This window comes from Kogia breviceps, chromosome 1, assembly GCF_026419965.1.
Source record: "Kogia breviceps isolate mKogBre1 chromosome 1, mKogBre1 haplotype 1, whole genome shotgun sequence".
NCBI classification, from domain to species: domain Eukaryota; kingdom Metazoa; phylum Chordata; class Mammalia; order Artiodactyla; family Physeteridae; genus Kogia; species Kogia breviceps.
Window position 1 is genome coordinate 20,048,095 of NC_081310.1, and position 288,358 is coordinate 20,336,452.

General features: G+C 41.2%; 6 protein-coding genes and 1 non-coding gene across 22 annotated transcripts; 4 read left to right on the plus strand and 3 right to left on the minus strand.

Annotated features, from left to right (window-relative positions):
- Nucleotides 1-31,749: 31,749 nt before the first annotated feature.
- TRNAT-UGU (transfer RNA threonine (anticodon UGU)) lies at nucleotides 31,750-31,822 on the plus strand. Its single transcript has one exon. It is a non-coding gene; the product is annotated as a tRNA-Thr (tRNA).
- Nucleotides 31,823-46,593: 14,771 nt separating this feature from the next.
- On the minus strand, nucleotides 46,594-58,763 carry HHIPL2 (HHIP like 2). Its single transcript, XM_059053853.1, is given in 9 exon segments — nucleotides 46,594-46,898; nucleotides 47,609-47,691; nucleotides 50,581-50,662; nucleotides 52,199-52,221; nucleotides 53,650-53,842; nucleotides 56,107-56,170; nucleotides 58,448-58,509; nucleotides 58,512-58,580; nucleotides 58,583-58,763. Coding segments are annotated over 9 exon segments (1,062 nt in total).
- Nucleotides 58,764-65,141: 6,378 nt separating this feature from the next.
- On the minus strand, nucleotides 65,142-99,551 carry TAF1A (TATA-box binding protein associated factor, RNA polymerase I subunit A). 8 transcript variants are annotated; one of them, XM_067027997.1, is made up of 12 exons: nucleotides 99,414-99,551; nucleotides 98,709-98,730; nucleotides 98,330-98,462; nucleotides 94,253-94,422; nucleotides 90,048-90,161; nucleotides 84,501-84,699; nucleotides 78,971-79,101; nucleotides 78,035-78,193; nucleotides 71,451-71,517; nucleotides 69,995-70,118; nucleotides 68,113-68,267; nucleotides 65,142-65,625 (listed from the first exon to the last, which is right to left on the minus strand). In XM_067027997.1, the coding sequence occupies exons 3-12, from the start codon at nucleotides 98,448-98,450 to the stop codon at nucleotides 65,513-65,515; spliced, it is 1,353 nt and encodes a 450-aa protein (XP_066884098.1). In that variant the 5' UTR covers nucleotides 98,451-98,462; nucleotides 98,709-98,730; nucleotides 99,414-99,551; the 3' UTR covers nucleotides 65,142-65,512. The 8 variants fall into 8 exon arrangements, with proteins under 8 accessions (XP_066884098.1, XP_066884087.1, XP_058928367.1 ...); XM_067027986.1 differs by having other exon boundaries at nucleotides 98,330-98,452; nucleotides 99,414-99,529; XM_059072384.2 differs by lacking the exon at nucleotides 98,709-98,730 and having other exon boundaries at nucleotides 99,414-99,545.
- Nucleotides 99,552-121,715: 22,164 nt separating this feature from the next.
- On the plus strand, nucleotides 121,716-179,643 carry MIA3 (MIA SH3 domain ER export factor 3). Of its 3 annotated transcripts, XM_067028053.1 has the most exons (30): nucleotides 121,916-122,091; nucleotides 124,084-124,170; nucleotides 124,951-125,084; nucleotides 129,145-129,231; nucleotides 131,481-134,298; nucleotides 135,879-136,040; nucleotides 138,533-138,684; nucleotides 153,915-154,046; nucleotides 157,205-157,226; nucleotides 157,937-158,025; nucleotides 158,394-158,471; nucleotides 158,557-158,667; nucleotides 160,008-160,079; nucleotides 160,260-160,364; nucleotides 161,063-161,185; nucleotides 161,295-161,406; nucleotides 162,543-162,598; nucleotides 162,689-162,779; nucleotides 162,926-163,064; nucleotides 169,320-169,421; nucleotides 170,451-170,511; nucleotides 170,614-170,649; nucleotides 170,729-170,796; nucleotides 170,920-171,020; nucleotides 171,188-171,325; nucleotides 172,039-172,107; nucleotides 172,231-172,310; nucleotides 173,942-174,092; nucleotides 175,106-175,348; nucleotides 178,932-179,643. In XM_067028053.1, the coding sequence occupies exons 3-30, from the start codon at nucleotides 124,956-124,958 to the stop codon at nucleotides 179,021-179,023; spliced, it is 5,619 nt and encodes a 1,872-aa protein (XP_066884154.1). In that variant the 5' UTR covers nucleotides 121,916-122,091; nucleotides 124,084-124,170; nucleotides 124,951-124,955; the 3' UTR covers nucleotides 179,024-179,643. The 3 variants fall into 3 exon arrangements, with proteins under 3 accessions (XP_066884143.1, XP_066884154.1, XP_058927166.1); XM_067028042.1 differs by lacking the exon at nucleotides 124,084-124,170 and having other exon boundaries at nucleotides 121,716-122,091; XM_059071183.2 differs by lacking the exons at nucleotides 121,916-122,091; nucleotides 124,084-124,170; nucleotides 124,951-125,084; ... (3 more) ...; nucleotides 138,533-138,684; nucleotides 178,932-179,643 and adding an exon at nucleotides 152,694-152,956 and having other exon boundaries at nucleotides 175,106-176,322.
- On the minus strand, nucleotides 177,817-221,346 carry AIDA (axin interactor, dorsalization associated). The gene is made up of 10 exons (XM_059077799.2): nucleotides 221,018-221,346; nucleotides 213,240-213,309; nucleotides 205,040-205,093; nucleotides 204,584-204,638; nucleotides 198,764-198,827; nucleotides 198,413-198,519; nucleotides 184,070-184,192; nucleotides 181,942-182,064; nucleotides 179,796-179,913; nucleotides 177,817-179,683 (listed from the first exon to the last, which is right to left on the minus strand). Exons 1-10 carry the CDS (start codon nucleotides 221,125-221,127, stop codon nucleotides 179,587-179,589), a joined length of 921 nt encoding a protein of 306 aa, XP_058933782.1. The 5' UTR covers nucleotides 221,128-221,346; the 3' UTR covers nucleotides 177,817-179,586.
- Nucleotides 220,395-242,562, plus strand: BROX (BRO1 domain and CAAX motif containing). 7 transcript variants are annotated; one of them, XM_067028074.1, is made up of 14 exons: nucleotides 220,395-221,750; nucleotides 222,362-222,432; nucleotides 224,665-224,781; nucleotides 227,782-227,888; nucleotides 228,219-228,315; nucleotides 231,631-231,726; nucleotides 232,717-232,789; nucleotides 233,793-233,898; nucleotides 234,602-234,691; nucleotides 236,201-236,286; nucleotides 237,401-237,482; nucleotides 237,789-237,939; nucleotides 239,167-239,326; nucleotides 240,326-242,562. In XM_067028074.1, the coding sequence occupies exons 3-14, from the start codon at nucleotides 224,681-224,683 to the stop codon at nucleotides 240,410-240,412; spliced, it is 1,236 nt and encodes a 411-aa protein (XP_066884175.1). In that variant the 5' UTR covers nucleotides 220,395-221,750; nucleotides 222,362-222,432; nucleotides 224,665-224,680; the 3' UTR covers nucleotides 240,413-242,562. The 7 variants fall into 7 exon arrangements, with proteins under 7 accessions (XP_066884175.1, XP_058931786.1, XP_066884193.1 ...); XM_067028079.1 differs by having other exon boundaries at nucleotides 221,651-221,750; nucleotides 222,362-222,550; XM_059075803.2 differs by lacking the exon at nucleotides 222,362-222,432 and having other exon boundaries at nucleotides 220,663-221,750.
- A 9,530-nt stretch (nucleotides 242,563-252,092) lies between these two features.
- FAM177B (family with sequence similarity 177 member B) lies at nucleotides 252,093-255,070 on the plus strand. Its single transcript, XM_059078762.2, has 4 exons — nucleotides 252,093-252,334; nucleotides 252,625-252,691; nucleotides 254,479-254,576; nucleotides 254,933-255,070. Exons 1-4 carry the CDS (start codon nucleotides 252,167-252,169, stop codon nucleotides 255,068-255,070), a joined length of 471 nt encoding a protein of 156 aa, XP_058934745.1. The 5' UTR covers nucleotides 252,093-252,166.
- The last annotated feature ends 33,288 nt before the right edge of the window (nucleotides 255,071-288,358 follow it).

The window sequence follows — 288,358 nt, forward strand, 5'->3', positions numbered from 1 at the left end:
GTGCCTTCCAGTGCTTCCATCCGGGCCTTCCAGTGATCATTGGCTCAGCCCTGTTCCTCCAGTGGTGAGAGGAATGACCTAGAAGGAGAGGGACAGGCATGTTCCTGTGCAGTGCTCAGTGACCGTTCTGAACTTACAGAAGGAGAGCAGTTGGAGAAGTAACCTGAAATAAATATTCATGAGAAGAAAATCAATTATCCACCTTATGTGCCACCTGCCCTACCAACCCAACTTAGCCCACACCTGTGGGAAGCAGAGGGGGGTATACACACAAGTCACAGCTTCCCCTCGAAGGCGCTCACAGAGTCCAAGGGTCCAATGCCAAACCAGGAATTTTGGCACAGCTGACCTGAAAAGATGGAATTTTGTGTGTGTGACCTTTAAAACAGGAACCAAAGCCATAGAAAGACGGCATGGGGTAATGGGAAGAGCAAAGCTTTCCGAGTCAGACTGGCCTGGGCTCAAACCCCAGCATTAACCCTTCTTAACTCCTGCTGCTTAGCACTGATTAGCTGGACAGGTTACCCAGACTCTGGGCCTCTCCATCCTCACCTGCACAGTAGGGAGAGACACCTACCTGTGTCGAGGGCTGGGAGACAGGGCATAGGGACTGAGATAACAAATATGAAGCATCCAAGCGTCATATTTGAAATGAACAACTATTAGTTCCTCCTGTCCCCGAGGATACCATGTCATGGGGGAGAGACTCGATTTGCCAGTGTCAAAACCATTAACACTGATTGTCTAGTGGAGGACGAAGGTATGCAATTCCTAGAAGTTTACTGACTCCTCCCAGGACTTGTTAAGGACTTGACATATTTAAAGGATTTGGTATGAATATAAAATATGTCTTGACTATTTTTCAGTTGTTTTAAATAATGTAGCTCGTTGCATAAATTCTTTATTTCTGCATCCAGAGCTATGATGAGGACGAGGCCACCAGGGCTTACCCAGCATTAAAACATTTAGAACCCTTCAGAATTATAAATTGCGCTTTCAAAAGTGTTTTACAAAATGGCAGAAATGAATGGAACCAGAGATCCGAGGTCAAGAGCAAAGACCCCCATTCGCCCAGGGGCCCCTTCTGAGCTCAAGGACTGTAGTCCCACGCTCACAGCCCACCCTCCTCCGCACCACGCCCAGTGGGAGGCAAAGGATGGTCTCCATTGCCCCCGAGCTGATATTCCTTGGCAGTTCACTATCCCCAACCTCAGGAAGCCATCCGAAAGCAGACTCTGGCTTCCTACAATGAAAATTCCAGCTTTCAACATCATTCCAAGTGGGTGGGGTAGGAGAGATGGCAGTTAAATGGGGGGACCCTATGAAGAAGACGATTTCTATTCTGACTGCTTATGATTTGGGTCCAGGCTGTACCCTTTTTTGCTTTGTTTTTTTGTTGGTTTTCCCAGTTTGTTCATCTGAGTGTGTGTTTGAAAAACCAGGGAATAGAGGAGGAAGAGACAGGATTTGTGTGATTGATTGATTACTCGACCCGATAAACACCCTGGGCTCGTGAGTCAATGATGCCAAGAGAGAATCGAATTATTCTAATTCTGGGCTGTGGAACCACTTTCCTTTGCCAAAGCAGAATAAGGAGCAAGTCGTTGGAGGCACCTGGGCCCCTTCCTGCCTTTCAGACAGCCAGGTGGCCACCTCTGCTGCCTCCAAGCAGAGACAGATGTCAACCACCAGAGCCTCTGTAACCTGGAATTCTGCTTTTCCATCCAAATTTCTCACCCTCCTCACAGGGAGGGGGGCCAAAGTTTGACTCCGTGTTGCAAGCTGGCTTCACCCATGTGACAACACCTGCCCTCTCCCGGCCTGTGCACAACATTCCCACCTCCCACCGATGGCCAGTGACTGCCCCTCAGCTCCCGGACCCACCCAATTCCCCCAAATAGAGATGGACAGTTTGCAAGAGAAAAGGCAGCAAACAAGAGACCTCTCGTGCAGTCGCGCCACCTCTCCTACCCTGAGGGGAGAAACACACACTCGCCAGCCCAACATCAGGAGCCTGAAGTATCTACGTTAGAATCTCAGCCTTTGAACCCATGAAACCTCATGCTTGAGGGTGGGAACAGAAGGCAGATTTTCCCCTCAAACCTGGAGTTGTGCAGAGTGGGGTGGCCCGGAAGAGGAGGGGGAGGGAAGGAGGAGAGAAAGAAAAAGGTTGGTTCATAAGACCCTGCTGTTTTGGGTCAAGACCCAAGCAAGTCGTCTTTTCACAAGTTCAGGACCATCCTCTTCCACCATAGACTTTCTAAGCGTTTAGAGAAAGAGCCCTAGAAGGAAAACTGTAGCTCCTTCCCTGCCCTTGGCTCTCTGGAAGCCCTCTCCATCTCAACCCCTGGGCCCACACAGCCTGGCCTTGGCCTCGCCTGCGACACATGTGTACACTCCTCCCTGACCCTCTCTCCGAGGTCCCTTGGTACCCAGCCTCTCCTCCCTCCTGCCTTTTGCTTGTAGGCCTATATGCTCGTGGGCTCTGCCCACCCAGCTGTACCCCCGTCCTGTCCATTGGAAACACCCCCTGATCCAGCTGGTCCTGGGGAGGCCTCAGTGAACGGCCTCGACTCAGAACACAAGGAGGAACTCATGAGGCCACAGAGCTGGCGTTTGTCATCTCCGTCCCGGCTTCTCTTCCATACACTGGCCTACTGTTTCCGTTCCACAAAATCCGTGATGAAGGTCACTGAGGGTGATGCAGAGAAACAGGAAAAAGTGAACAAAGCCCCCGTGCATCCTGCTCCGGGGATGCATGGGCCTCGTCCACAGGGAGAGCTGCTAGAGTGACCTGTGGCCTCAGGCCAGTGTTTATCAGCAGAGCCTGGCCCAGCTGCAGCGTCAAAGGGAGGCTGAAGGATTAGAGAAGGGCAAGATGGATGCAGTCCCTGCGAGTAGTATGGAGGTCAGCAAGTCACTCTGTCCAGCTATAAATACACGAGGTGTGACATCTTGACGAATGGGGAGATCTCCCTGATTTTCTTTTTGATGGCAGCTCTGGACATATTGCAACCCAGTCGCTGTATATATATATATATATTCAGGCCCTGACAGCCCCACAGAATGCCTTTCCCCGCACAACACGGGTATTCTCTGTTGCAGCCTGCGACCCGAAGCTGGGACAGAGCCGGCCTTCAGGCACCAGCAGGAAGGTGGCTCCACCACAGCTGGGAAAAGGGCTCACCTGTCTGCCCCGAAGGTTCGGGAAGAAGTAAGGATCCTGCAGGGTCCTGCCATCACCTCCACACTGCCTGGGCCACGTGGTGAACAATCATATTAAGTTTCAGCTTTAGCTGTAGCACATGGCTTTGCAAAAGTCTGGACAGAGGCCTGTCGTCCCCTCTCCCACCGTCTTTCCGGGAAAAGAGATGGAGGATAAGATGATAAATTTCACGCCCCTTAGACAAAACCAAGCCCATGATTCTCCGCCAAAGATGATGTCGTTCTCCATGCCGTGACTCGGCGTAACATCTGTTATATTAAAGGCATTTGAACGTCCTCTTCCCTATCCTGTATCCTTGAACTGTGGTCTTCCTTTCTGGTTTTCTACTCCCTGCCCCGAGCCTGCATCCAGGAGCTTGTGTTTTCCATCCAGGGGAAGTTCCTCCCCAACCCTCACTGGCTACAGAAACCTCCTTATTCTCTTTCACACATTGTTACCTCTGCCTGGAATGTCCTTCTCTCCCTCCTTGCCCTTTGGTCCAACAAGAAATTCCCACTTCCAGGCTCAGCTGGGACCCCCCCGCTCCCAGGCTGTGCTGACCCCTCGCTGCCTTCCCGCCTTGTAAGTAAGTACCTCTCCTAAAGCCTTGACTGCACTGTTTTGCAATTACATGTTTACATGCGTCCTCCCAGGAGCATCTGATTTTGTTCATCGTTATTTTCTTCGTTGCTCCGGCCCCAGCCAGCGTGAGAAGCATTTTAGATGAACTGAATACACTGACCAAGACCCTGGTCTCTCTACTTAATTCTCCAACTCTCTCCCAAGACCAGCATTGTTCAGCTGGAGCCGATTTTTAGAGCAGGGAGGGAAATCGTGAAGGGTGCTCATCACCCCTGGCAGTTTTCTCTCACACCTCTCACTCTAGATAACCTCCTAGAACAGGCCACTTAAAAGAAATCTCTTTAAACTGTGCTTTGGAAACCAGGTTTGGTAGCAAAACCCCTTTGTCACACCAGGAGGGTCAACGACACACGAGGAGAGAGTCCGAAGAGGGAAAAGCAGGAGAAGGGCCTCGGGTCCTGCCTTAGCAGCCAGCGATGTCCCGAGGGTACCAGCCCTGGGCCAGCTCCCCAAGCCCCAGAGCAGACCCTTCCCCCGAGGGCCTTTGGGCAGAAGCACCTCCCACGCAGGGCATCTGAGGATGAGGCGCAGCCCACAGGGTACAGGATGCTTCATCAGACACGTCTACCCTGCTGGCTGCTGGTGGCCAGCTATTCTTTACCAGAACTAGACGGTACATTTCATAACCCACCAGAACTTCAGCAGATGGAGAAGTTGATGGGAATGACTTGATGAAAGGATCTCTTGAAGGGGGAGGGATAAACTGGGAGATAAGGATTGATTTATACACACTACTGTCTATAAAATAGATAACTAATAAGGACCTACTGTATAGCATAGGGCACTCTACTCAGTATTCTGTAATGGCCTGTATGGGTGGGAAAAGAATCTAAAAAAAAAAAAAAAAAAAAAGAGTGGATATATGTATATGTATAACCGATTCACTTTGCTGTATACCTGAAACTAACACAATATTGTAAATCAACTATACTCCAATAAAAATTAAAAAAAAAAAAAGAATCACTCGGAATAGGAGGATCATAATATAGGCTGTGGGCCTCTGTTAACCCATCTAAATATCTCTGTACTCCAAACTCAAGGGCAGCCACCTCTTCATCACAATAACTCCTAAACTTATGGGACCTGGCCACCTCTCAACCATTTCTCTTAGCAGAGAGATGTTCCTGCAAGGTGGAAGGTCTTGACTGCCTCCATCAGGAAGAAAAAAATATCAAACTTGCACCTGACTGACCCTCAAACTAAGTCCTTCAGTGTTTCCCATCTATTCCCTTTCTGCCTCCTTGGTTAAAAACGGGAATGGTATTATGAATTGGCGAAGTAAAAAGAGAACGTGATCCGGAGTAACAGAGACCAAGGTTCCAATCTCGGCTCCACTGTTTACAACCTGTGTAACCTGGAGCAAGCTCCTTGATCTCGCCAGACCTCATTTTCTTCATCTGTAAAATGCGAATGAAAATGTACACTTCAGAAGGCTAGTTTAAGAAACAACCTAAGTCCATAAAGCATCTGGCAGGTTTCCTGCAATGGAAGAAGTTCATTAAATGCTACTCCCTTCACTTTGACCCAGGTTCCCAGAAGGTAGGTGTTAATACGTGTAAAAAGGGCTTCATAGTCAAATAAATTTGGAACATGCTTGGTTAGACAACTTGAAACCCATTTCTTCTCTGCAGAACTTTTCAGAGCCTTTAACCTGCCAATATGAGCTGTGAATCTCCAGGAGGTACTATAGTACCGAGGCTTCCCAGGCCACTGTGACCACAAAACCCTCTTCATAGACTCCACTCAGGGGCAGTGCTCTGTGGCTTATCGTTTAGGAAATGGTGCTTTAGATTAAAGAGAATATAGCAACTAAATGTCACACTGTTCAGACGACCTCTTCTGGAATATGTAAATAGCCACTGGTTCCCTTTAGGGAAACCATCATCAACGCAGAGAAGTCAAACTCAGTTTTCTTCCCCAAAATTACTGCATAAAAGGAGTGCTTATCCCAGCCCTAACTTTTTGCTAGACATGGACCATCTAGCAGTACCCGCTGCCTCAGCTTCACTGCTAATTATCGCTGCTGATGTTTCCCGGCACTTGCTTTTCTGGAAGAATCAGGAACCAAAAATAAAAGTAGAAGGATGAATGATTAAGCATTTTTTTAGGTGTTTGTCTGATTGGATGCCTCATATATGAAAGTACTCTAAATAGGGATTTCTGGGCCAATTTGTAGCAGCAGAGAAATTTTCAGCCATTTTATTAAGTTTTCACACCCTCGTAAAGGAAGCATTCTAAAGACCTGCGTGCCCGGTTGGCAGAGTTAGAAACAGACAGCCAGGCAGTGCAGCTGGAGAGCAAACCGCCATGAGAGGAGGGCATAGCCTCCCTGAGGCTCTGGTTTAGGCTTAAAATTGTCTTCTATTGTCATCGTCACTTCTACTCACCAGTTGCGGATCCTGGTATGTTGTGAAACACACCAATCCTGCGTGTAAGTAAACTTCACCCTGCAGAGGAAGGGAATTAACATGCATGCTCCGTCTTTCCTAAACTATCTGCCAGGTGTGAAGAGCCCCTCTAGACGCTGTGGTCCAATCAAGCTCTGCCTAGTGACCTGCCTACAAGCTTCACACGAGGCTGTGGATTAGATGCAAGGACAGTTTATCCCTTCATGCAGATGAGAATGTCAGATGGCTCGCGGTCACCACCGTCCCCTGAATCCCGGGGCACACTTAATCCCGCCGCTAAATCAAATGCAAAGCATAATGGTATCGACTTGGGCTAGGTGGAGGCAAGAGCTTTAAAAATAAGTGTTAATGTTACCAAGCTGCAACCTCAATATCCCCCTGTCCCCGCATACCCCTCCCAGCTCCCTCCAGCTGCTTTCTTCTCAGCATCATCCCACGCCTAGAGCGCCTGCTCCAACAAAACACATGGTCATTTCTGCAGAATGAAGAACCATCTGTTGAGCTCTTGTGCTAGAAAGCCCTGTGTGGGGATCTTATCCTCACACCAGCTCTGCTACATAGATAGTCTTCCCATGTGACAGATGATAAAACCATGGCTCAGACACGTTCGAAACATACCCAGGGATGCTCTCGCAGCATCTATATCCCAGGCAAGGCCAGAGAGGACTGAGGAAATGGACAGCCAACCTCCCCATGTCTGAAGTGGTGGACATCTGACTCAGTCACTGTTGAGTTGCCATTCCAGAAACTTCGAATCTCGTTGAAAATGGGAAAGAGTAATGCTCCGTTTATAATCTTGACACAATAATTTCCCTCATCCATCAAGTGCTTCCTATTTGCCAGGCATTATTCTGCATAATTCATATATGTTACATATTTAATCCTCACAACAACGTAATTAACTAGGTATGATTCTTGTCTCTCATTTCAGAGAGGAGAGGACTAAAGTAAATAAAGGTCAAATGAATTTTGAAATGTGCAAGAGCCAGAATTCAAATCCAGACAAGGCAGCCTGGCTCCAGAGCCCACACAAGCCCTCCATTTTCCCATCCTCCTGCTTTACTCTCATGGCAGGGAGGACTCCTTTTCTCATTAGATTAAGCGTAGTGACCAAATTTTATTCATCTTGTATATATGTGTATGTATAAACACACACAAACACACCCTTAGCACAATACATGGCACATAAGTGCCTTGTAAATTTTTAATTCTTACATTAGTTAACTCTACCTGACTGTCTCTTTTATGTTCCTACTTTGTAAGTGAGAAATCTTGTATTATTTTGGTCCCATTTTTATAGGCAAGAGGTTGCCTTATCTCTTTCCAAACAGCTTTCAGAACTCATCAAAAAATAAAAAGGGAGTCCACTTGGAACAAAATAGCAGAAGCCACATCTGAAAGTAAGCTCTTCCTAACAAACACACCAAACTCTCAGGAGGAAGTTTAGGGAAGCAATTTGGGGAATTGATATGACGTACTTTCACCAACGATCATCGACAAACTGCCTGCTGACGGTTGAAGAAAATCTAAGAGCTTCTATCCTGCAAGATTTTGACAAGACCTGCTTCAGCCCTGACTGCCACTAAAACCACCTGGGAAAGTTAAAATAAATGATGCTCAGGACCACTCAGAGGCCAATTTTGTTGGTCCGGGGAGAGGCCGGGGGGGGGGGGGCGTCCCCTCTGGCACATCAGCCTCTTTTAAAAGCTTCCCGGTAAGTGTAGCCAAGGTCGAGCCTCAAAATACTGCGTTCAGAGCGGGACAGATTTGTCGGTGGAAAGACTCAAAGAATGTTCCTTACAAATACAGCCCAAAGCATAGGCCCTCACTTTGGAATGGTGTTGCGTTTTTATTCAGTTTTTCAGGGCATCTTCACAAACAGAAGGTGTATTGGTGGGTGGCTGACCTCTGCCCACCGAGAAGGCAGAGAACTGAGGTAAGTCCATTGCAGAGACAGGCCAGCGGCAGGTGAAGATTTTAAAAATCACCATCTCACCATCTATGGGGTCAACCTGGCACTCCCCAGCCCACCACATGGAAACAGCTTCTGCCCCCAGCCCCACCCCAGGACACCTGGTAACAGTCCAGCCAGAACAGCCCACGGTGGGAACCCCAGGAGATTGCTCACAACCCGGGAACAATGTCTGAACTGTCCACTGCTGCACACCCAGGGCCTGGAACAATGCCTGGCATGTAGTAGGTTCTCAATAAACATATGTTAAATGAGTCATAATATCGGGAACACTTCAAGCAGGGCAGTCAACAAATTCTCAAAAAGTCTGTGGGAGGAAAATAACTCAAATGACCAAGGCCACAAATATTCCAAAAGCACTCGACTCAACCAACAAACATTTCCAAACTATTATATATAGAATGGATAAAAAAGAAGGTCCCACTGTATAGCACAGGAAACTGTATTCAATATCCTGTGATAAACCATGGAAAAGAATATTAAAAAGAATGTGTATATATATATAAAACTGATTCACTCTGCTGTACAGCAGAAATTAACACAACATTGTAAATCAACTATACCATCAATTTTCAAAATAATAATAAATAAATAAACAAGCGTTTCATCAGGGCAACTAAGAGCTTAAAAAAAGACTACATATATTTATGATTTCATATATTTTAGGTAATGTCCAGGCATGTACTCAGCATTGTATAAATAGGTATTTATACACAATCCAACCTAAGCTTCAGAGTAACTAAAAGCTTCAGAGTTACAAAAAGGTAGAAAGTAGTATTAACCTGACTTGAATGTTACAGATGAGGAAAGTGCAGCTTATAGAGTAACTTGGCCAAAGTCAAGCAGTGAGTAAATGGTGGGGCTGCCTGATGTGGAGTCTGTGCCTTCTCACCGCACTCCTCCAAGGCAAGGTATGGAATACTCTGGATTAGAGACTCACAGCTGCAGGGAGAACTAGAAGAAAGAGAGCTTGGATGACCTCAGACTAGATCCTCCACCCCCTACCCCGTGTTCGGGGTGTTGAGGGCAACAATATGACCTTGTCATGGTTTCAGGGAAGCAGCTGTAAATCCTTCCAGTCTTCCCAGATTCAGGAGCCCCGGATAGAATCAGGGAGGTGATTCAGTTGATTCTCAATCTCTCTAGCAAGACTCTAGAGACAAGTGTCCCCACCTTCCTTGGGTCTCTCCCACCTGTGTCAGCCTCCCTCATCACAGAAGAAGGAATCAACACCACGGAGACCACCTGCACTTGGTCCTTGGAGGCTGGGGTGGAGGCAATGGTGACGTCATGGAGGGAACTGTGGCATGATTCAGACCACAGCAACTGCAATCAACCTCGGTATGAATATTCGTGTCTCACCCAATCACGCACCTGCAGAACAACTTAGTAGCCCAAGCAGACCCTTCAAACTAAACAGTATTGTAGATCTACTAACACGTGATCAGTAGGAGGCTCACATTCACCCATCCTGCAACTGTCAGCTCCTCTCTCCTTCCCTTCCTCCCCCCCTCCTCATACCCCCTCACCTGTGTTCCCGAGCACCCTATACCCACACATCTCTGCACGAGTCCATGCACATGGCAGATGAGTGATTCATGTATTTGTGTCTCTTCTGCTAAGCTGGGATACCCTCAGGGCAAGGTCCAGGTCTTCGGCATCAGTAGATCTCCAACATCTTGCCCTGCTCCTGGCACTTGATTGGTCCTCATGTTGGTATTCCGGGTTAAAGTCCAACCATCAAGCCAAAGTGAGCAACGTGACCCAGCTCTTAGATGTCAGAAGGCCCTTGTGCCTTTACAGGGGTTCAGCATAAGCTGTTAAAATAGAAATCAGAATACATGGGATCCCTCTTAGGACAACTTTCCTTCCCCAGACACCAGGCTACAGAGACACTTCAGTGTTGTTCCCACCACTTCAGCCTTCTCATCCCCGGGTCTCTGACCCACAGAGGCACAATGAAGCATTTTCTTTCTTTTTTTTTTTTTTTTTTTAAGATTTTTTCGATGTGGACCATTTTTAAAGTCTTTATTGAATTTGTTACAATATTGCTTCTGTTTTATGTTTTGGTTTTTTGGCCACGAGGCATGTGGGATCTTAGCTCCCCGACCAGGGATTGAACCCGCACCCCCTGCATTGAAAGACGAACCACTGGACCACCAGGGGAGCCCCACAATGAAGCATTTTCATCACTGTGATGACTCATTAATACAAACACACAGATCGGCCTATTCGCCAGTGCACGTGAAAAACTAGATATGGAAAAGGAAAAACTTGATCCCAGGCCAAGGAGTTTGCACAGCTTAAATTTATCCAAATTATTTTGGCTTTATTAGAACACTGCAAAGTCTACAAGACATGGAAGCAACCTAAATATCCATCAACAGATGAATGGCTAAAGAAGATGTGGGGTGTGTGTGTGTGTGTGTGTGTGTGTGTGTGTGTGTAATGGAATATCACTCAGCCATAAAAAAGAATGAAATAATGCCATTTGCAGCAACTTGGATGGACCTAGAGATTATCATAGAAGTAAGTCAGACAAATACAAATATATGATATAACTCATATGTGGAATCTTTAAAAAATGTTACAAATGAACTTATTTATGAAATAGACTCACAGACATAGAATACAAACTTATGGTTAGCACAGAGGGAAGGGGGAAGAACAGATAAATTAGGAGTTTGGGATTAACAGAAACACACTGCTATATTAAAAATAGATAAACAACAAGGACCTACTGTATAATACAGGGAACTATATTCAGTATCTTGTAATAACCTATAATGGAAAAAATCTGAAAAAGAATAAATATATATATATATAATATACATATATGAATCACTTTGCTATATATACCTAAAAGTAATATAACATCATAAATCAACTATACTTCAATTTAAAACTAAATAAATAAAATGAAAAAAAATGCAGAATTCTGGTAATGGGCAAGTTTAAACCAAGACCCACTCCTGCAGTTACTTGCAATTACCATTTACTGCTTGAGTCTGCAGTGAGCTGTGCAGAAATAGCCAGTGTTCCCCTGGGGTTCTGCATGCCACCTGATGAGGTCTCTGGTGCCATCTGCAGCCTCCCAATGCCATCTCCATCCTCAGTAAGGCAGAGAGTGAGGGTAGTAATGTGAGGTGTGAGAGAGGGAGAGGGTGCATATAATAATGAGATGAAAATGGAGGTGAGGCCTTGTGTGAGCAGCCTGGTGACAGCAGATAGAAGTATAAGAAGTATCCTGACTTCTTGGCCTGTAAAATGGTCTGAGCACCTCAATTCCAATGGGACTTGGAACCCAACACCGCCGATCAATTCTCAAGTACCAGCTGGGTGTCCTACAATTCGACTCAGTCTTGACACTATTTACACCGAGATAGCATCAGATCCCACACGTTAAGGGCTCAGTCCTACAAGACTGCCCCCTCACGCCACTTCAGATGACAGTCAAAAGCCCTGGTTGTTACTTGTGCTTCTGACCAACTGGCTATGAATCAGAGATTCCCACAACCCCCTCCTCAGTTTTGATTAATTTGCTAGAGCAGCTCACAGAACTCAGAGAAACATTTGACTTACTAGATCTCCGGGTTATTAAAAAAAAAAAAGGTTGTAATTCAGGAACAGCCAGATGAAAGAGATGCATAAGGCAAGGTATGGGGAAGGGGCATAGAGCTTCCATGCCCTCTCCAGGCTCACCACTCTCCCCAAATCTCCATGTCTTCATCAACCAGGAAGCTCTCCTAACTCTCTCTTTTTGAGTTTTTTATGGAGGTTTCTTTACAAAGTCATGATTGATTAAATCATTGGCCAACCTTGATTGATTCAACCTCCAATCCGTCTCCTCTCCCTGGAGGTCTACAGTGGGACTGAAAGTTCCAGCCCTGTAATCATATGGTTGGCTCCATTGCTAACCAGCCCCCATCCTTAGGTGAGGACCAAAAGTCATCTCATTAATACAACAAAAGACATCTTTATCACTCTCATCACTTAGGAAATTCCAAGGGTTTTAGGAGCTCTGTGCTGGAAATGGAGACAAAGACCAAATATATATTTCTTATTATAAATCACAGTATCACAGCCTAGCATTCTGTCATCCAACAAGACTGTCTGCAGTCATATCCCAGGTCACCACGTACGAGCTGTGAAACTTCGGGCAAGTCCCTGACTGTAAACTGGGTTATCATGACTGCATGTCATGGGGCCGCCATGAGGATTAAGTTACTAACCGTATATAACTGTGTTGGAACAGTGTCTGACACATCATAAGTGTCATAAGTGTGTTATTGTCATTATCTGGATTTCAGTCCACATTTCTGATCACCTAAGTGGCATCAGACTCTCTTAGCCCTAGTTCATTCAACTTTCCTTCATTCATTCAAGAGATACCTCTTTTTATTTTTTCGAATTTTTTAAATTTATTTTTTATACAGCAGGTCCTTGTTAGTTATCCGTTTTATACATATTAGTGTATACATGTCAACCCCAAGCTCCCAGTTCATCCCACCACCACCACCAGCCCCCCACCGCTTTCCCCCCTTGGTGTCCATACGTTTGTTCTCTACATCTGCGTCTCTATGTCTGCCCTGCAAACCAGTTCATCTGTACCATTTTTCTAGGTTCCACATATATGCGTCAATATACGATATTTGTTTTTAAGAGATACCTCTTAAGTGCACAATAAATTGAACTACCTGATCATCTCTGTACTTGCCCTCAGAGCTTTCCCACCTGGACCATATTTCCTTCTCTGCATGGCCAAATCCAAACTCTTTGAATTCCCAACCACCTCCCCTATGAAGCCTTCCAGGTTAATCCCAGTGGGTGTGGCCCCCTCCTCAATTCACAGGGCACCTCCTTTTTCCTCTCATATAGCATTTAATACTGTATAACTCAAACCTTAGCTTGAAGCTCCCTAAGGGCAGAACCAGTATGTAATTCATCTATATGTTTCCCACAGTATAATCTCTCACATATAGTATGAAGTCAATAAATAAGTGTGGAATAAATGAAGGAGAATTTAGGCTAGCAACCAGGAGAAAGAGGCTCTCTGGCCTCTTACAAGAACCTGTTTAAAGAAACAGGAGATCATCAATTCAATTCCCCTCCCCCAGAATTGATACCAAAATCTCAGCTTCTTTGTACACCGGTGCCGAACTGAATCTCGCAGACAGAGTTCTGGGTGAAGTAGAAAAGGATAGCTTTATTACTTTGCCAGGCAAAGGAGGAATACAGCAGGCTCCTGCCTCTTAAAACTATGTGTTCCCCACTTGGAGAGGAGAGTGAGAAGTTTTATAGTAATGGTTCAAAGAGGGCATGATCATCTCATGGACATTATTCTGATGGGTTGGTGGTAAGGTAGGTAGGAGTCAGCATCATCAACCTTCAGGTTCCAACTGGTCTGGGGTCTACATGTTTGTGGGCAGCATACCATTGTTAATCGTTAACTTCTCCCACCTGGAGGGGGTTTCAGTATCTGCAAAACAGATCTAAAATATTGTGGTGTGTATTCATTGATGGTCAACCAGGACCCTGCCCCAAGGCTGCACTATTGTTTCTCTTGACTGTTTCTCCCTGGTCTGGCATCCCCTCCCTTCCCTAATTAACAACTGCTTGAACCTGACCATTGGAACTCAGGGAAGGTCAAGGAGGCTGAATGAAGCCTATTTCCTGTAATGAAAGGAATGGGGGACACAGAAAGGTTTTGTGCCCAAGAGCCCCACAGGGTCCTGCTCGGTATCAAAATTACTGAGTACCTATTATGTGCAAGACATTGCACAAAGCAACACAGAATTGTTTCTTTTTTGAATTAGAAAGATTCAATTCCTTCACTTTAGGATCTAATCCTCAAGAAAAATGCCCAGTGCCCATGTGCAGCTTGGACTGCTCCCCCATCCCTGCTCCAGGACCAGGAGGTGAAGCTGTAGTAGTCACCAAGTCCCCTGAGAATCTAGGCGCCCAATTCCAACCAGGCCCCAAACCCAGAAGCTCTGTGAGTGAAGCCAAATCTGGCCTCTGTACCTCAACACCAAATAAGACCTTGGAGACAGAGTTTTGGGTGAAGTAGTAAAGAATAGCTTTTTTTGCTTTGCCAGGCAAAAGGGGCAACAGTGGGCCAATGGCCTCAAAACTGTGTGTCCCAACTTGGAGGGAGTAGTGAGAGGTTTTATACTGATAGTAATGGTTCAAAGAGGGCATGATCAGCTCATGGACATTCTTCTGATGGGTTGGTGGTGAGGTAAGTGGGAGTCAGCGTCAACAAACTTCTGGGTCCAACCAGTCTGGGGTCTAGTGCTTGAGGGCAGCATACAGTTAACTTCTCCCACCTGGTGGGGGGTTCTGTATCTGCAAAACAGCTCAAAGGTATTGTTGTGTGTATCCATTGATGGGGAACCAGGACCCTGCCCCAAGGCTGCACTATTGTTTCTCTTGACTGTTCCTCCCTTGTCTCTGAAAACCCTCCCTTCCCTAATTAGCAACTGTTTGAACCCCCACTTGGAACTCAGGGAAGGTCATGGAGGCTGAATGAAGTCTATGTCCTGTAATCAAGAAATGGGGGACACAGAAAGGCTTTTGTGCCCAGGAGGCCCACAGGGTCCTGCTTGGTTTCATGAGGCCTTCCCATATGCCCATAGCACATAGTTCAAAGCTTCTTTGCCCTCCCTAAAAACTGCACAGTCTCTCAAGGGCTACCATCTCATGGCACACTTTACCATTATCCTGGGGCCACCAGAGTGAATGTCTCCATTTCTCCCACTTACACGCTTCCTCCCCCTTCCCTACTTGCTAGGAGACCCAGCCTTCTTCTTTCCAAAGGCGGCCCTTTCCTGTGCTCAGGACCCTGTTCCTTATTTTGATTTCTTCCAATCTTGCTCCCTCCCTCCAGCATCTTCCCCTCTAAATTTCCATAAATTATTTCTCCTTTGCTTACCAGGATCAGCTCTGCCCAGGGGCAACCTTGGGCAATTCACTTAACCTCAACTATAAACATTAAAATAGTAAAACCCATCTCTCAGATAACGTGAGGTCTCCTTGAGAACAGAGATCACTAATTTTTACTCTTATTTGGGCATTCCTCAATATCTTGCAATGGGTCTGGCATATAGTAGATATTCAGTAGATGAGACAAACATAAGATTAATGAGTAAGTCCCAGTATGAATTAATCAAACCTCCCATATTAATTGAATCAGTTTTTCTCTGAGGAAGATCATTTGACATTAACACCTCATTCCCAATCAAGTGAGAAAATCCCAGCTGGGCCCCTTATCTCAGAAGTCTTTTTTTTAAATTTGTTATTGGACTATAGTTGATTTACACTGTTGTGTTAGTTTCAGGTGTACAGCAGAGTGATTCAGTTACATGTATACATATATCCACTCTTTTTTACATTCTTTTCCCATATAGCTCATTACAGAGTATTGAGTTGAGTTCCATGTGCTATATAGTAGGTCCTTATTAGTTTTCTATTTTATATACAGTAGTGTGTAATGTCAATCCCTATCTCCCAGCTTATCCCTCACAGCCCCTTTCCCCACTGGTAACCATAAGTTTGTTTTCTAGATCTGTGACTCTATTTCTGTTTTGTAAATAAGTTCATTTGTACCATTTTTTTAGATTCCACATATAAACGATATCATATGATACTTGTTTTTCTCTGTCTGACTTACTTCACTCAGTATGATGATCTCTAGGTCCCTTCATGTTACTGCAAATGGCCTTATTTCATTCTTTTTTATGGCTGAGTAATATTCCATGGTATATATGTACCACATCTTCTCTCCCTATTCCTCTGTCAAAGGACATTTAGGTTGCTTAAGGAAACCATAAACAAAATGAAAAGAGAACCCACAGAATGGGAGAAAATATTTGCAAACAAAGCCACCGACAAGGGATTAATCTCCAAAATATACAAACAGTTCATGCAGCTCAATATCAAAACAAACAAACAAACAATGCAATCAACAAATGGGCGGAAGACCTAAATAGACATTTCTCCAAAAAAGACATACAGATGGCCAAAAAGCACATGAAAAGATGCTCAACATGATTAATTATGACAGAAATGCCAATCAAAACTACAATGAGGTATCACCTCACACCAGTCAGAATGGCCATCATCAAAAAATCTACAAACAATAAATGCTAGAGAGGGTGTAGAGAAAAGGGAACCCTCCTACACTGTGGGTGGGAATGTAAATTGGTACAGCCACTATGGAGAACAGTATGGAGGTTACTTAACTAAAAATAGAGCTACCATATGACCCAGCAATCCCACAACTGGGCATATATCTGGAGAAAACAAGAATTCAAAAAGGTACATACACCCTGATGTTCATTGCAGCACTATTTATAATAGCCAGGTCATGGAAGAGTCTTTTAGATTCAGATCAAAATGTGATGCTATCGTCCAGATAGCAGTGCCATCCCTAAGCCTCTCACATCTCTAGGCAGAGCGGAGCTGCTGGGCAAATTCATGACTCTCATCAATGTGTAATAGATCTTGATCAATTATAAGACTTCAGTCGTTTATGGGAACTGAGTTTTTATGCTGTTGCGTTACATAAATCTGACTTCTTTGTGCTGGTGTATAAATATTATTTGTCAGTATAAATAATTTGTTATATCAATTTGCTGGTTTTACTCATCTGTAAATCCTGAGTCTCTAAAAACCCTGATGTGTGACTCCTGTACCCATGCCTCCCCGATCCTAAGGGACAGCAGCCTTTCCTGTCACACATGCTGCCCTCTTAAACTGCCATCCTGGGTCTCACCTCCCTTTCCTTATCAAACCCTGGTCACAGTAACTAGAATCATGACCTCCCATACCTGAAGCTCCTGAAATGAGGGCCAAGCTCTCCCATTCAGCTGCACCACTAAGCAGCCCGTGTTTCCTGAATCTCTTGCCTTGGTTGCCAGGACAGGACAGCACCTCCTGGCTCCCTTTCCCCTCATCCCTCACCCACCCCTGTCCCCCAAGTTCCAGCCTCAGACCTCTGAGCCCTCATTCCTGAAGAGCTCACTTATGCTTTGGCTCTCACCTCCCCTTCATGAGGACACAACCTCCACCTCGGGCCCCTCTAGGCTTCAGGCTGGAATTCCCAGCAGCGCCCTGGACACCTGCACCTGGGCGTCCCGCCAGCTCCATGTTTCTAACACTGGATTCCTCATCATCTTCCCAGAGCACATACCCAGTCAGAGATGCCACGTCTCTGTCCGTCCACTTGTCCCGCAAGCACCGGGCAGGTCATGCAGGAGCGGGCAGAATCAGGCCCCCGCCCTTAGGGATGAGAGAACTCAGACAGTAATCAAAGAAATAGATATAAACTACAACCCAGATGGTGATGAAAGAAAGTACAGCAGGCTTCAGAGACAGCTGCAGCGAGAGGCTCTATTTTACGCGGATGTTTATCGCTCTAGGTCAAGATGCCCTCCTCCAATAAATGAGTCTGGAGAGAGAAGAGAAGATCTCACCGCGGGACACATTGATGTTTAGAGATGAGGAGGAGGAGGAGGAGGGGCAGCTTGGGAGACCGAGAAGGAGCTGCTAGGGAAGTAAGAGGACAGTCAGGAATGAGGGCCTTGGGCTTCCCTGGTTTGTGCAGTGGTTGGGAGTCCGCCTGCCGGTGCGGGGGACGCGGGTTCGTGCCCCGGTCCGGGAAGATCCCACATGCCGTGCAGGGGCTGGGCCCGTGAGCCATGGCCGCTGAGCCTGCGCGTCCGGAGCCTGTGCTCCGCAATGGGAAAAAAGAATGAGGGCCTAGAGACAAAGGCAAGAAAATGTTTCAGGAAGGTCAACCGAGGCCAGGGCCCCAGTGGGGTGAAGACTGAGAATAGACCCTTGGATCTGGCAACACGGAGGTCACGGAGACGAGACAGGGGTAGATTCAGTGGCGTGTGGAGAAGGACACGCATGAGAGAACGAGAGGTGAGGAACGAACTAGAAACAGCAAGTCTTCCGCGGAGCTTTGATATTCAGCGGAGCAAAGAATTGGAGCAGCAGCTAAAAGGAAACAAAATCTAGGGCGGGGTTTGTGATGTGGGGAGATTACGGCATATTTGTATGCTGGTGTAATCCAGTGGAGGAGGAGAATTTGTGGGGAAAAGAGAAGAGGTCGTTGCAGAAGCAAAGCACTTGATGGGAGAGAGGGTTTAGGAGCCGGGGCACCTGTGGACAGTGTGCTTCCAAGAGGAGCAGGAAAGGGTCTCGTTGACACCTCCCTAAAGCCCTAATCTCGTCTCTAATCTACACTCCAGATTCTTCAGTCTTGAATCAATGGCCAGACATGGTCTTTTATGCACCCCGTACTGTGGATCACTTTCACCACTTGGTTTTTGTTCTCACCGCCCTCACGCACAGCTCTATTATTACAAGTCTTCTTCTCTATAAAATGTGTTTGCTTCATTGTTCAAAGCACAATCACAGGGAGCCCTCGCCTGCCCAGATGAGCGCGGCAAGAAGTTTCTCCCCATCGTTGGACATGGTCTGTGGAGAAGGGGAGCTCCTTGAGGCCTGTTCCCGCAATCATGGCCCTCCAGATGCTGGTCTCCGCTGCCTCCTGCCCATTTGGGCTCCCTGATGCAGCCCAGAGAATGAAAGCAGGGCAAAGAGAAGGCCCCCAGTAGCCACAGTTGCTGTGACCAGTGCTCTGCACACTCACCCACGGATCCCAAGACCACCAGACCTGTCGTCTTCTGACCTGCTCATTCAGCGGAAACAGCCTGGACCAGGGGCAATGGCTCTTAGCAATGACCTCTTTCCAGCCTCAAACTCTTTAGGGAACAAGCACAGCTCTGCGGATGCCTAAAATCAGTCCTGGCTTCTCCCGTGGCTTTGCATGGAGGTGTGCACCTGGCAGGCACAAGCCAAACACTGCTGAACCTGCTCCCCCACTGCTACAGCTGGGGGTCACCCTGCAGGGTCAAGGGTAGCTCATCCCCAATATTGGAGGCGCCCCAGGCCTTCACACAATCAGAGTCTGGGCCTGAGAAAGGAGGAAGGTGCTCCGTCTCCCAGACCAAGTCCTGCCTTACTCTTGCCCAGGGTGATTGACAGTTGAAACATCGATTTCTTGAGCAGTAAAATCCCATCAGTACCTGTGAGGACCTGGCCGTTTTCTAGGAGCTCAACGATAAAGTAATCCAACATGGGTATATTTTCCAAAGTCTAAGCTATTCAGGCTTCTCAATGGCTTGTCAATGAAGGTAATGCTAAATTTTATACAGATAAACCTCCAAATATTAAGAGTTAATCCAAAAGGAGTTAATTATTGCTCTCATAAAATCCACTGGGTACTGGAGAGCTGGATGGAGTTCTGGTCCATATGGTCATTCAGGATCCAGGCTAAGCGAGCGTCAGGCATCTTCAACACCCAGCTTCCAAGGTCACTGCAGTGCAATTCTGACACCAACTATCTAGACTCAGCAAAGACCCCACACGTTTAGGACATGGCCCCCACTTAAGACACCAGCTGCCAGCTCAGGCCACCCGCACTTCCGCCCAGCTAGCTACAAATTTGGAGGTCTCCACCACCCCCTCAGTCTTGATAATTCACTAGAATGACTTGCAGAACTTAGAAAATTACTGTATTTGCAATTACAGTTTTATTATAAAGGATATAAATCAAGACCAGCCAAATGAAGGCAAGGTCTGGGAGGGTCTCAAATGTGGAGCTTCCATGTCTTCTCCCCAGGGAATCAGGATGTGTCACCCTTCTGCCACATCAGTGTGTTCACCAACCAGGAAGCTCATCCAATCTCAGCATCCAGAGTTTCCATGGGGTTTCATTACGTAGACACGATTGATTGAATCACTGGTCACATGATTGAACTCAATCTCCAGCACTGCCCCCCCCACCCCTGTCCCTTTCCCAGAAGTGAGGAGATCAGGCTGATATCACATGACTCAAAACTTCCATCTTCTGATCTCATGGTTGTTCTTTCCCATGGCCTACCACCAACCTGAAACTATCGGCGTGCCCATAATGAGTCACCTCATTAGCAAAAACCCAGCTGTGGTCCCAGGGCCCATGATGAATAACAAAGACAAATGCTCCCTCCAAGGAACCTGGGACAGAGATCAGACAGATTCTTTATTATACAGTGGTCACCTTGGTCCTCAACACCCACCTGGCTGATGACAGAAGAGAGAAAGTAGACAATTTCCCAAAAAGTAGGTATGAGCCAGGGCTGGAGGTGATATACATGGCCACACCTAATTGCAAGAGGATCTGGAAATTTTGGTCTAACTGTATTTCCAGGAAGAAGAGAAAACAGATTTGTTGAACAAAAATGCCACACGGATACCTAATTTACCTGGGATAATAATATTTGTCTTAGAGGGACAGGCTGAGGATAAGAGATTATAAAGTTTCTTAGCATATTACTTGGTACACGATGGGCAAATGACTAGCCTCCTAACTATTCTCCCTTCCTCCTTTCTCCCTGGTCTGCCTTCTCTCTATTCTTTTCTACCCTTTGTTTTCTCTTTAATATTTCTGAAAGTTCTACTTTTCTCAAATCTTTGCCTACTCCCCACCCCATCTGGAGAACTTTGACAGTTCCCCCGTTGCCTTCAGGGCAAAGTCCAAACTCCAGAATCTGGCATTAAGGCTCCCATCCCAAATTTCCTACTCCCCCACCAGTAACCCCCCATCGTGAAACAACTCCTGCTCTCAGAACATACCATGCAGGTCTGCTTCAATTAGATTCTATCTGATCTCTGGCCCCGCCCAAATCATACGCATATTTCAAGAACTAACTCATTTCCCATTTTCTCCATGAACCTCTACTGACCACCCAGGTGTCACTCCCTCAGACTGAACAGGTCATCTCTTCCTACTGGACATTTGTGATGCTTCTTCATATTATTCATTAACTTCCATCTGTGTAAGTCTTCTTCCCACAACTCTATTCTAATTCCCTAAGGGCAAGAACCATGTCCTGTACTCCTTGCATCTCTCTAGGTTACCTAGGGCAGCACTTTTTTGCAGAAAAGAGACCTAAATAAGTACATGTTGATTGAGGCATAAACTTCAATAGTACAATGCGCTAGGAAGAGTTCAGATCTGAGCCTGAAAGCCAATTACAACATTTTCAAGCTGCATAATCCGAGACAAGGTCATCCTTGAAGACATCTCTAAATCAAGGCTAATTATTTCTACCAGACAGGGCAGTTGTGAGTAGTAAGTGAGATAAGTGTATGTAACGCACCTCGTGGGTCCCCAAAACACAATGTGCCCTCAACAAATGTTAGTTCCCTTGCCCAGCCACCCTACCTGAAACTGAGGACACAGAATGACCTGGGAGGAGACAGGCAAAGCTGACAAATGTACTTTACATTCCAAAGCTCAAAGAGCCTGGCCCCCGTGAGGGCGGTGGGGCTCAGCTCTTTTGACAATATGTGGAAGACAAGATGCTCTTTGCCTCTCAGGAGGCCTGAAATGAGGTTTGGGAGACGGCGAGATGCTAGCAAGTTCAAAATCAGAGTTATTTCAAGAATCATTTGCCTCTCAAAGGTCTGACCTCAGCGGGGAGCTGGAGACTGTCCACCACTGTGTCACTTTGGCAGGAAGGTGAATGTTCAGCCCCGAAGAATCGCTGGCCCAGACAGCCCTGGTTTACTAGCCCAGTAGTAAGGGGGCTGGCCTGCCCAAAACCAAATGGGGGAGGATGGGGGCTCACTCGCTCAGGCCTGGACCAGCAAGCTCATGCCCCCTTTCCATGCTGACAGATGTCTTAAACTGGCCATGAGGAGAGCCACCCTGTGGGACACCCAGTGGAGTCCATGGCTCTTTATAACACGATGAATGTGTGCAACTCGGGATAAAAATAAAGCCCTGCACCTCCGTGGAGGAGTAGATGTATATCTGTATGTCCTTCGAATTATCATCAGTGACTGAACGAGAACTCATTGCATATTCTTTCCAGAGCAGCCTCTAGGCACTTGCTAATCCGAGGGAAAAGGCAGAGTCTCTGCTTCTCCTATGGGGCAGTTGAGTCTCCTGCCTACCTGCTTTCTCAGACACCTGAGTTAGCCTCCCAGCTCTACCACCCACCTGCCCCAGGACCTTCCGAAGTGATTCGCCTTCGTTTCCTCAGATGTACTGACCTTGCACGTGCCGTGAGCATTAACTGAGAAAGCTGATGTCCCTCAAGTGCTAGCAGTGGCCCTACTGGGCCATCCGTGAGAGCTATCAGTACGTTATTACACGTCGGGAAACTGAAGAGCAGAGACTAAACTGTAACAGTTTATTAAGCGTGTGTAGGGACCGAGTCTGGGCAGACACAAGCAGAAATAAAAAGGGACTGAACTGGTGGGAACGGCATCGGCCCATCTCAATTCGAGGCCCCTCTACTGGCTTGAACACTTCTTCTGACATCACGTGTGGCTGTCTGGCCACCTGATTTGCAAACCTTCTCAGGTTCTGATCGACGTGCATGCCTTTGGAGAAGTTCAGGCCCTCTCGCAACCATCCTGCCCATTCAATCTATATTTTACAGATGACAGCAGAACACAAAGGCGTCAGTGAAATGACATTTCCAAGGTCAAAGGGCTAGTTGGTGGCAGAGCTGGAACGCAGGACTGTTGGGTCTGCAGCCGCCCTCTCAGTCCTGTACCTCCCTTTCTAAAGCCCTGACCCACGTGGGATTTCGCAGTAGTGGCTACAGATTGTGGAGACCAGTGGTAAGATGATTGTGAATTTGCATCAGAGCCAGCGAGTCCAAATCCATTTACAATTGGGTCGGAGAGACCGCATGGTAACTGCTGGGCAGAGGGGCCCGTGAGAAGTTTGGCCCCATCACCATGACAACATGCAAACAGCACTGCCTCCTTTCCAGTCCCATCCGTGGCCACCTGTGATCTTCACTCTGCTTACTGAGGGTCAAAAGAAGTGGCATGGCTGCCTAAGTAAGTGCAGGGCCAGGCCGCTCATAATTCAGGAAGAGCCAACCAGACAATTAGAAGGGTCTTTGCATGACGACTGCAGATTTATGCAACAGTCGTGACGGAGGCACATCAATGCCAGATCCCAGGCCTATGGCTGAGCTCAGCTGCTTCTCATTCTCTCCCGAGGCCAGGCCTGCTGGGAGGTTTCATCTAATTGTGTATTTTTATCATTTGATATATGTAGCCAGATGCCTGTAAGCAATAAATGCCCTTTTCCATCGGTTCCAGCAAGAAAATGTACCTGCCATGGTAGTATTTGCTTCATTGGGCTGCTGACTTATTTTAAGAACTAAATCTTTCCCGTTACTATACTTTTCACTCTGGGGTGCATGTACTCCAAGACTGACATTAATAACTTAACACGGAAGGCACCGTCCTCTCGCGTGGGAACGTAGCGCCACCTAGTGTCCACTCGCTCAACCGCAGCCAAGATAAATAACGGTGGTTAACCTTGACAAAAGTTTTGCGCCCTCAAGGAGAATTTCTACACGCATTCTTCTCTTCTCGCATAATAGAGCTTGCCTAGCAGTATTACATTTGTCTTATTTTTAATATAAATAAGTTAAGACACAAGGCTCCAAAAAGAAAGCTGAGTAAGTTTTCTACTTGCCAACGCCGGGTCATACTTTCCAACTTGGGTGGCTGTCATTTATAAACGATGAGCTCATGAGAGAGGAGGACGAATGCAACCCCCAGGTGCCCAAAGCACCACCGTGGAGAAAGGCAGCCCTCCCGCGGGACCTGATGCAATCGTCTTGGCTTTATTTAGCCTTTCATACCAGGGACTCTAAGCTCTGGATGCAGGATTATCCTCACAGCACCCCTAAGGAGTATAAATCTCAATGTTATTATTACCTGCCGGAATTCATATGTAAAGAGGTGTTAAGGCTTTCCTCTGTGGCAACTACCCAGAGATGGGGTTGTTTACAGCCCCCGTAAACTCAGTGCCCCTTTGCCCCCCTGCCAGTGCAAGAACCAAAACCTATCATCCCATTATCACTCAATGGTTCTAGCCTTCAAGCTCCCAAATTCTTTTCAGATATCTAGAGCAGAGTTTCTCGACCCTCACACCAGAGTCTGGAACCATTGAGTTGGATGACAGTTTGGGGGGTGGCTGGCCTCTCCTGTGCACCATGAATGTTTAGCAGCATCCCTGGTCTCTACCCACTGGATGCCAGTAGCTTCCCTCTCCCCCGTTATGGCAATCAAAATATCTCTAGACATTGCCAAATGTTCCCTGGGCATGAAAAATCACCCCTAGTTGAGAACCACTCTTCTAGAAGGCAAGTACACAGAAATATAAAACAGTAATACTAACAACTACTACTACTGCCACTGCTACCATTTAAAAGGCATAAATTGCATGCTAAGGGGTTTGACATTATCTTATTTAATCTTCACAACCAAGAAACCAGTTTGTGTTGACTCTACCACTGCTACCATTTAAAAGGCATAAATTGCATGCTAAGGGGTTTGACATTATCTTATTTAATCTTCACAACCAAGAAACCAGTTTGTGTTGACTCTCTGAGGAAATACATTACAGATAAAGAGACTGGAGCTCAGAGATGTCAGGTGATGTGGCCAAGGTCACACAGCCGGCAGTGGCAGACTTACCATTTAAAACCAGGCTTTTGTGACTCCAAACCCTGAGCTCATCACCACCTCCAGATCCTGGGACCACAGATCACAAGTGTTTCTGGAACAGTCTTGATTGTCCACAGTCCTTCTAGAGTGTGCTAGCACCATTAAAATAATATATCCAGATTTAGGTTTAAAGACATAAAGACTGTAGCTCTTCTCTGTAAGAAGATCAATCCAAAGTGTCATGGCAGAGGAGATTTTGCTCCAGGGGAAAGCCCTGGGTCTGGGTTCAGACCCTGTGGCCAATAATTGACTGTATGGCCTTTATTTGGGGTCAGTTATTTAAGCTCTCAATGTCTCTGTTTATTCATCTACAAACAATTTCCTGGGACCCTCTCAGTGTCTCAACTGCCCTCCAGTCCCAGAATTCAACATTTCCAGCCTCTCATCCTACCAACCCAAAGTCTGGAAATCCCACCCCACTGTCTATGGCAGGTGGTGGATGGAAACTCCTTCTACAAAAGGCTGCAAAGAACAGGGAACATGACAGAAGACAGCTGACAGCTGCGTCCACTGAAAGACTATCCCCCGCCTGGCCTCACTGAGCGCTTGCCCTGTCTGACTTTAATAAGGTTAATTCTAATCCGTGGTCTTTGGAGAGGTGAGAGAATCTCCTCTTTCTGAACATGACTCACTGCCTCCTATTTCAGCTCAAAGGAGAGTGATAACGTCTCACTCAGCAGGTCCCGGAGAGGAGCTCTGGATGCAGAAATGGGGCTGCATCCCTTCTTTTGCCTCCTGCCACCTCCGTTTCTGTGAGCAACACTCCCACAGACGATAGGAGGGCTTCACGCAGTACTTCTAGGTACAAATGAGTAATAAAAGTAATTTACATCAGTAAGCACTCCCCAGACACCAGGCTCCAGATAAAGTATTTACACACACTGCTTCATTTCTTCTTCCCAAGTACCCACATGAGAAGGCATGATTGCTATTAACATCATTATCATCATTATCCGCATTTTACAAATGAGGAAAGCAAGTTGTCTGCATTCACCATTCCTGCTCCTCGGCCTTGGTCCCCATGAAGCCACCAACTATCTGAAGATGGCGGTTTCCCACCGGCCCATGAGCTCTACAGGGACAGGAACCACATCCGGTTTGGTTCACCACTGACTCCCAGGCTGGCAGGAAAAGAGCCAGAATTCAGGCACAGGTAGGCTGGCCCCTACGTGCCTGGAAAGTCTGTAAAGAAGGCTGAGAAACCATTTCCTGGGAGCGAGCAGCCTGTCAGGAGTGTAGACCATGACGGACATGAAAGAGAGTATCGAAGGAGGGTAAATGGCCAGTGGTGTCAAGTGCTGCCAAGACACCAAGGTTTTATCCATGATGAAGCCAGGGAGGGTCATTTCAGGGGAGCTCTGGGGTAGAAGGGAGATGGAGAGTTGAATGAGTGGGAGATGAGGAACGGAGACAACTGTTACCAAGTCCAAGCTTGTACTGCTTGCCGCAAATGGGCCAATAAATCAAGAGACAAACTGTTGGAGCAAGAAATAGCGACTTTATGTGGAAAGCCAGCAGACCAAGAAGATGGCGGACTAGTGTCCCAAAGAACCATCCTCCTCAAGTTGGAATTCAGGCTTCTTTTATACTAAAAGAGGACGGGGGAGAGTCCTGGTTGCAGCCAAACTCCAGAGGAGATGGGTTCATTTCTTCCTCCCTGCAGCCATTCACACATGGGCCTGGTCCTGTGAGCTAAACAAAGGTATTTTAGCTTAATGCTCATTACCTGGGAGGCAGGGTTCCCAGAGAGGGGCCATTATGTATAATTTAAGCTTATAGGCAACATCCCTTTAGTGATTAACTTGTAAGAGAATACAAAGTTTCTTCCCTATCACAGAACAAGTGAAATCAACTCCCTGGAGTGGAGGGAGAGTTTGTTTTGTTTTGTTCTGTTTTATTATGCTTTTTGTGAGAGAGACTCCAGCATGTTAAAAGCTGATGGGAAGTGTCCAGTGGAGACTGAGAGGCTGAATGTTCGAGGGATAGAGGGCAGAGTGGATATTGCAGGTTCCCGGCTGTCTCTGCCACGGCCAGAGAGCCGACCAGACCTCGCAGGTCCACGTGGCGGTACCTGAAGGGGAAGTGAGTCTGGCACTGGGCTGGCATCTTTACAGCAGAATTTTGTTCTATCCTCATGACCACCCTGGGGAGGATGGACACTTTAGCCCCTCTGCACAAGTGAAAAAAAACGGATCCTCAAAAGTCAGGTAACTTCGGTGCAGCCAGCAAAGGGCAGAGCTGGGCTGGGCACCCGGCCCCTCTGACAATGAAGACTGAGCTGGTCTATGGTGCAGCCCGGAGCCCTCTGCAGTCAGCAAAAGGTGACCAGGACCAGGTGTCACTGGATTCAAACTCAGTTACCAGACCCCGACGTCCCTGGTCTTCCTGATGCCCTGCCCTCCCCCTGCATTTTGATCTGCACATGATCAACCCTCACCTTCCCGGGGTGAGCCAGGCTTTGTTGGCTCAGCAGCTCATGAACAGATGCCAGGATCGGCGGCGCCAACCAAATGAGACCTTGTGTGAGCTAGTAAATTAGCGCAGCAGGTGGTGGGGCTAGGGGTGCGTCTTCTCCAGACTCTTTGGTCTTCACCCCTTCAGATTCCTCCCTCCCAGAACAACCTAAACACCGGCAACCCCGGTCCCACCACTAGCTGGCCGTGCACCCTGACCCGATGACACCCCTACACGGCTGGGGCGCACCTCGCTGCAGACTCAGAATTGAAGCCCGTGCATCAATCCCATCCAAAAGGCCAGCAATCTGATTAAAACTCTGTCTCAGAGAGGTCTATTTTGCATGAGACCGGACCAACATCCAGGAGCTGAATTTTGTTACCCTGATTTTTATAAGCGGGTGCATTCCATCGGGCTTAGGGCAGGGAGGCATTGGCTCTTGAGCTGCCTCCAGGAAGGTCAGACTCTGTGCACCCACGTGTGGGACGGGACGCGTCTGGCCTGTTAAAATCAAACACAAACAGAGACCAGACTCACAAAGCCCCGGAGCAGACCAGACCAGTTTAGTTATACAAGCAAAGCTTAATTTAGCTTCTTTTGCAAAACAAGCAAGGTTCACTTGACCTGGATCACTTCTTCCTTGTGCCGCTGAAAATCATAAGCAAAACTTAAACTCTTCCCCAAAACTGATACGAGGGAACCAAGAAACCAATTCTTTTTCATTTGAGAAAACTCTAATATTGTAAACAATTCTAATACTGTAACCAATCGCTGTGAAGAATCAACAGTCACAGACTCCACACTATATAAGCTGCTATACAGCAATATTCCTTGGAGCCACATCCCAAGGTTCGGTTTGAACGCTCCCCATTTGCAAACCATCTTTTTGGTGCGTGCACAATACTCTTACTATTTACGGCTTCGGTGATTCATTGGTTTTACTTCTGTTTCTTTTCTGAGCTCTTGAAGCGGTGTGGGTGGGTCCCGGTTGTTGAGAAGAGGCGTGTGCCCTGAGTCATTCTGGAGGATGCTACAGCCCCTCCCCCCAAGGGTCTGGGCAAATAGAGGAGAGGGTCATCTAGGACTCTGGGCCCCTGACCCCAGCATCCCAGATTCTGAGCCCCTGAGCCCCTCCTGTGTCCTGAGTTCCTACCAACCTGGGGGTGGGGTGGGGGGCGCGGGTCAGAGTTCAGACACCTGAGCCAGGCAGCCAGCTTCACTGGACACCAAGAACAGGGCAATGCACTCGGGTATTTCTCCCTCCTCTCTAGCCCTAAATGGAAACCTGGATGGCAGGGATTCCTACCCTGCTCGTTTTGAATCTCCTGCAACTAGACAAGCCTGTGTGCTCTATGCTTCCTGGGACACGGGGCCACAGTCCCTAACTGCTGTCACTTCTGCGTGTGAATCTGTGTTGGGTTTATAAAGCAACAGTGTCCTCGGCTTCCTGCCCCTCCCCTTCTTCAGTGTTGCTTCTCCTCTCTCCATGCCCAGATTCTGAGGTTCTCCCAGCTAAGGGGCCCTATTCCCACCCCACACCCCGTTGTGGGTGGGTATACAGAGGGACCAGATCCCAGGGAGGACCCTCCAATTTCCTCCCTCCCTTCACGTCCTGACCCTCGGGTCCCCACTGAAGAGCCTACCTCTCATCTTGGACATCAGCCCCTTCCCCTCCCGGGGCCGAACTTCCTCATCTTCAAAATGAAGCGCAGGCTACATAAACTTGAAAGTCCCCCCTGACCCTTACACCTCACATCCTCACCTGATTTTGGATGGGATAGAATAAGGCCTGCTCCCAGGACAGCGGGTGCCGGAACAGTGATACCGAGGACAGTGCGGGAGAGCTGCTGCCCCAGGTGGGTAGAGAACCGACCTCTGTCCTACTTCCTTGCCCTCCTCTGGGATGCAGGAGACCCAGCCCTGCACAGCTGGAGAGAAAGGAGAGCTTGTGGGTGATGGGCAAACAAAGCAAACTGCCATGCAAACTGCTGCCTTACAGCAAAAAAAAAAAAAAAAACCCACACCGCATTGTTGAGGGACTTCTGTTTCCATCTCCTCCTCTCCGTTCACCCAAATTGGACCTTGGATGCCTTCCCCGCTCCTAGTGCCTCAGGCTGGAATCTCCCCCTGAGATGTTCTGCTCTGGGTCAACCACAGACTAGGGGGAGATGTTCAGCCTATGAAGAGCAATGCCTGTCGTGTTTGTATCTGGCACTTCACGGTCTCTGACCACTGTCAAGTTCACAACCATGTTGAATCTCCCAGAGTGCTCTGAGATAGAGCCAAAACGATGGCCTCCATTTTAGAGGTGGTGAAAGGGATTGAGCTAGGGCTCGATGGAGGGGGTCAGGAGAAGGAGGAAGGGATATAAAATTAAATATAAAACCCTCCCAGACATGTTCCTCTAATGCCGTGCTACTTATGAGCAAATTAAAGTCTTTATAGGATGCCCACCCTACTGATCTTTCAGCCTGTCCTTCATCCTACAGCTCAGAAGTTTGAGGTGAGAGGAGAGGGTCCATTTTTCCATCACATCCTACCTGCGGCTGTCTGCAGACCCTCTTCACCAGGGCTGTGGGGAAGGCTGGTGCAGGTGAAAATCCCTGGTGAAGCTCCCACTGGCCAGATGCAGCATGAGATCAAGGGAATGGAGGGAGGCCTTGCTGCTGTCTTGATTCAATGCCTGACCTACTTGTTACAGGTTAAACTGTGTCCCCTCAAAATTCTCATGTGGCAGTCTTAACCCCCAGTACCTCACAATGTGGGCTCTTTGGAGACAGAGTCCTTACAGAGGTAATCAAGTTAAAGTGAGATCACTAGGGTGGATCCTAATCCAACATAACTGGTGTCCTTATAAAAAGGGGAAATTTGAACACAGAAATGGACACATATAGAGGAAAGAGACACCGGGAGAGGACAGTCATCTACAAGCCAAGGAGAGAGGCCTGGGTGGGATCCTTCCTCAAAACCCTCGGAAGGAAACAACCCTGCCGACACCTTGAATTTGGACTTGTGGCCTCCAGAACTGTAAGACAATGCGTTTCTACTGTTTCAGCCCCACCGTGTTTGATATGTTGCCAGGGCTAGAAATAAATGCACTCCTCAAAATCACCTCAGATGGAAAATAAGCCAGTTCTTCGTGCTTTTGGCAAGATGACGTGAGGCATTAAAATCAGGATAAGATGTTACTGGCAGAAGAAGCCACGTAAAATGAGAAATGGAGGGGTTTCTTAGGCTTGCTTGAGAGGGAGGAGAAGTTTGTATGCAAAAAATGAAACTAACCGAGGAGTTTGCCCTTTATCCTGAGAACAATGAGAAGCCCCTGGAGGCTCCTGGAGCAGAGGGAGGAGGAAAGCCTCGCAATAGGACAGTCAATCTCAGAGCAAAGGGCGGGGAAACCGGACAATAAGAAAATCTGATAGGCCAAGGAAACTAAAGGGTGTTAAAAATTCCAACTTGTATGGAGAGGCTGTGGAAGTGGAAGTAAAGGAAAATGATGACACGACACCTCCCAAAACGTCTCCCTGATTTCTCCTGGCTCACAAAATGAACATCATCGTAGATGTCATTCATTCAGCATTTATTGAGCACTTACTGTGTGCTAGACACTATTCTAGATGCTGGGAATACAACGGGGAATAAAACAAAAACCCTTGGCCTCAAAGAAGGAACATCCTAACCTGGAGAGAATAATAGACATAATAATAAGCACATTATCTAGAAGGAAAGAAACTGAAGTAGCATGGGGCAAAAGGACAGGGTAAGGAGCACAGTGCAGCTTTAAAGGGGCAGGGGGTGGGTGTCTTGCTGAGAAACGGAATGTGAGCAAACACCTGAAGAAGGTAAGGGAGAGAAGCCTGCAGACCACTGGGAGCGGGTGATCGTCATCCTCTCCTTCGTGCGGTGATGGATCATGCTGTGGGCATAATTTCATTCCTTCAGTAAAGAGTTAATTAGGCAAAAGGAAATAAGGCATCGTTTCATGATCCCAATCATTAAAAAAAGAGCAGGGACAGAGCTTTACTTATTCACTCTGATGTCTAATAGTATGTAATTACTCAATAAATGTGTTGAATCAATTAATTCATCCATAATCAATAACTTATTTAATTTATAAGAACCAAAGACACCCCCCTATTTCCCTATAAGTGCGAAACTTGATACAATTTGTCATGTAAACACTAGACTGGAGAATTTTTTAAGACGTAAAGGTACCACTCATAACATCATCAGAACATTATTTCACTTTTGCATTTTGCCTTCCAGCACTTATCTGTACGCATCACTTATCGTAGGTATGATTTAGTATTTTGTAATCATAAACATACAATTTTGAGACTGGGCTTTCTTCTACTTACTATGTTCTTTATAATTGTCACTGGTAGAGGATGCACAGGGTCAGTTTCAGACTGCCAGAAAGCAATGTTGCTTCCAATGTCCCTGAACTAGAGAACCACGGGTAGCAAGGAGGCTCCATAGCTCAGTGGTTAGAGCACTGGTCTTGTAAACCAGGGGTCGCGAGTTCGATCCTCGCTGGGGCCTCGTGTGAGTTCGTGCTTTTTTTTCAAAAAAAATCGTCCTGTCTAAACACGCATCAAAATGCAAAGTGATTTCTGAAAATGTTACTTATGGCAGGATTAAAAGTTACTGCTGAAATGCAAATCATGAGCATCCTTACTGTGCTTTAGAAGTGACCCGGAAGAGAAAATCCTGGAATGAATGCAACAAAGAGCAGGAAAAAGAAAAGAAAAGCGGTCCTCTGCGACCCAGAGCTACCCGGACCTGCGGCCCAAGCACCGGCAAAAGGGAGGCGCGAGGCTCCACCGGCTAGTTTTCAACGCCCTGCAGACTCCCAGCACTGAGTTACAAAACGCAAAGGGGCGGCCCGCGCTGCGAACTCGACCTCCAGCGGGGCGCGCGGGGCGGGCGGGGCGCGCGGGGCGGGCGGGGCGCGCGGGGCGGGCGGGGCGCGCGGGGCGGGCGGGGCGCGCGGGGCGGGCGGGGCGCGCGGGGCGGGCGGGGCGCGCGGGGCGGTGCTGCGCTTGCAGTTACGCGGCGCGGACGGCGGGCGGCGCTGTGGCCAGGCTCCCACCCTCCTGTTCTCGGCCGGTGAGTGCACGTTCCGACTCTATTCCCGGGGCTCAGAGAATGGCCAGCGTGGCCTGGACTGAGGCCCGCGCTGTGATGACACGTGGCAGCCCTGGCTTCGGAGACCAGCCTGGCTCCAAGGTCCTGCCCCCTTCGAGAGGAGGGGGGAAGCGATTCATAAAAATGCTCTCGGGCTCTTTGGGAAGCCAAGTTTTGCAACCGGTTTCATTTCTCCGTTTTTTCCCTGAATTCCAGAATGTCGCGTGACAGTAGGGTCACGAGAGACTTTTCTCAATAAATGAATTCTCTCCACCCAGGATTTCTTGTTAAAGGATTATCTGTAAAGTAGCTACTAGCCACATGTGGCCACTGAGTGCCTGAAACGTGGATATTCCGGATTGAGATGTGCTATAAGAATAAAATACACATTGGATTTAGAAAATTTAGTACAAAAAAAAAAAAGTGAACTGTCCCATTAGTAATTTTTAATTGATTACGTATTGAAACGATAATACTGTAATATATTGGATTAATTAAAATAAATACATTAAATTTACCTATTTTTTTAATGTGGCTACTAGAAAAATTTTAATGACATGTGTGGCTCCCATTTGCAGCTCTCGTATTTCTGTTGGATGGTGGGGGTTCAAGGAGCCAGGGTCCTGTGACCTTGAGTTCAAGGTTAATTCTTAACCTGTGCTCACAGCAGGTAAACCTTTCATCTCTGGGTCTCCCAGAGCCAGTACTGTGCCTGGCAAGCAGTAAGCATGGCATTGGTTGAAATCACATATCTCCCCAATGTAATCTAAAACTCCACAAAGAACAAGAGAATGTTTTTTAACACCTTTATTGGAGTATAATGGCTTTACAATGGTGTGTTAGTTTCTGCTGTATAACAAGGTGAATCAGCTATACATATGCATATATCCCCATATCCCCTCCCTCTTGCATCTCCCTCCCACCCTCCCTATCCCACCCCTCTAGGTGGTCACAAAGCACTGAGCTGATCTCCCTGTGCTATGAGGCTGCTTCCCACTAGCTATCGATTTTACATTTGGTAGTGTATATAAGTCCATGCCACTCTCTCACTTCGTCCCGGCTTACCCTCCCCACTCCCCATGCCCTCAAGTCCATTAAGAGAATGTATTTCTTAAAGTAGGTTAGTTTTGAGAATGATGTAACTGTAAGAATTTCTATCTTGGCTTGAAAGATTTTAGCTCTGGAAAAACACACATGCTTTTGTTGGTTATTTTGCCCTGCTATGGTCTGGATATCTGCTGCTAGGAGTGCTGGGAGACAAGTGGTCAGAGTGCCTTGAGGAAATAGGCCCCATTTATGCAGGAAAAATATACATAATTATCACATAATGGGCATCACTTCACTCGCGCTGAATGCCTTTTTGCAAAGCCATTTCAGCTCCTCAAATACCTTAATACCAAGACTCCTTACCCTGGCTTTACATGGTCGTCAGGTAACAGAGTTAGTAAGAAAAAGATGCATTCCAGTCCCATCTCCCTCCAGCCATTCCCAGTCCTCATCTTTCATCCCCTTCCCCCTCCTCCTGCCGGTTTCTATAAAGAACAAGCACATGCAGGTGTGCATTTTTCTGAACCTTTCAACTCCTCAGGCTCTAAGGAAGTTGAATACATGTTGGCTGTGACCTAGGGGTTGTTTTCTCACAGTCCTACCCCTTCATGAAAGTTCACGGGCATTGCCAGCTGTAGGGCCTCAACTATACTTACACCCCTACTTCCCTATCGATACTTTTGAGCTTTAAGCTTTTTCGCTGGCAATAAGATAATGGAATGTCCCCGCCCTGGGCAGAAACCGCTCCGAGCAAACAAGTATGGCGGGGGATGAAACCTCAGCAAACCAGTATGGCGGGTGATAAGAATGATTAAGCCAGAGTTTAAAGGTCGCCCTAGCCAACCATAACTCATGTGACTCAACCCCCACTCCGGTAAATGTAAAGTAGGCATCCAACAGCTAACCAATCAAGGAACTAGAGCCAAGACCCCCACTCCGGTAAATGTAAAGCAGGCATCCAACAGCTAACCAATCAAGGAACTAGAGCCAAGTCCCCACTCCGGTCCAGGAACAAACAAACCAATGAGGAAAAAACCCTTGATATATCCACACTTTGCATAATGAAAACTATAAAATGTATGTAATTCCGCTTGGGGGGGTTCCTCTTCGGCCTCCTGCGTGAGGACCAAGGAACCCCGGTGCACCGGCTCCTAATAAACCTCTTGCGTGTTGCAGCGACTCTCGACTCTTGGCGGTTCTTGGGCGAGCTGGGACCCCTCAGAGACCGTTCAGGTCTAACAGATTGGGGGCTCGTCCGGGATCCCCACTCGCCCCGGGTCGCCGGAACCTCGGGAGTTGGAGGTATCAGGTAGGCCTAATTGTCTGTCTGTTCGTCTTCTGTCCTCTGTAAGCCGCCATCAGAAAGAAGCCGCGCGAACCGGTTCTCTGTGAAATCTGTATTGGACTCCTGGCTAGGCAGACGTGCCAATAGCTGGTGTCCACGGACCCTGGGGGACGCCCTGGTGGTCCATCTGGAAGGAGAGACAAATTTTGTCTCCCCTTCATCGGTCCTGGCAGGATATACAAACTGCCATCTGAATCTGAGTTGGTTGCGGTTTTAAAACGAGCTCGCGGCGGCAATATTAATGTGTGTCTTCTGAAATTTTATTGTTCTCCTGTGCTCTATCTTTCTCCTGACGGACGATAATGGGACAAACTATGACGACGCCTCTCTCTCTCACTCTAAGTCACTGGACCGAAGTTAAGTCTAGGGCCCAGCCCGTGGACGGTATGAGGCCGGTAGCGGCCCCCGGCGCGCCGGGCCCGGGTCTTCCCGGAGTCGGGTTGCTTGGGAATGCAGCCCAAAGCGGGTGGTAAACTCCATCTAAGGCTAAATACCGGCACGAGACCGATAGTCAACAAGTACCGTAAGGGAAAGTTGAAAAGAACTTTGAAGAAAGAGTTCAAGAGGTAAACGGGTGGGGTCCGCGCAGTCCGCCCGGAGGATTCAACCCGGCGGCGGGTCCGGCCGTGCCGGCGGCCCGGCGGATCTTTCCCGCTCCCCGTTCCTCCCAACCCCTCCCCCCTCGCCTCTCCCCCCGCGTCTCCGCGGGCGGATGGGGACGGGGGGGTCGCGGGGGTAGGCGGGCGGGGCCGGGGGTGGGGCCGGCGGGGGACCGCCCCCCGGCCGGCGACCGGCAGCCGCCGGGCGCATTTCCACCGCGGCGGTGCGCCGCGACCGGCTCCGGGACGGCTGGGAAGGCCGGTGGGGAAGGTGGCTCGGGGGGGCGTCGTCGCGGTCGTCGCGGTCGTCATCGTCGCGGCGGCGGCGCCGGCGTCGGCGGCGTCGGCGGCATCGGCGTCGGCGGCGGCGGGCCCACCCCTCCCCGAGTGTTACAGCCCCCCGGCAGCAGGGCTCGCCGAATCCCGGGGCCGAGGGAACCAGACCCGTCGCCGCGCTCTAACACGTGCGCTCATGCTCCACCTCCCCGGCGCCGCTCGTGGGGGGGCCCAAGTCCTTCTGATCGAGGCCCCTCCAATACTGGCCCTTTTCCTCTGCAGATCTTTATAACTGGGAGATGCATAACCCTACTTTCTCTGAAAATCCACAGGCTCTCACTGCTTTAATAGAGTCTCTTGTCTTCTCCCACCAACCCACCTGGGACGATTGTCAACAGCTCCTCCAGACTCTCCTCACAACTGAGGAAAGGCAACGGGTTCTCTTGGAGGCTAAAAAGAATGTGTTAGGCGCCAATGGGCAACCTACCCAGTTGCCTAACAAGATTGATGCCGGTTTTCCACTCGTCAGGCCGATTTGGGACTTCAATACCCCAGAAGGTAAGGAGCACCTACAGATGTATCGCCAGGCTCTGGTGGCGGGTCTCCATGGAGCGGCCAGGCGCCCCACGAATTTGGCCAAGGTAAGAGAGGTAACTCAGGGGCCCCAGGAGTCACCAACCGTGTTCCTAGAACGCTTAATGGAGGCTTTTAGACGGTTCACTCCTTATGATCCAACTTCTGAGGAACATAAGGCCACCATAGCAATGGCCTTTATTGACCAGGCGGCCCCTGACATTAGAAAGAAGTTACAAAGGCTGGATGGCCTACAAGGTTTCTCAATTCAGGACTTAGTAAAAGAGGCAGATAAAGTATGTAATAAGAGGGAAACAGAAGAGGAAAGGGAAGAAAGGAAGCAGAGGGAGCAAGAGGCCCGTGAATTAAGGCGGGACAAGCGGCAAGAGAGGAATTTGAGTAAGATACTGGCCACTGTAGTCAGAGGAGGAAATATTAGAGACAGGAATAGACAGGAAGGGCGGACAGGAAGGCGACCATTAGACAAGGATCAATGTGCTTACTGTAAAGAAAAAGGTCACTGGGTAAGAGAATGCCCCTATCCGCTGTTGGGGAGAGACCTACTCTCCAAAGTCGGGGCACAGATTCACTTCCAGCCCGAGGGACCCACCATAACGGATAGCCAGGGAAGGCTCCTCCAGATTTTAACTATGAAATTAGACGATGAACACAGGATCTATGAGAAACCCTCACCTCCACAAACTGATATGCAGGACTGGATGACTAGGTTCCCTCAGGCCTGGGCTGAGACTGCTGGGATGGGGATGGCAAAATACCGCCCCCCGGTGGTAATGGAACTTAAGGCTACTGCCACACCAGTAACAATCCGCCAATACCCTATGAGCAAAGAGGCTCGGGACGGCATCCGTCCGCATATACAGAGACTGCTGGAATTAGGAATCCTGGTGAGATGCCAATCAGCATGGAACACGCCTCTCCTGCCTGTTAAGAAGCCAGGGACTAATGACTACAGGCCAGTACAGGATCTATGAGAGGTAAACAAGCAGGTAACAGACTTGCACCCCACTGTGCCAAATCCTTATAACCTCTTGAGTACTCTCCCACCTCAACATACTTGGTACACTGTCTTGGATCTTAAGGATGCTTTCTTTTGTTTGAGACTTTCCTCCCTCAGCCAGCCCTACTTTGCTTTCGAGTGGAAGGACCCTGCCTCAGGAATAGCAGGCCAGCTGACTTGGACACGCCTGCCTCAAGGATTTAAAAATTCTCCTACCATCTTCGATGAAGCGCTGCATCAGGACCTGGCATCGTACAGAGAATCTAACCCCCAGGTAACTCTGCTTCAATATGTTGATGATATTCTTTTAGCTGCGGAAACCCGAGAGGACTGCATCAAGGGGACTGAAAGACTGCTGACGGAACTTGAAACATTGGGATACCGGGCATCAGCGAAGAAAGCCCAAATCTGTCAGCGACAGGTCAGTTACCTGGGGTATTTGCTAAAAGAAGGACAGAGATGGCTCTCAGAAAGCAGAAAAGACACTGTGGCCCGAATACCTGCCCCTAAGAGTCCCAAACAGGTCAGAGAATTCTTGGGGACGGCTGGATTCTGCAGGCTATGGATTCCGGGGTTTGCTGAACTGGCAGCCCCTCTGTACCCCCTAACCAAGAGCGGCACCCCATTCACATGGGGTGACAAGGAACAACGGGCTTTTGACCAAATTAAGAGAGCCTTGCCATCAGCCCCGGCCCTAGGGCTACCCGATGTAACTAAACCTTTTCATCTATATGTGGCAGAAAACAAAGGTATTGCAAAGGGAGTACTGACTCAAAAGCTGGGCCCTTGGAATCGCCCTGTTGCATACCTATCAAAGAAATTAGACCCTGTGGCAGCTGGCTGGCCTGCCTGCCTGTCTGAAAATAATTGCTGCCGTGGCCACACTGGTAAAAGATGCAGATAAACTGACTTTGGGACAAAATCTGACAATAACTGCACCTCATGCACTAGAAAGTGTAATTCGCCAACCGCCTGATAGATGGCTCACCAACGCCAGAATGACACATTATCAGACTCTGCTCCTGAATTCGGACCGCATTAAATTTACTTCAGCCACCGGGCTGAACCCTGCTACACTGTTACCGGACCCTGACATAGAAGGCACCACCATCATTCATGACTGTCAAGAGGTGCTAGCGGCAGCGCACGGAACCAGACCAGACCTGACAGACCAGCCCCTCCCGGACGCTACCCTTACCTGGTTTACGGATGGGAGCAGCTTCCTAGAAGAAGGTAAGCGACGGGCGGGGGCTACAGTGGTAGACGGGAAAGAAATTATATGGGCTGCCGCAGGGAACCTCCGCTCAGCGGGCTGAACTAATAGCCATGACTAAAGCTTTGGAGTTGGCTGAAAATAAAAAGGTTAACATCTATACGGACAGTAGGTATGCCTTCGCTACCGCTCATGTCCATGGGGCCATCTATCAACAGAGAGGGTTACTAACTTCGGCGGGAAAAGAAATTAAGAATAAAGAAGAAATAGTAGCCCTACTGGCAGCCCTGATGCTCCCAACAAAAGTTAGCATCATCCATTGTCCCGGACACCAAAGAGGGAATTCACCAATAATAACTGGCAATAATATGGCTGATCGAGTGGCACGAGAAGTAGCTCTGGGGGAAATCATCCTAGAATTAACAGGCTCAGAAACACCAAAGGGTAAAGAGGTAACACCCCCAGCCATAACTAAAGAAACTTTGTCCCCCCAGCAAGCCAAATCTATGCTACAGCAAATTCATAGATGGACTCATTTGGGAACTAAGAAAATGGTATCTCTGATGCAGAAAACAGGATATGATGTCCCGGGACTAACTAAATTAGCCGAGCACATTGCTCGGGAATGTATTCCATGCCAGCAGGTGAACACAAACAAAGGAAATGTGGCCAGCGGTAAGAGGCTCCGAGGAGACCGACCTGGAGCTTACTAGGAAGTCGACTTCACTGAAATCCGTCCAGGAAGATACGGTAACAGATATCTCTTAGTCTTTATAGATACTTTCTCAGGATGGATAGAAGCCTTCCCCACCAAAAAGGAGACAGCGAATGTGGTAGCCAAGAAGATATTAGAAGAAATTTTCCCCAGGTTTGGAGCTCCTAAGGTAATAGGATCTGATAATGGACCCGCCTTCGTCGCCCAGGTAAGTCAGGGTGTGGCCAAATACCTGGGGACTGATTGGAAATTACATTGTGCCTATAGACCCCAAAGTTCAGGACAGGTAGAAAGGATGAATAGGACTCTAAAAGAGACCTTGACTAAATTGTCCATAGAGACTGGCGGTACTGATTGGACGGTGCTCCTTCCCCTGGCCCTGTTTCGGGCCAGAAACACTCCTTCTCGCTATCACCTCACTCCTTTCGAAATTCTGTACGGGGCACCTCCCCCTCTGCTCACACTGGGGGAAGGTATCAGCCCCGACTGTCAAAATAACACTGATCTGTATGCCAGGCTGTTGGGGCTCCAGCTGGTTCAGAAGGAAGTGTGGTCTCAGTTGGCAGAGGCATACCGGCCGGGGACCCCTGCAGAAGCCCATCCCTTCCAAGTCGGAGACTCTGTGTATGTCCGCCGGCATCGGACCCAGACGCTGGAACCCCGCTGGAAGGGCCCCTACATCGTACTGCTCACCACTCCAACTGCAGTCAAGGTAGACGGCATAGCTGCCTGGATCCACGCCTCGCACGTTAAGGCGGCCCCAACATCCACCGGAGGCTTGACCCCATTCCCAACTTCAGCAACACCAGAATGGAAAGTCCAGAAAACCAGCAACCCGCTCAAGCTCAAGCTCCTGCGATCATCCGGCTCATAATCCTGACTCTGCTGCCTCAGCTAATCGTGAGTGACTTTAGCCCTCACATGCCCCAGCGGCTGACCTGGCAAGTCATCTCCCAGACTGGAGATGTGATCTGGTCGGTTAGTCACACCGCACCCCCTTGGACTTGGTGGCCTGATCTGTTTCCTGATGTATGTAAGTTGGCAATTGGGATGTCAGCATGGGGCATGTCTGATCATTATGACCTAGCTAACACCCCACATGATAACTCGGATAAAATTTTCCTCAAATTTGGGCCGGAACCTGTGACTCTTACCCTGGCTGTGCTTTTAGGGTTGGGAATGGCGGCTGGAATAGGGACAGGCGCAACAGCCCTTATCCAGCAACCTCACTATTATGATAGCCTGAGACAGGCTGTGGATGTTGAACTCCGGGCATTAGAAAGCTCTATAACTCAGTTAAAGGAGTCACTTACTTCACTCTCTGAGGTAGTGATGCAAAACCGGAGGGGATTAGATCTACTATTTCTTAAAGAAGGAGGACTCTGTGCCGCATTAAAAGAAGAATGTTGTTTTTATATTGATCATTCTGGGGCTATCACCGAAACTATGGACAGGCTTAGGGAGCGCCTGGACAAAAGGCAACAAGAAAGGGAAAATCAAAAAGGATGGTTCCAATCATGGTTTGACAAATCACCCTGGCTTACTACTTTAATTTCCACCTTGTTAGGACCCCTCATTATTTTGTTGCTGCTCTTAACTTTTGGACCATGCATTTTAAATCGCTTGATAGCCTTTATCAGACAACGTGTCAGTGCAGTACAAGTGTTAATGCTAAGACAACAATATCAAAGCTTGCAGAGAGAGACTGAAATTTCATGATTGAAATTAGTTGCAAAAAGAAAAGGGGGGAATGTAGGGCCTCAACTATACTTACACCCCTACTTCCCTATCGATACTTTTGAGCTTTAAGCTTTTTCGCTGGCAATAAGATAATGGAATGTCCCCGCCCTGGGCAGAAACCGCTCCGAGCAAACAAGTATGGCGGGGGATGAAACCTCAGCAAACCAGTATGGCGGGTGATAAGAATGATTAAGCCAGAGTTTAAAGGTCGCCCTAGCCAACCATAACTCATGTGACTCAACCCCCACTCCGGTAAATGTAAAGTAGGCATCCAACAGCTAACCAATCAAGGAACTAGAGCCAAGACCCCCACTCCGGTAAATGTAAAGCAGGCATCCAACAGCTAACCAATCAAGGAACTAGAGCCAAGTCCCCACTCCGGTCCAGGAACAAACAAACCAATGAGGAAAAAACCCTTGATATATCCACACTTTGCATAATGAAAACTATAAAATGTATGTAATTCCGCTTGGGGGGGTTCCTCTTCGGCCTCCTGCGTGAGGACCAAGGAACCCCGGTGCACCGGCTCCTAATAAACCTCTTGCGTGTTGCAGCGACTCTCGACTCTTGGCGGTTCTTGGGCGAGCTGGGACCCCTCAGAGACCGTTCAGGTCTAACACCAGCCATCTTCCAAAAAATAAAGCCACTTTGCCGGAGAGGAATACCCTGCCTCTCCCCCAGGTTCCCAGCATTTCAGGGCACCTGTTCAGTTCCCTTCTCTAGACCCGCTGTCCTCCTGTTGAAAAGCTGTGTTCAGAAAGCCTTGAATTTGAGGATGTGGTCCTCTATTTTAACACATGAATTCTGAGCACCTTTCTCCCAGGGCTCAAAACACTTTCCAGTGTTTAGGACTCTGCTCTTTCACTGCTGAGGGTGCAGGTTCAATACCTGGTCGGGGAACTAAGATCCCACAAGCTGCCCAGCATGGCCAAATAAATAAATTCATTAAATTAAATAAAAACATGACCAAAAAAACCCACTTCCAGGCCAGAGCCTTTTTTTTTTAATTGAAGTATAGTTGACTTACAATACTGTGTTAGTTTCAGGTGTATAGCAAAGTGATTCAGTTATATATATATATATATATATATATATATATATATATATATATATATACATTTTTTCAGATTGTTTTCCATTATAGATTATTACAAGATATGGAATATAGTCCTCTGTGTTATACGTAAATCCTTGTTGCTTATCTATTTTATGTATAGCAGTTGGTATCTTAATCCCATACTCTAATTTATCCCTCCCCACCGTCTTTTCCCTTTGGTGACCATAAGTTTGTTTTCTGTGTCTGCCATCTGTTTCTGTTTTGTATATAGATTCATTTGTATTATTTTTTTAGATTCCATGTATAAGTGATATCATATAATATTTGTCTTTCTCTGCCTGATTTCACTTAGTATAATATTCTCAAGGTCCATTCATGTTGCTGCAAATGGCAATATTTCATTCTTTTTTATGATTAATAGTCCATTGTGTGTGTGTGTATACATACACACACATACACATATATATTATATATATATATATATATATATATATATATATATCACATCTTCTTAAACCAATTGTCTGTTGATGGGCACTTGGGTTGTTTCCATGTCTTGGTTATTGTAAATAATGCTGTTATGAATATTGGGGTGCATGTGTCTTTCCAAATTATAGTTTTCATCTTTTCTGGGTATATGCTCAGGAATGGGATTGCTGGATCATATCGTAACTCTGTTTTTAGTTTTCTAAGAAACCTCCACACTGTTATCCATAGCGGTTGCACCAACTTACATTCCCACCAACAGTGTAGGAAGGTTCCCTTTTCTCCACATCCTCTCCAGCATTTATTATTGTAGACTTTTTGATAACCAGTGTGAGGTGATACCTCATTGTAGTTTTGATTTGCAGTTCTCTAATAATTAGTGATGTTGAGCATCTTTTCATATGCCTGTTGGCCATCTGTATGTCTTCTTTGGAGAAATGTCTGTTTAGGTCTTCTTCCCATTTTTTGATTGGACTGTTTGTTTTTTTGATATGGAGTTGTGTGAACTGTTTGTATATTCTGGATATTAACCCCTTGTCAGTCGCATCATTTGCAAATATTTTCTCCACTTCATAGGTTGTCTTTTAGTTTTGTTGATGGTTTCCTTTGCTGTGCAAAAGCTTTTAAGTTTGGTTAGGTCCCATTTTTAAATTTTTGCTTTTAATGCTTTTGCCTTGGGAAACTGAGCTAAGAAAATATTGCCATGACTTATGTCAGAGAATGTTTTGCCTATGTTCTCTTCTAGCAGTTTTATGGTGTCATGTCTTATAGTTAGGTCTTTGAACTATTTCAAGTTTATTTCTGTATATGATGTGAGGGTGTGTTCTAATTTCATTGATTTACATAGAGCTCTCCAGCTTTCCCAACACTTGCTGAAGAGACTGTCTTTTCTCCATTGTGTATTCTTGCCTCCTTTGCCTATTCTTGCCTCCTTTGTCATAGATTAATTGACCATAGGTAAGTAAATTTATTTCTGGGCTTTCTATTCCATTCCATCAATCGATATGTCTGATTTGTGCCAATACCACACTGTTTTGATTACTGTAGCTTTGTAGTATTGTCTGATGTTTGGGACGGTTATACCTCCAGCTTTGTTCTTTTTCCTCAGGATTGCTTTGGTAATTCTGGGCCTTTTGTGGTTCCATATAAATTTTAGGATTATTTTTTCTAGTTCTGAGAAAAATGTCATGGTTATTTCGATAGCGATCACATTAAATCTGTAAATTGCTTTGGGTAGTATGGCCATTTTAACAATATTAATTCTTCCAATTCAAGAGCATGGGATATCTTTCCATTTCTTGAATCATCTTCAATTTTCTTTATAAATATTTTAAAGTTTTCAACATATAGGTCTTTCACCTCCTTGGTTGAGTTTATTCCTAGGTTGTTTTTTTTTTTTTAACACAATTTTAAACAGTTTGGGTTTTTTTACTTTCTCTTTCTGATATTTCATTGTTAGTATAAAATACAACAGATTTCTGTGAATTAATCTTGTATCCTGCTACCTTGCTGAATTCATTTATTAGTTCTAAGTTTTTGTGTGGAGTATTTAGGGTTCTCTATATAGAGGACCATGTCATCTGCAAATAATGACAATTTTACCTCTTCCCTTCCAATTTGGATACCTTTTATTTGTTTTTATTGTCTGATTGCTGTGGCTAGAACTTCCAATACTATGTTCAATAGAAATGGTGAGAGTGGGCATCCTTGTCATGTTCCTGAATTTAGCAGGAAGGCTTTCAGCTTTTCACCATTGAGTATCATGTTGGCTGTGGGTTTGTCATACATGACTTTTGTTGAGATATGTTCCCTCTATACCCACTTTGGTGAGAGTCTATATCATGAATGGATGTTGAATTTTATCAAATGCTTTTCCTGTACCTATTGAGAAAATCATATGGTTTTTGTCTTTTGTTAATGTGGTATATCACATTGATTGATTTCCATATGTTGAACCATCCTTACAACTCTGGAATGAATCCAACTTGATCATGTTGTACTATCCTTCTTATGTATTGCTGGATTCAGTTTGCTAATATTTTGTTGAGGATTTTTGCATTTATATTCATCAAATAGGGCCAGACCCTATTTTTGCCACACGTCTTTGAAGAAAGATGGTACAGGAAAAAAATGAGACAGAGTGAGCTCATATATTCTTTCCAGAGGTTAGATCCAGTCTCCCTGAACTGCACCAGGATTTTCAGCCATCTTTCAACAAAATGATGCAGGGTGTAAGCCCTCCCATCTTTATGTTGATATCTTCATCTGAGAAGCTAAAAATGTAAAATATCAGGGTTGGTCAGACCCTGAAGTTCATTTCTGTCCTGGAGAGTGTGTACAAAGAATGTCACCTGCCATTTCAGTAAACAAAGGATGTTGTGGCTATCAAGCCATCAGCCACTGCAGCCTCCCCTGACAGTGCACCCTGAGGAGAATTCAGGATGGAGAAAAACAGGAGACTGGCTCTAGAGAGTTAAGATGCATACCTAAGGAGTAATTTCAGTGAGCCCAGACTCTTGCATCTTCCCATACATAGAAAGGCATTAAGATCTTTAACTTGAAATGTCTCTTTCTTGTGATTAGCATTAATATTTTGATGTTCAACCACATGTTGTTTGTTTGTTTGTTTGTCTGTTTGTTTTCAGCAAAAATTCCCATATATCCTGGCTCCTCCCTTACCTCTTTGGAACAGTCCCTCAGAGCTACCTGAGAGGCTGCTATCCTGTGCTATAGTCCTCAGTAAGTCTGCCAAATGAAGTATAATTCTCAACTTTTAGATAGTGTGATTTTTTTCAGTCAACTCGAATGTTCATAAGAGCTACAAAGGTAGGCAAAAGTAAAGAAAAGCAAAACCATGAGACATGGCAAAGGAAAGTAGCTGAGAGACGATCTAAAAATGATCTTCAGAAAGTGATGACCAGTGTTTTGCATCTTTAATAAAGACAAAACAAGAGGAAGAGAATCAGAGAGGCTTGGTGTATTTAAATTAGGTTAGGTTACCCTACAAATGGAGTTTGCTAAAGAAAAAAAAATGGAATCTACTTCTTTGGAAGTCTAAAATAACCTGTCCAAGATATGTCCAACCTCATCTAAAGCAAGGATCACGTGACCTCTAAAAGTCCTTAACAAGCCGGGCATTTTTGTTTTTGTTCTGCTTAGGTCCAATTGCCTATACCGTTCTGGATGCTTTGCACAATTTGGAGAACTTCTTGAAGACAGGGGTCATTTCCTCTCTAAGCCCCTTCATTCCTCAAATACCTGGTTAAAAGCCACCAACCCTCACTGAGGCCCCTCCAGGGAGGCAAGTTCACCGGAGGTTGACAGGGACATTGGCTCAAGTCCAGCTGAACAATTCCCTGCTCCCTGGCTGCTGTGGTCTAGGGCACATGGCTTAACCTCACCAAGCCTCACTTTCCTCACCTTCAACATAAGTTATATGGCAACACATAAGAAGCAAGGTTTTGAGGTTTCAGATGATATAATATATAAACTTAGCACACAATAGGTATGCGACACGTAGTCACGTTTATTATGCTATTTGCCAGGGCAAAATAATAGGCACTGGAGGTACAGAACAGGACCTGACCTTATTCCGACCCTGATCTTTAAAGGGGGCAAAGGAGATGACCATTTTAGTACGGCTCTCCTTCAAAAGCTGTTTCTACAGTCCTCCTCTTTGAGCTGGGATGAGGCATGGGAGTGACATCGTTCTTAGCAAACCGGCGAGGCACGTCACATTTCTTAACGCCAGACAAACATAAGGGAGCTCAAAGGAGCTTGTCCATTTGAGCAAGTGTTGATTTACTACCTTAGGTCACAGGCATTTACAAAGCAAAACAATAAACACATAGTGGAATTCCAAGCAGGTTTACAGACTAGTGCACATGAGTAGCCAGGTGCCCTGGCAACATGGGGTTTGGTCTCCCCGCAGAAGCGGACAAGGAGCATCCGTTTAGATGGAAAATTTTCCGTGGACAGGACAACCGTGCCGCCTAAATCAAGCCGTCTCCGCCGGTTCCCACCTCCACCCCGGGCTTCCCATGCGTCTAAGGTCACCTTCAGCAGTAGCAGCTTCCACGTGGCAAGGTGGTTCTCTGGGCACTCGTCCCCTGACCAGCTACCGTGACCGAAGAGGCAAAGGGACACTTCTGCCAGCTCGCCTCCACTGTGCCGACTGGCTGCCTCTGCTTCGGGGGCGTCTCGGGCTCTTCTTCCTCTTCCCCTGGGGGACTGGGGAACACACTCTGGCTCTCTGCTTTGCACCAGACCTTGGAAAAGTCTTCCCACTGCTTGTGGGAGAAGCCAGCTTCTTGGAGGAGCCTTTCTGAGATGAGGCCTGGTCTGGACTGGAAGCTGAAGTTGCATTGGACAGTTTTCTAGCAGCTTCCTTGGACTGCTCCTTTAGCAAGTCCAAGACCGTTTCTGGGAAACAAGCGTTTCTTTAGGAGAAATATTAGTTCTGGAAAGTAGCTCGAAGGGAAGTGCCGCCCAGGAATCCTATGTCCACTTGAGGGTTCTTGAATATAAATTCTTTTGAAATTAATATGTTTAATTCCCTGGCCTTGATCTAAATAGATTACTTTTGTAATGGGATCACTCCAGAGATGCATGGCTCTAGAATAGTTCCCTTAAGATAGTGTCCCTCCCCTGTAAGTCTTTCCTGGCTACCCTACCGGGAGGAAGAGGTTCTCACTCTGAGGGCCCTCTCAGTTCCCTGGACATCCTTCTAGCCAGAACCTCAATGCTATATTTATTTCTTCATCTGCCTGCACTACATGCCCTCCTATCCTTCGATTCTAAACTCCTACAGGTCAGGTTCACTGCTGTATCCTCAGGAACTGGCACAGGGGCTGCCACAAAGTATGAATGAATGAATGAATGAATACTTGAACGAAGGAATGAATGAGTGAATGAATGGCAGCAGGTCACAGCAGAAGCAGGTGCTGCCCCCTCTCACCCTGGTACACAGAGGAGACATACAGACTGAGCCACAGGTCATAGTCCTTCAGCCCGAGGATAAGCCTTAGGTGAGAAAATAAGACCTGCCACCCCGGGATTGCAGCTGTTTGCAGAGGGCACTGTGCCAGCACCTCGACGCCAAGGCCTGAGCCTAAAGACAGAGAGGGACTCGCTAGCAAGTGGCCTGAACTGGACCCGCTTACTCTTGGTTTTCACCGGCACTGGCTTGTACTTGCACTTGCCTGGAGGTGCTCGCCTAAAAGCAGAGAGAAAAAGTGAGGATACAAGACTCCGAAGATGGAACCATGAAATCCCAGTCACCAGAAGGCATACATGTGCAAGAACTGGGTTCAGCCCTCCCTCATCCATGGGGATGGGACAGATGTAACAGGAAACCTGCGAGGAGCTCAGGCAGAGAGCAGAAAGGACATGGACATCACAGGAACACTGTAGTGAGGCCCTTCGGGGACAGTGTAGTGAGGGGGTTGGAGCATGGGCTTGGCAACAGAGAGAACAGGGTACAAATCCTGGGAACCATGGGCAAGTAAACCTTGCTAAGTTTTGATGTTCGCATGTATAAAATAGAAAAAGTAACATCACCCATCCTCACAGGGAGACGGGGAGGATAAAATAAGAACTGTGTGCTGGGCACACCGTAAGTGATTGATATATAATTTTTCAAATTATTTTTTTAAAAACGCTTGGAGCCGTGCTCAGCACATACAAAAGTGATTCCCTTTAAAGAAAATCTCTTCAGATACTCCCGGCGATGCCCCTTAAGTAATGGCAGCCTCTCTGCCTCTCTCTGTATTCTGATTCTCAAACTCCTCTCCCCTGGGTGCATCTTCTGAAATAAAAGGGACTTTGCAGACTAGGAACACTCCCAGCTAGTTGCTGGTAAAGCCGAGATTCGAACCCAGCATCCAGGGTCTATGATTCTAAGGAAAGGGCAGAGGAAAAGATGGAAGGGGAAAGTCACACATAAATAAAGCAACTGCTCCTTAGAATGCTGCGGAGGGTGCATTTCGTGCAAAGCCGGGCTGAAGAAGTAAGCAGGGCAGAATCGGGACCCACTGCTACAGAATTTTGTACAATGCAAGTCGTCATTATAACTGACGTGAAGAGGTAGTGCTGAAATGACTGAGCCAGAAATAGGAATGCGTTCCTATCCTCTGTCACCTCTTTCTAGCTCTACCTCGGGCAAGGGATTGAAGGTAGCTAGGCTCAGTCACCTAATCTGTAGATTGAGGGTGTTAGCCTGTCTCCCTGGGATTCTGTCAGCATCAAATGTCAGCCTGCACGCACAGCACCCAGCACAGTGCCTGGGACACAGAAGTGACTCCATAAATGTCAGCTGAGAGAAAGGTGCATGAGAAAGGATGCCTTCAGTGTGTAGCAGCCTTTACAGCTGTTTTATGATTGACCTCTCATGCCACTCGAGGTAAGCTAAATTATCCCCCAACCAAATCAGGAAACTGTCAGAGGAAAGAAAAAGGGATTCACATAGGAAACCTGTTGATAGAAAGAGCAGAAAACTCCCCACCCGGACCCCGTCAGCCACCGGAAGCACTTTAAAGACCCTGGGTTTGCTGCATCCCTCAAGCACAGGAGATCTGCATGGAGTAGACCCAGCAGTGGAGACAGCCAGTCCCTAATTCACCCCTGACACCCCTGCACTCCACCAGGAGAGCCCCTGGGCACAGCCTCAGGGACTGAGTCTCTTCTGGGAACTTCTGAGAACACCAAACCCGAGCCCAGTTGCCAAGGGGAGGTGTGCTGGGCTGAGCTTCTGAGCCCTCACCAGCAGCAAATGTCCTCTGCACACCACCCCGGATATGGTAACAGAAGCCTCACAGGGAAGTCTTCCTCTGCAGGGTCTGCCTTCAAGCTGATTCATAGGGAGACTTTCTGGCTTTGGGTAAGAATCCTGAGATAAATCCCACACACTGCCCAGCGCTCTCAGGATGGATACACTGCATCACTCTCCCAGGGACAGATTCGGACGCACCTTCACCGACCTCACAAATGGGAGGCTGTAGTATGGCTTTTGCCTGATGAGTTGAAGGTGGGTTAGTCTCTGAGAGAGGTGTGCAGAGAAGCAGAGGTAAACATCATAGAGTCTACCAAGTGAATAAATACTGTCACTGAGTTCCAGAAAGGATGAGGTGGAGACACTGAGAAACCTGACAGTCACAGCTCCCCGGGATTGGTCCCAGGACCTCGCAGATACCCAAACCCACTGCTGCTCAAGTCCCTTATGTAATATGGTACGGTGCTTAGCATATAACCTACTCATTCTCCATATACTTTAAATCATCTCTAGATTACTTATGATACCTAACACAATGTAAATGCTATGTAAATAATTGTAAATAAATATAACTGTTACGTAATTAGTTGCAAATATTACATAAATAGTTGTCAGGGCATGGCCAGTTCAAGTTCTGCTTTTTGTAATTTTCCAGAATTTTAAAAAATATTTTTGATCCACAGTTGGGTTGAATCCACAGACGGTGGTATCCACGGATACGAAGGCCCAACTGTATGTGCCACAGACCAACCCATAGGATAGGGCGGCAATATCTACTCAGGTGGGCAGAGGTGTACACCCACTGCCAGATGATCCCAGACAGAAGTTTCCAGAAGCATATTTAAAAAAAAAAAACAAGACAGGAGCCACAGGTCTAGACTAGTCATCCTAGAAAGGCTCAAGATCCTCATTTCCAACCACAAAGAGACCATTTCCCAAATATTCCATAATTCCTACAGATGCATTGTCCTGCACATTTGTCTTGCCCAATCTGCTTTTTTTTTGTTTTAATTTATTTATTTGGTTACGCCGGGTCTTAGTTATGGCACGTGGGCTCCTTAGTTGCAGCTCACTGGCTCCTTACTTGCAGCGTGCATGTGGCATCTAGTTCCCTGACCAGGGATCGAACTCGGCCCCCCTGCATTGGGAGCTCGGAGACTTAACCACTGCGGCACCAGGGAAGTCCCAGACCAATCTGCTTTGCATCTAAAAGAAAGATACGCTTCGTTGCTCGTATCTGGTAATTCTTAGGGAGTGAGGACTGTTCTTCTGACCTGCCATGGAGATAAAGACCAATTCCAATCACCTGAGAAGAAAAGGTAACCCAAGTCTCACCTCGATGGGTCAACAAATTTGTAAATGGATCCATGCGGTGTGTAGGCGCTCAGGTAAGAGGTGGTCAGAAAGTAGAGCTCCCCTGATAGAACAGGAACAGGCCATCAAGGACAGGACACAAGGCCGGGCCAAGACAGCTGGACACGCAGAAAATCATCACCAGAGGTTGTGGCCCTGAAATGCGTGAGCCCCAGGAAGGGGTCCCTGAAATCCCTACTGAGAGTGAGGCCTCAAGGTCTGTGAGCTCCCCAAGGAGAAAGTCCATCTCAGCCCCCCAGACAGGCTTGGGGTGTCCCCCAGCAGAGGCACGTTTCTGTTCATGTTCCCTGAGCCAAAGGGCTTCTCATCTCATTTATCACCTCTTTGCTTTCAGACACTTCAGCTCAGTGAGCCTCCATCTCCCTCCCCAGTTCTTCACTACTGATAAGGAGTCTCTGAGAAGCCCAGAGATAGGCAAGCCACAGGCTGAGGACCACTTATCAGATCCTTTATATTCTATTACCCCTTCTTTACTGCGTTAGTCCCCCTTCCCCCATCTCACCGTGTCCTCCAGCTCCACCTTCTTCCGTCTTGGGTTCCTTATTTCCTGTGACACCCTCCACTCCTCAGCACCCCCTTGGTCTTCTCCACACCCCACAGAAATCACCTCCACCCACTGTCTTCTGCATCTCTTTTACCAGGGGCCCCTGTTACCTCCCATTTCTTCGTGTCTGAACTCCAGAAAACACTGCTCCCTTCTCATAGTAAGTACCTCATTCCACCTCGTTTCACGGTTCCCTGTGAGGGACAGGGTAGGGTTTATGAGCCCCACTTTGGTTAGATAAATGTGAGTTTGAAATCTGATAACACCCATTACCATCTGTGTTGTCTCGGGCAACCTCTCCACCTGGGTAACCCTCGTGTTATTTACTCATTTGTAAAAGGGAGATAAGAATACCTCCCCTGATTATTAGGTATTAAATGAGAAAGTGTTCAGCCATCGGCAGTTCCTCTTACTTCCTTATATCTCTGTTCCCTAAAGGCTGGCACCGTGATAGTTTTGTGAGCCTGACACAACTTTTGTGCTGCTGCACTGGGTTTAATGCACTTGCTGTTGTGTGATTTACACAAGCTCTCTCTCAACCTTATGGAAGGAAACGTCTTCATAAGGTGCAAATTGGAAAAGCCTAGAGCTTTAGACAGCTCTGAGCTAGTTAAACAATCTTCTTCCTTGAATTCGTGGAGAGCAGTGACTGTCTCAGGCCGAGTGTGAGACACTTTGCAGAGGTAACACACACAAGGTAAAAAAGGAGAAATGGTAACCCTGCATTGCTGCATATTTCCTACACATGACTACAGTTGGTGTAAATTATATGTTCCAAACATGCCATAGATTTCCCACTGCATTTTTTGTTGGGTTTTTTTTTTTTTTTTTTTTTTTGCGATACGCGGGCCTCTCACTGTTGTGGCCTCTCCCGTTGCGGAGCACAGGCTCCGGACGCGCAGGCTCAGCGGCCACGGCTCATGGGCCCAGCCGCTCCGCGGCACGTGGGATCTTCCCGGACCGGGGCACGAAGCCGCGTCCCCTGCATCGGCAGGCGGATTCTCAACCACTGCGCCACCAGGGAAGCCCACACACTTAAAATTTTTAAGAGGGTGGATCTCATGTTACATATTCTAAATAAAATAAAATGTCACAGAACTAGAGGAGACCGCTCAAGAGAGCCTACTGAAAGTTGATCTCAAGTGACAACCAAGAATTACATGGGGAGGTGATATACACACGCATACTCGCTCTATATATGCAATATGTAGTGTTAGGACTTCCCGATTTTTGGCTCAAAGAGAACTACTAGGCAAAAGTTTGATGTAGTCCTGGTCCATGTGACACGGAGCAAGTTGCAGCTTCAATTTTTCTATTTTTATAATGGGATGGCTTCTCTCAGGTTTGATCTAATACTATGAATTTTTATTTTTATTTTTATTTTTTATTTTTTTTGAATTTTTAAAAGGAGCTGGTTCTATTCTTCCTCATATAACAATGTCGTCAGTGGAAAGAACAGAGGCTTTTAAGAAGCTCTACCAATGACTGTGGTTCTGAGCCTCTGTTTCCTCCTTCGTAAGGCAGGGGAGAGTAATTACCTTGCAGGGTGGTTGTGATGTAAGGGTTAAATGAGTTGTTGTGTATATAGCATGTCATGCAATTGCTGACATACAGTTGGCATTCGACATATGTTAGCTCTTTATTATTGTAGTACCAACCCTAATATTTTTATTACCAGGGCTAATGAGAGCCACGTGCTTGCTGGGTGCAAAGGGCAGAAGGGGCAGGTGTCCTTTATCTAGCTAGCACAGCCTCGTTGGGCTCCTGTGCCAGATCGTCTGAGTTTGAACTCTGGTTCTGCCACTGACTCCCTGTGTGACCTTGGACGAACTACTTCACTCCTCTCTGCCTCTATTTTCTTGTCTATAAAATGGCTCTCATAATACCTACACTTTATAGAATCCGTTCATTCCAAATGTATTTATGGCATGACCCCGGTGCCAAGCACTATTCTAGGTGCTGGGGATACATCAATTAAGAAAACAGATTAAAATGTTTGCCCTTGTGGTTGTCAGAATTACATGCTCAAATATACATAAGGCTTTTAGAACAGCACTGGACACACAGGGAGCATCCAATATACATTAGCTCTTATTAACTCACTTCTCATGTGTCTCCACATGAGACACAGTGCCTGGAACACAGTGATCAATGATATTGTTGAGTTGAATTGAACTGGACGGTCAGATCTTGGCATAGTAAATAATGTCCCACTAATACATATTTTTTAAAAATTCTGAATTCATCTCTACATGGCCCTCTGAGAGTTACATTGAGCATCCATAATATTAATTCCCAAATTACATTATGCCTGAAATGTATAGGAGAGAAAACCAAATACTCTTCCCATTGCATCAACAGAGGGGGTTACATCTTACAGTAAGTGATCTGGGTTTGACCCTCTGCAGATTCCATCTCAGCAAAAACGTTACACCAGGGCTCATCCTAAATCTTAGGGACAGGGGCCCAGCCTCCATCCAGCTTACTTGTTCTGAGCATTTCCAAACTTGCTGAATGGATCCCCAGCCTGTCCTCCATCCCCAGTGAATATGTACTTATAGCCATACAGGCCAAAAAAAAGTTGTCCACCACTATGATTTGAGGCTGGTTCTTCTATCTCCAAAATGACCCCGGAAAGAAAAAGAAACCATGCTTTGATACAAACTGAAACAGCATCCTCTTGAGACATCCAGAAATGACTGGTCCAAGCCAGCCAAGACCTGCTTCAGAGTTCCCAAGGATCACAAAGGAGGTAGTTTGGGGGCTCTGGGACACCCCTCGTTTCCTAGTATGTCTCCCTCATGGATCATTTTTCTTTCATATCCTGAATTCATGAGCTGTAGACACAGCTGGGTAACAATCACCCTTTTCTGGGGCTCAGCCTTACTCTCTGCTCCACGAGAACTCTCTGTCCTTTCCTTCGGGCAGCCACACAGGGGTCAGTCTATCACTTCTTCATGCTCTTTTCAATCCCCTAAGCTGTCTATATGGGAAGAGAGAGACAAGGCAGAAAGGAGAAGGAGAAAAGGTCGCATGGTAGAGTGAAAGAGCAGAAGCGCGGGGTCAGTTAGAACTGAGCCCTCCATCTGACCAGGCAACAGTAACTTAACGGCCTTGCATCACAGCTTCCTGAAAGGATGAGAATTCCCATGTTCATGGTAAAGGGCCTGGGATCTAATGGTCACGCAATAATCAGAGGCTGCTATTATATTTAATATACTGATATTATCTAAAATCATTTCTCAAACCCTTATGGCTGCCGGCCTTTGCTTACCCTCTGTAAACTCAAGCAAGCTTGGTTCTAGATATAACTGTAAAGTGGTGGCTATAGCCATGAAGAAGCCATGAACTCAAGAAGCTAACTTGGGTTAACCTCAATAACCAACAAGGAGGGCTTCCCTGATGGCGCAGTGGTTGAGAGTCCACCTGCCGATGCAGGGGACACGGGTTCGTGCCCCGGTCCGGGAAGATCCCACATGCCGCAGAGCGGCTGGGCCCGTGAGCCGTGGCCGCTGAGCCTGCGCGTCCGCAGCCTGTGCTCCGCAACGGGAGAGGCCACAACAGTGAGAGGCCCGCGTATCACACACACACACAAAAAGGCCTCATATTCACTACACTATCTCTAGCATTTTAAGTTCATCCTTGACATAGTTTTATTAAACGATCAATTTTTTCTAAAAAAGAGAGATTACCAAATGTCTCCATCTTTCCCTTTATCATAAATGCTGTGTCTGTAAGATTTAATTTCTTTATGCACATCTGAAGCAATGCGGCAAGGATTTTTACATTTGTTGAATCTCAGTGTTGGATCCGTAGTGTTAATTACTTAATTTTCTGTGCTTTCCCATATGTTCAAAATATTGTATAATTTAAAAATAAAATGATCAAAATGAACACACTACATCATTCCCAGAGATTAGGCATCTAGCAATTTCTTCCCTTATTTATTAAAAATATTGAAGTGGTTTTTTTTTTGGTACGCGGGCCTCTCACTGCTGTGGCCTCTCCCACTGCGGAGCGCAGGCTCCGGACGCGCAGGCTCAGCGGCCATGGCTCACGGGCCCAGCCGCTCCGCGGCACGTGGGATCCCCCCGGACCGGGGCACGAACCCGCGCCCCCTGCATCGGCAGGCGGACTCTCAACCACTGCGCCACCAGGGAAGCCCTATTGAAGTGTTTAATATATACAAAACACCATGCTGGGAGCCACACAAATTTAAATTGTGGCTATGGGGCCATATGACTGCTCTTTACAAACGTACAAGGACTGTGAACCAAAGGGATATCTGCTACTTGGGCCTCTCTAAACTATAGCGTTTTCTAGAAGGAAGATAGAATATTGTGGGAAGACAAGCAACTCTCAATAGTGACGAAAGGCAGAGGCAAGTGAGATGAGGAAAGTAAGAAAGACCAATTTAAATTTTTTTTTTTTTTTTTTTTTTTTTTGGTGGTATGCGGACCTCTCACCGCCGTGGCCTCTCCCTTTGTGGAGCACAGGCTCAGGCTCCGGACGCGCAGGCCCAGCGGCCATGGCCCACGGGCCCAGCCGCTCCGCGGCATGTGGGATCCTCCCGGACCGGGGCACGAACCCGTGTCCCCTGCATCCGCAGGCGGACTCCCAACCACTGTGCCACCAGGGAAGCCCAAGAAAGACCAATTTAAAGGGGGTAGTTCGGGACTGTGGAGGAGGGCAGGGTCCCCTGGCCCAGAACCCGCTTCTGATCACTGATGCCTCGCCCAGGGCCATCTCATTCACGTCTGTTCTCTCATCACTTAACAGAGGGACCAGCAGTGTTTCTCGGATATGTTGAGTTCCCCATTCTTTCTTACGTCAGCCCTGATTGCAGACTGCAGAGCGACTTCTTGGTTATCAGGAAGAGCAAAAGGTAAAGCCCAGAGACTCACAGCATCTCTCCCTGGTCTGTCTGTTTCTATTTAGGATACTTGCCAGAGCTGCTGACAAGAAGCCGTATGAACTGCTCTGAGTCCCTGACTGAGCTGCCCACCCCTGGGGAGTAGAAAGAAGAGAGAGGGAAGACGAAAATAAGGATGAAATACCCAGGAGCAAAGGAGGCTGTGCACATATCATCACTACCACGGCACGCTCTTACGCAGCAATTTAGAGTTTGCACAGTTCGCCTTTACTCAATCAGCTCAGTAACTATCATTTCTCTGTCTTAGAAAATGAAGGCCTAGGGGTAGGACGGGAATAAAGACACAGACCTACTAGAGCATGCTTGCGGATATGGGGAGGGGGAAGGGTAAGCTGGGACGAAGTGAGAGAGTGGCATGGACATATATACACTCCCAAACGTAAAATAGACAGCTAGTGGGAAGCAGCCGCATAGCACAGGGAGATCAGCTCGGTGGTTTGTGACCGCCTTCGGGGGTGGGATAGGGAGGGTGGGAGGGAGGCGGACGCAAGAGGGAGGAGATATGGGGACATAGGTATATGTGTAACTGATTCACTTTGTTGTAAAGCAGAAACTAACACACCATTGTAAAGCAATTATACTTCAATAAAGATGTTAAAAAAGAAAAAAAGCTAAGGGCAATAAATGATGCTCTAAAAAAAAAAAGAAAATGAAGGCCCAGGAAGAGTCTCTACTGGGTGCCAAGCACTGTCCTCTGCACGGGGCTATGACAGGTGCACAAAGCCTCTGTGCTAATGGAGCTCACGCTTGCCCCAGGTCAGAGAACCACTGAGTGGACGCGCCAGGGCTGTTGTCACTCTACTTTGACGTGGTGTGATCAAAAGGGCACGAGACTTGGAGCCTGAGCCTCCGGATTTGTGCCCCGACCCTGTTTGACCCTCAGTAAGTCCTTTAAAACTCCTGATTCCTCATCAGTAAAATGGGGGTCCTAGTAGCTGCCTACAGGATCGTTGCTGGGAACATACCACGTGTGGGGGGGGAAGAAAGAGGGAGAATAAAGTTGTGAATTTTAATAAATAGACACTTGTAGCTTATCCTTTTTTGTTTCATTTTTGGTTTTGTTTTTAATTTTATGGAGGTATAGTTGGTTTACAATGTTGTGTTCATTTCTGCTGTACAGCAAAGGATTCAGGTGTACATATATATATTCTTTTTTCATATTCTTTCCCATTATAGACGTGTGTAGGTTATTCTTATTCCTCAATTCCTTAAAACAGGAGAGCTGTTGAATTTGGCTTTCTGAAACCTCACCCAAAAGGGAAGGGGGAGGCAGGAGAGAGGGAGGGAAGAGACATTTTTATCAGGGGAATATCTCAGAAATTAAGAGTCTCAGTGTTTCTCATAAGAGCCCAGCTTCTGCCCAGATGGTTATCCCAGAGTTAATTCTCCAGGAAACAGCCAAGGGGTGGAACCCGAGGTAAGAGAGGACAGCCCGGAGCAATGCCTCACAGGTGGCTGGCTTCTGTGCCAGGCTCTGCTATGTTCCCTTCACTGGGAGCTGGGGTGGCCAGTTGGCTCTGGAATCACAGCAGGAGAGCCAAGTAATTGTGCTAACATGCCCAGGCGGGTCTCAGATCAAAGGTCTGCCTGGATTTGCTGTGTCTCACCCCCAGCACATCACGAGAGCACTCTTCCTCACGGCAACCTCTTTCACCTGCTCTCCAACACGGACTCTCCCCCGTACCCCCGAACCCCTCTTCCCACAAAGCCAGTGTGTGCAGTCTGCATCCAGCATGGGTTCGGGCTGAGCCCTACTGAGGTGATGTCTGCCAAGGATGTGGGTTTTGGCTACTGGAGAGCCAGGAGAAGCAGAACCTCTGAGTCATTGCCACTCAGCAGCTTGAAGCTCTCCTAGGCCAGGTCTGGGAAGCTGGGGAGAGCTCCCATCATCACACCAGAGACCCCCTGGCACAAATGACCAGGACGAGGGCTGCATCCCAACGGATGCCACCCCCCCCCCCATGTGCTCTGTGAGCGCCACAGGTGTGTGCTGTGCCCAGCTCTCAGAGCCCTGCAGGGAGGACCTAGACCACGGCTGCCCGGAGAGCTCCATGAAGAATACCCATCGCATTCTTCGGGGGCCTGAGAAAGCATCAGGGCCTGCAGAACCCCAGAGGGAGAGCTTTGGGAAACCTGTGGAAACCAGACTCCACCTCAGTGTGTCTGTCCAGAGCCCAAAGCCCCAGGTGGAGGCAGCTGGCAGGTGAGCGAGCTTCTAAAGGGCTGGGCGCCCAAAGAGCCTTCCCTGCCAGGACCCCCGCCGGCCAGCCCAGCACCGCATCGGCTGGGGCTGGAGGGCACCCCTCTAAGCCGGCTCCCTCACTTCCCCAGAGGGTTCGGCTCAGACCTACCTGGCAAAGGATGTCTTTAACGTAACCGCCGCACAGCTCGCGGCCCTTCAGATCAAAGTATGCATGATGTCCCAGTACCGGGCAGCCGTGCGGTGGTCCTTAAGCTGGTCACAACAGCCGAAGGACTCATAGAGCAAAACTCGAGGTGCAGGAGGGGCTGGAAGGGGGGCCCATAATCCAGGCACTGGGGGTGCCCCTGCAGCAAGCCCCCCTGGCGCAACAAGACCGAGAGGCAGAGGCAGAAAATTCGAGAAGAGGTGAGGAGCCAGGGGGCCCGCGCACTCCGACCGCCCCTGGGAATGGACCTCCTGAGCATCCTGGTCCCGGCACTCTCCAGCTGCTGTGTGCTCAGGCTGGCTTCCTGCTCTCTGCTGTTTCCCTCTCCCTCCCTCTCTCCCTCCTGCGCCGAGTTTTTCTTCCTTCCTTCTCTTCCCCCCCCACCCCGCCCCCACCAGGTTCACTGAGGCAGTTTCTGAGCCGTGTCCCTTCTGGAAGCTGGGTAGCTGTCTCTTGTGAAAGCAGTGAGAGGTGTCCCTTCCCTTCCAGTTCCCTAAACAGGAAGCTGGTACAAGGCCTGCCCTGACTGCGGAGCTACTGGGGTGCTGGCAGAAAGGTGCGGTGATGTCCACGGCAGACATGCCGTGATTCATTAAAACTGCAAAGAATTCCTGCAGGAAAACCCCCACTTTGTTTACAGCCCTTCACAAGCTGAGCAGCCCAGGATCTCCAAGGAGAACGCCACACGTTACGCGGTCCCAGACAGCAGACTGGAAAGCGATGCCGTGCCAGCAGCAACACGGGAACACGGGTGTGGGTCTGGGAAGACAGAGGGGGGATGGGGAGGCAGTGGACGGTGCAGTTCCTGCCATCCGGAAGGGTGGGTATTCTGCGGGGACATCTCACGCGTCAAGAGGAGACGGCGAATCCTAACTATCGTGGTGATCGTTCTGAAATGTACGGAAATAGCGAATCCCTACGTTGTGTAAAAGGAACTAACAAACAGAGTTGCGGGTCAATTACACTTCAGAAACAAACAAACTTGTAGAAAAAGAAATCAGATTCGTGGTTACTGGCAGGGGCGGGGGATGAGGAATTGGATGAAGGCTGTCTAAAGGTACAAACTTCCTCCTTATGTTATGCTATGATATAAGCTAAATAAGTACTAGGGATGTAATTAGCAACCTGATAAATATCGTTCACACTGCTGTATGTTTCATATGAAAGTTCAGAGAGTAAATCCTGAGTTCTCATCACAAGGAAAAAACTTTGTTTCTATTTCTTTAATTTTGTATCTATGTGAGAGGACGGATCATCACCACACTTATTGTGGCAATCATTTCATGATGTATGGAAGTCAAATCATTATGCTGTACACCTTAAACTTATACAGTGCTGTAACACAATAAAACTGAAAGAAAAGAAAAAAAAAAAGAGGAGATGGTGAAGGAAAAGGAGGGAGGGTGGCCTGGTGAAAACACGGCATCGGCAAGGACTTTTAGGGACAGTTTCATCAGGAAGCACAGAACATCTGGGTTCTTTATTTTTGCCAAATCTGTACTTGCTTTGGGGCATCCCTCCTCACTTAGCACATGTTTCAACATTAGTATTGAAGAATCCTAATACGTGTTTTGCTTTATACACGTCCCTGGCACATAACGGGCCTTTGATAAATATTTCTTGAATGAGTGATAAAGGACACGGCACCCCAAACTCACGCGGCCCCAAACCCAAACAGAGGCACGAACGGGGGCTCAGGCTCACAGGGAACATTTGGTACCTGAGCTCACTTTCCTTCCGGTATTTTCCACGGTTTCACTCCAGCCTGAAATGTCCCTGCTGGCAAAAACCGCCCTTTGAAATGCAGACAACGTCAAAGATTCTTCTCACTGGCTCCCATCACCACCACCACCAATAGCCTTTGCCAGAGCGTCACAAAGAAGGGACCACTGAGCCTCAGTCTAGCCAAGGCTGTGCTCATGATGCTCTGGATTATGAAAGCCCAAAGTAGCTCTTAAAATACAAACAACGTTTTTGTAACTAAGAGAAAAGTCAAGGGGAGGGTGTCCTTAGAATGATCTCCAAACAGCCCTGCTCTCCTGGTGGTGCCGTTCAACATCATACCTCGTTGAATGTTGCTTTTTAAAACATATTACAGCATCAGTAATTCATTGGTGGCTGTGCTGATTCCACGGGGTTGTTTGCTCGAAGGTCAGATAATGTCATTGCTCTGGAAGCCTTGGGCGGGAGGAGCTACACTTGGATCAACTTCCGCCAGTGAATCTACAGCCCTGAGGCCTTCTCAGAAACGGGAGTTGACCATTTACCCTGTGACGTGTAAGAATGAGTGTATTCTTTTGTTCCGTGTAGGACCTGAGAGTACTTTTTGATTGTACTAACGTTTGTCTCAGTTTTCCTTTGCCATGAAAAAACAAATTGAGCCCAAAGGAATGCCTCCTTTTTGGAAAATAATTCTAAATGATTCTGTTTACAGAATTAGAACTCGGCATTAAAAAAATAAACTTAGACATATGAAAACACCAATCTTCCTACCTACCCAGGACATGTAAATCAGATCTTATTGCTTTGGGCAGAGTGATTACAAAATTAGCAGGGAGAGATTGGCTTGCAGGTCCCATCAGATGTAATGACAGCATGAATTTCTCATTATTAAAATATGTAATATTTCAGATGGGACTGCATAGTATTTTAGATATAATGCCATAATACATGTGGTTATATAATAATTATGCAGTAATTAATTTTATGATAGATGTCTCAATGTCAGTTCAGTAGGTTTGTATGAGCATGTGCAAAGCATTATGCTGAAAGAGGAATGTTGAACAGAAAACTGATGCACGAAACAAACTTTTTCAAGAAATTTATGCTCTGAGAAGAAAAGCTAAAATAAGTTTCCAAATAATACAAGGTAGATTATATTAAGATAATAAGGAAGGAACAAACTGCCAGTGGATTCCAAGGAGGGAGAGATGACATCAGGCTGGAGGGGACAAAGAAAAAAATCTTAATGAAGGTTGAGCAGGGTACTGAGATAAGGTACAGATGGGAAAGAACAGACGACAAATTTTGACTGTGAGGTGAGCTTAGGAGATAAACCTGGAACCACCAGCTGCGCCAAGACTGAGTATCTGAAATCACTTTAGCTCTCACTTTTGAAGCAGGCATGATATTTTCTTTAAAAATTATTGTATTAGGGCTTCCCTGGTGGCGCAGTGGTTGAGAATCCGCCTGCCGATGCAGGGGACGCGGGTTCGTGCCCCGGTCCGGGAAGATCCCACATGCCGCGGAGCGGCTGGGCCCGTGAGCCATGGCCGCTGAGCCTGCGCATCCGGAGCCTGTGCTCCGCAACGGGAGAGGCCACAACAGTGAGAGGCCCGCGTACCGCAAAAAAAACCCACAAACAAACAAACAAAAATTATTGTATTCGTTTGCTAGGGATGCTGTAACAAAGTACCACAAACTGCGAGGCTTCAATAACAGACACTTATTGTTTCACAGTTCTGGAGGCTGGAAGTCTGAGATCAAGGTGTTGGCAGGGTGGGTTCCTTCTGAGGGCCAGGAGGGAGAATCTGGCCCACGTCCCTCCCCTAGCTTTTCAGGGTTTACCAGCAATGTTTTGCATTCCTTAGCTTGTAGATACATCACCTCAATAACTGTCGTTGTGTTCACACAACTTTCTCCCTGTGTGCATGTCTGTGTCCAAATTTCCCCTTTTATAAAGACATCAGTTAGATTAGCACTCACTTTAATGGTCTTATTTTTACTTGATTACCTCTGTAAAGATCCAATCTCCAAATAAAGTCACATTCTGAGGTACTGGGGATTAGGATTTCAATGCATCTTTTTGGGACACACAATTCATCCCATAGCAGCTACACACACACACACACACATTGTTTCCTATTGCAAGTGCCTTTTTAAAAAAAATAAATCTATTTATTTTGGGCTGTATTGGGTCTTCATTGCTGTGCGCAGGCTTTCTCTAGTTGCTGCGAGCAGGGGCTACTCTTCGTTGCGGTGCACGGGCTTCTCATTGCAGTGGCTTCTCTTGTTGCAGAGCACGGGCTCTAGGTGCGTGGGATTCAGTAGTTGTGGCTTGTAGGCTCAGTAGTTGTGGTGCATGGGCCAGGGTTCGAACCTGTGTCTCCTGCATTGGCAGGCGGTTTCTTAACCACTGTGCCACCAGGGAAGCCCAGCAAATGCCTTTTAAAATCGATATTGAGAGGTTAAGAGGCTGGTGTTTATCCTAGAATCAGGTCATGGAATAAAATAGAAACAATATAAAAAGAAATGCTCCAGCGCAGTAGCCTCGCGTATAGTTTACTGATTTCTCTGGCATCTATCTGCCTTCTCTCACAGTCTGAAAATGAGCAGGCATGTTTGAGCTTAGGGAAAGTATTAACAATTCTTCTCATTTGTATTATGTACTATAGTTTATGAAGTATTTTCTCACTTCATCTCATGTGATCTTCACAATAATTCTATTAACTAAGCAGGGTAGATATGCCATTACCAATGTATAGACAAGTGGCTTAAGTCTGAGAGGTTTCATGAAACATTTAGGGTCACGCTATAGGTGACTGCAAAAGATGGCAAGAAAATTTAGGTGTTCTGAATTGCATCTCATTCCATCATGATGTATAAAAATATTTTTTGAAAAAGAAAGTACACGAACTTCCCTGGTGGTCCAGTGGGTAAGACTCTGCACTCCCAATGCAGACATTCACCAAGATTATTACTGCCTATGGGACAGGTGCACTCAGTCCATAGCTTTCATAAATTTTCATTCAGTTCTACTCAATATTTAATAAGCCAGAAATTCTGTTAGGTGTTGGTGATATGGAGATTATTAAGGCTAGGTAATATACTACTGAGAAAGACGATGTACAAAGACCATTAAACAATGTGGTGATTTCACAAGAGGCTGTATGGGGAGGGATCGGTGAGGACACAGAGAGGGAACCTTCCACGCCCAGGAGAAAGGCTGGGTGATGGATCCCCTCTATTCTTTTTCCTGCTCCCTAGCTCAGGGCGCTACAGGTTATAAACATGACTACACTGGAAGGCAGTTCCCATAGCACAGACAGTGTGACCTTTGGAACCACACTGATTGGGTTATAGTCCTGGAGCCAGCACCAGCCAGCCATGACCCAGGGCAAGTTACTTCACCTCTGAAGACACCACTTTCTTTCTTGTTAAGATAGGGATAATTCATAGGGCTGCAGTGATGAGATGGTGAAATGTAAAGCCCAAAGTGCTTGATAAATTTTAGCCATTATGACTCAGGAAACTAGCTTTAATTTTAGTGGGCTTAAAAACATTTCACAGTTGAAAAAAATTTCACATTGCTCTTATTGCACAATTAGATACAAACATTTGATAACCGTATCTACTCATTTCTCCTTCATTCTCACCTCCATCCTGCTAGGGATCATGAGAATTCATAAACCCTATTTTAGAGTTTTTGACTATAGGTTTCAGGAAGTAGATGTCCTGATGATCTTGGCTTAGGCTTTGAGATTTTGTCCACATCCTCTGGGAATTTCACCCTTATAGTGTTGATCTTATACGGAACTCCTTTACCACCCAAGCATGGACTCCCAGTGGTGAAGCTGGCCGTATTCACTGGTAGTTTTCACTTGCTTTACTTTGGTTCTGTGGGGCACCTACTTGTTTCACACAAATATTATAAAGTTGGGTAGTTATTTGTTGATAGTCATTTATTTACAAAATATAAAATATCGAATTAAATTATTGACAGGGCTTCCCTGGTGGCGCAGTGGTTGAGAATCCGCCTGCCGATGCAGGGGACACGGGTTCGTGCCCCGGTCCGGGAAGATCCCACATGCCTCGGAGCGGCTGGGCCCGTGAGCCATGGCCGCTGAGCCTGCGCGTCCGGAGCCTGTGCTCCGCAACGGGAGAGGCCACAGCAGTGAGAGGCCCACGTACCACCAAAAAAAAAAAAAAAAAAAAAAAAAATTATTGACAAAGCATAATTTGTCCCCTAATTTTCTGACAGATGGTTTGAAATTGGTAGGAATATAAGCCAATGGGGAAAACATGTGGTTTGCCATCTTAATATCAGACTTGCTCTGAAGTTTGGGAGCCTTCATGGAACTCAAATACTAGTTATCTGAACAGTAAATGTATATGAGCCAGGACAGTTTTCAAGAAGCACTTACTCCACCAGTTACCACAACATATTATAAACCTCAGCTGATATTCCAGGAAAGTTGTTGCTGGCTTCTGAGAGAAGCTTTCCCAATGGGCTTCCTGTATGACCCTGGTACACTATTTCTCCACTGTCCAGCTACCCACTACTGCATTCTGGTTTCCAAGAGAAATGAGAGGGACACAGTAGTTCTAGAACATGTCTTAGATTGCTGTGCAAGGCAAACAAGCAAACCAACAAAGCTAGAATCCTTTAAAGTCAGGCCAGTGCCAGCTAAAAGTAACCAGGCCCCTCCTACCCTCTCTGACCCAAATGAGTCCTCCAGAGTCAAAGGTAGCTCTCTACCAGAGGTCACTTAACCCCACACTGCCATGTCTTACTACCAAAAGAGAAAGAGGAGGAGTTCTTTTCTAAATCCTTCTCTGTTTCCTCATCACCAATATATTCTTCATGGTGGTAAACCTAACATGGATCATTTAGCATCTAAAAGAATACACACATTCATTTAACAGTCCCACAAGTTATATTTTATTACACAATTATCAGAGGCAAATTATCTGCAAACAGCAATAACTGCTGTAGAGCTATATACTCTGATTAAACAAATATATTTTTATTTGAAGATTATTCCTTAATAAATGTTACATTTAACAGTACGAAAAAAAGAAAAAAATATATTTACAAAGAGCAAAGGCAATGAGACTGTTTCTAAAGCTATAACTGATAGTAAAAGAAAATATTAAAAAATATAAATATAACTTTTTCATAGCCAAATAAGCTGCCTTCTTAAAATACCAAATAAATAAATACATTTAAAGCTATCAACTGAGTTACTACTCTGTAGCTACTAATCTGAAGTAACTAAAATTCAGTTATCAGAGTCCTGGATTTACAATGCTGTATTTTTTCACTGACTTCTTCACCTGCTTAATTTTCTTCTTTAAGACCTGATGATCTTGTTTTGAAATATTCCGAAAATATCTACAACCTAAGAAACAAAACAAGGCAAAATAAAAAGTTTTAAAACTTATCATCAAATTCTTCAAGTATATTTCTACATTTAAAAAATTTTGCTTCAACTCTGGCATACTGATAATTATAAGAGTAGACAGATTTGTATTATCTATACCAATATGTCTAAGCCCATTCTCAGAGCTGTCACCAATGAAATGTACTGCTTCCTACATACAAAAATATTTCTGATGCATCACAATTAAAGCATATACTTTAGCTTGTTTTCTACCTTCCCTCCTAAACCTTAGTTAAGGTGATATGCATATTATATATATTCATATATTAAATGAGCCTTCTCCAGAAGCAAACTACTAGAGCTTCCTTCTCAATGATAAGTTGGTAAGAGAGCCAAAGACGCATCTATGACAATAAGGAAGTTCTCTGTAGAAAACCATGATGTGAAGAATTAGAATAAACGAATCACAGGTTAGAAGAAATCAAACATTTAATCGAGTCACTCCCGCCGTCTAGCAGGCAGCTGGATGGTGACCATGCAGATATGCCCAAGGTGCCAAAGGCGCACATCAGAAGTTCTACCTGCTTCTCATAGTCTTACAATGCTAAGAGGATCACTAGTTAAGTATTTCAGAGACAGGAATCAAATTCCTGTAAGAAAAATGTAAACTGGATATTATAAGAGATTTTCTCTATTTAATAAATGAGACCATAAAAAGCATAGGAAAAATTAATTTTATTAGTCTCAGCTTGCATTTATTCATATTCTCTGGGAAATTGCTAGAATATATATTGTACCTAGAGTAACAATTTTATTATCCCTGAAAATAGTAGGTGAGAACTGCTAATATTTTATTAGCTGGGAAGCAGTGGTGTGTGTGGTGTTAATATAATAATTTGTGTTTCTAAACACATCTACCACTTTAGCAAAAACAAAATACTTTGTACACAGATTTCTGCTTCTGTCTCGAATACAGAAAACTGGAAGAAACTCTGCTACCAATCTAACACAGAGAAAAAGCCAAATAAACTACAATTTCTAACTTCAAGCCCACCAAGCTAAAGTCACAGGGCAGCCAAGCAGCCTGAACTGTTGGGAGGAAAGGCCGCTCCAAGGAGAAATGGGCCTGGTTCACCTTGAGCAGAGCATAGGAGGAAGGGCAGCCACCGTACCCTACTCCAAGCACAAAGCAAAGGGAGGCCATGACTAAAGTTCGAATCCCAGGATGTAATGAGGGTAACCAGATCAAGAACAAAACCCAGCACAACTCCCAAGAGACTGACTCAACGCCCATACTAACACCCTGCAAGAAGAAAAGATGAGAGCCCATTCTCAGACACTTCACGCCTGATATTCGCAGGATACCTCAGAATGTATAAAGCACTTTGATGTGATGTTTGTGTGTTGCTTACGACAATCCTGTAAGCAAACAGGCAGGTGTTACACTAACCATCTCAAACAGAGGCCTCCCAAAGGTTAACTGCTTGACCTAAGTGACACGGCAAGTAAGGGAGAGAACTGGAAAGTTAACCCAGGTCTTCAGACCCCACTCAAACACAGGTACCTTTTGATATCTGTACCAGAAACCTCTACACTCATAAAGCAGAAAGCCACAGTCCAAATCACATTTGCTTCTTGTCATCAGTACATCAGAGAGAAATTTTTAAAACTACTTTCATGTTTACTAATCCCTGTCCTCCCATAAAATCAGTATTTTACTAATCTAAGTAACCATCTGAAACATTAACTGAGAATACTAATTCCAAATCAATATAAATTGTATCTAAACCAACCTGAAGAATCTCTTTAGGATACTTTAAACTCCCTGGCCACACAGTGCTTACTCATGGCCACTGTGAGGTCACTTTCTTCACCTCTGGACACGTTCTGTGGCAGTCTCATTTCAGTACTGGCTACCTTTCTATATTTCAGTGGTACAAAGCAGGTAAGAGTTTTAACAGCCAAGATATTCCCCAAAGAAAAGACCAATTTCCCTTTCTTTTAAGAGGACTTTTAAGTAAGTTAATAGGAGGGTTTTTTTCTTTTCTGAAGGGAAGAAAATGTCTCACCCTTACAGCAACAGGTAACTAAATATAAATAACATAAAGTTGTCATTAAAAAATGAGTTCAATAAAGAATATTTTTCTATGTCTAATATAGTAGATAATCTCAGCAAACTTTCTCTACAGCACAGCCAAATGGTCACTTCCTGTGAAAACGGTGCATCCTTTATCTTAATGGCCCCTAAAGATACTCAAGTTAGAGCATAAAAACCAATGACGATCAACAATATGAAATCACTGTTTCTAATCCATGGAAATTCCCTACAAGCAGATCACCTGGCCTGAATTCAGTATTCATTTTTCCACCCAGCAGTTATTTTTCCAGCATCTAATACCCTGAGATACTGTTTAGGTAAACTCTAATATGAATGAATGGTCACACTTTGTAATTTCAAAATCACCTGAAAGTTATGGCTAGATAAAAAGAAAACAAAACATGTACCTTTTCCTAACAATAACCCAGCTACCAAAGCTTTCTCACAAGCCAAAGCTTTATCTTCCTTCCAATCACTTTTTGCCAGAAAGTAGCTGAAGTGAAAGCTTGGCCACCAGTTTTTCCTGGAGTTCCACTCTTCTTGAACCCAGGCAAGATGACTACTGGAAAAGAAAAATGTCAAAAGGGAAGGTCAGTGATGGAGACAGACCGATAGTGTCAGAATCTGAACTCAAGTAGGGTCTGTGGAAAGACGACAAGAAAGATGTTTCCAAACTAGCTTCCGAGTGTGGCCACGGCAGAGCACACGCATGAAAGCAAATCCTTTTTCGTCCTCTTTGATCTCTACGTCCCATTTTCCATTTAATGAAAGAGCCAGTTCAGTACAGCACAGCAGTTAACAGCATAGACTCTAAGGTCAAAATCTCAGATTCAAATCCCAGATCATCCATCCACTATCTATGTGATCTTCGGCAAGTTGCTTAATCTCTCTGAGACTCAATTTCCTTGAGGATATTAATGGTGCCCATCTCGTAGCATTGTTATTAGGATTAAACTGGTCCATAGTATAGCAAGTGTCATATAAAGCTCTTTGCATGCTGTCTGGTACAAAGTAAATTTTCAACAAATGTTAGCTACTGCTATTTATTTCTTAAAAGTTACTTCAAAACCTTACTTTAAAATTATATGCTACCAAGAATTACTATCCAAATTGAGATGGCATTATTATACAAACACAGGAACACACAGGTTTGACAGTTGAACCCAGGCAATGCTAAGTATTCCTCAATAATTTAATAAAGCAAAGACTTATTTAGTACCTATTTGCCTCTGTGGCAAAACTTCTAGAGGTTTAAAAAGTGAGCAGCACATTTCTCTGCCTTCAAGAAGGTGGGGGGGCTTCCCTGGTGGCGCAGTGGTTGAGAGTCCGCCTGCCGATACAGGGGACACAGGTTCATGCCCTGGTCCGGGAACATCCCACATGCCCTGGAGCGGCTGGGCCCGTGAGCCGTGGCCGCTAAGCCTGCGTGTCCGGAGCCTGTGCTCCGCAACGGGAGAGGCCACAACGGTGAGAGGGCCGCGTATCGCCAAAAAGGAAGCTTCGGGTTAGTAAGGGTTTGTACAGTGCTTTAGATTTGGAAAGTGGTTTACAGTAAGTACATCAACATATCACACCAAAAATACTTCCTAATCAAGACTGTTGTAAGGCCAAGTCAGGTCCGAAGCCTGAAGCAAGTTCCCACTGATAAAGAATTTCCTAAGCAACTAAAATGGATATAAGAAATCGATGAAATTTAATTTTTGTGATATCCTTTATTCTCTCACACACAAGGTAAAAATGACAAGGGCCACTCCTTTTCTTTTACTCAAAATGTGGCACTGATGATTATTTTGATCAGAGGGATAGCTTTAGATACCCAGCTCACAAGGGACTTAATAAATATTTGCTGAATGAATAACCGGGACGATTTTATGAGGTCCTAAAAAAACCCACTGAAAATGACTGAGAACTGTTGGGAGTAAAGCTGCTTCCCATGTGATCTTACAAGCTGATGACACAAATCACAAACAGCTTTATAAAGAATACAGTGAAGAGTGGAGGTGACCCCTCCTGGTCCCGATTTCCAGTTAGAAAGCACAAACTTAGCTCTTAGCAGAGTAGTGGTAAGGGCTATTACCCATTTTGATAGCACAAAAAATCTGGATAGAATTTTTGTATGTTTTACTTGTGACTTCCTATTTCCTGTTCTTCTGACATATTCAGAAGAAAACAGTTGAAGACACAGTTCAAGAAATCCAAAAATATAAATAAAGAACTTTATTAGCTAAAATATTACAAAACATTTATTTATGCTGATCCAGTAATATACACTGTATGTTTCTTACTTACCCCATTAAAGTCTGTCTGAGATATTTTGCCAAATATTTCCAAGCAGTAATATTTTTAGTGCATCCAGCAAAATCTAAGACTCCAAATAATACCTCCAACCCCATTTTATGGTGTTCTTCGTTTTCTGCAATGGTCACAACAGTTAGAGTTTACAGAAAGCACTGAAGAGCGCAAAGCTAAAAGATTATATTCCACTGATAAAGTATCACTGAATCATAAGCCTTCTAGTTTGATTAACAGTTTAAAACAATTCATTATGGGCTTCCCTGGTGGCGCAGTGGTTGAGAATCCGCCTGCCGATGCAGGGGACACGGGTTCGTGCCCCGGCCTGGGAAGATCCCACATGCTGCGGAGCGGCTGGGCCCGTGAGCCGTGGCCGCTGAGCCTGCGCGTCCGGAGCCTGTGCTCTGCAACGGGAGAGGCCACAACAGTGAGGCCCGCATACCGCAAAAAAAAAAACAAAAACAAACAATTCATTATGATCATACTCTCCTGTGATGAATCTGAAGAATTCGATAATTTAGTCCACATTAATGAATGCAGGGTGGTGAGTCTGACCTCTATATGGGATTATACTACTGAGAACATTACTTAAGGTACCGGCCCTATTTGGGCATTTTATATATGTTCTCTTCTATCAGGAGAAGAACCGAGGTAGTCCCAGTACCTACTGGACTTAGCAAGTGGATTTCCTATGAAGAATTATGTTCTTTTCTATACTGAGCTGAATCCCAGTAAAGATTAAAATGAGCTGAATCATATAAATGGAAGCCATTTTTCTTTTGCAACCATTGCCTAAATTCTATAGCAGAGGTCAGCACACTTTTTCTGTAAAGGGCCAGACACTATTTAAGTTTCGCAAGCCTTACAGGCTGTCGTAACTACTCAACACTACTGTCGTAGGGCAAAAGCAGCCACAGACTGCTTTTATATTTATGTATATAAATAAATGGACATGGCTGTGCTCCAACAGAACTTGATTTATGGAAACAGGCGAGAGGGGACTTCCCTGGTGGTGCAGTGATTAAGAATCCGCCTGCCAATGCAGGGGACATGGGTTCTACCACTGTTCCAGGAAGATCACACATGCCACGGAGCAACTAAACCCGTGCACCACAACTACTGAGCCTGCACTCTAGAGCCTGCGGGCCACAACTACTGAAACCTGCGCGCCTAGAGCCCATGCTCCACAACAAAGAGAAGCCACTGCAATGAGAAGTCCGTGCACTGCAACCGAGAGTAGTCCCCACTTGCCATAACTAGAGAAGGCCCGGGTGCAGCAATGAAGACTCAATGCAGAAAGAAAGAAAGAAAAGAAGGAAAGGAAGGAAGGAAGAAAGAAATATTTTTAAAAAAAACAAAAACAGGCAAGAGGTGGACCTGGCCCATAGCCACAGTCTGCTGAGCCCCAGTCTATAGCTTGTCTGCACAACGAGATTTAAAACAAACTACTTACCTGATTTTCTCAGTAATCTATGGAATTCTAACATCAGTTTATGAGATGGTACAATCTGATACAAAATCTGGAAGAAAGGATAATCTTGTAATTTTTACACATTCGAAAGGCTTTTCTCTCATTTCAGCTTACTTTCAAATAAAGTTCTTACTATCTAATATGCCCTCAGTAAAGGAATCAAGGATTTAAAAGATACTTTGCTTTCATCCAGTTCAATTTTGGTATAGAAAGGTGTTCTATGTAAAGCTATTTAAAAAAAAAAAATCCCTCCTAATTACAAGATAGTTGGTTGGGAGGGTGGGGGGATGTGGATAGACGGAGATTTTTTACTTTCTCTATACTTATACTGTTTACCACACTTAAAAACTTAATTTCTTTTCAGTAGCCAGGACTGAGGAAAAAAATAAAGAAAAAGAGAATCAATATCACATAGGAAAGATATTTAATATTTATTGATCACAAAAGGTCACAGAATATACAAAACAAAACCCAACAAAGGCAAGGCTAGTTACTTTGGAAGATTGTGTTCAGGAACACAGTACATTAAGAGTATTCAAGTCGATATTTTTACAATCTTTTTACACAATAGGGAGAAGTTAAAGGTTTTTCCTTCTAAAACTAGGATGGACAATTTTTATGAATATGCAAAAAACAGGATTGAAAGTATATTTCTCACTTAAACACACTTAATATTAGAGATGAATTCATTCTGTCTGCTGCTGAGGTAATTTAACCTTACACTGAAATAATTTCCCATAAAATGAAAAGTAAATTTGTTAATTTCTCTTAAAAGTTTTTAAATTAGAGATCAATCAACATGATCAATATACCAATACCAGAGAGTATTATGAAAACTCAGTTTTTACAAAATCATATTTTTTTTGATTTGGGGAATTCTGTATATGGTTCAATTCACTTAGATTTTTAAAAAATATTTTATTGAAATATAACATATGTACTAGAAAGGTACACAAATCATGAGTGTGCCATTCAATAAACTTTCACAAGTTATACACACTCACATAATCAGCACCCAGATCAAAAGACAGAACACTATGAGAACTCTGGAAGTCTTTCATCACTTTTGTAAAATTCTTAGCCATTGACTCATTAAATATTGTCTTTGCCTGTTTGTTTGCTTTTGAACCTCATTCTCTCTCTCCTTTCCCTGGGCTCCAATTACAAGTAGTTCAGACCTTTCACCAAGTCCTTTGTACACTCTTTTCTGCACTTTTTATCCTTTTTGCTCTTCCTTCTTTAAGCCTGATTTTCTACACAGTTCATTAATTCTCTCTTCTGCTCTGTTCAACCTATTTAAACCCATTTACTGAGTTAATTTCAAATACTGTATTTTTCAAAAGGAAAATCAGAATTTCTCTAAATCTATCTTGTCTTGAAGATAAGTGTTGAATACAGTTATTTTCTATTTCATTTTTTAAAGTCTTTTCAGAACACCATTAATGAGTGACAACCTGAGTGAAATTCAGCATCTTGCTTTTGTTTTAACTGTCCTGAGTATTTTCTTGCACAAATGGGTAAAGAGAAATCTTGAAGAGTAAAATTAAAATAGAACTCTATAAGTATATTATGCAGTTTGCAAGTAAGACTGTGGTACTGATATTAAGATAGACATATAAATCAATGGAACAGAATTTAGTGTCCTGAAATAAACCATACATATCCATGATCAATTGTTTTTTGACAATGGTGCCAAGACAATTCAATGGGAGTAAGAAAATTCCTTTCAACAAACACTGCTGGGACAACTGGATATCCACATGGCAAGAGAAAGAAACTAGACCACTACATCACACCACATACAAAAATTAACTCAAAATGGATCAAAGACCTAAAGGTAAAAACTAGAATTATAAAACTCTGAAGAAAACCTAGGTGTAAATATGTGTTACCTTAGATTAGGCAATAGTTTTGTAGACATGAGACAACTAAAGCACAAGCAACCAAAGGAAGAACAGTAAATTGGACTTTGTCAAAATGAATCATTTTTGTGCTTCAAAGGACACTATCAAGGGAACTCCCTGGTGGTCCAGTGGTTAGGACTCGGCACTTTCACTGCCGAGGGCCTGGGTTCAATCTCTCGTGGGGGAACTAAAATCCCGCAAGCCGCACCACTCAGCGGAAAAAAAAAAAAAACACCAAAACACCATTATCAAGAAAGATAAAGATAACCCACGAAAAGGGAGAAAAGAGAAAATAGTTGCAGATCGTATATCTGACAAGGGTCTAGTATCCAGAATATATATAAAGGATTCTTACATGTCAACAACAAAAAGATAAGCAACCCAGTTAAAAAATGGGCAAAGGAATATTTCTCCAAAGAACATAAACAAATAGCCCATAAGCACATGAAAAGTTGGTCAACATCATTAGTCATTAGGGAAATGCAAATCAAAACCACAATGAGATACTACTTTCCATCTACTACGATGGCCATAATAATAATACAGTAACAAATAAGAGCGAGGATGTGGAGTAATTAGAACCCTCATACATTGCTGGTGAGAACATAAAATTGTGCAGCTCCTTGGCAAAACAGCTTGGCAATTCCTCAAAAAGTGAAACATGAAGTTAGCATATTCTGGTGATTCAACTTGAAGGTATGTATACCCAAGAGAATTGAAAACCTATGTCCCACAAAAAGTTTTACACAAAAGTTCACAGAAGTATTATTCATAATAGCTGAAAAGTAAAAACAACCCAAATGTCTATCAATTGGTTAATGGATAAGCAAATGTTGTATATTCATACAGTGGAATAATATTGAGACATAAAAAGGAATGAAGTATTGACACATGCTACAACATGGATGAACTTAAAAATATGCTAAGTGAAAGAAACCAGTCATAAAAGGCCACATATTGTATGAGTCCATTTATATGAAATGTCCAGAATAGACAAATCTATAGAGACAGAAAGTAGATTAGTGGTTATCTAGGGTTTGGGTGGAGAGGGTGGATGTGGGCTAATGGGCATGGTGTTTCTTTGGGGGGGGGGTCATTAAATGTTCTATAACAGATTATGATAATGGTTGCACAACACTGTACATATACTAAAAAAATTGGATTGTGCATTTAAAACAGTGAATTTTATGTTATGTAAATTCTCTCTCAAAAAAGCTGTTAAGAAAATGTAAAGTGCCTTGAATCAAGAATAAACCAGAATTTCCTTAAAAACATTTTTTAAGTATTATGCAGTAAAACAAAGCCTGTTGAAAACTTTAAAAAATGTACAGTTTCCACATCTGAAGGTTTGATCATGTCAATTTTGATGACTATACAAGTACAGATTAGAGCTAATTGGCTTTTTGAAAGGAAGATTGGTAGACAAGGATTTTTCTCAGTCATTTGTATAGGCTGAAAAGGACCTTTCTTTTTCTTATTCCTCTAAAATATGATTAGAAACTGACGATGAAATATATAAAGAACTCCTAAATTCAATGACAAAAAACTGAAACACCTAATTCAAAAAAAGAATGTAAACAGACATTTCTCCAAAGAAGGTACACAAATAACCACTAAGCACATGAAAAGATGCTCAACATCACTACCATCAGGAAAATGCAAATCAAAATAAAAATGAGATACCGCTTCGTACACCAAAAATGAGATACCGCTTCCTACACCTCAGGAGCCCCATTATCAATTTCTTAAAAAAGGAAAGTAACAAAGTGTTGGTGAGGATGTGGAGAAATTTAAACCCTCATGCACTGCTGGTGGGACTGTAAAACGGTACAGCTGCTATGGAGACAGCTTGATGGTTCCTCAAAAGGTTAAACAGAGAAGTATCATATGATCCAGCAATTCCACTCCTAGGTATATACTTAAAATAAATGAAAGCAGGGACTCAGACACATACTGTACACCAATGCTCATAGTGGAGTTATCCACGAGAGCCAAAAACTGAAAACAACCCAAATGTCTACCAAGAGATGAATGGATAAATAAAATGTGGAATATATTTGTATAATGTATATATAATATTCCATTATATATATATATATATAATGGAATATTATTCAGGCTTAAAAAGGAAGGAAATTCTGATACATGTTATAACATGGATGAATCTTGAAAACATTATGAAATAAGCAAGACATAAAAGGACAAATACTGTATGATTCCACTTAGATGAGGTTCCTAGAACGAGCAAATTTATAAAGATACAGAAAGTAGAATAGAGGTTGCTATATGCCTGAAACTAACACAATATTGTAAATCAATTATACTTCAATATATTTTTTTTAAAAGTAGAATAGAGGTTACTAGGGGTTGGGGGAGCCGTATTGTTTAATGGATACAGAGTTTCTGTTTGTGATGATGAAAAAGTTCAGGAAGTAGACAGTGGTGATGGCTGCACAAAATTGTGAATGTACTTCATGGCAATGCCATTAAAATGTGCACTTGAGGGACTTCCCTGGCGGTTCAGTGGTTCAGACTTTGAGCTTCCAATGCAGGGGGCACAGGTTGAATCCCTGATCAGGGATCTAAGATCCCAGATGCCACATAGCGTGGCTAAAAAAAAAGAAAAAATGTGCACTTGAAAACGGTTAAAATGGTAAATTTCATATTACATATATTTTATCACAATAAAAAAAATTTAAGGAATACCACATACAGGAACAATCCCAAACTTGAAACACTTAGGGGTAAATTTAACAAAATATATACACTAAAAACTACAAAACATTTCAGAGAGAAATAAAATACCTAAATTAATGGAGAGACATACCATGTTCACAGTTTGGAAATCTCAGTATTACTAAGATGTCTATTCTCTCAAAATTGATCTACAGATTCAAAATCCCAACAAGATATTTTTGTAGCAATTGACAAACTCATTTTAAAATGTACATGAAAAGTCAAAAGATCTAGAGAAGCTAAAAGCAATTTTGTTTGTTTTTGTTTTTGTTTTTTTTTTGCGGTACGCGGGCCTCTCACTGCTGTGGCCTCTCCCGTTGCGGAGCACAGGCTCCGGACGCGCAGGCTCAGCGGCCATGGCTCACGGGCCCAGCCACTCCATGGCACATGGGATCTTCCCGGACCGGGGCACGAACCCGTGTCCCCGGCGTGGGCAGGCAGACTCTCAACCACTGCGCCACCAGGGAAGCCCAGCAATTTTGAAAAATGACAAACTTGTATGACTTCCATGACATGATTCCAAGACTCGCTGTAAAGCTACCGTAGTCAGGATGTGAGGTATTGGTATACGAATGGAAATACACATCACTAGAACACAACAGAGTCTATATGCATGGTCAACTGATTTTCAACCAAGTTACCAATGTAATTCAACAGGGAAAGGATAGTCTTTTCAATGACCCTTACCTCACACTACACAAAAAAATTAGCTCAAAACCTGTCACAAACCTAAACATAAAACTGTAACACTTCTCGGAAAAAAAAAAAAAAAAACACAGAGGAGAATCTTCATTATCTTGGAGTAGGCAAAGACTTCTTAGACAAAAAATACTAACTGTAAAAGAAAAATGAGTATATTGTACTTAACCAAAATTAGAAATTTCTGCTCTTTGAAAGATGCTGTAAAGAAAACAAAAAGGCAAGCCACAGACTGGGAGAACATATTTACCATCCATATACCTGACAAAGGACTTGTACCCAGATTATATTAAAAAACTTCCAAATCAATAAGACAAATAAGAGAAACTGAACTTTCATACTTTGATGGTGGGAATGTCAATGGTATAGTCTCCTCAGAAAACAGTTGGGCAGTTTCTTAAGTTAAACATATACCTTCCAGCAATTCCACTCTTAGGTAAATACCAAAGAAAAGTGAAAATGTATGTGCACACAAAAACTTGTCCATGAATGTTCACAGTGGTATTCATAATAGCCAAAGAGTGAAAATAACCCAAATGTCCATCAAGAGGTGAGTGAATATATAAAAATGGAATAATACTCAGCAGTAATAAGGAACAAATTACCCATACAATAATATGGATAAATCTCAAAAACATTCTACTGAGCAAGAAAATCCAGACCTAAAGAAAAAAAAAAAGAGTACATACTGTCAGATTTCATTTATATGAAATTCTAGAAGAGATAAAACTAATCTATAGTGACAGAAAGCAGACCAGTGACTGCCTGGGCATGGGCGGCTTGGCTGCAAAGGGAAATGAGGGACTTTCTAGGGTGATGGAAATGTTCAATATCTTGATTATTATGGTGTTACATGGATGCATATATTTGTAAAAATGCATCCCAGTGTACATTTAAAATATACGTTCTATTGTACGCAAGTTAAATTTCAATAAAGATGATTTCCTAAAAAAAAAAAAAGCAATGCAGAACTTTCCAACCAGGGTGACAAACAGTTTCTGAAATATTGATCCTCTCCCCTCCGTCTCACTTGGGTAGAAGATGGGAGAACGGTGGTGATGGGGGGTCTGCCGGGACGCCGCAGCCTCCTGTCTTTACCTCAGTGTACCATACATACACTGTCATTTTCTCTGGATGTTATAACACGAAAGTTGGAAAGCAGTGACCTAAGAATGTCTTAAACTAGATCCCCAACCCTGTTCAAACACTGACATAAAAATTCTCTACCTTAAGCACACTTATCAGTTTCTCTCTTGGTGCCTTCTCTCTCTTTAAAAAGCTGTATAAGTAGATATGAGCATTTGGATTTGATGGGAACTTTTCATCATAGGCGTAATTGGTAAGCACCTCTCGGGCTCCATCTTGATCCCCATAGAATTCCAGCATCTATATAAAGTAAGTCATGATATCTTAGCTAAATTCTGTAAGATAGCTATATGAAATATCATGTACAACTTAACTTTATCGATGAGCACAAAAGAAGTCATACAACTGAAAAACAGCATTTACTATATAGGGAACAACAGTGATGCCAGTTTTTGCTTCCACCAGCATATGTTACAACATCCATTGAACACAGAAGATCATAAAAAAGGCCTACATGGTTTCCCATTTTTCCCTTCATATTTCGTTAATGAAAAATGCAGCAACTTCAACATAAGAAGTGTTCCTATGAGAAATAAAGTCTTCAAAGCAGGGCACACTAGGACCAAAAAAAGACCATACGATGCAACTAACCTCAGTGCCCTACATAACTTTAGCCACAAAAGGAGTGCATAAGGAATTATGATTCGTTTCCTTTCATTCCTTCCCATCCTGACACAGGAATTTCCAGATTCACTAGCATACGGTTTCAGAGATTATCTTTGGACAACATAATTATCACTTTAGCACTAATGAAACTTTCAAAAAGCAAGGGACTTCAGCATCCATGGATACTGAGGAACTACTGTATTTGGCCATGATACATTATCCATTGGTGAAAACAAACACAGCAACGTTTACAGTATATTGGTAAAGTAAACAAAAATTATTCAGACCAAAATAAAAGCATCATATTCTTTTTATTTTTAAACGATTTTCTCCATTAGTACCTTTCTGATCAATAAAGATTAAGCTTATAACAAAATGAAACTAATAAAACCTTATGAAAAGTTTACTCACCTCTACATAACTCTTCACAAAGGGGTCCCAAACTCCAGGAATTTGAATCAATGCACAAAGGTTTATAGATGTCTTCCAGCTGTGGTTGAGCATATTCTGGGACGCTGTGTTGTAAGCATAATCATCCTCATCTGTCCAAAGACAAAAGATTTTTTAAAGTATTCAGTACTGAGGACTTCTGCAGAATCAGTACGCAATAAACTACCCATAAGAAAAGCTCAGACCCTGATGGCTTCACTAGTGATTCTAACAAGCACTTCAAGTATAGTACTAATTCATCACAAACTCTGCCCCTAAAAAAGGACAGAGAGAAAACACTTCCCAACTGATCTATGAGATCAGAATCACTCTGATACCAAAACCAGACAAAGACAACACAAGAAAATTACAGACCAATATCTCATAAGTATAGATGCAAAAATTCTCAACAAAATACTAGCAAACTGAATCCAGCAACACATAAAGTGGGATTTATTCCAGGAATGCAAGGTTGTTTAACATCTGAAATCAATTAATACAATATTCCAAATCAACAGAATAATGACAAAAACCTCATAACCATCTCAATTGTTGCAGAAAAAGCAATTGACAAAGTTCAATAACCTTTCATGATAAAAACACTGAACATCTAGGAAAAAAAGGAAGTTCTTCAATCTGATAAAGGGCATCTTATGAAAAACACACAACTAATATCAGAATTGATGGTGAATGACTGCATGCAAGAGAGAATGTCCTCTCTTGCAACTTCTATTCAACATTATAATGGAGGTTCTAGGCAGGGCAATTCAACAAGAAAACAATACAAACAATGTCCAGATTGGAAAGGAAGAAGTAAAACTATCTCTACTTGCAGATGACATGATCTTGTACATAGAAAATCCTAAGACTACATTAAAAACTTATTATAACTAATAAATGAGTTGAAAGTCGCATAATACAAAATCAACACACAATAATCAATTGTATATCTATATACTTGCAATGAACAATCCAAAAATGAAATTAGGAAAATAATGCCATTTACAATAGCATCAAAAATGATAAACTACTTAGGTATGAATTTTACAAAAGAGACATAAAATTATAGTCTGAAAAGTAGTATTGTTCAAGGAAATTAAAGAAGACCTAAATAAATGAAAGACATCCTGTGTTTATGGGTTGGAAGATTTATTAAATTAATCTATAGCTTTAATGCAATTCTTATCAAAGTCCCAGCTGGCTTGTTTGCATAAATTGACAAGCTGATCCTATAATCCATATGGAAATGTGAGGGACTAGGAATAGCCAAAACAATCTTTAAAAAGAAGAACAAATTTGGAGGATTCACACTGTGACCTCAAAAGTTACCATAAAGCTACAGTAATTAAGACTGTGATATGGGCATAAGTATGGATATATAAAGATCAATGGAAGAAAATTTAGAGTCCATAAATAAAATTTCATATATGGGCAACTGATTTTTGGTAAGGGTACCAAGACAAGTCAGTGGGAAAATAATAGCCTTTTAATAAATATGCTGGAACAACTGAATACCCACATGCAAGATAAAGTTGAACCCCTACCTACCTCACGTGATATAAAAAAAATTAACTCAAAATGCATTTTTTAAAAAAATGTAAAACTATATAACTCTCAGAAGAAAACAAGTCTAAATCTTTGTGACCTTGGAGTAGGCAAAGGTTTCTTGGATGCGACAACAAAAGCACAAGCAACAAAAGAAAAACCAAACAACTTCATCAAAATTAAAACCTTTTGTGACTCAAAAAACACCATTAAGAAAGTAAAAAAGATAACCCACAGAGGGCTTCCCTGGTGGCGCAGTGGTTGAGAGTCTGCCTGCCGGTGTGCAGGGGACACGGGTTCGTGCCCCAGACCGGGAAGATCCCACATGCCGCGGAGAGGCTGGGCCCGTGAGCCGTGGCCACAAAAGATAACCCACAGAATAGAAAAAAAAACCATTCCCAAATCCAACACCTATCTGAAAAGGGACTTGTACCTAGAATATATAAAGAACTCTTATAACTCAATAATAAAATAATAAGTAATTCAATTAAAATAGGAGAAAAGGATCTGAATGCAAATTTCTCCAAAGATATACAAATGGCCCACAAGCACATGAAAAGATGCTCAACATTATAAGCCTCTAGGGAAATGCAAATCAAAACCACAAGATACTACTTCACACCCAGCAGGATAGCTATATCAAAGACAGATAATGGCAAGTGTTGGGAAGGACATGGAGAAATTAATACCCTCCTCATACACTGCTGGTAGCAATGGAAAATGGCACAGCTGCTTTGGAAAACAGTCCAGAGGTCCCTCAAAAGTTCACAGCAACATTATTCAAAATGGCCAAAAAGTGGAAAACAACCCAAATGTCCATCACCTGATAATGGATACATAAATGTGGTATATCCATACAATGGAATATTAATAAAAAAATAAATAAAAAGGAATGAAGTGCCATTACATGCTACAATGTGGGTGAACCTTTAAAAACATTAGGCTAAGTGAAAGAAGTCAGTAACTAAGAAGTCAGTCCTACATATTTTAGGACTCCATTTGTATGAACTGTCCAGAATAGATAAATCTCTAGAGACAGAAAGTAGTTTAGTGGTTGCCTAGGACAGGAGGAACTGGGGAGAGTCGAGAGTTACTGCTAATGGCTACAGCGCTTCTTTTGGGGTGATAAAAGTGTTCTAAAATTGATTGTGGTAATGGATACACAACTATGAATATTCTACAAACCACTGAATTTATACTTTAAGTGGGTGAATCATATTCAGAATCAGATCTCAACTCTCAATAAAGCTGTTCTTAAAAAAAACATGAGATTACCACACCCAATAAATTGGGTGACATGAAAACTCTGACAATAACAAACAATGAGGAGAAGACAGACAAAAGGAAGCCCAAATCAGACTACTAGCGGAATATAAATTGGTAACCACTTTGGAAAGAGTTCAGCCTATTATACAGTAAAGCTGAAGACATACATACTCTGTGACAACAATTCTACTCCTAGAAATACACACATATGTGTATCACTACACATGCCCAAGAATTTCAAAGCAGCATTAATTATAATAGCCCCAAACTATTAACAACCTAAATGGCCATCAATATATAGAAGGAGGGCTTCCCTGGTGGCGCAGTGGTTGAGAGTCCGCCTGCCGATGCAGGGGACACGGCTTCGTGCCCTGGTCCGGGAGGATCCCACATGCCGCGGAGCAACTAGGCCCGTGAGCCATGGCCGCTGAGCCTGTGCGTCCGGAGCCTGTGCTCCGCAACGGGAGAGGCCACAACAGTGAGAGGCCCGCATACCGCAAAAAAAAAAAATAAAATAAAAAAATATATATATAGAAGGAATAAATAAATTGCATGAATATCATACAATGTATGGTTTTACAACAATAAAAATGAACAAACTAGAGCTAATTCAACTATAATGAACACATGTTAAATGCTGAACAAAATACGCAAGGCCCCAAAAGAATATATACGGTGTGAATCCAAATATGACAGTGAGATATAGGCAAACCTAAATTACAGATACATGCGTGAGTGGTAAAAGCACTTAAAGAAGACAAGGGAGTAATGACCCTTAACGTCAGGGCAGCCCTCTTGAGGCGCTGGGAGGGAGTGTGACTAGACGCACACGGGGACTTTTAGGGGGTCAGCCACGTTGTGCTCCTTAATCTGGGTGCAGTTACATGGATGTGTGCTTCATAATTATCCATTCTACCAGACGCTTGTTTTACACACTGTTTCACAATCTTAAAGGTTTAAAAGGAGAATCAGTCTTTCGAAAGAAACAGCTGATAGAAGCACAAAACACTTTTTGGTACCAGTGCTACTTTTTGGCCAAAAAAGTGGCCCCCACCCCCAAACAGGGATTGGTATTCTCTTCCCAGTGGATCAACTGAATACATATCAATATGAACCTGGAAATGAAGTGGTAACAGGAAAGTAGGTATGAAATGATATCCAAGAAAATGGTTAAGAAAGAAAGGCAGATCCCTGAGTAAGTACAGGTTAGGTATGGATTTACCATGGAAGGGGATTCCCAGCCACCAAGTGCCTCAAAGCCAACGAGCACAGGCCACAGCAGCAAGGAAAAATCCCAAACCAGCTCTGAGCACACATTCACATGTTCCATTCTTATGAGTTGGTTATACAGAACTAGTCCTAACTTTTTTCTCATTAAACAGACACATGAGGTTAAAGACCATCTAAAGAGCGCCACGTATTATCCCATCTTTATCTCTTGTTGCTACAGAAGAGTGTCAGCTGCAGAAGGTACTGAATTATCTATCCATGGGAGTGATGGTGTAAATGCCACATTCCAACTGCTTTAATCATCATACACTTGCTTGAGTTCTACATAAAAGTGTAGGAAGAAAAGTAAATACTGCCTTTAAAACTTACCTGAATCAGTATCAGCAAGCCTTTATGGCAAGCATTATGGCAAGGTTAGCAAAAGAAATAGAGGACGGATATATGACCTCAAAAGATTGATGAGTCTAGACAGGGAGATACAACACAAAACACACATGAAAAAACTTAGAATGATTAAAAAGCAAGAGGTGAAGAGCCAAATGACATAGGCTGAACATGCAGCTGATACGTTAGACTTAAGGTAAAAGAAGGCGAGGTCTAATGAGTCTTGAAGGGCAGATGGCATTCTAGAGGATGAGAATGCACAAAGGCCTCACAATATTATCATGATGAAGACAGCATTTCAGAAGTGTCTTGGGGGAGATCAAAGATGGGAAACAGGAAGGGAATTTTGAGATTAGTGAACCCACATGCCCAGAGACCAAGGAAATACTGTCACCTAAGGACAGCAATCATTTGCTTAACACAAATGATGTGATAAATGTCAGAACTGAGACTTGGGTGGAGGATGTGAAAATAGAAAGGAAGGGGTCAATCCCAGAGGAGTTATGGAGAAAAACTATACAAGGGAAAAAAAGTACAGAGAATCACACAGCTCCAAAGAACAGAAATTTAGGGAGAGGAGAGGATGACATCACCACGGAAAGTCAGTTTGAGAAGAACACGTAGTCAATTTTTGGGGTGGTCAGTAAATCAAGGAAACTGTTCTGACCTTTATACAGAAGTGAAACAACATTATCTTGCCCTACTCTTTAAAAGTATTTTCCTAAGAAACAACATTATGAAACAAACTAAACTCCACTGTAAACATAGAGGAAATAATGCTTCTTATACGCAATAATGCCTGCTGAAGAAAATTTGTAACCTAACTTGGAAATCACATTTAAGAAAGCAGTGAATCTAAAATGGTCGTGAACTAAATCTATAAATCACCTAACTGATGTCTGAAAAGTTTTTTTTAAATATCAGAAATTTTATAAAGGATGATCAAGAATTTTACATCCACAGAAATGTCTGTTCTCTGTACTATCTGGATAAAGCCAGATTTGGAAGTAGGGCAATTAGATTACTCCTCCAGACCCCTTCTGTCCCTCTGAGTCAGTCTTACTACTTATCACTCATATTCACTCACCAAGCTGAGACAATTCCATCTTCTTTTTAGACCAAATATAATACTGCAAAAGCCCTTTATAGGCCTGAATAAGGTTGATTAACACTTCCTGAGAAGACGACTTTTCACCATATCTCCATGTCTCTGCCTGGCTGAGATTTCTGTTTGCATCCTCAAGCATACCATGATGCAGAAGGTATAATGCATGTTGTAAGGAGATCTGCAACAATAGGAAAAAGCCCACTGTCATATAGGTCATTAGATAACCCTTAGTCAAAAAGTTCAGTAAATATATGATACATTCGGGCTAAGACCTTGGTAGGACACAAATGATGGAGCAATATTGTCCTCATTATCAAAAATTTCAATCTAGGGCTTCCCTGGTGGCGCAATGGTTGGGAGTACACCTGCCGATGCAAGGGACGTGGGTTCGTGCCCCGGTCCGGGAGGATCCCGCGTGCCGCGGAGCGGCTGGGCCCATGAGCCACGGCCACGGAGCCTGCGCGTCCGGAGCCTGTGCTCCGCAACGGGAGAGGCCACAACAGTGAGAGGCCCGCGTATTACCAAAAAAAAAAAAAAAAAATTCCATCTAGCAGAAAGACAAATGAAAAAATTATCATTATGTAAATGAGAACTAAATTATATAAACTTACAAAAAGAAGGCAGTGTGAAAAGAACAGGGACGTTGAAGACAGAGTTCAGGCTCAAATGCTACTTTAAACCTACATAAACCTGAGTAAGTTACTCTCACCCTTTGTGAGTCTCCTCTTTTATATGGAACAATTATTAACCCTTTTGAAGGGCATTAAGGGGATTAAGTGAGACGATATTTGTATACCACCTAATACCTAGTTTAGCCCATAGCAGGCAATAAATTATTTTATACATGTTATATAAACTCAGAGAAAACATCTTAATAAGGGGTGTTGAAGAATGGCACTGGTTCAAATGGCAAGTGTATGCCTGATACAGGAGAAGCAATAAGAATAATTCTACACAGAGGGGAGGGGCAATATAGGTGTGGGAGATTAATAAGAGGTACAAACTATTATGTGTAAAATAAGCCACAAAGATACATTGTACAACACAGGGAATATAGCCAATATTTTACAATAACTATCAATGGAGTATAAGCTTTAAAAACTGTAAATCACTATACTGTACACCTGTAACTTACACAGTATTATACAGCAACTATACTTCAATTTTTAAAAAAAGAATAATTACGCAAAGAATGAGCAATACAAGTAGGGAGGACATTAAGGAGGAGAATAATGGGAAGTACAGTTAATCATCTGAACAGAGTCAGAGTTCAAACCTTCATCTTAAACTATTGTAATAATTTCTCAACTGGTGTCTCTAATCCTCCCCCGCTACAATCCATCTTCCATGTGACCGCCAAGGAAATCTCATTAGTCATTTGTGTAAAATCCTTCAATAGTTCCCATTGCCTATAGAATAAAAATCTAAGCTCCTGAGAAATGGCACACAGAGTTCAGCTTACTTCCCCTGGCTTCTACCCACATGACTTTTAGAGTAACTAAAGCATGAGACACAGGGCTATTAAACTCTTTATTATCCCCTGTCATGCTAGACTACTCTTTCCCCCAGTATGCACTGTGAATACCCACTAGCTTTACCACTCATCTCAAGCCTCATTTCCTTTCTTTTCCGACTCCCCTACTCATTCAATCCCAGCCCTTTCCAAAATTCCAGAGAGCCGACCATTTTCCACTTTATCTTCTCACTGTACAGTACACTTCTACTATGGCACCCATAACCATTTATTCCATTTACATGCCTGTCTCCCCCTACTGCAAGAACCCTGGCTAGCACATTGTCTGGAAAACAGCAGCAAGTGTTTCTAAAATTATGAACAGCAAAACATGTTTTACTGCCTATCCTAACTACCACCCTCAGACTCCAGAGTATGAAATAACGTTCCTCTCAGGTTTCTTTACTTCAACTGAGTAGATTCTATGAGCTTAAAAGGATCTAACCAATAATTTACTTAAAACTCTACCTTCCCTCCCCAATCAAATGGCTATCCAGTTTCTCCCTGAAAGAAGAAAATGGGAGCACACAACACCAAGGCAGGCCATTCCCTTTTTCCAATTGTTCACTTACAAAATTCTTCCTAAAGTAAAACCATATGCTGCCTCCATTTAGTTTCTACTTATAATGTATGTGGTCTACCAGAAAATAAGATCATTAGGGAGAATGCTGGCACATAAGAGAAGCAAAAAGTTTTCCTAAATTAATAAAATCTGAAAAGAATTCTAAACTAGGTAAAATCATTTTTCAAAATTAGAGAACAGTGGGAATATAAAATGCTGCAGCCACTATGGAAAACATTCTGGTGATTCCGAAAAAAGTTAAACATAGAATTATATGTTCATACATACTATATATATATATATATATATATAATATATGTATTTGTATATATGACAAAAAATATGACCCAGCAATTCTAGTCCTAGGTATATATCCAAAGGAATTGAAGGCAGGAACTCAAACAGATACTTGCACGCCAATGTTCACTGCAGTGTTATTCACAATAGCCAAAAGGTGAAAACAACCAAACAAGAGATGAAAGGATAAACAAAATTTCACAGATACATACAACAGAATATTGTATTGTATTGAGCCATAAAAAGGGATAAAGTCTGATACATGCCAACACATGCATAAATCTTGAAAACATTATGCTAAGTGAAACAGCAAAACATAAAAGGATATATATTATACAGTTCCACTTACATGAAATACCTAGAATAGGCAAATGCATAGACACAGAAAACAGATCGGAGGTTACCAGGGCCTGGGAGGAGTAGGGAATGAGGAGTTACTGCTTAATGGGTACAGAGTTTCTATGTGGGGTGATGCAAAAGTTGTGGAAATACTGGTGAGGGTTACACAACAATGTGAATGCAATTAATGCCACTGAATTACACACTTAAAAATGGTTAGAATACCACATTTTATGTTATACATATTTTACAGCAATTTTAAAATATTTGGAAAATAGGAAAAGTAAAAACAAAAAACCAGAGGGTAAATATTTTAGGCTTTGCAGGCCATATGGTCTCTATCACAACTCTGCCACTGTCCTACTAAAAGCAGCTACTGACAATATGGAGATGAATGGGTGTGGCAATGTCCCAATAAAACTTTGTTTGGAGGCACTGAAAAAAATATAAAAAGCAAAGCATTTAAAAACTTTATTGAGAAAGTGCTTTTAGTCTCATATATACGAGAGAGAGGGAGATGTCATAACATTTTGAAGTATGTCAATTCTTTTGGATAAGGCTTTTATAAAAGGAGAAAGTTCCACCTAAACATTAAAAACAGAGAAACATTTTCACACATGGACCAGAAGAGTCAATATTGTGAAAATGTCCTCACTACCTAAAGCAATCTGTAGATTCAATGCGATCCCTATCAAAATACCAATGGCATTTTTTACAAAAATAGAAAAAAAAATAATCCTACAATTTGTATGGAACCACAAAAGACCCTGAATAGCCAAAACAACCTTGAGAAAGAACAAAGCTACAGGTATCACATTTCCTGATTTCAATCTATATTTCCAAGCTACAGTAATCAAAACAGGATGGTACTGGCATAAAAACAGACACATCAGACAAGTGGAACAGAACTGGGAGTCCAGAAATAAACCCATCCATATATCGTCAACTAATATTTGACAAGAGAGCCAAGAATACTCAAAGGGCAAAGGATAGTCTCTTCAATGAATGTTGTTGGGAAAACTAGATATTTACAGCAAAAGAATGAAACTGAACCCCTAACTTACACCACTCACAAAAATTAACTCAAAATGGATTAAGGACTTAAAGGTAAGATCTGAAACTATAAAACTCTTAGAAGAAAATAGAGAAAAAAATTCCTTGATACTGGTCTTGGCAATGATTTTTTAGGGTGTGACATCAAAAGCACAAGCAATAAAAGCAAGAATAGACAAGTGGGACTACATCAAACTAAAAAGCTTCTGCACAGAAAAGGAAACCATCAATAAAATGAAAATGCAGCCTACTGAATGGGAGAGAATATTTGCAAATCAAGTATCTGATAAGGAGTTAATACCCAAAATATATAAAGAATTCATACAACTCAACAGCAAACACAACAAAAAACACATTACAATTAAAAATGGGCAGAGGACTTGAATAGACATTTTTCCAAAGAAGATACACAAATGGCCAACAGGTACATGAAAAGGTGCTCAACATCACCGTCAGGGAAACACAAATCAAAACTACAATGAGACATCACCTCACACCTGTCAGAATGGCTAGCATCAAAAAGACAAGAGATAACAAGTGTTGGTGAGGATGTGGTTAAACGGGGACCTTTGTATACTGCTGGTGTACATTCTCTTCAGGATGTAAAGTGGTCCAGCCACTATGGAGAATGGTATGGAGGTTCCTCAAACAAATTAAAAATAGATCTACCATATGATTCAGCAATACACTTTTGCATATATATCCAAAGGTGAAATCACTATCTCGACAAGATATCGGCACTCCCATGTTCACTGCAGCACTATTCACAAAAGCCCAGACATGGAAGCAATCTAAGTGAGCACTGATGGATGAATGGATAAGGAAAATATTACACACACACACACACACACACACACACACACACACACACGATGGAATATTATTCAGCCACACAAAAGAATGAAATCTTGCCATCTGTGACTACATGGATGGACTCTGAGGGCATATTATGCTTAATGAAATAAGTCAGACAGAAAATCATAATATTGTATGATCTCACTTTTATGTGGAATCTAAAAACATCCGACCCACAGAAACAGAGTAAAGTGCTGGCTGCCACAGGCTGAGGGGTGGAGAAAATGGGGAAATGTTTGTCAAAGGACACAAACTTTCAATCATAAGATGAGTAAGTTTGAGGATCTAATGTACAGCATGGTGACTATAGCATTGTTAACTTGAAAACTGCTGAGCATAGAGCTTTAACTTTCTCATCATAACAACAACAAAATGGTAATTATGTGAGGGGATGGAGGTGTTAACTAACCTCATTATGGTAAACATCTGGCAATATATCCATGCATCAAATCATCACATTTTACACCTTAAACTTACATGATATATGTCAATTATATCTCAACAAAGCTGGAAACATTTTTTTTCTCAAGTATTCAAATTCCTAATTTGTTTAGCCGTTTCCCTTTTCCAAAAGCATCAATTCTCAGAGACCTCAACTGACTTAAGTAAACATATTAGAATTTGGCATATCATCACAATGCAGCACAGCTGCCATCTCTGAAGGACTGATTCTGGCAGCCAGAGATAAACAAAGAGAAGACACTTTCACTCAGACAACGTGGTAGGCAACAGGAAATGGAGAAGTAAATGGTTCTGACGATGCTGCTTTCTTTCAGCTTCTCTTATTGACCCAGGTGTCTTACCCCTCTTCTCATGCTTTTTACATTATTACCTACCTCATCACTGAGACAAGCAATTTTTAGAAATGAATGCTGCAGATGTAAATTCACAAAACCTATATACTCACCTTCAAGTAATTCATGACACCAATATTTTTCATCCGGTCAGCAAAGGTATTGAAAGTCTCCACATTGCTTTTGGGATGATAATAAAGAATTTCACTTCCAAGCCTCCAAATAATCTGTCAAAACAGAAATTACTAACAAAACTAAAATCTTTGCCTTAACCAATATCTAAGAAAGCTATTTTTTTCTGATTACAACGTTAAAAAACCACCTATAGTTCCTTTTTCTAGACACCACTACCATCAACATTTTACTGTACTTTACCCAGTGAAACTAATATTATATCTTATGGGATAAAAATCTTTTCTGTTGATTAAATGAAAATACCAGGTAACTATAATAGTAGTTAGTAGTCTAAAGAAGGTAAGCAGTTAAGATACATATTGAAAATAACATTTTTAACTAGTAGAGCAGGAAGAATATTAATGCCAGAAAACTTGGGTTCTATTAATATTGGCTTCTTCACTGCTCTCAGTCTCATCTTTATTATCTACCAAATGAGAGTTATGGACTAGATGTTTCTTGAGATCCCATCAAGTATCTACAACTATTGACTATATTTAGTCTATATTTAGAGCTCCAATTTAAGAATTTTCATCAGCTATGGACAAATTTTAATAAAAATATTTTTACCCCAGAGCACCAAAACTTCGGTGACAGAACTTGGAGCTCTTTTTTTGCATGGTCTATTCTCTTACCCCAATTTAAAGTACTTCAATAATAGTGACTTCAAAGTAAATTTAAGTGGATTTTAAATCAATTCTTTCTCTGAACATACATACTGATTGTTTTGTGTAATCACAATACTCATCTTCCCAACTCAGAAAGACCAAGATTTCATTTACAGAACACCAAATTGCAGTATGTTGATGCTTAAAGAAAATGTGGAGATTATCCTATCACAGTAGTTCTTAAACCTTGTTGTATGTAAGAATTACCTGGGACACCACTTAAAAATAAATATTCTAGGGATTCAGACTTCAGTTCAGTAGAACTGGAGTGAAGCACAGGAATCTATATTTTAAACAAAAGCCCTATGTGATTTAAACAGAGCCCAAACAAGTGTCTGGAAACCACTGATTTAATTCCTTCATTTTGTAAAACAAACTCTGGACCAAAAGAGACTGTAACTTGCCCAATGTTTTACAGATCTGTATAACTTTAGTCCATTAACTAAACTTTCAATCAATGGTTAAATTTTTTTCTTTAATATTTTTTGGCTCTATTAAATATCTAACTGATGCAATGGTTACTGTAATAGTAAAAACTACTTGAGATATTCATGTGAAGTTATTTGTGGATAAACTGTCTTTTACAGAATAAATTTAACAATATATGCCAGGCACTGTTCTAGATCTTTGCCCTCGTGGAATTTACATGCTATTGTAGAGAGACTGATAATAACCAAGAAATATAATAATTAAATTGGCAAGTATTATGGGAAAAGAACGAAGCAGGATAAAGGGATCAGGAGTGCCAGTTGGAAAGTGAAGGGGGTTGGTGTGCAGTTGCAATTTTATTTTATTTATTTATTTATTTATTTTTGGCTGTGTTGGGTCTTCGTTGCTGCGCACAGGCTTTCTCTAGTTGCGGTGAGCGGCGGCTACTCTTCGTTGAGGTGCACAGGCTTCTCACTGCGATGGCTTCTCTTGTTGAGGAGCACGGGCTCTAGGTGCACGAGCTTCAGTAGTTGTGGCTCGCGGGCTCTGGAGCGCAGGCTCAGTAGTTGTGGACATGGGCTTGCTCCACAGCATGTGGGATCTTCCCGGACCAGGGCTCGAATCCGTGTCCCCAGCACTGGCAGGCTGATTCTTAACCACTGTGCCACCAGGGAAGCCCCAGTTGCAATTTTAAATAGTCAAGGTAGGCCCCACTGAAGGTGTGACTTGAAGGAGGGTGACCATAGTGATATTGGAAGAAAGACCTTGCTAAGTAAAAGAAATAGCAAAGGCAAAGGCAATCAGGAAGGAGTATGGTTGTTCAAGAAAGAGCAAGGAGACCAGTGAGGTTGGAGAAGGAAAAGCAAGTTGGACAGTAATAGGAGATGAGGTCAAAGGGGGAAAGGGAGTGGGCACAGCACGGAGAAGTTGCAGGCAATCAGAAGGACTCCGGCTCTTACCCTGAGTGAAATGGGAAGACACTGTAGTGTTTTCAGCCGAGGAGTGACATGAGTTGACTTATGTTGTAAAAGGACTATGCTGCATCATTAATCATTAGGGAAATGCCAACCAAAGCTACAATGAGATACCACTTCACAACCACTAGGATGGCTAAAATCAAGAAGACAGACAGTAATACGGCTGGCGAGGACGTAGGGATGTTGGAACGCTCGTATATTGCTGGTGGGAACGTAAAATGGAGCAGTCACTCTGGAAAACAGTCTAGTGGTTCCTTAAGAGGTTACATATTATTTTATGCCCCAGCAATGTGACTCCTAGGTATACACCCAAGAGAAATTACAACATCCATACAAAAACTTGTACATAAAAAAAAAAACCTTGTACATAAATGTTCAAAGCCGCATTATTCATAGAACCCAAAGTGGAAACTACCCAAATGTCTAAAAACTGATGAATTGATACATAAAATAAGATAGAGCCATACACTGGAATATTATTTTGCAATAAAAAGAAATGATGTACTAATATGCTACAATATGGAAAGGCTTGAAAACATTATGTTAAGTGAAAGAATTCATTCACAAAAAGCCATATGTTATATGATTCCATTTATATGAAATGTCCAGAATAGAAAGTAGATTAGTGGTTGCCAGGGGCTGGGGGTTGGAAAGGAGAGACTACAAGTGGGTACAGGGTATCTTCTGGGCAAGACGAAAAATGTTCTAAATTTAGACTGCTGTAATGGTTGCACATCTCTGTGCAACTGAACTGTTCAATTTAAATGGGTGAGTTGTATGGTGTGTTAATATATCTCAATAAAACCATTTTTTTTTTTAAAAAGGATCAGTCTGGTTATTATGCTTAAAATAGACTGCGGGGGTAGGGGAGGGCAAGAAGTCATCTAAGTGAGGTGAGAGGGACTTGAGTCCAGGTGCAGCAATGGAGGAGGTGAGAAGTACTCAGACTGCAGGGAGCTTGTTTTCACAGTAGAGCTAACGGGATTTTCTGACAGATATGGGGTATAAAAGAAAGAACACCCCAGAGTTTGGCCCTCACAATTACAAACATACAGGAAATGTCATGTGAGATGAGGAAAATTAGGCTGGACAGGGAATATCAGAAGAACTAGTTTAGATATGTTACTATGATATGACATACCATACTAGCTGATATTAGACATCAAGAGGTGACGTTGAGGAGACAGTTGGATACAGGAATCTGCATGTGAAGAGAGATGCCAGGACCCCAGATACACAGCTGGGGATCACCAGCATGCAGACTGAATATAAGGCTATGAAACTGAAGGAGATCATCAAGAGTGAGTTCAGATCACGGTAACAACTAAGGGTTAGAGTTCTTGGGTAGTCCCACGTCAGAAAGCAAAGGAGAAGAGGAGCAATCAGAAAAGGAGACCGAGGAACGGCCAGTGAGGTAGGAGGAAAAAACTGAGAGTACCACGTCCTGCAAGCCAGACAAAGAAGCTATGTCACACAGGAGGGAATGATCTGCTATGTTTAATACTGCTGACAGATCAAGTTAGATGAGCACTGAGAATCTGCCACTGGATTCAGCAACATGGAGATCACTGTTGACCTTGACAAAGCAATTTGGTAGAAACAGTGATGGCTGGTGGGTAGTCTAACTGGAAAGGGTTTGGAATGGACAGGTACACACAACTCTCTCAAGGAGTTTTGCTGAAAGGCAGAATGGAGAAATGGGGTACAGGCTGTGGAAGAAGTAGGGGTCAAGAGATGATGCTAAATGGGAGAAATAACAACACGTTTGTTTGAAGATGGGGAACGTCCTATAGAAAGGGGAAAATAAGGACACAGGGAAAGAATTATTTAAATGAATGAGTATTGGGGAACCTGAGAGTTCAGATTTAAAACTATTTTTGTCTCCTTTAAAATGAGAATAGGAAAAAGAAGTGTGCAAAAAAATGTCCTCATACAAACTCTCTACCCAAAACCACTTTTAGAAGCTTTTACTAAATTCAATCAATAGCAAAAGCTCTTCTGGGTGGAGTTCAAGAGGTAGAAACTCCCAGGATTCTGTCCTATCTTCCAGCAGACTCAGACCTTACTTACCTCCGGTGCAATCTGTCTTTTGTTGCTATCTGAATCTTCCAAGATCTGAAAGTAACTGTGCATGTATTCTGCAGCTCGCTGCCACTGGTGCTTCAGCAGAGCTTCTTGGATAAGACTTAAACAAGCACTTGTTGTCTGAGCAAAATCCTTCTCCTGTTTTCCTCCAGTCACTATAAAGGTTAAAGAGGAGAGTCTTGACCCACAGTGACCCCAAATCAACAATTGAAGAAACATTTCTGAGAAGCATAGTTTTAACAAGTACAGCAGTAGGTATTACTTAACCCAACCCATCCCCAATTCCCAAGCTGGTTCCATTTGAAACAAACTCTTCTACCCATTTTAACTAGTTTTAGCAAATGAAAAAAATGTCTAATTAGAAGATGTCTAATTTGACATTCTTGGGCTCCCAGGATCACCAGATCCTTCAAATCTGATTCAACTGTCCCTTCATCCTTGCACTAAACAATCTGGGAAGAATCTCTTAAAGAGGGCCCCAAAAGCAGAGTCCCAAGTATTTAGAATGGGTAAAAATCATCAGGGTCGTCCTAGGAAAGTATGGTCTTTTTCACCTACCTATGTCCTGAAAGCACCAAGAGTTGCACTTTTATTTTTTAAGAACTGAGTTCCCAGTAACTCAATGATGTAAATGCAAATGAGATTATAACAACTGTAGACATTAGCATTTATATCTCTAAAGTACTGACAATCCTCTTGTTAAGAATATTTGTGCTTAGTTACAACCCCGGTTATGAGTAACAGGTGGCATATTGCCACCTCTTCTCTTCCCACGCTACTAAAGACACGTACAGGCCAGCAGTCTTCCATTTGGGGTACCCTCACCCCTGGGAGTACACAGAGACTAATAAGTGCCATGCAAAGATCGTTTTACAGCAATCAACTTGCAGATCTTCAACTTTCTCACATACTCTTTCCTAAAACTGATCTCCTAGGAAACTATGCCTATACACAAGGCTTCATGATCAAAATCATTATCTTTTACCTTAAGGTGAAAATACAGGTGTTTAGTGTTGAGAAAGTGAACGACTCTAACACATCCATTTGCAAGTCAGGTGATTTTTAATTCTTTGCTTATCAAAATTGTAGGAGAACATACTAATTTTTTCTTTTAGGTCACTATGTAATTTTTTCATAAATAATTCAGAAGGAATCCAAAGACCTGATACATTGCTATAATTAAACTCCATTCATTGCCAACTAGTTACTTATGTGACTAAACTTTCTCAGAATTTCCACCAATTAAAACAAAATACGGTAGAACTGAAGCTAAATCTTTTCTCATTCTAGGAATACGTAATATTCATCCACATATATAAGAACTGGAAAAAAGTGATAACCTTTCCCATTTTATTGAGATAAATAAGCTATAAAAATTTACCTTTAGTACTTAAAATTTAACAAAAATTGTAACACTACTTATGTTACTTTGATTAGGTGGGTACAAAAATCAATTACAATGATTTCTCAATCCAGAAGAGATTTTAATACTTAAAACCTTACAGGATATTAGCAAAAATTAATTAAATGCAGATATATACTTTATGGCAAAAATAAAAGTATAAAAGAAAAAGGAACAATATAAAATTTCCACCTATTAAAAGCTTTTTCATAAATACTAAATGGATGATAAAGGTATCACATCCCTATATTATTTAGATTCCACCAAATTATTTTTTTAAGTCACATGATAATTTCATTTAAAAGTGCCCATATATGCTGAAAATTATGCCTTTTACAACTCTCAAACTTATGATACAAGTTTTAGATCACATCTTAAAACTGTGCAAGATAGTAGTACCTAATTCTTCAGGAAAAAAAAAAAGTAGACGACTATTTCTCTCTCTTTTTGTTTCCCCTTAAATATTTATTTATTTATTTGGCTGTGCCGGGTCTTAGTAGCGGCATCGTCATTGCAGCACACGGGATCTTCAGTTGTGGTGTGCCGGATCTTGTAGTTGCCGCATGCAGGATCTAATTCCCTGACCAGGGATCAGACCAGGGCCCCCTGCATTGGGAGTACAGAGTCTTAACCGCTGGACCACCAGGGAAGTCCCAAAGACTATTTCTCTTGACCAGTGCTTCTCAAACTTTTTAAATGTACATACAAATCACCTGGGGATCCTGATGCAGTCTTAGTATCCCCAGGGAGCTTATTAGAAATTGCAGAATACTATGTCCCACCCACCTCTCTGAATTAGAAGCTGCGTTTAACAGGATCTACACCCAAACTCCCAGTATCAGCAGCAACACCAGGCAGCTAGGCCAAGAAAGTGACAAAATATCTCTTCCCTAAAACCTCAGTTATTCACCTAAAGGAATACTGATCTCAGGCCAGACTCCCTCTACCTCTCAAGTTTTCACAGCTCAAACCGGAAATCAACTTTAGACTAGGAAACATAAATCCTTGGAAAATTCCTCTCCTGTCTTCCAACTGAGCCTAATTACCTCAGGAGTAGCTCTCATTTCATCCTTTGTGTGCAAAAGATAATCGTATTTGTTGCTGATAAACTTGAAGAATGACTGTCAAGGAAAATAAATTTGATGGAATGAGGTACAATAAAGAACCAGTGCCATCAACCTAATTTCTAATTTCCTTGAAACAACCTGGAAACTTGTCAGCCTGTCAACAAATGTTTTTTGAGCACCACCATAGCCAAGCACTATTCTAGCTGCTCAACATACAGCTTTACTCCAGACTGGTGCCCACCTTCAAAGTTTTTATTCTAGGGGACACACCCTTCAAAACGCCAAAAGGAATTTAAGAGAATAAAAAATAAATAATTGTTAGGCAATTGTGTTTTCCTATTTTGGTTAATTACCACTACAATGTCCTTATTACCTGCAACCATATTCTCATTGCAGACAGAAAGTATCTGGGGTTTAACAGGCCATCTGTAATATATGAAACATGTCTAAGCATGTCAATTCTGGTCTTAAACCTACTTGTTTGTGGACTGACTCAAGCTCTCTATAGAACACTGGTGACAGACACATGCCCAGGTATGCCTTAAAACTAGCAGAACCTTTAGATTACTAGTTCCCTACAAGGGGTGAGGTAGCATCCCCTCTGAAGTACCATTCATTCAAACCTGGCTCAAACCATGTACATTAATTCAGCAAAAATAAAATGAGGAAAGAGGAAGTAAACTATTATTTTTTTCAACACTCACTATGCATGAGGCTCTATGCTAGGCACTTTACATATATTATCCCTTTTTTCAATACATGTATCTCAATGTAGGCTTTGAGATCAGATAGGCCTGGATCTGACTCCTGATACTGGCATTAAGAATTTTAACTTCTTGTGAAGTTCAGTTCCCTCATCTCTAAAATGCCTAGCACATAGATTTACCGAGGATTAATTTACTGAGATAATTAAATGAGATGATATTTAGATTAAAAAATAAAGAAATAAGAGCTAAACTCTAGGAACCAGGGAATCTCAGTCAAGGGGAAAGAAAGCCAGGCTAAGAAAGATATATTTGTGGGCAATTAGAAAAGTGCTGGTTCAAATGTATTCCCAGGACTACATGACCCAACATGCCAACATAAAGACAACTGCTTCTTTTATATATTCTGATAAGGAATTTATTCCATAGAAAAACTTGTTTATTTCTACATTAAATGAAAATAGAAGAATATATTCCTTTCTTGAAATCTATTATAGATCAATTCTATTAGGGCTTATTTCAATGCAATTCAACAGAAACTTCTGGTATGTACTCCTCAGTGGTAGAGATCATATCTTCTTCAACTATGTATCCCCAATATTTAACCAATGCCAGGGACATAATAAATGCTCAGTAAGTATTACTGGGGGAAAAAAAAGTGTATCTACCATAATACAGACTGTTATTAATTCAAAGGAAAAGAATTCTAAAAAAAAAAAAAAAAAAGAATCTATTTTTATTATTTCTTTTTTATTAACAGCCTAAAAAAAATCCTCATACATTCTTATTTTGAAAGTTGAACCAGCTTGGTTATCCATTTTTGTATCCATATTGAATCTTATCATCTCCTTGCATTAGAGCTGAAATGGTTATATGTTATTTTACTTACCTATGGTTTCTATATGCTTTTGGAGCCAAGGAAGACACATTCCTGTACCAAAGGGCACATGCGGTTCCCCCTGTTCATCCTCTGTTGTGGGCCTTATCAATTCTTCACTGAAATCACTCATACCTATTCCAGACTAAGAATATCAATTACTTTTTGTACATCTTAATCCACAGGCTTCTGAGTTATACAGAAAGACAGCCATCTTTTATCTAATAAATATCAATGATCAACAAAATTAATTGTACCTGGTAGTTCCTTTAAAGTAAGAAATGAATTTAATTATGTCAGCAGCCGCCAAAATGAATGACCCATTTTTTAAAAAGACAACTGCAACTACTACTATATTTCAAGAATATACAAAGATAGATAAGATACTAACCTTTTAAGTTAAAAAAAGTCATCTAGAGGAAGAAACATCAAAATAATGAATAATAAAACAATATGACAAGTAATAACAGTAGTAGTTAACATTTATGGGGCCTTTTCTATACACCAGGGCTACAAAGTATCTACAAAAACAGCCTTGTGTCAAGCTGAGTTTGGACTTCACCGTCCAGATGCTCAGGACCCCTCTCCCTCCTTCCACATATCCAATTGATTATTAGGTCCTGCTGGTACTACCTGCTAGCACTTCTCCTATCTTCTCTCTGTTCCGCAACTCTAGACCACTCCCCTGCCTCGGGACACCTTCAAACTGTCTGAACTGCTGCATTAGCTTTCTAACTATTTACCCTGCCTCAAATTTGGCTTCTCCACATCACAACCCGAACAAACCTTTCAAAATCAAATTCTGTGGTTACGACCACAGGTTTGAAATAACACTTGAGTTTGAACCCGACTCACACGTATTTTAAGGAGTCATTCCAGAAGAAGCTCTCCCTTCCCAAATTCTCAAAGCTTAAACTGGTGTCTTGCAGTTTTCACGGTAACCAAAGCTGCCCCACCCCTCAAGGCTCGCCCTCAGAACTCAAGGTTTCAGAGGATCAGGAGAAAATATGAGGAGAACACAGGTGAATCCTACTACAGCCATTCCCGTTCCACTGTGAACGCAAGCAATGAGATGAAAGACAACCGCAGGACTTACCTGCCTAAAGCCAGAGTTCTGCGACACCAAACTCAGTCTCCAGACTCCGGACCAGCGTGAACAAACTCGCACGGGAAGCGGAGATAGCGACTTGAGAGCGAAAGCGTACAAAACCTGACCCCGGCGCTCCGGCGGCGCGCAGACGCAGCCCCGCCCCTAACTCCCGATTGGGCGCTGGAGGCGCCTCGACCCGGAAGTGATCCTAAATTGGCCGAGGACAGCTGCATCCCATTGGATTGGACCCAGGTGTACATCTTAGACTGTCTCAGCGGAAAAAAGTGGGAGACTTTAATTGCAAATGAAGATTAATGCAACGTGAGGCCGGCTGGATGAGGGTAACAGTCTAAATAGCAGAATGTCACTTAACCCGAGTAGTTCCCCGTACGACGACCTTTCAGTTACTGCTTGGCTTGCTGGCGCGTGCCGCGAGCCTCGGAGGCGCGGCTTGTGGCCCTAACAAGACAAATCTCGGCATAGCCTGTTAATTGCTTCATTGAAATCGTTTTTCTTTTTCATTAAAGATTTAGTTTTGAATTTAAGTGACTCTGACTGCTTCCCCCAAATTTGGACAAGAATATCTTTTCCTTCTCAGCGGCAGTGGTTTTGTGCACCGGTGTGGAGTCACTTTTCATGAGGAACGTTGACGAACTTAATGATATAAGGGTTGAAAGTAAGATGGTTAAATGTGAAATGAGGAGAAATTGAAGGGTTCTAGGGAAGATGATCCTGGAAAAGCAGAGATTCGTTGGAACACAGTGTTTCCAAATTTTGGGGGGTTCATCTGTGAAGGAAGAGTCAGACTTTTTTCGTAGCATCAGAGAACGGAACTAGTACTAAGTAGTGAAAGTTAAAGAGAAGCAGCTTTAAAGTCATTACAAGAGTTTTGTTCATAACTAAGGCTGCACAAATAATGGCATGGGCTCCCACAGGAATCTTTTGAGTGTTCCCTGCCCTGAAAGTGAACAATTTCAGCAGAATCACAATATTGTACAGGTGATTAAAGGGTCTAGTGAGAGTTTGTACAGGGATTCCTTCAAATTCCGAAATACTTGATTATATGTTGTCTTCATAAATACTATGCAGTAGCTATGGGCTTGTGAGAAAAATTCTGCTGCTTTTTGTGTCATAAATCCTTGGTCTCACTCAAGCCCCTGCTCTAACTCCACAGGCAAGGCTGACTAAATGACAGTCGTGGTCCAAGAGGACACACAGAAAATAATATAGTCATACTTTTCTAGTATAAAGGTTTGGTCTGGCTGCATTTCTTCCCTTGCTATGAAGTATAATTTCACCAAAGCCAAACTAGAATGGATTTTATCTGGCTAGAAATTCATGCTCCCACAAAAATGGGGAAGATTTTTCTGATTTACCTTAACATTATCAGACAACTGTAGACAACAGTAGACAAAAGACAGAAAGTTAAGAACTAACATTGATATCTTTCTGTGCTCTACCTACCTCTTTCATTTTTCATGGTACAATTCTGGTAGAAAATGTGTTGGAGAGAAGAGAGTAAAAAGAAAGTGACTATACTACTGATAACATAAACAAGATTAAAAAACATACCAAAGACTTATAGATTCCAATCTAGGCGAAAACATGTTCTAAGGAACAAAAAGATGTTCTTACAATTGCATTGTGCCAAAGGGCAACTTAACATGATGAATTACATTTTTTAAAACTGCAAACTCTTATTTAGACAATATTATTCCCACAAACCTTTCAGTTATTCCCGTGAACCTTTATTAGATTCCCTGCAATCTAATAATGTTTCAGACACCAATTAGAAAGATTAGATTCACCTGAAAATTCTCTAGAAAAGATACTTCTTAAATCTCATTAAAATGAACTTCACCAGGTTTTCTCACCACTGACATGAGACAGTGAGTGTCAAGATTTCCAGTCCTAAATGCTCCTCTATAAGGAAGAGACCTTGGCCCAAGACAACTAACAGTTCCTTGATCTCATTCCATAAAATTCATTCTAGCCATAAGAAAAGAAAAATCATTTGTGTAGGTTTTTTGCTGACCTTTAGCTTACAATCTGCAGCAGGGGTCAACAAACTCTTTCTCTAAAGAGAGTAAATATTTTAGAGTCTGTAGTTGATACAGTCTCTCTGTCACCACTACTATTTAACTCTGCTGTTGCCGCACAGAAGCAGTCATAGATAAATGTAAGTGAATGAGAATGTCTATGTTCTGATAGAACTTTATTTACAAAAACAGGTGGCAGGCTGGATTTGGCCTATTGGCCATAGCTTGCCAACAATTGTTCTAGAGTACCAATTAATGCTTATGTTCACGACAGAGATTCGATTAGTATACATACTACATACATAAAATTTTAAAGATACATGATCATATTAGTGATGATTGTTGTATCCAAAAGATATCTATACTAAAAATAATTACGGATATCATCATACATCGCAATCATTATGATAGTCACTGACTATATTGATTTTCCTGGGTGCTTTAACATACAACCGGTAGCTGTTAATGCTGAGTAGTAACTGCGTTCTATTGTGGAGAAACCTGGTTATAAGGGGTAAATGAGATCAGCTATCATGAAGATGATGTATATTTACTTAATTACAATTTTTTTTTTTACTGCACCACCTCGCAGCTTGTGGGATCTTAGTTCCCCCATCAGGGATCAATCCCAGGCCACGGCAAGGAAATAGCCAAGTCCTAACCACTAGACCACCAGGGAATTCCCACTTAATGACAATTATTATCCAAATAACTCTACATACTGCATCTCAACCTATATTCTCCTACGTTTTAATTGAGAAGCATTTTCTTTTGTTAAGAATAAAGGGGAAAAAATCCTCTACAGTCATTCCAAATAATTCAAAATATATCCATGATTTGACTGTTAATACAAAGAAAAAAATACAATTAATTCAGGTGTAAATTTAAGATAAGATAGTGCAGAAGAGGGAACGAATGTAGGAATGTGGAAGTAGAAAAATATAAGACCCCTCTCAGAGGAGAGGACATCTAGTAAGGTAGTATTAGCTTTAATTTTATATATATATATATATATATATATATATATATATATATATATATATATATATATATATAAATCTCCCTTGTAGATCCAAGTAACTTTGATATATAGGGATTTTTTTCCTTAGGTTGATATTATAATTCGTTTCTTTTACAGAATATTCACAATCGCAGGTGCTTTGTTAACTGATCAGATTTTAACAAAAGTCTTAAGCAGTGCTTCTCAACTGGGAGGTTGGTGTCCTTTCTACCGGGGGGGTGTGGATGCATGGGGGCAATTATTTTGTTACCATGACTAAGGATGGAACTAAAATTTCATAGCCAGGGCTAGGGTTTTTGTATATCCTGCAGCTGGTAGGAATGTTCCACCCAAAATGCCAATAGAGCTCTAGTGAGAAACAATTGCCTAAACAAGTAACATGTTCTGCAACTGTGTTTTCCTACAGTTCAACCTAAGGGGATAAGGGCTCTTGTGCAAATTGTTTTATTACACATTTAAATGTCATTCTTGGTTTGTTTATGTTTGCCAAGAATAGTAAATGTGTTTAAGGTAATTATGAAAAATAAATGATAACAAAATAACAAAAGTCTGATTGCAAACAAAAAATTGGAGGTTTTGAGATAATCACCATCATTCTTTCTCTTTCCACAGAAGCTCCAGGAGAGGTTGGCCAAAAATATTTTAAATCCTAAAACACAATTTTAAGCTTTGCTTTTCTTTAAAATGTATACAAAATAATGTGCAAATATGTATAATATATGGTTTGGATCTGGTGTTAATATTTAATCCCTGCTTTCTAGAGCTGTGCTGCCTTTAAATGTGCCTAAATTGAGATGTACTGTAAATGTAAAATACACACCTGATTTCAAAGATATCATATGAAATAAAGAATGTAACATCTCATTAATAATTATTTATTACAAGTTGAGATGATAATATTTTGGATATATTGGATTAAATAAAATTTATTATTAAAATTAATTTCATCTGTTTTGATTTTAATGTGACTTCTAGAAAATTTAAATGGCATATGTAGCTGGCATTATATTGCTATTGGACAGCATTGTTCTAGAGAATCAGAACTAAGGGAAATACCAAGTTATATTTAGATTCTGTTTAATCATTCTAGTTTGATGTCATTGATTCATCCTCTTATGTATTCCATACCATTTCAAATCCCATGTAGAATTAAATTGGAATGAGCTTTTGTACTTGCAGAGAATTCTTACTCTTTCGGTGTGCAATTGCTTAGGATCCACTCTTGAGTTCAGTCTTCATAATGGTATTTATGTTCCGGTTCCTAATTTATACTGCTTGTATCAATCAAAATGCTGAACCTTCAGGAGGTTTGCTGTGTATGATCTGTAACATCTGCTGTGACTGTATGTTACATAAAGGGCATATTTTCTCCCTCTCAGATCTCAATGTCTCCTTCCAGAAGGCACGTTTGACCTCACAAGCACACTTTGGGGGTTCTGTTACCCTCCATGCTACCTTTTAGTAAGAAGGGAACAGTTTCCTTGGTAGAGGTACTATCAAAAAATGTCTGCTCTGTGACAAAGTCATTGATTTGCTGAGAGTCTTGTACCATCAACCATTCCTATTGGCTGTGAAAGCCTGAAGTTCTGTTGTTTAATTATTTAAACAACATAAATGGGCAACATTTAAATATATTATCCCATTGCTTCTATGTATTTGTTTGTTTATTTATGGCTGCGTTGGGTCTGTTGCTAAGCGTGGGCTTTCTCTAGTTACGGCGAGCAGGGGCCCCTCTTCGTTGCGGTGCGCGGGCTTCTCATTGTGGTGGCTTCTCTTGTTGTGGAGCACGGGCTCTAGGCACGCGGCCTCAGTAGCTGTGGCTCATGGGCTCTAGAGTGCAGGCTCAGTAGTTGTGGCGTTCCACGGCATGTGGGATCTTCCCAGGCCAGGGATCAAACCCACATCCCGTGCATTGGCAGGTGGATTCTTAACCACTGCACCAGGAGGGAAGTCCCTCCCATTGCTTCTTATAGAAACGTTATGAAGTTTTACCATGAGCCCCAATGTTATAGACAAGGAATCTGAGACTCAGAAAAGTTAGCAACTTGCCTAAGGTCACACAATTAGACTTCTGATACCTACTTTAATGCTTTTGACTACATTCTCTGCCTATGCTATTGTCCTAGTAAGGAAGTAATTCCTATCTGAAAACCATAAATAGGTAAAGCCAAACAGTCTAAACTGTGGAAATTGTGTTGTCCAGGCCCTACCCTGGAATTTGTTCTGTATTTGTTCAAAGCACCAAATATTTGACTTCCATGAAAATAGTGCCAAGGTAAATTAGGCAGAACTGGAAACAAGAACTTCTATATAAGCCTATGTGTTACTGGCAATTTCAGATGTTTGAGTTTCTTTCTTTGTTCAGTAGAAATGGGAATAATATTTGTCAGGACTAGACAAATAGTACATGGTGATAGAAGACCTTACCTTGTATATGACGCACTCCCAGGAGAACATGCCCTTTGACATGACTTTGACGTGGCTTTTTAATTGTAGGAAAAGGATTTAACTCTACTGGCCATGCCCAACACAAATGTTCATTCTCCTTGGCTTTTAGAACAGGATACTTGCTTAAATTCCACTTCGGTTATATGATCCCTTTACTAAAAGTCTGATAGCTTTCTGTTTTTTATTTTAAGTCTAAATTATTGTGCTTGATTAATAATCTTTCAAAATCGGAGCTTAAAAGCAAAAGCTTTTAAGTTTCATTAGGTCCCACTTGTTTATTTTTGTTCTTATTTCTATTTCTCTAGGAGGTGGGTCAAAAAGGATCTTGCTGTGGTGTATGTCATAGAGTGTTTTGCCTATGCTTTCCTCTAAGAGTTTGATAGTGTCTGGCCTTACATTTAGGTCTTTAATCCATTTTGAGTTTATTTTTGTGTGTGGTGTTAGAGAGTGTTCTAATTTCATTCTTTTACATGTACCTGTCCAGTTTTCCCAGCACCACTTACTGAAGAGGCTGATCCTCTTTAACAGGACGATTTCACTCTAGTAAGATTAGGTCTCATTACTGTCGTCTTTTCTCTTATGTTTCTTTGTGTCCATCCCTAGTCTCCCTGCTCTATCACTAAGCAACCACGGTCATAGGTTAGTTAGAATTTTCTAGAATTTTATATAGATGCAGTTTTACAGTGTATATTATTTTTGGGGTCTGTGTTATTTCACTCAGAATTTCTTTGTTGTTGCTAGTATCAATAGTTCCTTGTTATTGCTGAGCAATACACCAAAATTTAACATCTATTTAGCTGTTGATGGACAGCTGCTTTTTGTTTGTTTGTCTTTGTTTTCTGGTTTTTGTGGGGTTTTTTTACTATTACCAATGAAGCCACTATGAACATTTGGGGACAAGTCTTGGTGTGGACATATACTTTTCTTTCTCTTGAGTGAATACCCAGGAGTGGAAAGACTGCATTCATATGATAAGGTGTAATTTTTAAGGAAATTGTCAAACTGTTTTCCAAAGTGGTTGAATCATTTTAAATTATAACCAGCAGCATTATGAGAGATCCAATTATCCTCATCCTTGGCAACATCTGTTATCAGTCTTTCAAATCAGACATCAGTCTTTTAAATTTTAGCCATTCTAGTGGATGTGCAATAATATCTCATTATGGTTTGGATTTGCACTTCCCTAATGACTAATGGTATTCAATATCTTTTCTTACATTAATACACACCTGCCATATTTGTATCTTCTTTAGTGAAGTGTCTGTTCAAATTTTTGACCCACTTTTTTCAAATTTTTTTTTTTTTTTTTGCGGTATGCGGGCCTCTCACTGTTGTGGCCTCTCCCATTGCGGAGCACAGGCTGAGGACGCGCAGGCTCAGCGGCCATGGCGCACGGGCCCAGCCGCTCCGCGGCATGTGGGATCTTCCCGGACCGGGGCACGAACCCTGTCACCTGCATCGGCAGGCGGATTCTCAACCACTGCGCCACCATGGAAGCCCTCAAATTGGGTTTTTTGTCTTCTTATTAATAAGTTGTAATAGTTATTTATATATTCTAGATACAATTCCTCTGTTGAATGTATGTTTTGCAAATATTTTCTCCCAGTCTGTGGTTTATCTTTACATTTTCATAACAGTGAATGTAGAAGTGAGAGCAAACTTTTTAAAAAATTAATTTATTTTATTTTTGGTTGCATTGGGGCTTCATTGCTGTATGCAGGATTTCTCTAGTTGCGGAGAGCGGGGGCTACTCTTCATTGCGGTGCGCAGGCTTCTCATTGCGGTGGCTTCTCTTGTTGCGGAGCACGGGCTCCAGAGCGCAGGCTCAGTAGTTGTGGCACACGGGCTTAGCTGATCCGCGTTTTGTGGGATCTTCCCGGACCAGGGCTCGAACCCCTGTCCCCTGCATTGGCAGGCGGATTCTTAACCACTGCACCACCAGGGAAGCCACAGACAAACGTTTTTATTTTTATAAAGCCCATATTACTGATTTATTTATTTTAGAGTTTGTGGGTTTTGTGTGTATTTTTGAAATCTTGGCAAACCTGAGGTTACATTTTCTCCTATGTTCTCTTCAATAAGTTGTTCTTACATTTAGGTCAATGACCTATTTCCAGTCAGTTTTTGTATATGGTGTGTAGTATGGGTTGAGGTTGATTTTTTTTTTTAACCTATGGCTATTCAATTGTTTCAGCACCGTTTATTATAATGATTAACATTTTTCCATTGAACTGCCTTGGCATGTTTGTTGAAAATCAGTTGCCTATATATGTGTTGGTTTATTTCTAGACTGTCTTTTCTGTTCCATGGACCTATTGTGTGTCTGCTTACACCAGTATCACACTATTATAATTAATGTAACTATAATAAGTCTTTTTTTGCTTCAATATAGTAATATATTTTAATACCACCTCATTAAAGAGCTAGCCCACTTCTTCCCAAAATCATTAGAACATTTTTTCAACTTTCGAGTACATTAAGGCCAGAGACTTATTTTCTTTTTCTTTTTCTTTTTCTTAAACATCTTTATTGGAGTACAATTGCTTTACAATGGTGTGTTAGTTTCTGCAAAGTGGATCAGTTATACATATACATATGTTCCCATATCTCTTCCCTCTTGTGTCTCCCTCCCTCCCACCCTCCCTATCCCACCCTTCTAGGTGGTCACAAACCACCGAGCTGATCTCCCTGTGCTATGCGGCTGCTTCCCACTAGCTATCTATTTTAAGTTTGGTGGTGTATATATGTCCTTGCAACTCTCTCACTTTCCCCCCTCCCCATATCCTCAAGTCCATTCTCTGTGTCTCTAGGTCTGTGTCTTTATTCCCATCTTACCCCTAGGTTCTTCATGACCTTTATTTTCCTTAGATTCCATATATATGTATTAGCATACAGTATTTGTATTTCTCTGACTTACTTCACAATGTATGACAGACTCTAGGTCCATCCACCTAACTACAAATATCTCAATTTCGTTTCTTTTTATGGCTGAGTAATATTCCATTGTATATATGTGCCACATCTTCTTTATCCATTCATCTGATGATGAACACTTAGGTTGCTTCCATATCCTGGCTATCGTAAATAGAGCTTCAATGAACATTATTGAATTATAGTTTTCTCAGGGTATATGCCCAGTAGTGGGATTGCTGGGTCGTATGGTAGTTCTATTTTTAGTTCTTTAAGGAACCTGCATACTGTTCTCCATAGTGGCTGTATCAATTTACATTACCACCAACAGTGCAAGAGGGTTCCCTTTTCTCCATACCCTCTCCAGCATTTATTGTTTGTAGGTGTTTTGATGATGGCCACTCTGACCAGTGTGAGGTGATATCTCATTGTAGTTTTGATTTGCATTTCTCTGATGATTAATGATGTTGAGCATTCTTTTTTTTTAACATCTTTATTGGAGTATAACTGTTTTACAATAATGTGTTAGTTTCTCCTTTACAACAAAGTGAATCAGTTATACATATACATATGTTCCCATATCTCTTCCCTCTTGCGTGTCCCTCCCTCTCACCCTCCCTCCCTCTCACCCTCCCTATCCCACCCCTCTAGGTGGTCACAAAGCGCCGAGCTGATCTCCCTGGGCTATTCGGCTGCTTCCCACTAGCTATCTATTCTACGTTTGGTAGTGTATATATGTCCATGCCACTCTCTCACTTTGTCGCAGCTTACCCTTCCCCCTCCCCATATCCTCAAGTCCATGCTCTAGTAGGTCTGTGTTTTATTCCTGTCCTACCCCTAGGCTCTTCATGACATTTTTTTCTTAGATTCCATATATATGTGTTAGCATATGGTAGTTGTTTTTCTCCTTCTGACTTACTTCACTCTGTATGACAGACTCCAGATCCATCCACCTCACTACAAATAACTCAGTTTTGTTTCTTTTTATGGCTGAGTAATATTCCATTGTATATATGTGCCACATCTTCTTTATCCATTCATCTGTTGATGGACACTTAGGTTGCTTCCATGTCCTGGCTATCGTAAATAGAGCTGCAATGAACATTTTGGTACATGACTCTTTTTGAATTATGGTTTTCTGAGGGTATATGCCCAGTAGTGGGATTGCAGGGTCATATGGTAGTTCTATTTGTAGTTTTTTAAGGAACCTGCATACTGTTCTCCATAGTGGCTGTATCAATTTACATTCCCATCAGCAGTGCAAGAGTGTTCCCTTTTCTCCACACCCTCTCCAGCATTTATTGTATCTAGAGTTTTTGATGACGGCCAATCTGACTGGTGTGAGATGATATCTCATTGTAGGTTTTTTTTTTTTTTTTTTTTTTTTTTTTTGCGGTATGCGGGCCTCTCACTGTTGTGGCCTCTCCCGTTGCAGAGCACAGGGTCCGGACGCGCAGGCCAGGCGGCCATGGCTCACGGGCTTAGTTGCTCCGCGGCATGTGGGATCTTCCCGGACCCGGGCACGAACCCGTGTCTCTTGCATCGGCAGGCGGATTCTCAACCACTGCGCCACCAGGGAAGCCCTCATTGTAGTTTTGATTTGCATTTCTCGAATGATTAATGATGTTGAGCATTCTTTCATGTGTTTGTTGGCAATCTGTATATCTTCTTTGGAGAAATGTCTATTCAGGTCTTCTGCCCATTTTTGGATTGGGTCATTTGTTTTTTTGTTATTAAGCTACATGAGCTGCTTGTAAATCTTGGAGATTAATCATTTGTCAGTTGCTTCATTTGCAAATATTTTCTCCCATTCTGAGGGTTGCCTTTTGGTCTTGTTTATGGATTCCTTTGCTGTGCAAAAGCTTTTATGTTTCATTAGGTCCCATTTGTTTATTTTTGTTTTTATTTCCATTTCTCTAGGAGTTGGGTCAAAAAGGATCTTGCTGTGATTTATGCCATAGAGTGTTCTGCCTATGTTTTCCTCTAAGAGTTTGATAGTGTCTGGCCTTACATTTAGGTCTTTAATCCATTTTGAGTTTATTTTTGTGTATGGTGTTAGGGAGTGTTCTAATTTCATACTTTTACATGTACCTGTCCAGTTTTCCCAGCACCACTTATTGAAGAGGCTGTCTTTTCTCCATTGTATATCCTTGCCTCCTTTATCAAAGATAAGGTGACCATATGTGTGTGGGTTTATCTCTGGGCTTTCTATCCTGTTCCATTGATCTATATTTCTGTTTTTTGTGCCAGTACCATACTGTCTTGATTACTGTAGCTTTGTAGTATAGTCTGAAGTCAGGGAGCCTGATTCCTCCAGCTCCATTTTTCGTTCTCAAGATTGCTTTGGTTATTCGGGGTCTTTTGTGTTTCCATACAAATTGTGAAATTTTTTGTTCTAATTCTGTGAAACATGCCAGTGGTAGTTTGATAGGGATTGCATTGAATCTGTAGATTGCTTTGGGTAGTAGAGTCATTTTCACAATGTTAATTCTTCCAATCCAAGAACATGGTATATCTCCCCATCTATTTGTATCACCTTTAATTTCTTTCATCAATGTCTTATAATTTTCTGCATACAGGTCTTTTGTCTCCTTAGGTAGGTTTATTCCTAGATATTTTATTCTTTTTGTTGCAATGGTAAGTGGGAGTGTTTTCTTAATTTCACTTTCAGATTTTTCATCATTAGTGTATAGGAATGCCAGAGATTTCTGTGCATTAATTTTGTATCCTGCTACTTTACAAAATTCATTGATTAGCTCTAGTAGTTTTCTGGTAGCATCTTTAGGATTCTCTATATAGAGTATCATGTCATCTGCAAACAGTGACAGCTTTACTTCTTCTTTTCCAGTTTGAATTCCTTTTATTTCTTTTTCTTCTCTGATTGCTCTGGCTAAAACTTCCAAAACTATGTTGAATAATAGTGGTGAGAGTGGTCAACCTTGTCTTGTTCCTGATCTCAGTGGAAATGGTTTCAGTTTTTCACCATTGAGGACTATGTTCCCTGTGGGTTTGTCATATATGGCCTTTATTATGTTGAGGAAAGTTCCCTCTATGCCTACTTTCTGCAGGGTTTTTGTCATAAATGGTTGTTGAATTTTGTGGAAAGCTTTTTCTGCATCTATTGAGATAATCTTATGGTTTTTGTCCTTCAATTTGTCAATGTGATTTATCACATTGATTGATTTGTATATATTGAAGAAACCGTGCATTCCTAGGATAAACCCCACTTGACCATGGTGTATGATCCTTTTAATATGCTGTTGGATTGTGTTTGCTAGTATTTTGTTGAGGATTTTTACATCTATATTTATCAGTGATATTGGCCTGTAGTTTTCTTTCTTTGTGACATCTTTGTCTGGTTTTGGTATCAGGGTGATGGTGCCTTCGTAGAATGAGGTTGGGAGTGTTCCTTCCTCTGCTATAGTTTGGAAGAGTTAGAGAAGGATAGGTGTTAGCTCTTCTCTAAATATTTGATAGAATTCACCTGTGAAGCCATCTGGTCCTGGAACTTTTGTATGTTGGGAGATTTTTAATCACAGTCTCAATTTCAGTGCTTGTGTTTGGTCTATTTATATTTTCTATTTCTTCCTGGTTCAGTCTCAGAAGGTTGTGCTTTTCTAAGAACGTGTCCATTTCTTCCAGGTTGTCCATTTTATTGACATATACTTGCTTGTAGTAATCTCTCATGATCATTTGTATTTCTGCAGTGTCAGTTGTTACTTCTCTTTTTTCATTTCTAATTCTATTGATTTGAGTCTTCTCCCTTTTTTCTTGATGAGTCTGGCTAATGGTTTATCAATTTTGTTTATCCTCTCAAAAAAACAGCTTTTAGTTTTATGGATCTTTGCTATTACTTCCTTCACTTCTTTTTCATTTATTTCTGATCTGATCTTTATTATTTCTTTCCTTCTGCTAACTTTGGGGTGCATTTTCATTCTTCTTTCTCTAATTGCTTTAGGTGTAAGGCTAGGTTGTTTATTTGAGATATTTCTTGTTTCTTGAGGTAGGATTGTATTGCTATAAACCTCCCTCTTAGAACTGCTTTTGCTACATCCCACAGGTTTTGAGTCATCGTGTTTTCATTGTCATTTGTTTCTAGGTATTTTTTGATTTCCACTTTGATTTCTTCAGTGATCTCTTGGTTATTATGAAGTGTATTGTTTAGCCTACATGTGTTTGTATTTTTTACAGAGTTTTTCCTGTAATTGATATCTAGTCGCATAGCATTGTGGTCAGAAAAGATACTTGATATGATTTCAATTTTCTTAAATTTACCAAGGCTTGATCTGTGACTCATGATATGATCCATCCTGGAGAATGCTCCATGAGAACCCGAGAAGAAAGTGTATCCTGTTGGTCCTGGATAGAACATCCCATAAATATCAATTAAGTCCATCTTGTTTAATGTATCATTTAAAGCTTATGTTCCTTATTTATTCTCATTGTGGATGATCCGTCCATTGGTGAAAGGGGGTGTCAAAGTCCCCCACTGTGATTGTGTTACTGTCAATTTCCCCTTTTATGGCTGTTAGCATTTGCCTTATGTATTGAGGTGCTACTATGTTGGCTGCATAAATATCTACAATTGTTATATCTTCCTCTTGGATTGATCCCTTGATTGTTATGTAGTGTCCTTCTTTGTCTCTTATAATAGTCTTTATTTTAAAGTCTAGTTTGTCTGATATGAGAATTGCTACTCCAGCTTTCTTCTGATTTCCATTTGCATGGAATATCTTTTTCCATCCCCTCACTTTCAGTCTGTATGTGTCCCTAGGTCTTAAGTGGGTCTCTTGTAGACAGCATATATATGGGTCTTATTTTTGTATCCATTTAGCCAGTCTATGTCTTTTGGTTGGACCATTTAATCCATTTACATTTAAGGTAATTATCGATATGTATTTTCCTATTACCATTTTCTTAACTGTTTTGGGTTTGTTATTGTAGGTCTTTTCCTTCTCTTGTGTCTCCTGCCTAGAGAAGTTCCTTTAGCATTTGTTGTAAAGCTGGTTAGGTGGTGCCGAATTCTCTTAGCTTTTGCTTTTCTGTAAAGGTTTTAATTTCTCTGTCGAATCTGAATGAGATCCTTGCTGGGTAGTTTAATCTTGGTTGTAGGTTTTTCCCTTTCATCACTTTAAATATGTCCTGCCACTCCCTTCTGGCTTGCAGAGTTTCTGCTGAAAGATCAGCTGTTGACCTTATGGGGATTCCCTTGTATGTTATTTGTTGCTTTTTCCTTGCTGCTTTGAATATATTTTCTTTGTATTTAATTTTTGCAAGTTTGATTAATATGTGTCTTGGCGTGTTTCTCCTTGGATTTTCCTGTGTGGGACTCTGCACTTCCTGGACTTGATGAACTATTTCCTTTCCAATATTAGGGAAGTTTTCAACTATAATCTCTTCAAATATTTTTCAGTCCCTTTCTTTTTCTCTTCTTCTCCTGGGACCCCTATAATACGAATACTGGTGCATTAAATGTTGTCCCAGAGGTCTCTGAGACTGTCCTCAGTTCTTTTCATTCTTTTTTCTTTATTCTGCTCTGCAGTAGTTATTTCCACTATTTTATCTTCCAGGTCACTTATCTGTTCTTCTACCTCAGTTATTCTGCTGTTGATTCCTTCTAGAGAATTTTTAATTTCATTTATTGTGTTGTTCATCATTGTTTGCTTTTCAGTTCTTCTAGGTCCTTGTTAAACGTTTCTTGTATTTTATCCATTCCATTTCCACGATTTTGGATCATGTTTACTATCATTACCCCGAATTCTTTTCAGGTAGACTGCCTATTTCCTCTTCATTTGTTTGGTCTGGTGGGTTTATCCTTGCTCCTTCATCTGCTGTGTGTTTGTCTTCTCATTTTGCTTCACTTACTGTGTTTGGGGTCTCCTTTTCGCAGGCTGCAGGTTCGTAGTTCCCGTTGTTTTTGGTGTCTGTCCCCAGTGCCTAAGGTTGGTTCATTCGGTTATGTAGGCTTTTTGGTGGAGGGGACTAGTGCCTGTGTTCTGGTGGATGAGGCTGGATCTTATCTTTCTGGTGGGCAGGACTGTGTCTGGTGGTGTGGTTTGGGGTGTTTGCCACCTTATTATGATTTTAGGCAGTCTCTCTGCTAATGGGTGGGGTTGTATTCCCGTCTTGCTAGTTGTTTGGCATAGGGTGTCCAGCACTGTAGCTTGCTGGTCGTTGAGTGGAGCTGGGTCTTAGCATTGAGATGGAGATCTCTGGGAGAGCTTTCGCTGTTTGATATTATGTGGAGACAGGAGGTCTCTGGTGGACCAATGTCCTGAACTCGGCTCTCCCACCTGAGAGGCACAGGCCTGACACCCGGCCAGAGCACCAAAGCCCTTTCAGCCACACGGCTCAGAAGAAAAGGGAGAAAGAAAGGAAGAAAGAGAGAGAGAGAGGGAGGGAGGGAGGAAGAAAGAGAAAGAAAGAAAGAAAGATAGAAAATAAAGTTATTAAAATAAAAAATAATCATTAAAAATAAAAGAAATTTAAAAGTAATAAAAAGAAATAAAGAAAGAAGGAAGAGAGCAGCCATACCAAAAAACAAATCCACCAATGATAAGAAGTGCTAAAAACTATACTAAAAAAAAAGAAAACAACGGTCAGACAGAACCCTAGGACAAATGGTAAAAGCAAAGCTATACAGACAAAAATCACACAAAGAAGCATACACATACACACTCATAAAAAGAGAAAAAGGAAAAAAATATGTCTATATACTTTTTAAAAAGGAGGAAGAGAGCAACAAAATCAATAAATCTACCAATGATAATAAACTCTAAATACTAAACTAAGATAAACATAAAGCCAGGAACAAATTAGATGCAGAAAGCAAACCCCAAGTCTACAGTTGCTCCCAAAGTTCACTACCTCAATTTTGGGATGATTTGTTGTCTATTCAGCTATTCCACAGATGCAGGGTACATCAAGTTGACTATGGAGATTTAATCCACTGTTTCTGAGGCTGCTGGGAGAGGTTTCCCTTTCTCTTCTTTGTTCGCACAGCTCCTGGGGTTCAGCTTTGGATTTGGACCCGCCTCTGCGTGTAGGTCACCTGAGGGCGTCTGCTCTTCTCTCAGACAGGACGGGGTTAAAGAAGCAGCTGATTTGGGGGGCTCTGGCTCCTTCAGGCCAGGGTGAGGATGGAGTACGGAATGCGGGGTGAGCCTGCTGCCACAGAGGCCAGTGCCACGTTGCAACAGCTTGAGGAGCGCTGTGTGTTCTCCCAGGGAAGTTGTCCCTGGATCCCGGGACCCAGGCAGTGGCGGGCCGCACAGGCTCCCGGGAGGGGAGGTGTGGATAGTGACCTGTGCTTGCACACAGGCTTCTTGGTGGCAGCAGCAGCAGCCTTAGCATCTCATACCCGTCTCTGGGGTCTGTGCTGATAGCTATGGCTCGCTTCTGTCTCTGGAGCTCGTTTGGGCGGTGATCTGAATCCCCTCTCCTCGTGCACCGCAAAACAATGGTCTCTTGACTCTTAGGCAGGTCCAGACTTTTCCCTGGAGTCCCTCTCGGCTAGCTGTGGCGCACTAGCCCTCTTCAGGCTGTGTTCACGCAGCCAACCCCAGTCCTCTCCCTGGGGTCTGACCTCCGAATCCCGAGCCTCAGCTCCCAGTCCCCGCCCGCCCCGGTGGGTGAGCAGACAAGCCTCTCGGGCTGGTGAGTGCTGGTCAGCACCGATCCTCTGTGCAGGAATCTCTCCACTTTGCCCTCTGCACCCCTGTTGCTGCGCTCTCTGCGGCTCCGAAGCTTCCCCTTCGTCCACTCCCCCACCCCGTCTCCACCAGTGAAGGGGCTTCCTAGCGTGTGGAAACCTTTTCTCCTTCACAGCTCCCTCCCACTGGTGCAGGTCCCGTCCCTATTCTTTTGTCTCTGTTTATTCTTTTCTCTTTTGCCCTACCCAAGTACGTGGGGAGTTTCTTGCCTTTTGGGAGGTCTGAGGTCTTCTGCCAGCGTTCTGTAGGTGTTCTGCAGGAGTTGTTCCACATGTAGATGTATCTCTGATGTATTTGTGGGGAGGAAGGTGATTTCCACGTCTCACTCCTCCGCCATTTTGAAGGTCTTCCTATTATACTCTTCTTAGTGGATATGAAATGATAGCTCATTATAGTTTTGATAGTTCATTGTGGTTTTGATTTCCTAATGGCTAATCATGTTAATCATCTTTTCATCTACTTATTGACCATTATATTTTTTCTTTGGAGAAATGTCTATTCAAATTATTTGCCTATTTTTAACTAGGTTATTTGTCTTTTTATTATTTAACTTAAAGAGTTCTTTGTATATTCTAGATCTAAGTCCCTTATCAGATATATGAATGGCAAATATGGTTGTCTTTTCACTGTCTTGATTAGATCCTTTGAAGAGCAGAGGTTTTTAATTTGATGAAGTCCAATTTATCTATTTTTTATTTGGTTGCTTATGCTTTTAGGGTCATACCTAAGTCATCATTGACTACTCCAAGATTTCTCCCTATGTTTTCTTCAAGGATTTTCAATCTTCCCAATTTTATATTTAAGACTGTAATCCATTTTGAGTTAATTTCTGTATGTGGCTAAGGTAGGGTTCAATTTTATTATTTTGCATGTAGATATGCAATTGTCCCAGCACCACATGTTGAAAAGACTTCACCTTATCTTTGAAAAATATTTTCATGTGATATACAACTACAGAATTTCATATTTTACCCCCAGCACTTTAAATATATTGATCTTCTGTCTTCTGGCTTGCATGTTTCCAAAGAGAAATTTATCTTTACTCCTATGTACATAGTTTGTCTGTTTTCTCTAGAGGAGTTTCAATTTTTTTTCATTACCACTGGTTTTAAGCAATTTGACATGCATTGGTTTGATTTTATTCATGTTTCTTGTGTTTGGGGTTTGTTGAGCTTCTTAGATCTGTGAGTTTTCATCTTATTTGGAATGCTCTCATTCATTATTTCTTCAAACACCTTTTCTGTCGCCTACCTCCTTTAGGGACCCCAATTACATAAATATTGAGCTAACCGAAGGTGTCCACACTGATGCTCTGTTCATTTCTTTCAGTCTCTTTGTTTCATTTTGGGGAGTTTATATAACTATGTCTTCAAGTTCACTAATATTTTCTTCTTCTGTGTCTAATCTGCTGTCTATCCCATCCAGTGTATTTTTTCATGTCAGCCATTGGTTTATTCACCTAAGTTTGATTTGGATCATTTTTCTATCCTCTGTGCTTTCCTTTACATGTTTATGCTTTCCTACAGAATCTTGAATATATGAAATATAATTGTGTTAGTGTCCTGTGTAATAATTCTATCATCTGTGTCATTTTTTTTTTTTTTTTTTTTTTTTTTTTTTTGCGGTACGCAGGCCTCTCACTGCTGTGGCCTCTCCCATTGCGGAGCACAGGCTCCGGACGCGCAGGCCCAGCGGCCATGGCTTACGGGCCCAGCCGCTCCGCAGCACGTGGGATCCTCCCGGACCGGGGCACGAACCCGTATCCCCTGCATCGGCAGGCGGACTCTCAACCACTGCGCCACCAGGGAAGCCCATCTGTGTCATTTTGGAACATTCCTATTGATTTTTCTTTTCATTATGGTTTGTATTTTCCTGCTTCTTTTCATGCTTCATAATTTTTTTTGTATTCCAGACATTGTGAATTTACCTTGTTGAGGGTTGGATATTTTGTACTCTTTTAAATAATCTTGACCTCTGTTCTGGAATGCAGTTAATTTACTTGAAAACATTTTTATCTTTTCAAGGCTTGTTTTCAAGCCTTGTTAGGCAGGATAAGAGTAGCTTTAGATCTTAGGCTGATTTTGCCCTTTACTGAGTACTCTACCTGATGCACTGAATATGACAGGTTTTTCGCTCTGGCTAGTGAAAATACAAACTATTCTCTACTCCAGTGATTGTTCTCCTTGTCCTCTCAATGGTTCTTTCCCTGGCCTCAGGTAGTTCCTCACACACAGGCGGTTATCATTACTCAGTTGAAGACTTGAGAGAAACCTTCTGCAGATCTCTGGAGCTCTCTCTGCAAAGTTCTCTTTTTTTTCCATGTAGCTCTCTTCTCTCCTATACTCTTCCCTTATGCATTCCAGCTGTGTTGGCCTCCCCAAACTTTCAAATCTGTCTCTTCAACTCAAGGAGATCACCTGTTTGAGTTTCCCTTTTCTGGTTGTGTCCTGGAAACTTTATCTGGGAAGTAAGTTGGGACAATCATAGCACTCACCTCATTCGTTCCACTTATTTTAGGAGTCACTGTCTATACTGCTTGTTGTGCAATGTCTAAAAATTATCATTTCATATATTTTATCTAGTTTTCTAGATATTGAATTGAAGCACAAAGGGAGGGTAAACCTAGTCCCTGTTACTCCCTCTAGACTGGAAGCCGTAGTCCTTAAGAAATGTTTTATCCTATTCTCTGGACTCTGAGTGGTTTCAGCATTGGGAATAGACTGGCTTATTTTTAATAACTTCAGTGTTAGGCCTTATGGATGTTCCTGGGTAGGCATGATGGGAGGTTTACAATGATATATGTTATTATGCTGTCTTCTATTTGTTTCAGATGTACTTGTGTTGTTTTCTCAATCAGATTGCAAATTCTCTAAGGTCAGGGACCCTCCATACCTTATATTTTATGCTCAGCACCCCCACCAAACTAGACACATTTACTTTTTGACTTTTACTCAACCTTTACTTAGTGAAAATTCCATTTGAGGTGTTAACAAATAATGCACTTGAGATTAGAATTTATGTTGAACATCTGTGTTTAAATGCTATGAGTCAAACTGAATGCTGATTCATCCAGTATAATTATATATATGCAGGCCGGAAGAACTACTACCACCATTCTCACTGTGGTCAGCTGAGATTTTTTTTGATTAGCCACCAAACTTGATAATATCTCTTTAAGGCAATAATAATAGTAAAAAATAATGCACATAAACCCCTAGAAAATCTACAAACTAAGCAGCCAGTTCCTTAGTAACTGAGTACTCTCACCCCTCATATAAAAGCATATGTGAAAATCCATCAAATTAAATATTAGTGAAGTGATATTCAGTTAGGTCATTTTGGAATTTTGTTTTTTCCACCAATGAATTGTCATTAATACTACTCTAAATAAAAATAAGAAAAATTTCAATGACCTCTTTATCTGCTTTAATATTCTGATAAGATACAGGAAATGAGTACAGTGCAATTTCATTCACTCCCTCCACAACAAATATGCCCTCAATCAACAGTGCATATATTCCAAGTTTTGTTTCCAGCATTGAGGATGTCGCTGAAGGGAAAACAGAAAATGCCTTGCTCTCATGACATATTCCCTCTCGGTACTATTTATATATGGAGCCTCCATGTAGGTTAACAGTGTAGTATAAAAAAAAAATAGTGTAGTATATTTACAATACGTGAGGAATTATAGGCTCATCTGTCAAATCATTTGTCAAGCACCTCATACATTCTAGACATTTTAGACATTTTTAGACATTTTTTAGACATTTTCCTTGGGGATTATGTTACACAATGAGCAAGGCAAATTCCTTTCTCCCATGAAGCTTATATTTGGGGGAGGGGGGCAGTCAAATAGATAAACAAATGTAAGGCAGGTGGTAACTGCTCTGAAGAAAAATAAAGCAGAGTGATAGGCTAGGTAATCAGGGGAAGGAGCTCTTGTTTATGTACAGTGATCAGGGAAGGCATCTCTAATAAGATATGGTATTGTTACAGACCCTTGATGAAGTGAGCTAACTAGTTAGCCAAGCAGACTATTTAGGGGAACTGTTCCAGGCTGAGGGAAAATTGCAAGTGCAAATTCTCTGATGCAGGAGTGGGCTTGGTGTATTTGAGTGAAACTAACAGAGCCAGGGGAGAGTGCTAGGAAATGGGGGTAAAAGGGATGAGCAGGGTCAGATCAAATAAGGCAGTGCAGTCCATAATAAAGTCGTTGTATTTAACTTGGAAGTGGAAAGCTCGAGGAAGGTTTTGAGTATAGGAGAGACATGACCACATTTATATCATGAAATGATCGCTCTGGCTGCTATTGAGACAATAGACTTTGGGAGAGCAGGGCAGAGGCAGGGAGAACAGTGAGGAGGTTACTGCAGTCTTTCAGTTGAGAGATGATGGTGGCTTGGCCTGCAAGCCAAGCATAGGAGATGGTGAGGAATGGTCAGATCCTGGACGTATTTCAAATGCTTATGCTGAGTGAAAGAAGTCAGACAAAAAAGAATACATAATGTATGATTCGATTTATATCAAATTCTAGAAACTATTCAATACAAATCAATGTAGCAACAGAAGGTTGTTTGGAGACAGGCAGGGGAGGGGAGGGAGGAATTGCAAAGAAGCATGAGGACTCTTTGGGGTAATGGATATGTTAATTACCTTGATTGTGATGGTGGTCTCACGAGTGTGTATGTGTCAAAACTTATCAAATTGTAAACTATAAATGTGTGCAATTTATTGTATGTCAACTACACCTCAGTAAAGCAATTCAAAGAGAGTGTCCAGGATTGTCTGATGGATTGGACTTGGGGTATGAGACAAAGAGAAGTCAAGAACAGTTTGTAAATTTTTGACTTGAACACCTGGAAAATAGAATTAAATGGCCAGTTATTGACATAGGGAAGATTGAAAGGAGCATGGTTTGAGAGAGAAAATAAGAAGTTTGCTTTTCAACATGTGAAATTGGAGATGCCTATTAGACGCACCTAAGATTCTAAAGCAATGAAACACAGAGTAGAAAAGAAAAGAAGAACTCCTCATGGCACTGCTATTTGGACAGTCACCTAATCTATTGTACATTCCCTCCAGACAGCATGGAAACGACACTGGACCAGTGGGACATCTCATGGCCCCTATAGATAAACAACTGTGAACATCTTTCATCTTTTCCTTTATACAGCATTATGGTTTGCATGGATGGGCCACATTCTTTCCTCTTGCTTTTAAAGAATCCAGTCAGTTTGGGAAACCAACTAATGCGTTTGATTGGCATTCAGGTTGATAAATAGCCTTGGCAGAGACAACAGTGAGAAGACCCTGGTCACAGACAAATGCAATGTGCTCATCTTGAAAATGAAGATAGTAATAGGACCTACTATTGTTGTGAAGATACATTAAACAAATTGATATGTATATATACCTTAGAATAACACTTGGACGTTAAGAAACCCCTCAATAAATGTTAGCCGCTATTGATTAGCTTTTTCCTCCCAACGACATTTATTCTTTAGTCGTTTTGATGTGAGTTGTTTCCACTAAATTGTGGGCTTCTTTAGACAAAGGCCTGATATCTTGCCTGTTGATCTTCGTGTTTCCCCTCACCATCCTAATGCTTTGTCCAGCATCTGGCCTGAAATCATAGCGTAAAAGGGAAGCTCAATATATTTGCATTGAATTAAATTATTCTCCCTTATGGATAAAGACCCCCAAATCTGAAGATCTCAGCATGAGGACCCATTGCCCACCTCCAACCCCCAGGGCCGGTGGTGGGGAAAAAGAGCAAGCAGGCCACCGGCTCTATTGTATGTCACCGACCCACCATTCCACTGAGACCTCCCTTTCCGATTATAAGGGGATCATGGGATGGGGCCCCCCCAAACCCCTGGGAGCCAGAATAAGAGGGAATCTCGAACTGGAGACGATCAGTGGTAAATCGTGGGTGGGATTTGGTAGTTCGGAAAAGGAGGTACCAAACCAAGAAGGGGGGTGACGGTGAGCAAGCTTGGGACGAACCAGAAATCAGAAGCTGCAAGAAGGTGTCAAAGAAGACCTGCTGTTGGGAGGGCGCGGGGTCGGGGATCCAAAGTCGCAGAGAGGGGTGGGCGAGGGAGGGAGTCTCGCGGAGGGTCGACTGCGAATGGACAGGGCCAAAGGCAGGCGATTGGACGAGGGAGAAGATAGAGTCCCGGTTGCCAAGGCAGCAACCGGAGGAGAAAGCCCTGGGAAGGAGGTGCGAGTGCGGGTCCTCCTCCTCCTCCCGGACCCCCTCCATCCCCTCCCGGAGGCCGTGCTGACGTGTCGGTCAGGGACTCACACCCCGGCGGGCACCGCCCCTCCCCGCCGCGCGTCCCCCCGCCCCCCGCGCTCCGCCCCCCGCCCCGCCTGGGCCGCCTCCTCCGCGTCACCGGCTCCGCGAGGTGACCACAACATGGCTGCGGCGCCGGGGCTCCTCTTGTGGCTGCTCCTGCTCAGGCCGCTGTGGCGGGTACCCGGCCAGCCGGACCCCGATACCGTCCGGCGCTTCTCGCAGCACAAACTCTGCGCGGACGACGAATGCAGCAGTGAGTGCCCGGGAGGGCGGCGCGGGGGCGGGGGCTCGGCAGCGCACCAAGCCGGCCGGGGGGCCGCAGGCCGGGCGGGCGGAGCGCCGAGGTGGGCGAGCCCCGGGTCCTTGCGTCTGTCCCCTCCGGCCCTGCCGGCGCCCGGGCCAGCCGGCCCTGGCCGTGGGGGGGGCTGCATCTCCCACTTGTTGCCAGCTGTTCATTTTTCCTTCGCCGACGGAGGCGGGGGGTGGGGGGTGGCCCCCGGTTTCCCCGGGGACCGCTCACAGCGTCCCCTCCCCCGGCCTGCCCCGGCTCCGAGGAAGGATGGGGTGGCGCGCCGCTCTCCCTGGGCTCCCCGCGCTGCCCGCGAGCGCTATCCTGCCCCCTCGGCGGGGACCTCGCTGGGTGCAGTCCGGGGGCAGATGCGCTAAGGGCTCGGTGGACGTCTTCCCTGCGGCAGGTTGCTGGTGGGGCTCGGGAAAGGCTTCCTGGCGCTGCCCTCCTGGCGCTGCCCCTTCGCCCCTCTGCTTCACTGGGATTCGGGGCTCGCACCGCCTTTTGAACAGGGATTGGAGTTTAGGTTTGGGACGAGCCCGGAGTCCAGGCTTGCGGTGTGTTCCAAGGTCTCTTCCCCCGCTCTGCCTCAGTTCTGTCATTTCTGTGCTTGGAAGGCTCCTGCAAACAGCCAGGCAGGGAGGGCACCGGAAAGGCCAGAATCTTTCGTTCTCGAAAGAGGCCACCTGGGACCAGCAGCCTCCTCTTTGCGCAGGAAGCGGAATGGTTCCCTAACCGCGAATTGGGGGTGGGAGGGTGGACTGTGGGCGTTGAGGAGGGCAGAGAACCCCAAACTCAGGTGAAGAGGATTGTTAAAGTAAAAACAGTAAATACTGCAAGAGTTTTATAAACCCAGCTCGCTTCAGCCGCCTTAATCATTTGTGCTCTTGGGAGGTCTTCCTGTGTATTTGCCGGACAAGTATCATCCTTGTGGCCTCCCAGCCGGTCTCAAATAACCTTGTAAACTTACCGATAACCACTTCAGAAACGGTTGTTCATCTGTGATAACCAGTACCTATAAAAAAAAAATGTTCGTTCTGAGGAGGCCAAAGCCTACAGTTTAGCTATTTATATTCAAAATGGGTGTTATTCGAAACCAAATTTCACAATTTGACTGTAGCACTGCCTGCCGATAGACGAAAGAAAGGAGTCAGTCTTTGATTTGTGTTAAGCCATTCCTAGAAGTAACCCTAGGATTGATGTAAATAAACGCCACGAAAGTGGAGCAACTTCCATGAATCGTTCCTGCAGTTTTCTCAAAGTAAATCCGGGTTATTAGCAAACAGGGCTGGATATAGCAGATGTTTGCTATTCGTTGCTTTCAAGCACTATCCTGCCTGGGTTCCTCAAAACCATTTACCTGGAGAATCATATCACTGATGCTTCCTTAGTATGGAGACATGGTGATGGAAGGGCCCACGGTGGTCTTGAGAAATGGCAAGCGTCGAAACAGATGTAACCAAACACGACAGACAGCAGCTAGAGCAGCCTCTGGGTGTGTGTTGTGTTGCATAAAGTGTTTACTGGGTAAGGTGTGTGCCTGTGAGCTGCCCTTGTGTGCTTTTCAGATAGCTGTTGCTCAGTGTGCCTTATGTCGTCATCTGATTTATTATTACAAGTCTGCAGTGATCTCTTTTAAGGGGCAATAAGAGATACATTGCCGTTTCCAATTCTGATAGAATCCCCAGCCTTAAATTGTCCATCACCTTCAACTTGGCCTCTCACCTAATTATGTCTGAATTAGGATGCTGTACATGTATTAAAATAATAAGATTTTAGCTTTAAAATCCGAATAACCCCCTTTAAATCTATATGTTTGTCCGTCAAATACGTATTTAAAGATGTGCTTTCATTTACTTATTGCTAATTGGCTGTTAGAAAAAGTGTTATTTCCATTTCATTCTTCTTTTTCTCTGCTACTTAATTGCCTTTATTGTCCATTTCATCTTACATTAGAAACTGTGTATTTGGCCGACAAAAAAAAGTACTGCTTCTACCAATTTCTAGATCGAGTATGATTTGTCCTGCATTTTAAGACTGAAGGTAACTACTAAACAATTCTCATAGTTTTGCTTGTTCCTGCCACATATGATTTTGTTTATAGAAACAAAACCCACCTGCCTACTTTTGATTTTGTTTATAGAAATAAATAAACCTTAATGTTGGGTATAGTCAACATTATATACTTTGAGAAAAATAATGTCTTGTAATGTTGATTGGATCCATAATAGCGTGTGATGTCCTTTCCCATTAATTTATCCGTATACTGAGGGAGAGAGCAACTTGACTGCAAATGAAATGGACAGTGTTTACTGCTTCATGGTAGCAGTTACAGCCGCTTAAAGATAGGGCCTTTTAGAGGTTAGTTCAAGTTAATTGACCCCTTGGGGGTTCTTGGGTGCTCTCCCCAGTACCTATTACCTCTGCATTTAGTCATGCTTACGGCTAGTAGCATCTGCACTCAAATTTACCCAACTGCAAAATGAAGCTTTTTATGATTATGAAACAGCAAAGACTGAGGACTAGATGGTTAGAGAGGGAACCAAGAGTTTCACTTGAGACCAGCCATGTGTGGCGGTGGATGCATTGGGAAAGTTTCCCTCTCTCCTGTCTCCTTGCAGGGGGATGTCATGATTTATAACGAATAAAGCTCTATAGATGCTTTGAGCATATGAGTTGAAAGTGATTGGTTCCAGAGAGTACTGGAGAAACTTGATTGTTGTTTACAGTGGATTCTTATATTTCCTGATCAGCCAATACGGACTGTGGAAGTTGAATCCTGATATCTGCTTGTTTTTTTTTTTTTTCTCTCTTTATATACAGTGTTAATGTACCGGGGTGAGGCTCTGGAAGATTTTACAGGCCCGGATTGTCGTTTTGTGAATTTTAAAAAAGGTGACCCTGTATATGTCTACTATAAACTGGCAGGTGGATCGCCTGAAGTTTGGGCTGGAAGTGTAAGTAAAAATTTGACATACTTAATTTTCTTCCTTTTTATTGGTTTGTTTAGCACTGTAGATTTTTTAAAATTTTTATTTATTTATTTTTGGCTGCTTCGGTTCTTCGTTCCTGTGCGCGGGCTTTTCTCTAGTTGCGGCGAGCGGGGGCTACTCTTGTTGCTGTGCGTGAGCTTCTCGTTGCAGTGGCTTCTCTTGTTGCAGAGCACAGGTTCTAGGCGCACGGGCTTCAGTAGTTGTGGCTCGCGGGCTCTAGAGCGCAGGCTCAATAGATGTGGCATGTGGGCTTAGTTGCTCTGCGGCATGTGGGATCTTCCTGGGCCAGGGCTCAAACCCGTGTCCCCTGAATTGGCAGGCGGATTCTTAACCACTGTGCCACCAGGGAAGCCAGCACTGTAGATTTAAGAAACTGTTTCTTGGAGTCTTTGATGGAGTTAACCTGTCCTCTCTGCTAGACTGTGGAAAAAGATGATGGTTCTGTGTCCCCAGCTGGGGACGAAGAGGGACTTCAACAGAACTGAACTGCTGGCTGTCACTCCTCAGCATCAAGTTATAGGCCTTACCAGCCACGGATGCTCCATACATAGTAAATAAGGATGTGGTGGATATATATACAATAGAGTATTACTCAGCCATAAAAAGACTGCAGTCTTACCATTTGCAACAACATGGATGGATCTGGAGGGTGTTGTGCTTCGTGAAATAAGGCAGAGAAAGACAAATACTGTATGTTATCACTTATAAGTAGACTGTAAAAAGTAAAACGAATGAATGTAACAAAACAGAAGCAGACTCACAGATGCAGAAAACAAACTAGTAGTTACCGATGGTGAAACCTGAAAAATCTTAACTTCATTGTTTCAAAAAGGAAGTATTTGTGGGCTTAATCCTGTAAAGTATGGGCAAGATAGTGTTTCAGGTATTCACGTATAGAGTTAATTTTAAAAATAATTTTTTTCTAAATTATTCACATACTTAATCATGTGTGCTGTTTCTGTTAAAAAAGCAAAATATCATTTTCACTGTGTGCTTTCTTGTGTGTTTGCTTGTTTTGCTTGCAACTGCTGGGGCATCCTTTTGCTGCTTTTTTGGACAATTGCTCCCCCAGGTTCACTAAAGCAGCTCTATTCCCAGCCAGCTCCGTGGGTGCCAGGACAGCAGACATGGAAATCAATGACTTTGTCATGCTTTGATGTTTTTAATGAGGAGATTCACTAGGAGTGACCTCATTGGGAGGCTTATGAGCTCTTGTCCTTTCCTTTTTATGTGATGTGTGGACTGGTTATTTACTGAAAATAATGAGTCCTCAATGCCCTTAGGATTGTACAAACTTAGAGAAACACCCAGTCCCAAATGTGAAAATTTTCACTCTCAATAAAACACCAAACAAACAACAGGAAAGAGGGCTTGAGAATCCCCCATCGGGAAAAATCGATTTATTTTGCTGGCAGTCCAGATTCCTAGGGAGGAGTCTTGTAAGACCAACTGGTCAGGTACAGCCCTTGTATTCAGGTGGGATCCCAGTTGAATCACCATATTCAAAGAAGAATCTATTCTGTTTCTTTCAAGTCTACTGCATGAGATTTCTTGATAGTCTCCACTCTTGGAACATTTTTTCCAAGTCCCTAGGCTGCATTTTTCATATAGTGGTGAAGCTGGAGCTCTTGGATAAGTGAACTTGACTTTGCATTTTCCCTCTTCCACACCTTTGCTCATGACCATATTCACGTCTAGAAAGCCTGCCAATCTTTCTGGTTCCCAACTCTGACCCTGCCTTCCTAGGGAAGCACTGCCCTCAGCTCCCAGCCAGAAGGGATCTTTGCTGTCTAATAATTGTGTGCGTGGCACTTTGTTTGCACTGCTCATGTAGCGTTCCTTTTACTGCCTTGTGTGTAGTTAATGTGTGTACTGTTTTACCTCCTGTGAAGTCAAAAGCTCTGTAATGGCAAAGCCCATGTCTTACCCATTTTCCTTGTGAATATTTCCTTTCAGGGCAGTGGCACTTATTTACGTTTGTCCTAATAGTAGCTTATGCAGAATTTGTTCTCTTGAAACAATTCCTTTCCCTTGCCTTCCCCTCCCTTCCCCTGCCTTCCCTTCCCCTTCCCTTTCCTTTTCCCTCCCCTCCCCTCCCCTTCCCTTTTCTTTCTTTTCCCAAACCAAATCAGCAGTTCCTTAGCAGAGATGATACATGGAAGCAAAATTAGATATAAAGCTTACTTTCAGTTATGAGGGCCCATGATTCTGCATCTTTTTGTCAGATCATAAGAAATGGGACCCACTCAATGTAAAAATACGGAGTTTTTTATGACCTATGGTCTCAGTTGACAAAGATTATACAAAGATAAATGTATTTCCTCTCCACATAGCTCTGATTTCTTTCCCTTTTCCATATTCTCTTAATAAAATAAAATTTTCCTGAGAAGGAAGTAAATGTGTTTTCCCTCAGTCTCCTGTCTCATTTCATGAACCTTATACTTAAGGAAATTAAAAACTATCTCTCCTGAGCTTTCAGAATGGTTCTTGTTTTTATTTCTTAGTTTTCATCCTGCAGCTTCTTTCTGTTTCTTAGAGTTTCAGACTTTAACTGCCGATGTAGCAATTTAAAATTGCCTTGTCTTATCTAATCTTCAAGGCAGTATTCTACTAAAACTGGCTTTCACATAGTTGCCAGATATAGCAAGAGCCCTGGTAATGATATTTTAGGAGTTAGTGATAAGATAGCCTTTTTTTTTTCTTTTTGTGCATTTGATCTGCATGTCAATCCTTTAATGATTGGAAAGAGATCTGCTTCTCCCTTGCAGACTGTAGCTAGTAAAAGACAGTGTATATTTCTCAAGAGGACAAACTTAATATATCTTAGAGGTTAGTGCTATAGGTAAATGGGCTAATCTTCTATAGAGGTTTATTTTGCAAGAAACTCAGCTTGCTGTGTAATTAGTTATGAATTTTTTTCCTCCCCAAATACTTGAAAATCCATTTGTTGAAAAAGCTAGTATAGCCCATGATATCAATAAATATTTGCCTTTTGTTGTAGTGGCCATGCATTTCAGAAATGTTTTTTCTTTTTTTACTTATTAATTTTCATGGCTTTTTTTTGTTTGTGTGGTTCTTTTTGGCTGCGTTGGGTCTTCATTGCGGTGTGCGGGCTTCTTATTGCCGTGGCTTCTCTTGTTGCGGAGCACGGGCAGCTTTCAGTAGTTGCCACGCGTGGGCTCTAGTTGCCGCGCGTGGGCTCTAGGGTGCACGGGCTTAGGTAGTTGCGGTGCGCGGGCTTAGTTGCTCCGCGGCATGTGGGTTTCTTCCCCGGGCCAGAGATCGAACCCGTGTCCCCTGCATTGGCAGGCGGATTCTTAACCACTGTGCCACCAGGGAAGTCCCCTCATGGCTTTTGTTTATTGGTTTGAGAAAGACTTCTAAGTACTGGTTTATGAGTGATACTGTGAAATGTGCAGATAAATTCTTGTTAGAGGTTATTTGGAATTGTTTCTAACCAGCCTTGATTTACATAGTTTTAATCACATAATATACAATAATTTTCTCTTATGCAGATCTCCTAGCTACTTCAGAAATCTCACTTTATGTGCCCTGTGTTTAAAATTAAGCTGAGGGCTTCCCTGGTGGCGCAGTAGTTGAGAATCTGCCTGCCGATGCAGGGGACACGGGTTCGTGCCCCGGTCCGGGAAGATCCCACGTGCCGCGGAGCGGCTGGGCCCGTGAGCCATGGCCGCTGAGCCTGCGCGTCCGGAGCCTGTGCTCCGCGCAACGGGAGAGGCCACAACAGTGAGAGGCCTGTGTACCACAAAAAAAATTAAAAAATAAAAAAATTAAGCTGAATGTTGAAAGAAAATTTTAGTGGTTTTAGAAAAGTTGCCCTTACAGCATTCTGTACTTAATTTTTATTGGAATAACAATCTCTGTAATCATAATAGCAACTATGCATCTCTTGTGGTTATATCTACCTATCTATGTATTTCCTCTCACTACTAAGAAGTCTCTTATTTATATTTCTTCTACAGAATTTTGATTTATACTCATTTCTTTTGCCCATTTAATATAGGTTGGGCGTACTTTTGGATATTTTCCAAAGGATTTAATCCGCATAGTCCATGAATATACTCAAGCAGAGCTACAAGTTCCAACAGATGTAAGTTGTAGATTTTTTGTTGTTATTGTTCTCAATTATAAATTGGTTTATAACTTCATCAGTTACATTCAATTAAGTATTTCTGCAAGTCTTTGAATGTGTTTTGATCAAAAAAAAGTTAACATCTGTGTATCAGATTTTAGTTTATTAGACACCTTTAAAGATAGGAAGGAAGGAAGGAAGAAAGAAAGAAAAGTTTGAAAAGAATTTACGGGAGACTTTATATCATAATCTGATAGTTATACGTTGAAGCAGGTGTTCTTATACAAGGCTATGTATACTTACTCAGGATTTTTCTTTGCTATTTTATGTGAGAAAAAAGGATGAAGAATTCAGTATCTTTGTATTTAGTTATTAAATTTAGGAGGTAAATACTTTTTCTTACAAGTAAGATGAGAAGGTGTCTCACTCTGAAAACTACTCATTGCATAGCTTTTAGACATTTTAAGTAGATGGAGATCAGGTTAAATTAATCAAACGCCAAATTATACTAGGTTTTCTTATTGACTCTAATGATATAAGGGCTTAGAGTTATGTGATAGATTTTGGAAAAGGGAACCTGAGCGTTTCAGATGAGGCCCAGCCTCAGATCTGCAAGGTCCTATGAAGCATTCAGCCAGGGTGCAACAACTTAAAATAGCTCTGTGATGACATGGATTTTGTGCTCCAGGATCCTCATTCCAGCTGATTATTTTCTGGAGTTTTAAAATTTATAAGAACTGATACCCACCTTCAAACAGAAATCTTTGAATAACTCTGTGGTGTTGCTGCCAGAGCATGTGAGCTGCTGGCCTGGGGCACTTCTCAGCTGAGCTGGGCAGAATGGTTGAAGTCATAGAGCCATTGCTGTTCCTGAAATTTCCTTGTCTTTTCGAGGGACATGAAATCAGCCCTATTGCCTGTTAGGCTTCACTCCTAATGAAGATGCTGCTGGGAGGGAAATTCGCATGAGACGGCAGCTCACTGGTCACAGAGACCTCACTTGTTGGGGATTCTGCCTTCTCATCGTACCTCTCACTACCTGCTTCCCTCAACATTAAGAAATGGCTTAGAAATGCACGTGATGGGAAGAGGACTCGTTCGTCCTTACCACACTGGCCAGGCCCCTCCAGACTATTGTGAGGGCTTAGTCAGGAGAAGCAGATTATCTTTGTTGGTTTTTTAACTTTTCCCTCTGTTTGCGACCCCTTTTATGTCCATTTGTTTACTAGCGGAGGGAAGGAAGGATGTAGACTTACAGGTAGTCTAGAAGCCGATCTTACTGACAGCTAATCAGAACCCTGATTTAGAGTAGAATGTATCCCTCACTGAATCTTGTTTTCAAGCTGTCCCTGTGGTGATGGTTAAGTGGGGAGCCCCTTGACACCATTCTCTGTTCCTTAACATTTTTACTTCCCCTGCACCTGTATTTCAGTAAGATGCTTCTCAAGCTGAGTTATCTTTCCCAATCCAAGGAAAAACTGAGCCAGAAATCTGTTGTAGACTTAGAGGCTGTCAGCTAGGTGATTCTCCCTGTTTCCAGCTGGGTAAGCAGAGGAGCACAGCCTAGAGGGGAGGATGATGGAGACGCTGGGTGGTCGTCCAGCTTCTCCTGGGCAAATTAGTATGAGGTAAATTCCCAGAACATCAGGCATAGGTCTTGGAAGTCGGGGGACCCAGTAGGTAATACCCTACTTCTCCCTACTTGTACTTAGAGCAAATCAAGAAACCCAGGAGTCAGGTAGATGGAGACCAAAATGTCACCACTGCTCACTGGTAAAGCTTTTTGGAGAACATGGCTCAAGTGTGCAGAAATTAATGGGCTTTTGAACATTGCAGTCGAGAATAAGACAGACTTGCCCAGCCACAGGCAGAGCTAGCCAAGTGGGGGTCTCGCCAAGGGGGGCCGTCCCTGTAAAACTGACAGCATGGAAGAGAGAGGGTGTGTGTTCCTCCCATCCAGTCTCAAGCAGAAAACAGGGATGGTGCAGAACAAGCCCACCAGCCACATGAGTCATGCCTCCCCTGGGGAAACGAGAATGAAGGGAAGCCAGGAGGAGCATTACTCAGGTCGACGTCCTTCCTCATGGAAGCAGGAAGCCAGGGAAAAGTGGGTTCCATCCTCCTGTCTCCTGACTCCCCAAGGTTGGCACCAAAGCCCCTCTAGAGCCAAACGTGAATTTGAGATCATCTCTGTCATTAACCTGGGTAAGCGTTTGCTCTCGTGACACTCGGTTAGTGACACACTAATGTTTTTCTTTCCCTTGCAGGAGACAGATTTTGTTTGTTTCGATGGGGGAAGAGATGATTTTGATAATTACAATGTAGAAGAACTTCTAGGATTTTTGGAATTGTACGATTCTGCCACTGGAGATTCTGCGGAAGTTAAAGAAGAAACTTCTCAGTATGTGGAAGAACCTCTTGAGGCGTCTAAAGGAAGTGACCCTGAACCTGAGCCAGTAGAACCCAACTCAGAGGAAAGTGAAAGTATATTATCAGAAAACACTAAGGAACTCAGGGAAAGACATGAGGCTCAGAAGAGCCGCCCCCATGTAAATAGTCAAACGGGTCCTGCTCAGGGAGAGCGATCTTCATTTGAACCTTTTGGAGAAATGCTGCAGGATAAGTTAAAAGTGCCAGAAAGTGACAACAACAAAACCAGCAATAGTTCTCAGGTCTCGACTGAACAGGAGAAGATTGATGCTTATAAACTTTTGAAAACAGAAATGACTCTGGACTTGAAAACCAAATTTGGCTCAACTGCCGATGCACTTGTATCAGATGATGAGACAACCAGACTTGTTACTTCGCTAGAGGATGATTTTGATGAGGAATTGGATGCTGAGTATTACACAGTGGGGAAGGAAGAAGAGGAGAGTAGAGAAAACTTCGATGAGCTGCCATTACTAACCTTTATAGGTGGAGAAGATACGACAGCTCCAGCGAACTCTGGAGTGGAGAAACATTCAACAGAGCAGAATTCAAATGAAGAGCATAAAGTTGAGGAAACTCAGACCCCTGGTGTCAACAATGGTGATAAAAATATCCTGACAAGCTGGGAAGAGACCATCTTCTCTGATGTCCCAGAGGGTAGAGAAAACACAGGTACAGATTTAGAGAGTACGGAGTCAAAGGAAGAAGAGGAGGGGGATGTTGCATTAGTCCTAGACAGCAAACTGGGGAAACCACAACGAGCAGTAGATCACATTGACCCTGAAAAGGCAGCAGACGGCCTTTTGAATGTAGAAGTCCCGAAAACAAATAACGACAAGGACCCGGAAGTGGACACAGAACTTCACATTAAAGGAAGAGGGAGGAAGGTTGAGGAACCCAAGAGGGACCTGGTGCAGGATGAGGTGGGGTTAGAGGATGAGAGGCGAGAAGGCGTGACTGTGCGTGGTTCTCCTCAAAGCGGCCACCTCGGCTCTTCGCCAGCCGCCGGAAAGGGCACAGAAACATTAAAACCAGCCTTTGCTAACCAAGAGAATGACCTAACAGGAGCAGCTGTTCACATCGCAAAAGAAATGCTCCATGAAGAAAAGCCTGGAGGGCAGAGTTTGGAGGGTGCCTCAGAGAGGGAATGGGTACCCAAAGCGGCAGGGACTCAAAGGGACGAAGGAAAGATTAAACAGGAGTCCGTGGCTGTGGCTCCACTCTTGGGCGGTCATCAGCATAATGCTTCCAAAGAGAGCATGCAGGAGGTAGATGCTTTGGTAAACAGACCAAAACCACACGTGCTCTCGGGGGAGCATCCAAGTGAGGAACTTATAAAGGAATGGCTTCTTAAACCTCAAAATCAGACTAGATCCTCCTCCCCAGGTGAAACTGGTTTGCCAGGAAAACCAGAAGAAGAGGGTCCCATCCTGGGCAGAAATCTTTCCTGGCAGCAAGGAGATGTGGCTGCCGCGGTTAATAAGCAAGCGAGGGAGAAGAGAAGGCTCTCTGAGGAAGAGGTCACAGCGGACACCTCAGGCGGAGGGCACAAGCCACTGCCGGCCACGCAGGAGGTAGGAAAAACGGGCCAAACTCATAGCACAGAAGGACCAGGTTTCCACACTGAAAAGCCAGAAGCAGAAGATGACGATTACAGCCCCGAAGAGCTACTGGAGGATGAAAATGCTGCAAGTGCAAAACGGTCTAAAGAAGAAAGCCCTGAGATTCAGGACAAGAGGTTAGATGTTGACCTTCAAGTCCCTGAAAAAGCTGTCTTAGGCGCCATTAAGACTGATCCTGAAACTGAAGAAAACAAAGAAGAAACTAGTAATATATTAGAACATGAAAGAAGAAATGAGACTGCAGGTAAAGGGGTAGACAGTCTAGGCAGGGACCCAGGTAGTCCTATAGTGGGCAAAGAAGAAAGCGCTCACGTGGCTCAGGAAGCTCAGAGACCCTCTGAAGGAAGTGACTTTCCTGGCAAGAAAGAAAATCAGACTCCGGAGTTCAGTGAAGCGCCTCAGAACAAAGATCCTGATTCTCTTAAAGAAGACAATCTTGAGGAACACCTGAAGACCTCGGGGCTCGCAGAGAGGCCTGGGATAGAGCTCTCGAAGGAGGGTGAGGGGGCTGCACAGAAACTCGCGGACGCAGGAAGCCGGGGGTCTGCTTCTGAGGACCACGATGATGACCCATTCCCCTGGGCTCCACATGCACCCACGCAGCCTGGGCATGGTGTCCACGTGGAGGACTTGCCCATAATCAGCAGTTTCTTCAAAGACCAGCAGTCTCTGCAGCGGTTCCAGAAGTACTTTGACGTCCATAAGCTGGAAGCCATGTTCCAGGAAATGTCATCCAAGCTGAAGTCGGCACAGCGGGAGAGCCTGCCCTATAATGTGGAGAAAGTCCTAGATAAGGTCTTTCGTGCTTGGGAGTCACGCATTCTGAGCGAGGCAGAGAAGATGCTCGACGCTCGTGTGATGGAAAATGGAGACCTGGGGGTGAAGGACAGTAGCATCTTTGAAGAGGCTGCAGTGCTAGATGACGTTCAAGACCTGATCTATTTTGTCAGGTACAAACACTCCACGGTGGAGGAGACTGCAGCCCTGGCAGAAGCACAGCCTGCAGAGGAAGGCTGGGGTGGACCAGTGGAAGGTGAGGTGCCCACCTAGGGCCTTGTAGGGTTGGGCTTGAGAGACGGGTGTGGGGACCAGGGGACGGCTGAGGCACCTCGTGCCGTGCTTGTAAAGCTCCGTCCACGGGTCCCAGCGTGCCCGGAGGTGAGGCGCAGCACGGAGACGGCCACACGGCCCTTCCCGCCTCCTTTCGTGGAGGCTGGAGCGTGGATAAGGATTTCTTGCCCTGCGTTTCCCTTAGACAGTGAGACTGGTAGCATTCTCAAAAGGAAACTTCATAAAAAGAGAAAGATACGAACAAGAAAATGACGCACAAAGTAGACCTGTTAACAACATACAAGTTTCATGAAAGGGCTTTTTTTGAACACATAGGATAACTGCTGTCTGTCCAGGGATTGACTGGCGTAACTTTTAACGCGACGCCTTGCCTGAGTTTCTTCATTCCCTCCAGCTCTCATCTTTGAGGGGTGCCGTGTTCTTTCCTGCCTCTTTAGGGCAGTCACGTAGGTAGTTAAATTCTACCAGGCCCTCGGGTTCTCGCATGCAGGTTAATCAAGGATCAAACCAGGGTGCAGAGCCTTCTAACCCAGCACTTGGCGGAGAAGCCGTTGAGGAAATAGTGATTGAACTGAACCTGAGCCAACATCCTAGATAAGCTGATCCCTAGCTCCAGACTCTTTTCCCGGTCCCCGTGCTTTTCAAGTGGAGGCATTTGAACTGAGGGTATATGGCAGACTCACAGGGGGACATAAAAGTCACAGAAAAAAATGTATCTTCCCAGAATGCCAATTTGGAGATGGGAACATTTTTACTTTTAATCAAAGCGGCTATATTTTGGATTAGAATGCAAAACTCAAGTGAATTTTCAAGGTAAACTATGAGGTTTCAAAGAAATTCACCTTTGCTGTGGGTCACATTGGGCTATGCTCTGAGCCTCTCAGGGACAGAAATGAGTTCACTCCTGACTCTTAGAGGTACTTTGAAAATATTTGAAAGGCACTTCAGCGAGCTGCCTTTGTATATAATGCCCTTCTCTGGGCTAGCTCTGTGAAACAAGCATGCTTGTGTATGAAGGGGGTCTGTTATTTCTGGATAGAATGGACGTCTCCTGTTTCTGCTCTTGACTGGAATTCCCTTTTGCACATTTATCTATGTGGGCATATGTTGGTTTGCCAAGAGAAGTTAGGCTTATTGAAGTCCCTACCGTAAATATATTTATTTATGAAATACTTCGGGATGAGGGGTGTTTTTGGTTTTGTTTTGTTTGTGTGTCTTGCCAGGTGGCTTGTGTAATCTTAGTTCCGGGACCAGGGATTGAACCTGGGCCATGGCAGTGAAAGCACAGTGGTCCTAACCACTAGACCACCAGGGAATTCCCGGGATGAGGGTTTCTTTGTCAATTTCATTGTGTAGCTTAGGCATCTGTGAAGTGAAAGGAAAGCAACTGAAACTCTTTTTTCCTTGCCCAGTTGTGTCCCACGGGATGCTAGCACACTGAGGGCAGGGGTGAGGGGCCCTGGAGACGTGTGGTGGTGAGGGGCTGCTGGAGGGGGGCTGTCTTGGAGCTTTGCCAGCCCAGTGCGTTCTTCTCCCCTATAGAAATACAACCACCGCTGGAGGAGAGTATTCCACGGGAGGACACAGAAGTTCTTATAATGCAGATTCCTGAAGAGCCCAGCCACTTGGATCAACCCATGACCAGTGACGTGGGTACATCAGAAGTGTCCCAGGAGCCAAATACTGAGACAGCTGGAGACCCAGGTAAAACTTGCTAATTTTTCTCTACAAAGTAGAAGCCTATCCTAAGGAAGCCCTCCTAGGAGATTTGTTGCTAAAGGTAGGAAATAGAGGGGAGAATAACGCAGGCGTGAATGCATAAAAAGTAGGAAGTCCCAGAACTAACAGAGAAAAGCAGGAGTCAAGACAGGTGGAGATCAATCCTACGAAGCAGGTCAGAGACCATAACTAACCTCCCAACCAGTGCTTGGCTAGCATTAGCTTATGCAAGTAACTTAAATCTAAAATACTGTTCTTAAAAAGCCTTAATGCTCACAAACAGTAGTTTTCTGCCAGACCAACAGCTGCAGAAACTCTGGGGGAGGAGACTGGCAATCTGTTTAACAAGCCCTCCAGGGAAGTCTGATCTGTTACAAGTTAAAGTTTGAGAACCACTGCTCTGAAACTCACAAATTCTGTCTTCCCTCCATCTGCCCCTACCCTCCAATAGAGTACATTGTAGCTTAGTTCTTCTGTTAATTTGCTACCTGGACATAGAAGTTTTTTTTAAAACAGTGAGGGGATATTTATGTCTAGATATCCTTATACTATAAGACTATAAGATAAGAGGAAACAGTACAGAATTGTTGCAGTACATAACGGCCCAGTGTAGACGAACCCCTGTGAATAGTACTTAATCACAGAGCACAGTAAACATCCAGTGGGAGAGCAGCTCATTTCATTTGGATTGAGAAAGTTGTTTTAAAAATAAAGTTTTAAAGAATGCAACCCAAGTAATAGTATCAGCAGCTTTCTAATTTTTGTGTAGCTCACTCATTTTACCAGTAAATCAGAACAGCTGATTGTGTTATTTTGTCTATCCAATATGGCAATATGAATCATTACCATTTTACCTTTTTAGAGGTCATGGTCTCTAACCATAGGTAAAGCATTACCCTGTGATACCACAGGCCTAGCAGCACTGGGCTGCCCCCCGACTTACCCCCTTTAAAATATAGGAGGGCTTCCCTGGTGGTGCAGTGGTTGAGAGTCCGCCTGCCGATGCAGGGGACACGGGTTCGTGCCCCGGTCCGGGAAGATCCCACATGCCGCAGAGCGGCTGGGCCTGTGAGCCAGGGCCGCTGAGCCTGCGCGTCCGGAGCCTGTGCTCCGCGACGGGAGAGACCACAACAGTGAGAAGCCCGCGTAATGCAAATAAATAAATAAAAATAAAATAAAATATAGGAGAGGTCACAGCAGGAAGAGGAATTCAGCTACTTTGAGAAGAAATGGCATATTAGAGGTCTCCTATGTTCCAGAGGATATTGCATTCATGTATAATACTCTCTACTTCTAAACTCTTGTAACTCAAAAAGGTTCTGCTTGTTGAGAATGAGTCATATACCAATAAGACTTATTACTCTCTTGCTTAAAAACATTCACGGTTAGGAAAGGTTTTGCTTGCAGAATTAAAAAACAGAGGTTTTGCCTTGTCCTTTAAGTGCCAGCACAAAATGGCATCAACTACCTTTAGAGGCTGACCTTCCCAAATGTTCCTTCATGCGTCTCAGGTGTTGAGGTGCTGACCTGATTGGGAAGACCTCACCCGTGGTCAGATTCATAGGTCAATAGCAACGGAATCCCAGGGCTGGAAGAGATCTGAGTGGCAACTAGTCCGACTTCTCACTAATTGCTTCTTGGACTCCTAGCTGTTTATAAGAAGCACCCCAGGCCCAAATAACTCATCCTGAAATCTCCTCCCTCCCACCCCCTCATGTGGAGATCCTTTCAGGAAGAGCTGGAATTCGAGCTTTTTCACAGAGCTACAAGCCAGGCCCCCACCTTGTAAGCAGTTCCCTTTCATCTCTCTTGGTGTTTACCGTATTCCCTTTTGTGTAGCTGTCATTCATCCATTCAGTAAGCAGTTACTGAGTGCCTGCCAGATGCCAGATGCTGGTGCTGAGTATGGGTGCAAGTCTGCAAGCTAACACTCTTTTTTTTTTTTTAATTTTCAATTTTGTTTATTTACATATCCTCTCACATAAAAGGAAACAGAAATCCATCAGTTTTTAACCAACTCAGAATTACAGTTTTTCAGATTTAAGAAAGATCATCCATTTTGTATAGATTTACTAACCCTATTTTCTTGCTCATTGTTTGCCTGAAGTTCCTAATACAGTGCTTCACCAGCACTAAATAAATGTTCGTTAAATGTGACAGTGTGTATATGGGAAAAGCATAAAATTCTGGTTTTCTCAATCCCTGTGAGTCTATATTGTTCAGATAGCAGCTGCGTTGTTAGGGATGTGATGGAGGGGCTGCTGGTGGGTAGAGTGGGTTGGAGATGATGTTCACTTTATAATTGAGGAAGTGATGGCTCTAATGGGGTTCTGAAATTTTTTTATATAATTGTCTTCAGGAGAAGCACATATCCAGGCAGAGTGACTGATATTTAGTGGGCACTCAATAAATATTTTAAATGAAGAGAAACAAATCTTATTCTGAAGCATAAATAAAGTATTAGCTTTCTCCCTCAGTTTTAGGGATAATTACAACAGAAGTCACTCCTGTCGATGCTGCTGATGAACGAAAGCAACTAGAAACAAATGCTGAAGAACCGTCACGTGTCACACCTTTGGAAAATGCAGTTCTTTTCATATATTCATTCATGTTCCATTTAACGAAGACGGTAAGTCTGACAGACAATTTCCTCAAATAGAATGTTGATCATTACAGTTTTCAAGTTGATTTTAAGCATGAGATGGAGAACTTAAAATGTCTTTATGAAAATTACTCCTGAGCCTTTGAAGGTAGCCTCTGAAACAAGCCGCAGGTGTGTGATGTTGGTTGGTGGGTTCTTAGCTCAGTTCAGCACTTGAGAAGGATGTGCTAGCAGCCTGCCAGCGTTAGATGTATGCACACCTGTGAAACACGGTCCTTCCCTCGAGGACCTTTCAGTCTAGCAGGGAGATAAGGACACTGACTTGAAACACTGTATGATATGGGAAGGAAGAGAAGTATTTACCTGATGGTGGAGTAATATGTTGAAAAAATTAATTCACTGAGGTGGGAGGACAGTCAGAGAAGGTCAGAAATGAGCCGAGACGTGTTTTAAGCAGGGTTGAAGGACCCGTGTGAGTTTGATGTGTAGTTTGTTGTTGAATAGGACTGGGGGAGATGCAGTCACACGGAAGAAGGCATGTTTGAAGAATTGGGACATGAAGAAAAGGTTGCTTGGGGAAGCCAGGGAAGCGTTAGTTGGTGTTATCGAAGTATAGAGTTAGAGGGTCATGGTCTTTTGGAGGGAGGTGGGCACACATAAAGGAAGTTGTGTGTCATGATAAGTGATGTTAGGGATGGAGATCCTTTGAAGGCTTTAAGGAGGAAAGAAGTATGGTCATATTTGTTCTTAGAGTCACTTATGGCAGAATATTTATTCAGATTTATCTGTCTGAGTCCTGATCCAAATGAGACATTTAATCTGTCCAGAAACTTAAGCTTTTTAGGACTTAGCGCCCCCTTGTGGTATTTGTTGAAATTCGACTTTCTTCTTGGGTAAATACGGGAATGAGCAAGCTTTCCGAATTTGGAGACAAAGTTGTCCTCGGAGCTATAGAGAAAGTATTGTCTCCAACAAAAATATTTTTCCTTTAGGTTCTGTCATTTCAAGACGTTTATAGGAAAAGGGGTTATTTGTTGTCATTTCAAACGCAGGGGCTTTGAGTGAGGATGGTCCGGTTTCAAATCCCAGGTTTATTGTATAGAAGCCTGGGCAAATTACTAAGTTTGAACCTCAGCTTCCTCGTCTTTAAAATGCAGATAATGCCGACTCCAGTTGTGGTAAGATTAAATGAATTGATAATGTCAAGAGTCTTGTGTAGTGCCTGGCATTTTATAGGATCTCATCCCCTGCCTACGTCTCATTTGGATGGTCAGAGTGCAGTGTAAAGACATTGAATACCTGGGAAATTCAGGAGAAAGGCCACCAGGATGGGAAAGATGGAGGAAAACCAAACCATTTTTCAGTTTTCTCCATGGTTGTGGTAGTGGCCGCCACCCCGGTGACGGTGTGCATGACTTGTGCATTTAGAATAATGAAATTTTCAGTGATTATAAGGCAGTCTTAGAATTCAGATTTGGCTATCAGCATGAATCATCATCACCTCTAAAATTTAACAGCCTCCAAATGTGGGAGGAATTCTTCATTCATTTTATTTGTGGATATGCACAGAGCCCTGTTCTAGTCCTGGGCTGGGGGACACAGAGGTGGTAGAGGATACAGTCTCTGCTTGAGGGTTGGTGGGAGAAGACGCAGACATGAATAGCAAGAGAAAAGGGCACATGTTACAAACTAACAATGATTTGAAAGGTAAGTTTGATTTGAAAGTAGTTTGATGGTCCAGTATGTACAGAGGATTGTGCTGGGATTAAAAGAGTCTAAGAGGTATGAAGCATCATTCTGATTTCTGAAAGGCTTAAAGAGGGGTGTATCAAATCTATATGAAAATTGGAAAAATGGAAAACATGAAATCGCTTTCGTGAAGTATCAAATAAGTAGTATAGATAATTATTCGATAGAGCTGGGAAATAATGGGGTGCTGACTTGTTTGGAAAAACTGCACCAGAAGTCAGATGCATAGATCAACAGTTAATGGACTTTCAGGGCTTGGAGAGATCTGAGAGAACAATTAGTCCAACTTCTCACTAACTGCAGTAATTTCCTCTACTACAGCCCTGACAAGTAGTTATGAGGTCTGGGCATCAAAGATTTCTAGTGTGATCAACCTACCTTATAAGGCTACACATTGCTTTGTTGGCTAGTTCATTCTTATATTGACTCCAAATTTTCCTCCATATGATTTTTTATCTCTTAGAGTCTAATTCCTTTTCTATATAGTAATCTTTTAAATATTTGAAGTTATTGCTTTAATTTGTGGGGTGTTTTAGTGTTTTAGCATGGAAAAATTTCAAAATAGTAATAGTAAAGAGAAAAGAGTAAAATGAAATCATTGGCCCATCACTCGGCTTAACGGTAATTCCTTAATATCACCCATTATTTGACACATTTCAAAATCCCCTCCCCTCCTTTTAAAATTGTTCTTACTTAATTTGGGATCTTGTTGAAGTCCAAAAGTTATAAGGGGTTGATATATGCCCTAAATCAACTTTAATCAGATATATATTACATAGAACCAAGTGTACCCATTTTAGGAATATGGCTCAGTGAGTTTTAACAAATGTATACACCCGTGTAAAAACAACCATAAGCAAATACGGAACATTTCCTTCGTTTGGGAAAGTTCCCTTGTGTACCTTCCCAAAATATCCCCCGAACTACCTGCTCCAGGCAACCACTGACAAAACTTTTTCTCATATAGATTAGCTTTTCCGGTTGTAGAATTACAATTATAAATGGATTTATAGTTAGGATTGAAATTGCCCAGTCACATGGTAAGTTTATTTTATCTTAGAAACTGCCAAACGGTTCTCAAGGATGACTGTACTGTTTTATACTTCCACTAACAATTTCTAAAGCTTCCAGTTGGTCACATATTTGCTAACACCTGGTATTGTCAGTCTTAAACTGTAGACATTCTAGTGGGCGTGTCTTTGAGGTTTTAATTGTATTTCCTGATGCATTATGATGTTGAGAGCTTTTTCATGTGGCCATACTTTTTTGTGGGTTTATGTGTGAAATAGCTCTTCAAATCTTTTGCTCCTCTTTATTTATTTACGTTTTTTTTCAATTTAATTTTTATTGGAGTATAGTTGATTTACAATGTTGTTAGTTTCAGGTGTACAGCAAAGTGAATCAGTTATACATATACATACAGCCACTCTTTTTTAGATTCTTTTCCCATATAGGCCATTACAGAGTATTGTGTAGTGTTCCCTGTGCTATACAGTAGGTCCTTATTGGTTATCTATTCTGTATATAGTAGTGTGTATATGTCAATCCCAATCTTCCAATTTATCCCTCCCCGCTTCTTACCCCCTGGTAACCATAAGTTTGTTTTCTACATCTTTAACTCTATTTTTAGATAAGTTCATTTATACCCATGTTTTAGATTCCACATATAAGTGATATCATGTATCTCTGAATGACTTACTTCACTCAGTATGACAATCTCTAGGTCCATTCATATTGCTGCAAATGGCATTATTTTGTTGCCCTCCTTTAAACTGGATTTTTTTCTTTCTAAATATTAAGGTCTAAGAGTTCTTTATATTCATATAGTTTAGATACAACTCCTTTGTCAGTACCTATTGCAAATAATTTCTTCCAGACTCTGGCTTGGCCTTTCAATCTCTTAACATTGCCCTTTTTTTTTTTTTTTTTGTGGTATGCGGGCCTCTCACTGTTGTGGCCTCTCCCGTTGTGGAGCACAGGCTCCGGACGCACAGGCTCCGTGGCCATGGCTCACGGGCCCAGCCGCTCTGCGGCATGTGGGATCTTCCTGGACCGTTGCACGAACCCGTGTCCCCTGCATTTGCAGGCGGACTCTCAACCACTGCGCCACCAGGGAAGCCCAACATTGCCTTTTAAAGAGCAAATTTTTAACTTTGATGAGCACTATCTTATTAATGTTTACTTTTATGTAAAGTGCTTTTTATTTCCTGCCTAAGGAACCTTAGGCACTTCCAACGACGTGAATATTTTCTCATGTTTTCTTCTAGAAGTTTTATAGTTATACCTTTCATGATTAAGTCTGTGTTCCATTTTGAGTTAATTTTTGTGAATGATGTGAGGTAAAGGTCAGGTTTCATATTTCCCCCCGCAAATGGATATCTATTTGCTCCCATACCATTTCTTTCCCCTTCAAATTACTTGGCACCTTGAGGTGAAATCAGTTGACCATATATGCATGTCTCTTGCTGGACTTGATTCTGTTCCACTGATCTCTGTTTCTGTCCTAAGACAATACCACACGCTTTTAATTACTACAGCTTTATATTAGGTCTTGCAGTCAGGTAGTTCTTTTGCAAAATGGTTTTGGCTACCGCATTTCCATTGCATTTCCATGTACATTTTAGAATCAACTTACCAGTTTCTACAAAAAAGCTTGCTGAGAGTTTGATTGTTATTATATTGAATCTACAGATGAGTTTGGGAAGAACTTATATCAACAAATATTAAGGCTTCTAATCAAGTTCATCTCTACATTCATTTAGATCTTCAATTTGTCTAAACAATGATTTGTAGTTTTCACTGTACAAGTCTCATGGGTATTTTGTTTATGTATGCCATGTATTTCATGGTTTTTGAGGTTGTAAATTGTATCTTTTTTACGTTTTGTTTACAATTACTTTTTTTGCTGATGTGTAGAAATACAGTTGACTTTTGTATGTTGACCTTGTACCGTACTAAATTTACTTATTATTTACTTATTATCTTAGTACTTATTTACTAAATTATCTATTATTTCTAGAGGGAGTTGTAGATTTCATAGGATTCTCTGTGTAGATGATCATGTCATCTATGAATAAACACACCTTTTAAAATAGTCAGATTAATTAAAGCATAATTTACATCTAGTAAAATTCACCCTTTCTGTGTACAGTTCTGTGAGCTTTCACATTATTTTTTCGTCCCCTTTCTCTTGCCTCTCCTTCTAGGATTCTAACTATACATATGTTAGCTCACTTTATGTAGTTCCACAGGTCACTGAGGCTCTGTTCTTTTTGGTGGTTGTTTTTTAGCCCTTTTATGTCTTTGCTTCAGTTTAAGTACTTCCTGTTGCTGTCTTCAAGTTCATTGATCTTTTCTTTTGTGGAATCTAATCTGTTGTTAAGCCCATCAAGTGAATTTTTTATTCCTGATATTTTATTTTTTAGCTCTAAAAGTTACACTTAGTCCTATTTTGTATCTTCCATTTCTCTTCTTAGTATGGTCATTTTAAAAAAATTCTTAAATATATTTTATGATTCTTTTAAAGCCCTTTAAAGCTAATAGTCTGTCATCTCTTGCAATTTCTTGGTTTGTTTTTACTTATCTCTTAGCTATGGGATACATTTTCCTGCTTTTTTCCATGTCTAAAGTTTTTCTTTTTGGTTTGTTTGTTTTTTGGATGCTAGGCACTGTGAATGTGAATGTTGTTGGGTGCCTGGGTTTTGCTGGCTTCCTTTAAAAAGTATTTAAGTTTGTTTTGCTAAGCTGTTAAGTTACTTGATGATCAGCTTGATCCTTTCTAGTCTTATTTTTAAGATCTGTTAGGAGGTGTAGTATATGTATAGTCTTTACTCTAGGGCTAGTGTTTCCCTACTATGATGATGTTATTCTTCTGTAATGTACTAAATGCCTTGAGCATTCATTAACGTTAATTCATGCTGACTAGCTGCAATACAAATGTCTCCCAGCCCTGTGTTAACTGGGAATTGTTCAGCTTCCAGCCTCCTTATAGTTGTTCTTTTTGCCTGTAATTGTTCTTTGCTGATCCTCAAGGAATCTTGCTTACACAGGTGCTGCTTTGAGTTCAGCCCAAGACTGAAGGAGTCATCCTTGCAGATTTCTGGAACTCTTTCTTTGTAGTTCTCATCTTTCTGATAACTTTCCTTGCATATTTCAGGCACCTCAGTCTTCCTGAGCTCTGATCTCTGCCTCCTAGTGAGACTGGTATACTCTGCTTTGGTTCTCCCTGCCTGTACTGAGGTCTAGAAAGTGCCTCTAGGTAGAAAGCTGGGTGATCACAGGGCTTACCTCATCTGTTTCCCTTCTCTCAGGAGTCACAATTGTGTGCTGCCTATTGTTCTGTTTCTGAAAAACTGTTTTTTTTTTCATATATTTTGTCCAGTTTTCTAGTTATTTTCAGTGGGAGGGCAAGTATCAGATTAGTTACTCTGTCTATAGGTGTCTCTTTTTTGTTTGTTGCAATGTATTCATTGAAGAAACAGGTTTGGCTGCTAGGGGGTATCATAGTGTGGATTTTGCTAACTGCATTCCCCTAGTACAATTGAACATTTTCCCTTGTTCTTTATATTTCTTGGGAATTGGTTGGTCAGATTGGTAGTCAGATTCCGTTTCAATTTTGTTTGGCAAGAATACTTAATAGAAGTTGTATACTTCTGTCAGGAGGCAGCTAATGTCTAGATGTCCCTCTTTTTTTGATGTTACTAGTCATTGGTGACATTGACTAAATCTGTATCAGAGGCTGCAGAATGGTAATTGACTGTATTATTCCTGCTTCATATAAAGGCTGGGATACTTCTACAAAGAGAAATTTACAATCAACTATGCTTTACACTGAGATTTGGTGTGTATAGTTAAGGCAGTATAAATATTTGATTCTTTCTGTTTAAATAGTTTTCAAAATAATGAGTTGTCTTCCCAGCATTATCCAGAGATTCCCAGAGGCTTTTGTGTGTGTGTCTCTTCTAATTCTTTTTTTTTTTTTTTTTTTGTGGTACGTGGGCCTCTCACTGTCGTGGCCTCTCCCGTTGCGGAGCACAGGCTCCGGACGTGCAGGCTCAGCGGCCATGGCTCACGGGCCCAGCCGCTCTGCGGCATGTGGGATCTTCCCGGACCGGGGCACGAACCCGCGTCCCCTGCATCGGCAGGCGGATTCTCAACCACTGCGCCACCAGGGAAGCCCTCTTCTAATTCTTTTTTAAGAATCATTATGATGTCATGAATTTGAAAATATTTAGTGTGTTACAATCCACTGTAGTTATTATTCTTATCAGTGCTCAATTTCTCCCATTGTTGGTCAGTGGGAGCCTCTTAAGCTTGGCTCCTGGGCCCTTTTGACAGCACCTCATGGTCACTGATACCTTCCTTGCTTTCTAGTGTAACTAGATGTTCCAAGCTCATTTTGTACATTTTCTGCCCAGATCTCGAAGGAGCTATTTCTCTAAAGAGCCCTGGTTCCTTTTAGTGGGAAATGGTATTTAGAGGCAACATTCTGGGTACTGAGATTGCCTATTGCTTTTGAGTTGGCCATCAGGTCTAGGCCTTTTTTAGAGGACAAAGCTAGAAAATATGTGGGGATTTTCTTATGTGAATATTCATCATGATGCCACGTGGGTGCTCCCAATCAGAATTAAGGATGCCAGTGGAATTTAAGCTAACCACATCTATCTGACATTGTATTTTCTTTCTCCAGTGTTGGAAATCTCAGCTTTTACTGACATCAACATAATCATTTACCTTATTTTACAATATTCACATAACAGTATTAAAAATACCAATATCAACACTGCCACCAGCGATACATTATTGAAAATATTGCAAGGATGTTTTGCAATTCTTTCTGTCTTTATCCCACTAGGGTTTGCCTGAAATAATTCCTTAATGTTGTTCTGCCACCAACTTGATACAGTTAGGTTAATTGTTTCATATTTGCTTTCAATTTTTAGGGATTGTTTTTTAAGATTTTTAAATTTTAGAATTATCTAACGTTTACAAGAGCCCAAGTCAATTTGTAAAACAAGGTCTATTCAGAGAAGTCTAACTTTTGTCCTAGTTCCATCCAACCTGATACCCTCCTCTATAGGTATTTTTAAAATTAATTTAATTATCTACCCTACCATTAAAAAATAAGCAAATGATTTCTGCATCTAGCCAAGATAGATTTTTAGGTACCAGCGTTACCCTCCTAAGTGAAACAGCTAAAAAGAAAAAAATCAGACAAAAATACATGAAACAACAGTTTTCAAGTCATCAGGTAAAAAAAGGACAGTAATTCCTGAAAGGTAGGGAACAGATACCATGAGGGCTACAATTGTTACATTTTATTGCCTTGACAAAGTTCCCAACCTGTGGCAGAGAAAGGAGGGAACCCTGAGTTAAGGGGATGGAGCTGAAGGGAAAGCAAAGCAGCTAGAATTCACAGCGCGGAGTACCAAAGGGAGAGCACTACACAGAGAGAGAACCCTAGGGATCTTTGAGAGGTCCACCTTTGAGTATTCATCTGAGTACTGATAGCACATGAGTGTGACAAGACTGTTCAAGGTCAGAGAAACACATCAGTGAGTAGAGGGAACAGTTGCTGACACAGGGCCAGGAACAGCACCTCCTAATTCTAGGGGAATTGGGCAGAGTTTCAGAAGGGTCTTGCCACAGACTAACTGTTGCTCATGTCTTACATAACAAATCTTAAAAGCAAGACCCAAAAGAATCAAATTGTTTCCCAGTAATTTACCTGCATCCCAGGACAAAGCTTAAGAACATCTGTTGTATTAGTTAGGGTTCTCTAGAGAAACAGAACCAAGAGGATCTATATAGGAAGAGATTTATACAGAGATGGAGGCTGAGAAGTCCCACAGTATGCAGTCTACAAGCTGGCGACCCCACAGTCCAAAGTCAGTAATCAGTCCAAAGTCCAACGGCCTGGGGAGCCGACGATGAGATTCCAGTCTAGGTCTGAGGGCCTGAGAAGCCGGAGCACCAAGAATAGAAGACTGATGTTCCAGCTCAAGAAATCGGGGAAGAAGGGACAAATTCCTTCTTCTGCATTTTGTTCTATTCAGGCCCTCAGTGGATGGATGATGCCCCCACTGGAGAGGGCAACTTTACTGATTCCATCAATTCAAATGCTAATCTCCTCTGGAGACACACACAGACATATCCCCAAATGACATTTAATCGGGCTACCCCATGATCAGCCAAACTGACATAAAAAATTCACCATCACATTTATTCATAATGTATGGCATCCAGTCAAAGATTACCAGGCATGCAAAGAGGCGAGAAAAGATGACTCATGATGAGGAGAAAAATCAGCCGATCAAAACCAACCAAGAACTGCCAGAGATGTTAGAATTAGGCAAGGATATTAAACAGTTATTATTACCATTTAAGTAGAGACATGAAAGATTTTTTTTTTTTTAAGGCCCAAATCAGGGCTTCCCTGGTGGTGCAGTGGTTGAGAGTCCACCCGCCGATGCAGGGGACGCGGGTTCGTGCCCCAGTCCGGGAAGATCCCACATGCCGCGGAGCGGCTGGGCCCGTGAACCATGGCCACTGAGCCTGCGTCTGGAGCCTGTGCTCCGCAACAGGAGAGGCCACAACAGTGAGAGGCCCGTGTACCGCAAAAAAAAAAAAAAAAAAAAAGACCCAAATCGAACTTCTAAAGATGAACTGCCTGAAGTGATAAATATACTGAGTGGGATTAATACTAGACTAAACATTGTAGATGAAAAGATTAGTGAACTTGAAGATATAGTAATAGAAGCTATCCAAAATGAAACATACAGGAGAAAAAAGACTCAAGAAAAATGAACAGTCATTAGTGAGCTGTGGGGACACTTTCAAGCACTATAATAAATGTATAACTGGAATTCCTGCAGGAAAGGATAGAGAGGTCCAGAAAATTATTTGAAGAAATAATGAGTGAAAATTTTCCAAAATTTATGAAAATTATAGACCCACAGATCTAAGAAGTTCAATGAAACCCAAGTATAAGAAGCATGAAGAAAACTACACCAAGACATATCATAATCAAGTTGATCAAAATAAGTGATAAAGAGCAATCATAAAAGCAGCTAGAGAAAAGAGATTTTAGGAAGTAAGATAAGGTTGACGTCACGTTTCTTGTTGGAAACAAGGAATGGGAGAATACAGTAGAATAATATCTTTTAATATACTTCAAGGACTTCCCTGGTGGCGCAGTGGTTAAGAATTTGCCTGCCAATTCAGGGGACGTGGGTTCAAGCCCTGGTCCGGGAAGATCCCACATGCCGCAGAGCAACTAAGCCCGTGCGCCACAACTACTGAGCCTGCGCTCTAGAGCCCGCGAGCCACAACTACTGAGCCCACGCGCCTAGAGCCTATGCTTTGCAACAAAGACAAACCACTGCAATGAGAAGCCCGCACACAGCAACAAAGAGTAGCCTCTGCTCGCCACAACTGGAGAAAGCCCACGCACAGTAACAAAGACCCAACACAGCCCCCAAAATTAATTAATTAATTAATTTAAAAATATATATATATATAAACTTCAAGAGCAATACTGTTAATCCCCAGTATCCTACCCAGCAAAATAATTTTCAGAAACAAAGATTAAATGAAGATTTTTTCCAACATACAAGAGCTGCAAGAATTCACCAGCACATATGCACAATAAGAAATGTTAAAGGAAGACCTTTAGGCATAAGGAAAATGACAACAGATGGAAATAATGGAGCTACACAAAGGAGTGAAGAATGCAGAAATGGTAGCCATATGTGTAAATATACAAAACCATGATCTCATTATTTAAATATCTTTAAAAGTTAATTTACTGTTTAAAGAAAAATATTATTAATGAACTGTGGGGTTTAGAAAATATGTAAAACTAAAACATTTGACAGCAATAGTTGAAAGGTCAGGAGAGGGAGAAGTGGTAAAAATAACTTGTAAAATTCTTATTGCATATATGATGAAGTAGTATAGTATCTCTTGAAGGTAGACTGATAAGTTAAAGATGTATAGTATAAACTCTGAAGTAACCACTAGAATAACAAAACAAGGAGTTATAGCTAATAAACCAGCAAAGGAGATAAAACAGAATCATTAAAAGACTTGATTCAAAAGAAGGCAGAATCAGGGAGAAAGGAAACAAAGAACAGATGGGACAAACAGAAAAAAAAAAAGAGATGCTAGGCTTAAACTTAATCATATCAAGCCACAGACTAGGAAGGAATCATTGCAAAGCATATATCTCATAAAGGACTTACATCCCAAATATATAAAGAACTCTCAAAACTCATTAATAAGGAAACTGATAACCCAGTAAAATAACAGCACCAAAGAAGATATGTGATGTGGACAGCAAATAAGCACAGTAAAAAAAAAAAAAAAGCTCAACATCATTAATTATGAGGGAAATGCAAAGTTAAACCACCCTGAGTTATCACTGCACACAGCAGAATGACTAAAATTAAAAAGACCAAGTGTTGGAGAAGATGTGGAGGAACTGGAAATATACACTGCTGGTGGTGATACTGAAATGGTACAACCACCTTGGAAAACGTTTTGTCAGTTTCTTAAAAAGGTGGACCTATGCCTGTCAGATGATGCAGCCATCCCACTGCTAAGCATCTACCCCTAAGAAAAATAAGTTATACATCCATAGAAGGCCCTGTATGTCAATCTTCATTGCAGCTCAATTTGTAAAAGTCAAAAACTGGAAAAAACCCAAATGTCTATCAGCAGGTGAGTAAGTAAATAAATTGTGGTTTATCCCTACAATGAAACGCTACTCAGCAGTAAAAACTAATGACCTATTGATATATGCAGCAACATGGCTGAATCTCAATTTATACTGAGAGAAGCCAGAGAAAATAGAATACATAGTGAATTATTCCATATATATAAACTTTAGGAAATGCAGACTAATCCATAAGGACAGAAATTCTGTGACCCATGGTGGGAGGTAGGGTTACCAAGGAGATGAGACTTTTGGAGGTAAAGGATATATGTTCATTATCTTGAATGTGATGCTGGGTTCACAGATGGACTCATCCAGATGTGCACTTTAAATATGGACAGTTTATTGCATGTCAGTTTTACCTCAAAGCTGGAAAAAAAAAAAATTTCTCCTTTTATTTTTTTAGATAAAAATATACTTTTCTCCACCCCCTTTTTAAAATGTGTGTATATTCTAGACATCATACCCTAGCAGTATATAGAATTATTTGATTTCTTTTTTCCAGTTTCGTAATACAGTTGACTCTTGAACAATACGAGTTTGAAAATTGTTTGGATCCCTAATTATACGTGGATTGTTTTCAATAAATGCATACTACAGTATTACACAGTCTGGAGTTGGTTGAATCCTCAGATGCAGAAGAAGGATACCAAGGAAACTCGCATAAGGAGGGCCCACTGACTATAAATTGTATGGGGATTTTTGACTACTCAGTGGGTTTGTACCCCTAACCTCTGTGTCGTTCAGTGGTCAACTGTATACTTCACTGTATTCAACAGCTCTTCTGTCGATGGACAGTTTGGTTATTTCCAGTCTTCTGTTATTATAAATAATGCTGGAATAACATGGTTTTGTGCACATATCATTCCAACATTTGTTGTTATATTTCTAGTATCTTTGAGATAGAACTTTAGAAGTAGGATTGTTGCATCAGTAGGTAATTACACAGGTGATTTTGGGAGCCACTGCCAGATTACTGTTTATAGGGGTTGTTATTTTGTATAATGATCAGCAATGCATAAGAGTACCCATTTCCTCTGCATTCTGTCACTAAGAGAATATGTTGTCAAATGTTTAGATCTTGCCAATATAAGTGAGAAATGGTATCTCAGTGTGGGTTTAATTTGTATTTCTTTCATTATGAGTGAGAGAGAGCATGGTTCCCTGTTTGTGAGCTATTCCTACTTCTTTTCCTGAGGACTATCTATTCATTTTTTCAGCTCATTTTACTATAGGTTTGCTGGCCATTTTCTGTATTTGTAAAGTTGTTTATATTTTAGGAATATTAACCCTTTGTAATATGTTACAAATATTTTTTCCACAGGTTTTCATTGTCAGGCTTTGCTTATTTTGTATTTTTGTGTCCACGGGCTGGACACTTTTTTTTTTTTCTCCAAGTAATCAAGGTTACAAATCTTTTCCCTTGGATTTTGAGACCTAATTAGGAAGGCTTTGCTCACTCATAATACATCCATATTTTTTTGTAGTAGTTGTCTGTTCTCATTTTTTACATTCAGGTTTCTGACCCATTTGGAATGTATTCTTGTGAATAGTGAGAAAAAGATCGAATTTTTATTATTTTCCATTTGGTTATCCAGTTAGGCCAACACCACCTTATTAAAAAGTCTATTTTCCCCCCAACTGACTTACTGTATGCTGAGTTGCCAACGCAGTTGGGCCTATTTCTGGATTTTCTGTTCTGTTCCATGGTCTGTCTGTATTATTGGGCCAGTACCAGACTGTTTTAATTACAGAGCCTGCTTCAACCGCCTGCCTACCTTCCACCCATGCCATGCCCTTCATTTTCAGGCTTTTCCTGCTTGATTGTTCTAATGAATTGGCTTTATATTCAACTCATAGACATACCTTTAAAGCTCTGCAAACATCGCTTTTTCCCCCAGGTTAAATATCCTTAGTTCCTTCCACTTTCAGGACGCAATTTCCAGACTCTTCCTTGCCCTTTTCCACAAGTCCTATAACCCTAAAATGTGGGACCCAGAACTGACCTCATTGGCACAGGTGTGGTAATGACAAGATTCCCTAGAATTACACTTTTTAAAGGGGCATCGGCACGAATGTGGGACATTGTGGACATCTGGAGTCCAGGAAGGGCAAAAGCAAGCAGGACTGGAGCGGGCCGGGAAGGAACCTGGCCCAGGAGACGGGTGGCCGAGGCATGGGGTGGTCCATCAGAGGGGCGGGAGCGGCTTATCTCCTGTCTGGGCATTTTAGGGCACGTGCCCGGCGTCTCAGCACCTGGTGACAAAAGGATCCAGCTTTGGGCAGGAGTTACGTGGCTGGCCTTTCTCCTTTCCCCCAGCCCCCGCCCACTCTCCTCCTGCTCGAAGCTCCCGGGCCCATGGAACAGCGCTTTCTCTCCCAGTTCCTGCCGCAGGTGAGCCCCTTCATCTTCGCCTAGTTACTTGGTTTCTTCCGCGGAGGTCTCTTCGCTCTGCTCCCCCGCCCCGCTCGACCGTTGGTTTCTTCCGCTACGGCCCCGCCTACGGCGGACCCGGCCTCCGTAGAGTCTTGTACTTCCGCCCGGGGCCGTGTCTGATGACGTGTTTTACAGGAGGAGTAGGGCGAAAGTGCAAGCTGCCGGGGCAGGCGAAGTTCAGTCCAAGGTTCCGCCCCCTGAGCCGGGTTCCGAAGGAGGAAACGGAGACAGGGGGTCCGGTGTCATCCCGCGGGGAAGCATCGCCTCCGCTCCGCTGTCCCGTCACGATGGACTCAGTTCCTGCCACTGTGCCTTCTGTCACCTCTTCCCCGGGGGACCCGGAGCTTCTGGGACCCCTGTCGGTGCTCTACGCAGCCCTCATCGGCAGGCTCCTGGAGGTGACGGGCCCCCTCCCCCAGCTCTGGCAGGCGGGTGGACGAGTTCTTAGCGGACGGGTACAGCGACTGACTGGGCGAAGAGGAAATAGAGTGTGTGAGGCCCGAGGCGGGCAGGACGTTTCGGTGCTGTTTAAGGAGATGGCGGGAGTGTATTTGAGAAGGTTTTGTCGCGTGTTCATTTTTAAATTGAGTACTTATGATGTGCCAGGCACTGTGTTATTTTCTGGTACACAGTCGTGATCAAAACAAGCGAGCATCAGCAACGTCCCTACGGCCCCTTTTCACGTTATCCTCTGCACCTTCGGGGGATGGGGCCAATATGATAGTTAACTTCTACAGGGCCGTGAAAACAGTGTAGAAGCAGACAGGAGTTTAATGCGCTGTCTTTGAGGAAACATTTAAAATGAAAACATTGGGTTTATAGAAGACAGTTAAATTCAGAGCAGTCTGTCTAAACCAGTTATCAGGAAGTGTTTGAAGTTTCTCAGCGTTTGTCTTTCTGTGAGTAGAAAACAACGTTTCAAATCTTAGAGGAAAAGCTGATTATTTGCGTTGTTCAGTATCACTTCGGTTTTATTTGCAGCCATAGAAGATTCTATAGTATGTTTCAACTTGTTGTTTTATGTGGCTTAAGTCATAAAAACCAGCTAAGAGAAAAGTATGATCCAGAGGGATTCGAGCCATGTGTTGGACAACATGATGTGTAGGGCTGATTGCAAAATGGAAATATATGCTCAAAGTAAAGACAGATTTATAATGTTTAAAAATACATCAAGCCAAACAAGAAATAGGAAGCTGCTGGTATCCTCTTTTTATTGAAGCAGTGGAAACTATTCAAGAACTTTGAGGGGATAGCTATCTAATGGAGTTTGAATTAGATTTCTGCAGATGATTCTGTGACTAGCTTTATTGTAAATTTCTTTCAGGTTTCCCACAATTTCTAATATCTCTATTTCAGCTAGTTGCTACATTGCCTGATGATGTTCAGCCTGGGCCTGATTTTTATGGACTGCCCTGGAAGCCTGTACTGACCACTGCCTTCTTAGGAACTGTTTCATTTGCCATTTTCTTCTGGAGAACTATCCTTGCTGTGAGTAAATAAAATTAACGTATACCTTTAGACTCATAAATGCAGGACTGTTTTATAATCACTTGCCCTTTTGTTTCTTTTTTAGTTACTAAGTTGAACACAATATTTATAATCCAAGCTAACAGTGTAATCTTTGTTGGTAGAGACATAGGTGAACAAGACGACATGTGTATAATCTCAATGGGAAAACGTCAGTTTATAAATCAGAAGCCTTAAAAATGTTCATGTCCTTTTATATAGTATAATACCATATCTAGTAGTCTATTCTAAAGAAGTAACCGATCATACATTAGAGATATTGTACAGGGTGTTAAAAATGGAACCGTGTTATCAGAGTGAAAACTTCACACAACCTAAATTATCCATCGTGGGGGGGGGTTATTAAATCATTGTTCATCTATATAATGAGGTATTAGGCAGGTCTTAAAATTTATGTATTCCAAAGACATTGGGGCACAGAAAGTGCTCACAATTTAATGTTAAGTGGAAAAAAGCAGTAACCAAGACTTTAAAGTGTAGATAAACTGTGTATTATATAAAGGCATATATACGTACAGAAAAAATGTTGCAAATGGTAAAAATATATATCAGGAGAAGAGGTAAATTTTCAGTCCTTTTCCTTATATATATCTGTTTCACAGATTTTTCTAATTTGATCATGTGCTGTTGTGTTCAGAAAACATCTTTTTATTTGGAAATACATATTATATAGTGTCCAAAGACACACTATTAAAATTTTTATTCCTTAGGGTCTTTTTCTGTGCATAATTTATCTTTTGTGCTTATATATGTGTGTATATATATATATATATATATATATATACATATATGTGTATGCTCGTACAGATACATGCTTATGATTCTGTTTCGTGGTCATGTAACATAATTGAGGAAGAAGTAATTCTGTGTAAATGAGCTTTGCAGATGAAAAGCTTTCAGTTTCAGTTGAAGCTTAACAATTAAATGGCCACAAGCATTGGATGAGTACCATTCTAAACTTGAGTATTCTGATTTCTTAATTTTATCAGACATATCATTGTTAATAAGCTTTCTCTCCTTGCACAAGTGATTGTAAAATCACTTAAAAAGAAGGGTCTTTTGCCTGGATTCTTGTGAAGACTCCCTAAGCCTCATGAGGCTTTTTCTCAGATACAAGGAAAAAGAATAGAAAGGGTGAACAGAAGGGAAAACGGTGAAAACGTTTTCTGTTTCCCACTCTTGATTCTCCCATCTCCAAAACCGTGACATGGCTTAGATTTTTACAAGGTTATGTAGGCTTTATGTCCTAACTGCTGCCCTGCAGCCTCGACATTTGGGACCTTGGTCCCTACTCTCCTTGCCTGCTTGTTGCATCTTCCTGCTTTCTCTTTTCTGTTGATTTGGGTGAAAGGAGGATGAAGGAAGCTTACTCCCTCATTAGCAAGGCTGTGACATTAGAGAAATAGTTATTTATTTCTGTGTTGGAACTCTGAATGCAGTTTCCTGTTAACAGCATCATTAAAAATGGTATTAGATACTGTAATAATATCGAGATCATGGATGATTTGTGGACTGATCTGCGCATCTCATCACCATTTATGACGTTTGACGAGGGAAATAAGTTCTGGGTTACAAAGACGTTTAGTAACACTTTTTTAAAAATTGAGTACTGCTTGTATTTTATTCTCCTATAATTCGGTGCTGTTTTCAGGAGATGATTTAGAAGATGTTAGCTGTTATTTCTCTCATTGCTTGTGTATTTTCCTGTAGCAGTCTTCTTTTCCCTTTTAGATTTATGACTGCTATTTTTAGGGGGTTGGGAAAATCAGATGCTGTAGTCTATTAGATTTCTAAATTCACCCAGTAGCCAACTTTGATTAGGAATTCTAAGATGTTTTCTGATGAAAGAGGCATATCTTAGTACAACATTCATGCCTTTAACTTTCTTTCCTCAGAGTCTTTTTCAATTATCATTGTTTCTAGATCTCATTCTGGCTATTTGGGGTTGTCAAATAAATGATTTGGATAAGTGAAGCATTAGTATGTTTAATATGAAACCACTATTCCTCTTCACTTTTTTTAAATTGAGAAATAATTGACTAGTAACATTATATTAGTTTCAGGTGTACAAATAGTAATTTGATATTTGTATATATTGCAAAATGATTTCCAATAAGTCTAGTTATTAACATCCGTCACCAACGCATAGTTACAAGATCTTTTTCCCCTTTTCCCCCCTCTAAGATCTCTCTTAGCAACTTCCATATATATAATAATCCCTTTCCATTGTGGAACTTAAGTGCTCTTTTAATAAGATTGGTGCTCATTGAAAAGATACATGAACGTATCTTTTTTTTTAAATTAATTTATTTATTTTGGGTTGCGTTGGGTCTTCATTGCTGCGCGCGTGCTTTCTCTAGTTGTGGTGAGCGGGGGCTACTGTTGATTGCAATGCGCAGGCTTCTCATTGTGGTGGCGTCTCTTGTTGCAGAGCATGGGCTCTAGGCGTGTGGGCTTCAGTAGTTGTGGCACGCGGGTTCAGTAGTTGTGGCTCGCGGCCTCTAGACCGCAGGCTCAGTAGTTGTGGCACATGGGCTTAGTTGCTCCATGGCATGTGGGTCCTTCACGGAGCAGAGATCAAACCTGTGTCCCCTGCATTGGCAGGCGGATTCTTTTTTTTTTTTTTTTTTTTTTTCCTGTGGTACGTGGGCCTCTCACTGCTGTGGCCTCTCCCGCTGCGGAGCACAGGCTCAGCGGCCATGGCTCACGGGCCCAGCCTCTCCGCGGCATGTGGGATCCTCCCGGACCGGGGCACGAACCCGTATCCCCTGCATCGGCAGGCGGACTCTCAACCACTGCGCCACCAGGGAAGCCCGGCAGGCGGATTCTTAACCACTGCACCACCAGGGAAGTCCCTGTGAACATATCTTTAGTTGCAAAAATATAGTATTTACTTTAGTGCTTTTATCTATCAGAAACTATTAATGAAGTATCATTACCAATTAAATTTGAAATTTTTTTTAGCCTTTTCTTAGTTTTTAATCCTGTGGATCCTTATGCTGAACCAAACCATTATTAAATTTTCATTCTGTTATGATTTGACTATTGTGTTAAGAACTATAATATGTCTATTAATAAGATGTCTTGATATCAAATTTAATTTTATTTCTCTCTTTTAGGTAAAGAATAGAGTATATCAAGGTAAATATTCAGGCCTATTTTGTTATTTGTACTATTCCCTCAGTATTGGTATTTGATATGAGTTTTGTGTAAGCTAACAGTAGATATGGTGACTTCTGATCTCTGATTGACTTATTAACTTCTGAACATTTTACTAATCCTATGTTGCTAGCTTAGATGACAGAGTAGATGGTGATGCTAGTAGATGAGATAGGAGTTGAGGTGGCAGCAGGGAGAAGAGGATTCGGCTTGGGCAGATTGACTTTGAATGTTGAAGTAGTGCAATTTATTCCCTGTGAACAGTGTTCCTGTGCTAATGGTTTATTCAGTACAGTAAATACGTATTTAAGTAGATAATTTGAGGAATAGAGGTATGTCAGTATGCTTGCATTTTCTATTTCTATTTACAAATGGCATATATTTGAAATGATCACATTTGCTGAGAAAAAAGGTGCTCATGAAAGGGAAAGACATTGAGCTAAAACATTTTACTGTATTTCCTGTCTTTGGAATAAATTTAAATTGGAATCTCATTGAAGTAAGGGTTATTACGTTTTTCTTAAATTTTAATATTTTTACACCCTTAGTGCTGTTAACTACAGTTTGCTTCTTAAAGTCATAATAGTTATGCTGAGTTCATTTCCCTCAGAGTGCCAGATAGCATGTCTTTGCTGCTAATGCATGGGGTAATTCAATTTTTGATGATTTTATGGATTTCCCCCCCTTTTCAGTCACTGAACAGCAAATTTCTGAGAAGTTGAAGAATATCATGAAAGAAAATGCAGAGCTTGTACAAAAACTATCAAGTTATGAGCAGAAGGTATTAATTATTCTTTTAGTTTTCTCCCCCTGTGGTTCCAGCTCAAATTATTTCCTCCTGTCTTATAGTTCAGTTGTTATGGTGTTTTTAAATCATATTAAAAAAATTTTTTTATCTCCTACAAACTGTCCAAATGTGAAGCAATCATCATATGTGTAAAGTACTGCTTTCTTCTCTGAGGGATCTCCTATTTGGAGATAAGTTTTTTTTTTTCTTTTGGCTGTGTGGCCCAACATGTGGGTTCTTCCCTGACCAGGGATCGAACCTGTGCCCCCTGCAATGGAAGTGCAGAGTCTTAACCACTGAACCACCGGGGAAGTCCTGGAGATAAGTTTTGGTAGCACTATAATTTATGTTTCTAAATTTAGATAAAGGAATCAAAGAAACATGTTCAAGAAACCAAGAAACAAAACATGATTCTCTCTGATGAAGCAATTAGATTTAAGGTAAAAATCCCTTCTCTTTTTGAGATTACATTCTAAAGACAAAAGAAAAATAATGAGTAATTATTATTAATACCTTTTTTTGTAGGATAAAATCAAGAATCTCGAAGAAACTAATGAAATTCTGGGTGACACAGCTAAAAGTTTGCGTGCTATGTTAGAATCTGAGAGAGAACAGAATGCGAAGAATCAGGACTTGGTAAGAGTTTTGCTGTCAGGTGTTACTGTAAATTGGCTTTTGAACTATTTTGTAGGTTGGGTGAGATGAACTCTGCATTTTCCCATGCTTTAACTCGAATAATATTGGGAGTCAGGGAAGTTGAACCTACTTCTATGCGTTTTCGTGGAATTTTAAATGCTAATACCCCAAGTTATTAATTTTACAGGCCTCGGAAGTATTTTTGTCCTCGGCCCTGGGTAATTTTCATATTGCCTGGCTCTGCCCTTTGAAACATGTAGAGCAAATAAGAAATAGTTGCCCCTTTGAGTGGTCTTCGTACTTTGTTTTGATTTGTTTTTGCATGGTTCTTTTCTGAAAATAAACTTTAAATGCTAGAACAGTTTTTTTTTAAATTTTCTTTCTTTCTTTCTTTCTTTCTTTATCTTTGGCTGAGTTGGGTCTTCGTTGCTGCGCGCAGGTTTTCTCTAGCTGCGGCGAGCGGGGGCTGCTCTTTGTTGTGGTGCGCGGGCTTCTCAGTGCTGTGGCTTCTCGCGTTGCGGAGCATGGGCTCTGTGTGCGCAGGCTTCAGTAGTTGTGGCGCACGGGCTTAGTTGCTCTGCAGAATGCAGGATCTTCCTGGACCAGGGCTCGAACCCGTGTCCCCTGCATTGGCAGGTGGATTCTTAACCACTGCACCACCAGGGAAATCCCTAGAATGGTTTTTGAATTACATAAAAGTTGGAAAGATAGTAGAGAGGGTTCCCATATATTGCATACCCGGTTAAGCTTGATCACCTGGCTGAGGTAGTATTTGCCAGGTTTCTCTGCTATAAAGTTACTCTTTTTCCATCCTTGCATATAGTACTCTTTGGAAGGAAGTTACTGTGCACAGCCCACAGTTAAAGAGTGAAGGGGTTATGCTCTATCTCCTTGACAGACTCCTTGATACGTTTTGGGATTTTGTATCTGAGATGTGGCTCTTCCCTCTCAAGTCCAGCCATTTTTAGTTTAGCAAGAGAAGTTTTAAGTGACCTTGGGATTTTCTTCTCTACCACTAGGAAAAATCATTGATTTGAACTGGTTTACTTGAATTTTTTTCATTTTCTTTCCTTTGACTTTTTTGTCTCGTCATGTACCACATTATTTCATAACTAGGAAAGTTGTGGATGGTATGAAATATTTATGCCTTCAGTATTTTCTTTCCTCATGTCTTTACATTGTTGACTTTTCTCCTAAGCCAAGACTGAATCATCCGCTTTTACCTGCTATCCAGGGGATGGTTCTGGGATGTGTTTTGTTAATGTTTCTTCTTTTTATCATATATCCCAGTGTTTCTACTGAAATTCTAATACATTTTTGTGTTTTTTTTCCCATGGCAGATATCAGAAAACAAGAAATCTGTAGAGAAGTTAAAAGATGTTATTTCAGTGAATGCCTCAGAATTTTCAGAGGTAAAAGCTCTCTACAGTTCCTGCAAGACATATTAATATGATGTCTTAGTATTTTGAGGAGCAAACATTTGATGTGTGCTAGAAAATGCAAAAGACAAAAACCGTATGCCTAATTGGGAAAGTAACTTTTTGTGTGTTTTTCTTTGGAATTATTGCACTAATAGGAGTGTTTTGCTTTAGGTTCAAATTGCCCTTAATGAAGCTAAACTTAGTGAAGAGAAAGTGAAGTCTGAATGCCATCGGGTTCAAGAAGAAAATGCTAGACTTAAGAAGAAGAAAGAGCAGGTAAAGGAAAGTTAACATCATAGATTATGTAAACTAGAAAACCAAATATCATTACCTCTTGAATATCTTTTCTTGGCTATGGTTTTTAAGGAAATGAAGTATGTATGCAGGATTCAATTTTTAGATATGCAGAGTTTAAACTGCACTCCCCAAATTGAGTGCATGTGTACATTCTCCATCTGTTGTAGGTTTTCTGTTCTTTTGTACAATTCCTTGCAGCTATCAGAATGTGTAGTCTTTGTCTCATCCAGCACCAGCCAGTTATTAACTTGAATAGCCTCAAGAGGGCGATGGACTTGCTTTGCTTCTTAGACCAAAGAATTAGGTATTTATTACCCTCCTTGGAGCAGTTACTGTTTCTCTGACCAAGGGACGGTTACATGATCGGGAGTCTGGACTTGGTAGGCAGTGAGACGTGCCCTTCTATTCCTACTGGAAGTGAATTATTTGAACTGGCAGCAATTTTCTGAAGGATGCAATACGCTAGATCATTGTCCTTGACAGCTCTTAGGTTCTTATTGCAGTTCTGAGGGATGGAGTCACTCTCCCCTCTCCCTTAACCAAGGCTATAGTATAGTCCCTAATGACAAGCCAAGGAGAAGCATGGCTCCCTGCTTCCCTGGCTCATTTTTTGTGGTCTTGCTGTCTCCAGTGCAAAAGCCATAACGTTTAGAAATTCATGTGTTTTAACTTTCCAGTTGCAGCAAGAAATCAAAGACTGGAGTAAATCACATGCTGAGCTCAGTGAACAAATCAGATCATTTGAGAAGTCTCAGAAAGATTTGGAAGTAGCTCTCACTCACAAAGATGATAATATTAATGTGAGTTCATTCTCCTGAATACATGCTTAATTCTCATGAATTCTCATGAATCTGGGTAATTGAAATTGAGAGGCTCTTTCTAATAAATATCCTTTTGCTTCTTTTCTAGGCTTTGACTAATTGCATTACACAGTTGAATCAGTTAGATTGTGAATCTGAATCTGAGGGTCAAAATAAAGGAGGAAATGAGTCAGATGAATTAGCAAATGGAGAAGTGGGAGGTAAGATTGGTTTCAGGGAGGTTGGCCCTCTTTTTGCCTTCTAGTCTCTAAGTACACTGATGCTTTTTTCAACGGTCTGAATTTCCTGTTTAGGGTTAAAGCTGTAGATGCCTGTTACTGAATTTGTACAGTTGGCCCTCCGAATCTGTGGGTTCACATCCATGGATTCACCCAACTGCAGGTTGAAAATATTCGGAGAAAAAAAATTCCAGATAGTTCAAAAAAGGAAAACTTCATTTTGCTGCATGCCAGCAGCTGTTTATGTAACATTTACATTGTGTAAGGTATTACAAGTAACTTAGAGACGAAGTATGTGGGAAGATGTGTGTAGGTTATGTGCAAATGCTGTGCCATTTTATATAAGGGACTTGGGCATCCACGGATGTTGGTTTCCTGTGGGGGGTGGGGGAGGGGTCCTGGAGCCAATCTCTTGAGGATACCAAGGGACGACGATACAGGTCTGTATGCGTTGGGCAGAGGTGGGTTGCTGGCTTGTGGTACAGCAGTAGGCGTGCACTGGAGCCAGAGCAGCATCGGTCCTGTCTCCCAGCTCTGTGTACTGCACACGCCTCAGTAGGAGAAACTTCTTTCTGAACTTCATGCTTATCATTTCCGTAGCTCTGTGGTTTTAGGGCCACAACCAATTTCAAAAGTACCGAGTGTTTGGAGCCATAAACTTAACTGAGCGGTTAGAGTGGAGGCTAAAGGGAAAGAGTGTTTACTGATGAGAGAAATGTTTGTAGACACTCTATCCCATGTTGGAGATTGTTCACATTGTGGGTGTTTTAAACTACACCTGGTAGCAGATTCAGGGAGAGAGCAGAGGAATGAGTGCTTCTAAATAAGATATGTGACTGGGTGGGGGCAGGTAGATCTGAGCGAGAAGAAGGAGCTTTACTGCACATATCCCTTCTTGCTCAAGTACAGCATGGATAATGCTTTTATTGTACAGACTGGGAATTCGTTTTTTCAACCTAAGTTTGCACATCTCTTAGAAGTCAAATAGCTGAATCAGTTCTTTTCGTTAGTTTGTTTTTTTCATTGAGTGTTTGAACATGATAATTTTTGGTGGGAAATCAAGAAAATATAGTTAAACAGCAAGGAGGAAAGAGCACTGAAATCCTTTCGTTTTTTAGGTGACCGGAGTGAGAAGGTGAAAAAGCAGATTAAGCAGATGATGGACATTTCTCGGGTATAATCCTTTTTATAGAGTACTATAAGTGCCTGTGAATTCTTACTATGCCTCACTTTTAAGACTGTTTCTCTCTTCTGCAAATTTTAGACACAGACTGCAATATCAGTAGTTGAAGAGGATCTAAAACTTTTACAATTTAAACTTAGAGCCTCCATGTCCACTAAATGTAACCTGGAAGGTAGGTTGCTTCTTGAAAAGAAATTGCCACTGGAAAAATAAAGAGTGGCTTCCTGTTTCCATGTTCTCACCCCCCTTAACGCTGGCCTCCTCAGCAAGTTCTCCAGTTCTTGTGCACACAGAGCTCAAATGTTTTATCCCTTACAGACCAAATAAAGAAATTAGAGGAGGATCGCAATTCCCTGCAGTCTGCCAAAGCTGTACTGGAAGATGAATGCAAAACACTGAGGCAGAAAGTGGAGATTCTGAATGAGCTCTATCAGCAGAAGGAGATGGCTCTGCAAAAGTAAGGTTTTCGTGGTTCATTGTGAACAGTATTGTCATCTAACTACATGTCTGTACCTACTATAGATAATCTGGCCTTTTTAAAAGACTGTTTGTAGTTTTTTCTGTCTATAATTAGTATAGAAGTCTTTCTTCCTTTCAACCTTGTTTCCCATAACTTGCAATTCTTTTTCCATTTTAACTAATTGTCAGCAATTATTGCCTGTAATTTCCTTGAAGCATAGTAGTTATGCTACTATAGTAGCGTAGTAGTAGTAGTAGTAGTAGTAGTAGTAGTAGTAGTAGTAGTAGTAGTTATGCTACCCCATAGTAGTTATGCTACTAACTAACAGGTACTAACAGTTGCTATTGTGGAAGTGCTTCTTCTGATGATTCATACCCTTTCTGAGGCTCCACCACTTACTCCACTTTTCTTTCGCTGTTGTTAGTTATGTCATTCTGATTTGTCTTGCATTTGTTCTAATAGTTTTTAATACAGCCTTTAAAAATCCTGAGTGATTGTATGACATGATTTTAAATAGAATAAATACTTTAAAAGGAGTACTTAGTTACTGGCAGTATTGTAAGTTTTGGACTTAGACTATAGTCAATATTCAGACTATACATATATAATATGTAATTGTGGCAAGGTTGTTGGGAGTTTTGAATATAGAAATGCTTGTTTCATCCTCAGAGCAACTTATGAGATAGGTACAATTATTATTTATATATTAAGTATAGGAGGCTGAGGCTCAGAGAGACTACGTAACTTACCCAATATCACATCGTAGTGAAGCACCCAGTATCACATCGTAGTGAAGCAGGGCCTTGTACTAGGTTTTTCTGACTCTATAGCACATGCCCCTAACTTTTTTTTTTTTTTTTTTTTTTTGCCCCTAACTTTTTAACTGCATATGTTCTAAATGACAACCATATGGAAACCATAAAAAAAAAAAAAAGAAAGAAATACCTGTTTCATGTGTACGTTTAGGTCTTAATCTTTTGAAATATACATCTCAAATTTGGAGTTAGATATCTTTTGAAAGATATACTTTCATAGTTCAAGTTTTCTCCACCAAAAATACCTGAATCCTCTGAAATAGTTTATTGGTGGCACTTGCTATTTGTGTTTGCTCCTATACTTCACTCTTTGGCATTTATAGCTGTCTATGAGCAGGCTTATTTTGCTAAGCAAATTTAATCTTTTTCATATGCTTAGGTTGCTATTGCCAGATGCCATTAAACATTGGAACCATACCACTAACTTTTTCTCTAATTCTTTGCTCACCAAGAAATTAGTTTAGATTTTCCAAGTTTTATTCAGGCCAGCTCTAAATACCTGACTTGCTTCAGATAAATATTTCCCATTTCATTATTTATTATTATTATTATTTATTTATTTAAAAAGCACTTCTCTGGGGACTTCCCTGGTGGCTCAGTGGATAAGACTCTGCACTCCCAGTGCAGGGGGCCTGGGTTCGATCCCTGGTCAGGGAACTAGATCCCACATGCATGCCGCAACTAAGAGTTTGCATGCCACAACTGAGGAGCCCGTGATCCACAACTAAGGAGCCCTCCGGCTACAACTAAGACCCCATGCAGCCAAATAAATATTGCGGGGGGGAAAGGCACTTCTCTGCCACCAGTAGTCATCTGAATCACCTAAATGGCAATTGTCTTTCTTTATGATATAGTCAGTGTGGCACTGTTTTATTCAATTCCTCCAGCATCCATTCAGTCACCATGTCAGGGCACGAATTGCATACACTTCATCCCCAAAGCCACTGTATGTGCTCAGGCCCAAGTCATCTTTTCTGCCAGCCCTTAACTAATCACCTATCTCCAGTTTCTCTTTCTTATACCTCTTCTTCCAAGTCTACAGCTGCTAGAAGGAACTTTCTAAAATACAAGTCCTTGTATAGCATCATGTGGTTTAAAATCTGTCGAGGAGGCCCCCCCGTTCCCTCAGGGTCAATTTCCAACTGTTGGGCAGGCACACAGGGCCCCTCAGCTGTCCTGAGCTGCCTCTCCAGGTGCATTTCCTGCAGCTTCTTCTGGTGCAGCCTGACCTGACCACAGTTCCTTCATGCCACTCTGAGCTTCTGTGTAATTATGCATGCTGCTTTTTCTGTAGTAAAAATGTCCTTTTACATTATTTCCACCTGGCAGTCTCCTGCCTACTCAAATGTTTATGTTCCCCAAAATCTTTTCTAGAGTGAGTTGTGGCATAAATAAATAAATAGGTAAGTACTCATTTTTTCCTTATAATGTAATTCCTAAATGTATATTTGGGTTTAAATCTACATATTGGTATTTGCTTTCTATTTGATGGCCTGTTCTATGTTCTTTTTTCTCTTCTTTCTGTCTTTTGGATTATTTGAATATTTTTAATAATTCTGTTTTTCCCCTGTGTAAGCTTGGTAGTTATTGGTTGCTTTACTTGTCTTCATATACTTACCCTAAAGACCACAGCATGTATCCTGGACTTAGTCAGTAGATTTACCTCTTTCTGGGCTTTAACTCCCTCCTGAGTTAAGATGCTCCTGCATTTTAATTCTTTGTATACTTAAACTCTACAAGATGTTTTTATTGTTTATTACAGTGCTTCCCCGCCAGTATTCACTTGATTTACACACATATTTATACAAGCATACCTGGTTTTATTGCACTTTGCTTTATTGTGCTTTGCAGATACTGCATTTCTTACACATTGAAGGTTCATGGCAACCCCGTGTCAAGCAAGTCTTTCGGCACCATTTTTCCAACAGCATTTGCTCACTTTGTGTCTCTGTCACGTTTTGGTAATTCTCGCAGTATTTCAGACTTTTTCATTATTATATTTGTTATGGTGATCTGTGATCAGTGATCTTTAATGTTACTTTAAAGATTAGGGAGCTTCCCTGGTGGCGCAGTGGTTGAGAATCCGTCTGCCAATGCAGGGGACACGGGTTTGAGCCCTGGTCTGGGAAGATCCCACATGCCGCGGAGCAGCTGGGCCCGTGAGCCACAGTTACTGAGCCTGCGCATCTGGAGCCTGTGCTCCGCAACAAGAGAGGCCGCGATAGTGAGAGGCCCGCGCACCGCGATGAAGAGTGGCCCCCGCTTGCCACAACTAGAGAAAGCCCTTGCACAGAAACAAAGACCCAACACAGCCATAAATAAATAAATAAAAAATTTTTTTAAAAAAGGTTATGAAGGCTCAGATGATGGTTAGCATATTTCAGCAGTAAAGTATTTGATAGTTAAGGCTTGTATGTTGTTTTTCAGACATAATGCTATTGCACACTTTATAATAGACTACAGTATAGTGTAAACATAACTTTTACATGCCCTGGGAAACCAGAAAATTCCGAAACTCACTCTCTCTCTCTGCTTTATTGTGGTGGTCTGGAACCGAACCTGCAGTATCTCTGAGGTCTGCCTGTACTTCCTGTAGTTCTTTATCCTCTCCTGCACCTTTGGTCTGCCACTTGGGATCACTTTCATTCTACTTGAAGAATGTCCTTTAGTGACAGATTTCATCAACTTATCTTTGTGTGAAAACATCTTTATTTTGACTTCAGTTTTTAAGGATATTCTGCTGGCTCTGGGAGTTTTGCGGTTATTTAATTCCAGCACTTTAAAGATAACCAGATAGTTTCCGGTTTTGAAGTTTCTTTAAGGAATCCAGTATCACTCTTATTTTCCCTGTTCAGATGTCTCACCCCTGCCCTTGGCTGCCTTTAAAAGTTCTCTTTTGGTTTTTCAGCAGTTCTATCGGGACGTGTCTAGGTGTGGGTGTTTGGGGTTTGTGTTTCTCTTCTCCTTCCCCTCCCCTTCCCTAACTATTTTGCATTTATGCTGTTTGAGGGTCATCAGCACCTCCTGAACTTTTGGGTCTTTCTCCACATGTTGATTCTGCCTCATTCTCTCTTCTGAGATTCCCTTTAAACCTTTTTAAAAATAATTTCCCCTATGTCTGCTACATTCTTACCTATAATTGCTTCATTCTGGATTTTTTTTCTGACCTGTCTTCCAGTGTGCTAACATCTCACTTCAGTTATCAAATCTGCTACTAAAATCAGTCATTGAGTTCTTAATTCCAGTTACTGTGTTTCAATTTTGTAGCTTCTAATCCTTTGCTGAAATTTGTAATCTTGACTTTTGCTTCCATGAATGTATAAGGCAGTTATTTTAAAGTCTGTGTGATAATTCCATTATGTGGATCCTCGATGGGTCATTCCTTTTGTCTTTTAGATTTTAATCACAGTGTCTTGTGGGGTGCCTAGACAGTTTTGATTGAGTGGCAAACATTGTAGAGGGAATTGGAGGCCAAGAATGGTGTTGTTTTCCTAGAGAAAAGATTTGAGTTTATTTCTAGCAGGTGGTCGTTATTTTAATCCAGTCAGCAATAGAGGTCATTCAAAAATGGCTTAGTTCCGGACTTCCCTGGTGGCACAGTGGTTAAGAATCCGCCTGTCAATGCAGGGGACACGGGTTCGAGCCCTGGTCCGGGAAGATCCCACATCCCACATGCCACAGAGCAACTAAGCCCGTGCGCCACAACTATTGAGCCTGCGCTCTAGAGCGTGCGAGCCACAACTACTGAGCCTGCATGCCACAACTGCTGAAGCCAGCATGCCTAGAGCCTGTGCTTTGCGACAAGAGAAGCCACTGCAATGAGAAGCCTGCGCACCTCAACAAAGAGCAGCCCCCGCTTGCCACAACTAGAGAAAGCCTGCACACAGCAACAAAGACCCAATGCAGCCAAAAAAAAAAAAAAAAAAAGGTCTTAGTTCCTTCAAAGGACACTGCATTGCTCATTTGGTACTCCAAGTGCACAGCTCTTTCTAGCCTCAGCCTAAAGCCCAGGGCTTTTACTAGGGTCCCTCTCACTGGTAGCCCTGATCTCCACTTCATTTTCTGTGCAGCCAGGAATATTTTGAAAACTATTCAGTAGCCTCCTTATATCTCTACATTGTCTTTTAAGTGCATGGTGAACCTAGGGGAAAAGTGGCTTCAGATGCCAGGCTTATTTGTAATTCTGAGATTCCTTTTTTTTTTTTTTTTACTAGATCTTGGCCTCATATATTAGCTTAGTAGCTAATATATTAGCTCTCTGATGCCTTCAAGCATGTTCTTTATATTTTTGTCGAATGTTCTATTTGTTTTCGGTGTTCTCAGACTAACTCATTCATTCCTGGAAGCAAAATTCTCTCTGATCTTTTTTCAAGACCCAGTTTTCTCACATCTCTTCCTGAGTTAGGGATTGTTTTGTTGTTAGGTACATCGTTTACACTTTAAACTGCAAACTCAGTGTAGGGATAGTACTTTGCCCATATTTTTATCTTTAACATCTTACTAGGTTAAATATATTATAGCTATTCATAAGACATATGCTGAGTATTGAATGGACAATTACAAAAGAATATACAACCCTTTTGATTACTGTTTTTACTGTAGCTCTTCTCATTATGCTTCTGTTTCATAGAAATTGTTTCAAGTTTCTTTTGAATCAGAAGTATGGTCAAAGAAGTACAAGGGTAACAAGAAAATAGCATTTTAAAACCATGTTGCTACCACTGCAATCTCTGTTACAGTAGATTGATATCTTGAGCTCCAAGGTTAGTAGGTTAAAACCAGTTTCCAGTAGATGATACTCTGATTACGGGACAGCTTAGATTCTTTTTCTATACAGTAGACCTGGCCAATTCTAAGATTTTTCTCTTTCCTTTAATCATAATTCTATTGAAATAGGCAGTAGGAGTTCCACATCTGAAGTGTGGAATTAATCTGTGGTTAATTGCACAATTAGAAGACGATCTAAAAGGCTTTTGGGGGGCTAATTATCATGGTACCAGCCTTGGATTGAGAAATAGTCCTTCCAAGATTGAAGTAAGAGAAGTAATTACAGGTCTTTCCATGGTAGAAATAAGAGCAATAATTATTCCCGGCTCCATCCTAATCCGTTTAATTGTGTTAGGTTGATCAGCCCTGGCTTTCCACATCATTGAAGTCAAATGAGCTTTCATTGTCTCAAACACAGGAAACTTGCCCATGGGGCACAGAGTGTTTTTTCCATTTGTTTGTTTCATTTACTAGTGAGTAGAGAATTATGAGAAGTTTAAAAATGCAGGTGATTTGCCAACAGGCCAGAGTTTGATTTTTATCCCGAAGTGGCAGGTCTGAATTCCTTCCTATGACTTGCTTGTATGTGTGTTTTAGAGAGGATGGGAAGTAACCAGACGGCTGGGAAAGCAAGAGAAACACTTTCATTTGACGACTGATTTTATCTTAGGAAATTGAGTCAAGAAGAGTATGAGCGGCAGGAAAGAGAGCAGCGGCTGTCAGCTGCAGATGAAAAGGCGGTTTTGGCGGCAGAGGAGGTGAAAACTTACAAGTGAGTTCAGCTCCTGAGGAGGGTGTCAGAGGCTGATGAAACTACTGTTGGCTTAAAAAAAAAATACCTGTTTCACACTGTGTAGAGCAAACTGGCACAGAAGCAGAAATAAGTGGTCAAAACATTTAATTAACATGAGAAAAAAATAAATTTAAAGTTAACAAAGGACAAAGTGTTAAATTAGCAAAGATTTCCTTACACCCAATACTGACAAGACTGTAAGGGAAATTGGTTCATGCCAGCAGTTCTGAGTGGTTTTATATATCGGAGAAATCCTTTCTGGAAGGCAGTTTGCTGTATGATGTATTTAAAAACCATTGAAATGATCATGCCGGGGCTTCCCTGGTGGCGCAGTGGTTAAGAATCCGCCTGCCAAGGCAGGGGACACGGGTTCGTGCCCTGGTCCGGGAAGATCCCACATGCTGAGGAGCAACTAAGCCCGTGCGCCACCACTACTGAGCCTGCGCTCTAGACCCCGCGAACCACAACTACTGAGCCCACGCGCCTAGAGCCCGTGCTCCGCAACAAGAGAAGCCACCGCGATGAGAAGCCCTTGCTCCGCAACAAAGACTAGCCCCCCCACTCACTGCAACTAGAGAAAGCCCGTATGCAGCAAAGACCCAATGCAGCCAAAAATTAATTAATTAAATAATTTTTAAAAATGATCATGCCATTTGATAGACCCAGTAATCATAGCTCTGGGAAATCTTCTGTGGGTATAATTAAAGGAAGAAAAAGCTTTATGGAGAAAAATATTTATAGCGGGATTGAGAACATATTGAACAGTTAAGGAAATTATAAGGTATCAGTTTAGAATCTCCAGCTATTAAATAATAAGGAAGGACATCATGCAGCATTAGTTTTGATCACAGTGTACTCTTATTGCAGCCATGTAGAATGTGTTTTTATACATATGGATGAAGTCTGAAAGGGTACAGCTGTAGCTGTTAGAGTAAAGGGAACATGGCGAGATTGTTTAAAATATTATTCAGTTGTGCTCTAAATGATAAAAGCAAGTTTAATTCTTAGGCGGAGAATTGAAGAAATGGAGGAAGAATTACAGAAAACAGAGCGTTCATTTAAAAACCAGGTAATAATTATACTGCCCTACAGCAGCAGACTTCTTTGCTTTCTAATACGTATTATTATAATGAATCTCTGAACATATTTTTTGTTGTGTTATCTTTTTCAGATCGCTACTCATGAGAAAAAAGCTCACGATAACTGGGTAAGATTTTTTTTTTTCTTTTCTTTGTTTTGTGTGTCGTCTACCACAGCTTATTTTGGATATTTTTTTTCTCCAATAGCTCAAAGCTCGTGCTGCAGAAAGAGCTATAGCTGAAGAGAAAAGAGAAGCTGCCAACTTGAGACACAAGTATGTGATTTTAAAACATAGTTTCAGTGTGTTTTAGAGTTTCTAAAGGCTGTGCTGTGTGGTATCCAATAAGGAATTAATTTTCGATTTCATATTTAAATCCATTCTTTCTCTATATTCAAGATTACTGGAACTAACCCAAAAGATGGCAATGCTGCAAGAAGAACCCGTGATTATAAAACCAATGCCAGGAAGACCCAACACACAGAACCTTCCACGGAGAGGTAGGGAGCACTTTTAAAGGGCTGCAATCTATTTTTTGGTGAAAAATGTGTTTAAATTACTTTTTATTTCTGAATATGTGTGTAATTATGATGACCTAGAAATATTCCCAAGAACTTAGGGAAAAAAAGGTTCACTTAAAGTGGTAATTATTGCCTGTTGTCTTCAGGTCCTCTGAGCCAGAACGGCTCTTTTGGCCCCTCTCCTGTGAGTTGTGGAGAAAGCTCCCCGCCACTGACAGCAGACCCACCCGCAAGACCTCTGTCTGCTACGCTTAACCGAAGAGAGATGCCTCCAAGTGAATTTGGTGAGCATTGACGTGTTACCTTGCAGACAACTGTTTCAAGAGTTTCTTCCTTGAGAATTCTGATGCAAGCAGCAGTTGAGAATTGGGGTCTGTCCAATATAAAGAAGGAAATTTCTTAATTTTGTCTTGGTGGATAAATAGTCTACTTTAGATTTGCTTTAGAACAAAAAGCATTTATGTATTATTACCATACTATTTGTCATGTATAAGTACATATGTAAAACAAATATATAAATATCATTCTTATTGTTGTTTCTTTTCAGATTTTTGCTGTGAAGTACAGGCCTTTATCTTTAAACTTCTGTCGAGTTCCTCTCTTGAATAATATAAAAGTAGCCTTAAAACTATATAATTTATGCCGTGTACATCTGTTTCTCATTAATGTGAAATGCTATAAGTCTGTTTCTAATCAGAAATATGTCTATAATACTTGGTAAGATACGGAAGTCAGATTACATACAGACTGAAAAAACAGCGTATACAATTGCCTGTAGCTCGAAGTACCTGACCGGTGCTATTAACGTGCAGGTCTTTCAATCCAAGTTAGTTCTTACTTTAATTCTTTAAGTTTGTGCATAAATTGTTGGTGATTTCTCCTCATACGTATTGGGAGACCCATTTTTAATTTTGCTTTCTGGGTAGAACTGAAACCTGGCCTGTCCACAATTGGTTTATTCTGAAAAGTTCATGCAAGGGCTGTTATTTCTCTCAAGGGTCAGTGGATGGGCCTCTACCTCGTCCTCGATGGTCATCTGAGGCATCTGGGAAACGCTCTGCCTCTGGTAAGGGCCCTAAGTGTGTTCAGAGTCTCAAATTGTGGAGGAGGTGTGTAGAGGACTTCGTATTCTTCTTCAGAGAGTATACAAGTCAGCATAAGTCTAAATCAGTTCTCTGGCCTCCCACAGATCCAGAATCCGGTGCAGCTCCCATGATGAACAGTAGCTCAAGAAGCTCTTCCCCCTCTAAGGTGATGGATGAGGGCAAGGTAAATGCTGGGGTCATTTTGAATTGTAATTAGGTATTTCAGGAAACATGGAACTTTCTACAACGCCCTCTCTTTGCCTTGTCCATCTCCCTTTTGTGTGCTCTGTTACGCCTACCATCTCATTTACTTTTTGAAAAAGCAGACTGTTCCCCAAGAGCCTGAAGGCCCTTCAGTTCCCAGCCTTACGTCTTTGGCTGAGCATCCAGTAGCACTACGTACTTGTAGGTTGAACTGGGCTTTTTACTTGGCGTATTTCTGGAAAGGATCAGAGGAGCACGACACCAATCAGCTTTGCTTCAAATTGCATGGCAGTACTGACCTTACGGTTGACTTGGAGGTGTTGCTGGGTTGCTGAAGTCTGGTTGGTTGGTTGGCTTTTACTCCTTTTTCCTGTTTTGGTTAGGTGATTAATCTCTCGAGAGCATCTGTTGTAATTAACCTTAAAATGTGAAAAGTCATCACTTCAGTCCTGTATTGTGTGCTTCGGTGTTGAGTGCTCTAAGGCAGACCAGCTCATCGTATACTGTGTAAATTCATCGTCATTATGTATTTGTTTGGAAGCGTGCTATTTAAGAACATCTCCAGTGGTACGCCAGGCAAGCCCTATTTTGAATAATGTGAAATTACAGATCACTAACAGAGGATGTTTGCTGTAAGTGGAGTACTGAATAGTGGAAATCTTTAATTACCTGTTGTGCCAGTTCCCAGCAGTAGCCGTAAATTATGTTCACATAAGTGTTTTCTCTTGTAACTTGTGTAGCTGCGACAGCTGGTAAGTCCTCTGATTGTACCTCACAGTGCTTTACTGTGTTGACATCAAGATACATATTTTCATTATTGAGAATTTCCAACCCAGCTTCCATAGGGAAGGACTGGTCAGCACCTCATAATGTGAAGGACGGTGTTACTGGTGAATGGGGGTAGATGCTGGAGCTGTGCCTGCTGAACTTGTCCATATAACATTATCTCTGTTGGGAACTACTTGTGAGTTCCAGTGCGGGACTCTGCCGGGGCAGAGGAGGAAGAGCACTGGCTTGGAGTCAGGCTGATAGTGGATTCCAGCCCAGCCTCTTACGTGCTCGGTGACCTTCGGCAAGTTATCTAATACTCTCTGTGCCTCTGTTCCCTCATGTTTAAAGCAAGGTGAGATCTTAATAACACGTGAAAGGAAATTGAAGGTACTCTGAATATTAGCTCTTCTTACATGTGTAGAAAGTGGATTTTTTCATTCCCTTTTGTTCTTTCCACTCTTAATAGGGAAAAATGAGCTATTGTGGTGACGGGAGGGAGGGGCTGCCCTAGAAGCAGTTTACCGTGTGTATGGTATGATTGTTAGCTCTTAGTTGGCAATCGCCTCGGTTAATATCCTTTGACAGTCCTCTTGCATCCCCTTCCGTTTGCCCCTACGAGCAATAATATGATTATGCTGCAAGTGTTCACTCCTCTGACATTCTTTGAACCCGCCCGAGCTGTCAGTGGGACAGGTAGGAGGGGTAGAGTTTCGTTGCCGTAGTTCGCTCTTTGGACAAGTGCCTGACATCTGCTTCATTGGGTTTTAGCTTTTACTGGCGCTGGTGCTTTTATCTGTCGTAGCCGAGCATTTCAGAACTTTCATTACTTCTCCTTTGCAGGTTAATACGGCTGCAAAAGGGCCCCCTCCTTTTCCAGGGGCGTCCCTCATGAGCTCCCCCGTGGGAGGCCCTCTCCTGCCGCCCATTCGATACAGACCTCCTCCTCAACTCTGCGGCCCTTTTGGGCCCCGGCCACTTCCTCCGCCCTTTGGTATGGTGATTGAATGGTAGTAATGGACTTGTGAAGTGTATTCATCTTTTCACTCTAATCCTTGATACAATTTTAACAGTTGCTCTGCAGGGCTGTGCAGTGAAAGGGTAGAGCTGGCTGAGTACATTTGAACTTTTCTGCCAGCTTCTCAGGACACGGGGTGCTGCATAATCTCCCTATACTGAGCTGGGCAGTAGGTCTCTCTTGTAGACAAGGGAAAATGGGCTGTTCATAGAAAGTCAGAAACATTATTTCTGCCTATGTTTCTTGAACATCTCTGGCTCCATACTAGGCTCCATAATGGATGGAATTAACTCTCCTAACTCCAAGAGCTTAAGGCATCCTATAGGACACATACATACATTATATACAACATAAAACTTGTAATCACCATAATGGAAGTACAAGCAACAGGTCACAGAGTATAAAAGAAGGAAAGATTAATCCATCACTCCCCACCTTGGGAGTAAATAGGAAGGAAGTGTTAAAGAGAAGGTAGAATGAAATAGCAACTAGGTAGAATGTTGCTGAATTTAATTAGGTGGAGCTGGAAGGCCCTTCCCAGCTGGGCAGACACCTTGATTTTGATGGCATATGTAGGTCCATACTGACTGCTGCATGAGTTTTTAATTGATACAGTAACAGTGGAATTTCTCTTATCAAAATTTACTAACAGTGAAGCCCTTATTTCATAATCTGTCGTCTTAGTATGATATATAGTACTTCTAAGTACCAATCAAGCTCTTGTGAGATAAAGACAGCAGAACTGTGTTGTCGAAAAAAACCACAAGCTAGGTAGAGCCACGTTTAAATCCAGCCTGTGTTGCTTCATGGCTGGCTGGCTACAGGCATGTAACTTAAACTTGCTGAGCCTCAGTTTGCCTCATCTATAAAGTGGGGATGCCATCACCTGACTTCCAGGGGTATGAGGAATTAAAGATTAACATACATGGAATCATCTAAATTTAGATATGTTCATATGTAGTTACATGACTGAATTTTAATTTTTCCAGGTCCTGGTTTGCGTCCACCACTAGGCTTAAGAGAATATGCACCAGGCGTTCCACCAGGAAAACGGGACCTGCCTCTTGACCCTCGAGAATTCTTACCAGGACATGCACCTTTTAGACCTTTAGGCTCTCTTGGCCCAAGAGAGTACTTTATCCCTGGTACCCGATTACCACCCCCAACCCACAGCCTCCAGGATTATCCACCTTCCTCTGCTGCAAGAGACTCACCGGCTTCCGGCTCCAGAGGTGAGCCCCCGCCTGCCTCTCAGAGCACTAGCCAGGGCTGTTCGCAGGCTTTCAAACAGAGCCCGTAACTGACCTCGGACGTTTAGTCTGAGAGAAAGTGGACTGTGCGCTGTTCATGACGGTAGAGGATTTTCACTGGCTTCAAAATCCAAAAGTTGATTTTAAAAGGTTTGTTTTTAGAACTAAGCTGCCCTGGCAGTGTGCATTTTTGAGCCAAACAGTTAAAAAATATCATTTCCCCCCGCCCCAAAATAAAAATCACCTTGTAAGCTGGAGCCTCCTTACAACTTTGAAATGTGCAATAAAGAATACCTGTGTTTTAGTTAATGTAGTATATGTAACTGCTAAATGATTCAGAATGTCGTGAAAAATATGAACATTTCCTGTGGAAATGCTATAAGAACATGTATTTCCATTTATTATCCTATTTTTAGTGTACACCAGTTGAATACAGAGCAACAGTATTTATAAGCTTGATTTTTAAAAAATATCTGGTCGTAAAAACTGTTACGCTAAAAATGTTTACTAAAAGATCGCTAAACTTTTATCTCCCCTCTTGCTGAAGTTCTTTGTAGTAATAGTTCATAAAAATTTGGTTATTAATATTTCCCAAGTGTCTGTTGATTGTTTTCTCACGAGACTTGTACCGTTTTGGAAACATGTAAACTCAAGCTCCCAGAACTGAAGATGGTGACCTGGCAGCACACTTCCCTGGCTCACTGCTCATGAGTTCAACCTCAAAGTCACCGGGAAGCACCACAACTGATATGTCTTCCTTCTACTACAAAGAAGTCAGTGGGCCAATTTGGACAGCATCCACATGCTTTCTTGTGGCTCTGCCTGGTTGAGAATGGTTTTCTGAGTATGAGTTTACATGTAGCAAGAGTTGTTTGGCCTGATATTCTCTTGCTTTTACCGTTCTTGCGTTAGGGTGCATAACAGAAAAGTGAAAATGATGTGTCATGACCATAAAAGTAAGAAAATTTCTTTTAAAAAATGTAGAGAGTCTGTTATTTCTCCTATACCTTGCCGCTGACTTTCAAGGAATATGGTGAAAAAGGGCAACGAGTTGGTAATGCTGTGAGAAAGACTGACTTAGGATTGTGAGGCTTGTAACATGCCCTAGGTCAGCAACCATGGGCTGAACTCAGTTCTTTTTGTTGATTGATCCTATTCCAAAATTCATATTTGAATACTGGCACTTATATTTAAAAATCAGTAAATCTGAGAATCTAGGATTGCATCATACTTGCTATACCCATTACTGCACCAGGTCTTTTAAACAATGTTTCTAACGGCTAGATCATACTCTTGCATTTTCTGAAGTTCCGTGATGTAATGATACTACTGCAATCTGCACCGTGACTTGTCACCATTACGATAGTTAATCCTCTAATACCTTATAAAATAAAGCAAATGCTTCACTGTGAAACAAAATTTCTTCTTTATACTGAACTAAAAGATGCCACTTTAGAAAGATACGGACCGTTGAAAGAAGACAACTCTTCCAAAGTTTGTAACGAAGGAGTTTTTCAGGAAAAGAGAATTCTATCTCTTTGTCCTGTTTATTATCAAGAATAGAAGAAATTTAAGAGGAAAGCTCCATAGTTAACAGCATAGGTTATTTTTAACCATGTAAAATAAAAAGATTAAGTCACAAATGCAGCTTTTGAGTAATCAATCTCTTCAGGATGTGAAATAATGGTGAAGTTAAGATAATTTCAAAATTTAAATAGTATTTAAATATCGATTACACCAGTTAGGAAGATAATATAGTAGCAAAGGTAAATTAAATCTATTTCAACATCAAATCCTGGAGTCTTTTTTTTTTTTAACCTCTAAAGCCTTTTTGGTGTTTATTCTGTGTTTCATATTGAGAAGTCAGTCAGCTGTACAGAACTGCCACCTGCGGCTTAGCCGAGCGGCCCCGGACTTGCCGTCCCTGCCGCCTTGCAGAGCCCTCTGTCTGCACCCCTTCGGCAGCCCAGCCCAGGCAAGCCGCCAGTTTGGAGAGGGTGTGGGGGGGCATCACCCTCAGTCACATCAGCCCCGACTAGCTTGAAAATGACATCTGTTTCAGAAGTCATCTCCAGCTACCTGACTGTCTTTCTGGGCTTAGTTGCCAAAATCATCTCAGTTATGGAGCAGCAGCGTTTCAGCCTCCAAGTCTGCTGTAGTTGCGGTCACTATTCAATGGCTGATCTTTTCATCAAAAAGTAAACAATTTGTACGATGTGGAGTATTCTGTGTCTACTGCTTTGAGACAGTCGCTCCTTTTGTTATTTCATTCAGGTCTGAATTACACAGCTAAGCTAATCAATCGGTGTTCGATTTAAGCTGCTTTAACACTGATGAAAGGCATTTGTAGTTCATCTAAACCATACTTTTGTGAATGACAGCAGATGTGACAAACTATCACCTTGATCTACATGTCTTACCGTGTATGAGAAAAGAGAAAGAACAATGTATCAGTTTTGCTACACTTTTAATGGTAGGTTTTTTAAGGGATTATTTTTAGGTCTTGTCAGCAACATCAAACAAAAGGTACTGAGTACTCCACAGGGTACAGAGTGCTGCCAAGCACCTTAGAAAATGTACGTGACATGGGGAACATGTGGTTCTTGCCCCCTGAGGAGCTTACAGTCTGGGGGTGGGGGGGGGCACGGGGCTGACAACTCACAGTTTAAGAGTTGAGTGAGCAACAAAGTAATTTATTAAGGCAAATTCCTCATCCCCTCAAGCTACTGTGGATGGAATCATCTGGAATTAAACTAATCAAGAGGGAGGCAAGAGTAAATTGGGTTGAGAATTCTTCAGGCTCATATAGTTTTCGTTAACACCCATCATCGTGAACAGAACTGACCTAACAGACAACTGAAAGTGGAGACTAGATCTCTTGAAGTGCAAGGGCTAGAACTTAATTGTGGTTACTTATTTTAAAAAGCAAACATACTGAACGGTATTGACTAGGCTTATTATACGAGTTTAAAAATAGGCCAAGTACTGGCACCGCGTTCCCCTCGTGCTAGCATTGGTCATTTAAAACAGTGAATATTAAATATGTGGACTCCACATCTAACCCACAGAATGCCCACCCCAAATCTTAAATGTTCTGTGTATCAAATATCCACCTCATGTGTACTATGAAAGTTTTATTTATGCCCCATTATTAAGTCAAAAGAATGTAAATAGTCAAATTATAAAAAGCTCATGACCTGCATATTTCCATATGGATGAATGTCAGTATATCTACATAGGAAATAAATGGCAGTCCTATCTACCTATATAAAAAAAATAGACTATCTCCAGATTTGCATACTCACCACTATAAGAAGAGGTATGCGGGTTTTAAGGTTTCACAATCAGTTGTCAGAAAAACAGCAGTTATTCCTGCGGTATCTTGTTAGCATCTGACTCAAATTATTTTTAGATTACACGACTTAGAAGACATTATAAACCCACCAAGAATTTGTAATTATTCTGAGATGGTTCCATCACTAACCCCAGAATCACTATCAGAAAGAGTAACGATGTGATGTAGAAAAAAGCTCATCAACATGACTAAAAATATGCTCACTTTCAGAAAAACGATCCGGTCATCTGGAAAAATCACAACGACCACCCGCGAACACGCCCATACAGGATACTGATTGGGCCAAGGCACACTACTGCTAAGCAGGAGAACCGTGAGATCAGGGTGAATCAAGGCCGTCTCCGAGGAGCAGCCTATAAATTTCCAGACTGACCTTGGGCAGCATAATTGGTCCAATTCCCCTCAAAGCAGTTTCATACTATCCTACCCACATCAACCCAACGTTTGAGAGTAACTGGAAAAACCGAAGAGCACGTCGGAGCGGAAGCGGGCGGGTGTGTAAGCTCTAGCACGCGCTTAGTGCTGTATTAAGCGTGAAGGCGAGCACAGCCCACCCGCAGCGGTGTCGCTCCGGGAAGCAGCGCAGGAGGAGCGGCACGTCAGAAAAGAGGCGATTCACTGCACAATTAATAGAAAAGCGAAAACGTTTCAAGATCTACAATAAGCCTGTATCCAAAGGAGTCTTTTACATCGGTGACGTGGACTTTGAATTCTGTGCTACAGCTTTGTAATGGACTCACTCTGGCCTGCTGGCCTGGGCACGGCTTGCTTCCTGCCTGTTGAAGGGCGAATGTGCTACACAGAGCTAGGATGGTTTCTACCGAGTGCTGAGATTCACAGAAGTTCCAGGGTATTCATGTCAGGATCATTCCTTGTGCAAAGTTTGATGCAGATGAAGATAAAGTGGTTTCTTGGTCAATAATTGCAATTTCTTTCTTTTAAAGTCAGTGGGTTTCTTGTATCTGTAACCACAATAGAAAAACCATTGAGAACTGCTCTATTCTAAGGTTACATATTCAGAAGAAAGAGTAGTCGCCATTAAATTAGTGCTAATTCTGTGTGTGCAGCACTTACAGCTCTATTACAATTGGCCCAGGTTTAATTTCATCCATCTCCATGAAAGCAAAGCACTTGGTGCTGGTAAACCTTTTCTTAGGCTTGTAGTGTTTGAATTCAAAGAAAATAGCTGCACCTAAGGAATCAGAGCAAAGCAGATTAGCCACAGACAGCACATTTCTAGTGTCAATAAATTTTCTTTGATCACCAGAAGCCTATGTACAAGCAACAACTGTCATAGTTTTACAAAGTAACCTCTGGCAAACAATCTCTCTGATGATACGACTGACTATGGTTGTCACCCCAAAACTCGTCTGTACCCGAATGGAGGGACATGTCTCCGTATCATCCCATTCTACAGAGCAGAGCAAAACTTCTTGAGCCAGAATGACTCAAGAATGTAAATAAGTTCATCCACAGGTAGAATTATAAAATATTAAGAACAGAAAATACTAAATACTACCAAAAAGACCCAAGACCCACAGGAAATACTTGTTAAGTATTAACATTACTCATAGAAACACATTAAGTAGAAAAGGCATGTAAAAGAGTTCATAAAAAAATCCAAACTTAAATAGTTTCTTGAAACAAAAATTCAGTTTTGGGGAGTTGTTTTTTTTTTTTTTTTTTTTGCGGTACGCGGGCCTCTCCCTGTCGCGGCCTCTCCCGTTGCAGAGCACAGGCTCCGGACGCACAAGCTCAGCAGCCATGGCTCACGGGCCCAGCCTCTCCACGGCATGTGGGATCTTCCCGGACGGGGCACGAACTCGTGTCCCCTACATTGGCAGGCGGAATCTCAACCACTGCGCCACCAGGGAAGCCCAGTTTTTGGGAGTTTGAAGTTTGAAGTCTGAACAACAGTGGTTCCATTTTTAAATGTTAGCTGCTTCCTAACACCTTTCTCAGTGTCCAAAGCCCTGTTTTGTTTTTCCTGGAATGACACGTGCTTGTGTGAAGACAGTGCTACGCAAGACGAGGGCTTAGAGAGCACGCCTATCCCTCCCCTCCCCCAGTGGACAAGTGGTGATGAAACATGTAGACAGTTTTCTCTCCCCAAAGCCCAACAGATAAGCTCTCTCCACCTCCCCACAGAGAAAAGCTAACAACAGAATAATAAATCGCCTCATCTGTGTAGCCAAGAACAATTAATTTCTAAAGAAGGCAAGGAAAGAGACGGAAGGATGTCAGGTTCTCCCTGTTAACTGGCTCATTAACAAAGACTTAACCAGAGCGGTACTGGATCTTGCTTTGGTTTTAAAGACAATTAACATACATCTAATACTTTCACTGACGACAAAACTCCCAAGTGACTAGAAGTTTAACAATGTTCAGAAATGTGTGCGCAGCCCTGGCACCTGGGTCCAAACGGAGCGCTTCACATGTCAAGGAAGGAAAGAAAAGCCAGTCACTTAGGAGACAAAGGGGTGTGCGTGAGGGAGAGATGGGCGTATTTATTTATTTATTTGCAGAGCCACGTGGCTTGCGGGATCTTAATTCCCCGACCAGGGATTGAATCTGGACCCCAGCAATGGAAGTACCAAGTCCTAAGCACTGGACCGCCAGGGAGTTCCAGAGATGGGCATATTTAGCATCTGCCACCAACACACACGAAAGGATTACAATTAGGTTACCGGTGACCTCAGTCCCCAGGTGTATGACCCTGCCATGTCCACAAAAGAGTAGCTTCTCTTCTCCCTTCCACGGCAATAACAGAGGCATTTTATTATTTAAAAACCTCATAGATCTTTAAGATAGCAGATCACATTTCTTAGTCTCTTCAGCTATGGAACCCATCTCCTTGTCATCGTGATTGTGTCTGAGGTCTGAATAAATGTGAAAATAAAGTCACATTTGAAAACAGCATTAAAGTCCAAATATGATACCATCATTTTAAGGAAGTTAAAAAAGTTTTACTATTCATCTGCATCATCTGTAGATAATATATTTCCTGCACTGCTGGTATGCACAGCTCTATACTTCATGGCATTTATAAGAAAGGACAAAATGTAAAATGAGAATAGCCTAGAAAGATTAACTGAAACACTTATAAACGTAAAGTATACTCATTAGCATTAGTCTCCATTAAAATGACAGTCACTGTACATAACAGATTCAAAGGTGGAGAATAGAGAGTCAAATTCTGAATATAGTTCACGTCACAAACCTTTGGTTAATTTTTCAACGTGCTTCTGGAGCTCAATGTCCACGTTAAAATGAACATACGTATCTTCTTTTCTTGAAGCCACAGGAGTATCCTGCACAGGAGTTAAATCGATGCCATTCAGATCTAGAGAGGAAAAAACAGTTTCTGCTTCGAGCCTTCAAATACAGACTTAAAAACTGCAAAGGAAATGCGAAGGGCTGTGTTTCCTGAAGAGGCAAAAGCCGAGAGGAGATTCTGAGGCCAATAAAGACCTATGTCTGGGGTGAGCAGGAACCTGAAGGCGGCTGGTTTCCAAGGTCATGTGGAGGGCATGGAGTAGAGAGGGCGGGAGACCCCCATGGGTAGGAGAAGGAAGCCTCCTTACACATCACAAAATTGGATCCTTACTAGCTAAGAGGTGTCTTCTGAGGACACAGACCAGTATATCTTTGTGAATTTCATTTGGGGACGTAATATACCACAATGGCGCTCCTACCCCTATTTCCCAACCTTGATCGGGTGCATGACATGGCAAGGCCTATAAATCTAACATTATCAGAATTCCCCTGCTGTATTCAAGTCAGAGGACCAAACAATGGACACGACAGCTGCCAAGGAAACCTTGCCATGAATGTACACTTCTTACATATGTTACTTAAATTCTGGTTCTATTTGCCATGCACAAGCTGATTTACAATAACCAGACGGCACACTATGTATGGTGCACACACTGCTGCAATTTCTGGAGCCAGGAATCGTCCAGTTTACTCTAATTCAGCACACACTCATTTAATGACTACTCAGTGTTCATGTATTATTCAACAGACCCATCTTAGGGACCTTAAAGCAAGAGAGTATGTTTGATTACTTCAGTTCCTAAAGATATTTAAATAAAACATGTTTCAGTTCAACCATATGCAAAGGTAACATAATATCTACATTTCATTACATTTTTTTGTATTTTACAGTGTTCGCTCCTGAATGAGAGATGTAGTTTTGTGAATGGCCTATCAAACAATGTAGGGTATAAAGACTTTCCAGTAGACCATGGATTTGAGAACCAGCAACATCAGAAGTTCAAGTATCACAGCATTAGTGCTATGGATCATGGTCTCTCCATGTTAAAATTTTTGTCTGTGGCCAAAATCCTTTTTCTTTTATTTGGTACTAATGAACCCACGGGTCTGAATATTTCTACGATCGGTAAAAAGTTCCCTCTATTTAATTTCAGTCCATACCTGTTTGTCTCAAACTGCAGGTTTATTAACTGTAGACTGGATTAACTGTGCAGTTATTTCTGAATAATAGTATGACAACTTCATCTTCAATCACCCAATAATTATTTTCAAAAGACTGTTGCGTGCTTTACAAATAAAGTGCTGTATAAAATGCTTGGCAACAACAAAACAATTCAATCACTGTGGCTTCCCTCTTAAACCAATGACCAAAAAAGTTGTTTTCAAGGAAAAAAAATGGTTTGCCATTGAATAGAAAAAACCAAATCCTAAGAGTAACCATGCTTAATAATGACGGTAACATAGTTAAGTATGAGAAATACATCACTCGTCTAATGTCCCACGGGGTTATGTTCAGGGCGTGGATGTTTATGGACGTGTCCTATTTCCCTGTCTCCACTCGTGATTAATTGAAGGCCCGATTCTCATCCACCTCTGCACAGCTGTCCTATGTACAAACCTCTCTTGGACAGGAACGAGAGGACCTGAAGTGGAGGCGTGGGAAAACAGGAGAACACGGGGCTTTGCAAAGAAAATCACACACCCTTGGAAGGTGGGGGACATTTTTCTAACCTGTTTTCTGAAGGACGCATCTGCTGTTTAAGACAGTGTGTCTGTCTAGTCAGCACCCTTGATGGAATTTTAAGAGTAAAAAGATATACACAAAGAAAAAAACCAAAAGCAAATATGAGTGTAAGTTATGGATAGGAAAGTATTTTTAGTAAATCTCTCAGAAACGTTTGGTGAAGCAATGATGACCACCTCTTCCCAGGGATTTTGCCTCACTGTAAAATCAACTAAAATAAGTTGTCACAGATATAAAACATCCCCTCCCTCTCCCCACCAAAAAAGTTCCAAATGAGAAGCAACATTATAAAATTCCCCAGAGGGAAGATAGACACACAGTTATTTACCTTTTACACTAACTGTGATATAGGGATCAATGCATTGCCCAGCGTCTTTCAGGCCAATTTTCTCAATTCTGATAGTGAGTAATGTCATTCCTGGTTCTGATGGCAACCTTGGTAATAAAGTACCTGGCAACAGAGAAATAGCAATAAAAACGAGCTCCACCAATAATTTCAACGTAAATATTTGAACAACATAGAGAAGATATAGCTTTGCTCTTAACTGGCTTAGTAACTAGCCAGGCATCATTTCAGTTTCCAAAACTTCCAGATGCTTGATGTTATTCTTCTCAGACAAATGCTTAATTAGACACAAGACACATCTACACTTCCATACTTCATATTCAACACTAAAGCGTAAATTACTAACTCAAGTTTGTTAAAATTCCAATCCAGGAAGCCCAATTATAAATTACCACATAATTGAGAATGTACATAATATATATGCTTCACATTTACTCCTATATAATATACTCCGTATCTCAACATGAAGTGGTAGAACAAGGACACAAAAAGCTTTATAAACATTTGTTACGTATTTCTAAAGTTCGAAAAATTTAATCCCAGAATCAATCAATAAATCTTTCAGCTACTATTAATCTTTCAGGAAATAATGTATAACTTAATATTTATATATTTAATAGAATAACTTTACAGTGTAATTTCCCACTCCTTTCTTCATCCTATTCTGTGTGATATCCTCTCAGAAATCAGTCCTACTGAGAATGCCACATAAAACCACAAGAGTAATTGTATGTTTGAAATCTTTTCCATAGATCAATTAAATTTTTTAAAACTGAAAAACCACCCAGAACCACACAAGAGCATTTCCCACCAAGAAAATGATGTGAAGAAAGAAAGAGACTGTACAGTTTGTTCATTTATTTCAAATAATCGATGAAGAACAGATACAAACAAAGTTGATTTTAATTTAATATGTATATAGTACCACAACTTACAGAATCTAACATTTATAAAGGACTTTGGTTGACACTCTTCAAGTTTCTATCCAACAATGTGTTATTCTACTCTTAATGAGGAAGTATTTGAAGTACATGAATCAATCAACTTACCATGTTCGAAATATATTATCAATATATTTAACTGACTGCAAATGTGCTTTAGGTAATTTTAGGGGGCAATGAAAATGTTCTCAAATTTTATCACACTGATAGATGCACAACACTATAGATTTATCAAAAGTCATTGAATTGTACACTTAGAATGAGTGAATGTTATGACATTAAAATTACTATAGAAATCCAAGAGTCTTAACTGGTGATACCTGTTAAAAATTTTTTTTGACTAATGACAAGGTAGAAGTATAAAAAGCAGAAAAACCAAAATGGGACATTCAAAGCAGTATTTAATACTGTTTCAAAATTAACATTACTTTTTCACATGAAATATTTTGCCATATTTCAACACATTTTCAATTTTCACAAGTTTTCTTACATTAAAGATAAAAGGCCTTTACTGCACCCACTGTCTATTCTTTAAAAAAATTTTAAATTGTGAACCTAACACATATTCAGAAAAGCAAATAAAACGAGTGTATAGCTTAATGAAATGCCGGAAAGCAAGCATCCAGGTAACCACCAATGAGCTCAAAAAATAAAGCATGACCTCAGGAGTTCCCTTCTATCCCCACCCAACGCTCTTCTGAATTCCTCCTCGCTACCCTGGCTTTTAAAATCACTACTAGAAAGCATCCCTGTATAATTATGTTTTGCCTGCTTTTGAACTTTAGATTTATCCAATTGTTGTCAGTTGCTGTAATTTGTTCATTTTTATGACTGTCCAGAATTAGTATAGTATAGAGGTTGTACAAATATACCAGTTTTTGCATCCCTTCTTCTGTTGACAGGCACCCGAGTTGCTTCCAGTTTTTGGAAGTTGTTCACAGTGCCTCTGTAAACATGCTTGGATACACGCTCTGCTCCACCTAAGCACACATGTCCCAAGGGAGGACTCACTGAGCCCCATGGTGTATCACCTTCATGTCTGCTATGTAATTACAAACTATTTTCCCAAGTGGTCGTGTCAATTTCTCCTCCTAGTACAATCTCCATTGCTCCACATCCTCACTAGCGCTTGGGAGATGTCAGATTCTTCTTTTTGGCCAATTTAGGTGTAGAGAAATGCCAATCTAGTCTTAAGCTCATTTTGCCAATGATTAATGAGTTGAGCACCTTTTCATTTAAAAATAAGCATTTGTATTTCCCTTTTCCTGAAGTATCTATTCAATTATTTTGCCCACTTTACTACTGAAATGCTCACCTTTAAAAATATATATTTTATGTATTTATTTTGGCTGCGCTGGGTCTTAGTTGCAGCATGCAGAATTCTTAGTTGCGGTATGCATGCAGGATCTAGTTCCCTGACCAGGGATCAAACCCGGGTCCCCTGAATTGGGAGCGTGGACTTTTACCCACTGGACCACCAGGGAAGTCCCTGAAATGTTCACCTTTTTCTTACTGATTTGTAGGAGTCCTCTAGTATTTTGACATAAGCTTTTTGTTGGATACATGTTTTACAAATAATTTCTCAGTGGCTTTCCTTTTTTTAAAAAAATCTGTATAGTGAAGGGTAACATATTAAAACGTGTACAAATTCTAGGCACAGCTTAATGAATTTTCACAACGTGAACACACCTGTGTGACTAGCACCATATCCAGGAAAGAAAGATACTACCAGCATACTAGGAGCCTGACTTGTGCCCCCAGCACGCACCCAAATCACACTCTCTCTCCCAAGAGATAACAGCCATTCTTGACTTTTAATACCAAGATCAGTCTTTGCGTGTTTAGAATGCCTTTTCTGCTTATGGGTCTTCTGATCATGGTAAATTCTTAATGTTAACAATATTCAAATTTCTCAATCTCTAAATTCCTTTATAATCAGTGCTTTCTGTGTCCTATTCAAGAAATCTTTCCCCACGGTCATGAAGGTGTTCTTGTAAGAGCTTTTTTGTTTTGCTATTCACACTTCATTCTATAATCCACACAGAATTATCTTTTGGCTATGGTGTGTGGTAGGAGCCCAATCCCATTCTAACCCACACGGACACTCAATTGTCTCAGCACTACTTACTTAATAGACTGTCATCTCACCCATGTATCTGCAGTGGCATTTGGATCATAAATCAAGTGGGGGCATGTTTCCGGGCTCCCCATTCTCTCACTGGACTATTTCTTACCCTTGCACCACTACCGTGAGTGTCTTGATTACTATAATTTTACAAAAAGTCTTGACATTCGGTAAAGCAAATTTGCCCGCCTTGACATTATTCTTCCAGAGTCTTAACTACTTTTAGCCCTTTGCATTTCCATGTAAATTATAACACAACAGCTGTCAAGTTCTTAAAAAAAAAAACACAAAAAAACAAAACATCAAATAACAAAAACACTGTTGGGACTGCAGTGAAATTCAGATCAATTTTAGAAACAGTCACATCTTTACAAATTGCTTCTTCCAACCCATGAACTGGAATATATCTCTCCATTTATTTAAGACTTAATTTCTCTCAATAAAGTTTTACTGCTTTCTTCACATGGGTCTTACACTTCTCATTGGATTTATTAAACTATATTGATATTTTCTGATATTATTATAAATGTTATTTTCTAAGCAACTGTTGATTGTTTATAGAGATAAAATCAATTCTTTTTTGGTACATAATTTTTTAAAAATCAAGGTACAGTTCACATACAACATTAGTTTCAAGTATACAACATAATGATTTGATATTTGTATATTGCAAAATGATCACAGTAAGCCTATAGAATCAATTCTTATATACAGATTTTACATCCAGGAACCATGCTAAACTCTCCTACTATCTCTTTTTTTTTTAATTTAATTTAATTTATTTACTTTTGGCTGCGTTGGGTCTTCGTTGCTGTGCGCAGACTTTCTCTAGCTGTGGCGAGCGGGGGCCACTCTTCATTGCGGTGCGCGGGCTTATTGCAGTGGCTTCACTTGTTGCGGAGCACAGGCTCTAGGCGCACGGGCTTCAGTAGTTGAGGCTCGCGGGCTCTAGAGCGTAGGCTCAGTAGTTGTGGCCCACGAGCTTGGTTGCTCTGCGGCATGTGGGATCTTCCCGGACCGGGGCTCGAACCTGTGTCCCCTGAATTGGCAGGTGGATTCTTAACCACTGGACCACCAGGAAGCCCCTCTCTTACTATTTCTAATTATTTACCTATAGGCACTTTTGCATGTTCTACACACATATTCATAACATCAACAAATAATTTTTATCTTTTACTTCTGTTTTTGGTCCTAGTGCACTGATGAAAAGAGGTCATAGTAGGCACTATGTCTTGTTATTAATCTGAAAAGGAAAGCTTCAAGTATGATTTTGGCTCAAAGCATCCCTTAGAGAACACCCAGAGAACTGTTCTGTTCTCAGTCTGCTAGAATTTTTAAAAATCAGGAAGAGATTTAGAATTTAAACCTTTCTGCATCTATTCAGAGGATTATGAGATTTTCCTCCTTAATCTGCTAATGTGAATTGCCTTGATATATTTTACTTATTGAACAATATGTTCTGAAAAATCATCAGTTCATGGAGATTTTCCTGATTATTACCTATAGTATTCTATAGTATTATTCAGCCAACCAACATATGGCAGTTAGGTTGTTTCTAATATTTTATTATTACAGATTATACCATAATAAACAATCTGGCGTATATGCAAATATTTTCTTCTTATTATTAGAGGTATATCTTGAGAATAAATTCCTAGAAGTGAGATTGCTGGGCCTAAGAGTAAATGTGTACTTCTGCTGTTAATGTTAAATATTGCTGAATTCCCCTCCAAAGGGACTGTACTATTTTGTATTGCTACCCATGATGAATGAGCATCTGTCACAGCCTAAGCAACAGTAGTTTTAATTTGCATGTCTCTTATTATAAGTTGAGTATCTTTTCATATGTTTAAGGGCTATTTGTACATCTTTGTGTGTCTGTATGTACGTGTGTAGTGTCTGTTCATGTCTTTTGCCCAGTCTTTTAATGTGCTTGTTGGTCTTTGTTGTCACAACTTAACATTTTTATTTATATATTAAGGATGTTAGCCCTTTGTCTTTTTTACTTTGACTACGGCTTTCTTTGACAGTCAAAAGGTGATTTCTTATCCAATATTCAAAGTCAATGATATGAGACTATGTTTTTCCCAAGTGAACATTAAAACTGCTTTCTACCTTTGGATGAATCAGTTCATAATCTATAACTGTCTAGCTCTTTTAGTTGAAATGAACGAATGGGATGACATTTCTTTCCTCATTAGCAACAAACCTTTTTGCCTCAGACCACACTAAAATCTATTCTAACTACCATATATATTTCTAACAATTCAATACAAAGGCAGTGATTTCAAGCTGCAAGTTAACTTATTCAGCTTCATTATTCTATAATTCAAAGGTAGTATGAAAACATTCCATCATGAAGGCTCAGTTTCACCCTCATTACACCTATTAAAGAGCATCTGCAAGCTGACTATAAAATGAAGACTACAGGGCTTCCCTGGTGGCGCAGTGGTTGAGAGTCCGCCTGCAGATGCAGGGGACGCGGGTTCGTGCCCCGGTCCGGGAAGATCCCACGTGCCGCGGAGCGGCTGGGCCCGTGAGCCATGGCCGCTGAGCCTGCGCGTCCGGAGCCTGTGCTCCGCAACGGGAGAGGCCACAACAGTGAGAGGCCCGCGTACCGCAAAAATAAATAAATAAATAAATAAAAATAACAAATGTTCTTCTATGTGGTAGCACTGCATAAACAACAGATAATTAATGCTTACAGAACACTTAACTACGTGCCAGGCAATGTTCTAATCCTTTATATGTGTCAACTCATTTAATCCTCACAATAATTCTATGATATAGGTGTTAATGTCAGTCCCATTTAGTTAGTAGAAGGTGAAAACTGGGGCACAGAAAAGTTAGGTAACTTGTTCATTATCACACAGCAGTCTGACCCTAGAGTCCATGCTTCTAACTGCCATGGTCCCATTTGCCACTTTTGTAATTTAATGGTCCACAAAGCCTAAAAAGGACCTGCAGGATAATCTGCATCTCAAGGTCCTTAACCTAAGTCCCTTTGCCATGTAACATACATGCTCACAGGCTCTGGGGATTGGAATATGGATGTCTTCGGGGGGCCATACAGCTAACTGCCTAAACCAGGATTTCTCAACCAGGTTTCCGCAGAATCCTAGGGGTGTGCTGGAGCTGTGGCTAGGAGCTCCACAAAAGAGAGTGATTAAGAAGGAATAAACACCACCTGAACTTTGTGCACTGAGCAATGTGTGCTCACTGTGATGGACAGAGACTGGGCAGTCCGTACAGCACCTCTATTACTGGTCACTGAGCCTCATATGGCAATGGGCGGCAGGACCACGTTCATCTGGCTGGATCCATTTTTAGTTTCTCATGTGAGGAAGGGGCAGCCACTGGCAGCCGGCAAGCCCTACCTCCCCAGTGTACCACCAACTGGAGCAAACATGTCCTACTGCTGTCAAAGAAAACTGGGGGGAATTATTTGATTCAATGTGGCTTCTGAAGAAGAGGTATGAGTTAGGAGAGGAGGATTCCAAACCTAAGCCTACAAATGATTCTGATAAGGTAACAACAACGAATCACAAGCTCCAGGGTCATTTTACTGCACTAGGGCGACAGGGGACACACCAAAGTCCACCTTGATGATGAAAACTCTGCACTAGGGCGACAGGGGACACACCAAAGTCCACCTTGATGATGAAAACTCTGCACTAGGGCGACAGGGGACACACCAAAGTCCACCTTGATGATGAAAGCTATTTATCAATATGTTGTATTTGGACCAGTAATCCAAGTTGTCCTATTCCATAGTGCATCAACTGTAGAAGACAATTTATGAATGCAGCTATGGCTCAAGAAACATTAAAAAAAATCACTTAACTACAAATCACAACCATTGACAAGGTGCTAATATTTTGAGGTTCTAATAGCCATTTAAAATAAACAGAGTAAAGGGAACCCTCTTGCACTGTTGGTGGGAATGTAAATTGATAGAGCCACTATGGAAAACAGTATGGAGATTCCTTAAAAAACTGAAAATAGAACTACCATACGACCCAGCAATCCAATACTGGGCATTTACCCTGAGAAAACCATAATGCCAAAAGAGTCATGTATTACAGTGTTCACTGCAGCACTATTTACAATAGCCAGGACATGGAAGCAACCTAGGTGTCCACCAACAGATGAATAAAGATGTGGTATATACAATGGAATATTACTCAGCCATAAAAAGAAACGAAATGGAGTTGTTTGTAGTGAGGTGGATGGACCTAGAGTCTGTCACATAGAGTGAAGTAAGTCAGAAAGAGAAAAACAAATACCGTATGCTAACACATATATATGGAATCTAAAAAAAAAAAAATGGTTCTAAGAACCAGGGGCAGAAGCGGAGGAGCAGCCGCAGCCCCATCCTTCACCTACAACTCCCCTGTTCCAAGGGAAGCTGACAACACTGCAGAACCTAACGTAGGGAGGATCTCCTCGCATGGACTGGTTGGTTCTTTGTATGGGGCCAAGCCACTCTGGAAGAGAGAGCTTTCGGAGAACCAGACTAGGAATGGACTGCCAGCCCAGAGACCAGGAGTCTGTGTGTTAAGTCCACAGAAGAAAACAGAGTTCACATGGAAACTAAAGTCAATGAAATCCTTTAAGACCCTGTCCTCACATGATTTTTCTTCCTGGTCTAAAACGAAAAATGGCATGATGGTCTTTGTTCCAAAACAGTAGTGTATCATCACCTAGACAAGACTCCTAAAGAGGCAATGCCTTTTGGATAATTACTGAGGATTATATCTTTGGAAAACACTGTGATTTGAGTTTGCTTATTAAGTAACTTTATTTCCTTGACGTTTTATGTGATATTGTACAGATGTTCCCATGGGCGTTGGTTCTAAAATAAGAGGTGAGTTGGTCCTTATTTTGCCTTAGTGCTTCGGAAATTAAACATCACTAACAAGGAGTATGTTAATTTTTTATCCACACTTAGAGCAGAGTTCAATCAGGTGTCCAAAATATAGACTAAGCAATATCATATATATGTGATAATACATATAATCTTGTTAGTTTTCATTGCTTTAAATTTATAATACCTATAACTAAATTCACATATCTAATACTATTGACACAGATTCTCTGTCATCCAAGTTTCTTTTTTTAAAATTAATTTATTAATTAATTTATTTATTTAGGCTGTACCGGGTCTTAGTTGTGGCATGTGGGCTTCTTAGTTGCGGCATACGGGTTTCCTAGTTGCGGAATGCAAATTCTCAGTTGCAGCATGCATGCGGGGATCTAGTTCCCCAACCAGGGATCAAACCCAGGCCCCCTGCATTGGGAGCACGGAGTCTTACCCACTGGACCACCAGGGAAATCCCTGTCATCCAAAATTTTTTAAGTGCACATTTCTTTGTGCTGCTAAAGCATGATTTAAAAAAGGACAGGGCTTCCCTCGTGGCGCGGTGGTTGACAGTCCGCCTGCCGATGCAGGGGACATGGGTTTGTGCCCCGGTCCGGGAAGATCCCACATGCCGTGGAGAGGCTGAGCCCGTGAGCCATGGCCGCTGAGCCTGCGCGTCTGGAGCCTGTGCTCCGCAATGGGAGAGGCCACAACAGTGGGAGGCCTGAGTACCACAGAAAAAAAAAAAAAAAAAAAAAAAAAAAAAAGGACATACATGATAATACTTTGCATTTAAGTAGCACTTTTTTTTTCTTTCAAGAAAAATACTTCAGTTATTCTGGGATAATTTATACACGATTTAAGATAATGATATTGATCAAACCAGTCACAATATTTGGTAGATAGGTAACACATTAAATGTGTCTCCAAATTCTGGCAATAGATAATCTTTGCAACTGACATTGCAGGTAGATAAAAACTTATTGAGGGACCATTTATTTGTTTTGAAATACTGAATTCAATTTAGAAGTAGAAACTGTGGCAAAACATTAAAATATACATACAAGTTCTTTTAGCAAGTAATTTATTGTCTAGCAGTTGAGGAAAATGGGTTCTTCTAAGCTTTCACGAAAAAGAGTTTGAAAAACTGTAAGACGTTTGTTCGTGTTTAAAACTGCTTTAAGAGTTTGAAAAAAAATCTTAGGGGCCATTATCATTTAAATAATATTGTATCTAGGTCTATGAAATGTAAATTATAGCTGACTGAAGTTGTTTGCATACATAAAGAGTATATCAGTGTCACTATCACATTTTGGAAAAAAAAATAATAAACACACATCCACAAAGTCTAGAAAGAGTCAGTGGGCATGTGCTTCATGTAGAAATGCTAGTTTAAAAGGGCAATCCATCATTCCCTACAGCAAGCAAGGAAGAGTTCCCCACAGGTGTCTGAGTTGAAAGGCTGAACTGCCAGAGTACTTTCAAGAAAGAGTAGGCCAGATGTTGCTGGGTGCTTTGAAGATGAGGGCTGCAGGATGTAGCATACTTAACAGACATTTCATATGAACCAGTCTCTGCAAAGCTCTGAAGAAAACCCTTTAACTTCAAGTGACAGGATTCTTGGATTTAAAAGAAAAAGAATTAACTTGTAAAAGGAAATCCTAAAATAGTTCCACAACTGCTTGGGCTTGAGAGAGAGAAAAAATGTAAATAAGTCTTACATCTTATTAAAAACCAGTCTGGAGAACAAGAGAACAAAAATCAAAGAGTATTTTCCTTCCCTTTATATACTAATAAATGCCTGGGTAAGGAACACTTTCTCTGACTCTTCTGAACAGCCTGAGAACTTGAGACTTTTGGAGAAGAAAAAGAACTTAGTGAGCTGTGGTCTAACCATACCCTTGAGATGATATTCACCTCTGTGCCCCTCGGCATGCTCTGGATTTCTGTGGAAGAAGGATGCCCTGATAGTCATAGGAAAGCAATGAACATTTTGCTACCATTTTCCACTTCTTATATGTGTGAGCAAGAAAAAACTTCGTTTCAGCTGAAAATGAAATTCATGTTTGCTTATTTCTCAAGTTCAACTCAGAATTGAGTACTTGTGCAGGAAAACCGAAGCGCAGGTTTCACGCTGAAGAAGTAAATTTCATTCTTTATTTTTAGTTTCAAAAATAAACATGTTTTATGCATATTTAAGCCTATATAAGAGCTCAAAAAACCAATACATTTGTATAATTTTGAAACTGCTAAGCCTATGTTTGAGTTTAATCACGTCATTTAGTAAAAAAATGTTTTTTAAAATCTTGAAAACTGTGTCTTGGCTATTTTTTATTTATATTTCTTGGGCTTATGATTTTAAGAGCTTTATATTCAGCAATGTCAATACTTTTTAGGCCATAAAAAACAGGTTATTATATCCTTGATTTAAATGAAATCTACCAAGCCTACCTTTAGAAGAATTAAATCCTACTTTGGCTTAATCCAATTATTTAACAAAAATTTATGATGTTTGCCATATGAGTTTTTTAAATTTTGAAAAGGAAAAAGATTAATATCAAAAAGGTAAGATAATATCTACCCCCCCCATTAAAGGCTGGCTACAAAGTCACTTTCCGTTTTAAATGGGAACAAAGGATTCTGGGTCCTACCACATCTGCACCCCACACCTTATTCCTCATCAGCCTCACAGCGGTGGTGGTTACAGACCTGTAGGCATTTGTCAGCACGCATAAACCTGCACACTAAAAAGGGTGAATGTTGCATATGTAAGTGACACTTCAATAAACCTGACTTTTAAAAAAAGTCACAACCAACTTACAATTCAGTAACTTATATAAAAAAAAGATAGTAAATAAAAAGTCACAACAATTCCCAGAACTATCTTGCCACCAAATGCAAACACAGCCTACGCATAATTAAAATCTTGGATTCTCTCAGAATAACAAGGAAAATAAAACGTTTCCTGCTTTACAGTTAAGTGAAAGGTTAAATGCCATCTTGTTATTTTGATGATGTCAATGAATATAATTTTACGAGACATTTTTTAATGACACCTATAGGTCGTGGACAATAATGACCCCAAACTAAAAACAGCTAATTAAACTACATGTACTCGGTCAAAAAAGAAATTCATAGAAGGGTTCAGTAACCCTTCTGTACCTCTGATATGAAATATCACAATGCCATATCAGTTTACAAAAATCCATTCAGTTTGGGCTTACTCTTACATAGCAAATGGATTTAATTTATGGCAGAAGTTTCTTTTCAACTCAGCAACCTGAACCTCATAAAAACCTTGATCTGTATGTTTCATGGCTTACATCATCTGCTTTAAAGATCTTGTTTGCTACAGAAGTACAGCAAGCGAGCAAACAACCAAGTCAGATAGAAATTTATAGTACTGGAAGCTACGGCAATGATAATATGTGGTTTGCAAAGGAAATAACAACTATTCAGTTAGTAAAACAGCGAGATAATTTCTCTCGCCATCTCAGCAATTTTGAAATTTCCTAAATATATGACAAAAACAAGAAAAATACATCTCTCTTTTCATAAAGCAAGGTACACTAGGAATAATGCCCTATACCAAAGAAACATTATTAACAATAACAGCTACCATCTACAGTAATTTTCCCAATAATCCTACAGTGTAGGTATTGTTACCTCCATTGAAAGATGATGATGATGAGAATCATCACCTCACTAATATTCAGCAGATGACAGGTCCTGTGCCAAAGCTTTATATGCTGTACCTTGTTTAGTCTTCACAGGAACCTTATGAGTTAGGCATGATTATCATCCCATTTTATAGATAAAGAAATTGAGGTTCAAACTGGTTTAAGAATAGGTGCAACTAGTAATGGACAGAGATTAGACTCAAGTCCAGTGTCTGTTGGTTCATGTCTATGTTGCTCCAACTCCATAATGCCTCCTCCCCAAGGGGCATTATAAACACTGGAATATCACTATTATTACTGTAGTACTTTACTGCACTTCACAGATATCGCATTTTTTACAAATTGAACATCCGTGGTAACCCTGTTTCAAGCAAGCCAGCCAGTCTATTGGCGCCATTTTTCCGACAGCATTTGTTCACTTCGTGGCTCTGTGTCACATTTTGATAATTCTTGCAATATTTCAAACTTTTTCATTATTATTACATTTGTTACAGTGATCTGTGATCAGTGATCTTTGACGTTACCATTGTAACTGCAGATGTGGTGGAAATAGCAAGAGAACTAGAATTAGAAGTGGAGCCTGAAGATGTGACTGAATTGCTGCCATCTCATAAAACTTTAACAGATGAGGAACTGCTTCGTACAGATGAGCAAAGAAAGGGGTTTCCTGAGATGGAATCTACTCCTGGTGAAGACGCTGTGAAGATTGTTAAAATGGCAACAAAAAATTTAGACCTTTACATAGACTTAGTTGATAGACAGTGGCAAGGTTTGAGAGACTTGACTCCGATTTTGAAAGAAGTTCTACTATGGGTGAAGTGCCATTAAATAGCACTGCATGCTAGAGAGAAACTGTGAAAGGAAGAGTCAACGTAGGTGGCAAACTTCACTGTGCTCTTATTTTAAGAAGGTGCCACAGCTGCCCCAACCTTCTGCGACCACCACCCTGATCAGTCAGCAGCCATCAACGTTAGACAAAACTCTCCACCAGCAAGAAGGTTACAACTAGCTGAAGGTTCAGATGAGGGCTAGCATTTTTTTAGCAGTGAAGTTTTTTTTCTTTTTTAAATATTTGTTTATTTATTTATTTCTGGCTGCACTGGGTCTTGGCTGCAGCACACGGGCTCCTCTCTAGTTGTGGAGCACGGTTTCCAGAGCGTGCAAGCTTAGTAGTTGCGGTGCGCGGGCTCCAGAGCGCGTGGGCTATGTAGTTGTAGCACGTGAGCTCTCTAGTTGTGGCGCGCGGGCTCACTAGTTGCAGTGCGCGGGCTTAGCTGCCCCACAGCATGTGGGATCTTAGTTCCCTGACCAGGGATCAAACCTGAGTCCCCTGCGCTGGAAGGCAGTTTCTTAACCACTGGACCACCAAGGAAGTCCCAGCAATAAAGTATTCTTTTAATTAAAGTATGTACCTTGTTTTTTAGACATAATGCTATCACACGCTTAACAGTCTATAGTGTACACGTAAGTTTTATATGTACTGGGAAAACAATAAATCTGTGTGACTGGCTTTCTTGCAATACTCACTTTATTGCGGTGGTCTGGAACCAAACCTGCAGCAGCTCCAAGGTCTGCCTGTACTTTTATTACCAAGAAAGTTATCAGGATAATATATAAATTGTATCTAGCTGTATTTTAAAGCTTCTGGCATCTATTTTAAAATACATCACAATATATCAGCATATTACACTAAAGTGAACTATTATAGTTTACCAGAAATGAAAACTATGTACTGTATAAGAACAGAACAGAGTAAAACAGTAATTGGGAGAGGCAAGAAATTTATCCAGGGTGCCTGCCTAGGTTACGGATGGAGAGGGAAGATCTTCTGTAAACAAAAAAGCCTTGCCATAGGTTATTTGCTTTCCTAAAACAACATGGGAAGAAAAGGCCATTTGCTTAGTATTCATTCTCCCTGGGTCCAGTTTTAATGACCACCATTTGATTAATTAAAGAAGTACTTACAACAGTGTACAGAAAAGAGTTAACATAGCAGGTCTGAGACGGATACTCTTAGAAAGGCCTGAGTACAAGGTCGACCCCTGACTAGAGTCTGGGAATCTGGATTTTGGGAAGGTTCCTACTATCCCCTGATAAGAATGGTCACTCTGCCTAAGTTATTTTTACAAACAACATGGTTTATGCTGAATTATCTGCTTTCCTTCTAGGAGTCTGGAATTTTGGTCAGTGCTAGGCAGAGGGTGTCTATGTGATCAGCCGCCAGTAACAGCTCTGGGCATGGAGTCTCTAATGTACATACACTTCCCTAGTGGACACTTCACGTGTGTCATTACAATCTGTCACTAGAGGAATCAAGCACAAGCTATGTGACTCCACTGGAAAAGGACTCTTGGAAGCTTGCACCTGGTTTCCTCCAGACTTCGCTCGTGTACCTTTTCCCTTCGCTGACTTTGTTTTTGTATTCTTTCTCTGGAATAAATCACTCACTCATGTGAGTACAATCACATGCTGAGTCCTGTGAGTCCTCCTAGTGAATCTCTGAACCCGAAGGTGGTCTTTGGGACCCCAAAACAGATAGTAAGATACTTTCAGACTATATTTATAAAACAGCTACTACCCAAAACATGACCATTTGCTTAAGATTGGCACGAACCCTGGAGAGGTTTTACGCTCTACTAGCAAATACCAAAATAAGTTCCAAACACCTTGACCTTGTATTGAATTAAGTAATGTATATCTTTAACAAGTGATACTCACCGGGAACTCTAGCAGGAAAGGCATCAGGAGACCCTGCTCCAGCACCACCCTCTTCTTCATCTTCTTCAAATTCCAAATTCTCTTCTTCACCGGGTGCTAAAATTCTTCTACATGCAAAAGGACAGAAAAAAGAGTGAGCTACAAATCTAAATATACTAGAGAAGCCTCATAGCCACTCATTTCCTAGGTAAGATGTTGATATAAAAAATGCTGACATTAAATGTTAATATGTTACTACTACTAATGATATCAGTATACCAACAGTGACATAAAACATCCAGAAATCTGAAAAATAGGTATAAAATAAGATGATAGAATAAGAAGACAAATATTAGTGCTTATTTATTTTACCTTAAGGGGACAGGCTGAACATCAAATGGGAATTCTTTATTATATGTAAGAATATTCTTTAGGACTAGAATAAAAAGAGAAAGACATATGAATTATCTCATGAATCAAAATAAACAATTTTACTGTCAGTGACTGATTTTTAGTCAATTTTACTATTGCCGATTAATGCTTTTAAAACAAGTCCCAATCTTACCATCATCCAGAGCCACAAACCACTGACTCTGTTAGCAAAATGAAAATATCCACACTCCAAGTACCAGTAATTTCAGAGTATTGTTAGACCTCCAAGGAGAGTTACTTCTAGAGCCTCAGAGTCCTTATGGAAAATGAACCCCTAAAATAGTTCTATGTACAAAGTCCTAGGTGAGACATGGGGCACCAGAGAACAGAGTAACTCCTCCCTGGAGTATTTAAATTAAAAGATTGGTGTCAAAGATAACCAATGAGAGGGACATGAGCATATCTTATTCTACGTCCTGATTAGACTTCCCCTCAACTCCATAAAACTGGTAAAGTTTATAGTAGTGAGGTTATAATTCTCATACACATTTTACCATAGTTTATTACATATGTGTAATATATACATACATATATGTACATATATTCTTACATACACACACACACAAACACAAAGAGGGATTTATCCTCAAGAGAAGTCTTCAAACAACATGGTACCACCTCCTGTATTACGGTTGTGGTCAATGACTATATCCTGGCATGTAAACTTAAAGAGAGGTGCTATATGTAACTTAGTGCTTCATATCTGGTCTTATGGATTCCCAGTAACTACCTGCAACTATATGAAGGTGAAGTAATAGCATTAATTGGGCAACCCAAAATATTTCTATGATTTTACACTCAACTTATTCAGTCTCTCTAATTTTGGAGTCCTGCAGTTGAGAGCTAAAATAGGTATGGATGTTGTCATCCCCAAAAAGGAAATCCCTGTGTACAGGTTGCAATTATATGCCTTACTCCAATTGGAGTTGGATGTGTTTATCAGACTTCTTCTAACATATGCACTCCTACTAAGCCCTTCGGGGAGAGAAGTCTGAGACTTGGGTCTAGATTCTCACTCATTCTTATTCTCTCTCCCTCTCCAACTCTTACCCTCATTCTTCCTCTCTTTTTCTTCTCCTCAACAAACTTGCACTGAGTGCTAAAGATATGGCAGTGATAGAGAGAGAGGGTCCTTGCCCTCATATGTGGATCTTAGATCCTAGTCAGGAAAAGCAGACAATAATAAGCCAACAAATAAACAAGATAATGTTAAGACTGCAATTAGTGTAATGAAGGACACAGAGGATGCTTGTGTACGTGGAATAGAGGGATAACTTCAGCTGAGGTGAACAGGGTAGGTCTCTCAAACCTGAATTACTAGAAGACATTTGAGCCATAACCTGGATGAGAGGAAATGTCCACAAGTAGTTCTGGGGCAAGGGCTCTCCAAGAATTAGAGAACAAGAGAGAGCAACAACAAAGGCTCTGGGGCAGCTTCAAGGAATAGAATGGACTGTAGAGTTAAAGTCTGATAAGCAAGGGGGAAGTAGCAAAAGATCTGAAATCAGATCTTAGCCCTACAAGGATGTTAATGACTTGAGCATTCACATAAGTACTCTGAATCTCCATTTCCCCAGTTCTAAAATCAGAATACCATTTCCTTCCCAGACTGTTGAGAAAATTAAATTAAATAACACAGTATATGACATTGCATGGGAACATTTAAAGTACCATAAAAGTATAAGTCTACATTATTATATGGTAATTTATTTCTCCATAGTTTTCCCTATCTGGCTGACTAGAATCCTATTATTTCAGATCTCACTAAGGACTATTTTTAAAATTATAAGACTATCCTCTCTAAACTTGGTGCATGAATGCTCCTTGTACGCTATTCATTCAACTCAAATATCAATTAATTCATCAGTCCCCAACCTTTTTGGCACCAGGGACCAGTTTCATGGAAGACAAATTTTCCACAGACCGGGGATGAGGGAGGGGGGATGGTTCAGGTGGTAATGCGAGCGACGGGGAGCGACAGGGAGCGACGGGGAGCGACGGAGAGTGATGGGGAGCGACGGGGAGCGACGGGGAGCGACAGAGAGTGACGGGGAGCGACGGAGAGTGATGGGGAGCGACGGGGAGTGATTGGGGAGCGACAGGGAGCGACGGGGGGCGACGGAGAGTGATGGGGAGTGACGGGGAGTGATTGGGGAGCGACGGGGAGCGACGGAGAGTGATGGGGAGCGACAGGGAGTGATTGGGGAGCGACGGGGAGCGACGGGGAGCGGCAGATGAAGCTTCACTCGCTCACCGCCGGCCACTCACATCCTGCTGTGCAGCCCGGTTCCTCACAGGCCACAGACCAATAGTGGTCTGCAGCCCAGGGGTTGGGGACCTCTGAATTAATCACTTACACAGTATTATGCTAGATACTGAGAACAGGGAATAGGTGACAAAAAAAAAAAAAAAAAAAGATCATGTATATCCATATCAGAAATGATCACATTTTAATAATTAAAAAGGAAAAATCATACCTTAAAATATGTACAAAACAACATCAATTAAAAAGTTGAAAATCATATTAGTCATTAAGAATATCTTGAATTTGTATTATAATAGAAGAATTAAACAGTATTTTCTTTCCTTAGGTATCAACGCTTTGAAAAGGAAATGTCTGTTTTGCAGTAATAGCCTCTCCTTTATTTTGTATTTATAAGTATAGAGTATATCAGATATTTAATTTGTGTGAATAATTTTGGAAGAAAAATAACAGCTCCTTTCTCCCTTTCTGTATATGTAGGATAGGTTTCCATTTTCACCAACTATGGAATAACAGGGATTCTAACGTCCTTTTAAAATAGGGTTCTACATAAACTTTACAAAGGAGTTTTCTTCTGACACTAATATTGATATTTTAGGAGGACTTAGAGAAGAGAGAAGCAAGTTTATAATTCTATGGAAGGTATTATCATGAGCATGGAGTCTACCACCACTGGGGACTAACTGGTTCATCCAGTAGGAATCACACACACAGGCCCACCCTCTACCGGTAAGAACTCAGAGCTCTCAGCCTGCTGTCATGGAGCAGGCCCTGCAACCCTCCTGAAGCTGACACTCTAAAAATCTCAAAGACACACACCCCAGATGTATTCTTCTTTTGTGTCTGACATTTTTCATTTTTGTGGTAGGCAAAAATGAGCAAGTGCTTCCCATCTGAAAGGTTATTTTTTTAATTATGTGAGAAGATTCCCTGAAGACATTCAACTTAAAAATCTGCCGAGTTCATACTATAGGCAAAGCGTTGAATGAGGCTCTGTGGGGAAAATACAGAGGTTATTCACAATCTTCTTGAGAAGAGAAATAAATATAAGTGAGAATGATACAGGGAAGACCACAATGGTGGCTATAAAAAGTGCTCCTAGAAAGGACATGAAGTAGAGTTTAATTATGGCTAGGGAAAGCACGGAAAGCTTTCAGAGAAAGGTGGGATTTCTTCAGGGCCTTCAAAGGTGAATTAATGGAAGGGAACTTCACAGTTTATGGGGTCGTCACTGAGGGACAAGTTTGAGTAAGAAGTAGTCTGTTACTAAGGATTAACATAAGAAAATCAAGTAACTGGTACTTTCAAGATCTTAGTTTTAGTATCAATTTCAGACAGGATTATATTTTTAAAACTTTGAAGGAAAAACACATTAGCAAAATAAACCACCTAGGGCTAACATGTTGAAAGACACAATCACTCACTAATTTTCCTTTCCTTAACATTCTTAGAAGAGGTAGAGGTCAGCTTGACTAAGAACACTTAATCTGAAATATCGTCAAACACCAATTTATAGAAAATGTTTAATTCTGATAAAATAATTAACTCATAACAAGTGCCTAGATTTTATAAATTCAAAATTAATTACAGAGCATATCCTACTGAGATACAATATACACATTTATGTTCCTTTTAGAGGCAACAGCAAATTAAAATCATCTAAAAAGATAATAAGTACCAGGAAGGGAGAAGTCCAAATGAGAAGCATTATATAAATTCAAACTATAACAAAATGAATCCCAATAATACTCTTTCCTTTCCATTCCCACACCAAATCTTAAAAAAAAAAACAAACAGGGCTTCCCTGGTGGTGCAGTGGTTACGAATCTGCCTGCCAGTGCAGGGGACACAGGTTCAAGCCCTGGTCTGGGAAGATCTCACATGCCGCGGAGCAACTGGGCCCGTGAGCCACAATTACTGAGCCTGCGCGTCTGGAGCCTGTGCTCCGCAAAAAGAGAGGCCGCGATAGTGAGAGGCCCCCGCTTGCCACAACTAGAGAAAGCCCTCGCATAGAAATGAAGACCCAACATAGACATAAATAAATTAATTAATTTTTTAAAAACAAACAAACAAAAACAAATAAACAAAGTAGAAGACTAATACAGATTTTAGTCCAATCTTCCACTAAGATATGGGTCAATAATCTCTCAGGAGCTTGACCTGAAGAACCATGATATTTAGGATTTATATCAATACTGCACCATTCCAAGTACTAATAACAGAGTGCAGTGGTAGGAATGCAGGCTTTGAGATCACTTAGAACCCTGGTCAAAATCCGGTTCTGGCATTTATAAGCTGTAAGATCATGGGCAAGTGTCAGTAAGCAAAATGCCGTTGAGACGATTTATCTGAGTGCTTGGCATACTGCTGCTACTCGAAAAAATGCAACCATTATTACCAACGAGAAAGTCTATGAGGCAATAGGAGGAATAATAGAGCATGTCTATGGAAAGAGATAATAAACATCTGAGTATAAGCGTTTACAAACTTTACAGTCATCCTACATATTTAACAGATTCTTAAGTTTTATTTGGAAACAAACTGAAAAGAAATGGAAAATAGTGACTAGGTAAGGATCCCAAATCCTAATTATTCTTATCATTTAAAATTGAACGTTATGATTTTCTTTAGAAACATTATATAACTCAGACATCCTAACTGCAGCTGAAATCTTTTTTTTTTAAAGCCATCAACATGCTTTTCTTAAAATAATCTTATATATAGCCAGTTGCAAAAGACCATACATTATATGATTCCATTTATATGAAATGTTCAGAACAGGCAAATTTATAGAGACAAAAAGTAGATTAGTGGTTGCCTAGGGCTGGGAGTTGGGGGAAGCTGGAGGGAAATGACTGAATGGTAACAGATAAAGGGTTTCTTTACGGGGTGATAAAAATGTCCTAAAATTGACTGTGGTGATATTCAATACTTGTGCCCTTGCTTATATTTCAAACATTTCCTCTAAGAGAACATTCATTTGAACCAGCAAAAAAGCTTCATCTAGCAGCATCCTAACCACCAAAATATTTGAAGGAATTGTTTACCTCAAAAAAACTTTCAGGAAGGAAAATGAGGACAACAAGGAAATATTTTACAGAGCAGACCAAACAGCTGGACTGCAGTTTTCAGTGACATGTAGTATAAATAGGCATCAATGATTATAACTTTACATTCTCCAGTAGACTCTACTGTAAATGTTTACCAAAGTAATTTAATTATAGTCTTATTAAAGGGATTAAAACAAAATAAAGGCTAAAACAGATAATGAGGTACAATGTAGAATCAAATAATTTTTCATATTCTATAATGAAAGTGAACCAAAGAATAATTACTATAAATATTATAGGAATTATAAAAGCACAAAAAAATTACATAGGACTAGATATTAACAGAAATGACTCAAATCAGCACCTCTGCTAAATAACCTTAATATCCGTAATAGCTCAAATATTTTTCTAAAGGAGCATCATTAAAAAATATAAAACAAAACTTACTTGGTTCTAGCTTCTTCAGATCCTCCAGTTTAAATTCTTCTTGGGACTGTGTGGACTGAATTTAAAACATGCATATTACAAATTTTTATTACAAAGATTTCACTGCACCCTATGTCTTTTAAGTGGTTGACGACATATTCAAAAAGTAGCCAAAATAAATGAATCTATTTCTTGCTTTCAGGGTAAAAAAATTCCAAACTGGTTTTTGTTTTTGTGTTTTTTGGAACATTCAGGCTAAAAATAACAGAAAAAAAATTGAAGTCATATCTTTTATTTTTACAGTTTATATAATATGAACTAAATCTTTTAATATGAGTTTAACCCATGAATTCTTACTGTTATAAAATCTTGCTGAGACAATACTGCTTTTGGCATGAATGCTAATATTTTATCAGAATAGTTCACAATCATTTCTTTTCCTTATATTAAAAAGTTTGAGGGGGGGAACCTATTTACCTGTAAAGCTGCACTTCGTAATTCCAAGCATGTTGCAATTTTGCCTATGGTTTTCTGTAGGAGAAAGAAAAAGCTATAAATACCAAATACATCATAACTGTTAGTTGTCCAAATCATCAAATTAATTTTCATTGATAAGCGATCTATAATTTTAAAAAATAAGTTAAATTTTACTTCTTTTAGCATCTTGCAGACTTTGGAGATGAGAAACAGGAGGTAAAGGGCTGGGATCAGGCAGAGAAGGTGACTATATATTCGCTCCTGACCTAATGTGCCACAACCAACTTTAAATCAAGTTTGCTTTGATGATAGCTTTAGATATGATTTAAAGGGCAATGAAAAGGACTTCAACCATCTTCCCTCCTAAACTTTACCTTCTCTTCTTCTCCATAAAGTCTGATATTCACTAAAAGACTTAAAAACAAAAATATCTGAAAGTTAGCACGGTGGTATAATTTAATTTTGACTCAAATCCCATCTTGACTTGTTCAATTAAATATATCAACAATACTAAGCAGAATCAATACTTGTGATAAATGGTGGTAAATTTTACAGTCGGATCTGAGCTATAAAATGGATACAAGTGATAAGGCATAGTCCCTGTCTTTAATAAGCTCATGTTTCTATTATATAAGACACATTCAGAATCACTGTAACATAAAGCAGAGGCACTTGATTCTATAGGGCTTCAGCAAACTAAGAGGTAATATATCCTGGAGAAACAGGACAAGAATCGGAATTAGGACTCAAGCCCAAGTGACTGGGAGGATTTCTAAAACTAAAGTACTAGGAAAATTGTCATGGTTCAGTTGTCTGAAGTCCCAAACTGAAGCAGGGGGAGATAGATTTGAAATGTGAAATGCGTGTGTTGGGGGAGGGAGGTCATCATAAAGGGGACCTTCTAGGACCAGCTGCAGAATGTTATTACTTTAGCAATAAATCATACAGATAGTTTCTGGACAGAAGAATGACTATCAGATTTTCCCTTTAAGAAGACTGTTGTGATAACAGTATCCATAGGGTGAAGGAGAAAAGGGAAAAGACTAAAGGTAAGATCAATCAGGTTATTTCAACTGTCTATGTAAACAGTAATTAGAACAAGAACATGAATGACTAGGGCTGAAATGAAAAGGAGACCCATAGAACAAATACCTGCAAGAGCAGGCAGCAGCTGAATTATGCCCATCAAGACTTTTAAATCCTTCCTAATAAAAAGGAATAAATCCTGACAATAAAAGTGAAGTATATATGTACAATATTTGCAATGCCTTCACAAAAATATATTTTGGAAAAAAAAAAGTATGTTTTTCTATACATACTGACGACCTGCAAAAGTTTAGTCAATTAGATTTGGTGGTTTTCTCTTTCATCAATTTTCTTTGGAAGATAAATGAGGAGCAAAGAGGAGTAACAAGTATTGTCCTGGTACCTGGCACCCAGGCTAGATGGCACTACGCAATTATCATGTGGACCATAAACAGCTGGGATAGCAGTTCACAAAATATAACACTAATTCCACAAATAACAAATGCTAGAGAGGATGTGGAGAAAAGGGAACCCTCCTACACTGTTGGTGGGAATGTAAATTGGTGCAGCCACTATGAAGAACAGTACGGAGCTTCCTTAAAAAACTAAAAATAGGGTTGCCATATGATCCAGCAATCCCACCCCTAGGCATATATCTGGAGAAAACTATAATTAGAAAAGATACATGCACCCCAATGTTCACAGCAGCACTATTCACAATAGCCAAGACATAAGAGCAAGGTAAATAAATGTCCATCAACAGATGAATGGATAAAGAAGATGTGGTATATATATACAATGGAATACTACTCAGTCATAAAAAGAATGAAATAATGCCATTTGCAGCAACATGGATGGACCTAGAGATTATCATACTAAGTGAAGTAAGTCAAAAAGAGAAAGACAAACACCATATGATATCACTTATATGTGGAATCTAAAATATGACACAAATGAACTTATTTATGAAACAGAAACAGACTCAAGACATAGAAAACAAACTTATGGTTACCAAAGGTGAAAGGGGGAAGGATAAATTAGGAGCTAGGGATTAGCAGATACAAAGTACTATACGTAAAATAGATAAACAATAAGGTCCTACTGTATAGCACAGGGAACTATATTCAGTATCCTGTTATAAACCATAATGGGAAAGAATATGAAAAAGAATATGTATATATATCAATATGCATAACTGAATCACTTTGCTGTACACCAGAAGCTAACACAACATTGTAAGTCAAGTATACTTCAATGAAAAAAATTTTTTAATTTAAAAATATATAAATAAATAAACCACGACTGAGCAAAAGACATGACTCTTGGTCAAGGAACAAGTAACAATATTTAACTATCTCCACAATCTTTAAAAATTTCTTTTAATCTTAATATAAAAGTTTAGAAAATGTCAAATTTTATTTTGAAATTTTACATTTAAATATTATATTTAATATAATTGCTGCAAAAGGAATCAATATACTCACAGATTTATTGACCCTCTGAAAGAGCTGTTGTGGAGGAACCAGCAACAATCTTTTCTACATAAAATCTAATAACCTCAAATCATTGTTCATATATATCACTCAAATCTGACAAAACTAGTAAATAATTTTAAATATAAATATAATTATATAGTAATAGTAATAGCAAACAACTATTGAGCAGTTACTAAATGACAGACTGCTTAGTGATTTACACACATTAAGTCATTTAATCCTGACTACAACCCTATGAGTTAGATACAACAATTTTATAGATGTGAAAACAGAACACAGGTTAAGCAACTTGCCCTGGACATCAGTGTAGTCTATATAATAGCAATATATACAACAAAGTAATACACTTATTTTAATACCATTTGGACATACTTTTTAATGTTCTTTAAAAAATGGTTTTGAAAAAGGGTTGTCTGTATTAAGGGACACGTACCAATGAGTAAGTCTTTAAAAATACTAGTTAACTCCTTTTCCTTCTTTACTATACAATCCATTTGATTTGATGTTTTTAAGATTTAAGGTAAAATGTAGTTTAACAACTATGAATCCACTAATAATCTATTTTAAATTTAAATATTTCTTCAAGTTAAGCAGAAGCAACAGTTTTTTACACAGAATCTACTGAACTATGGCAAAATACCAATAGGCATTATTCATAACTATTTTAAGGGACCACACCCAACATCAGTATTAAAAAAGGAGTGAAACACTATCATTTTCAGCTGTAGCAAAACATGCAGCAGCTATTGATGTCAAAATCAAGTGCTTGCTACTGTAATTATTTCAACTTTCTTAGAAAGAAATGGTTCAGAAAAATTATTAAGCAGCACAAAGTCATATGTGTCAGAATATAAATATTGACTATTAATTAATATACATTAAGACTAAGCACTCTAAGTGAAGTTTAATTTTAGAAAGATTTAAACAATTAGCACTTCATTCAAATTAACTGCTTATACCTACTGTGGTATAGAAATGGAAAATGATGTTGTCATTATCAGAATACTGGCTATTTTACTTCGTCACTTGCTAGGGAAATGGACAACTCAAAAAGAGTGGTGAAAGGAAAAGATGAAATAGAAATATACAAATAAAGAGCTAAAGTAATTTTGCTAAAACATATCAAGGAAATAAAAGTTGAAAAAATTCACATTGTTAAAGTAGTAGAGTCTCAATCCAAACTTAATTTTTTACATTTAGACAGCCAGTCATCTACTCTTTAGATGGCAGGGGTGGGGAGGAAAGAAAGGAAGAGAGGGAGGAGGCAGTGGAAAGGGGGGACCTATAAAATGTAAAACAAGCATATAGTGCTGGAATTCTCATTACCACTAAGTTTGATTCAAAACAGGGAAAAACTTTCTAAGCATCATGAGACAGGATGTTCTAGTCTGTCCAGAAACTTACATGAGAAAATCTACTACACCAAAGCAGGGAATTTAACGGAATGAAAGCTTTTGGCAGCTATTTTTTGGCTACTAAACCCTGTTGTTATAATGACAAAACTATTAAGAAATGAAATGAAAGCTATGTCAACTGATCATGAGGGAAGATCAAATAAGAATTATAAACTTGCTTTTTTCCCACCAGAAATCTTTGAGAATATTTTGAATAAAAAAGCCATATGAAGATTTTTTACCATCAACTAATAAACTTTAGAGAGATCAGCAGTTCTACTTTAGAGTTCTTCAGATTTAAAATATTGTGAAGATATATATGTTATTCTCTAAAAAAATAGGATTCCTCTCATCTTAAAATAATCATATACAAATAAATATCAATAACTTAAGATCTAACAAAGCATTTATTCATCTAATATTTTTGAAATCTTACTGTGAACTAACAGTAAAAAGCTTCATAAAGAAAGCACTTTAGAAATATAGTGGTTTTAAAAAATCTTCTTTCAAAGTTCCAGAAATTATTAAATGGTTGGCATAATTCTAAAACTTGTCACTGCTACAAAAATATTTAAAATAGTAAAAGCATAAAGAATATAATTCCAAATAGAAAACATATAGAATAATTTTGCTTAGAATAATGTAAGGAACATTCTCCGTTTTCCTCTTTTAAGGAAAACACAATCGAATTTCTTCTCCTTTGGCTTACATGCCAGGTCTGGCATTCAATTAATTTTGCAGACCTAACAGTTGGTTTCAAAATTTCCCATAACATGTTCTTCAGACTCAATGAAATATTATAAAGGGAGGAGGAGGGAGACTTTCAAAAGCCAACAAATTTAAGAAATTTCCATTACCCAAACTCTTTAAAAATCCAACATACAGATTAGCATACAAAAAGCCCTGACAAGTCACGAACTCTGTTCATATAACATCTATTAATTTTTCAGAGTCAATGTTCTCCAGATAATGTCTGGGAAATCTTTGTTTTCTAATCATTTATTAACTTAGAGCCTCTAAGTTTTTCCTTATGTGACATTGAAATAAGGCCTATAATGTCAATATGAGGTTTCTGGCCCGTTGTGAATGTTTCACCTGTATTTTTAAAGAAAAATAAATTTGTAAATGCATACGACTTGCCTTATATTCATAATGTAGTACAGAGTGATTTGGGGATCCTTCTCCAAGCCCAAGGAACAGGGAGGCAGGCACAACCTCTCTCTGTAGTCACTACTGGCAGCCACATTTGCCTCCTAGGCAGGTTTATAAATAATAAATACCTCAGAAATCAGGCCTCCAGGAGGGGAGGAGGAACAGACTACCTCAAAGGTAGAGGTCATTTGAAGATTTAGGGATACCTTTCAAGATCATTTAGGGCTATCTAATCCCTCATTTCATACATAAGGAAATTACGGCCCAGAGACAGAGACTGGATTCAAGACCAAGTCTTCCGACTCCAGATCTCAGGCTCATTCCTTTAGGTCATGGTGCCTCCTGGGCCTTGTAGAGGGTGAGATCTGCGTAAGCTGAAAAAAAACAGCAGCCGGGTGCCTACTAAGAGCAGCTATAAATTAAAGATTAAATACACAGCACTGTCAAACACCCCAGCTTCTTCCTTAGAAAGTTAAAGAAAATTAAGAAAAAGCTAATTTTTTCTGTCAGTCTAATCATCAGCATACGACAAAGCTCATTTCTTGATGACATTTTAAAAAACTTTAGTATGTTTTAGGTCAATCAGTTTATATTTGAGGTCGTGTTGCTCAAAGAGCCTATATCTAAGCAACAGATGTTGGAGACAAGGCATATAAGTAACTCAAGGCAAACAGGTGATTAAAATATGGCTGTCATTAAACTTTTTAATTTCCTAAGCTTTCATTTTGTTTCCATAGTCATAGCACTTTGTTAGCTGTTAATTTACATACTCAGATATCTGAGATTGTTTCAAAACATAGATGTTTAAACTCTCAATTCTGTGATGCCAGCTGATCACTTCCTTAGCAATTCGTAGACAGATTTCACAAATCTTAGAGGTGATAAAGTATAGAGTCCTTCTTCCTTTCCTTCCGCAAACCGGACAATTCCTCTGTGGTAATTATTTTCCAGGGCTAAAATCCTAAGTTTCCTAAATCTACTGTGGATATTAGCAATTATTAAGGAAAAAAGAAAAATATACTTTTAAATTTTAAAACTTCTATTACTTTTTAAAATACAAAATAAAGATACACTAGGGCTTCCCTGGTGGTGCAGTGGTTGAGAGTCCGCCTGCCGATGCAGCGGATACGGGTTCGTGCCCCGGTCAGGGAAGATCCCACATGCCGCGGAGCAGCTGGGCCCGTGAGCCATGGCCGCTGGGCCCGTGAGCCATGGCCTCTGGGCCTGCGCGTCTGGAGCCTGTGCTCCGCAACGGAAGAGGCCACAGCGGTGAGAGGCCCGCATACCGCAAAATAAATAAATAAATAAATAAAGTAAAATTTTTTAAAAAATAAAATAAAATAAAGATACACTAAATGACACAGACCCAAAAATTATTTTTAGTTATTGTTTTTGAATTTTATCTTATTTATTTTTTTGTACAGGAGGGGTTTTTTTTGATTTTTGAATTTTATTTATTTTTTTACACAGCAGGTTCTTACTAGTTATCTATTTTATACATATTAGTGTATACATGTCAATCCCAATATCCCAATTCATCCCACCACTGCCCCCGCCACTTTCCCCCCATGGTGTCCATACATTTGTTCTCTATATCTGTGTCTCTATTTCTGCCCTGCAAACCGGTTCAACAGACCCTAAATATTTTTAAAATGCAAACATACTAACTTGTGTAAGAAATATGACTGACCCTAATTTTTGGTGGTTTTTTTTCTTTTCAAAGACTTATAAAGATGAATCAAATGAATACAGGCCTAAGGACTAAAACCAATTTGTTTAGGCTTACTTAAAGAGTGTGCAAAGAGGGCTTCCCTGGTGGTGCCGTGATTGGGAGTCTGCCTTCCAATGCAGGGGACACGGGTTCGAGCCCTGGCCTGGGAAGATCCCTCATGCCTTGGTGTAACTAAGCCTGTGAGCCACAACTACTGAGCCCGCATGCCACAGCTGCTGAGGCCCACATGCCTAGAGCCCGTGCTCCCAACAGGAGAAGCCACTGCAACCGGAAGCCCTTGAACTGCAACGAAGAGTGGCCCCCGCTCGCCGTAACCAGAGAGATCCCGTGGACAGCAACGAAGACCCAACGCAACCAAAAAAAATAAATAAACAAAAGAGTGTGCAAAGAATCACTCCCACTCCCACTCCTTGTACAAAAAGAGAATAAAAGCAAATTAGGTCGCCATAGTTTTTACAATGTCTTAAGAAATGAAAGGAAAACTGACATGAATTTTTCATTATCTACAAGATTAAAATTTAACTTAACACTAGATACCTTGAGCCAGGAAAAATAAGAATTGTTTCCTCCCATTTCTTCTCACTATTTTACAGTAAGGTTTCTTAAAATATCCCATTTTTCACAATCTCTAGCAGTATAGGGAATCAATTTGATACATTAAAATTTTAATTCAAGGAGAAAGAGCACCTTTGAAACATTTTGCAACTTTATGCATTTTTTTTCTTTTTTTTTTTTTGTGGTACGTGGGCCTCTCACTGTTGTGGCCTCTCCCGTTGCGGAGCACAGGCTTCGGAAACACAGGCCCAGTGGCCATGGCTCACGGGCCCAGCCGCTCTGCAACATGTGGGATCTTCCCGGACCGAGGCACGAACCCATGTCCCCTGCATCGGCAGGCGGATTCTCAACCACTGCACCACCAGGGAAGCCCAACTTTATGCATTTATTTTGTTAATGGATTCTTATGCCAAATTCTTGACTTGAACTAATTTTTTTTTAGTGGTGGCATTTTTGTTTTTTGTTTGTTTTGGTTTTTGTTTGTTTTCAGAGGAGGTGGAGAAGGAGTTAAGGAAGTTCAGAGTTAAGTAAGTACTGAGGTAGGATGCAATTACTCACAATCAAACTCCAGTCTCTGGTACCCCTTCCTCCCCAACCAAAGTGTGGATGGTCTCCACTAAAAGTCTACATGGCTGAGTAAAGAAATTCATTAAGTGAGAAATTCATTACATGGTAAATCATGTGGTATCTCTAAAGTAATTACTTAATGTTCAGCAAAGCATAATCAGTATCATTCTTTGTACTTAAGTATAACAGTTTTTGTTGTTTGGTTTTGCTTAATGGACTCAAAAGACAGAACCCTTTTCATTTGGAATCTGATGTATCTAGAGATTATTTTATGGTACCTTTTGTTCTTCTGTGAATTCAGAATTATTGTGTTGAGCTTGGGCCTCTTTTTGTAGGTGTCTTGCTAATCTGTAAGAAGAAAAAAACATTCTTTAAAATTGAAGGAAAGCAAACTATTTCAAGTGAAACATGGTAAAATAATTTAATTCTTAAAAAAGAGTGAAGTACAATAACACTTTTCTTCTGTTTTCAAAGTATAAATCTACATTATCTTTAGAATCTAACTCTTTATACAACGACAATGGAAATAAGATACTTTTCATACCATTTCACGGGGACAAATTTCAGCTCTAGACAGCAAAAACAGAATCACAGAGCTGGAAAGAATCTCAAATGACATCGAATGCAACTTTCTTTAATACACACGAAGTTCTTCTACAACAAGCCAAGAGCAGTTGTCCAGATTTCGGCTTAAACACTTCCAGTGGGCACCAATTAATAGTACCAGCCAGAGGTACTTTATCAGTCTATCATTAATTTGCTGATAAGATTAGTTCAAATTACAGCCATGACAAAGTGATGATACTCTATCAAATTATACTTTTGAACGTATTTTTCATGGCAAATAAAGAAAATCCTCTACCAATCAGACATGGAAATCACTGGTTTGCCCAGTTATCATCATACTTAAAAACAGCAGCCAGGCCCCGGATGAGTTTTCAAGGATGGACCTGTGTTACAAGTCTAAGCTCAACTCTTACAGCTAAACAATAAAAAGACAAATAACTCAATTTAAAAATGAGTAAAAGGTTTGATTGAACAGACATTTCTCCAAAGAATATATAAAAATGGCCAATAAGTACATGAATATCATCTCATTAGTTATTAGGGACATACAAATTAAAACCACAATGAGATACAACTTCACACCCACCAGGATGGGTATAATTTTTAGAAAGAGGGAGAAAAAGTACAATGGGTATTGGCAAGGATGTGGAAATTGGAACCCTACCACTGGAACTGATGGTAGGAATGTAAAATGGTACAGTCACTGTGGAAAAGTTTGGCAGTTCCTTAAAAAGTTAAGCATAGAGTTACCATATAACCCAGCAGTCTCAAAATCCTAGGTATATTCCCAAGAGAACATTAAACATGTTCATACTCACACACACAAAAACTACACGAATGATCAAAGGAGCAGCATTATGCGTGATGAGCCAAAAACTGGAAATACCTAAAATGTCCGTTAACTGATGAACGGATAAACAAAATGTGGCACACACATTCAAAGGAATGTTATTTGGCCATAAAGAGGAATGAAATACTGATACACGCTACCACATGAATGAACCTCAAAGACATTATGCTAAATGAAAGAAGCCAGATAGAAAAGATCATATACGATTCCATTTACATGAAATATCCAGAATAGGTGAATCCATAGAGACAGAAGGCAGATTAGTGGTTGCCAGGGGCTGGGGAAAAGGAGAGAACTGGAAGTGACTCATATCAGGTAAAGGGTTTCTTTTGAGAGTGATGGAAATGTTCTGGAATTAGATAGCGGTGATGGTGGCATAACATTGTGAATATACTAAAAACTAACAAATTGTACTACTTTATAATGATAAATTTCATGTTACATGATATTTATTTTAATTTTTAAAAATTTGCAGGGGGGAAAAAAGAAAACAAAGAATTGAAAGGATTTTTTTGGTGAGACGTTTTGTAACTAAAAAGAATTTGAAACTATAATTCCCAAGCATACTATACTACCCTAGGTGGGGAATGGAGGCAGGGATACAAGGGGTAGCAAGTGCTAGACTTCCCACCAAGCCGCTGCAAAAGACAGTTCACCAAGTTTCCAAAAAGTCTTAGATGGAAGTTCTAATCTATGCAATCATGTCTTTAAAGATCAAGTGTAAAGTTCACTTGATGACCTCTATCTAATCTATGAAAGGCCTGCATCCTCCTTATCATAACACATGAAACTCCTCCTACATAAAATCAAAACATTTGCCAGGATAGCTCCACCATGTTACTTAATCAAAGTGCTTCCATCCATTTATTTCTTTTCCCCCAAAACTGGAAACCCCAGAATATTTGTCCTAAAATGTCATTCATAGACCCACTCTGTGGATTTTATACAGAAGTAAGTACAATTAGAAATAGCCATAGCCATACCTGTCCCGTACTTGGTTTCCTTTCTAACTCTTGCTGGCCTACCATCTAAGTAGAGTTCTCTTCAGGAATCACAGTCTACACTTAACAATGTCAACTACACATCCCTGAATTCAGGGAACTTATAGTGTTGCACAGTTTCTTTATTTGACAAGTTCTACATACCATATGCCAATAGTGACTGTAAACCTAAGCAGGTCACTGTCAGAAGAAAGGATATAGCTCTAAACTCCTGCTCAAATGCTAACAGTCAGTAGACAATGATGTTAAATTCAAACAGAATCCTGTTTTTAAAAATTAGGCAACAGACTGGAGGAAATATTTGCAAATCATATATCCTATCTGATGAAGGACTGATATCCAGAAAATACAAAGAACCCTTCTAATTCAATAGGGAAAAGACAACTCAATTTAAAAACAGGCAAAAGGTATGAAGAGACACTTTACAAACGAGATTTACAGGGAAAATAAGCGTCATAAGAAAAGATGCTCAGTATCACTAGCTGTAAGAGAAAAGCAAATGAAAACCACAGTGAACTATACTACATACCCACTAGAATGGCTATAATCAAAGAGACACACAATAACAAATGCTATCAATGTAGAGAAACAGGAACTCTCATATATTGTTGGTAGAAATGTAAAATGGTACACCCAGTTTAACCAACAAGTTTCCCTTTAAAAATTACACATAAATTTGCCATATGAGCCAGCAATTCCACTCCTACATCTCTACCCAAGAAGAATGAAAATATACGTGCACCCAGACTTACGCGTGAATGTTCATAGCAGCGTTAATGATAACAGTCAAAAAGTAGAAACAACTCAAATGTCTACCAAGCAGTGAATGGATACACAAAATGTGGTATATCCATACAATGCAATGCTACTCAGCAGTAACAAGGAACAAGGTACTGATACATACAACATGTATAACTTCAAACACATTATGCTAAATGAAAGAAGCCACATACAGATCATATATTATATGATTCAATTTACATGAAATGTCCGGAAAAAATTTCATTTCATCTTTAGAGACAGAATATAGATTAACGGCTGCCTGGGGCTAGAGTGGGAACATGGAATGACTGCAAATGTGCTTGAGGGATCTTTGTGGGGTGATGGAAATGTTCTAAAGTTTGATTGTAGTGACGGGTGCACAACTTGGTAAATTTACTAAAAGTTCACTGAATTGTAAATGTAAAATGCTAAATTTCACTGTATATAAATTATACCTCAATAAAGTTATTTTTAAAAACTTTTTGTAGGGCTTCCCTGGTGGCGCAGTGGTTGAGAATCCGCCTGACGATGCAGGGGACACGGGTTCGTGCCCCGGTCTGGGAAGATCCCACATGCCGCGGAGCGGCTGGGCCCGTGAGCCACGGCCGATGAGCCTGCGCGTCCGGAGCCTGTGCTCCACAACGGGAGAGGCCACAACAGTGAGGCCCGCATACCACAAAAGGAAAAAAAAAAAAAAAACCTTTTTGTAAAACCTAGGCAAAAAAATTAATTTTCTAGGGCTTCCTTGGTGGCGCAGTGGTTAAGAATCCGCCTGCCAGTGCAGGACACACGGGTTCGAGCCCTGGTCCAGGAAGATCCCGCATGCCGCGGAGCAACTAAGCCCGTGCGTCACAACTACGGAGCCTGCACTCTAGAGCCCGCAAGCCACAACTACTGAGCCCGCGTGCCACAACTACTGAAACCTGCGTGCCTAGAGCCCGTGCTCCGCAACAAGAGAAGCCACCGCAATGAGAAGCCTGCGCGCCGCAACGAAGAGTAGCCCCTGCTTGCCGCAACTAGAGAAAGCCCGGGCACAGCAATGAAAACCCAACGCAGCCAAAAATAAATAAATAAATAAAATTAATTTTCTAAGCCCATAAATGACTGCACCATTTTAAGACAAAGTGAGACATAAATCTTTCCATTGAGGGAAAATCCACCTGCTCTGGGTATCAGATGAGCAGGTAAAAAGAGTTGACGTTGTAAAAAACCTATCAAATATTTTTCTCTAGAGAATAACCTCAGTTTCCAAGGGTGCCTACAGGTTATACAGGGCTGTTCTCAAGGGGAAGTTTTAAATATCTTAAAGCACATAAACAAGTGACCCACAGAAACCCCACAGCAATCCATGACAGAAACTAGTGCTCCTCAAACTATTTAGAGTGAAGAACTAGTTTTTTCCCTGCAATCCGTTCCAGGCTAATACTTTTATAAAATAAAATAAAAACTATCATTAAGATGTCACACCACGATGAAATTCCTAAATTTTAAATCCCCATTTCTTTATTTATCTCATTGCAGACCAGCAAGGACGTGGGACCACAACGTTGAGAGGCACTGATACAAGGCATAGTAAGGATGATTAACAGGGCTTATCCAACCTTCAAACTCACCTATTCATTTAACAAATATTTATTGAGCATCTGTGTGCTGGATTAATGCCTCAGGACTGATCCTGTGAAATAGCTGATTCTAGGCAGCAGAGTCCATGCCAGTCTACCCTAAGTTAGGGGGCAGGTACCCCCAGGCTGCTGAAAGAGGTGGCCTGCTAGAGGGAGTTGTTTTTAATTGATCATGTATATTTTGGATAGCAGTTTTAGTTTTGACATAATTTGTTTAAATCTTCCAACGGTACTGTGGCATCAACTCCTTAATGCTCCCACAGCATATTCCTGAATCAAGCCATTCACTAGAATACAACAATTATATAATATCTAAAGAAATAATTACTTGATAACAGTCTAATGCTACTCTGGACACTAAATATACAGCAGAGAACAAAACAGACAACCCCTCCTATACCCTGTTCTCACAGAGCTTACATTCAAGTGGGGAGAGAGACAACCAAACAAATGAATACATAAAATATATTGTACTTTAGATGGTGATAAATACTATAGAAAAAATTAAGCAGGATTGGGGGTTGGATCTGAAAGACTGAGGTAGAGGGAGTGGGAGTGGACAGCATACTTAACCAGACAATTTTAAATAGGGTGGCCAGAGAGGGCCTCGCAGAGAACATAATATTTGGACAAAGACCTGAAGGAGGTGATCAATCGACCCAAGCAAATAATGGGGGAATAGTGTTCCAGAAAAAGTACAAAAGCTCTAAGGCAGAAGCGTGCTTCAGGAAACAGCAAGGAGTGTGGTAGCACTTACTCTTTTCCTACTTCTGTAATAGCAATACCCATTTATTCTAAAATCCTCCAGCATTTCTCACAATGAACAAAATAAACAAATAAATGAATGAATAAATAAATAAATAAAATCCTCCATTAGACTCAATACTTTGAGGATGGATATCAAATCTTATTCATTTCTATACGCCCAGCTCTCACTTGCTGAGTGATGAAACTGTTTAAGCTGTTATATTCTTACCTTACGATAAGTACAAACACGTCCACTCCCTGCCCCCCAAGGTCCCTATCCCATGAATTCACTCCTGTGTGCTGCACGGCTGTAAAGACACGGCTGCCTCTGCAGTCAGAGGCCAGCTGTCCCAGGCTCCTCCTCCTTCTTCTTGCTCAGTATCTAGTCAGTTACTAAATCCCATCCTTTCTTTTCCACATCATTTAGTGGCCCCCAAATGGTCTCCTTTTCTCACAAATAATTCAAATTTTAAAAAAGACAACTGGCCTTCATTTTTGAATGTATTAATTTTAAATTCAACATCACTGTGTATGTAGCCTCTATGTTTACAAAATTTAAGCCAATCATCACATATTTCTATTCAAATTTGACACTGGTGGTTTTTATAGTAATTTTAGAATTACTCCGAATCATGAAGTTCAAGGTTAGTAACTGAGGTTCAACAATAGATTTGTTGGTGCCTATTACTCTCTTGTTGAGATATTTTTAGAAATTCCAGCTAAATAGCTTGCATATTCAATTTTCCTTTGTAATTTCAATTGGACATGGTATTCTTTCCATTGTGAGGTCTGCTGCTGAGTGCCAACAGCTGCGATGTCCCACCATCACCAAGTGAGAGGCAGCTTTAGATTTCAGGCTATGCAAGTTTAGTTAACGCAGAATGAGTATACATGGGTGCCCACTATCTAAGTGGCTACAGTATGGAAGGATACATTCTCTGGGAATGAAGGACGTCGTCTAATTTGTCCAATTCACTTATACAACGCATCTTTAATAAATGCCTTAAACACTACATAGTAGAGGAGACAGGATTTGGAACTGGGGAAAAAAAAAAAAAAAAAAATCCCAGACATCAGCAGTATAGTTTTGTGACCCTAGGTAATCCGGTTAACCTGAGCTTCAGTTTCCTCATTTGCAAAATGAAAATAATAATATTCTCACCAAGCAGTTGCAAGAGTAAAGTGAAATCAAGTGAAAGTGCAAAACAAATGACAGTAGTTGTTACACATGGCAAAATGGCCCAAACCATGGTGGTTTTCAGGGCTTTTGAAAACTACAGGCAATTCAAAGTCAGTAAGATGAGATAGAGAACATCCACGCATTTAAATTATCTTAATGGTCAGATAAACACAAGTAACTATTGTAGAAAAAGAATACAGGATTAAGATCTTCCAAGCACGAATCGTGTATTCTTTCAAAAAGACGCTGGGGTGGGGGGAGGGGGGCGGATTTTACTTACACATGGTTTCGAACAATAACTTGCTTTCAACCAAGAAGTAATTACTGGCAACAGTTTGCAAACAGCACTTCAGCAGGCAGTTCCTATTTTCAGTAAAATGTGCAAGAAACTATAAGCAAGGTTTAATATATACGCAAACCTTGTCTTTTAATTTTAAAAACACCGCTGAAGTTTTGGGAGGAAACCATAAAGGGAAAGAAATTGGACTTGAGTAGATCAAAGAACCTGGTGCTCACATGTACCCTGCGGCTATACATTATACACAGGAAAAGGAGGAGGGACCCAAGGAGGCGGTGGTGACTCCTGTGCGTGGTCTATTAATTCACATTTTGCTCTCTTCTGTTCACATCCTGCAGGGACTCCACCCAGAGCAACCGAGCGAGGGGGTGGGTGGGACTCACCCAGCCTAGCAAATAACAGTCCCAGAAACCGAAACGGAATCGAGGTGAATTGGGAAAACACGGCTCCCCAGAAAGAGGGGTGTAGAAGGGGCGCGAGAGGAGACCTTTCTTTTGGCTGAGGAGATACCTCCGGCCTCGCTGCCTCCTGGGGGCACCCCCTCCCCTCAATCGCCACCAGTTCCCTCCTGCCCTACACAGGGGAGGAGGAAGGCACCGTACACAGAGCGAGGCCCCTCATCCCGTGAACGTGGGCGGAGAACACACAAGTATTCCTCCGAGATTCTAAAAGAGAAACTGAGGGGCGGCAACCTGAGAGAGGCGGAGGAGAGGGGAAAAGGAAACTGACTGCAGAGCGGGGGACCCGTGAGACAGTGGCAAGGAACTCAGTAGGTAGCCTGAATGGGCTGGCGCCCCAGGAAAGAAGGGCTACCTGTTGCACAGAACTGGCCCTGCTGAAGCGGAGAGCGAAAAACCCCAGAGACCGGACCATGGTCTCCAGGGCCAGTGGGATCTCAGCCCCAGCGCCTGCGGGGCCCCACCCTGAGAAGCCTTGGCTGCAGATACAGTGATGAGGGACACCGACAGAAAGAAGCGGGAGGCGGTCGACTGGAGCCGGTCTGGCCCGCTCCCGCGGTTAGTCACTCACATCTGATACTCGTCTATCGCCTCCACCAGCTGGCCCCAAGAGTCGAAGTCGGCGCCTCTCCTAAAACTGGCGCCCCAGCGCTGCAGCAGACTTCGGGTCACCTCCGACATGGCCGGTCCCCACCCCGTCCCCTCCCGCCCCTACCCCAGCAAGGCCGGGCTCTAGGGCGCCATCCTCCCCGGGCCTGGCCCCGACATTAACAGGGCCAAGAGGAACCGCTACGGCCACCGCCACCACCCGCCAAGGAGCCGCCCAAGCCCATTTGCCGCCACAGCCAAACTTTGCGGCTCTGAAGCGGCCGCCCCGCCGAGGCTCCGCCCCCAAGGCCCCGCCTCGTGTTAGGTTGAGGCCGCCCCGCTCCACCGAGAGGCCGCCATTGTTATTGTGGCATTCTTCCTCGGGGTGGGAGGCTCGGCCATCTCTGCTGTTTGTCTCTGGAGGAGACCGCATCGCAAGAGGAAAGACTGTGGAGGAATATCTAAGAAAGGGCTGAGGAACGGAGTGTTTTAAGGGGGCTACGACAACGCGGCAGCCTCAACCCCCGAGCGGCGCGCTCTGCCGCCTCGGTAGCTGTCATGGCCGCCCTGACCACGTGATCGGCTCCTGCAGGCCTGGTTTCCGTCGCTGAAGTTCGGTAATCCGGGCTCTGCGACTCCCTCCCTTTCTCGTTTGCGGACTCGGACACTGCCTTTCTTTCCTCTGGAGGGGTGCTGTACAGACGTCGAGAAATCCAGTAAGTATGTCATGAGGATGGGCGTTTCCCAGTACTATCTCTAGCCCTGTCGTCTCCCCGGAGTCCCAAGCAGTAGGATCAAGGTTTTTACACAGGTTCCATAGACTCCCGGATAGTGGTCCCCCAAAGTCTCCTTCAAGTGTTTCAAGGCACTAGAAGGAGGCTTTTGGGGACCACTATCCGGGAGTCTATGGAACCTGTGTAAAAAGTGCCTTGAAACAAACGAGAGAAAGAAATTAACGTTAGCCCCACGAATCAATGGTATTAACAGCTAGATTCACCGAATCGCCTTGCCTGCGTCTCCACTAGCAGTTGGGGGGAGGGGGGGAGGGTCTTATAGCTACATAGGAGTTTGTTTAAGCACCTTCTGCCCGCCTCTCCCGGGTAGATAGTATCGGCTTTCCACGAAAATGCCTGTTCAGGAGGGGCACGCTAAGGTGTGCGCCTGCGCAAGGTCTTAACGGCGTTAAACCGGACGAGGCCCGGGAGGAAGAGGCTGGGTGGTAAACAGGAAGTGGACGTTGGGAGCTTGGGGGCGGTAGGTTCGACGCGGGACAGAGGGTCTCCGGAGTGGGGGGCCGTTGTCGGTAATTGGACTTTTCCTGTGGCAGCGAGTTAGGTGGCAGCCTCGATCCGACTGTCGTGCTGGTGGCTTCGAAGGCACCCTTCCTTGCACCTGCAGGTGGGTGTGTCGTCCTTCTACCCCGCCCTTCGAATTCTTGAAAACTGGAGTGCGGGTCTCTGACCGGATAGATTGGGCAGGGGTAGAGAACACGGTACTTATCCTCTTCGGTCCTGAGGTAAAGATATATAGAACTTAAGACATTTTCATCCAGGACGTGGGAGGCCGCCTTAAAAGAGTATTTGTGGAAAATTTGTTGTCACAGTCAAGTGTATTGTGTGTCGTTATCTATGGGAGGCTCGGTTTATATACACAGAGATGCAGTATTAGTTTACTTAGGTTATAATGGAGATTTACGTGGATGATATTTAAAAGGTTATATATTTTTGAAGGACTTGTTAAATGTTTTGAGTTACTCAAATGAACTTGCCCAATTTTTCTTTGAAGACACAGTGCGTTTCCTCATCCTTAGATAACTGGTGCTCTCCAAAGCCGGTTTTGCCATGAATAAATACGGTAAGGGAGGTGCATAAAGTAGATATTTTTTACACTGTGCAGCCCACGTTTTTTTCCTCGATAAGAAAAATCCATGGACAACATTGTATATAATGCTTTCAAATAGTTAAATCTTACCGATTTTGTCTCCCACTTACCGAAATCTGATTGCCATATTTAAGTCTTCAACTACACCTTCCTGTATTATCTTCACTATCTTCCCAAGGACTTTTAAGCAAGTGACCCACTCCTTTTCTTTTTCTTTTTTAACCTGAAAGGTGTGGAACTTAATTTTTTTAAGTTGGCATTTCACTTAGGTAGTTTTTTAAATGTTTTGGTTTTTAAGGATAGACATTAATTTTTTTAATTTATTGAAGTATAGTTGATTTACAGTGTGTTAATTTCTCCTGTATAGCAAAGTGATTCAGTTATGCGTATGTACAGTCTTTTTCATATTCTTTTCCATTATGGTTTGTCACAGGATATTGAATATAGTTCTGTGCTATACAGTAGGATCCTGTTGTTTATCCATCCTGTATATACTAGTTTGCATCTGCTAATCCCAAACTCCCACTCCTTCCCTCCCCTACTTGCCCTCCCCCTTGTCAACCACAAGTATGTTCTAAGGATAGATGTTATTATTATTTTTTTTTTCTACCAATAAAACTGAGTTTATTAGGGACTAGCAAATATAAGAGAACAAATAAGCAAATACAGAGAACAAGCAAGGGAACATGCTTTTACAGGGAAAAGAGCAGAGTTGGGGGGGGCTGTAATAACCCAAGAGTCCTTTGGAGGAAACCGGGGTGGGGGGGGGGTCGAGAGTATGGAGGCTTCTCATTGGTTGGCCTGCTACCTGACTGGCTGAGCTGCCATGGATGGAGAGAAGTTTTCTTCTTCCTTCTGATAGTAACCTAGAGGTACCTTCCTGTCAGAGATGTAGGTTTATTTCTCTCCTGTTAACTGAGGTCTCCTAGCGGGACGTGAGAGCTCCCCATACAGGCCTGTCCCAACTCCAACTCTACCTGAGGTTTCTTCAGTTACACATGCTAAATATGTTCATAATTCAGCCATTTTTTACTATTTTAAGGATAGATACTGTTGATCAAGTATCATGTGGGGTTTTTTATCATGAAAATATTGATTCTTATTAGCTATTCTGTGGAAAGTATATTTATTATAGAATACATGCTATAGCCAGTCATTTGGCATCAGCAATATCATGTGGGAGATACAGTTAATTTAAAACCTATTTCTGTCAAGTAATCTTAGCAATCTAAATAAGGGTCACCATTTGAACCTCTTTCGGAATCACGTTCCTCTGCTCCTGTGCCCTTCTCATTTGCAGCTGTCCAACCAAAGTCAGGTACTCAAGAGTGTAGTTTGGGGACCAGCAGCATCAGCATCTCCGGTCCTACCCAGACTGCTGAATTAGAGGCTGCATTTTAACAACAAGCCCTCCCCTCCTGCCCCGACGAGATTTTTATACACATTAACGTTAAAACTGCTGCTCCAATATATTCAACATTGCAGTTACTGTGAGCACATTTACAAATGCTGTTTTTTTATAGGCCTGATCTAAACATAGGCTAATATAAACAGCCAGTTAAAACAAGATTGATGTATGGCAGTGAAGCATTTTGTTTATGTATATGTCTGTTTTATATATATTTTATATTAAAATGTATATATCCGGTAGTAGTTTTCAACTTTTACTTTAAAATATATTTTAATATGATTTACATTGCTTATTAAATGTTTTATCTTTAATTTTTATACATTTGTTTTTGTCAATAGGAAACACCTGGAGAGAATGACACATTGGTTTCATAGGAACCCATTAAAAGCCACAGCTCCTGTCCCTTTTAACTATTATGGCGTAGTCACTGGCCCTGCTGCTTCAAAAATCTGCAGGTAAGTTTGTCCGTCTCCACAAGTATTGACTGAGCCACCCATGGATACACGGTACTTTTTTAGGGTCATGCACATGCAGAAGTATGTAACACACTGTCCCTAACCTTAGACTCCTTATAAACTTATAAATGACATGTGAAAAGTTAAATCATAGATTATTTAAACTGGGTCCTCAACTTGAGGTCAGTGAGTGGGTCCCAGAACGGCTAAATAGTCACAATTAAAGAGTTAAGCTATATGTTACAACAATACAAGAGACTCCACAAAGTCATATATGGATATTGTTCATTGGCCAGATAGTAAATTAATTGAGTTCTGAGCAGGGAGAGGTCCCTATGACCTGAAGTAGCCTTCAGAGTGTTCACTAGGAGAGAGGACTTGAGCTGGGATTTAAATGCATTGTATGGCTTAGATCAGGGGTTGCCCAGACTGTGTCCTGCAGATTGGCCCAATGATTGTTTTCATAAATAAATTTTTATTAGAACATAGCACCCCCCCCACTTATTTACATATTATCTATGGCTGCCTTTCCTCTCTACGGTAAGATTGAGTATTCCCAGCGGAGACTTTATGACCCACTAGGCCTAGAATATTTATCTTCAGGCCCTTTGCCGATCCCTGACTTAGATAGTAAGAAGGGAGAGGAGAGAGTCATTTCTGTTACGTAAACCTTTGTTCTAGGGAGTATGAGTAGAGCAGTTTAACTGGAACAGAAGAGATAGATGCAAGAGATATTTCGAAGGAGGCATCAACTGGCCAGATGTCTATGATTTGCTCTGGAAAGTTGAAAAGGATTCATTTAGTCTATGAGATGCAGAACCTAGATCATCAAGACATTGGTGGTACCAGTAAAGGAAAATCAAGAGAATTGCTACTTTTTGTGAAAAGAAATAGTTGGAGCAAAAGGTTGATCTAGACCAGGGGTCAGCAAACTTTTTCTGTAAAGGGCTAAATAGTAAATATTTTAGGCTTTGTGGGCTACACACAGTCACTATTGGATATTCTTCTTTGTTTATTTTTGCAAAATTAAGCTGTGGGCCATATAAAAACAAGTTACAGGTTGTAGTTTGCCAACCCCTAATCCTAGACATTGGTCCCAGCTTAAGTGTTTTATCTGTAGCACTGGGCAAGTCTCTTAACTCCTTTGGGTCTAATTACTCATTTGTAAAATTAATAACCTAAATTAGATACTTCTAAGGTACACTTTTCTCAAATTCTGTCATTTTAATATGAATATAATTTTGCACAAGTTGGTTTGCAGGTGATGATTGAATGCCTACTTGGAAATAGCTAGCAAAGTATTTGAGTCTAGAAGAGGCCTTAAGGATTCAAATTCTCGGGACTTTCCTGGTGGTCCAGTGGTTAAGACTCTGCACTTCCAATGCAGGGGGAGCAGGTTTGATCCCTGGTTGGGGAACTAAGATCCCACATGTTGTGTGGCATGGCCAAAAGGGAAAAAAAAAAGAATTCAGATTTTTTTCCGAGTCCAGGAATTACTCCCTCCCAGCTTTTAATTAAATAACTCAACATTGACAGATTCATAAGGTAGCCCATCCCATTTTTGGTCAGCTGTATATAGTTATTGCTATATACTTTCTTGGAATCAGCCTCCTTAGAGCTGGTACCAATAAACATTCCATCTAGACCATTCAGGTTTAAGTTTGTGCTTCTTTCTAAACATCAGTGCTACTTACAGTCCTTTTAAATCTTAAAATATTTGAAATGTTAGTATTACTTCACTTGACAAAGAAATTTGAGTATGTGCTTTATCCCAGACACTAAGTTCTGGGTATACAGTTCCTACTGTCTTGGTGCTTACAATTTAAATTTAGTCTTTAGTCATTTACACCCAATTGTCTTCAGTCATGGTCCATGTAATATGATTTCTGGATCCCTCACTAAGCAAGTTGCCTTCTGAAAGAAGATGTGTAACTGGAACAGGACCAAGTTAGAGCTGATAATGTAGATCTAGGATTAGATAGATGTAAAGTTATACTCGTAGATGAGACCTCAGAAGAGAGAAGAGCAGAAAGCCAAAGACTAAACATTGTTGGAGGTGGGAATATGAAGGGGACATGGAAGAAAATAGAGAAGGAACTTTTAGAGATAAGAGGATAATCTGGAAAATTTGGCGTATTGGAATCAGGGAGAAGAGAATTTCGAGAAAGAAACAATAAATGTCTGCAACATTTATTGCTGCAGAGAAACAAAGGAGAATGGAGACAAGGGAGCAGTTTGGTTTTTTTTGTGGTGTGTGGGCCTCTCCCGTTGCGGAGCACAGGCTCCAGATGCGCAGGCTTAGCGGCCACGGCTCACGGGCCCAGCCGCTCCGCGGCACGTGGGATCTTCCTCGACCGGGGCATGAACCCGTGTCCCTTGCATTGGCAGGCGGACTCTCAACCACTGCGCCACCAGGGAAGCCCAGGGAGCAGTTTTAAAATGACTAGTGGCCATGTGTTTTTGCATGTTTGTGTGTGTGTTGTATTATAGAATGCAATTTTAAAATCTGGTTTTGTACTTAAGTACATTTTGACATAATGTCAAATTTTGAAATTTTAAGGGGATACTAAAATTATGTACAAATGTTAAATTTCCATTTTTCAAAAAACTTCTATTGTGAACTGGTCAGATTAATTTACTCATTCTTAATTCTTTCCTCCTGCCTTAAAAGCTTGTGTTAGTTTGATTTTTTTAAATTAAAACTTACTGTGTATTTTTATTAAATAATTGTATTCATGATTTGCTCCTTTAGTTGGACTGAGTTTATTTTAGTACAACTTCTAAAACAGTTGTTACTAGAAATTTCACTTACCTCCAGTGTTAGTCCTAATTAAATTCATTCCTGTATTCTTAGTAATATCTTAGAGGAGGGGGTGTTTGTGTGTGTGTTTAAGCTTTTACAGTTGAAACTTTTAAGCCACTTTTACATAAATTCATTGTAATATAGCAGATTCGTTGTACTATAGCTTACTTAACATTACTATCTTTGTCTCATTTAAGTGACTTGAGATCATCTAGAGCACGACTACTTGAATTGTTCACTGATTTGAACTGTAATCCACAAATGATGAAGAATGCAGCAGATTCATACTTTTCACTTTTACAAGGTTAGTTATTTAAATCAATTTACGTTTTTAAAAGTCAGCTATGTAGAAGTTCATATTTGATTCTTAGACTTTTCAGATTTGAATAGTTTAGTCTTCTAGGTTATATTCTTCAGTATGCTTGAGTATCAGAAATGTGAGAATGTAAAGGTAGTATGTGGTCTTTCTAACATTTTGAAAATTAAATGTGTGCATATTTCATATTATGTACCTTAGGAGAAGGGGATAGAGGGGCTGGGAGTTTCATTCGGGTACCTGAAAAAGTCATTATCTGACTAATAGAAACACGTGATATTTCCAGTAAAACTGAAAATGTTTTCTATCTTTTTATAGGTTTTATTAACTCATTGGATGAATCTACCCAAGAAAGCAAGTTACGATATATTCAAAATTTCAAGTGGACTGATACATTACAGGCACAGGTTCCAAGGTAAGCAGCACCAACAGTACTAAATTCAAGCCATTTTTGTAACTGTTTAGCTAGTGATTAACTCATAGCCTCTGTGTGGAAGAAGTAAAATGTAAGTCTGATCAGCATTTTACCTTATCAGGAAATTAATGTAAAACTTTTGACCTAAACTCCTAATGCAGTCTATTAAGTACAAACAGACTTTGTTTCTTCTGGACCAAATCATTTTTGAGATAATCAGTGTAAATGTTAACTAGATTGAGCAGCCTTGACTTTTTTTTTTTTTTTTTTTTTGCAGTATGCGGGCCTCTCACTATTGTGGCCTCTCCCACTGCGCAGCACAGGCTCCGGACGCGCAGGCTCAGCAGCCATGGCTCACAGGCCCAGCCGCTCCGCGGCATGTGGGATCTTCCTGGACCGGGGCACGAACCCGTGTCCCCTGCATCGGCAGGCGGACTCTCAACCACTGCGCCACCAGGGAAGCCCAGCCTTGACTTTTAATAGCACACAAAGAATGGTTTGGGAATTTGAAACCCAAACCTAGATTTTGGTCTTTGCCTCTGTCCAAGCAGAGCAGAATTTTGCTTTCTCCACTACTTTCCTTTTCTGATGGATAGTTCAGATGTCTCTGGTCAATCTCCTTCTTTCTCTCTTTCTCCCCAGTCCCACCCCAGCTCCATACTCTTTTTACTGACAGTACTGTATTTGTTTTCTTCCTAATTTCACTGTTTCTGCTCTTCTTAAAAACTTCCCCTCAGAACTTCCTCATCATTCACTTGAAACTATTTAGATCTAATTGTAACAGGAAACTGATCATAATGGTGCTAAATTTTAAAATACTTTTTTTAAAACACCATTGGGTTGTTTAAATAGTCATATATCTTTATCTCAATTTGCTTTAGAATTAACTATTTTATAAAATCAGAAGGGAAGGAAATGGGGATTGCCAAACAACCAGGGCAGGCATTACAGTGGAAGGAGTGTGGACTTTGGATTCATACACACATAGATCAGCCTCAGAGCTTCTCTTGTGTGAACATCTGCTTCCTCAACTGTATGTTGGGGTTACAGGTATAGAGCTTTTGTGAGGAACAAAATAGGAAATTTTGTATTAAGGGGCTGATATAATGCCAGGCATTAATAGACATTCAATAAATGTTAGTTTCCTTCCTTCCTTCCTTCCGTGGGAATATTGTATATAATAGAATCCATAAATTGGGTAGGATGTTGTGGACTGTGGGTCCTTTCCAAATTTTAATATTCTGGTATACCAAGGTTTTCCAAGTCCTCATTTTCTGTTTTTCTTTATGTACCCCTTTGTACTTCATCTAAAATTAAGGAATATTTTCCTTAAAAACTTTTTTTAAAGAATCAAATCTCGGGCTTCCCTGGTGGCACAGTGGTTGAGAGTCCGCCTGCGCCTGCCGATGCAGGGGAAATGGGTTCGTGGCCCGGCCCGGGAAGATCCCACGTGCCGTGGAGCAGCTAGGCCCGTAAGCCATGGCTGCTGAGCCTGCGTGTCCAGAGCCTGTGCTCCGCAACAGGAGAGGCCGCAACATGAGAGGCCCGCGTACCGCAAAAAGAAAAAAAAAAAAAAAAATCATATCTCTACCATTGTTACATTACAAAACTTTGGCACATTCTGAAGTGTTTTGTATTACATAAATTTGGCACTTTTCCCCACTATGCTAAATGTTCGTTCCTTGTGACAGCATTTCTCAGCATAGTTTTATGAGACAGTGAAGAATTATGTGATAAAGGCCTTAAGTTATAATGTTGAGTATTCAGTACATCTGAGATTTTTAAGTTATTTAATCCCTGATTGCCCCTTACTCAATGAAAAGTGTGCTATGAGTATATCTTCTGAAAAATGTTTTTTCAACTGTATACACTCTTAACTACTACCTAGATGTGGTACAATAGAAATGGAGTGTTTGGGAGCAAGGCAGGTTGAAATAAATGAAGGGTAAACAGGAGAGAGCTATTCGTGAGACTCCATAAAAATTAGCAAAACTATCTTATTATTTAAAGATAAAGTTATAAATTAGATATGCCTCTTAGATCACCATTACTAGAATTACTAGATGTAATTAGTAGATGTAATTCATTGGAAAGTTCCTGCTGAAAAGAATAAGCCGTTAAACTATGCGTTAAATTTTTTTGGCATGGTAAACTGTTTTAAGAAGTTTGTTCAAAACTGTCATATTTTTGTATGTTATAATGTGTATTAACAGGGTAGTTTATAAGGTATTTTTGAATTACATGTTTTATAACAAATCTTCTTTAATTTTAATCTAAAATGTTTCCATGTCTGTATTCCTTCTAAGGTGGAGGCAGCAATTAAATAAAAAATACAAAGCAGAATCATGATTCTAGTTTCTTCCGTTTGGGTAATTTTTCTGTATCTTTATTAGTATTATATGTGTAATAAGGGTATTACTTCAGGTTTTTTACTTCATCATTTGAGGTAAGTGAGATAATGTGTATAAAGAATTTTCAGGATCTCATCGGAACAACAGTGAATAAAAATATTATCTTATTTGCTTTGTGAGCTTTTTGCCATCTTTGTGTCATGTTTAGTTATAGAATCTGAAGGAAACAAATAAGATATAAAGTATACTTATTTTTGAGACCTTTTTCTTTGTAGTATACTAATTGGCTTGGCATTCAGAACCTTCTGCAGTTTCACATCAGCTTGGCTTTTTGCTCTCCTGCTCCTCGATTTCTCTTTATGAACTGGCAACTTCAATCAAGCTAGTTGGGTTACTGCCCCCAGAAAATTCTTTATCCTTTCTTGTGCATTAACAGCATCATTCCCTCATCTGGGATGTCCTCCTGCTTCCCTTCTAGCCATCTTTCAAGGCACAGTTCAAACTCTGTTTCTACCATTAAGCCTTCTTTAACCATTCTAGCCTGAAATGATCTCTTCTCTGAAATCCACTTTCTTAAAATGTGGTATAAGAATCACCTGCTCCAGAATCAACTGGATACTTGTTAAAAATGCAGATTTTGGGTGCTTCCCAGACTTTTCTTTGTGCGATAAGTTCAGGTAATCTGTATATTTAAAACTATTCAATGTACAGTAACCTTTGGGAACTACTCTTCTCATGTTTACAATTATAAAGTACATCGTGGACCGTTATGTTTAGTCATTTAGTGTTAATTGTGTGTGTGTGTGCTTGTGTTCTAATCTCCCAATCTATATTAAACACAAGGACTCTTCATTTTTTCAGTTAGCATTTAGGTCTTTATGATTTTGTGTTAGATGTATAGCAGGCTTCATATAGAGATGTCTCAGTCATTGACAGTACTTAATGATCATGTTTATAATTCTAGTGCCCAGCAGGATGCAGTTTTTGAATTACTTTCCATGGGATTTAATGTAGCTTTATGGTATACCAAATATGCTTCAAGACTGGCTGGAAAAGAAAAGTAAGTTAAAAGGGGAGGGTTATGTGCATATGTATTATTTTTCAAACATATGGAGCTTCATTATTAAAAAGTCTAGGCTACTGATAAAAAGTATCACTTCTAATAAATGTAAGGTTGCCTCATAATGTTAATATTTTAAGTATCAGAATTATGGAGCCCACTGTTAAAAGGGAAAAAATTTTTAATAATCTTGTCATGGGGGTGGTCTTTCTGAATAAAACCCCAAACCAAGAAAAGGGTTGACTATTTGACCACAAAAAGTACCATAAACAAAGTTAGAAAAAAAATGACAGGTTGGTCAAAAGAATTGCAGTGCATATGACAAATTGTTTTTATAATGCTTTTACAAATCAACAGGGAAAAGATCAACAAATCGAAAATAAACAAAGGACATAAACAGGCAATTCACAGAAAAATACAAAGCCTTATAAGTATATGAAAGATGTTTTGAAGGATTAAGGAACTGTGAAATAAAATGAGATACAGTTTTTATAATAGTACAGCTGGATATTAGCAGTGTGAAACTGGCAGCTACCAACTGTGACGTACCTGAGCATGGGAATAATATGCAGCCATTTAAGAATGGAGTTGAATTGTATGTGCTGATGTAAAATTGTCTCTTGAAGTAATTTAGGTGATTAAAACAAGAGCAGAGTGGTGAATATTGTGTAAGTATGTGTTTTTTAAGTATGTGCATGCATTAAATGTATATTGATTTTTATGCTTGTTTATGCACAGAAGCTTGTCTGGAAGGAAAAACAAGAAGCCTTTGTCCAGACCCCTAAACAGGAGCTCTCTTTTTCACTTGTAGTTTCTTCTCTTTGGATATTTTTCATGTGCATTTGTTAGTTTTCTAAGTGTCAAAAGGAAGAAAACGTAGTGAAAAACACAAATGACTAACTTCTGTGGTTTTATGAGAATGTATTAGTTGTTGGTTTTAATACCAGAAATGGGATTCATCCTATAACTAATGTAACCACTATCTTTTAGCATAACAGAGGATGAAGCAAAAGAAGTCCATCGAAGCTTAAAAATTGCAGCTGGGATTTTTAAACATTTAAAGGTAAAATAATAATAAAATATATTCTTAATGCTTTAATTCTTGAATAATTTTTATTTCATTCTTTGCGGGGTGGGGTGAAGGAATTATTTCATCATGTAGAAAGAACTAGTATGTGTTCTGTTTTCCTTATGTTAAGCACCTCGTTGATGAGTGCAGCCAATTACAGAGTATTAAGTGTTTCCACTTCAGAAAATCATCAGTGAATTTTACAATTAGATGATGCAAGTGGTACTTCACTGCTTATTTTTTGGTCTGTTCTGAAAAGATGAGAGAAAACAAAGCACAAAAATGGATAGTTCTGAGCATTTCTCCTTGCTGTATGCAGCAGTTGCCAGGAGCAATCATGATTCTGCAAAACCAAATTTTCTGAGTATATTCTCTGTATTTCAGTGAAAATGCCAGCGGGGCAGTCAGTACACACTAATTACATTAAATTTCCTGGAGATGTGATGAGAATTAGGGGAAAGTATTTTCCAACCAGAATTACCCCCACTCCATTCTAATTAAACTACTATTTACTGAAGGCTCCTGGAGGCCAGTGTTGCATTTTCTCATGATAAGATAGTTTTACAGTGATGAAAAAGCTGTGTTCCTGAGTGAGCTACAGAACTGTAGTCTTCTTTATATCTACTGTTATTAATGTGAATGAACAGTTCTGGTTGTCATGCAAAAGGGAAATTTGGTTTCCATTTCAGTTAAACATTTTCTAAGTTGGGAATATGACTTGCATATCTAAGCAATTTATTATGACCCAAATTTTGCTCTTGAATTTCTTATTTTTACAAAAATTTATAAAAAGCTTTAAAAGTTTTAGTGTACAGGAACTTATATTCTCTGTAAGCTTAACATTGCTCCGTTTTATACAATCTTAGTTTGTACCCTAAATTTCTGATAAATCCCCAAATTGAATGTCTCATAACTTCGGTTTTCTTTCTAACAGCTGAGTTAAAATAAAATTTGGCTTCTTTGTTTTGTTTTTTGTTTGTTTTTCTTCCTCTCTCAGGAAAGTCATATTCCAAAATTAATTACACCTGCAGAAAAGGGGCGGGATTTAGAGGCACGACTCATAGAAGCTTACATTATCCAATGTCAAGCTGAAGCTCAAGAAGGTATCTTAAATATTGTAAGATTTTTTCTTTAAGAAAGTCTGTATTGGCATTTAGTTCTTTTTTTAAAATCAGAATTAGCTGGAATTGAGTTTCAGGATTTGAGAAATTTATAGTGAGGAACTTTAAAAATTGATTTTTACCTTTAGCATTTACCTTCATTTTTCATTAGCTGGAAATGGCCTTACAGTTTAATCTCTTTAAGAGGATTTTGATTTCATGCCATTTCTGGCAGCATAAAATTAAGTCTATAACTCATCTTTCCCCCCATTCTATCTTGCTCGTTTCTTTTCTGCTTCTACTGTTTGGCTTACCTTGAAATCTTTGCCTTTCAGTGGCAGGAAATAAATGACGACTGATGTGAAAACAATAAAGAAACTTTGTTGGCTTTTGTTTTTCTTTATTTCAGACTCCAGTGCCCTGAAAGTATTTGTTTCCTCTTACATCATACGATTTTGTAGTAGGGGTTTTCTGTGATTAGTAATTGGCTAGTGATTTATTTAAGGAAGTGGTATCAGAACCAACAAGCTCAGTGTTTTCTGCTTATGTTTGCATTTTCTGTAGCTTACTTTTCACATTAAAACTTTTAACAAACTGTATTAAAATCCCAAATAGATATCAGACTGTCTTTTGCTATTAAAGTTGAACTTAAGGTAAATGCAAGTGAACTTAATCATACATTTACTTCATTGTGTTTTGGTTATAGTAACAATTGCTCGAGCAATTGAACTGAAACATGCTCCTGGACTAATTGCTGCCCTGGCATATGAAACAGCCAATTTCTATCAAAAAGCTGGTAAGTTCTATTTTTAGTCTTTAGATTTTCACATTAAGCTCTTGGCTTAGTAGGGAACAAGCAAAGCAAAAGGACTCTCAGATTGTTTCATCTTTTGCAAAGCTGTGGTAATAGCTGCATTATTTTATTAATCTTGTTTTAAAAAAATAAAATAATTAGAGCTCTTCACGGTTAATATGCTCCATAACTTCTAGTGAAAAGGACGGTGCTATCCTTTTTAACCAGTTACATCTAATAATTAAACAGCTGTTTTTCTTTCGAAATGTTTTTGGTCTTTATAGCAACCTTGTAGTTACTATCCTTATTTAGACAAGAAACGGAAATCCAGAGAATTAACATAACTAATCTGTAATTTAACTGCTAGCAGGTGGGAGGCTGGGACTAGCACTCAGGTCTTCTCCTTAACATATTGTTCTTTTTTGGTCACTTATTTAGGAAACATGCATATGTTTCTATTTATGAGATGGTTACTCTTTTAGTTGCTGGGTATACCGATTCACAGTCTAGGGAAGGAGACAAACATGTAACCACATTATTATAGCATGAAATAAGGTGTGGTTACAGGGGTGAAATAAAACCCTAAAGTATCTGGGCATGCTAGAGAAGGCTTTCTAGAAGAAGGTGGTGGTTTAGCCTTCTTTTGAAATATAAGTAGAAATTCTAGGTTTGCTGGGATGCTTTAGCATATGGGAAGAGTAGAACATTCTGTAGTATGTACAGAGATTAGAAAGAACTCAGCACATTCTGGGACTGTGAGACATGTTTTAGCTGAAACAGGATGAGAGGTAGAAGCAAAGGTTACAAAAGTGTGTATATGTGAGGCTATGGATTGGTCTGTAAGCCTGTCTAAGAAGTTTGGCCTTCATTCAGTAGGTATTTGGGACCCCTTAAAAGGTATAATAAAGTCAATCTGACTTGACTGGACTTGAATTTAAGAAAGGTCCCTATCATTGCAAGATGAGAAATGGGCTTACTAGTGAAGGAGTAGTAGGCTGACTCTACTTAGACCATATTAATTTTTCCTAAGTACTGTGGAAGAAATGATGAAGGTTTCGACAAAGATAGCAGAGTAGGAAATGGAGAGGAAGAAATACATTCGAAAGGTGTTTGTCAGGATATATGAGCATGTGTGTTTTACACAAGATGCAGGGATGGGGTGGTGAATGAGGATTAGGAGAGTATCCTTGCTTCTGACTTGGGTGACTAGACTACTCTTGGCATTGCTGTATTATGAAAAAGGTTGGCAAGAGATACTATAATAGTATTCATATTTACTTTGAAGTTCTTATTTCTATTTTTATCATTATCTCAAACTTAAATTGCATTAACCATCAAATCAAAATAAATAAATAAATAATATCACTTTAAATAAAGCCAGGTTTTTAAAGTGTAAACGCTTGAGTTTTAGACTTGAATGGCATGCCGCTTTTAGCATCTGAACACATAAGCTATACGTCTCCTAGTGAATCAGGGTGAAATTATATTTTGCTTTTTAAAATGTAACTTTAGATCATGCTTTATCCAGTTTGGAGCCTGCATACTCTGCTAAATGGAGAAAATATCTTCACTTGAAAATGTGTTTCTACACAGCTTATGTAAGTATTTTTAGCCCAGAAACTATGTAAATTACTGTCTCTCCAGCCCCTTGAGCACCAGTTCTGTCATCTCTCCTGACTCTTCGTTAGCGTTTTACAGATAATGGACAACTCTCAGTAAATGTTCCCTGATGATCAGTGCAGCCATTGTGGAGTAAAGCAAGTGGAAGGAGATGATGTAGAGCTGGGTTACAGCAATGGAATTACTGTTTGATTCAAACCCACTTTTAAGCTGGAACATTCTGCAAACTCCATGAGAATTCTCTCGTTTCACCCTGTTCACTGAGAAAGATATTTACTGATGCTAATCTTAAGACTCACCCATACATTGTATCACCTGGGTGGGTGAAGAATCATAAATAAGATTTCTTATACCTTATAGTCTGCTTTCACACACACTGCGTAAGACCACGTGCAGTTGCTGCATTGATGGTAGACATGTAAAGAATAAGTATGTTCTACTCCAGCCTGGTAACATTTTTCTTAAGACCTGTTCAGTCCTTATTAACCTCAAATCCTTCCCCCTTCTCCCTTTGCATTAACACACTAATTTCCCTCCTTTATCCCCTCTGCCCTAATTTTATTATTATTTTTTTTTATTTTTATTTTTATTTTTTTTCTGTATGCAGGCCTCTCACTGTTGTGGCCTCTCCCGTTGCGGAGCACAGGCTCCGGACGCGCAGGCTCAGCAGCCATGGCTCACAGGCCCAGCCGCTCTGCGGCATGTGGGATCCTCCCGGACCGGGGGCACAAATCCGCGTCCCTTGCATCGGCAGGCGGACTCTCAACCACTGCGCCACCGGGGAAGCCCTTTTTTTTTCTTTTTTTTTTTTTTTTTTTTTTTTCCCCTAATTTTAAAAACAGGTTTCAGCAAATAGTTTTTGCTCTCAGTCCATGCTTACAAGGCTAGTTTGGCTCAAGGCTTGACATAATTCCGCTTTATATACCAACAGAGATGGGGGGAAGCTTATTCAAGTACAGAGATGTAAAGGACTGCATTGATACTTCAAACAATGGACAAAGGCATTTCTTTGTCTGATGCATATAAAAAACGATGATAGTGGAAAGCATCATTTGAGGAGAGAATGAATAAAAATTTGTTTTCTTTTATCAGGCTTATTGTTATCATGGTCAGACTTTGTTGGCTAGTGATAAATGTGGTGAAGCAATCAGGTCTCTTCAAGAGGCAGAAAAATGTAAGTATTCCTGCCAGAATATTAACTCCTCTTTTAAAAACTAATGTTTAATCATAAAGGGAATGGACAGTTAAAAGAGATTTTGGCAGAGTTCATGAAAGGGAATGAGAATCAGTGAAGTAATTGGAGAAAAGAAAAAAGTGCTTCGAAAACGTAGAACTTGTAGAAAATACCTACCTGCCCCTTATACTGTTGTTGGTAATGCTCTTATACTAGTTAAAGAGCATCTCTGATTAATAGCCTTTCTAGTATAAATAATCAATAATTAATTATAGTCAAATGACTGTATATCCTTTTCACATGCAGTTTATGCAAAGGCAGAAGCATTATGCAAAGAATATGGAGAAACCAAAGGCCCTGGACCAACAGTCAAACCTTCAGGACACTTGTTCTTTAGGAAACTTGGAAATGTTGTGAAGAACACCCTTGAAAAATGTCAGAGAGAAAATGGATTTATGTGAGTACAGCTCGGTATGATTTTAGTAATATTAATAACGGTATAGTATATGCAGTTGGCCCTCTGTATTCTGTGGGTTCCACATCCGCAATTCAACCAACCGCAGATGGAAAGTATATGGGGGTGGCAGGGAGGGGGTATTCTAGAAAGTCCTTAAAAGCAAAACTTCAATTTGCTGCAGGCCAGCAACTATTTACATAGCATTTACATTGTTAGGTATTATAAGTAACCTAGAGATGATTTAAAGTTTACGGGAGGATGTGCATAGGTTATATGCAAATACTACTTCGTTTTATGTAAGGGACTTAAGCATCTGTGGATTTTGGTATCTGCCGGGGTCCCAGAACCAATCCCCCAAAGATACCGAGGGGCGGACATATTTATAGTGTTTAAATAAAATATTGTTTTAAAAATATCACAGTTTGTTAGTCTCTATTCCCATAACATTTTATATCAAGTTGCATTGAAGTTGAACATTAATTTTCTATTTAAATTGGTGATAGAATTCACTTGTGTTAGACCTAACTTGTATTCTGCTTTTGATGATAACATATAAAAGCAGGTTTTAAAATTCAAACATGAATTATTAACATACAGCCCACTTCTACTGTCCTAACTTTCTCTTACCTTTGTTTCCCTGCCATTCCTTCTATGTGTATTATATATACATATCTTCTCTTGGCATACTCACCTCATTCTGTTCTCAGCCACATATAAAGCAGGGCAATTAATTTTCTGTCAGTTCTGTCTAGGCCTGTCAAGCAGTTTTCCACTATTAAATCGGTGTTGTTCAAACTATAGATCAGTACCTATGGAGGTTGTAGAATTAATTTTGTCCCTGCTTTTTGTCTCTTGCATTCTTCCCTTTATATTCTGCATCTGGTCATGCTGTGCTCTTTCACATCATTGAACATGCCCAGTTTAACTTTTATCACTTCCTTTGGAAAGCATCCCTGACCCCCCAAATCTGCCCCTCTTTTAATTGCCCCTCTTTTGTGTTCTCACGGCACTCTACATCCCTCATAGCTTCAGTTACATTGCACAGTTGTTGACAGGGTTTCTTGACTTTGTCACCAACTCATCTGTAAACTACGTGAGACAGGAAATTCTTCTCTATGTAATTCATCATTAAATTGTCATTTCCTTGCACAGGGTCTTGGACATAAATAGACACTCAAATAGTTAACAAGTAACTGAGTGAATTGCTGTTTCCATTGCTTTTTGCAGCTACTTTCAAAAAGTTCCAACAGAAGCCCCACAACTGGAACTCAAAGCAAATTATGGTCTCGTAGAACCTGTACCTTTTGAATTTCCTCCTACAAGCGTGCACTGGACACCAGAAACGTTGGCTGCTTTTGATCTCACCCAAAGACCCAAGGATGACAGTGTACGAGATTGGGTTTTTTCCATTCATTCACAAGAATTTAAAAAGAGAGTTCAGACTTCACAATTTGATATGGTCCTCTATTTAAATAGATGCATATATTTGTCTAAATGTTAAATTAGCTAAGTACAATGCTTGGTGTAAGATCTGTACTCTTTCAGAGGTAAACCTCTAGACCCTGATTGTCTTCTGATTTTTTACATAGTTGACTGATACTGTTTTCAACACATTATCTTGCCTTTTTACAATTCGTCAGAGTCTCCTTTAAGAAGAGTGTGGGAGGACAGGTCTAAAAAGGATGGCTCATCCATGTTTATATTGCTATAGCAGTGCTGTTTTTGATTTAGCATAGTGCATGGTATTTGAAGATTTGACCTAATTTCAACATTCCGTGACATCATCCAGGGGTAAAATTAGACTGCTTTTATTCATTTATATCTAAGTACATCTTAGTGTACTAAACCAAATGGTAAGGTTAAGTGGAAACTTCGAGGTTTGGCTACCAAAAGAGAAGGGGTCTGTGAAAAAAGGGATGGGAATTATTTTGTAGCCATAGCTGCTTCCTTGAAATTGTTTTTTTTTTAATATAATTTCCTACCCATACTAAAACCATTATTCCTTAAAATAACAGTTTTTGCATCCTGTTCAGCTTCTTAAATAATGTCCTAAGAGGTAGCCTGTTACTGTCACAAGTAATCTTCAAACTTGAGGGTTCCATGTGCACAGGTGGATGGCTCAGTTTCTCCCTCCTCAGAAAGAGTAAGAGTACCATTAGCTTGATTTTTGCCTGCTCATCCAGGTTTTCATCTTCACTGAAATGTTGCTTTCCTGTTATGTCTTTAATTGAATTGGTTAGTATGTAGCTTTTGGCACAGCTTTGTTAGTCTCCATGTTGTGTATTTTAGTATAGCATCTTTATAGTAGTCTGAAGTGGAAGAAATCTAGTGTTTGTTTTCCAGATCTTAGTTTATGTACTTACACTGTATTTTTCTTTCTCCATAGGCTAAACCCAAACCAGAAGAAGTGGTGAAACCTGTGAAAGAACCAGATATCAAACCTCAAAAGGACACTGGGTGCTACATCTCCTAAAATACATTGATAGAGTGTGCACTTTGAATTTTCTTCCAGATAAGATAAACCATGGAACTTCATCCTTCTTGAAATGATTTCTCTGAAGCCTATAGATAAGTTAGTACATTCAGAGGGAATCTGCCTTCAGTTTATTTGTTCTTGATTTTTAACACAGTGGAAGTGTTTCATGCTTTGTTTCCAAACTCCTTTTTAATCAGGACAGCCTGTGAAAAATTTTTATTGTGCTTCTGAAGGGCATATTTGGGGGTTGGGTTTTTCTTCCTGAACTCTGGGTAGTAGTAAGTTTCAGGTTAATACACTATAGACCAGAATCATGTGGTTTCAGGTGTGTTTTTCTACACACAAAAAAGTTTATTTTCCTTCCTCTTATTTGATACCAGAAGAATGATAGGAGTCAGTTTTTAACAGTTAACAGGAGTCCGTTTTTAATAGTTTTAACGTTATGTCAGTTGTAGCACAGACTTGTTACCTTCTGTGTCAGTTACCTTTCCTGGTTGGGGAAAAAAAAATCACTTTTAGTTATTAAAGATCAAAAAATCTTCATACCAAATCCCTTATACATGTTAGAATCTATAATTTACTCCCAAATCAGTGTTTATAGGTATGTTGAGACCATTTAAGAGCTTACTCTTATGCTGATAGCCCTGTACTTCATTTCAGTCTCAGTAAGTAAACCTACAATATTTTTTAAAGTACTTTTTTCTAATGGATTTTTTACTTAGGGGACAGAACTTGGTAACAGCTCTTAGTGTTTGTGTGAGAAGACAGTGAAAATGTTTTTGCAGAAGTCAAATAATGCATGATGTAAAGAAAGAACTTTAAGCCTAAACAAGATCATTTGTCCTGAATTACACTGGTAAATCTCTACTACTTTGTTACAGAAGGTAGAGTAAAATGCCTTTGTTACCTGATTTCAGTGTACATGGTTTTTATATAGTTTTCTAATACACTTATCCTGTCAGAATTGTATTGCTTTAGGCCAAAGGCCATAGCAGAAACTTAGAGAGCAAACAGGTACAGTATATCTTAAAAATGCCTTGTAGTATTTGAAATAGTTCAGTATATACACAAACCTGGGAAATAGTGGATACATAATACTTTAACAAAAAAAATCACACATGGAGGTTTATCTTCTTTTGATTACTCTCCTGGGGCATCACCTAATTTTCTCTTATAAATGACAGATTGGTTCAAATAATAGAAGTCGTAATAGTAGGATATGTTGAGAGCTTACTCTGTGCCAGGCACTGTGCTGAGCACTTGCATAGACACAGCAATTCTGTGAGAAAGAAGTAAAATCTGCATTGAGTATTGAGATAGGAATAAACATTTCATTATGAAAAATAGATTATACCTATCTGAATATTGTGTTCAAATAAATGGTTACTTAAATCATAGTTTATACTCATGGAATAAAAAGCTATATAGAATCAGGTTTTTTTTTTAATATATGGAAATGCTAATTACTCCTTGCTATATAACGTTTAATACCTGAAGCTGCAGTTTTCAGAATAAGTGGAGTAATAACTGAACAGACATTTATTTTGTTGTTTATAGAAAAAACTTTAATTTCCCTGTATTTTTGTGCTCTATGCCATTTACTGACAAAACTTTAAACCATACTTGATGTAAGCTTATTACTCTTGGCCTGTAAGATCTATTTATTTTAGAAACTAGTGCTTATTAGTTACTAAATTTTCACATTTGAAAATTTAGTAACTAAGCTAAATTTATTGACACAATATGTGTCAATTTCACATATTGACATTTTTATGGGTCATACTTCCATATATGGAATGAAAACATGTAATATGCTCAGTGCTTCTGTAAAGTGCGGTAAATACTGGTATTACATTTAATCAGTAATTGGCAACTTTAAGATAAGCAGATAGTAAATATTCTGTTGACTCAGCAAAGGTGACACTGACTAAACTATCCCATTATATATAATATTCTTTGAAATCATGTTCAAAATTTGGGGAAGTTAATAAATGTAAAGAAGCATGAATGTCATAGATGTAACTATTTGTGTTAACTATTGCATACTTAGTTTAAACCAGATAACGACAGCTAACATACCCTGCTAAAAGTGTTAATATACTGAATTATCTTTTTATTTATGAAAATAAAAGTGATTTTACTTCCAATTTCATTGGAATTTTTGTTTTTCAGTAAATATTTTTATGTTTATTAAGCCAGTAACAAGGTTAATACAATGTAAAATCATAATTCTTCACAGTTGTATTTTAAAATGACAGATGCATTTGCATCAGTTGTTTTATGCTACATGAATTCATTAAATACTCAACGCTCCTTGACCTATTTGGTTTCGGCTTATGCTTATTGGTACTTACCACCTTTTAATCTTGAAGTAGGGTTTCAATCAGCCTGCATATATTTTTATTCACAGTATTATCCAGCATGCTGCAGTCTTGTATATGGTGGTGAGCTAAGTTAGAGACCTTATCATTATTGCGGTACAGTACCCTGCAGAAAAATTTGTACTTTGGAAACTTTGAGGTGGCATTTTCAGTACTATATAAATGTACTTAAATAAAATCATATTCAGAAATATTTCCTTCTAGAGTAATCATGCTTTAGAAAATGAGGCATTTTTTATCTCGATACGTGCATAAAAATAAATGTGTCATTTCATTTACTATACTTTTGTATCTAAAGACTTTAATCTGATATTTGAGTAATTTGCTTCGAATTTACATTCTTGTTTTAAAAAACGTTTCTGTAGTAAACTAAAGGGATTAAAATAGTTAATCTGGAGGGGGGCGCCTACTCTGAATTAATAGAACAGCAAGCGGTGTTGGATTGTACTTACCCAAAAGGCCAGAGCTACCACTTAGGCGATTCAGCGTATCTGATGAGCGTGGTGTGCTTGAGGTGGGTGTAAGCTCATAGCTCCCTCTCAGGGTGCTCCCGGGGGAACTGTTAGATCACCCAGCGGCTTGATATTGTCCAGAGCCTCTCTGGTTGTTTGCCTCAAGCTATTGATCTCAGCCTTGTGGGGCTGGCTGGGCAGGGCCCAAGGTGGCTGGAGCTCCCAGGCTGGTCACCTCCAGAATGTCAAACAGTGAATTTCCTAGATCATCTGCTATGATGTAGGAAAAGTTGTAGGACAGGCATGTCAATAATGTCACTCCTACCCCTGGCGGTTGGGTGCATGTATATGGTCTAATACTGAAAATAAAGGTAGAAAAGTCCTGCCAGGTGATGTTCCGTCGGCATTTCTCAAGGAAGAGCAGGGATTTGTTTGTACGCGTGTTTATTCACGTTTCACATATATCCTCCCCAGAGCGCCTCACTCTGCCTGCCTGGGGTGAGTCACCAATTGGAGTGGGCGCATCTCCTCAGGTGAAATGGCATGGAGAAACTGGCGGTGAATGCTCCTCTGTGAAGTGGGGCTTTGGCTGACCCCTTGCTTTTACCAGAGGCTCAGCCTTCAGATGCCCTCAGGGGAAGAGGGAAAGGGAGGAGGGGGCACCGCAGGCCCAGGCGAGCAAGGCTGATGCACTCTTGGTAGTTACCCAGGGCCGGTTCTTTGCAACGTTAACCTGGTTCATTTGGAAAAAAAAAAAAAAAAAAATTTTTTTTTTTATTAATGAAAACTGGAAGAACGCTAGGAAGTTTGAGGTATTATACCTTCCCAAAGTTAAATGCCAAGATGTAGAACTAGTGTGTTATTTTGTTGACAGAGTTGACAATGCTGTGTTTCAGTGAAGGAGTTAATTTAAATGAAATGATGAGTGTGTAAGTGTATTGAACAAATATAAGGTAGCCATTTAACATCAGGAAGTAAAGACAAGTATAAGACTGTTCTCTTTATTTTTCCAATCTATTATATAGTACCTTTCCCCACCCATTGAAGTGAACTGACCGTATGATTCATTTATTAAACAAATACTGAGTTCCAGCTGTGTCAGGTACTGTAGTGGCAGGAGGTAAAGCAGGGAGCACACAGGTAACACCCCTTCCACCCTGGCTGTGGGCAGCGCAGAGAGGGAAGGGAAGAGGGAAACAAACAGGAGAAGTGAAATGTCGATTGTGTCCAGTGTTGATAAGTACTAAGGAGACAAAACAAAACAGTGACGCAAGCTGTCTGCTGGTGGTGGTGAGCGAAGTCGGCTGGTTCTTCGAACGACTGGAGCCCCGGGAAGACCTCGAGTCAAAGACCTGAAGGAAGTGAGGGAATAGAGTCTAAGGGAAGACAGACTCATCCAGAGAACAGCCTGCAGAAGGTCCCTGCAGGGGAGAGAGGCTGTGTGGTCAGGGAACGGCAGTAAGAGGGCCAGTGGCTGGAATGAGAGAGGGACAGCCCAGAGGGAAGGTATCCATAGAACAAAATGGGGCCAGAAAAGTACTGGGGCCAGATCTACAGCCTTGTAGGCCATTGTAAGGACTTGGGCTTTTACTCAGGGTGAGACGAGAACCCACTGGAGAGTTTTAAGTAGAGAAGTGGCATGGTATGATTTAATATTTAACAACTCTTGACTTTTTTTTTTTTTTTTTTTTTTTTTGCCATACGCGGGCCTCTCACTGTTGTGGCCTCTCCCGTTGGGGAGCGCAGGCTCCGGACGCGCCGGCCCAGCGGCCCTGGCTCACAAGCCCAGCCGCTCCCCGGCACGTGGGATCCTCCCGGACCAGGGCACGAACCCGCGTCCCCTGCACCGGCAGGCGGGCTCCCAACCACTGCGCCACCAGGGAAGCCCTTGACTGCTTTTTGAATGTAGACGGTAGGAGGCCAATTAGGAGACTGCTGCAATAATCCAGGTGACAGATGATGGCTTAGACCAGCGTGGTGGCAGTGGAGTGGTGGTATTAAGACTCTGGCAATAGCCCAGAGAACTTTCCGTTGGATCTAATGTGAGGTGTGATTGAAGTAGAAGAATCAAGAATGTCTCCGATGTTTTTGGCCTGAGGATCTGGAAGAATAGGGTTGCCGTTTATTGAAATGGGAAGACTGCCAGAGGAGTAGATGTGAGTGGGTGAGTGGGAAATGGGTGAGTGGGGGGGTAGTTTCAGGAAGGAGAAGGGTGCACTGAAAGTATGAGCAAAAGATTGAGTTGTCTGTTAGCCGTCCAAGAAGAGATGTCAAGTAGACGGTAGATCTATGCATCTGAGATTCAGGGCGATAAAAATGTTGGCTATAAATGTGTGTGTAGATAGTATTTAAAGCCATAGGGCTGGGACTTCCCTGATGGCACAGTGGTTAAGAATCTGCCCGCCAATGCGGGGGACACGGCTTTGAGCCCTGGTCCGGGAAGATCCCACATGCTGCGGAGCAACAAAGCCCGTGTGCCACAACTACTGAAGCCCGTGCACCTAGAGCCCGTGCTCCACAACAAGAGAAGCCCCCGCTCGCCACAACTAGAGAAAGCCTGCACGCAGCAACGAAGACCGAATGCAGCCAAAAATAAATTTTTTTTTTTTTAAGCCATAGGGCCAAATGAAGAGTAAATGAGTCCAAGAGCTGAGCCCTGGTAGTACTCCAATATTGAAAGGTCAGGGAGATTATACGGTATGTTAATTACATTATATACTTGGGAACAATCCTTGATAAACTAGATTTGGGTTTTTAAAGAAAAAAACTAGAGGTTCTCCTACGAATTAAACTGAGGTACAAAGCATGTTGTGGGGAATACCTGACCCTCTGAAATACCACTTCCAAAACATCCCGGTCTAGGTACTTGGTGTGAAGTTGGCAATGCTCCCAAGATTTTGGTAAATAAAAATAAGTAGATTCCACACAGTTCAGTATTGAGCCCCCTCTATATTGACACACACTGGGATTACAAAGATGAATTTTGCATAGCATATCCTGAAATGTCCATTAGGTGGCAGAAAAGCATTCACTAAATCGACTGTAAGCCAGGTCTCTCTCTCTCTCTCTCTTCCTCCTCCTCCCCAATCTCTCTTGCTCACTCTGCTCCTTTGGTACCCTCTGATTTTTTTTTTTTTTTTCGGTATGCGGGCCTCTCACTATTGTGGCCTCTCCCATTGCGGAGCACAGACTGCGGACGCGCAGGCTCGGCGGCCATGGTTCACAGGCCCAGCCGCTCCGCGGCATGTGGGATCTTCCCGGACCAGGGCACGAACCCGCGTCCCCTGCATCGGCAGGCGGATTCTCAACCACTGCGCCACCAGGGAAGCCCGGTACCCTCTGATTTTAAAGATGAATATGTCAATTTAATGCACAACACTATTTTGAAAAACAGAAACTACTGTTTTCTTCAGAAAGCCAACAGATATCACTAGTCTGTAATATAACAGGGGTGAGCCAGGTGAATGGGGGCTTGGGGTACTTCGTTTGGTTCAGAAATGTATGAGTTGGGAGATGGTCTGGAAAAGAGTAGATTGACTATAATGAGACTGTTAGGCCTTATTCTTAAACTTTTGATGTGTAAGCTTTTCAGCAGGGGGGAAAGCGGGGAGGCCTCAGAAAGCAGAAAGCAAAAAAAATCCTCCTGTAAAAAAAATAAGACTTCTTAGACCAAGCTTGGCTGTTGGAGCTTTCTGCAGTACTCCACGTGACTAAATCACAAGTCTGTTTAATTCAAATTTATTTATTTTTGGCTGCGTTGGGTCTTCGTTGCTGCACGCGGGCTTTCTCTAGTTGTGGCGAGCAGGGGCTACTCTTCACTGCGGTGTGCTGGCTTCTCATTGTGGTGGCTTCTCTTGTGGAGCACGGGCTCTAGCCGCACGGGCTCAGTAGTTGTGGCGCACGGGCTTAGTTGCTCCGCAGCATGTGGGATTTTCCTGGACCAGGGCTCGAACCCATGTCCCCGACATTGGCAGGAGGATTCTTAACCACTGTGCCACCAGGGAAATCCCACAAGTCTGTTGAATTTAGAAGTCACATTTCTTCCTGCTCTCCTTTGGGCACTGGTCCCCAAACTGGACTGCCCATTGCAATCACCAGGGCAGCCTCAAAAATAATTGAGGCCCATGTCCCACCCCAGTAGACTGTGGGTCTCGGGTGTGTCCTGGCCTTGGAATTTTAAAACAGGACTCCCAGATAATCCTAACATGAAGACAAGTTTGAGCGCCACTGGGTTTATTTAATCCTGGACGTGTAAACATAACTCACCTTCACACAACTCAAATTCGTTCTGCCCTGTAAGACACACGCAAGAGAACCTTTCCACGTCAGCACAAAGGCTAGTTGTATTAATTTGTCATCTACCGAACAAATTCTGACACCAAATTTTGCACTACTTTCAAAACCAAACAGAGCCAGTTAAAGCAATGAAAGAAAAAGCAGAGGAATAATGGTGAGTTGTTTTTTGAAAATGTTTTTATTTTCTTCTGATTGTTATAGAGCATGTTTTATTTCTCATGGCATTGAAAATATTTAGTTTTGCAATACTGTTATACTCAGCATATTTTAAACACCAAGTTAAGATGATTTTTTTTTTTTTTTTTTTTTTTTTTTGCTGCTCTTTGGCATCAGAAACTAGTAACAAATCTTCCTACTTCTCACCAAGGTTCTTTTGTGATACACTGCCACTAAGTCAGTCAGGGAAAACCATGAATATATCCTTTAAGACTCCTCAGGGGACCCTGGGCTGAGAAGGTCTCACATCACCTTGCTTTGGATAACAAATTTAACCCTTGACAGGCTTTCTGTAACTCTGACCTTTAACAATGGCATTGTACAAATAAGATTTGGTGACTGATTCATACATACATAAACATATGTATGTATGAATATATATTTATATGTATATTAAATCCTGTGTTTATTGCCCATAAAACTTTTAAAAAGTCAATCTGCTGGTCTTCATTTTGATAGATGGCTGATAATTGATTCACTCATGTATTATGATTACTGACTTATTTGGAATTATTTCTAATATTTTATTGGTGTTTTCATTAATCATGCTTTTCCTTTGCTCTCTTTATCCCCTTTTTCCTGCCTTGTGTTGGATTGTTTATTTCCTTTTTTTTTCTTCTACTGGTTTTGAAGCCATACATTCTAATTCCATTATTTTGCTAGTCACCTTTAAATTGTCAGCATGCGTACTTATCCTCTCCAGCCTATTCCAAAACAATACTTAAAGAGGTCAACCCCCCATATTTTTGTTATTTAATACTTTTGTTTTTATACTGTGCCCTACCAAAGTAGTGTTTTTAAGAGTCACTATTAAGAGTTTCACTTTGTTTACTTGTTCATTTACATTTGTTTCTTGCATCTCACTCTTACTTCTGCGTTCACTTTCCTTCTATTTGACACAGAATCTTATATTATTCATCGTTCAGTGAAGATGCAGGAATGCTTAACTCAGTTTCTATAGGTTGTAAAATGTCATTATTTTACTCTCAAAAATTGTTTAGCTGGATATTGAATTCTTTATGACAATAATCAACTGTCTTCTGGGCTCAGTTGTTGCTGATTTGAAGTCAGCCTTTAGCCTAATCTACCTTATCTATTATAAATTTTAAGATTTTCTATAATTTCTATGATCTAGGTTTGATTTTATTTTTTTTTATCCCTCTAGTATTCTTCATGTTTCTCGTATTTGAAGATTTGTGTCTTTCTTCAAATATGGAAAATTCATAGCCATTACCTCTTCAAACATCACCTCCCCCATTATTTCTATTCACATCTTCTGGAACTCCCATTAAAAGTATATTGAACTTTCTCATCTATTCTTAGCTCATAATTTTTCTTTCATGTTAACAGAATATATATATATGTGTGTGTGTGTGTGTGCATACATATATATATCTTTATGCTGTTTATGAGAGATTTCCTCATATTTCTTCACTATGTTTAATCTACATCCAACCTATCCTATGTTCCCGTATATTTCATTTCTGGAATTTCTGTTTGTTTCCTTTTCAAATCAACCTGTTCCTTTTGGATACTATAATGTTTTGCTTCCGTTATCTCTTTGAATATATTAACCATGTTCATTTTTAGTTTCATGTTGTTCTATTATTCCTAATTCTTGGATGAAGACTCTCCCATTTTTTTTCATTTCATTTGCTGAACCCTCCTCATGATGGTTGGTTTCATCATGTGATTTGTAAGTTTTTGCAATGAGTGCATCCTTGGCCAGGGTTATTTGTAGTGGAGGTCCAGTGTTCCCTGTCCTGTTGAAGCCTCCCTCCAGGGTGACTTTGCGTTTGCATCTCAGAGTTCTGTGGGTTGCACTGCCTTCGGGTTACTCAGCTTCCCTTCAGATCCTTATAGGTCCTTATACCGTATGAGGGCTATTAATTTGGGCCACGTACCAGTATGGGGTCCTTGCCTTGGGCTCCAATTTTTTTTCAGGTGACTATTTCTACCCAAGTTGCCAGGAGATGACAAATTATTTTGCCACTTTTGCAGGCCAACAGGTAGTTTTACTCGTCCGTATTTTGTAGATAAGATAGTACTTTCTTATCTTAGTTTTATGCAGGTAGCTTTACTTCAGCTCCCCACCCTCACGGGATTTGTGATTTAGACTCTCTCCTCTCTGCGCCAGTATTAAAACTCTAGCCCCAAGGCCTATATCTGAAACCCCAGGAACTATCTCAGCTTCAGCTCACCCATACGATTTTGAATTTCCTTTCTTTTTCTGACACCTGGGTTAGCTTTCTTCCTTTCTTCCTTTCCTTCTCTTTTCCCCTCGTCCCCTCCCTCACTCCCTTCCTTCCCCTTCCTCTCTCTCTCTTTCTTACTTCCTTAGTGCAGCCTGATTTAATGTTTCGTTTGTTTCATTTTATCCCACATTTCTGTGTGTTTGGAACAGGAAGAAAAATTCTTGCACATCAGCTCAGCCTGCTAGCTGATACAATCTTAAAATATATTAAATATTAAGACAAGAGTGTACTTAACTACATTAGAACAGTGCCTGATATATATACATCATTAAGTAAGTGATAAGTACTTGACAATAGCTAGCTTTTATTAAATACTTACTGTTTTCTAAGAATTGTTCTGAGTCCTGTATGTGTCTTTACTCATTTACTCCTTAAATTTACAAGGTTGGTACTATATTCACACACATTGTCAAATTATATTATTCTTATTTTATAGATGAAGAAACCAAGACACTGGAATATTAAGTAACAGGATTTTGAACCTAGACAGTCTGGCTCCAAGCTCGTCAGCTTTATTTAGATTTAACTTAAATAAAATTAAGTCTAGATTTGGATTCATTTTGACAAATGTATACACAGTCGGGTAGCCACTACTACAATCATAGTATCTCTTAGAACAATTCCTTCACCCCCAAAAGTTCCCTTTACCCGTTTGTAGTTAATCTCCTCCCACAACCTGTCACCCTTAGCAAACACCGTTCTGTTTTCTACCACTGTAATTTTGCCTTTTCTGAAATTTCACATGAGTAGAATCATACAGTATCTGGCTTCTTTTACTTAGCATAATGCTTTTGAGATTCCTTCAGGGTGTTGCAAATATTAGTTGTCCATTACTTTTAATTGCTGAGCAGTATTCCGTTGAATAGATATACCACATTTTGTTTATCTTTTACCAGTGAATGGATATTTGGATTGTTTTCAGTTTGGAGCTCTTACAAATACAGCTGCTATGAATGTTCACATACAAATCTTTAGATGGATATATATCTTCATTTCTCTTGGGAAAATAGACATGGAATTACAAGATTATATGGTAAGTATATGTTGGACTTCTAAGAAACTGCCAAACTGTTTTCCAAAGTGGCCATACTAGTTGCAGTCCCACTGGCAAGCAATCTATGAGAGTTTTTTTTTTTTTTTTCCACAAGTTCTAACAATTTTATTTTATTTTTTATTTTTTTTAATTTTTTTAATTTTTTTAACATCTTTATTTGAGTATAACTGTTTTACAATAGTGTGTTAGTTTCTCCTTTACAACAAAGTGAATCAGTTATACATATACATATGTTCCCATAACTCTTCCCTCTTTTGTCACCCTCCCTCCCACCCTCCCTATCCCACCCCTCTAGGTGGTCACAAAGCACAGAGGTGAACTCCCTGTGTTATGCTGCAGCTTCCCACTAGCTATCTAATTTACATTTGGTAGTGTGTATATGTCCCTGCCACTCTATGAGAGTTCTCATTGCTTCACTTACCCCTCAACATTTAGTATTTTTAGTCTTTTTAATTTTCTCCTTCTAGTGACTATGTTGTGATATCGCGTATGGTTTCTGTTTGCATTTGTCTAATGACTAATGACATTGAGCACTTCTCCTAAGTTCATTTGGCATCTGTAAATTTTGGGGAAAGTGTCTATTCAAATTCTTTGCCCTTATTTTAATTGAGTTGTTTATATTTTATAAATTGCAGTTATTTTTTATATATTCTGAAAATAAGTCCCTTATCAGACATATACTTGGCATAGATTTTCACCTGTCTGTGCAAAGCCTGTACTCTTTACCATCACTTACATTGCCCCTCAGTATTTGTCGAAATGATTGAGGAATTTCCACAGGGCGATGGCCCCTTCCTACCCCTACCAGCAACTGCAGCTTTTGCAATTAATAAGGGATAAAGGAACCCTGTTGACATTTTTGTTTGAAGACCCAAAGTTCACATTTTCACTACTAATTGAATCTTTTCTGTTTTGGTACAGAACTAAACTGTCCTCTCTTGGATTTCAAGAACTGATGAGATCACAGCTGCAATTACCTCTGAACTCTCTGTCTTTACAATGCATTGAAAATAATTAGACACGTCTCTGCTATAGAAACACTGTCCTGGGCAAATTGTCTTAAGGCGTCCTGTTTTTCATTTACCAGCTTTTTCCTTATGGAAAAAGACAGTTTCCAGCAGTTAGAACTAGAGAAGGGTAGACCTTCCAAAAGGAGGACTCCCAAAAGAGTTATCCATTTTGTTGATGGTGACATCATGGAAGAATATAGCACAGAGGAAGAGGAAGAAAAAGAAGAACAGAGAACAAATTCAACACTTGATCCTGTAAGCTTAGAATATCATTATTAGTGAACATGGGGGCTGAATGAATGGGAGATTAAGGCAGATGAGGTTTGTGGAAAACACAGTTTTAAGCAAATTCCTTGCTCTCCTTGGTTTGCTTTCTACAGCCAAGTACAATCAACTTATAATTTTGATAATCTTAGGTTTCTCATCTATGAGAGAAAATAGAACCTATTACGAAGCATTTTGAAACTTCTACACTGCAGACTCTGCACTCACCACTCCTGTTATTAATTTATGCTGATTTGGTTTCTCTTTTTTTTTTTTTTCAGTCTAAACTTTCATGGGGGTCCTACCTATGGTTTTGGGCAGGGCGAATAGCAAGGACCTCATTTTCTAGTAAGTACTGCTAAGGTTATTTTTTTCTGCCCTAAATATAGACTTATAGACCCTCAGAGTTAGACGGGACTTCCAGTGGTTTAATCCACTCCGTGACATTCTGAAGAACTGGTCACTTCCATATCTACGCTTGAACATTCCCGAAGGCATAGAACCTCACATCTTCAGGCAGACCCCCTGCCATCTTTTCTCAACTCTTTTTAGTAAATTCTATCTGCTATTCTATCTTCTTTTAAAGTTCTTCCCATTGATCCTAGTTGTCTTTTTAAAAGCCAGACAACACCAGTCCAGATTCCTCTTTCATAGAATTTCAAATATTTGAAGACAATAATCAGTCCTCCCTGAGGTGACTCGTCACCTGAATAAACTTCCAAGTTTTTTCTTTTTTTCAACTATTGTTACCTGACACAGCTCCAAGTTCCCTTTTCATAATCACTTTATTATAAACAATTTTATTGATCCCTCCCAAGGGCATAATGAATGGCCTAAGTGGCTGTTTACAAGAGACAAAATACTAAATCTTATTTTGTTTGACTTTCACCAATTTTTTAAAAATCACAATTGGCAGCATCTAATTACTCATTTCCTTCTAACTTGCATATGCTTGCGTATGTGATGGGGGGAAACAACTTTAGGTACCTGAGAAAATATAAAATATAGCTCTTAGGAATTGATCTTCATTCATTCATTCAGTAAACATTTATTGAGTACTCATGTATGCTCAGCACTGTGCAGGACCCTGGGACACAAAGACAAATGACAGTCTTTGCTTTCAAGGGCCTTAATATTCAACGGGTAATATAGGCTGGTAAACATGCCTATGATGATAATTTATTGTTATAACTTCCATGGCAAGAGAAGTGTAGGGACTACAGACTGGGATACTCAGGAATGGTGATGTACAGAGCTGGAACGCAGACGACACTGGTAATTAATCTTTTCCATGTAAGATTCTAGTAGGTCATAAACAGGAAAAACTCCTGAGATTTATTCTAATGTTTTAGAAACTTCTCTTATGCACATGTACTAGGCACTGTGGCAAACAAACAGATTCCAGAGCTAGAGTATTTTTGAAAGGATAAAGCACATTTAAAAAGAATAGAGAGCATCATTTTGATGCACTGTATGAGCAATTTCTTCAGAAGTGGAATGAATCATGGGAATCAGAAAGTCCTATAACGGGGGAAGGCACATCAGAAGCCTATACTTCTGCAGGAGAACATCTCTAGGAGAGACCTTTTTGGAAACCCCTCATTATTCATGCTAAACCTTTATCCCTAACTCTAACAATCCCTGAGACTGCAGGCCACCTTGATACTGTAACTGAAGGCAGACAAGGAAGGCCTTAAATTGCTGCTCGGAAGGATGCATGTTTTGATGCACGGAAGAATTTCTGACATGGGTCTCGGTAACATTGGATTTAATTTGGGGTATACTTTGCAACATACTCACAGCTGATGATCAGGTGATATGCATGGGGACGGGCAACATCTGTTCTGATTGCTCAGGACCTGTACCCGCTATGAAGTATTTTGAAAATCTCCCCTTATATATTCATCTGGAAAGGATAGTTTACATGTAATCCTATGTGAAGACAGAAGATTTAACAAATTCCCTTTGCAGTCCTAGGACTTTTTGAGAGTCTGGAGCAATTGAAATCTTTTGTCAGCCTTGAAGTTAAGTATAGTAGTAGACCATTTGAGGGCAAGTTGAAACTTTCGGCATCGCCACTGAGTCTAAGCTTTAATTATTAATTCAGTTTACCCAAGCGTTTTTCTTTCTTCTAGCATGTGAATTCCTTGGTGGAAGATTTGCTGTCTTCTTTGGTCTTAATCAACCCAAATACCAGTATGTGTTAAATGAGTACTATAGAACACAAAATAAGGTATGTGACATCCTGCTGGGGACACCAAGAGCCCTGAGATGGGAATGTTGGTTGTTCCTGATTTGGGCCCTTACAGAGGAGTATTTTCCCACCTGGTAATTCATGTAACTGCAGTTTCACTGAGCTCCCATGGTCAGACTCATTTCTTTTTCTAATACCCCTCACCCCATGATGCTTACTCGTATTTGCCTCTCATGTGAAGTTAGAAGGTCATGAGATAGTTCGTAGATGGTAGTCGAGTGTGAAGCCTGAGATCGCATAAAGGGGAGGCTTCTTACAAGGGTGTCTCTACAAGAGGGGGAGATCAGAGGTATTGGGTTTACTGTTAAACATTTCCTTATTTCTCTCTGTATCAGGAAAGTGACAAGGAGAGTGAAGGGAATGGATCAAAGGCCCAACCAGCTAACGTTCCCAATGAAAAGTGTCACCTGGAGGCTGGGGGCCAAGAGTATGGAACGAGACGACAGGACATTGCCGAGGGCATTCCTCAGTGAAGTATCTCATCCAGCGAGGGCCTGATGGCAGATTCCGGCTCCCCTGGCTCTCTCTTCCTCAGTCATTGATTACCAAGGCAACAGCGCCACAGGTAGCACTTCTGAGCCAGATCTGATCTTAATCTCTTTGTGATTTATTCTCCAGCAGCCAGGAATTGTAAACAATCATAAGAACAATTGTGGATTCTTTCTCAATGTAAATTTTTATTTATAAGCCCAGCAACCCAACTCCACCCCGGTGATATAAGTCCTGTCAGTCAGCTGTGGGCTACTAGTATTGACGTTTGCACAGTAGTATAAGTGCTTTAAGGAACTCGGGCACGGGAGTTTTAGGCTGAAACACTTTGTCACATGGCAAGGGTATAGAAAAGGACCCTCTGTTCCTCAAAAGAAACTTTGGGCATTATGAAGTCTAAATCCTTTCAGGGTTTGACATAAGCCGTGTCCTTCCCAATAGCTCTGTTGGCTTACTTGGGGCTTGCTTTGCGATAAGCAAACATTGCTAATAACTCTGCTTCAACATAGCAGTCTTTGAGAGTTGGTTGCATTTCCCCCCAAACACGTCAAAAATAAATAAATAAATAAACAGTCTAAGCTCTAGAAGGAGTATTTGGAAAAGGTAAATGATTCTCTCGTTTACTTGTCAACAAATTTTCAAAAACTGTAAAGATCAAACATGGAAGTCATAGCTGGATAACACAGGTTGTGCTGGCCAAAGGTAGCTGTGATATAGAAAAACACAGGTTTTGCAGTAAAAAGACCTGAGTTCAAGTCTCAATTCTGCTTTTTACTAGTCGTGTGACTTTAGGTGTCTAAATTTCTGAGCCCCAGTCTCTTTCTTTGTAAAATAGGGGTGGCATTTGTTTCCCAAGGGTTACTGTTAAACGAAATGAAATAACAAATGTGAAAACTCTTTTAAAACTGTGAATATTAGTTGTTAATGCTTAACTAATGGCTGTTATAGACTGTTATATTGAAGGTCCCCAAAGAACCATGCCTTCTGGAATTCACGTCCTCACACAGCCCCACATACATTGACTCTAGCCTTGGCTACGTTACTTGCTTCGGCCAGTGAGATAGTAGCAAATGAGGTGCAACTGGATGCTTGATAAACACTTGCACCAGGGACTTGTCCTCTTAGAAAGCTTCACGTCGTGAAGAAGTTCGCGTTAGTCTTCTGAATGATGTGAGGCCACGTGCAGAGAGGACCCCAAGGATGAAAGACCATCTTACTCATTCCAGCCCCAGCCATGCTCCCCAGCAAATGCAGCCACGTAAGTGACCTTCTCCTGCCCTACGTGTAGCAGATGAACCATGCAGCTGAGACCAATCAGCCAACAGAGTCACAAGAAACAATAAGTCATTTTACGTTGTGGAGTGGTTTGCTATGCGGCCATATAAAACTGAAATAATAACTCTAAGAGAATGAGAAGTTGGAATCGATTTGATATGAAATCAAGGACAGAAGTAGGCCTAGAGAATAACGTGTGGTTAGTTGAATACATGAGGATAAGATAGGTTATCCGGCATAAACAGACAACTCCAAAATCTCAGGGGCTTAAAACATCCCAAGTTTCTTTCCTTCTCATGGGAGGTCCACCATCAGTTCAGATGGCTTCCCACAGTGTTCTCCAGGTGCTGGCTCAGGAGCACATGCTCCTTTGATCCTATGGTTTCCTCCAAACTGATGCTCTCAGGGCTGCGGAAGCAGAAGTGAAGTGGATAGTTAAGCACTGGCAATCAGTGTCTCCACTAAGAACGAAACATGTCCCCTCTGCCTGTGTTTCTTCCACCAAAGCAAGTCACATGACTGCAAGTCACTTTTAGGGGTGTGGACCTCCTTAGACAGCTGAGAAAGGGAAGCACTTTCTTCCAGTGGTATAAGGGATAAATGATAAGCTGAAAAGTCACTGCGATGCTGGTTTGATCTCAGCTCGGCTGCCTCTTTCTAACCTGGTAGCCCAGGGCTCCCGGGTGACTCTTAACTGGAGGATTCCCTGTCCCGCCCTCCGGCCCCGCCCCGCCCCACCCCCAAGGCATTCGGGTAAGCTTGAGCTCTATTCCCCATTGGGGAGGCTAGGGTTTGCTGTTAGGCGTACGACTTGTCCCCCAAGAGCCCCCTCCTGTGTCCCAGCCTCTCCAGACCCTTTTCCTGTTCCAGATCCCTGACTACCCGGAACCACACAGCAGGTGCCTGGGCAGTACACACCTTTTCAAGAAGCCTTGGGAAGCTGGGGCCCTTCAGGCCTCTGATGGCATAGCCTGGCCTAACCACCCGGATATACACCTCTTTGGAGGCGGCCCACTTGAAATGCATTTGATACTGGGCTGCAAAGGTAGCAACAGTAATTCCCTAATTTGGTTTTGTGGCTGATGGGGCCCCGGGCCTCTCCAGGAACAAGGGCTCCCCCATTGCATGTCATTCCTGGAAGCTCTGCTCCCATCAATCAAGACTTGAGAGTTCCTGGGATGAATGGCTTCGGGTTAACGGGAGGCTTGTGTGGGAGCTGCACACTGACACGGTGTTTTTAGATGATCTTCCTCCAGCCCCAGTATGACTGCAGCTTCAGCCAACGACGACTGCCTGCAACCTCACCAGATGTTCTGAGCCCGAACCTTGCAGCTAAGCCACTCCTGGGTTCCTGCCTCAGAGAAACTGTGACATAATAAATGTTTGTTGTTTTGAGCTGCTAATGCTGGGGGAATTTTTTACATAGCAATGAATAACTAATAGTTTTTTATTCCTAAATATGCATAAGGACTCCAAAGGTACTCATCCAAGAATCACAGCGCTCCCAGAGGGCCAGAATTTGGCCTCACTCCTCAAGGCTAGGCTGATCTTGCTGAGCTGTATCAGTTATTCCTCCTGTCTTATTGTGTTGTGTTGGGGCTTATCCAGGCAACCAGCTCCTGCAAGTTTAGTCTGGCTGTTTCATTTGCCACCACTGTTCATTCCTATATTTTCCACCTGCTTGTTTACCCAGGTGGATCTTCAGTAGACCAGGAAAACACTCCTCTGATATATTAGTCAGGAGCGTCCCCACCACAAAAAAAAAAAACATAAAAAGGAGCCTCCTAGAAAGTACAACTCTTTAGTGATATTACAGACCCATAGCCATTTTCCCCAAAGCACAATCATAATGTCAAATTGACTTAGTAGGAAGGGATTCTACCATTAGCCATACTCTATACCCAGAACGCTCCCCGCCAACAATCTAGACAAAGATATAATGCTTGTCAGCAGTCCGGACCTCCCTCCTTGTATAGTGGGTTTCCTCTTGGGCCTTTATTGTCCTTTCATGCCACCTAAGCTTGGTCAGTACCATCTCCGTTCATTCTACCGCATGTTTTTATCTTTGAACCTTGGAGAAGGAGTTCCAGTCCTACTCCTTTTCCTCCCATGAGGCATCTCTGCCTTTTGTAGATTTATGGATGCTAAACGGTATGTAGAGAAAAAGTGTTGCCCAGTTCTATCTGGAAGCTTCCACGATCCAATGATACGTTGGGGAAAGGCTCACTAACTTCCCCTCCCGATGATATTTAAACCCTAAACTCTTGCCAGCCCAAAATATCCCCAATTAACAAATTATGTAGCAAAAGCCTGTTGATTTCATCAATAAACTAAATTTAAATGTTTCTCCTGATTCTTGATGTTTTAGGCTATTACCACCACACTTCCTTGTGTGTAATGTAGGCAAATTAAAGTTAATTTTATTATTTTTCTTTTCTAATGATGGAGTCACCCTAAACCTTAATTAACCTTTAGTGTGGAAATTCAAGAAGTCTGAAGTGATCAGGGAAGCTCTCTGGCAAATGCACACAGGCATCTACCCCTTATCTCCATATCTCTAAACATCATTTGAGCATCTTCCCCTGGATGAACAGCCTGCCAAGAATTGTTTGGGTCTTTTTCATCTTTGCAGGCTTGTTGGTGATGATACCTTTCAGTTATTCCTGTGAAAGTTTCTGCCCTCTGACAAATTGCACCATCTGCAACCACAAGATATAATTATTTCTTATACCTACAGCAAAATGAAATCAACCACACCTTTAACCATTATGATTCTCAGGCAACTTATGCAGGCTTGCCAAGAGCTAGCAAACACAATAGTCAGCTTTTCAGGCAGAAGAGGGGAAAAAAATGCTGAAATCTCTTTAGGGAAGATCTTCTGTGTACGGTTTCATTTACGCTGGGGACAAAGTGGGAGTGACATCAGTCTGAATTTAATTTGGGTGGACAGTATTTACTCTGTGAAAAAGAAGATTAAGGTCCCCCAACAAATCAGTTGAAAGGAAGTGGATACAATTTACCTAACACATTTTGTTTGTCATCTTCAAGGCTGCCTCGCGCTGACCAGCTGTATAAATCAGGGCAACGTGGTAGAAACGAAATTCTATCCAGAATTGAGTGAATTTCTGTATAAAATGTGTCCTAAGGTAAATATTTCATGATGGTCTCCAGTTGTCTTGGGAAAAAGAATTAGTTTCAGTGACAGAGCAAGATGACCCCCAAGAACAAGATGGCTCCCAATAATGTGTTGATGGTGGGAGAACTCACATCTTCATCTTCAAATCCTAAGAAAGGTAGCTCTTGAAACTTTATATACGAATTTTATTAATGTTAATTTTAGGCAATTGATTGAAATGTCAGTCTTCCTCATTGGCTCATGTGATGGTTAGTTTTTTTGGGTTTGTTTGTTTGTTTGTTTGTTTGTTTTGCGGGCCTCTCACTGCTGTGGCCTCTCCCATCGCGGAGCACAGGCTCCGGACACGCAGGCTCAGCGGCCATGGCTCACGGGCCCAGCCGCTCCGCGGCATTTGGGATCCCCCCAGATCGGGGCACAAACCCGCGTCCCCTGCATCGGCAGGCGGACTCCCAACCACTGCGCCACCAGGGAAACCCTGATGGTTAGTTTTAGGTGTCAACTTGGCTAGGCTCTAATGCCCAGTTATTTAATCAAACATTAATCCAGGTGTTACTACGAAGGTATCCTGCAGATGTGGTTAACATCTAAAAATCAGTTGACTTTACGTAAAGGAAATTGCTCTCAATAATGTGGATGGGCCTCATCCAGTTGGTTGAAAGGCCATAAGAGAACAAAGTGGGGTTCCTCAAAGTGGAAGGAATTCTGCCTCACGACTGCAGCATCAAATGCAGCGTGAGTTTCCAGCCTGCCGGCCTGCCCTACAGACTGTAGACCTGCCAGCCTCCACCGTTGGGTAAGACAATCCCTTGAAATAAATCCCTTCCATTCTCTTCCTCTGGAGAACCTTGACTGATACATCTAGTATCCAACATACATTTAGGAAGTTACTGCTACCGTATTTAGCCAACTATTACACCGCCAGTTGGTCGGTGTTTCCATTATGCAATGTGCAGGAACAGCTCTCTTCTCTGCTTCACGTTGTTTCATGCAGTCGCGATTTAAACACACTTAAACGTTTACATTTTTATGCAGAAAACTGTCATCTTGGCTCCGCGTTGCTTCCAAATGAAGTTCAGCGTCGTAATATTTATGAAGAAGTACCTGGGCTGGATGGAGTTCACTCCTCTCACAGATGAACTGTGATCACATAGAACTGCATAACTGAGAACCAGAAGTCCTCCATTCAGTTGACTGGGGGACAATGAGTGGATGAAATACCCAGCGGATCCCAACAGAGGCTTAAAGCGAATGGGAAGGGAGCATATCTTGGTGTTTAAAGGGAAAGCTTAGTGAGTATTCAAGAGCCAGGAACCCTAGATTTCAATTCCGGTTTCTCTGGTCATTAGCTGTAGCCATAGACAGGCCAAGCATCAGGCTTGTCCTCAAAATGAGGATAATAAAAAACCACCCACCCCCAAGAATGGTGAGAATCCATTGATATCCAAACTTGAGATGCAAAAGTGTTCCAGGAAGGGGGACCCCCTTCCAGGGCGCAAGAGTGGGCTTTTGTCTAACACTCAGAAATGAATTGTCTGAGAGACACACGTACTGACAAAGCAAAAGACTTTATCGGGAAGGGGCGCCTGGGTGGAGAGCAGCAGGGTGAGGGACTCCAGGAGAACCGCTCTGCCACGTGGCTCACAGTCTCAGGTTTTATGGTGATGGGGTTAGTTTCTGGGTTGTCTCTGGCCAATCATCTGACTCAGGGTCCTTCCTGGTGGCGCTCGCATCTCTCAGCCAAGATGGATTCCAGCGAAAAGGATTCTGGGAGGTTGGTAGGACATATTATGGACTGGCATCTCCTCCCTCCTTTCGGCCCCTGCAAAATCTCCTGATTAGTTTTCGGTGGCAGCACCGTGTTCCTTATGGGGACCTCTTGCTGCGAGACAACTCATGTGAGTGGTAATCATTGTGCCTGGCCAAGGCGGGTGGTTTCAGTCAACTATTCCCTAACAAAAGCACCATTCAAAGTTCTATTCATAAGCTTCCATCAGTGTTACCTTATTCCCTTTGGTCCCCTCAACCCCTGTGGGATAATACCCAGAAGCAGAAAACTGTACAGTGAGAATGTATACTAAAGATTATTCCTATGCTCTCCTCTGCTTTAGTTCCTGCTAGAGTTACGACTCTATGGAAAAGGGAATATTGTATATTTAACACCTCCAGACACACACATTTATATGAAGCCATGGATGGTTCAATTTAGCTGCTATCTACTGAGATGTGTCATTGGGTGGAAAACAGAAATATGACCCCAGTTGCTGCCCTCGGGAAAGCGGGATCTTGTTGAGATAGATGGTACAATTCTATACCAAGGGCAGCTAAGTTGAGGGACCTGGCCAGGAATGTGCTCCCAGGAACTGCTGTCAGAGAGCTGTCAATGTTCAGGTCCTTGTCTGCTGGGATCAGACTCCACGTGAAGGAGGGAGACGGTACCAACAATGAAAGAGGATTTGTCCAGAGAGCAATGAGCCCAAGGAGATGGATGAGGGGATATTCTTATCTTTGAAAGGAAGAGTCATGGTTTCACAAGAGGATGGATTAGGAACTCCATTCTGAGTCAGAGTAAAATGGAGAGGTTTCCTCTCAACTGGTTCCCCAGCACTCAGCAACTTTTATCTTTCCCTAGAAAGATAGGAAGGGAAGGAAGAAAGGGAAGTTAAGCTCTTCACCCCCTGTGATATTGCAATTTATAATAAGAAATACATATTTTGTCTTTGTCCCCATTTCTGGCACAGAGATCCTAAAACCCCTTGGAATTTCCTGTGATGAGAGTGATAAAGGCACCTTGTGTTATATTAACAAGGTGGCTTTTGGACCCACCTAAGTATGGGGCCTGGTTACCAGAAGGACCAGTCCTGTGATTAGAGAATTGGAACTTTCAGCCCCACCACATACCCCTTGCTTCCACACCGCACCTGAGACTCCCAGGGAGGGGAGAGTTCAGTCACCAATGCCCAGTGATTTAATCAATCTTGCCTGTGCAATGAAGCCTGCCTAAAAACTCCTAAACTACAGGGTTCAGAGAGCTGTGACACTGTGAACACGTGAAGATATGGGGAGAGTGACAAGCTCAGAGAGCATGCAAGCTGCATGCCCTTCCCCAGAGCTTAACCTATGCATCCCGTCCATCTGGCTGTTCCTGAGTTACAACCTTTTGTAATAAACCAGTAATCTGGTAAGTAAAAATGTTTCTCTGGGGCTTCCCTGGTGGTGCAGTGGTTGAGAGTCCGCCTGCCGATGCAGGGGACGCGGGTTCGTGCCCCGGTCCGGGAAGATCCCACATGCCGCGGAGCGGCTGGGCCCGTGAGCCATGGCCACTGAGCCTGCGCGTCCGGAGCCTGTGCTCCGCAACGGGAGAGGCCGCAACAGTGAGAGGCCCGCGTACCGCAAAAAAAAAAAAAAAAAAGTTTCTCTGGGTTCTGTGAGCCGGTCTAGCAAATTAATGGAACCCAAGAAAGGGGTCATTGGAACCTCCCACCTATATATAGCCAGTTAGAAGCACAGCGGTCAAGCAGCAGGGAGGGGTGGGCCGTCTTGTAGGACTGAGCCCTTAAGCTGTGGGATCTGACGCCATCTCCAGGTGGATAGTGTCAGAAGTGAGTTGAATTGTAGGACAACCAGCTAGTGTCAGAGAATTGCTTGGTGTGGGGGAAAAAACCCATATGCTGGAATTGCATGCAGAATCATACCATTCCTTGGGGGTGTGAAGGAGCCTCCTGCCTGAGGTGGGAGGAGATCTGAGAGAAGAGGGCAGGATTAGACATATGGAGTCTTAAACCGTCTGGCTGATCCTAGTTTAGGAAAGATACACAAATCACCTGCATATTAATTAGAAATCCAGAGAGATAGAAAGAGCACTGTATAAGGAATTGTGAAAATTAGATTCTAGTCCTGATTCTGCTACTAGAAAGTTCTATGACTTTGGAAAAGTCATTTAATATCTCTGTTGCAGGCAGGGGCACTCCGTCCAGGGTCTGAGAGTGGGCTCTTATCTAGCACTTGGGAATGAATTGTCCGACAGACACACGTACTGACAAAACAAAAGACTTTACTGGAAAGGGGCGCCCCGGTGGAGAGCAGCAGGGTGAGGGACCCCGGGAGAACTGCTCTGCCACGTGGCTCACAGTCTCAGGTATTATGGTGATGGGGTTAGTTTCCGGGTTGTCTCTGGCCAATCATCTTGCTTGGCGCATATTTGGTCTGACTCGGGGTTCTTCCTGGTTGCGCACGCATCTCTCAGCCAAGGCGCGTCTCTCAGCCAAGATGGATTCCAGCGAGGATTCTGGGAGGTTGGTAGGACATATAATGGGCTGGCGTCTCCTCCCTCCTTTTGGCCCCTCCCTAATTTCTCCCGTTAGTTTTCAGTGGCAGCACTGTGTTCCTTATGGGGACCTCTTGTGGTGAGACACCTCATGTGAGTGATTATCATCGGGCCTGGCCAAGGTGGGCGGTTTCAGTCAATGCTTCTCTAACATCTCTGGGCCTGGTTTTCTAATCTATGAAGTGAGGAGTTTGGACTAAGTTAGCTTTGGGGGAAAAAAACGTTCTTCTGAATATTAATAAATTTTATATTTAAGAAAAGTCTGAGAAGCTTTTTAAGAAAATGAAGGACAGTTCTCTGCTGCAGAAGGTGCCTTGTCAAGGTGTTTAATATGTCACTGTGCATTGTGAAGCTCCAAAAGGCAGATATAGTATACAATATTTCCCAAGGTATTTGCTTATAAAATCACATGTGCATGGAGCATCTCCATCAGTAGCAATCTGAGGAACTTACTTTGAGAAACACTAAACTAGATCATCTGTAAAGTATCTTTTAATTCTAATATTCTTTTTTTTAAAACATCTTCACTGGAGTATAATTGCTTTACAATGTTGTGTTAGTTTCTGCTGTATAACCAAGTGAATCAGCTATAAGTATACATATATCCCCCATATCGCCTCCCTCTTGCGTCTCCCTCCCTCCCACCCTCCCTATCCCACCCCTCCAGGGGTGGTCACAAAGCACCAAGCTGATCTCCCTGTGCTATTCGGCTGCTTCCCACTAGCTATCTGTTTTACATTTGGTAGTGTGTATATGTCAATGCCACTCTCTCACTTATTGTATCTTATTGTATCAAGCTGGAATGGTATGAAGAAAATAGGCCTGTGTCAGGTACATTCATGACATGCTAAAGTGGGAGACATGTTTCATATTTACCAGTATCTTCTTTAGACTTTTTTCCTCTTTCTAATGGCAACACCATTCTCACTGTCAGCCCAGCTGGAAACTTCAGTACTTAACAGGCAACCTTGACTCTCAGCTGTCAGTCTATCCATTGCTAAATCCTGATAATTCATCCTTGGTGTTATCTCTGAAACTCATTTCCAAGTCAGTAACCATGCCCCCAGGCTTTACTGATGGACCTATTTCTTGATTGTTGCTTCACTGGTAGAAACACTGAAAATCTCTCTAACTCATAAGGGCATGAAAAATCTCCTTCTCTCGGCTTGTCTATTCTTTACCACCATGCCAGAGATTTTTTTTCTAAACCATGAATCTAATCAGGTTACTCCCCTTCTCAGAAATCTTCAAAGGTCCCACAATTGTTACAGAATAAAATTTGAAATTCTTCAAGGTCATTCATGCTCTAGCCCTACCTTACCCTACATTTCCTATCTCTACAAGCCAAGTTCCCTCCTCCTTAAAAACATCTTATTTCATGCCTTTCGACTCTGTTAATATAATTTTCTCTCTTGGGATTCCCACCTCTCTTCTCTTGTTTTCAAAACATTTGTCGCCCATAAAATATTAGTATGATTCAAGACAGTTCTATTGCCGCCTCTTCTATGAAACTTCGCTTGAGCCGTGCACTCTCCTTTCTCCATATGTGGTTAGAACCTCCTTTATCTAGTAAGTCCCCTGCCAGTACTATAGTGATTTGTAAACTCATGCTAATCCTTTTTTAAAGCTCTGCCTCCAGTTCAATTATACCTGATCCCGTTCATATGCTCGCTCATTCAACAACTATTTATTGCGTGCCAGGCACCGTGGAATATAAGCCGGGGTAAGATCCTGCAACCAGTCCCTTTGTTCCCCGCAGGACAGCTCCAGGTGCTTGAGGGGAGGCTCCAGCGGGCAGCCCATCAAGGATCTCCCACGTCCTTCCCGAGCAGCTATGAGCAGAGCGCACTGCGCAAGCCCCGAATACCGCGCTGTGATCGCTCCTTTGGCCCAGGTGGTAAGATTCTCTCCTTTGAGATCCTTAATGATCCTTAGAACTCAACATTTAAAAAAAACCTGTCCTTTGATCAAACCTCCAAAGCCTCATTTTCAGATTCATCCTATTAAGGCTCGGAAACAAGCCTATACTCAACACTCTGCAAATCCTCGCGCACTTACTGGAGTATTATTTACTGTAAAAATGTGCGATAAACACACAGAAGTCCCCAAAGCTGAAGGCTGGAAAAATGCAGTAGGAAGATAAATAAGCTTTGATGATGATTTCAATGGATGGTAATTTCTTGCTTCCATGGATACCGCACAAACACAGCTGTCAGAAGTGCGCTGTGTAAATCAGATGCTAATTAAATTAAGTTCCCACTAGCATTAAGGCAGCAAAGCATTTTGTCTTGTTTTCTTGCAACCAGGGCTCTCAATCAAGACAGCCGGGGCACTGGCATTTCAGGTCCATGGAGGACACGGCTGCCCTGAAGCAAAGCAACTGCCCTCATAGTTAAATTGCCATCGGTAACAGGAAAATAGATGGCAGTTTTGACAACACTAGTAATGTTTAAAATGTGAACGATCTAGTGGAAACAGAGCTGGTCTAGGAAAGAAGAGACCTGGGTTCTGATGCAAGTTTTGGCAAAATCATTTTACAACTCTAGCTTCAGTTCCCTGCTTCCTGCCCCCCACCTCCCATCCACCCGTCCTTCCTTCTTTTCTTCTACTGAATATTTATTGAGTGAAAACTACTGACAGGCCGTGTAGTGGGTCCTGGACATACAACAATAGAGACACTCCCTGTCCTCTGGATGCTCCTGGTCTTTTTGAAGAATGAGGAAGTGGGATTCCGTGATCTCAGAATCTTCTGGGACTCAGAGCTTCTCATTCCAAATATGATCCTTAAAAAACAAAAAAACAAATATGATCTTTCATTCAACCAGCACTTAGGTAATATCAGCTCTGTTCTTCAGAGTTCCATCCCATCTCTTTGTTCCAGGATACGGAAGACACACCCCTGCCCTTGCCTTTAGTTTTTAGAGTATGGTTAGAAATAAAAGCACGGCATGATTGAAACAACATTGAAATATTCCACAGCTACAGGTAAGCAGATACAAGAAAAATATTCCATATATTATGTAGAGAAGTTTTGAGGCTAAAGCTTGGGCAAAGAAGTCATTCAGTGAATGCTTTTTTTTCACTCACTCATTTATTCATTCGTGAAACATTTACTAAATACCTACTATGTGTCAGGTTCTGGGCTGTGTGCTGGAGACACCAAAGAGACAGTCTCTGCCTTCAAGGAGCTTCTAGTTAATTGGAGAGGCAAATACATAAAAAGTTAATTATAGTAAAATGTGGTTACAGCAATGATAGAATCATTAGAATAGGATGCACAGGGAAGAGAAGTTTTCTTTAAAAACAAACAAACTGGGCTTCCCTGGTGGCGCAGTGGTTGTGCCAATGCAGGGGACACGGGTTCGTGCCCCAGTCCGGGAAGATCCCACATGCCGCGGAGCGGCTGGGCCCGTGAGCCGTGGCCGCTGAGCCTGCGCGTCCGGAGCCTGTGCTCCGCAACGGGAGAGGCCACAGCGCTGAGAGGCTCGCGTACCGCAAAAAATAAAAATAAAAACTCAAAGGACTATTGAAAGTATTCCATCTCCTCCATACTTTCAATTGCCTCTAGACTTTGTGTTCTACAAATCACTCCCCATCAATATTCTAAGACAAAATCCTGGTGGAAGGTAACCATGTATGGTATATTTACAAGAGAGACCCTAGCATAGGGTAGCAATCTCCCTCCCAAATACAGTCTGATACAAATATTAATAGTTACTTATTCAAGAATGCATAATGTTACAATAATAGAAAAATGGAAAACCAAACTGGTATATTCATAAAATGGCATACAACCCAGCGATCAAAAGGGATGAACTGCTGATATACACAACAAAATTAAATCTCAAAAATATTGTGCTGAGTGCAGGAAGCCTTAAACAAAGGAGTACATACTATGTGATTCCATTATTATAAAAATCTAGAACAGGCAAAACTGATCTATGGTGGAAAAAAATTAGAATGGTGGTTGCCTTTGGAAAGTAGGAGAGGGGATTGATTGGGGATAGATTGGCATGAGACTTGGAGCGGGGGTGTCATGGTAATGTTCTGTACCTTGATAGTGGGTTAGGTGGAGTCATTGGGTTACACAATACATAATTCAGATTTGTATTACCCTAGATGGAATAAAACAATATTGAACTCGAGGTAATCATCTGCATGCTGAAGTATTTAGAGGGAAGTGTGCTGTTGTCTGCACTTTACTTTCAAATGCATCAGAAGTAAGATGGATTAATGGATGGATAGAGGAGTGAATAGGTGGATCGAAATAAAGCGAGTCTAGTAAAATATTAATGGTACAATCTAGATGGTGGATATCAGGGTATTCACTTATAATATTCTTTCAACGTGACTGTATTTCATAATAATATTTGGGGGGTGGAAAGGATACATGATGTTCCCAAAGAGTGGGAATGACACCCGTCTGGCACTCTCTTCTAGAAACCGTGCAACTCCCAGAGTCCTGGTGTAGGATCGAGCCCCTGGCCTCCTGTGAGGCAGTGGTTCTTAATCCTACGAGCATATTCCTACTCCACAGGAGAATCCCCTGTGGGAGTTTTGAAAAAATCCACCTATCAGGGGCACACCCTTGGAATTCTGATTTCAAGAGGTCAGGAGTGGGGACCCAGATATCTGTGTCTTTAAAAGCTCCCCAGATAAGTTTTATAGGAACCCCAGGTTCCTTCCACCACAAGGAATGAAATTCTCTGTCCACCAAATGGGTCCCCACATAGAGAGCATCCATCACAATGGCTTTCTTAAGCCTCCTCTGGGCCCCTTCCTTGCTTAGTAGAAAAAAACTAGACGCTGAGGAAAAAAACTAGACAGGGTGATGGAGGTGATTGTGTGATGGCTCCCGCCAGAAGCATGGGGCAGGCAGGCCAAAGGAGGTGAAGCGTGATGATGTTGTGGTATCTCTTTCAGCTCAGGACGCCTAATTCCATGTGAAAGGCAGTGCTTAAGGCTGGAGATGAAAAGAGGAGAACTCGTGTGAGAAGTTTAACCAGCTCTAGGTTTTTGGTGGCTTATTTATATTCCCTGACTTCTAAGTGGAAGTAAATTCCTCAATTTCCCCTTCTTGTTTTCGTTTCTCTTTCCCCACCCACTGTTCCTTCACCCCTCCTCCTTTCTCCTCTATCACTTTAAAATGCAAACACAGAGACATTACGTACATAGCTACGTTGATGTCTGCTTTCTGCCCCTTTCCCTCCCACTCAGGCTCTGGAAAGTTATCCAGCTTTGTTCATGCTTATAGCATCCATAACCTCTAGCACAAGACTTATGCAAATAGCAGGTGCATGAAAGAATTTAATTCAAAGAAAGGTTGGAGGTGAAAAATAGGTGGGGACTATTTTCTACCTTGTTTAAAGATGGAATGAAAGTTTTGACAGTTTCCCTGAATGTCCTACCATAAGTCAATTCTTTATCATCAGGAGCTAATTTTTTTTCTTTTTGTCACATACTTTTGAAATATAACCACTTGGAAATTATCCAGTAGTGGCATCTAGTGAGCTGACTTTAACTATTATGTAGAGTTGAGAGCTTTCTTCGAATACTGTCTTTCTTAGTTCCCAAAACAGCTGAAAAATATATTGCTCTGAGTCGATGTTTCTGCAGGGAGAAATTAAAAATGGTCCACATTACTCGAAAGGAAAAAACAACATACAGATCTACCTGTGAAACCCATTTCCAATGGTTAGTGTGACTCCATTACCTCTCACCCCAGTCCACTTAAGAAGTGTGTTATAATGTTTGTCTTTGCCTAGGAACTCAAGCTACAAAAATATTACACACCATTTCACTGGAAGCTGCCACAGACTGATTCCTGTGGTGAACATCTGGACATGTGTTCCAGAATTGATGGGGAAAAAACCTTCCATGGGCCATAGCAGAAACAAAGATGAAAATCTTTGACTGGGAGGTTATACCTTAGAGAGTGAATAATAACGTAGTGTGTAAAAGGATGAAAAAAAAAAGTGGATTTAAAGAAAGGTGAGCTACTTCCAAGAAACAGCAGAACAAGTGACTCCCAAAATTCATAGAATATAGTGACTAACTTGGCATTTCCTATCGCGTGATCCTTAGAATATCGGTCCCATAAAATGCTCCATTAACCCACACACCACCACTGCCACTACATCATGGTCAAATAAGATTGAGAAATGCTGTACATCACAACCCCTCTTGGAGATTTACTCTATCATTTCAGCTTTGAGATGTCCTGCAGTAAAGAATCCTATTTCATTTTTGTTTAACTTAGTGTCCCAAACATTTTTGACCTCAGAATAATAGCTAATAACATTCTGTGGATCTAGTGTTCTAAAGCATTGGTTCTCAAACCCTTTGGTCTCAGGACCCTGTATCAGTTTAGCTCCAATCAGGAGAGAGAAGCCACACAATACTGTGGCAGCATGCCAGTGGAACTTGCTGGGAAACTGCCCTCTGAAATTTGCCAGAGAACTATCCTCTAGGGTTTTTGGGAATGCTGTTGATGGAGAAGTGTCTCAATGGAAACATTGTGTTGCAAAACCACCTGGGGGCAGGGGTGCCAGAGGAAGCTGTCGTCTGCTGGGTGCTGCTGAGTACATAGCAGGAGCTTGGTGCTGGAGAAGCCGCCTGTGCTGCAAGAGCTGGCTGCTAAGGAAGCCATGTGTGTACTGCGGAAGCATATGCTGCAAAAGCTGCTCACAGGGCAGGGCCCTGTTGAGAGATCATATCCTATCTGCAGTGTCTCTCTAGCTCCCTCTACTGACAAAAGTTTCTGCCAGCTAGCAATGGAAAAAAAGTCAAAGGGCTCAGATGCATTTCCACAGAGCAGGCAAGGAAGGAAGAGTACAGAACTGAGAGACAGTAAATTGATACCTGGCACAGTTGGAACAATTTGAAACTATATATTCATTTATTACTTAGTAGCTAAACGTCACTGGTTGCTTGTCATGTACCAAGCACTGATTATCTCAACACATTTAATCCTTACTTAAATCTATGTGAAAATTATTATTAGGAACAACAACCATACAACAAAAACCAAGACAAATAAAAGTTAAACCACTTTCCCAGTGTCACAGAGCCAGTGAGTGCTAGATCTAAGATCCGAACCTAAGCACGTGAGTTCAGAGTCTCTCTCTCTCTTTCACCTGAGAACAGGGACTAGTTTACTTTATGCATTGTTGAATGTGCAATGCTTGCACAAAGGAAAAAATCATAAACATTTATTGAATATGTGGCTCAGTGTTTCTCAGCTTTTTTACATTATTATCTCTCAAAGGAGGCTTTTTAGACATTTTTTTCTGAATCACCCCCACCTGTGACCCAACTTTTGTTCGTCTGGGTCCAGTAATATCCATGTTGAGGATACTTAATGATACCTGTACAAGTGGCATGAATTCCTCCTATGTAGGTTAGGAGGGGTACCCAGGGGCTCAAGAATGTGAACTTGTGTGAGTCACTTTACCTCTGGGTCTCAATTTAAAGATATAAAGATATCAATACAAAGATACCAGGACTGCCAGGGATGTGAGTTTAAATGTCTACAGGGTCCAAATTTGTAACATAAATGTGTCAGTTAGGGCTTCCCTGGTGGCGCAGTGGTAAAGAGTCCGCCTGCCGATGCAGGGGACACGGGTTCGTGCCCCGGTCCGGGAGGATCCCACATGCCGCGGAGCGGCTGGGCCCGTGAGCCACGGCTGCTGAGCCTGCGCGTCCGGAGCCTGTGCTCCGCAACGGGAGAGGCCACAACAGCGAGAGGCCCGCGTACTGCAAAAAAAAAAAAAAATATGTGTCGGTTAGGCCAGTGTAGCAAGTGTGTGTGAGAGAGGCCATAGCAAAGCTAGAGAAAACTAAACCTGGTTAGAGTCATGCACGTTCAGTTTCTAAAATAATATTGTGCCTGTGGAGCAAAACACGTTTGTGGGCTGAGTTTGTTCCCAAAGGCTGCTAGTTTTCAATCTTTGGACTAAGTTCCCTTTGGGCTCTCAGGTTCTTTGTCTTCGGTTAAGTCAGTAATGATGTGCAATACTTCTTTGCTACTATGGAGTCTGAGAAGCTGTGTGGCTTCCAATTTTTGTTGTTATGAACAGTATTGCCAAACTCGTTCTTTTTTTTAAATTGAAGTATAGTTGATTTACAGTATTGTGTTAATTTCTGCTGTACAGCAAAGTGATTCAGTTATACATAGAAACACAGTCTTTTTAATATTCTCTTCCATTATGGTTTATTATAGGATATTGAATCTAGTTCCCTGAGCTATACAGTAGGACCTTGTTGTTTATCCATTCTCTGTATAATAGTTTGTATTGTCTAACCCCAAACTCCCAGACCATCTTTCTCCCACCCCACACCCCCACAAAAAACATTCTTGTGCACATTTCCTGATGCTCATATGCAAGAATTTCTCTTGGGTGGTGTCCATAGGTCCTGCAGGAAGCCAATGCTAAGACAGAGTTAAAAGTGCAAGAGATCTCTTGAGGGTAATACCTGTGAATGGTAAGGGGGAGAGGGAGAAGGAAGGCAGGGAGAACCTTCCGACTAGGGCACAAGTCTGACTTGTGAGAGGAGAGGAAGAAGGAAAGAAGATTGGGTAGAAGAATCTCAGGCATTTCCTGCAGTGCCGATGAGAAAGTCTCAGCCAGTCACTGAGGAGCTCTGGATCAGAGATTGCTCATAGAGGAGTTCCTTGCTGACCAGAAAATAGAAATACAGTGGACCAGTCCAGGAAGTCCATGTGCTGCCCAGGAAGCACATGACCCTGGTTTGACAGCTGAGGCAGATCCCGAAGCCACTTACAACTGGAAGCTGTTAGCTAGTTTTATTCCCTGCGACAGCATCTCTCTTACAGGGAATTATGAGCAGTGCACCTCCATAGCCACCACATGGGTATTTACCTACGAGTGGGTTATGCGTCTTGGTCCTCTTCGTTTTTAAAAAATAAGTACCTATGTTACATTGTTGATAAAGTAGAATTTTTAAAAACTGGTAAGTCAAAGTATTGTTTAAATATTTTATTTTTTCAGGAAGACAAGAGACTGAATATCCTTTTGCACCTGATAGTCTCCTTTGAACCCCAATCTAGCTACCAACCACCTCTTCTGAGTATATCACCTGTCAGGCCAGCAGGTAGGTGGGATCTGGAGGGCATGAGCATGGCCCAGAGTTCTGTAGTCAGATAAACAACAAGCAGAACACACAGAACAGACAGCTCCTATGAATTAGAACTGTTAGAACTTGTACAAAAAATTATAGGACACAAAGTACTTTCTGGAACAAAAAGAGGATATCTTAAGTTTAAAAATTTAGTGGGAAATAGTTACTGTTGAAACCTGAAGTTGTTTCCTGGAAGATCAAATAGAAGCAATATCTCAATATACAGAGGAAAAATACAAAGAGATCCAAATATGGGGCCAAAAAGTAAAGATTTGAAGGACAAATCCAAGAGACCCTATTTGTGAAAAATAGGAGGGCTAGGAGAGAGCAATGAGTAAGCGGTGCACAGAGAATTTTTAGGGCAGTGAAACTATTGTGGGGGAGCAAAATTTGCCACCCCAAAATGTCTCTTTGGCTTGAGGATTATTTTGAGCTGAAAGCAATCAAGACCTAAAAATGTCAGGAAGAAACTTTGACGTTCCCTCTAACTGCCTAAAAGTGTGTAGACAGAAGACTTGTTCCAGGAAGGGAGCTACTACCATAGATAATTACAGTATGAACTAGGTGTGTAGACAGGGAGGAACCTAGCAAAGTCTGTTTGTTAAAATTCCTCTCTGTATCCCATTGTCTCTGCATAACATTTGTTTACCAAATATTTGCTTTTCCATCTCCATGTGAATTGCCTTCTTCCCCTTTGAAGTCCCAAACCACTACCCTCAACATCTTCTATCTTTAGCAGAAGATGGTATTTAAGCTGAGGGCTTTAGCCGTTTTGGCGAGTTACCCATTTTCCTGGGTGTCTCTTATGTATACATGTTTGTTTGATTTTCTCTTGTTAATCTGTCTCATGTCAATTTAATTCTTAGACCCTAAGTTAGAAGACCCTAGAAGGGTAGAGGAAGATTTCTTCCTCTCTGACACTATTCTATATGATACTATAACGGTGGATGCGTGTCATTGTACATTTGTCCAAATCCATAGAATATACAACACCAGTGTGAACCCTAATGTGAACTATGGACTTTGGGTGGTGAAGATGCATTAATATAGGTTCATCAATTGTAACAAAAGTACCTCTGTGGTGCAGGATGTTGATAGTGGGGGCAGTGGGTATATGGTAACTCTGTACCTTCTGCTCAATTTTGCTGTGAATCTTAAACAGCCCTTTAAAAATACTCTATTAAAAAACACAAGCATGCCCCAAAAAAGGTGGGCAAAGGAACAGACAGGGAAAAGACAATAATTAAATAATAGAGAAAAATTTCAGTGACCTAAACAAATACTCGAGGATACAAATTTCAAAAGTTCACCAAGTTTTATAAAGACTTTATATATACATGTATGTGTGTATATATATAAAGATATATACCTAGATATATACTGGTTTTTAGAAAGCTTAAAGATATCAGCTATAAAAGAAATCACTTACAAAGGAAAAAGAATTAGACTGGCATTGGAGTTTTCATCTGCTGCGCTAGAAATTGAAGTATAGTAAAATAACATCCAGTTTCCTGAAAGAAAAAACAGATACCCAGGGCTTCTACATAGCCAGAACTCAGTTGTTTGGCTACATTTGTTAAAATACTGAAATACTTCCACAATGGATAGGAAATAGCTTAGACCCTGAGCATCTCTCTCCTCCCCATTCTCTCCTGCCCCTCCCCTGCAAACTTGTATTGCAGGATTCAGCAAACAAAGAGTTAATGTCTGGCACACCAGAGGTTCTTCTTTCTTATTAATTGGTCAGTGTCTGGTTAAGTATTTGAATACCATTTCTACTGCCAAGATATCACCTGACAGGGGAAAGAAAGTTATTAGAAAATAAACCATCCAAGGTACCTCAGCTGAAGAAAATGTTTAAGAAAGAAATCAAGTCAAATAAGAAAAGAATCAAAACAGATCTCAAGAGAGAGGACGATAAAGAAGAAATAAAAATAGTGATGATAAATAAACCTTTTAATATGTACTAAAATTTAGATGGATAATGATAGAGTGACTGGTAGAATTTGGGTATTTGGAATGGAAGATATTTTCTGCAAGGAAAAAATATAATAAAAGGTTGGAATGAAAGGTACTGAATTATCTCAGCAAAACCTAGGAATGAAGGGTACAGAAAAAAAGGAAGTAAAAGAAATCCTTGGGGGCTTCCCTGGTGGTGCAGTGGTTGAGAATCCGCCTGCCAATGCAAGGGACACGGTTTTGTGCCCCAGTCCAGGAAGATTCCACATGCCGCGGAGCGGCTGGGCCCGTGAGCCACGGCCACTGAGCCTGTGCTCCACAACGGGAGAGGCCACAACAGTGAGAGGCCCGCGTACTGCAAAAAAAAAAAAAAAAAAAAGAAAGAAATCCTTGGGTCCATCTTGTTTGGGGGGGGATGGGTATGGAGAATGAGAAATTAATAACATTCTAGAGATTTAATCTGGGAGCAGTGGTAAGTAGAGGACCTGGGCAGCGGGGTTGCAGGGGAGGACTAGTTGACATTGTGTTTTCATTAAATCATCAAGAAATATAGGTATTTGATTATGAAAGTCAGGAGAGAAGATAACTATGAGTATAGTAAAACTTTCTAATTGGCAAGGAGAAAAATGAATTAAATAGTAGCGAAAAGGAAAAAGGAGAAAAATGGAAGTAATGAGAAGTACATCAGTTATTTTACTCTGTATGAACAGGAAAATTTCATCCATTAAGTTACAGAAACTTTCTGAGGGAATAAAAAAACAAAAGTAAAGGCCAGATGTTTATATTAATACTCTTAAAGTGACAAAAAATATTAAAAATAAAGGGACAGACAAGTAGGTGCTACACAAGAAATCAGGAATGGCAAATATAATACCAGACAAAGTGAGATGTAAAGTTAAAAGCATGAAACAGGATAAGAAGAATATTGTGTAATAATGAGGCACAATTTACAAAGAAGCTATATAATAATTATGCACACATAAAGTGGCATAACATTAAATATAGGAAGTCAAAAGTAATTAGAAATGCAAGAACTTGATAAAAATACAATTATTCTGAGAGATTTTAATTTAGTCTTTTACACTAACAGATCTAGAGTCAAAAATGTAAGGACATAAAAGGGTTGAGTAATGACAGAGATTTTTTTCATTGTCCATGAAGCATTTTCAAAAAGTGTTACTACCTTGACTATAAGGGCCTTAATATAATTTTAAAAATAGAAATTTCTAGAATTTTTAAATCAAAATACAGTAACATTAAATATAATCAAAGGATAACAATTACATTTTGTTCTACTTGAAAATTATGAAATGTCCTATTAAATCATTCCTGGATCAAAAAGAAACAATGGAAAAATGATTACATATTTATTTGAGAAGACAATATTATAAAAATATCAATTTTCCAAATATTAATGGACATACATAATACATTTGAATAAGCTTCACTATTATATTCTTTAATGAGATAAAATGATCTTAAAATTTCTCTAGAAGACTAAATGTCAAACACTTATAAAGAAAACTATGAAAAAGAAGAATAATGAGAGGGACTTGCCTTTCCAGATATTAAAATGTATTATAAAATCTCTGAAATTAAACTCTATGATACTTCCCCTATCATTATGAGTTCACCCTCCTTATCCCTGGTGATATTTCTTTCTCTGAAGGTTACTTCTGTCTCATATTAACTCCAGCTTTCTTATGATTAGAGTTTGCATAGTATTTTTTCATTTGTGTTTACTTTTAATCTATGTCTTTATAATTAAAATGGGTTTCTTGGAGATGACATATAGTTGGGCCTTACTTTTTTAAACCAATCTGACACTCTGCCTTTCAATTGAGGTGTTTAAACCATTTACATTTAATATGATTGCTAATATGGTTGAGTTTCTATTTGTTTTCCACCTGTCTTATCTGTTTTTTCCCCCTTTCCTCTTATTCTTCTCTTTTTTGGATTAAGTATCTTCTTTGTTGATATATTAGCTATACCTCTTTGTCTTGTTGTTTTACTGGTTGTTTTTAATGTTTATAGTGTGCATCTTTATTTAACTTATCACAGTCTATAGTCAAGGGATATGATACCACTTCACATATGGCATAAGAAGCTTGCAAAACATACTTCCATTTTCTCCCTCCTGGCCTTTGTACTAACTTCATGATATTGGTATACTAATATACCAAAAAAGAAAAGTATAAGAGGAGAGAATACCCATTAATAGATGCCAGTATATATATGGTAATTTAATACATGTCAAAAGTGCTATTTCATGTTAATGGGAAACAATGGTTTATTTTAACTTGGTTATGCCACAACTGGCCTGGAGTGAAATAAATTTGCACTCCTGCCTCACACCATATATAAAAATTAATTTTCATAAAAATTAAAATTTATTTGTAAAATAAAAACATAGAACAATTTTAAGAGAATATATGCATAAGCTAGGGTTTTCAGAAAACTTTTTAACCAAGACAGGAAATCTAGAGTCTATAAAAGATAAAATAAGTATATTTGGTTATATAAAATTTTAAAATTTATATAAGAAGATATAAAAACAAAGTCACAAGACAAACAGTAGTTTGGGAAAAAATATGTGCCACAAACATGACTCCTATATAAGAAAAATGAATACTATATCAGTCAGAAGACTCACAAATTGATTAGCAAACACAAATACAGAAATAGGGACAAATAATATGAAAAGGAAATTTGTAGAACAGAAATCCAAATTGCCAATAAACTAATGAAATATTCTCAAATGTGGAAAAAATGCAAATTAAAGTAACAATGAGGTATCTTTACTTATCTACCAGGTTAGCAGACAATAAAAATAATACCTACTATTGATGGAGATGCAAAGAAAATTATTCTCTGCAGATATTGCTGGTGGGAATTTGGATTATTTCAGCTCTTGTGGAAAGTAATCTGTAAATATTTTAAAAGTTGAAACATGCATAAACTTTGACCCAGAAATCTTTCTGGAAATCTATCAGCTAAATATGAAAGCACCAGTATGTAGAGACATGTACAAGGATGTTTTACTGCAGTATCGTTTGTTGTGACAGAGACTTAGAGGAAATGCCCTTCAGCATAGTCAAATAAATTGTGGTAAGATTAGATCAAGACTATAAGTAGGGGACTTCCCCGGGGGTGCAGTGGTTAAGACTCTGCGCTCGCAAGGCAGGGGCCCCAGGTTCAATCCCAGGTCAGGGAGCCAGGTGCACATGCATGCCGCAACTAAGAGTTTGCATGCCACAACTAAGGAGCCGGCGAGCCGCAACTAAGGAGCCTGCCTGCAACAACTAAGACCTGGTGCACCCAAATAAATAAATATTTTTTTAAAAAAGGAATATAGATAATTATTGCAAAGAATGAGTTGGATTTATGCCATTTGACTTGTGGGAATCTCCATGACATATCATTTTTTTGTGTTTTTTTTTTTAAGATGTCAGGGGTAGGAGTTTATTAATTTTATTTATTTATTTTTGCTGTGTTGGGTCTTAATTTCTGTGTGAGGGCTTTCTCTAGTTGTGGCAAGTGAGGACCACTCTTCATTGCGGGGCGCAGGCCTCTCACTATTGCGGCCTCTCTTGTTGCGGAGCACAGGCTCAGTAGTTGTGGCTCATGGGCCTAGTTGCTCCGCAGCATGTGGGATCTTCCCAGACCAGGGCTCGAACCTGTGTCCCCTGCATTAGCAGGCAGATTCTCAACCACTGCACCACCAGGGAAACCCTCCATGACATATTTTTAATTTAAAAAAGCTAGATGCAAAATACTATATAATATCTCATTTTTGTAAAACACATGAATTGAAAAACTTTATGTATGTATAGTTTGTATGTAATTATATGAATATGAAGGAAGTGTGAAAAGATAGATACTAGGTGGTAAATTTTGGTTAAGGAGGGAAGAGTAAGCAAACAAACAACTAAAGAATTTCCCCATTCTTTTTGAAGAGAAAAGCTTGAGCGTCTCTAAGCGCAATCACTGGAACATGCACAGGTGGTTAGTGGATTCAGATGAAGACTCTCACTCTGTCAGATATCATTCGGCCAAACATTGATAGCGAGGGTGATTTTAACCATTATACAGTTTTAAGTTATTTTTGTTTTTTTATTATCTAATATTTATATTTATAGTGAGCCATTCAAGAGAGAAGCACTAAGGAAACCTGATGGGGAAATATATCAAAATAATGCAGAGTATAAAAATTATTTCATTCCACAGGTTTTTCTCAAGAAAGGCACCTAAACTTGGTCTGACCTGGATAGCTAGACTATCCCAACTCTGGGATTGCTGAGCAGAGACAGTGGTAATGCCAGATGGAGAGCAGAACCTTATCCATCCAAAGCACAATGGGAACCAGCAGTGAGAATTTCCAGTCCATAGGAATTAGCATTGACAGTAATGAGGTGGAATAGGATCTCCAGACACAGGGTTTTCTCCTTCCCTTGGGTCCCTTGGGGACCTCAGTTCTGGGGGACAGGTGGAATAGGAGAGAGAAGGAGAAACTTGGGAACCTAAAGAAAGATGGCAGAGGACTAAGCAATCTGGACTCATGCCAGGATAAGTTGAGGGAATTCCCATCTAATTGTGTTGTTAAAATGCAGAGAGATCTGATCTTTCATCCTAGGCAGGGTTGGTCTCAGAACAAGGCAAGGATTGGCAGAAGTCTTTGATGTCATTTTGATAATTTAAGCATCTTATAACTGTCTTCCCAGAGTGTAAGGGACAGGAGGTTTAAGCATCTACTTGGCATACCCAGTGAAGGCTGTTCTAGGGCAGCTATTCTCCACAAGTCTCCAGAAGGAAGGGGGAAAAAAAAAAAAGGTAAATTTGAGTAGTACTGGCTAGAGGCTAATTTCCAGTTATCTACCGAATGGGTTGGCCAAAAAGTTCGTTCAGTTTTAAGTAAAAATAAAAGACACATTTTTCATTTTCACCAAGAACTTATTGAATGATGTATTCATTAACCTAATGAACTTTTTGGCCAACCCCAATAGAATTAAATTGGGACTAGTGTATGATAGTTCCTTCCTCCTCTTGAAAAGCAAGGGAAAACTTTGTCTCTTGGTTTATAAGCCAACATATCCTTTTTTTAATATTTTAAATCTTAGTTCTATGATTCTTGATGCATGAAGAGAAAAAAATAAAATTAGAACAAAACTGCCACCTATGGTATAAAAATGATAACTCAGAGGACAGACTAAGAGACACAATCTGAAGGAAAAGCAGACTCAGGATTCTGGGCTTTGAGCATAATGAAGGAAATGCTGTCACTGCAGACACTGATTGATAAGATGGCTTTTTTTAAGAGCCTACTATGTGCAGGCAGAATGCGCAGCACTAGGAGTTTTCACTGTTGAATCATCACACTATCACACTATAATCCATTGTCCAAAAGTCTGTGGATCAAACAATGTACAAGTTTTCTATTCCTTACCATTTCAGTGTTTTATTTCTCCAGGAGAAAGATGCCTCTGAAAAGGTAGTTATCTATTTCAGAGTTCCTCAGTATCAGGGTCAGGACTCAATAAATTGTGAAATTGATTAAATGAGTCTTAAACCGTTTATCAATTTTTTAAAAAAGAAATGAAGTGGAGTAAAAAAGAAACTATCAGAGAGCAGGTAATAAAGATAGGTAGTCTCATGAAATTTTTGTTTTAGTTTTATAGATATGTGTATATACTGGACCTCAGTGAAAGATGTGTTTCTTTCTGTGGGTCAAGCTTAAAAAGTTTGAAGAACACTGATCTAGTTCATTGCTCTGAAATGTACAATGGTTTCCATCCAATGGACAAATCAAGAGTGAATTTTGTGTGAGAATAAAAATCAACTACAAGAAAAAAAATGGAAAAAAACTCAAACATGGGGAGGCTAAACAGTATGTTACAAAACAACCAATGGATCTCTGGAAGAAATCGAAGAAGAAATTTAAAAATACCTGGAGACAAATGAAAACAAAAACACAACTATCCAAAACTTATGGCATGTAGCAAAAGCCATTCTAAGAAGGAAGTTTATAGAGATACAAGCCTACCTCAGGAAATAAGAAAAATCTCAATTATACAACGTAACTTTACACCTAATGGAACTAGAAAAAGAAGAACAAACATAACCCAAAGTTAGAAGGAAAGAAATAATAAAGATCAGAGCAGAAATAAATGAAACAGAGGCTTAAAAAAAATAGAAAAGATCAATAAAACCAAGATTCTTTGAAAAGTTATATAAACTAATTTATTTAGCCAAACGTCAAAAAAAGAGGACCCAAATCAATAAAATCAGAAATGAAGAAGAAATTATAACTAACACCATAGAAATACAAAGGATCATAAGAGATTACTACCTACAATTATACACCAATAAAATGGACAACCTAGAAGAAATGGACAAATTCCTAGAAATTTATACTCTTCCAAGACTGAGCCAGGAAGAAATAGAAAATATGAACAGACCAATTACCAGTAATAAAATTTAATCAGTAATTTTCAAACTCCCAGAAAACAAAAGTCCAAGACCAGATGGCTTCACAGGTGAATTCTACCAAACATTTAGAGAAGAGTTAATGCCTATCATTCTTAAACTATTCCAAAACATTGCAGAGGAAGGAACACTTCTGAATTTATTTTGTGAGGCCAGCATCACCCTGATACCAAAACCAGACAAAGATATCACACAAAAATAAAATTACAGGCCAGTGTCACTGATGAATATAGATGTAAAAATCCTCAACAAAATATTAGCAAACTGAATTCAACAATATGTTAAAAGGATCATACACCATAATCAAGTGAGATTTATCCCAGGGATGCAATGATGGTTCAATATCAGCAAATCAATCAGTGTGATACACCACATTAACAAATCGAAGAATAAAAATTATATGAACATCTCAAGAGATTCAGAAAAAGTTTTTGACAAAATTTGACATCCATTTATGATTTTAAAAAACTCAAAGTGGGTATAGAGGGAACATAACTCAACAATATAAATACTATGTATGACAAACCCACAGCTAAGATCATACTTAATGGTGAAAAGCTGAAACATTTCCTCTAAGATCAGGAATAAGACAAGGATGCCTACTCTTACCACTTTTATTCAACATTTTTGGAAGTCCTAGCCACAGCAATTGGACAAGAAAAAGAAATAAATCCAAATTTCAAGGAAGAAGTAAAACTGTCACTGTTTGCAGATGACATGTTACTCTACACAGAAAATCCTAAAGACACCACAAAAAAACTACTACAGCTCATCAATGAATTTGGTAAAGTTGCAGGGTAAACTATTACTATACAGAAATCTGTTGAATTTCTATACTAACAATGAACTAATAAAAGAGACATTATGAAGACAATCCCATTTATCATTGCATCAGAAAGAATAAAATACCTAGGGATAACTCTAAGGAGGTAAAAGACCTGTACTCAGAAAGCTACAAGACACTGATGAATGAAATTGAAGATGACAAAAGTAGTTGGAAAGATATACTGTGTTCTTGGAAGAATTAATATTGTTAAAATGACAATTCTATCCAAGGAAATCTACAGATTCAGTGCAACTCCTATCAAAATTCCAATGGCATTTTTCACAGAACTAGAACAAATAATTCTAAAATTTGTATGGAAACACAAAACACTCTGAATAGCCAAAACAATATTGAGAAAGAAGAACAAAGCTGGAGGAGTCATGCTCCCTGACTTCAGACTATACTACAAAGCAACAGTCATCAAAACAATATGGTACCAGCACAAAAACAGACATATAGATCAATGGAACAGAATAGAGAGCCTAGAAATAAACCAATGCACGTACCATCAGTAAGCTACAACAAAGGAGGCAAGAATATACAAGGGGGAAAAGATCGTCTCTTCAATAATTGGTGCTGGGACAAACTGGACAGCTACATGTAAAAGAATGAAATTAGAATATTTTCTCATACTATACACAAAAATAAACAAAATGGATTAAAGACCTAAGTGTAAGACCAGAAACCATAAAACTCCTAGAAGAAAATCCAGGGTGAACACCCTTTGACATAAATCATAACAATCTTTTTTTTAATCTGTCTCCTGAAGCAAAGGAAACAAAAGCAAAAATAAACAAATGAGGCCTAATTAAACTGAAAAGCTTATGCACATCAAAGGAAACCACTGACAAAATGAAAAGACAGCCTACTGAATGGGAGAAAGTATTTGCATATGATATGACCAATAAGTGGTTAATATCTAAAAAATATAAACAACACATACAACTCAACATCCAAAAAACAAACAACCCAATTAAAAAATGGGCGGAAGACCTGAATATTTTTCCAAAGAAAACCTACAGATGGCCAACAGGTACATGAAAAAATGTTCAACATCACTAAACATCAGAGAAATATAAATCAAAACCACAATGAGATATCACATCACACCTGTTAGAATGGCTATCATCAAAAAACCCACAAATAACAAAGTTGGTGAGGATGTAGACAAAAGAGAACACTTATACACTGTTGGTGGGAATGTAAATTGGTGCAGCCACTATGGAAAACAGTATGAATGTTCCTCAAAAAACTAAAAATAGAACTACCATATCATCCAGCATGTCCACTCCTGGGTATATATCCAAAGAAAAGGAAAACCCTAATTTGTAAAGATACATGCACCCTAATGTTCATAGTAGCATTATTTACGATAGCCAAGATATGGAAGCCAACCTAAGTGTCCATCGACACATGAATGGTTAGAGAAGATGTGGATATACATATAATACAATACTGTTCAGTCATAAAAAATGAAATTTTGCTATTTGCAACAACATGGATGGACCTGGAGGGTACCATGCTTAGTGAAATAAGTCAGACAAAGAAAGACAAATACTGTAGGTTATTACTTATATGTGGAATCTAAAAAATAAAAAAGGGAATGTATATAACAAAACAGAAACAGACTCACAGACATAGAGAAAAAACTAGTAGTTACCAGTGTGTAGGGGAAGGGGGGAGGGGCAAAATAGGGGTTGGGATTAAGAGGTACAAACTACTATGTATAAAATAAATAAGTTACAAGAATATATTGTACAGCATAGGGAATATAGCCAATATTTTATAATAACTAAGTGGAGTATAATCTATAAAAATTTTGAATCAAGATTTTATACATCTGAAACTAATATAATATTGTAAATCAACTATACCTCAATAAAAAACAGAGTGAAATGTGTGTAATAAAATCTTATTGAAAGGAGGGATTATCTGGTATATTTCTTTAGGGATATTTTCAAACATCCTCTCAGAACAAATAGATGGTAAAGAATAAGTAGACTGAAAGATTTCTGATCCAACTGAGTTTTCCTAAATAATCACTTTCCTGAATGGTGCATATCACGTGCCAGTTGTTGAAGCTCAGAGTAAACTGTTTGTTCAAGCATATAGCTTTTCTTCACTAATTATACCCATCCTTATGTCATTTATTACATCACTAGTTATAAACCACCTTCTTCCTCTTCTCTCAAAAGAACCCTTGCTGTATTTCTTAAGCCCACATGCAATCATCCGAAAACACATTTTGTAAATCTCTGGAGTGAGGAATATGGTTGTAACAGATGGCAGAATTGTGTTATGAATTATTTAAGGCAGCATACATCACGAGTGCCTAAAATGAGAATTCAATGGGTAGTTGAAAACCAAAATCCCAAGAAACGTAAAACATAAAGCATGATACGATTCCTGCGTGTGGTATTTTCAAATATACTGCTGACCAGCTTGTTTGTATAAATCATTTTCCAACACAGGAAAGCAACAGAATCCTGCAGCGTGGGCAGAACAATTTCCTAATCTTTTGGTATGTGTCGTTTGATTAGAAGAATGGTACTCTTATAACTTCAAAACAGATTTTCAAGACCTTGTGTCCTCTGGAAGCTCCAAGATGCAGAAATGAGTAGGCCATCAGTAAAGTGAGTGGAACGTCTCGAACTGCCAGAATCTCAGAGAAAGGATGGTAAGCCAGAAACCCGATAGTTTTTGTTTTATTCATCTCCCAACTTTTAATTCCAAAATATATCAAACCTACAGAAAAATTGAAAGAATAGCACAATGAGCATCTCTATAGCCTTCATCTATCTTGGTTCACTAATTGTTAACATTTTGCCATGTATTTACTTTCTCCTATAACTAGCTAGCTAGATATATTTGATACAGATATAGTTATATAGACGTACATATACAAAGATACAGATATAGATATATACTAAGTTGCAGACATCATGACAATTTACCCCTAAACACTTCAACAACTGTCTCCTAAAAAAAAATTATACCCTCCTATATAAGCATAATATTTAACACTGAATCAGTAATATCTCCTAGTACACAGCCCAATCTAAATTTTTCCAGTTGTCCTGGCACCTGGTGTTCTTGATCCTGTGCCGAGATTCTAGTCCTCAGCCCTGACAATTCTCAGAACAAGCAGTTCACGTAAATCCGCAGCATAGCTTCCTTACCCCACGCAAGGACCAAGCCCCATAGCCAGGACTATACATTATTAGGCAACACTCCAACCCCTACCAGAGTCGAAGGATGGAAGGACCGTGAGTGACATAATGGGGAGAGCTGTTACTGGTCAGGAAGGCCTCTTGAGAGGATAATGTTCTTCCTCTAACTTCACAAGGATGAGCCAGGGAGCCTTGAGGTGTGGGATTTTCTTTTGAAACAAGCCCCGAGGTGAAAGGTCTGATGTGTTTGGGGGACGTCTACACCTAATGCTGAGGCCAAGCTCACCCCCCTTCCCTGCCCCTACTATGGCATACAAGGCCCTTCATGAATGGGCTTCTGTTTATCTCTCCAGTCGCCTCTCCTCCCATCGCCTACTCTCCATCCTCCCCTAACAAATGAACTCCCCTCTGACATCTAGGCCACTGCAACATGTTTCTTCTGCCCAGATGGCGATTTCTCCCATTTCACCCCCAGTCTCCTCCAAGAACCCCTGGCTTCCCGCGTCTGAGTAAGCTGCTCCTCCTCTGCTCCCAGAGCTCCTGGCATCTCCTTTCTGCACCACAGTACTCAGCTGTCATTGCCCATTTACTTGTCTGTGCCTGCCCATCAGTAAGCAGCATGTGGGCAGAGCTGTCTCCTCCATTGCTATTGCAGGGCCAGCCCATAGTAAGTCTCAAGCAGTATTTTTTTTTCAGTTTTAATATTGTTTCAATTGAAGTATAGTTGACTTACAGTGTGTTAATTTCTCCTGCACAGCAAAGTGACTCAGTTATACATATATATACACATTCTTTTTTAAAAATTCTTTTCCATTATGATTTATCATAAGATATTGAGCATAGTCCTCTGTGCTATACAGTAGGACCTTGTTGTTTATCCATTCTATATATAATAGCTTACGTCTGCTAACCCCAACCTCCCACTCCAGCCCTCTCCCAAACCCCTCCCTCTTGGCAAACACCGGTCTGTTCTCTATGTTCATGATTCTGTTTCTGTTTCATAGATAAGTTCATTTGTGTCATATTTTAGATTCCACATATAAGTGATATCATATGATCTTTGTCTTTCTCTTTCTGACTTACTTCACTTAGTATGACAATCTCTAGTTGCATCCATGTTGCTGCAAATGGCATTATTTCATTCTTTTTTATGGCTGTGTAGTATTCCATTTTATACGTGTACCACATATTCTTTATCCATTCATCTGTCAATGAACATTTAGGTTGTTTCTGTGTCTTGGCAACTATGAATAGTGCTGCTATGAACATAGGGGTGCAAGTATCTTTTGAATAATACTTTTGTCTGGATACATGCCCAGGAGTGGGATTGATGGATCATATGGTAAGTCTATTTTTAGTTTTCTGAGGAACCTCCATATCAAGCAGTGTTTATTAAGTGGGTTTATTACATGTTGCTTGAACTCTCCTTATCAAGGAATTAGGCCCTGTGGTTTATGCATTCCTTCACACCCTATTTCATGCTAGGTGCTCAATGGATAGTAAGTATTATATGATGGGATCCTTATCCTCAGGGAGTCATGCTCTAGATAGGGAAGCAAATCTGGTACACACAAAAGGCTGAATAGTAGTCCTAGAAAACTGGGTAAGAAATGGCTGACACCGTTGCTTTCCAGATCTTAATGTGCATCAGTCACCCAAGGAGACTTGCTAAAAATACATGGATCCCTGGGTGACTGGTTCAAGATGGTGGAGTAGAAGGATGTGTGCTCACTCCCTCTTGCGAGCACACCAGAATCACAACTAACTGCTGAACAATCATTGACAGGAAGACACCAGAACTCACCAAAAAAGATACCCCACATCCAAAGACAAAGGAGAAGCCACAATTAGGCGGTAGGAGGGGCACAGTCACAATAAAATCAAATCCCATAACTGCTGGGTGGGTGACTCACAAACTGTGAGTGACTCACAAACTGTCTTCAAGAGATCCACTTCAGTCCTAGGGACACATACAGACTGAAAGTGAGCAGATAAAGATATTCCATGCAAATGGAAATCAAAGGAAAGCTGGAGTAGCAATACTCATATCAGATAAAATAGACTTTAAAATAAAGAATGTTACAAGAGACAAGGAAAGACACTACATAATGATCAAGTGACCAGTCCAAGAAGAAGATATAACAATTATATATGCACCCAACATAGGTGCACCTCAATACATAAGGCAACTGCTAACAGCTATAAAAGAGGAAATTGACAGTAACACAATAATAGTGGGGAATTTTAACACCTCACTGACACCAATGGACAGATAATCCAGACAGAAAATTAATAAGGAAACATAAGCTTAAAGTGATGCAGTAGACCAGATAGATTTAATTGATATTTATAAGACATTCCATCCAAAATCAGCATATTACACTGTCTTCTCAAGAGCACATGGAACATTCTCCAGGATAGATCACATCTTGGGTCACCAATCATGCCTCAGTAAATTTAAGAAAATCGAAATCATATCAAGCATCTTTTCTGACCACAACTCTATGAGATTAGAAATCAATTACAGGGGAAAAAAACCATAAAAAACACAAACACATGGAGGCTAAACAATATGTCACTAAATAACCAAGAGATCAGTGAAGAAATCAAAGAGAAAATCAAAAAATACCTACAGACAAATGACAACAAAAACACGATGATCAAAACCTATGGGATGCAGCAAAGGCAGTTCTAAGAGGGAAGTTTATAGCAATACAAGCCTACCTCAAGAAACAAGAAAAATATCAAATAAACAATCTAACCTTAAATCTAAAGGAACTGGAGAAAGAAGAACAAACAAAACCCAAAGTTAGCAGAAGGAAAGAAATCATACAGATCAGAGTAGAAATAAATGAAATAGAAACAAAGAAAACAATAGCAAAGATCAATAAAACTAAAAGCTGATTCTTTGAGAAGATAAACAAAATTGATAAACCATTAGCCAGACTCATCAAGAAA

What these genes read in the sequence shown, in the direction of transcription:
- TAF1A (XM_067027986.1), bottom strand. Translation starts at nt 98,730, where the DNA reads ATGACTTTTTTTAACTTAAAAG. An exon ending in GACTTTTTTTAACTTAAAAG is followed by an intron (nt 98,453 to 98,708) that starts GTTAGTATCTTA and finishes AGTCTGGAATAG; the next exon opens with GTATGAGTGATTTCAGTGAA. An exon ending in TTGTGAAGAGTTATGTAGAG is followed by an intron (nt 78,194 to 78,970) that starts GTGAGTAAACTT and finishes TACTTTATATAG; the next exon opens with ATGCTGGAATTCTATGGGGA.
- MIA3 (XM_067028042.1), top strand. Translation starts at nt 121,959, where the DNA reads ATGGCTGCGGCGCCGGGGCTCCTCTTGTGGCTGCTCCTGCTCAGGCCG. An exon ending in ATGAAGCAATTAGATTTAAG is followed by an intron (nt 158,472 to 158,556) that starts GTAAAAATCCCT and finishes CTTTTTTTGTAG; the next exon opens with GATAAAATCAAGAATCTCGA. An exon ending in ACAGAACCTTCCACGGAGAG is followed by an intron (nt 171,021 to 171,187) that starts GTAGGGAGCACT and finishes TGTTGTCTTCAG; the next exon opens with GTCCTCTGAGCCAGAACGGC.
- AIDA (XM_059077799.2), bottom strand. Translation starts at nt 221,127, where the DNA reads ATGTCGGAGGTGACCCGAAGTCTGCTGCAGCGCTGGGGCGCCAGTTTT. An exon ending in CGTTGAAAAATTAACCAAAG is followed by an intron (nt 179,914 to 181,941) that starts GTTTGTGACGTG and finishes CTGATTCCTTAG; the next exon opens with GTGCAGCTATTTTCTTTGAA. An exon ending in GGGCCAATTGTAATAGAGCT is followed by an intron (nt 179,684 to 179,795) that starts GTAAGTGCTGCA and finishes TTGTGGTTACAG; the next exon opens with ATACAAGAAACCCACTGACT.
- BROX (XM_067028074.1), top strand. Translation starts at nt 224,681, where the DNA reads ATGACACATTGGTTTCATAGGAACCCATTAAAAGCCACAGCTCCTGTC. An exon ending in GCTGCTTCAAAAATCTGCAG is followed by an intron (nt 224,782 to 227,781) that starts GTAAGTTTGTCC and finishes GTCTCATTTAAG; the next exon opens with TGACTTGAGATCATCTAGAG. An exon ending in TCAAGCTGAAGCTCAAGAAG is followed by an intron (nt 233,899 to 234,601) that starts GTATCTTAAATA and finishes TTTTGGTTATAG; the next exon opens with TAACAATTGCTCGAGCAATT.
- FAM177B (XM_059078762.2), top strand. Translation starts at nt 252,167, where the DNA reads ATGGAAAAAGACAGTTTCCAGCAGTTAGAACTAGAGAAGGGTAGACCT. An exon ending in AGCAAGGACCTCATTTTCTA is followed by an intron (nt 252,692 to 254,478) that starts GTAAGTACTGCT and finishes TCTTTCTTCTAG; the next exon opens with CATGTGAATTCCTTGGTGGA. An exon ending in ACTATAGAACACAAAATAAG is followed by an intron (nt 254,577 to 254,932) that starts GTATGTGACATC and finishes TCTCTGTATCAG; the next exon opens with GAAAGTGACAAGGAGAGTGA.